This window comes from Lutra lutra, chromosome 10 (assembly GCF_902655055.1).
Source record: "Lutra lutra chromosome 10, mLutLut1.2, whole genome shotgun sequence".
NCBI lineage: Eukaryota > Metazoa > Chordata > Mammalia > Carnivora > Mustelidae > Lutra > Lutra lutra.
In genome coordinates this window covers 66,165,072-66,411,390 of record NC_062287.1, presented here as the reverse complement: position 1 = coordinate 66,411,390, position 246,319 = coordinate 66,165,072, and the positions used below count along the sequence as shown (strand labels likewise).

Sequence of the window (246,319 nt, the reverse complement as noted above, 5' to 3'; positions counted from 1 at the left end):
CATGTCTTCAGCCCATTTTTTGACATGATTATCTGTTTTTTTTTGAGTGTTGAGTTTGAGGAGTTCTTTATAGATCTTGGATATCAGACCTTTGTCTGTATGTCATTTGCAAATATCTTCTCCCATCTGTGGGTTGCCTCTTTGTTTTGTTGACTGTTTCCTTGGCTGTGCAGAAGCTTTTGATCTTGATGAAGTCCCAAAATTTCATTTTCGCTTTTGTTTCCTTTGCCTTGTGTCTAGAAAGAAGTTGCTGTGGCCAATGTTGAAAAGATTACTGCCTATGTTCTCCTCTAGGATTTTAATAGATTCCTGCCTCACATTGAGGTCTTTCATTCCCTCACAACATACAAGATCTTCTATTATTCTTATCAGATTTTCCCCATAAGAAATAGTACAGTAATCAGTAGTAGAGTATCCCTAAAACATACATGTGCCTAGTATAGAACACTAGCCTGAGAAACACAAATTTACCTTTTAATTAGAAGAAAAGGAACCAGGCATAAATTTAGAAGAAATATCTAATAGCCGTGGAACATAAAGGGAATGCTCTTCGTTTTTTCTCATTTATTTAATTAAGTCAACCGATATTTATTGATAAATTACAATATGCCTGAAATATCAAGTTCAGAGTACTTATAACAGACTCAGAGTCCAAATCAGACCACTGAGAACATCCTTGAGCAGTGCTGGGCACAAGAAATTTTGTTCAGGTGTTTTATCGAGCTTGAAGACTTTGTTTTAATCAACTGTATAAAATGAAGATCATTAGCAGGCCTCAGTCAGAAGTGGCCCGAGATCCACAAGGTTTAAATAAATTGACCTTGCTTTATGAAGCTGTGAAAATCAAGCTCTCTGTCCCTCAGTAACCACACACAGACCTCATGCAATTTCTTTCTAGACCCTTCCCACTGCTATTCTTCCAGCATGAATCAGTTATACCTGCAGAAGCTTAGCATACGATTGATTGCCCAGAAAGGAGTCTCTTTTCCTTGAGGTTGCTGTTTAACCACAAACTAGGCAAGCAACCACCTTATTTCCTAGGATTCTCAGGGGTAGAAATGTATTGAACCCTATAGCACCCTGGGGTGGGATTGGCAGCCCCACAGTACTTCTGGGGGATGGTCAGCCAGAGGCCAATTGTCCATGCACTGAGCTGCTCCCCTACCCCGAACCCAGTTACCAAGATGTCCCAGCAACATTTCAAATTCTGGGGAGCCCATCTGCTGAGCTTTGGGGTGGTGAGCTCATGGGAAGGGGAGGTGCCTGGCTTGATTTCTCCAGACCCCCACCCCCAGTGTCTGGAGGGAATATCAGTCCAGAGGCCAGCCTGGGGTAGGGGTGGGGTGGGAGGGATGGGCAGGCAGGGAAAGCTGGCAGCCCTTGAGCCAGAAAGAACATGCATGGGCCTTGCATTGTGGGAAGGGGTCCCAGGACACCAATGAAGATCCACAGTCCGCTGCAAGTGTCACCACGTCTGGAGTGCCCACTCAGACAGCTCCATGTCTGGGGCGGTGGGGGGAGAGGGTCCACTCTTCCTCCCTCTATCTTCCCAAACCTGGCTTGGGCTTGCCTCCTCTGGCCAGCTCAAGTCACCCTCTGGAGAGGAGCTGCAAAGTATGAATTGTATAATTTCCTTGATTCCACCCAAGAGTTATATGCTCTCCTATTTGCATTTAAATTTGCATTGCACAATATAAAGAGGAAAAGTAAAATTCAGGCTAATAAGTGAAAACTTTAATTTTTCTTAGAATGACACTAAACAGTAAATGAAAAACACCATGACAAGTGTGAGAGAGACAGTCTACCAAAGAAAAAAGCTTTATCTATAGCAGCACTTTTTTCCTGCTATTTAAACTTGAGGCCCTGCATTTTCATTTTTCACTGAGCCACACAAATTATGTAGCCAGTTCTGGATACACCTTGCTCTTTGCAGAAGCCAGTGCATGTGCAAGTCTGGCAGCTGACCCGAAACCAATAGCTAGAACCCAGTCCCACAATAATGTTACTTTCTGTGAGTGCCCCGTGGTGACTCATAGCTCAAGACCATATATTTCTCACTTGTCTGAATGCAAAATAAAAGTGGCTATTTTTATAGAACAAAACCCAGGGAAAATATGGAATTCAGCCCATCTCTATGCACCGCTGCACCTGAGACACTCAGCACACATAATAAATCTGTCTTCGGAAACTTGCTCCTTTGCAGTTTTGACACAGATAAACGACAAGTATTAAATCTTACGGGAAAAGAACCAGCTGCTGTAGTTGTTGAATTTCAGAGACATAAGCCTCTAGGCCTGCTGATTTGAAGTACTAGCCAGAGACCTGGAAAAGGGTATAGGTGCACTGGGAGGATGAGAGAGGTGCCCTTGGAATGGCTTTGTCTTCACCAACCCCAAGAAACTCAAGGTCATGTCTAATATCATTGGATCTGAACTTCGGAAGCCACTGGACTTTGTCCAGTAAGAGGACTTTGTTGGAGACAGATGCTACACTAAGACAGTGGTTCAGAATTTTGTCTTCTAGTGTAATTTTTCTTTAACTAGGAAAAAAGGTACCTGATAAAAGAGCAAGACTGGCAACAGATATATTTATTTCTTCCCTGTTTGGCACAATATTGTTGGTAGGATCCAAGGGTGAGAATGGAGGTAATCCTAGAATGTCACTGCCAAATATAGCTAGTGGATGAGACCTCCCTCTGCTGGGTGTTCCTTTGCACCAGAATGGAACTCCTTGGGGGGAGGGGCTTTGGCTCCATTCTCTGGATGGGGAAGCCATGGCCCAGAGACTTTTAGTGGTATTCCCATAATCACACAGCTACGTAATGGCAAAGTTGGGACCAGAGCCAACACCTTCTGACCTCCAAATGTGAGCTCTTTTTCTTTAACATTTGGAGAGAAAATCGGTATCCTTTTCTTTGAATGTTATATATGCATCATATGGATGGGGAAAGAGTCTCAACCATGAGCTGCTTCCCAGTCTGACCCCAGGAAAGGCAGAGCAGAGGAGCATCCTTGGGAAGGGGGGGATTTCTGACCACCTCCCATGGCAGCAGAAGCCCAGCCCCAGCTATGGACAGGCCACACCTGAGAGTGTGCCTCCCCCGCCCCCCAGCTCTGTCCCCGGAATTCTCCCTTCCCCGGAGCCACTGCCTGAACTTGTCAGACTTGGAGCTGGAAGCCCACCTCCTCAAACCCTCTCCCCTCATCCCCCATCCCTCCAATGAAGACACAACAGCTTGAGGCACCCACAGAGTCCGAGTGCCCTGGGCCTCACATCTCCCACTGACTGGCTGTGAGCATGGACCAGTCACAGAACATCCCCAGGCCTCCATTTCTTTATCCAACACTGCTTCACAGGATGTCTGTGAGGATGCAGTGAATTATCGCCTGTGAGCACACGTTGGACAGTGTTTAGTGATGGCCAGCACTCAACCCGTTCTGTTGGTCTAGCCCAAGGACAAACTACTTTGTTTGTCAGGCTCCTTTGGAGCCTGATGGATATTGGCAAGTAACTGAACATTTCTCAGTTTCCACATCTATAAAATGGGCATAAATAACAATGCCTACCACAGGGGTGCTAGAAGTCATGCCATACAATCCATGGAAATCAATAATAAAAATGTTGTAAGACTTTAAGTAAGTTCATATATAAACATAACCACCTGTATACGCCTTGCACATGTGTATTAGCTATTACTCTGAATAACTTCTAACTATATACAGTTACAAATCATGAAAAAAGACAAGGCCTGAAAGTGCTCAGTGCTATTTCTAGCGGTTGGTTTATGTTCAGAAATAGAAACTACCAGGTAATGTTACTTTATTGTTGCCGCTATTGTTTTCAGTAACAGGATTGAAACAGACAACCCTTCTTACCGGATCTCCGTTTCCTATCTTTGACTCAAACCCAGCCTGACTCCTGGAATAACATTCAGGTGTCCTCCCGTTGGTTCAGAATAGAAGTGCCACATCCCCTGAAGATAAGATTGGAAGCTTGAGAAACTGAGAGGAAAAGAAAAACGGACGGCCAGGTTCCCATCACCCACGTGGGCTGGACCTCAGGTGTCTCTTGGGATCTTGCTACTCAAAGTGTGGCCTGAGCACTGGCAGGATCAGGCATCCCAGGGAGCTAGTGAGAGATGCAGACTCTCAGCGCCCCCTGCCAGACCTCCCCAGTCAGAATCTGCCCATTAACCTATTAACTGCCCCCCTACCCCCCACCACGACTCCCATTCACAGCAGTGTTGAGCCCCAGTCACTGCCTGGGGGCTCAGCAGGACACTGCTGGGGTCAGCCTGGCCTGGTCTGGGTAACAGGACTGGCATTTATCTTTGATTTCCCCAAAGCAGGCAGAGCTGCTTTCATGGATGGGCAAGTTGTGCCATTATCTCCAGGGCCCTGTGCTTGGAAAGGTCCCATGTATTTCGTGCTCTACATTGCTGTCTGGAAATTCATAATATTCTGAACCAGGAGCCCAATGTTTTCATTGTCCCCTGAATTACACAAGTGAGGTACTCCTACTAACCCCGTACCCTGGGATCCTCTAGGACTGGAGCCTAGAATCGGCTCAGCTTTGGCCACCTTCCTTGCCCAAGCCAGATCCCCAAGTGCCATTTCTGCCCCACACAGACACATCCTGAGGCCGGCTGCAGCCTGGCGACGTGGGCAATTTGGGGCACCCCGCCTGATCGGAGGGATTTGTCCTTCTGGAGGCAAGGATTGTCAGAACTGCACCTGAATCCCACACTTGAGTTCTCTCTTATGTAGCTTTTAAATGTCCTGGGTGCTGTGCACTATCTTTAACTTGCCTCATCTCATTTAATAATTCTTCCAATAGCCAGGGGGCTATGTATTATTTTTCCAGTTCGACAGAGAAGAAAACTCAAAAACGTTAAGTAATGGGCCAAAAATCAAATAACAGAGCAAAAGCAAAATCAGGATATAAACCAACGTTTGTCTGGATACACAGCCTCCAGACTACCCTCCCTCGCTGCACCTGGTGGTCCTTTTCTGTGTCTGAATGAGGTTCCCTCCCACCAGCCCCCCCCAGCCAGGTGCTCACTGCACACCCAAGACTTGCCTGTCCTCCCTCCACCATTACTCTTGCGACCTCTTGCTCGTGATTACAAAGCAGACGCTGCAGGGCTAACACGGGAAGGGCCTGTGTATTCGTTTCTCAAGGCTGCTATAACAAATTAGTCCCCAGCTTGGTGTCTTAAGAAAAGAGAAATACATTCTCTCAGAGTTTTGGAGTTCAGAAGTCCAATATCATGGCCCTGGAACGAAGGTGTTGGCAAAGCCACAGTCTCCCTCAGAGGGCCAGGGACAGTCCTCCTCCAGATTCTGGTGGCTGCAGCCTTCCTTGGCCTGTGGCCACATCACTCCAGTCCCAAGGGCCAGCAGTGTCAAGTCTCTGCTCTGATTTCAGATCATCTTCTCGGTGCATGTCAAGCCTCCCTCTGCTTCCCTTTCCTGTAGGTATATGTGTGCTTGCACTCAGGGCCCACCGGTAACGCCAGATGACGACCCCAACCTGAGATCCTTAACTTCATTCCATCTGCAATGGCCCCTTTTGGCCATAGAAGGTAACATTCACAGTTTTGGGGGATTGGGATGTGAATATCTTTGGGGAGGTCATTTTTTTACCCAGCCAAAGTTGACCGATAAACTAATAGTTGGAGGAGTTCAACAGAAAAAGAAAGGCAAAAAAAAAAAAAAAAAAAAAAAGAAAGAAAGAAAGAAAGGCCTTCTGGCCTTGTCTTCAGGAGGCTCCTCTCCTGGCCCCACCCTCAGTAGGCTCCTCTCTTGAGGAACCCACAAGCAATGCATCCCTTCCAAGGCAACCAGTTCCTCTGTACTTAAGCCACCACTCAGAGGAAGGGGAGGTTTGGGGAGAAGGCAGCAGGAAACTTAGTTAAGGCCCTAGAGCTAAAGAGCCCAAGGATGGGTCTTCTAAGGACAGCAGAACAGAAAGGTAAACTGCTCTGGGGTCTTACGTCCCTTCTTACAGACCTCTTCTAGCTTTGTAGATAAAATATGTATGAAATTCATAGACTCTGTTAAGAATTCTGCTCTGGAACCATCATGTTTTCAAGCATGGCTAATAAACCTCCTCTTCCTATTCCCTTTTGTTGATATTACTCTTTATCGTCTCTTATGACTCAGTTGGTAACTCTCTGTTCTGTTCCTGCTTCCTTATGCCTACATTCTCATTTGTCCTTCCGTGTCAGGTGAATCACTCCCAGCCCTGGAAATGCTGAGGGACAACATCCGGTCACACTCAAAGGGTGGAAAGTAAAAGAACTATTTCCTGACAGAACATGGAAAGAGAATGACTTGGAAACTAATGCCCTGGGCGCCTGGGTGGCTCAGTCAGTTAAGCGTCTGCCTTCAGCTCGGGTCATAATCTCTGGGTCCTGGGATCAAGCCCTATGTCAGGTTCCTTTATCAGTGGGGAGCCTGCTTCTCCCTCTCCCTCTGTCTGCAGCTCTGCCTACTTGTGCTCCCTCTTTCTCTCTATCAAATAAATAAACAAAATCTTAAAAAAAGAAAGGAAGGAAGGAAGGAAGGAAGGAAGGAAGGAAGGAAGGAAGGAAGGAAACAGATGCCCTTAGATAAGGTGAGATCTCGCCGGAAAAGTCTTCACCTGGACCCAACTCTGTGTAGGATGGGGCTCAGCTGATCAGCCACACCTGAGTACTGCACCTGTCAGCAGGGGCATTCAAACTCCGCCTTTTATGGACCACAAAAAAAAAAAAAAAAAAAAAAAAAAAAAAAAAAAAAAAAAACCAACTTCTGAGAAGAAGTGAGGCAAACTATGGATGAACTGCCCTGTTTATATATTTGCATACATCCACCAACAGCACCAGCACAACTCTGTGCAGCAGCAAGGTAAAGATTTTACTACCAGCCCCTCCCTGTTAGACACTGGTGCTGCCCTAAGCCAGGACATGAGGCGAGGTCTCCTTCCACATCCTGGGAGCCAGACTCTCTAGGCCTGCCCACCTGCTCCACATGCCTATCTGGACTGGGACAGCCTCATCTGCCCTACCCTAGCACCAGGGTCAACATTTCTTCAGAGAGCAGACATTGCCAGTTGTGCTTCCATTATTCTAGCTAATTCTGACCCTATTTGCCTCAGCACTAACCTGTGCAGCAGCTTCAACTTTCCCCTAATTAGAGTGTGTGTCTCTGTCAGTCCGGGTGGGATGGGTGAAGCAGAACCGGTAGGACATCTCTAGAAAAAGAGATTTGTATATCAAGGGATGTATTGCGGGGACCTGACCCACGCATTGTGGGAACAGAGTAAATGGCCCCTGTTTGATGACTCTGCACCTGACACGGGAGCTTCAAGTCTGCGAGGTAGTCAGGAAGCAAAGACCACCAGCAGGCTGGAGCCCCACAAGCACAAGCGGGGACCCCACAAGGACAGCCTGGAACTTGGGTCCGTTCTTGTTAACCCCTGACCTTGGCAGCGCGGAAGCCCTGCAAAGGCTGAGCCCCTCCTCACTAAGCTAAATTCACACACCTGGCTCTGCTGCGGCTTCCTGCAAGGAGCTGAGTCAGCACGTTAGCCCCAATGCTGCCGGGGCCGCTGCCTCCCGTCCACCCTCCAAAATCTCGCGAGAATCTCCCTTGACCTCAGCCCAGTGGGAAACTCATGGCAAGGGAATTCTTTTACGTGGACAAGCCAAGAGGACGCGTTACAAAGCCATCAGTGCGGTAAGTCAGACTCCCCCGAAGACAGATCCCGGGAGGGGTGGAAATGCAGGTTTGTCTGGCATAGTCTGCAAGCGAGGGAAGCGGGATGGAGCTGAGGGAGAAGCTGAACTGAGAGGCAGTCACAACAGCTCCCCATGGAGCTCTGCAGCCCGGGGTGCAGGTGCGGGGTGGGTCTTCAGGGTTGTCTGGAATCGAGCAAGGCCGCCTCAGGAAGCGCACAGGGCCTTGGGAAGAGCATGAAGAGGTGGAGGTCTAGGCTGTGAGCAGACCACAGCCTCCACTCCTTGGCAGCTGTGGGAACAAGGGTCTGGGTCCCAAAGGGGCTTCCAGACAGGCACCGTCGTGTCCAGTAAACCTGCTTCTCTAAATGCCTAGCCTGTGAGGAGAGCATCCAGCATCTGCGGGAGGAGGGGTTTTTAGGTGCGATGACAAAACTGTGTGCTGGTGGGAGTGGGAGGATTCTCCCTATTGCGGGAGGGCTGTTCACTTGGTGACTGCTTCCTTGTCCTCTGCTTCCAAATCTCCTCCCAGCTCCAGGAGCTGGCAGTGGGACTTGGCAATGGTTCCCTGGGATTTTCTACTGTGCGGCTTCACACCTGCCACGTGCAATGGTTACGTGGGTGTCCCCTGTACTCAGGCTTCCCTGGGAAAACCTGGGTTTGGAATGTGGAATTCTAGAACATGCTGTGAACTTCCTGCAAAGTGAGCTTGGAAAGCCGGAGCTGAGACTCTGCCTCCGGAAAGGCTGCCGGGAACCCATTCCTTTTACTCTGCTGTTGGTGGGCTCTGGCGCCCCCCTCAAGGTCATGTCCCTCATGACTGTACAGGGTCCTTCAGTGGCAGGAAAGACAAGGCTGCCATTTTGTCATTTTCCAGAGGCATCAAACACTCCCTTAGACACAGCTCTTCTTAAATATCCTCAAAGTAAAATTGTCCTTAGAATTTGAGAGCCACACTTACACACAAGTGTGGACAAATGCAGAAAATAAGCACATCCTTCCAGTATCTTCCATCTCAGTGACTGGCCCCTCTCACCATCTGTGGTACAAGCCAGAATCTGAGGTGCCACCTTGACACCTCTCTTTCCCGCAGTGCCCTCTTCACCAACTACTGTCAATTTCACCTCTAGAGAACGTTCTGTCTCCCTCCCATGTCTCTCTTCATTGCCCTGTGCCTCAAGCCCCTGACTTTGTCTCCTCACATCTCCCTCTGCCCCTTCAATCTGCTCTCCTTTCTACACACAGAATCATGTGTGGTTGTTGCTTTTTTTTTTTTTTAAGATTTTATTTATTTGAGATAGAGTTGCAGGAGAGAGCAGGAGCAGGGGGGCAGAGGGAGAAGGAGAAGCAGGCTCCCCCCTGAGCAGGGAGCCCGACACAGGGCTCAATCCTAGGACCCTGGGATCATGACCCAAGCTGAAGGCAGATGCTTAACTGACTGAGCTACCCAGGAGCCCCACAGAATCATCGTTTAAAAATACAGTTCTGGGGCGCCTGGGTGGCTCAGTGGGTTAAGCCGCTGCCTTCGGCTCAGGTCATGATCCCAGGTCCTGGGTTCGAGCCCCACATCGGGCTTTCTGCTCAGCAGGGAGCCTGCTTCCTCCTCTCTCTCTGCCTGCCTCTCTGCTTACTTGTGATTTCTCTCTGTCAAATAAATAAATAAAATCTTTAAAAAAAAATACAGTTCTGATCATACATTCTCTGTTATTAAATTTATTCAGTATTCTCCTACCTATTATGCTCTAGATAAAAAGTAAACTTCCTAAGGTAGCCCCCAAAGCCTCACAGGACCTCAGGCCTCAGCCTGCTCCTGATTGTGCCTCACTCACTGTGCTGCAAGCAGGCTGGCCTCCCTCCTGTGCCTCCCCCACAACCTCCCCTCTGGGGCTTCCCTGCTGTTATGCCCCCACCTGCTAAAGTCAGTTGAGGTTAGGACCTGCAGTCAGACCCTCAGCTTCCCATTTCCAGCTCCAGCACTGTTTTTTTTTTTTTTTAAACCCATGTAGTTTTGGGCAACTTACTAAAGCTCGCCGTATCTCAGTCTCCCCATCTGTAAAATGGGGGCGATAATACAAGGCATGGTGTGTAGCGCACGGTGCCAAGTATACTGTGAGGGCTTGGAAATGTTAGTAGTCATCCTCATATGCCCTGCAGGCCTCACCTCCGGTGTCCTTCCTCAGGGATGTGTCCCTGGAGGCCCCCACACCCACCCAAGATCTGGTGCCCTCCCACGCAATCATGGTCCCTGTCCTTTCCTTCCTTCCACACTCTGGACACAGAGTGGATTTGTCTACCTTCCTCTCAGGCCATAAACCTCCTTGGGGCAGAAACACGGCCTTTATGCTCACCATTATATCCTTGGAGCCTAGCGCCATTTCTCAAATTAAACGTTCCCTTTCCTGGTGCAGTGGGAGGGTTTGGGTATGGGATATGGCCTGGGCTCTCTGCCACCGTCCGTGGAGTTGGAGAGTAGGACTCAGGAGGTATGCCCCAGGGATGCCTTCTAGTGCTGAGGAGCTGTGAGTGGCCGGCCCTGCTCTAGTGAGCCGTAAGCAGAGGCACCCCCGTCGGCCCCAGGGCCCCCTGGAATGCACCGCTGCTCCGTCTTGGGCCCAGGCCCTGCTTCAGAGGCTCTACCGTGGAAGGCAGCCCTCCCCACCCCCATTAGGTTAGGTTCCCAGCATGTCCGGTGTGGCTACAGTGGGGCGTCGCTTTGATTTCCATCTATTACAGAACATGTCCACCGGCACAGACACTTGTCTGGGTTAGTAACAGAGAAGGGCAGGAGGGATGCCATGGGGACCGTCCAGCATTGTGGGTTGGGAGGTCTTTCTCGTAGTGACGATGCACCAGTCATTTTGACTCCCCGATTTGTTTTACTCCTTTGTAAAATGAAACATCCTGAGCTCCAGCAAGCGTGTGCTAGCCTCTCCCTCTCAGAGAGGCTGCCCGGCCTCCTCATGCTGATGTCAGTTCTGGGTGACATGGGATCCTACTCAACACATATTCTGGACTGGACTAAGGGGGGACACCCCACCAGCCTGGGACTTAGGCCACAAGGACAGAACTCACTCGCTCCATGGTGTGGGCCACTGTGACTGCAGGTTAGGAAAAGTCGGTCCCACACTGCACAGATGGCAGGCAGGGCTGAATGCTGCAGCCACCTTTTGGGAGAAAAACTACAAGCGATGGAGAAAGAACTGGTTTACGGAAGGTAGAGAGAGGCACTCGGCCCCAGCCAGAGCCAGCCTGGTCTCTGATGATGTTGGTCCCTGTGAAGCCAGCTGTAATTCCTCTACTAGGGTGCCTGGGGATTCCCCTGTACCCCCTTCTTGAAGTGGGGTTCAGACCGTTCTGTTCCTGGTAACCAGTGGTGGTTGATAAAGATGAGTTCTCCTATTGGATGTCAATGAAACAACTCCTCCACCCCTACCTAAGACTGCCTTACTCTCCAGCTTTGTACTGCCTGAAGACCTCTGCTTCACTTACCCGGCTCTCACGCCCACTAGACCACGGACATCAGTGCTGGAGGAAAGCTTTTCACAGCACAAATGAGAAAACCGAGACCTGGAGTGGGAAACAGACTCACCGGAGGTCACTCAGTGAGTCCATGACAGTCAAGGTGAAAGCAGAGCATTGAGTGCTCAGGCCACAGAGCATCTCTGGAAGTGCTGTCAGCCAACCCTCTCTCTCCCACGCATCTGCCCTCTCCAGGCCAAGGCTGCTGTGCATTCAGACTGTCTGCCGAACTCTGCTACGAAACAGCATCAGCCCCTGGTCTGTTAAGTGTTCTAAAATGTTCTGAAAACAAGGCACAGACCCTGGGGATGCTAGAGCCAAGGGGACACAGGAGCCAGGGACATAGATGCCGGGTGCAGACCCGAGTGAAGCTGTGGAGACACCTGTGCTGTGATTCGGGCAACAGCCACCGGCCCAGAGAGCGCAGCAGAGCTCCCAGGTGCAGCACAAGTGTGTGGGAGTAGGGTGAGCACCGCAGACCAGGGGATGCTTCCTAAAGCGGGAATAGGGACCCAAGTGGCTGGGAGAAGTTTGTAGAAGGCCAGCCCAGGCCTTCAGCCTCAGGGCACAGGCCACTAGCTGCCAGAGAGCCCCTCGGCCGTGAGCCTCAGGACAGACAACACGAGTGGGAGGTCACCAGAGCAACCCCACAAAAATCAAAGAAACTGGAGAGGATGGCAATCATTTTCTGATTATTATTCAAAGATCTCTTTGGTCTGTTAAGTACTTCAGGAGCTCCAGGAGAAAAAGCAAAGATACAGTTTTCTAAAGGTGTCATTCCTTTGAGCAAAAAGTCCCGTATTTTGAACAGATGTTGGCACTACAATAATACACTGTTTTGAGTATGAGTTGTCTCTGTAAGCCTCACTATCAGACACAGGCGTGGCACAGAGCAGGCTCTTTATTTATTTATTTGTTTGTTCGTTTAAGATTTTACTTATTTATTTGGCAGAGAGAGCGCACAAGCAGTGGGAGCAGGAGAGAAAGAAGCAGTCTCCCCACTGAGAAGGGCCCTGGGATCGCGACCTATTCCGAAAGCAGACATTTAACCGACTGAGCCACCCAGCCTCCCCAAGAGCGTGCTTTTTCTAGAAATCACCGAGTGCTTGCTGTGAGCCTGGGACAGGTCTGACTGGAAGCACTCTCATATCCCATTTTATGGATAAGGGACTAAGGTGTCAGAAGGCCCAGTTCTCACAGCTACTCCAAGATGGATGCAGTGTTTGACCCCAGGCAGCCTGGCTCCTAACCCTTGCTTAACCTCAGGACTATATTTGATGTTCCTTGGCCTTCTCTTTGGACAGGACTAGCATGGGTGGGCAGGCTGGCAGGAGCCTGGAAGGGGGCGTGGGACCTAACCATGTAGCCTATCATTACCAACTGTCTGCCCTTGCTGGTGAGAATGTTTTTACCAGGGCCTGAACCTGTTTTTTGCCTGTCCTGTCTCTGAAGAAGTAGAGTCTTTAAAAGAACAAGGGACAGAGTCAGGAAACCAGGGGGATGAAGCTTGGGCAGCACTCTCCCCTTCTCTGGGTTTCATCTCCCCCACCAAATACACAGGTAGATGAGATGTCCTTGCATCTCCTCTCACATTCTCTTATTTCCAGATGATTCTCACATGTCATCTGAATTCTACCCACAGAGGAGAAGCTTATTTAAGCTTCAAGTTAAATAATTCAGCAGCTGCCACATGGTTGGCCCTCAATAAATGTCCCAGAGTAATTTAAGGGATGCCTTAGGCATCTGGACTTTCTCATCATATCTGTGTCTATCCCCGTAATTTCCTTACACTTGATGAGCTGTGTGAGCTGTTGTAAAGCCTGTGGTTTATGAAAAAGATTTCAGGGCTCAAATCCCAAGCAGGGGGCATGAAATCCCTGAGAGGAAGAATCTAGAATGTCACTGAAGCTGACAAAGAGATGGCATAAAATAGGACCCATCCCTCTCATGAATATGGATGTGAAAATTCTAGACAAAATGCCAGCAAATTGAATTCAACAGTGTATTAAAAGAATAATTTACCACAACCAAGTAGGGTTACCCAAAGAATGCAAAGTTGTTTTAATATTAGTAAATCTGTTTATAGAACACATCAGTGGGTCAAATAAGTGAAACCATATGATTATCTCACTAGGAGCAGGAAGATCATTTATGAAAAGTCAGCATCAGTTCCTAAAGGGGATATTCTCTATAATACCAGGAGCGGATGGGGCAAGTAGACATTGTCAGTGGGGTGGTTTTAGTGAGATAGCACTTCACATCTGAACCCTCTCCCTGTGTTTGGGGAAATTCCTCACTGTCTGAATTCTGATGAGAGACAGAGCTACCTCCAGCTATAGAAATGGAAAAAATCCCAGATGCTGGCTGTTCTGGGTGTCAGCCCCACCCCCGAAGCAGCAGAGAAGCACTTGGCCTACGCTCAGATGGTGGAGCAAAGTAAACAGGCAGCGGAGAACTTTTTTTCTTTTTTTAATTCAGCTTTATTGAATGCAGAGAATTTCTTATGGGGTTCCAGTAAGAGCAGCAACATCGGTTTGCAGGGATGGCGGGGACAGCAGCCCAGTAGCTACATCTGGGCTCCAGGGACCAGCACTGCTGGTGTCTCAAGCTGGGGCATCCCACATCCAAAATGGCAGGGGCCAGTCCTCTCTTGTGGTCGTCTGGGCTGTGGCGCCAGCTGCCTAGGCTCCCTCTGTTCCTGACCCTCTGGTGATTCTCTGAGCTATCCAGGATCCTGTTGAAATTTCTTCTCCACTTAAATCACCCAGTGTCAGTTTCTATTATGGGCAGCTAAGGAAGCTTAATGACACAGAAGGCTATTTCCTTAACATAACAGAGAATATGTCTCTTGTTTTCAAACTTATTGCCAAAATAATGCATAATGGCATCCCTTTTAAACAAAGAGTAAAAGAGGGTACCTGTGTGGCTCAGTCAGTTAAGCGTCAGTCCGACTCTTGATTTCGGCTCAGGTCATGATCTCAGGATCTTGAGATCAAGCCCTCATGTAGGACTCCTCACTCAGCTGGGATTCTGCTACTTCTCCCTCTATCCAGCACCCCCCCACCCCACACTTGAGCACTCTCTCTAAAATAAATAAATAAATAGATCTTTTTTTAAAAAAAGAATAAAATGAAGATTATAACTAATCCGACTATCATTTTTTTGCTTATATATCCATGCCTTTTTTTAAAAGTCATATTTGTTGAGGTGCAATTTGCATATGCTAAAATTTACCCCTTTCAAATGTACAATTTGACAAGTTTTAGCAAATCTACATTTATTTAAGCGCCACCACATTCATTATATAAGCTATTTCCATCATGCCACATAGTTCCCTTAAGCAAACTTGGAGCTAATTCTCTTTCTAACCCTAACCCTGGCAACCATCCTTCTGATTTGTCCCTGTAGTTTGGCCTCTTCTAGAATGTCCTATAATAAAATCACATGGCAGCCTTTGGTGGCCTGCTTGTTTTCCTTAGCCTCCTGCTTTTGTGATCCATCCATATGGCTGCATGAGCGGTATCCATTGTATATATGGGCCAGAATTTGTTTATCAACTCGATGTACATTGGTCAATGTACATTGGGTTGTTCTCAGTTTCAGACCATCATGCATAAAGCTTCTCTGAACACTTACATAAAAGTTTTTGTAGAAACACATTTACTTTTATGGGGTAAATATCTAAGAGTAGGGGCTCAGTGGGTTAAGCCTCTGCCTTTGGCTCAGGTCATGATCTCAGGGTCCTGGGATTGAGGCCTGCCGGCTCCCCTGCCCCCCACCCCACCTGCCTCTCTGCCTACTTGCGATCTGTGTCTGTCAAATATATAAATAAAATCTTTAAATATCTAAGAATAGGAATGCTGGGTCATATTAAATAAATATTTAATTTCAGAGAAACTACCAAGCTGTTTTCCAAAGTGCTATACTCTTTGGCATTCCCACCAGACCTCATGAGAATTACATTTGCTTTACATCCTGTCTGCACCAGCACTTGACCTTATCAGTCTTTTCATTTTAGCTGACTAGTAGATGTAGTATCTTGATTTGGTTTTAATTTTTATTTTTCTAATAACTGGTAATGTTGAGCATCTTTTCATGTATCTATATCTACTTGCCACCAAAATATCTTTTGGATACAGTGTCTGTTCAGACTGTACATCTAGTTATTTTTTATGTAGCTGTTTCTCTTATTTCTGTTGAGTTAGGAGGGTTCTTTATATATTCTGAATACAAGTTCTCTATCAGATTTGTGTTTTGCAAATATCTTCTCCCAGTCTGTGGCTTGTCTTCTTATTTTCTGGAGTGGCTCACAGGCAGCATAAGTTTTGATTTTGATAAAGTCTAATTTAGCAATTTTTCTTTTATGATTCATTCTTTTTGTGTGTCCTAAAAAAATCATTGCCCAGCCTAAAGGCACAAAGATTATATTTCCTATGCTTTCTTCTAAAGGATTTATAGTTTTAGCTCTTACATTCAAGCCTGTGATTCATATTGAGTTAGCTTTCATAGAGATGAGTGAGAAAAGGGTCAATGTTCATTTTTTGCATATGAATGCAAACATTTCCCAGAATACTATTATCATGTAACATTGCCCTAGAAGTTCTGGTTGGCATAATAAGACACCAAACATCAGTATGAGGTAAAATTATTGGAAAGGAGGAGAAAAAACATCATTGTTTACAGTCAGTATGATTTCATACCCCCCAAAACTCAAGAGAATCTATTGAAAACACATAGAATTAATAAGGAGAATTCAATAAAATAATTCACTGTAGAATAAACATGCAAAACAATCAATAACTTTTCTATATAACAACAGTAATCATTTAAAGGTTATAATAGAAAAACAAAGAATCCTGTGCATAATAGCAACAAAAGACATAAATGTCTGCAAATAATCATCACAAAGAAAGTGCAGGGCCTACAGAATGAAACTCAGAAGGCTTTATTGAGAGCATGAAAAAAGAGAACTAAATATAGATGTGTCAGTCTCTTAGATGGAAAAGCTCAGTAGTATAAAGATGTTCATTTTTCCAAAGGATTTTATAATATTGGAGGGTTTGGGGGAGCAGGGCAAAATGATTCTAAAATTTATCTGGAAGTGTGAACAGGAGGAGGGGCTGGAAAAAAATCTGTTGAAGAATAAAGAGCGGGTCCTACCCTATAAGGTATGAGGATATTTTATAAAGATGCCACATGTAAAAGATTGCATTGAGGGCTCCAGATCAAATAAGTGATAGAGCATGTGCTAGGATAGGATAAATGAGTCTAAACAGAACCTGACATGTATTAAAACTTTATGGATAATAACATTGCAAATCAGCTGGGATCACGGTATCTAGCAAAAATGGAAGAAAAAGGACGAGTTAAGAGGCTGTCGGAATAGTTCAAGAGAAATGTGATGGCAGAGAAGTTTGCTGGGTTGCTAAGCCAGAGCTGCTCCCTGGTCCTTGGGCAAGTAGGAACACCCTCTGGGCAACAGGGCAACAGGCTGGTGGACTGGTGTGCAGAGGCAGTTAGCCTCTTCCAGCGCCCTCTAGTGACGAAGCTTAACATGTCGTCTGGCAAAGGCAATAGATGGAAAAGGCTCTTACCATTTCCACAGGATCAGGCAATGAAAAGTGAGTTTCAACAGAGAGATAATATATTGATAACCAACAGGATGTAAATGTCAAACCACATTTATTTTTGCTTTTAAAATAATTTTATTTTAAGGTTTCTTTTTTTGGTTAACATATATAATGTATTATTTGCCCCAGTGGCAAAGGTCTGTGAATCATCAGGCTTACACATTTCATAACACTCACCATAGCACATACCCTCCCCAATGTCCATAACCCAGCCACCCTATCCCTCCCCCCAACCCCCTAGCACCCCTCAGTTTGTTTTGTGAGATTAAGAGTCTCTTGTGGTTTCTCTCCCTCCCGATCCCATTTTGTTTCATTTTTCCCTCCCTAGCCTTCACAACCCACCACCCTGCCTCTCAGATTCCTCATATCAGAGAGATCATATGATAATTGTCTTTCTCTGATTGACTTATTTCGCTTAGCATAATACCCTTTAGTTCCACCCACATTGTTGCAAAAGGCAAGATTTTGGTTTTTGATGGCTGCATAGTATTCCATTGTATATATATCCCACATCTTCTTTATCCATTCATCTGTTGATGGACATCTAGGTTCTTTCCATAGTTTGGCTATTGTGACATTGCTGCTATAAACATTTGGGTGCATGTGCCCCTTCAGATCACTACCTTTGTGTCTTTAGGGTAAATACCCAGTAGTGTGATTGCTGGGTCATAGGGTACTTCTATTTTCAACTTTTTGAGAAATCTCCATGCTATTTTCCAGAGTGGCTGCACCAGCTTGCATTCCCACCAACAGCATAAGAAGATTCCCCTTTCTCTGCATCCTCGCCAGCATCTGTTATTTCCTGACTTGTTAATTTTAGCCATTCTGACTGGTGTGAGGTGGTATCTCACTGTGGTCTTGATTTATATTTCCCTGATGCTGAGTGATGGTGAGCACTTTTTTATGTATGTGTTGGCCATCTGGATGTCTTCTTTGCAGAAATGTTTGTTCATGTCTTCTGCCCATTTCTTGATTGGAGTATTTGTTCTTTGGGTGTTGAGTTTGATAAGTTCGTTATAGATTTTGGATACCAGCTCTTTATCTGATATGTCATTTGCAGATATCTTCTCCCATTCTCTCAGTTGTCTTTTGGTTTTGTTGATTGTTTCCTTTGCTGTACAAAAGCTTTTGATGTCGATGAAGTCCCAATAGTTCATTTTTGCCCTTGCTTCCCTTGCCTTTGGCACTGTTTCTAGAAAGAAGTTGCTGTGGTTGAGGTCAAAATGGTTGCTGCCTGTGTTCTCCTCAAGGATTTTGATGGATTCCTGTCTCACATTGAGGTCTTTCCTCCATTTTGAGTATATTTTTGTGTGTGGTGTAAGAAAGTGGCCTATTTTCATTCTTCTGCATGTGGCTGTCCAATTTTCCCAGCACCATTTGTTGAAGAGACTGTCTTTTTTCCATTGGACATTCTTTCCTGCTTTGTCAAATAATAGATGACCATAGAGTTGAGGGTCCATTTCTGGGCTCTCTCTTCTTCTCCATTGATCTATGTGTCTGTTTTTGTGCCAGTACCATAATGTCTTGATTATTACAGCTTTGTGATAGAGGTTGAAGTCTAGAATTGTGATGCCACTAACTTTGGTTTTCTTTTTCAACATTCCTCTAGCTATTCAGGGTCTTTTCTGGTCCCATATGAATTTTAGGATTATTTGTTCCATTTCCTTGAAAAAAGTTGATGGTATTTTGACAAACCACAGTTTTCAAATACAGTTAGGGTCTCAGCCCTGGACACAGTTGCGAACATCTCAATGGCCAAAAGAAATCATCTAACCAAGTCCAGTATCAATGAAGAGAGTGGGGAGAGGGGTGGGGGAGAGAATATTTAATAATAAAAATAATACCAATAATCCGAACAATCACAGAGGAAGGACTAGTAGGATGTCTTGATGGATTGAAAGGGAAGGGAAAGAAATGGGATGGTTTTTAGAGTTTCAGAGGTAAGAGTAGTAGGTGGCTGCTGATGCTACTTACTAATATAGGAAGGACTGGAAGATGAAAAGAGTTGTTGGGTAAAATCAAGAGTTTTGTTTGAGATTTGTTAAATATTGGCATCTAAGAGGAGATGTCAAATGGGACTCTAGAACATGCGAGCAGGATCAATTCGAGAGATATATGCATGGTAATCCCCAGCTTCTAGAAAGTGCTTTCTGCTGTGCTTCTGCTCGAGATCACCTAGGGAAAGAGTGTAACTGGAGCAGAGGAACTCTTCAGGGATGGAGCCCTGGAATGGAGCCCAGGAATAGCCCTACCTATTTTTTAATAGGTAGGGAGAAGGATTCTGTAGGGGAACCGCAAAGGTGTTGCCGGCACTGGGAAAGAAAAGTGGGAGGGTACGGTGTCACAGGAGCCAAGAGACAAAGGTGTTTGAACAAGGAAGGAGTGCCAGATGTTACCAGGGATTTGAATGAGATGGAGATTGTCGGAGACTTTGACATGAGCTGTGTAGGGGACCAACTCTATGAAGGAGCACTGTGCTAGGTGCTGGAGATAAAAAGATAAATAAGATACATTTTTTGCCCTTTAGGAAATCATAGCCTGGTGGGAAAGGCAGACATGCAAATAAATCATTGCCATACAGTGTGATAAATCTTAGAATAACATTTTCTTATATGTGATCCACTGTACGCTATTTGAGGGAGATGTTAATCAAGCACTCTAAAACCAGAATGTTCCAAGACCAATAAGCCTGGGCAACCCTGCGGGACCCAACACGACCTAGGGCTACAGTGCCAACTGCTGACCTCTTAGCACTAGGTTCAGAGCTTAGGATACCAATGTACTGCCCCTCAGGGTCCTCTCTACACACCCAGGTCTTGTCTGGTGCCCCAAGAGTTAGAGAAAAGCAATGTCCGCTCCACAGTAGAAACAGCCACCAGGGGCAGGGAGACCGACCGAGGAGGAGTGGCTTCTAGAAGGCTGATCTGAGAGCAGAGTTGCTCCCCGAGGGAAGGACGAAGCAGAGATTCACACACTGTACCCTGGGTCCTGTGGCTGAGCAGCAGGGGGATGGGACCCCCAGTGGCCTTGTCCCACAGGTCTTGGGGCCCGAGACCTCCCCGCTGAGCCCGTGGAGCTGCAAACTTGGAGCAACCACTCACATGGTGCAGCTGAGTCCAGAGGTCTGGCTTCTGATTAATTTGACAATTTCCCTACAGGTATAAAAATTAGAGAAAATTAAATCACCAGCCAGCTCCTTAGCATTTTCCCCTGACGACTGAAGCCTGTGGAGGCAGCAGAGACCCTACGTATTCTTGGTTGCACAACACGCATGCCACTGAGCAAAAATCAGCTCATTACCCCACGGTTGTGGAGTGCCCAGGTGCTTTCTGAGGCAGCCTCTCCGGTAGGTCAGGAGAGAGGCTGGTGAGGAGCAAGGGGAGACCTGACCTGAAAGAGCAGGGGCATGACCCAGAGGAGCCTGCGGGGGCCTGGAAGGTATAGGTCATGATGTGCAGAGGATGTGGCAAGCTTGGGCATATGGTGGGAGCAGGTGCCAGTGCTGGGTGGGTGTGGTACCAGGAGCCCAGACAGCAGAAGGCGCCCGGTCACATGGTTCTGGGGGATGGCTTACACGCAGCCTGGCCCCAGGAGTAAAGCAAGTAACAGCCAAACCTGGTAGAGAGTTGGGCAGGGAGAATTCAGGGTAAGGACATGGAGTTCAGCACAGGGAAACCGAGGCAGAAATCAAGACCTGTGGACTGAGTAATATGATAAAGGTAGGAATATGAGAGGAGTGTTTGTTCTTGTTTTCTGAGCAGCTCAACCTGAGAACATTGTCTAGTAACGCCTTGTCCTGATCAGGGTTGGAGAACCAGCTTCACTGGTTCTAGTTGTGCAGAGTGAGGACACCAGGGCACAGGAGCTAAAGGATCTTGGATATAAGGAGACCACAGGGGCAAGATCCCACCTCCTTGTTGCTCTTCTTGAATTTTCAACACCCCCCCCCCCCCACCGAACACAGATTCTTTGGCTTAAAGGATTGTGTAAGTCACCTTTTTAAGAAGTCAAGCAAAAGTGTCTTCTATTTGGAGCTGTTTTTGTTGCAAAGAATCAAATACCACTCTGGCTTAAGAACAGAGATGCGGTTTATTGCAATGGTGCATAGGGACTTTAGACTAAAGGACAGGATAGGAAGCACAGCCAGACCCCACAGGGCCCAGACCTGAGGACATCTCGGTCTCTCTCTAATTCTGTTTGCACTTGATTCTTACCCTGATCGACTCTCTTCCTCTGCTTACACATACTGTGCCTGCCCCTGCCTCCATGGACATCAATCAGCCATCAATCCTGATTCTAGATCATCTTTGGTTTTAAGCAGCCCTCCGTCATTGGCTCCATTCCTGTGCAATCTCATCCAAATTCTCTGGGAGTCAGTGAGTCACTGGCTGGTAGTGGTAAGTCAGTGAGTCGTTACTCAGTAGGTCACCAACCAGGAAACAGATCAGCTATTCCCCAACTATTGCCAAGGAGGGTGGAGTCACATGATACTTGCATCATCCCTTCCAGGGTCTGTGGGCAGGGTAGATACTGAATCCCAAATGTGCAGAATTATTATCAGGTGATTACCAGAAATGCAGATTTGTTGAAAGACTAGGCAGCAAACCAGGCGTGGTCGCTGAATAATGGCCCCGCAAAGATGTCCATATCCCAATCACTGGGGCCTGCAAATGCTATCTTATATAGCAAAAGGGACTCTGCGGATGTGATTAAATTAAGAATCTTGAGGGGTGCCTGCGTGGCTCAGTGGGTTAAGCCTCTGCCTTGGGCTCAGGTCATGGTCTCAGGGTCCTGGGGTGGAGCCCCGAATCAGGCTCTCTGCTCAGCAGGGAGCCTGTTTCCCTCTCTCTCTGCCTGCCTCTCTGCCTACTTGTGATCTCTCTCTCTCTCTATCAAATAATAGAAATCTTTAAAAAATAAATAAATAAGAAATTAAAAAAGAATCTTGAGATGGGAAGATTGTGCTGGGCTGTCCAGGTGAGCCCAATAACATCTCAAGAGTCCTTATAAAAGGGAGGCAGGAGGGTCAAAGACACAGTAGGAGGCAATGTGATGACAGAAACAAGAGATCAGAGTGATTCCAGGAAGGGCCACAAGCTAAGGAGTGCAGGCAGCCTCAAGCTAAAAAACAAAAGGTGGAAAAATAAATTATCTCCTCAAGCCTTTAGTAAAAATACATCCCCCTTGACGTTTTGATTTTAGACTTCTAACTTCCAGAACTGTAAGAGAATACATTTGTGTTGTTTTAAGTGACTAAATTTGTGCTCATTAGTTACAGCAGCGCCAGGAAATTTAAAGAGGCAGGAAGCATGGGGTGTTGTCATCCTAACTCTGCATGTACTCTGGGACCAAGTCTTCTTGTAGAGAACCCGAACTGCGGCTCGGTACCATTCAGGCTGTAACCAGAATTCAAGCGAACCCCACTCCCTTGTGTATATCTTGCGTTTACTCGTCACAAAAGCGAAGGTTTGCTTGAGTTGGTTCATCACTCTCCCATAGGCAATATTCCTGCTGAACAAGAGAGTCGTGCTAATGCACCACGACTTGGGGGTGGGTTTCAGGTCAGGTCACCCTCTTTGGTGGGGGGCGTGGCTTCCCTCTTGTCCAGTCAGCTGTGTCCAGGGCAGCGAGACTGCTGTCAATCAGCTCCAAGTCAGGGAAATGTTACCGAGGAAAGAATGAGCCTGGGCTATGTGGTGAGAGTCATCTGAGGACATCTCCCACAGCCAGCAGGCTTTTACAGGGACACGTTTAGAAAGCAGTCTTGAGGTTTTAAGAGAAGAAAGGCCCTTTCTGACCTCCCTATACCAACTTCATTGCTGCAGCTTGAATTGTGAGAACTTTAGAGCAGCCCACCCGGGGTTCCTTTCTTTGGGGTCCTTTGATCCAGCCCACTGTCTCCTAATGCCAGCTCTGACGGCAGTCCTCCTCCACAGGTCAAAGGTGACCATTCCTCCTGCATCTCCCATCTTGCTCTTGGCCCTGCAGATTGGTTTGAAGGAAGGCACAGGCTTACTGCTTGCCCAGCGCAGTATTTTTAGGAGTTAAAAGAAAAGAAAAAAAAATCAGCTGAAGCCAATTTCAGGTTCTAGGCATGAAAAGAGAGGCAGTACTTGAACTTCTGGAAATCAGGATGGCTTAAGAAGTCAACGACATTTGAATTACTGCCTTTGGGACTGGAAGAAACCCAAACAATTAGAGGTGTAAAGGCACAGGATTCACGGCTTGATAGGTGTTGATATATCCCTCAAACCAGGTCTCCAGGCCCACAGGAGCCTGACCTCATTTAAAATTGCTGGAAAAATGCACATAATAAGCTCAGTTTGAGGGCTCTTTGACAATTCAGTTTGCATCAGCCTCTTTCCTATAGGGTTTGTTTGATTTATTACTATTATTTTTTAGTTATTTATGTTTTCCTGTTATAATATGCTACCTTTTTTTTTTTTTTTTAACAATAGAGCATCTCAGACGAGACTGTCCAGAAAAAAACTGGTGTCTTTCTATGGTGTTTGTTAAAAGGTAAGGAATTTTCTTTTTTACTCATTATTTAATCTTTTTATGTACTTTCAATGACTTGTCTCAAAATTGTTCCATCAACTTTCTTAACCTAAACCCTCAATTGGTTTCCCAGTCACTACCATTAAATGAAAACCTTTAAAGCGTTCTAATTTAAATTGTATTTGAAAGGACCCTACATATCCCTTATGATTCCTTTAATAAAGATTAAATAACTAAAATACATATATACTTTTAAATGCACATTTATATAATAGATATATCTACCTGAGAAGGCAAAGTTTATGTGCCATGTCCTACCTTTTCTGTCACTAAAAAAAAAAAAATAATAATAATATGTTTTCTAGCCTCAGAATGTGCAGCTCCTGACAGGAGGTTCCTTGGGGCTGGGTCATGGCCAATTTTATCTCATTCCCACCTTGCTGTCTGGGCCATGGCCTCCCTCCTGGAGGATCTGATCTCCTCATGATGCCCAAGGTCCATTAGGAAGATCCTGGGAGAGTGTGGGGAGAGCAGTAAAAGTCCACAGGAGGTTGGGCAGGAAGAGTGCCTTAGCACACAGGACTACGGGGGCTCCCTGGGTACCTCTATTACCCCCATCTCTGTGGAGATTAGTTTTCTGCCCCCTTGTCTAGACACAGCCCCAGGCCTATACTCCTGCCAGCAGCATTTTAGAGGCAAGCTAGATAAATATTCAGGCTGCCACAAGGTCTGGAAGCCTTGTGCTCTGTGGCCAGCCCATGAGGGATAACCAGGTGTGGTTTGGAAAGCCCAGTGTCTCCACCTCATATCAGGCTCTGATGTCCCAGCAGAGGCTGCTCTGTGATGTCAGCATGTCCAGGTTAGGAATGGGGTACCATGTGGATGTGCCAGCAGCTGATCTGGTTTCCCAGGTTTTTGTGAGGCCTGGATCGGTCATGCCCACAGAGACGGGCCTGGAGAACTGGGGACCATTCCCAGGTCACCCTGGGCCCTCACCACCTCCCAGAGGCTTTGCTGGGACCCCAAATTACCTGTTTGAAGGAGCTGTCAGGAAACTCTGTCAAGGGTTTAGCTGATAACTTGGAGTAAATAGCTAATCACAGCTTTGTTCTAAGATTTTATTCTTAGGTAATCTTTACACCCAATGTGGGGCTCAATCCAACTTCACAACCCTGAGATCAGGAGTTGCCTGTCCATAGGACTAAGCCAGCCAGGTGCTCTAGTGATCACAGTTTAAATTGTGCCCACTTGCCTGCCTCCCCAAGTGTATGTGCTTCAAGAATCAAAAGAATGGAATTCTAATGGTGGAAGGTAAGCCATATAAGAGGGGTCACAGGGCCGAGAGCCCTGCAGTTTGCCCTTAAACAAGAAGCCACCTGGCCCTGCCCTAGTCCTCCTCCGGGCACCTGGAGCCAGGGACGGGTGATTCAGGGTCTGACTGGAGGACTTGTCACCTTTAGGCACCTTCTAGCAGAGGGCTACAGGAGCTCTGGGGTCAGCTGGGGTCTCAGGGCCCTGGGCTACCTCCACAATTACAGCCATCCTAGAGCTGTGTGTGCTATTTTTAAAATGCTAACGCTCCTCCTGGAATCTGCACAGGCTTTTCTCAGCAACCTCCTCTCCAACTAAATGAAGCTACAAGCTTCAATTTATATCAACTCAATATTTATACCAACTATGATGATCTCTTATGGATCAGAAGCTCTGATTGGCAGACACATATGGTTTTGATGAATAAAGCTGTGAAAACAAATTTATTATTATCTGCAAGGGAAGAGTATAGCGTAGATAAGCCTTTGCAAAGCGTGGAGTCCAAAGGGGAAAATGATGAGAAAGGCATCCTTGGTGTTGAAGGTCAGGAGAACTGAAATAAGAATGCTAAGGGCAGGGCGGGAGCTCAGGCAAGGCTGTTGGACTGGATTCAGTCTGTTAAAGTGAAAAGCAAGGCATCATAATAGAAATAGTGTAGGATACAGAAAACAACTCCAGGTCATTGTCTTGCTATGTGGACTTGGGCAAGTCCTTTCCTTGTTGGGTCTGTTTGCACACCTGGGTAATGATGAGGTTAGATGCCCCTGATTCCCCCTTCCAGGGGCAGGGCCCAGCTAGGAGAAAGGGGGATTTAGGAATATGATGGCACTTCAAGGCTGTGTGACCTTGAGCAAACTGCTATACCTCTCTGTGTCTCAAGTTCCCATTAACACCAGTACCTTCTTCTCAATATTTTATTAAGTCTAGAATTATTGCAACTACTGATTTTACTGCTGCTTCTGACCTCTTTGGAACTCCGGCCCCTGGGTTAGATTTAGGGTTGTGGCACAGTTAGCTCTGGGATTCCTTACTGAGCCCCAAGACTAATTGCTTACCGGCATCCTCTGTCTGCCTCCATCCCTCATGTCTCTGCCTTTTCTCAAGGCTGCTCCCACTTTGCTACCAGCTCTCCCATCTCAGACTCTTTTCACTCCTTGCTTCTCAGCCTGACTGCTACTGAAGTCCGACATGAGTCCTAGCAGAAGAAATCAGTGACCCCTAAGCAGAGGGGGCTCAGCTTTGCAGTGAATGGCAGGGCTGATCCATCCCCACAGAAGCAAACACACCCAGCCGTGTGAGCCATGCCAAAGGCAATGTTTCAGCAGTACTAGAGTTAGAAGTTTTCTGAATATAAGATAAAGGAAGAATTCAAGGATCCTGTAGTAAAACACATGCTTAAGGCAGAATTTAGCTACTACAGTTTCTTGGAGTTAGGTGGAGGGAAGCACTGCCCTGTCTCTGTTTAAAGAAATGGAAACCATAAAGGGATTCCCAGGGGGAAAAAAAAAAGAGAAATCTTCAAGTGAGAAAGTGAAATTACTATATTAAGAGCTTCTATTAAGCTGAATCTCTTGCTTAAAGGCTGAAAGAAAGGCTCAGGGATTGTGGGCCAGGGCTCTGGTTGAGGGTGGGGAGGGGGTAGAGTGAAAAATGACTCAGAGGGTGTGGCTCACTGGTGCCTTTGGAGAGGGGACAGGTGTAGGGACGTGGGTGGCCATGCCCTTGTGTAGCTTCGACCCCCATCTCTTGAGGGTGTTGCTAACGAATGGTGATGGGTCATCACTTCTGATGTTAGATTACAGCAAGACTCTGGCTTCCGTCTCGTTCCTTCTCTGTTCCTCTCTTTCTTGCTCACTCTGCAGGAAGCCAGCTGCCCTGTGCTGGGCTGTCCTATGAAAGGCCCTTGCGGCAAGGGAGTGAGGGTGGCTTCTGGCCAAGAGCCACTGATAACCCTCAGTCCACGTGCTCATAGGGAACTGAATCCCACCAGCAGCCTGGAAGCGGGCTTGGAAGCCAGTCCCGCCGCCCCAATCCAGTAAAGCCTCAGGCAAGCCTGCGTCCCTGGCTGAGAAGGGGGCTCTGGGGGAGGAAAAGAGCATTGAGTCACATGCTTTACACCCTTATCTTGAACCTTAAATTCATTCTGTGAGGTAGATGCTGGCCCCTCCATTGTGTAGATGAGGTAACTGAGAGTCCAAAAGGTTAAACTGTGCCAAGTGTCACGTGACAAATGAATAGAAAAATGGGGATTTTGAACCCAGGGCTGACTAGTGCCAAAGCACACACTCTGGCCATTGCAGAAGTAGGCCATGTTTATTTTCTGTGTTTCCAAGGGAACTTAGAAATACAAATGGACAGTTGTCTAACTATCCCACCAGTAAGCACATGGAGACAGCAAGAGCTATAGGAGTAGTACGCCAAGGCCAAGCCTTCCCTGGTTGGGAACCGTACCCCACACTAGCGTGAGAAGCTATGTACCCTTGGGGCAGAATTCTCCATGTGCAAAGTAGCCTTGTTTCTTTAATTTCTTTAAAAATTTAACAAAAACTGCCAAGTCTAATGCCACTATGGGCTGAGTGCCACTTCTAAGAACTGTATATGTATGTGTTAATTCACTTAACCCTCTAAAGAAGATACTATTACAGTCATCCAATTTACAGATGGGGAAACTGAGGCAAGGAGCAGTTACATAATTTGCTCCCAGTCATTCAGCTCTAAGGGATAGCTAGAATTTAAAACCCAAACAGTCTAGCTCCAGAGTTTCATGAAGGTCAACAGAAGTCTCTTTGGGTCCTCGGCTGTCACATCGCCTGAGCTCCCAATATGGCTTTGGGCTTGGCTGACCTGGGATCTAAGCCCCCAGCTTCTGAATTCAAACAGCTACCAAGACCCTCGCCCCTGACTTTCCCCACTCAATTCCTATCTTCCAGTTCCCAGCAAGCTCCTCCTGCCCTAATTCCATCTACCCTGTTTCATGAACTGCCCACATCTTCACCCTGGGCTATGCCTGCTTTCTGCCCAGCTCCCAACTCACCACCTGCCAACCTGAGGCTCGCCCACTGCCACACTACCCCGAGGACAAGATCAGCCCCAGCGACAAGGCCTATGTCCTGGCAAAAGCATGTCACTCAACAAGCCAGGGGCAAGCTTGTTAAAATTGAAAATGGCCACAATTCGGGGGGTATTATCTGAAGACAACCTATTTCCAGGAAAGGAAAATGACAATAGAGAGGCAGGAAGAGCATTACTGTGTGGATAAAAAGATGACATATGCAAATGAACCCACAGAGCCAAGAACCTAGATTAAAGTTACAGACAGATATGGCAGGCAAGATAATAGAAGCTGTCATAGATCTCTAGGGCACGATGAAAAAGCAAATCTGCCCGTGTTTATGCAGATAACAGAGGCTATTAAAGAGGCCATAACATTGATCATATAGGATCTCAATAGCCCAGCAATGGGCTAGAACAAGAATGGTCGGGTGGTGTGGAGGAGGGGCTCTTGAGCCAGCAGGGATCCCAGGCTCTTCTCTGGGAGACTTTGTTGAGCAATCAGAAAAATTATGGGCTATTTGGGGAGGCCATCCGAAAAGCTAAAAGCAATGAGGGACGAAAAGATGAGGCTAAAATGCTAAAAGCAGCATTTTCAAATAAGTCTCATTTCAGTTTAGTCTTCCCATCTGTGATGATTTTAAAAATATAGTTCCTAAATTGCTTGTAGCATCTGGGGAGCAGGGTCTATGGGCAGACACCTGCTCACCAGTGAGAATTTGGAATGGCGTTTCCGGATGAGGTCCTTGTGGTTTAGAGATTGATCGGTAAAGGCAGGAGACTCACAGCATCTCAGAAGAGCAGGAGCTGAGAGGTCCTTAAAAATGTCTTAAACTGTCCCTGGCAGGTGAGGGACACACTCAGGGTCACGCATATGGTCCATGAGAGTCTAGAACTCTGCACTCCTAAGTCCCTGCTCAGGGCTGAGCCTGCTCTGGTTGGATGAAAGGAATGTCCTTGACTGTCTCCTCGAAGGAAGTGAAGAGTAAGAGGGGAAAATGAAGAAAGAGAGACAAATTCAGATATGACACCTCTTTGGGGAAAAAAGAGTCTAATAATGATTGTCTCTCACTAACTTAGGGAAAGATAGAAGAACAAAGATTGTCCTAACACGATTATGTAAAGGCAAGACTAGAAAAGAAGAAGCAGTTGCTTCCCACAGAAGTCAGCCATCTGGGTGACGTCTGTCCCACCCAGTGGTCCTGCCTTTGAGGATCCATAAAAGTCAGCAGCAAATACTGTTCCTGTTGCAGGTGAATGTTCTAGAGCCTCTTCACTTCCTCTGTGCCCACTGTGCCTGCCCTTGCCTCCCCAGCTCCCAGATTTCTGCCTCTACTGCCCTGTTTTGACATTTCCTCTGGCCCCTTCAGATAGTCACTCCTATCCCTCTTTTTGGACCTCGGCTTTCTGCTTGACTCTGAGTTCTACCCACTGTCCTCCTGATACTGTCCCTGCTCTGGCTGCTGCCCATGGAGGCCCACATGCGGACTGGCTTCCAGTCCTCTCAAGTGACACAGAATTGAGACATTTTTGTCTTGAACCCTGAGTTCCCACCTGCAGGGTGAGAGGGGTGGTGATGATGACTCTCCCTATCCCATCTCGGGAATTTGGAGCTGCAGGACAGAAAAGAAGAGCCATAGCCCTGGCCAAGGAAAGGGCACAGCAGCTGGTGCCAAGCATCCGTGCTCGGTGCCACCAGCTGGAGCTTGGGCCCCACCGTGTGTGCCAGTGCCTATGGCAGAGGACAGGGGCGGGGGGCGCGGGCAAGGGGAGAAGTTTCTGCGAATCATCCTGGTTTTCTCTTCTAGCTCTCAGGTCATGTGGTTTGCAGGAAAGGAACTGACCTGTATTCATCAGGACATTTTGGTTGCAAATGACAGAAATCCAGCTCAAATTAGCCACACCGGGAGTGTTTATTGGATTTTACTTAACAAACCCAGGGCGAAATTGACTTAGGCTTGGCCAGAACCCGGTTCAAATGGAGTCATCATCAAGGCTCTGCCTCTCTTTCTCTTTCTTTCACCTGGGCTTCCATCTAGGTAGTGACTTTATTCTATGAACTGACATTCTCCACTGGGTAGGACAATAAACTCCTGGCAGACTCAGGTCATTGGCCTCAGAGCTGATTCTCCAAAAGGAAGAGAAGACCGTCAGGGGAGACAGATGGGCCCTGAAGACAGTGCACCCAGCGTGGGACAGACCACACCTCCAGAGATGAAAGGCCTCAAATCATGATGATGGGGTTGGGTTGGGGAAAGTTTCCATGACTCATAGCTCCAACCGGGCCACCTTGAGTCAGGGAAGGACAGTCACTGAAGGAAAGGACGTTGGGCAAACAGACAAAAGGATGTCCTCTGTAGGGTCTTCATATCTCCTGTGTCTGGGGACCAGAAAAGTAATAGCTCACCGTCTACAGCTGGGCAGCACCCCCCACCCCGCATTACATAGATGGGTAACCACCCTGTGGTAAAGGGCCAACAGCCCCATTGGCTCAGGCTGGTGCAGACACACCAAAGACATGCCCTGCTCAGCAGCTGAGAGAAAATAAGCTCAAAAGTGAAATCCTAACTGCCGGAAGGCCTGAGGAGTTTGGCTGGAGCGTGTTTTCCGTGACGAAGACCAAACCTGCAGCCACGTTGAACAGGTACACGCACGTCTCGGTGTGAAATCTTAGTTGCTAATCCAAGGCAAACAGGTCCACAAAACAATAAACCCTCCTTATGGGCTGTGGGTAGGAAGGGGATCTCGGTAGAAGTGGTACCTCGGATACCACTGTCTCATTACTCCCTTCGGCTCACACAGGACTGCTTCCCTGAGGCCCCAGCAGGCCCTGGTGTGTCCTAGGCGATGTCCCCATTCTCCACTGACTGTCAGGTCTCGTGGAATCTTAATCTCCTCACCCCCCTTTCCACAGAGTGTCTGCACTGCGGCCATGACTCTTGCTGCATGCTAGAACACCGAGTCCCAGGCAGAAGCAGGCAGAAGGCCCCGTGTGCTGCCACTGCTTCACGCGCTCGGCTGCACATCTACCATGGGAGACCTCCATGTCCACTCCGTGAGAACAGCTCCTTCAGGGCGGGCTGGCAGTCTCCCTCGGTGGATGAGGACACCTGTTCAGGGGTTGGGAATGGGCCAGATAGCAAATCAACTCCCACAGATGAAGTTGCAGTGTTCATTCATTCATTTCATAATGTAAATATATATGCTGATTTTCCTTTGTGTGTGAGGCTCTGTTTGTTTCTTGGAGATACGGCAATGAAGAAACAGGAAACATCCTCGCCCTCATAGAGCTTACAATTCAGTTAGAAACATAGACTGTAAGCCAGTCGATACATTGTATAACATCAGGTAGTTTCAGAACTAACAATAGATTAGGGAGATGAAAGAGGAGCTCTTTTGAATACAGTGGCCAGGAGGGACTCTGCTTAAATGTCACCTGTCCAGAGACCTACAATAAGTGAGGGATCGAGGCCTGCAGGCTCATGGGGAAAGGCATCCCAGGCAGGGGGAACTGCAAATTCAAGGATCCCGACGGGGGGGGGGGGGGGGGGACGGGACGGGCCATGCCTGACATTTGGACAAACAGTAGGGGGGCATGGGTGTTGGAGCCCAGGGAGCGAGCCCTGCAAAGAGCTGGAGGTGAGCTCAGAAACAGTGGGAGGAAGATAACCTAGGGTTTGTAGGTCACCGTGAGAGCTTTATTCTAAGGTGATGGGAAGCCATCCCTGCAGACAGGTCTGAAAATACCTTTGAGGTTCACCTGGATCCCCAGTTACCGCAGGAAATGCAGGGTGTTGGAGGGGGTGGGGGAACGCATAGAGCCTCCCTTAAGAGTTCACATTTGAACTAGGTTTTGAGGAATGCCCAGGAGTTCGTCCAGTGGAGAAAAGAGGAGGAACCCATCCCAGACAGAAAGAACGCATTCGCAGGGAAGAAGGGTGAAAGAGCAGAGCCTGTACCAGGGATGGCTGGCAGTCCGTCTGGCTGGAGTTTGGCACAGGAGGGTGTTGGAGGAGAATACAAGGCTTAGAAGTCGCGGGGGCCGGATGGGAAGGAGCTGGCATAAAACAGCATATCCAGCTCTGTGAGGAGCACCCCACCTTCTTGGAGAGCTACATTGATCGCTAATGAGCCGAAGTCACTTTGTTACCACAGAGTCAACACGCGCTGCTCTGGGAGGCACATGGCTTGTCTCCCTGCCCTGCCTCCCCCTCCCACCTCCGCTCCAGGACCCAGGTGGCCGCCCCGGGCAGCGTCGGAGTGCCCACATGTCAGAGGCTTTCAGACAGCCTGTCCTTAATAAGACAAGCTCTTTCTTTAATCTGGGGAAATAAGGTGCTATTAAATGAATTTTTGAACTTCCATTGCCAGAAAACTAAGGGCAGAGGATGGAGCAAGGGCGGGGGTGGACGGTGGGGGCAGACCAGACAGCAAAGAGCGGCAGAACCTGTGAGTTCCCAGCCTGGGTCTGCCCGACGAGTTCATTCCAACACGTGAGCTGCTTTCTGCTGTACAGGCCCTGCGTCTGAGAGCCTTAGTAATTAAAATAAGAAATGAGAGTCCCCAGGTAGGTGATTGTACCCGAGGCCCTAAAAATGATGGAAAGGTGGCCTGCCCTAGCCGTGGGGGGAACCCAAAGGTAATTACCAGGATACTTTGCAAATTATTGAATAAGTCACTGGAACTGGCACATTGATTTATAGGAGACCCAGAGATTTTAAGAGATTTGAGAGAATATTAAGAATCAATCAATATTTTAATTTATCTCGGGCTCCTAGAGACTTGGGCTCTGCAGAAAACCACTGGGAGGAAACCATGACCTTTGAAATACGGCTGGCTGGCAGGCAGAAGGGAGGTGCCTTGGGCAGGAGCCAGTCTGGCAGCAGCCGCAAGGAAAGATTTCTCTGCTCTGGAATGTTCTCTTTCTTCATGGCATCCGTCAGCCAAGAAGTGGAGGGCCTCAGGGGGAATGTGCTCTGGAGCTGTGGCAAGGAGGCTGCGGGCTGAGTCATGCAGAGCTTGTTCCTCCCAGGACAGAGGCCCAGGCAGGAGAGAGGAGCCTGCAGACTTTGTGCCCCTTCTCAGCAGACACTGCTGTGACCTGGACATCTTCGAAGAGCCATCTGATGACATGACATCTTTGGGAGAGATTCAGCACCTTTTCCCCTAGGAAACCAGACCCCCTAGGTCACAGTCACTTTGGCCCCCTGTAAGCTCCCTTTACAGGGAGAGGAAAATGGAGCTGTTGTTCCCCCAGGCCTGGTAGGGCTAAGGGTGAAGCAGGGACAAGAAGCTGGAGGCAGCCTGTGACACCCTGCAAGGGAGTGAGGGAACAGAAATCCTAACCCCACACTCCTCCTTTCCTCAGATCGCATCTTCATTCGACATTAGCCAAAACCATGCACAAGTCAGGGGACAGGAGAGTCCCACGATTCAGGGTAGGGGAGGGTAGAGAGAGAAGCAAAGGTGTCCAGCATGGGACTGTCAAAGAACTCTGCCTGTGACATCCTGACTCACCCACCCCATGACAAGCTTAACCCAGTGCTTCTTGGCAGGGGACAGTTTTGTCCCCCAGAGGACACTCAGTAATGTCTGCAGAGAGTTTGGCTTTACATTTTGGGGAAGGAGAGAGGGAGCATGCAGTGGGGGTAGAGGACAGGGATGCCAAGAAACACAGGAAAATGTACAGGACAGTGACCCATAGTGAGGACAAGGAACCCAGGCGTGGGTCAGGTGCCACACTGCCCTTGCTTGGGTCAGAGAATGTTGCCCTCACTCTTCTGGGGAAAACCACATCATTTCTTTTTTCTTTTGTTTTTAATAGTTAATGATGTATTTTATTTTTTATTGTGTTTTTTTTTTCAAGTATTTCATTTATTTATTTGACAGGGAAAGAGATCACAAGTAGGCAGAGAGGCAGGCAGAGAGAGAGGGGGAAGCAAGTTCCCCGTTGAGCAGAGAGCACAATGCCGGGCTTGATCCCAGGACCCTGAGATCATGACCTGAGCTGAAGGCAGAGGCCTAACCCACTGAGCCACCAAGGTGCCCCTATTTTTTATTGTGTTAATCCAATTCTTTGTGTTACTCTTTTAAAATTTATTAATTTTTTATTAACATATAATGTATTATGTGTTTCAGGGGTACGTCTATGATTCATCACTCTCACACAATTCACAGCACTCACCATAGCACATACCCTCCCCAATGTCCATCACCCAGCCACCCCATCCCTCCGACCCCCATCCACTCCAGCAAGCCTCAGTTTATTTCCTGAGATTAAGAGTCTCTTATGGTTTGTCTCCCTCTCTGGTTTCATCCGGTTTCATTTTTTCCTCTCTTCCCCCATGATCCTCTGTCTTGCTTCTCAAATTCCTCATATCCGTGAGATCATATGATAATTAAGACCGCATCATTTCATCGGACCCAGAGCCATTGGCCAGTCAGTGACATGTGGCCTGCCTTCTCGTGTTCCTTGCGGATGGGGTCATGTGCAGGCAGAAGCCCCTCCACGCCCCATCTCTTCTCACCAACAGCAGAGGGCCCTGCGTGGTCCACACGGAGGGCACCGTCTGATCCATGGGTATCCAGAGCCCGCCTCTGCCTCCTCTTGGAGGCCCAACCTCCCTCTCTTTCGCTTCGTTTTCAGTTTTATATTCACACCCTAAAAACATTTGGTAAAAGTGAATCAAGTCTTGCCATCTGTCTCTTTCACTTTTATTATGTTTGTAACAAAAAGAAGAGTCAGGAGGAAATTGAATCCAAGCTGTAGATACCACGCTTCTCCCCTGGCAGCTGAGACCCTTCCGGGGAAGGCTGCGTCCCTCTCCCGCAGAGAATGAGGTGGCCTTGGGGGGTGTGGGAGTGGAGAGTGCACAGAATGTGTTCCTGCGATAATCTCAGGCCATGCTCTTTATGGCCCTGGGAAGTAGGGATTGCTGTCCGCACTGAGAGATGAGGATCCTGAGCTGTCCAGAGGAAGTTCATGGTCCAAGTTGTATGCCCAGCAAGTAGCAAAATGAGATCTTTAACTCTGCACTGGGCCTGTCAACCCCAAAATGTAGACAGTGATGCCTCCTCTTTAATCCATACTAACTCATCCCCACTGGGGTTTAGGTACCATATTGGAAACTGTTGGAGTTTAAGTGTGGTCCTCAAGAGATCCCTGTACTCTCCCTGACACATCTTAGAGAGTTGGTCCCTTGTCCAACTATCTGGGACCAGACCTAAGAACACAGTAAGTTTCATTCGGACCCTCATGGCATCATTGTTTACTGAGAGCCAGCCATGTGCTACCTGTAGGATGGCTGCGGAACCCCGTGCTGGGCAGGGCAAAAGATCTTTTTTTTAAGATTTTTTATTTATTTGACAGAGATCACAAGTAGAGAGAGAGAGGAGGAAGCAGGCTCACTGCCTAGCAGAGAGCCCGATGTGGGACTCGATCCCAGGACCCTGAGATCATGACCTGAGCTGAAGGCAGAGGCTTAACCCACTGAGCCACCCAGGCAGCCCAGGGCAAAAGATGTTGAAAAAGAATCCTGGAAGGCAGATCAGAGAAGAACATAACAGCAGTAGAACGCGCTTTCCCCGTGCTCCCTGTGAGCCAGCGGCTGGTAAGACTGATAAAGTTCCCTTTTTTACAGATGGGAAAACTCAAGCAGTTAAGGAAATTGCTCAGGCATACCTAGCTCGTGCTGGGCTCTGTTCTGACATGTTACGTGGATGAATCTTGAGGACCTTATGCTGAGTAAAATAAGCCAGCCATAAAAAGACAAATACTGTGTGATTCCACTCAGATGAGGTCCTGGGCGACCTCATACTAAATTTCATTGAGACAGAAAGTAGAATGATGGTTGCCAGCGGATGGGGAAGGACAGAGTGGGGAGTTATTATTTAATAGGAACAGAGTTCTAGTTTGGGAACATAAATATGTGCTGGAGACGGACATTGGTGGTGGTTGTACAACAGTGTGAATGTTCTTGATGCCACTGAACCGGACACTTAAAAATGGTTAGAAAGCTAGAATTTAATAATATGTATATTTTACCACAATAAAAAAGTGAAAAAATAAAACTTTTAAGCTGACCATTAAAATGGGTCGAAATCGGTGTAAAGGGGTTTTAAAAACTCATCAGGCCCTGGAACTCATTTGAACCGGCCCCTATCTTAGATGGCTGAGCCCACTGGGCCCTGTCTGAAGAGAAGAGATGTCCTAGAAGCCAGGAGCGAAATGTGGAATGGAGTCCAAGGATGCAGGTGAACTAGGGTCCGAAAGTAGGGACAGGTCCTGAGCGAACAGGCAGAGATGTGGAAGTGAGGGGACACTTGGAGCCGACGGGATGAGAGGTGGCTGGCGTAGGACGACTTACAGATACGGGTCTGGCTGCTGAATCTCTTCACTCTTGCCTGGCGAGGGGCAGCCCGTACCAGCAGCAAGGCATGACCTGGCGTCAGCCCAGCCATGTGAGACACTGCCAACCTTCTAGAGATTTTGCCCTGGTACCTGCCTGTTTCAGAGTTCTAGGCAGCCTCAGCTGCAGATGGGACCTGCATGAGACCAGGCACACACAGGGTCCAGAGCACAATGCTCCTGGGATGAGATTATGGAACGTCAGAAGCCAGCAGGGGCTCCCTAAACTGGCATCAGGAGCCAGGAGGCTGCCTGAGAGGGCAGCACACAGCGGGAAGGTGGATGGGGCCAGGTTGAACGGGATTCTCTCCCCAGAGAGTTATATGGTGTTGCCAGTAGTCAAGAAATGAAGCCAGAGACCGGAAGACTGGAAGATGGAAGGAGCTGCGGGCTGCAGCTGAGGGAGGGGCTGGATGGAGGAGGGGACAAAGGACCCGTGAGGGCTGATGCTAAGCAGGTCAGAAAATGGAGGAAGGCATGGGCGGAAAACACACGGGTTCAGGATCTAAGTCTGCCAAGTGTGAAAGGGTGATCTCGGGGTCTGCCCCAGACCAGAACCAGGTCCTTAAAGGGACTGGCTTCCCATGAGTTGACGTCCCTCTGTAACTCCAGTGGGTCTGGGGAGGGTGTCATGATTATCCATAGAGAAGCACAGCCTGCTGGCGTGGACCGAGATCTGCCTTCTCATCCCCAATGCACTGTGGTCACGAGCTCCTGTTCCCTCACCAGTAAAGTGGGGGTGATAACCGCCCCCAATGAACACTGCAGGTGATGAGGGAGCAAAAGGCAAGCTGAGGACAAAAAACATACCAACACCCCGCAGCCTCCCCTCCTCCCCATCCTGGGTGGGATGATTTAGGTCACTTAAAGATTAAAGAACCTGAAAGAGTAACCTACTCCACTGAGGATTTCCATGAGCAAAAGGCATAAATCTAGAAGCATCCATGGGGTGTGTGGCCAGCAGCTGTACAGAGCATTCCCTCATGTCTAATTTCCACATAATGGCTCTTAGTGTAAAGAGTTGAGCGAATAGTTGTAGTAATAGAGGTTAATCTGCCCCATTGTTTATATTTCATGAGCTGTTGATGGGAGGCTTTCAAGGTTTGGCCAAAGCGGAGCAGATGTCAAGAAGGCACCTAGCTCTGCTTTAATAGCTGCTGGGGAAAGGTGACTGTTTCATTTGTGACTCTGGGCATATTGCAGAGAAAACAGAGGATAAAGCACCCATAGGGAAGGAGTGGTTGTACAGTCCTGTCCTTTCATTTTAATGGCTGTCGGAAATGTTTGGAGAGGTGGTGACGATTAAAGCCATCAATCACCTGCAGGTCCACGAGCTTTGGAATCAAACTTGAGTTTGAAGATGGGTTGCCCTGTGTAACCATTGGAAGTTACCAGAACTAGAAGTTTCCAGAGCCCTGTGCTCTGGAGAAACACACACTAGCTAAATTGAGGGGCTGAGTCTAGGCCTTTAAAATGCTTTTGCAGATCAGGATGTTTCTCTTTCTTTCTCTATTTGTTTCATTTCTAGCAATAACCAGGAGACCACCTCTGTGGTATAGTGGAAAGATCATGGGTGTTACAATGGGTTAGAAAGGGTGCAAATTGCCTCTTTCCCACCCAAGCTCTGAGATCTGGGAAAGATGATCTCTGGGTTTTTATTTCTCCATCTGTAAAAGGGGATCTCCTGTTTTGATGCCTGTTGAATAACCGTGAAAACCCACAAAGTGTAAATTTGCAGAGATTGGTAAACACCAGTTGAGGGTAAGGTAGTTCTACTGGAGTGAATCGTCCACCAGCCCACTCCCGGCATCTCCAACACAGCTCTGATGGTCTCTGCTTGGACTCAAGTGGATATTTAAAATATTTTATTGTGAAATATGACATATATACCAAAGAACATTAAAAGACTCTCATAAAAATATAAAAGAAAAAGGAAAAAGTAGAGAGCAGTGATATGTAACAAAGAAACATGTGTAAAATTAACTTGCAGGCTAAGTTTTTGGTCAGGAGTCAGCAAACATTTTCCTTGAAAAGCCAAGTAATAAACATTTCACTTGGCTGATGTGGTCTCTAGCAACTACTTAACTCTTCTGGGGTGTTGTGAAAGCAGCCACAGACAGTATAGACAAGCAAGACCGATTTTGTTCCAGGCGTGACGGGAGACTTCACAAAATGAGACAGCGAGCCTAGCTAAGAGAATCTGTTTTAAAGTAGTGTCAGGAGGCCATGGGGAGGAGGAGTGTAAGCACGTTCTGGTCCAAGGCCCTGTGAGTCCAGCTGGAAGTTCTCAGCCTCCGCTGAACTCTCTATGACCCCCGAATCGTTTGCATTCATCAAAAGGAGCAACTTGACCTGAGGAGTTCCAGTTCCTCATTTGCATATTAACCATCCAGTCCCAGGTAACCTGATTTCAATCCCAACTTTGCACGTCAAGGACCTAAATGAAAACTCGTGACCTCTCGCCTTTATGACTCCTCCCATCTCCATCTTCTCCCGAACGTGGTTCAGATTTCTCCCTGACTCTGGCTCCTGAGCCACAATCCTAACTGCCTAGAAAACACCTGTTTAACTTTTTGGTCAGTTCTTCCTCAGTCGACATTTGTTGGCCTGGTTGGCAGGATCAGAGCAACTGGCACCTGTCCCCGCACCACGAGGCCACCACCGCCCGGAGGATACCTCTGAGAGATCACAGTCCTGCACGTGTTCCCAGTGGTGAGGAGCCCGGGGTCCTCGCGGTGAGTCGTTCTGATCCGAACCTCCTGTCTTTCAGTCGAGGTTCAGATCAGACTGTATTTGGGCAAAATGATGGGTTCTGTCCTTGCTCTTTGGAGGGGAGGAATTTACCCTTGGGATTCAGGTTGAAGGGAATTTGCTGTCCAGGCATCGGGATTGGAGTTTAAGGATGTTTACTGGTGAGCACTCAACGTGTTTTCAGGTGGCCACGTTCTCATTCGGTTTAAAATCTTTTTAAATCCTAGGGAAATATTTCCTTTGGAATAGCTTTAAAGGCTCATCCTCCTTTAGGAACCCCAGCTCGTACTTATGTTTTAAAAACACATATGGCGGGGTGCCTGGGTGGCTCAGTGGGTTGAGCCTCTGCTTTCGGCTAGGGTCAGGGATATCAGGGTCCTGGGATTGAGCCCCGCATCGGGTTCTCTGATCACTGGGGAGCCTGCTTCCCCCTTTCTCTCTGCCTGCCTCTCTGGCTACTTGTGATCTCTCTCTCTGTCAAATAAAATCTTTAAAACAAACAACCCCACATATGGTTCTCCCTCTTGTAAATTCTTGCCCTGTTAGACTCACATTACCTGGGATGATTTCTAAAACCTCATTGCATAAGATGGGACACTTTTGATATCCCCAAATTAGTTTACTTGCTCCCACAGGTGGGGGGAGAGGTTATAAAACTAAACAGAAAGCTCCTTTTCATTGGCGTCGAAGGCCTCCAAAAGAAGTTTCAACCCTTAAAGCAGATAGCTCAAAAGTTTCAAAAGCGACTTCTGATCTTTTGGAGAGGCTTTTGAAATGAGAGAAATCTGCTGAAACTTCTCAGACTGCCCCACCCCAGTCCTACCTGTCCTTGCTTCCCCTAAGCCTCTCGTCCCCCAACCTTGTACTTCCTCTATATCCTTAGCTAAGTAGCACCTTAAAAATTCAACTTACCTTCTGGATTGTGAAATTTCTCTAAAATGTCCAAGGTGAGACTGGAAGAGTCAGAGCAAGTCTCCCCAGAATGTGCCACTGTGACATATGGGTAATTTTTGAGCTGCAGGCAGTTGAGACCCTGTAGGCTGAGAAGAAATCACTGTTGCCTTCTGCTTGTTTTGTCTGTCAGTCTGAGACAGACAGGTTGTTCTTCCTTTTGGCTATCTTTGGGAGTAACTCTGCACCTAGGGAAGATAGCCTTTGCACCTTCTTTGAGGATTGCGTCTTACACCAAGGGATGGGTATTTAATACTGCCAGAAATACAGACTCTTTGTCCTGGCTGAAAACAGACAATTTTTTTTTTTAAAGTAGCTCTGTAGTCAGAAGTTGGCCAGACTGGTAGCTGATGTTCAGAGCCTGATGGCCATTTTTGAGGCCCTTCTGCCCTAAATTAAAACGATGCACCCAGAAAGTGAAGTGAAGATGTTTAGTAAGAGAGGTGGTCAAACTATGATGTCATTTAAGTTACAACCCAATTCTTGGAAGAATTGAAAGCAACTGTCCTTCTTACAAATCTTGACAAAACTTGAAATGCTGCTGTAGAGACCCTTCGAAGTTTACCGATTCCTTTACCAACCCCCAAACTTCCCTTATTTATCTCAAAAGCCTGGCAAATCATTGGCCTTAGGAAACCAAAGTTCTCCTTAGCAGCTTACGTTCTTTCTCTGTCCCTGGCAGTTTAACATTTTACCATATCCTAAGAAGCAGTGTGGGGGTGGGGGGAGGCCTTTTTAAGATACAAACTGCTGATAAGGCTCTCGGTCCCTGATTCTAGCACAGCCCCTAGAATTAATTCCAGGGACAAATGGTGAACAATACAGCTGTGCACATTCTCACATAAGCCTCTTAATACACACGTGCATGCACTTCTGTTGGGTATAAACTTGGGGATGGAATGGCTGGATCCTAGGGTTGTGTTATGTTCAACTTTAGAGTATAAGGACCACTCATCTCTAGAGACCCCTTGTAGGCAAATAGGGTTGAGTGGTGGAATTTAGAAAGGGCCACAGTGGGACGCCTGGGTGGCTCAGTCAGTTAATTGCCTGCCTTCGCCTCGGGTCATGCTCTCAGGGTCCTGGGATCGATGCCCGCATTGGGCTTCCTGCTCAGGAGGGAGCCTGCTTCTCCCTCTGCCTGCTGCTCCCCCTTCTTGTGCCTTCTCTCTCTCTCTCTCTCTCTGACAAGTAAATAAACAAAATATTAAAAAAAAAAAAAAAGGGCCACAGTGACCCCTGGCTGAATACAGATGGGCCCATCAGGTGATCCACCTCAAGAAGGCCATCCATCCCTAACTAACCAATGGACTACTTAACCAGTCACAGTCACCAAAAAGGGGAGAATTCCAACAGTGCCATATGTCCTCACCCTCCTCCTTTAAAAAACAGCCCCGGGGCTCCTGGGTGGCTCAGTGGGTTAAAGCCTCTGCCTTCGGCTCAGGTCATGATCCCGGGATCCTGGGATCGAGCTCTGCATCGGGCTCTCTGCTTGGTGGGAGGCCATTTCCTCCTCTCTCTCTCTCTGACTGCCTGCCTCTCTGCCTACTTGTTATCTCTGTCAAATAAATTTTTAAAATAAATAAATAAATAAATTTAATAAATAAATAAATAACAGCCCCACCCACTGCCTCCTGGCACACAGCCTCTCCTCTGCTGTCCTGCCCCCCACTCCCCTAGGTGTACTCAATAAGCTTCTCTTCTGCCTCAGGTGAGTTCTTTCGCCACCCACTTTACTCCATCATTGCTCCATATTGGGGGCCCCCATCCCATCAAGAGGCGTTACCACATCTCCCACCCAAGTTGTGCGGATTTACGCTTCTACCATTCCAGCTTTTGGTAGTACCAGACTTATGTTCAATCTGGCGGAGTATGGTGGTGTCTCATGCCTTTACTATACATTCCTTGATCAGTAATGGGGTCCGACCCCTTCTCTGGTGTTCCTTGGTCATGAGATAGCTTCATCTGCGAGGTGCTTACACAAGCCTTTTGCCTGTTTTTCTCATTGGTGGTTTGACATTTCCTTATTGATTTGCTCAAGTTCTCTTTGTATTCCTAGTGGCAGCTCTTTGTCTATCCTATGGATAGCAAATATTTTCTCCTACTCCTGGCTGAATTTTTACCTTTTTTGGTGATGTTAGTTGATGAACAGACAAGTTCTGAATTTCAATAGAGTAAACTTCATTAATATTTTCCTTCATAGTTAGCACTTTTTTAATATCCTAAGACATGTTTCCATATACCAAAGTTTATGAAGATCTTCAATTTTGCTAAGTTGCATCTTTCCAGAATATTGCCCATCTAATCTAAACCTAGGCTATGTTATTAATAATGGGCCATTATATCCTTTTATGTTTAGTATCAGCAAAGTTGCCTTTTTCATCACTAACATTGGATTATGGGCCTACCCTCTTTTCTTCTTGATATGCTCCGATGTGTATCAGGTTATTAATCTTCTCAAAGGACCAACCTGGGGTTTCGTTGATCTTCTCCATGGTATATTGTTGTTTCATTAGTTTCTTCTTACATTTATCATTCACTTACTTTTGCTGTCTTTGCTACTAATGTATTGTTTTTTCTCTAACTTCTTGACAAAGATACTAGATTCATTACTTTGTACTACCACAGTATAAAGATAATCCTTCTTTACCTACCTGATGTCGGAAAGATGTTAGGTCCGAAGCTGTCAGGAAATTCTTGAGACGTGTTTGGTGTAAAAAGGTGATTTTAGGGTGGCTGGGTGGCTCAGTGGGTTAAGCCACTGCCTTTGGCTTAGGTCATGATCTCAGGGTCCTGGGATTGAGTCCCGCATCAGGCTCTCTGCTTGGCGGAGAGCCTGCTTCCCTCTCTCTCTCTCTCTGCCTGCCTCTCTGCCTACTTGGGATCTCTCTCTGTCAAATAAATAAATAAAATCTTTTTTTTTTTAAAGTGATTTTATTAAAGCATGGGGACAGGCCCCATGGGCAGAAAGAGCTGCCATGGGGTCATGAGGAGTGGCCCATTACATACTTTCAAGTTGGGAGGGGGTTAGGTATAGTCTCTAAGGAATTTGGGGAGCAAGGTTTCCAGGACCTTAAGGGGGCTAGCTGTTGTTGGGAAAAGCTCATTTGTTACCATCTAAGAAAATCTTAGTCATGAGACCCTTCACGTGTCTATTGGTGGCCCATATGCTTGGGGAATGATTACTAACTCATATTTTAGGAAGTAGAGGTAAAGGAAATTCTTAAAGGCATTTTTATATGTTAAAGTAGGCTTACAGGATCCAGGATGGGGGAAGGGGTTGGGCTAGGATTGCCTTTTGTCTTTAGCAAAGTGTTAATATTGAGGCCATTGAGTCCCTAGAGAAATGTCACTCTGCCAGTCTCAAGGACTTGTCAATGGGCTATAGGTAGTAAAGAAACTCAATAATTTTTTTTCTGTCTTTGTTTCCTACATCATACCTACACACAAAAAAATTTGATATTATCATTCAGTTCAATCAAAAGTCCTAATGTCCTTTGTGACTTATTTCACCCATGAGCTATTTTAAAATGGATCTCTAAATTTTTAAACATAAGGAGAATTTATCATTATGCCTTTGTTATTGATTTCAGGTTCAATTGCATTATGGACAGAGAACATACTTTGTGTAATTTCAATTCACTGAAATCTGTTGAGACTTGTTTTATAACCCAGCATAAGGTCAATTAGAAGAAATGTTCCATGTATGCTTGAAAAGAAAAATGTGTTGCCTTAATTTGTTGGGAGGAGTATTTTCAAAATGTTTATGAGGTTGTTTGCTAATCAGACCGTTCAAACATTTATTTCTTTACCTGTTTTTTTTTTGTTTCTTTTGCCTATCAAATATTGAGATCAGGCAGAGTGTTTAAATTTTCCAGGCAAGTGTGGATTGTCTTACTCTAAGTAGCTCTGTCAATCTTTATACATTCTGAGGGTATTTTAAGTATAATTAACATTTATAATTGCTATATCTTAGAGTTTAATTAAATATTTTATTATTCTGAAATGTCCCTCTTTATCTCTGGCAATGTTTTTTGTTTTGAAATGTGTTTTGTTTGATACTAATTATGCAAGCATGGTTTGTTTTGGTTTTTGTTTTTCCTTTTATTTTTTCTTTTTTAGTTAATGTGTACATGATAAATCTTTTTCACTTTCTGTGTTTTAATGTTTTTCTCTGTGCCCAGGTTTGAAATTGTCTAATGACCTCTCTTTTGCTATGTCCAATTTGCTCTTAAGCCCATGCATTAAGATTTATTTTTTTTAAGATTTTATTTATTTATTTGACAGAGATCACAAATAGGCAGAGAGGCGGGCAGAGAGAGAGAGAGAGAAGCAGGCTCCCTGCTGAGCGAGAGCCCGGATGCAGGACTTGATCCCAGAACTCTGAGATCGTGACCTGAGCCGAAGGCAGAGGCTTAACCCACTGAGCCACCCAGGTGCCCCATGATTTAAATTTCAGATATTATAGTTTGGGTTCTAAAATGCCCTGTCTAGACATTCTCTCTAGATCTATGGGGAGACCTTTTAAGACCATCAGAACATCCTACTCCTCCTCCTTCTGCCTTTGATTTAGTATCTGTTGATGATTTGTGCGGGATCCAACTTAACTGAACTAATGGGAGTTCGCTCCTTGGTGAGTTACACATAGAGACTACACCAGGTGGAACTGTCACACAAAGGAAATTTTATTTGCAGCCCATAAGGAGATCATGGGGAATAACTTCTGAAGCTGGGAACACCCCAGGAATGAGAAGCTTCTTTTTATTTAGAGTTTAAGGAGAATATTCAGAAAAGGCGGCTTTGTCACTGCCTATAGAGTCTGGCACTAGGATGTGCAGGGGTACTTAGGAAACAAGTTATACACACCTATGTTATGTTAATGAAGCTTGTGTTCCATCACCAAGATTTTAATATTATAATGAAGCAGAGGTAACTGACAAACCAGGAGAAGAGGCTCTGGGCATGCTCTGAGATCTGGGATTAACTGGATGGAGTCTGATCCTAGGTAAGGAATACAGGACCTTGCTTGTTCCTAGGCTGGAAATGTATCCGTTGACCCTGAGCCCAGGCTTCTGCAGAGGGAGCCAGTGGGTTTGTTAGGTCTGAAAAGACACAGTAACTGATTAAGGGGATACCGTTCCCTGAAAAACAAGCTTTAAACTTTCTGCTAGTTTCAGGATGCCTGGGTGGCTCAGTCGCTTAAGCGTCTGCCTTCAGGTCAGGTCATGATCCCTAGGATTGAGTCCTGCATTGGAGGGGTGGGGGTGTCCTTACTCAGCGGGGAGCCTGCTTCTCCCTCTGCCTGCCTCTCCCCCTGCTTGTGTGCGTTCACTCTCTCTCTGGCAAATATATAAGATCTAAAAACAAAAACTTTCTGCTGGTTTCAACCTCATCAACTCTATGGAGCATGGTTTCAATCCTGCGAAAACAGCTCAAGAATGAGCATTAGGTCAGTCTTTACTTTCGAAATAGCCCTGGGAATTTTACCATTGATTTATGGTCTCTGATATGGTTAGGCTATTTCCTGGCCTAGTAGAGACTGATGGGTTTTGCCTTCCCTTTAAATCCTTAATTATTGATATTTTTGCATTTCTTTTTGATTCAGACCCATCCTAGGAAGTTCTATTAGAAGTGTGCTAGGGCATCGGGGCGCCTGAGTGGCTCAGTGGGTTAAAGCCTCTGCCTTCATCTCAGGTCATGGTCCCAGGGTCCTGGGATCGAGCCCCGCATCGGGCTCTCTGCTCAGCAGGGAGCCTGCTTCCCTTCCTCTCTCTCTCTGCCTGCCTCTCTGCCTACTTGTAATCTCTGTCTGCCAAATAAATAAATAAAATCTTTAAAAAAAAAAAAAAGTAGTGTGCTAGGGCAAGTAGAGCCAGCCAATAGGGAATAGATCAGGGGAAATAGCTGGGGGTCCTAAAATGACTTCTCTTGTGTCACAAAAGCTTTTGTCTTCTTTTTCTGGGGACCCCTAACTCTTTCTGCTTTACACAGTCTACTCTGATGGTTATAAAATGGTAATTTCTACCGCCACTACTCTCATACTTACCAGTTGTACTCCACTCTCTTCTCCTCCATCTGGCCTTCTACCATCTATCTACGCATCCGTCTATGGATCTATTATGTGAATTCATGATTCCTATTCAGTAGGTTATAATCCATTAATACTTGTATTTTGATACTCAAATTTCATTGATTTGGCCAGTGGGACCCCCTTTCATGATAATTTCTGTATCTTTGACATGTTCCCCTCGTTTCATTTTTTTAAGACACCATCTTATTTTCTGGCACAAAAAGATGTTCCAGGTCTATCTCCTATCTTTCCTGATGCAGCCTTGCAATTGGCTGTTTCTCCAAAGATACCTGGTTTCCTCTTGGCCTTTTTTTTTTTTAAGATTTATTTATTTATTTGACAGACAGAGATTACAAGTAGGCAAGAGAGGCAGGCAGGGAGAGAGGAGGAAGCAGGCTCTCTGCAGAGACCCTGCAGGACCCTGGGATCATGACCCGAGCCAAAAGCAGAGGCTTTAACCCACTGAGCCACCCAGGTAGCCCTCCTCTTGGCTTTTAAATATCATTCCTCACTAAGACTCATTGTTACTGGAGTATTATTGCTTCTAAATCCTTCCAATGTGCAGAGCTAGGGAATATGTACATATAAGAAATCAGGAGTTCCTATTGGTATTTGTAATTCCAATTCAGCCCTACAGAGTTCCTCCTCATTTTCCCTTATTTAATACTGAGATTTCAGTCTTCCACATTTAGAGTCCTAGCTAAAACTTCAACCTAGGTACTCATCCAGTTCAACAATGCACTTAAAATAGCTCCCAAATAGCTTTACCCATACCACCAAAAAACATTTATAGTTCTTTTATTCCCCTAGATGGAGGATGTATAGTAGAGTCAAAGAGTTGTGCTCGGAGTTATTTTGGATAATTTCTTTCTTTTCCCGTTAATGTGGTTATGTTATTAATTCAAAATACAGTTGGGTTCATTAGTAAATTTCCCCCTCCCTGATGATTCAATCTTGTTCTTTTGAGCATGTAAAACATTGGCATGCTCCCAAAAGCCAAAACCATGCCAAGGCATGTACAGAGAAGTGACCGTCTTTCCCTTGCCCTGTGATCCCATCCCCCCTCATCTTTGTGAGTAATCAAGTTTATTTCTTTCTTTTGGCAAAAGTGAGCAAATATGCATATACTTCGTTATTTCTCCTTCTTTCTTACCAAGAGATGGCATACTTTACATATTCTTTTGCAATTTGTGTTTTGTCAGTTAACTGTATAGCCTGGAAATTAACTCCATATTAGTTCATGCAGATACTCTTTTCTTACAGGATATTCCACTGTGTATCTGCCATGTTTGTTTTTTTAACCAGTCTCCTGTATGTGAGCATTTAGGTACTTTACAGTATTTTGCAATCATTCAAAAGTGCCCCAATGAAAAGCCTTGTGCATACTGTTGTGGTGCATATTGATATTTTCAGGGTAAATTCCTAGAGATGGGATTGCTGAGCCCACGCTTAGTGACTATGTAGCTGAGTTAGATATTTCCAAATTCCCCTCCATGGAAATTGTATCCATTTCCATCCCCACTTACAATACGGGAGGCTCCTTATTTTCCTGCGCCCTCACCAACTAGGTTATCAAGCTTTTGAATTTCTGCCAATATGATGGATGAAATGTGATATCATGGTTTAGTTTAAATTTGTACTTCTCTTATTCATGAATGAAGTTGAGCACATTTTCATAAATTTAAGGGCCATTTTAATATAGTTTTACATACTGGTTGCTCGTGGGTTTTATCATTTTACTATCAGATTCTTGGTTTCTGCCCACCCTACCCAGTTAAAAAAATTATCTATATATTAGGGATCTCCATCTATATCTGTGATAGATGTTACAAATATTTTCTCCCACCGTATCGTTTGTCTTTTAACTGACTTGTGCTATTTTTTGCCATTATGAAGTGGGTTTTGAATTTTTTTTTTTTTGGCAGTCCTACTTACTTATCTTTTCCTTTGCTGCATCTGGATTTTGCGTCAGAGCTTGCAAGCCATCCCTGTGCTCAGGTTATAGAGGACTTCGCCATGTTTCTTTTAGTACTGAAAGTTTAGCATATATTTAGATACCAGATCTATTTCAAGTTTATTCTCATATGGTGTAAAAGAAAGATATAATCTCCTTTTCTTTCTTTCTTTCTTTCTTTCTTTTTTTTTTTTTTTTTACAAATGTCTATCTCATTTTCCCATACCATTCATTAAAAAGTAATTCTTTTTCCTAGTGGTTTGAGATGTCACCGATGTTATATGCATGATTCCCGTATATACTTGGATATGTTTCTTAAACTTTTGTTCCACTTCAGTAATCTTTTTGTCTATTCATATGCCAATACAGCAGCATCTTACCTATAGAGTATTTGTAGTATGCTTTTGTTTGTTTTAAAGATTTTATTTATTTGAGAGAGAGAGCAAGAGAGAGAGAGCATGAGAGGGGAGAAGGTCAGAGGGGGAAGCAGACTCCCCGTGGAGCTGGGAGCCCGATGTGGAACTTGATTGTAGGACTCAATCCCAGACCCTGGGAACGTGACCTGAGCTGAAAGCAGTGGCTTAACCAACTGAGCCACCCAGGTGCCCCTGTAGTATGTTTTAATACTGGTAAGGATAGTTCTGTCTCAGTTCTTGTTTTTCAGTATTATCCCTAGTTAGTCTTGTATGTCCATTTTTCCATGAACTTGAATTCCAACTTGTCTAGCTCCAAGGGAAAAAAGTTTCTTAGTATTCATTTGGATCACAGAAAATGTGTAAAGTAAACTAAAGAAGAGTGATCTCCTGATGGTGATGAGATTTCCTGGCCCAGAAACAAGGGGTGCCTGTTTGGAAGGTAACTAAAGTATGTTACACTCTCATATCTCCTTATTTCTCAGACTCCAAGGCTGTTTTCATATGCACCAATTCTTGAATCATCAAAGTGTAATATTAACTGGCATTTTTTACTCTCTTCCTGGTCAATATAAGGATCTTAGAGCACTTTAACTACATTTTGTCACCTTTTTACTTTTAATTTTATGTATCATTCAAACACAGTTAAAGCATTTTTGTTTTACATAGTCAAGATCAATTTAGGCTTACCTACGTGTCTGTCTTCTCCATTGTATTTCATTTTCCCCTGCATCTTTGATTTTTCTATCTGGGATCATTTTCCTCTTATCTAAAGAATAGACTTTAGGATTCCTTTTTAAGGATCTTTTGGTAGGTAATTGTCTCAATTTTGTTGATAATGTCTTCATAATATCTTTATTTTTTGAGGGATATTTTTACGGGGTATGGAATTCTTGATTGGCAGTTACTTTCTTTCAGCATTTTCAATGTATAATTAAACTGCCTTTAATTTCTATAGTTCTTGAAAAATCAATAGTTAGGACAACTAAACTTTTTTATACTATCTTTGAAGGTGATATGCATTGTTTCTACTGACTGCTTTCCAAATTTTTCTACTTAAGAGTTTTAGCTGTTTATTTTGTTTCTCTGTGTGTGGATTTCCTTTTGTCTTATGTTTAGGAGTTTTAGGAACTCTTGTAGCTTAAAATGTTTCATAGATTTTGAAAAGTTCTTGGCTATTATGTCTTCTTGCTTCTGTTCCACTTTCTCCTCTCACCTTCTGAGACTCCAATTACATGTTTAGAACATTTCACTGTACCTTCTCTATTTCTTCCTCTCTCTATGTATTTTCTTTCTTCTTGTCTCTTGCCTCATTCTTAATATTTTCCTCAAAGTCATACTCAACTTCATGAGTTCTCTTTTCAGCAGTGTCTAGACAGTTATTAAACCCAACCACTGAGATCTTATAGTTATTTTATGTTTAATCCTAGAATTCCCATTTGGTTCCTTTTTATAGTTTCCAGTTATCAACCAATATTCTCAACCTTTTTTATTGTCCTCTTGAACAAAGTAACCATAGTTATTCTAGATATATCTGATAACTTCAATATCTGAATCCTCTGTGGGATTATTCCTGTTAATAATTGTTTCTGCAATTGCATTTCTATTGCCAAGAAAATGGACTAAAGAATTCTGTATTCATTTGCTTACAGATGCCTTCTTGTTGGCTTAAATGAAATCCCTATAGGGGCCAAGTAGGGAACACAAATCAATAAATTGGATCAGATGTTAAGGTAATAGGGAGAGGTTGGATTATGGCTAACTGGGGAATACATTTCCCACCTAAAGGCTTCAAGTTCAAAAACTAAATATTTTTAAGTCAAACAATACATATGTGTTCTGTTTTATATTTGAACCTGCTTTTCCAGGCTCAAAAACTTGCGATCCCTAAACTGAAGATTGGTATGTTCCCGTGCTTAGAAATTTTCTGGTAGTTGCCATAATTTACTCCAAGTACGGGTAGAACCTGAAGAATTATTGTGAAGCCTTGAGAGTAACAATAGCTAATATTTATACAATCCAGGTTATATGTGAAGAATTCCTCTAAAGACTTTATTTTAGTCCTACAACAGTATCATGAAGACATCTCTCATTGTCATTATTTTATAGATGAAGAAACTGAAGCAGAGATATTAAGAGACTTGATCAAGGTCACTCAGCTAGTGAGTAGCAGAGTAGGGATTCAGAGCCCAGCAGTGTGGCTCTAGAGCCCACAGTCTTTCCCTCTACACAATCCCTGCCTCTGTGATACTGAGGAACCAAATAGCACCAGTTCTAGAATTTCTCACTGAAATTCTTTTTTTTTTTAAAGATTTATTTATTTATTTGACAGGCAGAGATCACAAGTAGGCAGAGCGGCAGGCTCCCCGCCAAGCAGAGAGCCTGATGCGGGGCTCGATCCCAGGACCCTGGGACCATGACCTGAGCCAAAGGCAGAGGCTTTAACCCACTGAGCCATCCAGGTGCCCCTCTCACTGAAATTCTTGACAGGGTTCCTCTTGGTTCAGTGACTCTAAAATCTACAAAAGAATAGAAAGAAATGTGGAGGCGCCTGGGTGGCTCAGTGGGTTAAGCCGCTGCCTTTGGCTCAGGTCATGATCTCAGGGTCCTGGGATCGAGCCCCACATCGGGCTCTCTGCTCAGCGGGGAGCCTGCTTCCCTCTCTCTCTCTCTCTGCCTGCCTCTCCGTCTACTTGTGATCTCTCTCTGTCAAATAAATAAATAAAATCTTTAAAAAAAAAAAGAATAGAAAGAAATGTGCTATTTTTGTGAGCACTCTGAGGTGCTCTGTTCCTTGAACTCTACTGTGTTGTAATTTTATTACAAATCAGGTTGTATTTGAATGTCAATTCAATTAGTAAATGTATAATTGCTATTGTCATAAACCATGCTTTGACATTTAATATGCCAAATATGATCATTTTATGAGCAAACCAAGTTATCCATAATACATTTTTATGTTCTACAGCTATCAAGATGGCTTTAGATTTATAGAGTGCTAAAAAAAGTAACTGTATCATAAATTTCAATTTTCCCTAAAATTGCCTTTTTTAAACAAAACAGGAAAAATGATATTCCTGTCACTGTCTCCCCTCTAGGAGGCCCAGAATTCCTGAAAAGTTGAGATTGTTCAAGGATTGAGGGTCATTGTGCAGTTCTGAGTAGTCACACATATCAAAGTGTATCTTCAAGTCTGTATTCTTCTTGAGGGCTTTCAGAGTTGTCTCTGTATTCATGAGATTAAGAAAGACAGACTCACTAAATAGTTTAGATCCTCAATGGTATATGTAGTGTCTGAGCTCTACAAAGGGGTTGCTGGACAAAAGCCCCTGATGGTGCTGAGAGGAGATTGTCCTAAAGGTGTAGGGTCTTCCTGTGGCCACAGCAGAGGTCAGAGGAAGGGGGCAGGGTGGGGGAGTAGGGACTGGATATTCCTGCACATCCACACCCAGCAAGCTCTTTCATCTAGTAAGTCCAGGACAGTGGATTGTCCTATACTTCCCAGGTCCTGGAAACCATTCCTGTCCCCATGGAAATGCAAACTAGGTGAGAAAACCTCTAAGGACTAAGAAAACTCTCAGGTGAGGGGCAGATGCAGCCATGTAGGGAAGGAGAGTCCACACCATGCTTGTAAGGAGTGGGGAAAATAAGCATTGGATTCAAAGGTGGTTACTGACTAGGACTGTCACACCCCAAACACAATGAATGGTTTTGGGGTGGCAGGGAGAGAGGGGTATAGGTAAGCAGTGACAAAACAGTAAGATCAGTGAAACAGAATAGAAAGCCAAAAATAGACCCAAGTATACATGAGGATTTAGTTCACAGCAGAGGTAGTATTCAGGAAAAGATGAAAGCATATGAACAGATTTATAAACTTTGTTTCCCTAAAGCTATTTAAGTGAACAAAAGGGAGTAAATACCAAATATACATCAACATTGAAACTACAGTAAGATCTCAATCTCACACCATAAATTTCAAAAAACCTTATCTTGAAATTGAAATAGAAAGAATTTAACTCTCGGGAGTGACACACAGAGTGCAAGACAGAGCAATGGATACTAAAATGAAAACATTCTTTAATGTCTTTATGGAAATAGCGACCTTTCCATACCCAATTTGGAGTAATGGAAACTGGGGCTAAAAGTAGCCAGAAGGGAAATACGCAGTGCCTTGCCCAGATCTCCCTCTCCTGGATGCAGATAATTTTCTGAGCACGGGGTAGGAGAGAAACAAGAGAAATGACCCCTAAGGATAAACTGACAAAAGGCCTCATTGGGCAAGAGAAAAAATAAGGCCATTTCAAACCAAAAGCCAGATTTTATACCAGCTTGGCCAGCTCACCCCAAAGCAGAGAGCACAAACTAAGGACTAAAGCGCAGCCATGGGTGGAACACAATTCTCCAGGATAATCAATTCCTGTAAGCCATTAGGTATCTGTAACTAAAGTAATCAGAATCACACAACAAAAGGTGAAATTTATAATTCTTGAACTAAAAGCCACATCAGGAAAAAAATATATATCATAAACTGAAACAAAACTCACAGAGAGCCTACCAACACAATCTTGGAAGTAGGAAGGTATGAGGCAAGTGCATACACTAATTTTCTTAGCTTTCATAGAAGGTGGGACTATCTAGCTATTTATCTATGAAGTTGATAACCAAAGAATAAAAGTATGTTCAACAGTATTATTTAAGTATACATGCAGACTTATCATATAGCAGAACTGAAAACAGGCTGTATACGTTTCAAGGTAGCAAAACAAAATATAAAAGAACAAAGAGCAAACTGACAGTAATAGCCAATGATTAAAAAAAAAACCTAAGAAATAGGAAAAATTTAAAAAGTAGAGAGTAGAAATTAGATGACAGAAATCTAAAAAAAATCTGTTATGACAGTAAGTGTTAATACAAAGAAATAACTGAATGTGTAAAAAGAATGCTCAGATTGGGCCAATAAACTAAATCTGATTATAAATATTCTGTATAAAAACAATACTTCTTGCACTAGATGTCTTTCATTTGCCCTCCAAAACAACTCTCTGCTGTTCTCCACTGCTTTGTTAGCTGGGAGGCCAGCCAATACCACCTTATCACCATGTTGCCTTGCCCTCTGGCTTCTAGGTGGCTTTGGTCATAGGAATCACCAGTAGGACCTGTGACGGAGGGAGGAGAGGGAGGTGAGGGCCTTCATTTCCCTGGTTCCCTAAAGGAGGATTACCATGGCTAGCTGCCTCCCACCACCAAAGGCACGGCTCCTGTCAGGCACATTCCTTTCTACTCTTGTGGATTTCATTTCTCTTCAGATTCTAGTAACTGATGCAGAGATGCTAATGCATTGTTAAGCCCAAGAATATAACACCGACCCAAGTGGATTTTGCACACACCTGCTCATGCCTCTGCAAATGGTCCCTCTAAATTCTCATCAAATCACCTAGTTTAAGCATGGCACTCTTTCCTGCCAGGACTCTAATACATGCCCAAAGTTACTCATAAAGCTGAAAGTAAGGGGAGTCTGCATAGCTCAGATGGTTAAACATCTGTCTTAAGCTCAGGTCGTGATCCCTGGGTCCTGGGATCGAGCCCTGAGTCTCCCTGCTCCTTGGGGAGCGTGTTTCTCACTCACCATCTGCTGTTCCCCTGCTTGTACTCTCTCACTCTCTGTCAAGTAAATAAATAATAAATAAAGCTGAAAGTAAGAGAATGGAGAAAAGAATGTGAGGCAAATTAAAGAAATCAGGGTTTGTCTTCCTCAGAAAATGCTGAATTCAAGAAAAAAACATTAAATGGGATTTTTAAAAAATCACATTATAGTTATGACGGGTAAGATCCCCATTAATGTAAAATTGTCTTGCTGCTATATGCAATAAATTATGTAGAATTAAAATACATGATGCCGAAAATTGCTGGAAATGGGAAGAGAAAGAAGTCAATGGGAATTTTAAATATATCTTAGTTTTTGAAAATCAAGTTCAATGTTAGTGGGGAAACTGATAAAATCAGAACAAAGTCTGAAGTTATAGTAATAGAATTGTGCCAATGCTAACTTCTTAGTTTTTACAAACATACCGTAGTTATGTCAACTAACATTAAGGGAAGCCAGGTGAAGGGTATCTGGGACCTATCTGTACTACGTTCACATGCTTTTCAGTAAATCTAAAATTATTCCAAAATAGAAAGTTTAGAAAAAGATCAAGTTAACAAAAGATACAGATAATTTGAATGACATAATTAACAATATAAACCTAAAGACAGAAACTACTTTTTCTTTTCATGTGACCATAATATGCAAAAATTCTCTATATATTAGATAAGAAAAAACTTTAAAAGTTTAAAAAGTAGAAACATAAAATTATTATTATCCACAATTCAAAATTAAAATAGAAACAAACCAAAATGTCTAACCCATTTATTTTTTTTAAGATTTTATTTATTTGAGGGAGCAGGTGAGAGAGAGAGTAAACAGGAGCTGCAGGGGAGGGGTAGTGGGAGAGGGAGAAGCAGACTCCCTGCTGAGCAGGCAGCCAATGCAGGGGTTCAATCCCAGTACCCTGGGATCATGACCTGAGCTGAAGGCAGATACTTAACCAACTGAGCCATTCAGGTGCCCCTCTCTGACCCTTTTAAAATTTAAGTTTCTTCACGTTCAAACAACTCCTAAGTTTAGACGAAATCAAAAGCATCTTTGGTATCCTTTTCCTCCCTTATTTCAGACCTTATCCTGATTTTGTCCAAATGCCCCCTCTTCTCCAGGCAGCCATCTGCTTTAGGTGAGGGGCTTTGCTTCCATGCCCAGGAGGTGAATCTTGATTGTTTAAGACAAATCAGTGGTCTCACTCTCACTGCTGGCAATTAGTTTAGGGATGGACACATAAAACAATCCTAGCCCATGAATTTTGGAAGAGTCTGTGAGTTACTTCTGGGAAAGGATTACCTCAGTGCTAAAACGAAAGTCCCTTTTCTGCCACAGGAAATTGTCATGGGCATGTGAAACCCAAAGCTATATCTTACCAGAATGAAAGGGACCAGCCCTCTGTGTGTGTGTGTGTGTGTGTGTGTGTGTGTGTATGTGTGTGTGTATGTGTATGTGTAGTATGTATGTATGTATACTGATCTATATACTGCTATTTTAGAGCAGTCAAAAGAATGTGAATCTTTGAAGGTGTCGTTGAACTGCTGGGTAAACCAGCCCTGAAACCCTCTTTCTTCAAACTTCTTGTTATTGGAAATAACTCCTTTTTAAAAAAGATTTTATTCATTTATTTTGAGAGAGTGATAGAGCACAAGCAGGAAGAGTGGCAGAGTAGAGGAAGAAGCAGGCTTCTCACTGAGCAGGGAGCCCAATGTGGGGCTCAATCCCAGGCCCCTGGGATCATGACCTGAGCCAAAGGCTGGTACTTAATGGACTGAGCCACCCAGGCGCCCCTGGAAATAATAACTCCTCAAGGCATTTGGGTCACTGTTTTCTGTTATTGGCTACTGATAAAACCCTTGCTGATGTGTAAAATATCCAAGAAATATAATAAGAGATGAGGAAGGACACTATATTATACTCAAAGGAACCTTCCAACAAGAAGATCTAACAATTTTAAATATCTATGCCCCTAACGTGGGAGCAGCCAACTATATAAACCAATTAATAACAAAATCAAAGAAACACATCGACAAGAATACAATAATAGTAGGGGATTTTAACATTCCCCTCACTGAAATGGACAGATCATCCAAGCAAAAGATCAACAAGGAAATCAAGGCCTTCAATGACACACTGGACCAGATGGACATCACAGATATATTCAGAACATTTCATCCCAAAGCAACAGAATACACATTCTTCTCTAGTGCACATGGAACATTCTCCAGAATAGATCACATTCTTGGTCCTAAATCAAGTCTCAACCGGTATCAAAAGATTGGGATCATTCCCTGCATATTTTCAGACCACAATGCTCTAAAGCTAGAACTCAATAACAAGAGGAAATTTGGAAAGAACCCAAATACATGGAGACTAAACAGCATCCTTCTAAAGAATGAATGGGTCAACCAGGAAATCAAAGAAGAATTGAAAAAATTTATGGAAACAAATGATAATGAAAACACAACAGTTCAGAATCTGTGGGACACAACAAAGGCAGTCCTGAGAGGAAAATATATAGCGGTACAAGCCTTTCTCAAGAAACAAGAAAGGTCTCAGGTACACAACCTAACCCTACACCTAAAGGAGCTGGAGAAAGAACACGAAAGAAACCCTAAACCCAGCAGGAGAAGAGAAATCATAAAGATCAGAGCAGAAATCAATGAAATAGAAACCAAAAAAAACAATAGAACAGATCAACGAAACTAGGAGCTGGTTCTTTGAAAGAATTAATAAGATTGATAAACCCCTGGCCAGACTTATCAAAAAGAAAAGAGAGAGGACCCAAATAAATAAAATCATGAATGAAAGAGGAGAGATCACAACGAACACCAAAGAAATACAGACAATTATAAGAACATACTATGAGCAACTCACGCCAACAAATTTGACAATCTGGAAGAAATGGATGCATTCCTAGAGACATATAAACTACCACAACTGAACCAGGAAGAAATAGAAAGCCTGAACAGACCCATAACCAGTAAGGAGATTGAAACAGTCATCAAAAATCTCCAAACAAACAAAAGCCCAGGGCCAGACGGCTTCCTGGGGGAATTCTACCAAACATTTAAAGAAGAACTAATTCCTATTCTCCTGAAACTGTTCCAAAAAATAGCAATAGAAGGAAAACTTCCAAACTCATTTTATGAGGCCAGCATCACCTTGATCCCAAAACCAGACAAGGATCCCAACAAAAAAGAGAACTACAGACCAATATCCTTGATGAACACAGATGCAAAAATTCTCACCAAAATACTAGCCAATAGGATTCAACAGTACGTTAAAAGGATTATTCACCACGACCAAGTGGGATTTATTCCAGGGCTGCAAGGCTGGTTCAACATCCGCAAATCAATCAATGTGATACAACACATTAATAAAACAAAGAACAAGAACCATATGATACTCTCCATAGATGCTGAAAAAGCATTTGACAAAGTACAGCATCTCTTCCTGATCAAAACTCTTCAAAGTGTAGGGATAGACGGCACATACCTCAATATTATCAAAGCCATCTATGAAAAACCCACCGCAAATATCATTCTCAATGGAGAAAAACTGAAAGCTTTTCCGCTAAGGTCAGGAACACGGCAGGGATGTCCGTTATCACCACTGCTATTCAACATAGTACTAGAAGTCCTAGCCTCAGCAATCAGACAACAAAAGGAAATTAAAGGCATCCAAATCGGCAAAGAAGAAGTCAAACTATCACTCTTTGCAGATGATATGATACTATATGTGGAAAACCCAAAAGACTCCACTCCAAAACTGCTAGAACTTGTACAGGAATTCAGTCAAGTGTCAGGATATAAAATCAATGCACAGAAATCAGTTGCATTTCTCTACACCAACAACAAGACAGAAGAAAGAGAAATTAAGGAGTCCATCCCATTTACAATTGCACCCAAAACTATAAGATACCTAGGAATAAACCTAACCAAAGAGACTGAGAATCTATACTCAGAAAACTATAAAGTACTCATGAAAGAAATTGAGGAAGACACAAAGAAATGGAAAAATGTTCCATGCTCCTGGATTGGAAGAATAAATATTGTGAAAATGTCTATGCTACCTAAAGCAATCTACACATTTAATGCAATTCCTATCAAAGTACCATCCATTTTTTTCAAAGAAATGGAACAAATCATCCTAAAATTTATATGGAACCAGAAAAGACCTCGAATAGCCAAAGGAATATTGAAAAAGAAAGCCAAAGTTGGTGGCATCACAATTCCGGACCTCAAGCTCTATTACAAAGCTGTCCTCATCAAGACAGCATGGTACTGGCACAAAAACAGACACATAGATCAATGGAACAGAATAGAGAGCCCAGAAATGGACCCTCAACTCTATGGTCAACTCATCTTCAACAAAGCAGGAAAGAATGTCCAATGGAACAAAGACAGCCTCTTCAATAAATGGTGTTGGGAAAATTGGACAGCCACATGCAGAAAAATGAAATTGGATCATTTCCTTACACCACACACGAAAATAGACTCAAAATGGATGAAGGATCTCAATGTGAGAAAGGAATCCATCAAAATCCTTGAGGAGAACACAGGCAGCAACCTCTTCGACGTCAGCCGCAGCAACATCTTCCTAGGAACATCACCAAAGGCAAGGGAAGCAAGGGCAAAAATGAACTTTTGGGATTTTATCAAGATCAAAAGCTTTTGCACAGCAAAGGAAACAGTGAACAAAACCAAAAGACAACTGACAGAATGGGAGAAGATATTTGCAAATGACATATCAGATAAAGGGCTAGTGTCCAAAATCTATAAAGAACTTAGCAAACTCAACACCCAAAGAACAAATAATCCAATCAAGAAATGGGCAGAGGACATGAACAGACATTTCTGCAAAGAAGACATCCAGATGGCCAACAGACACATGAAAAAGTGCTCCATATCACTCGGCATCAGGGAAATACAAATCAAAACCACCATGAGATATCACCTCACACCAGTCAGAATGACTAAAATTAACAAGTCAGGAAATGACAGATGCTGGCGAGGATGCGGAGAAAGGGGAACCCTCCTACACTGTTGGTGGGAATGCAAGCTGGTGCAACCACTCTGGAAAACAGTGTGGAGGTTCCTCAAAATGTTGAAAATAGAACTACCCTATGACCCAGCAATTGCACTGCTGGGTATTTACCCTAAAGATACAAACGTAGTGATCCGAAGGGGCACGTGCACCCGAATGTTTATAGCAGCAATGTCTACAATAGCCAAACTATGGAAAGAACCTAGATGTCCATCAACAGACGAATGGATAAAGAAGAGGTGGTATATATACACAATGGAATACTATGCAGCCATCAAAAGAAATGAAATCTTGCCATTTGCGACGACGTGGATGGAACTAGAGGGTATCATGCTTAGCTTAATAAGTCAATCGGAGAAAGACAACTATCATATGATCTCCCTGATATGAGGGAGAGGAGATGCAACATGGGGGGTCGAGGGGGTAGGAGAAGAGTAAATGAAACAAGATGGGATTGGGAGGGAGACAAACCATAAGTGACTCTTAATCTCACAAAACAAACTGAGGGTTGATGGGGGGAGGGGGTTGGGAGAGGGGGTGGGGTTATGGATATCGGGGAGGGTATGTGCTATGGTGAGTGTTGTGAAGTGTGTAAACCTGGCGATTCGCAGACCTGTACCCCTGGGGATAAAAATATATGTTTATAAAGCTGTAAAAAAAAAAAGAAAGAAAGGATGAATCCCCAAGTTTTGTAGCAACATGGACGGGACTGGAAGAGATTATGCTGAGTGAAATAAGTCAAGCAGAGAGAGTCAATTATCATATGGTTTCACTTATTTGTGGAGCATAACAAATAGCATGGAGGACAAGGGGAGATGGAGAGGAGAAGGGAGTTGAGGGAAATTGGAAGGGGAGGTGAACCATGAGAGACTATGGACTCTGAAAAACGATCTGAGAATTTTGAAGGGGTGGGGGGTGGGAGGTTGGGGGCACCAGGTGGTGGGTATTGTAGAGGGCACGGATTGCATGGAGCACTGGGTGTGGTGCAAAAATAATGAATACTGTTATGCTGAAAAAAATAAAAAAATTAAAAAAAAAATATCCAAGAAATAATGAAAATGAAAACACTGCAGATTAAATCCTAGAGGGTGCAGCCAAAACTTTATTCAGAGTAAAAGTCATTTCCTTTTATCCCTTTTATGGCTGACATACACACTCTGCCTCAAATAGATTAAGCATTCAAATCAAGAAGTTTGAAAAAAGAAAGGCAATGTGATGTCCAGAAAGGCAGGAGAAAATAATTTTGATAGGAAATCCAGGGGCTCCTGAGTGGCTCAGTCAGTTAAGCATCTGACTTTTGGTTTTGGCTCAGTTAATGATCTCAGGGTTGAGATTGAGCCCCTCACTGGGCTCTGAGCTCAGTACAGAATCTGCTTGAGATTCTCTTTCCCTCTCCCTCTGCCCCTTCTACTCGTGCTCTCTTTCTCCCTCTCTAATAAATAAATAAATCTTTTAAAAAATAAAAGGAAATTCAAGGTTTATTGACAACCAGATGCCGCATCTAGGCCTACAAGAGGAAAGGCCCACACATTTCCTCTTTCTCCTCTTCCCTATCCATCCCTTGAGCTTGTCTTCAGATTTTCTCTCTCCTCTCTCACTCCAAAGGGACTGAGGGTAAATGGCAATCCTCCTGTTGTCCAACCCTTTCTGAGAAGGTGAGCCCTTACCAGGTCCCTGCCTCACCTTGCTCATTAAACTCCTCTGTCCAGCCCCAGATAATCAGGAGTGGACTGCGGTGTTAAAGCTCTTGATATATGAGAAAGAAAGATTCCAACTCAAATATTGTAGGGAAAAAAAAGATTCAAAATGTATGGAAGAGAATCTTTTGAATCCAGTAAGAGGAATCCATACCAGGCCAAAACAGACCTATCTTTCCTTCTACCCTCTCTAATAAGGGCACCCACCACTTCATGAGGAGCCAGTCGATGTTTCCATCGGCACCCTGTGGCTCATTCATAATTGGCTGCACCTACTTATGCTGAGATCAAGGGAGGGTACATTCTAGACCGTGAGTTTAGAAATTCTGCAAAATTCCTTTTGTCACTCTCTTCAGATGGTACATTAAAATGCCATCTGGCTAAAGACCTATGTTTGGACTTGGAAGACCTTATTGGCTATATTATGAATAAAGGGCCTGATTTCAGACTGGGCAAAACAGAGGCTCAGATCCCCTGCATCACCACCATCACCACCGCAGAACAACAACAGTAATAGCAGATAATCCTTACTGAGCATTTGCCATTTGCCAGAAATGAGGCTAAGCCCTTCACATGTGTCTTTTCATTTAATCCTGACAGATAAAGTAGAAAGTGGGATTTGAACCCACACCTGCCTATCTCCAAAACCTACATATTTAAGCGCATTGAAACTGACCAAACTAGGCTTTTCTTTATTTTCCGTGTGCTGGCGCTGAATGTTACCGTCCCACAGTGGTTTCCACCTTTGATCCTCACAACATAGCAGTGAAGCGAGAACGAACATTGCCATCTTACAGAGAGGTTCAGAGACACGAATAACATTCTCAGATTACGTGCTTCACAATTGATAGAACTAGAATCTGAGCTTCCTTCTTTCTCCTCTAAAACTTGAGCTTTTTTACACAGCTTCTCCTGATGCTAACTACTGCTCTCCTGACTATTAGAGGCAAAAGGAAAACAACAAATTACCATAGGTTCAACGTGACACTTTATCTATTCCCTTTTTCTTTCTTTTTTTTTTTTTTAAGACTTTATGCATGAGAGAGACAGGAGAGGGGCAGAGGGAGAAGCAGGCTCCCCAAGAATCAGGATTCAGGGCTTAATCACAGCACCCTGGGATCATGACCTGAGCCAAAGGCAGATGCCTAACCGTCCGAGTCACCCAGGCACCCCTGTTCCCTTTTTTCTCACCCCTGGAAAACTTATTCACTAACACCTTTATTATTTTTAGGTGTGTTTTTTTTTTATCTTGGTGATTTTTTTTTTTCTTCTCCATTTTCTTTCAAGAACTCGTGCATGGCCTATAATTACACCACTCAAGGTGACAGCCACTTTGGAAGTTCTCCACACATTAGCACACAATTTAGGGAATTATTAGCAGTCCCAAGAAAAGCATAAATTTCAGCCAAAGCAGTTGTTTGGATAGGGGGCCTTTCCCAGAAATGAGATCAGCTCTTTTCCAAAAGCTGTCCAGTCATGTTTGAAAGGCAGCTCAAGTAAAATAGTAAATGCCTTTTTTCTACCAAATAATGGAAAGTATAGCCCTCCCAGTCTTTTTCCTCAGCTGAAACAGTACTAGCCAGAACCAAAGGCTGAAGAGGTCAGCCCTGCACCTGCACAGAGAGATAGATGCATTAGATATAAATTGTTAGTCAAAGAAAGTTAAACTCTCTGCACAATACAGACCTCTCTAAAATGTATATTATCAGCATCTCCAATTTTTTTAAGATTTTATTTATTTATTTATTTATTTGAGAGAGAGCCAGCCTGTGAGCTAAAGAGTACAAGCAGGGGGAGTGGCAGAGGGGGAAAAAGAGAAGCAGACTCTGCTGAGCAGGGAGCGCGATGCGGGACTTGATCCCAGGATCCTGAAATCATGACCTGAGCCAAAGGCAGGCACCTTATCAGCATCACTTCTAAATCTTTCTTGAAATTTCCTAATGTAGGGCCATTAGGTTCCCCTCAATTCCGCTGAGTAGCATGAGCTCTTGCCCACCTAAGTGTCAAAGCCCAGCTCCTCCCTTGCTAAGCACAAGGCCATTCTCAGAAGTGATCTTGGGTTATATTTGTATACAAAAGAAAGCCTGTGATTTTTCAAGGGCTAAAGAACTAGGATGTGGTTGTCATCTAGCTTCTGCTTGCTAAGCACTTCCCTCTTTTCTTCTGTAGAAAACAGAAAAGTCTTTTAAGTTCCGAGACTCTGGTCTTACTTTGCACCATAAATTAAGCCCAGAACAATATCTTGAGAAACTCTGCTGTGGGTTCTGCCTCTGGCAATGGTTGTTTCCACCCAACTCTCTCTCTAAATACAGTTGTGCAGTCTAAACCAAATATTGTGAAAATCTGTTTGAAGGCATAGGAAAGCTACTGAGATTATACCAGAGCATTCATCCCAGCATTTGGGGTCTCTCTAGAGGCACAGAACAATTCCAGACACAAAAGCAGTGATGGAGAGCCTGAGAAACTGAGTGAGGTTTGCAGAAATCATAGAGCTAGTGGGACAAAAAATAAAGTCAATGATCTTCCAAGAGAGCAGAAGTTTTCAAATCCAGAATTTCCTTTCAGTTATTTTCAGTAGTTTCTAGTTTTCTGCCACATGTTCCTATTTTGATATTTAATCTTTAAATTATTAATATGATTGTTAAGAAAAATCTGGGTGTGATGACTCTAAGGTCAGGATCTTTAGTAAATATGTATTTGTCTATTTTTTCCCCTTGTGTTTTTTGCACAAGTCTGCTCTTCTTGGCTGCCTGATTATTTTCTATCGCATGCTGCACATTGTGTATGACAAATTGTAGAGACCATTTGTGGCTCTTGTATTTGACTGCAGCGAGGATTTATTTTTGCTTCTGGCAGATCACCTTAATTAGAATCAGACATTAGATGAATCACAGTTGAGAGCTTCAGACCTTGTGAGGACTTGTCTATTTCTGGTCAATCCTTCCTTCCAAAGAAAGAAGGATTCTGGTCAACCCTACAGGCTTTTGGTTTAGAACCCTAGAAAGAAGCTTCAGAATGGATGAAAGTAAAAGGGTGGAAAAGGATATACCATGAAAACATTAGTCAAAGGAAGACTGGGGTAGCTATACCTGAGTAGACACTAAGGGTTACTAGAAATAGGGATTTCATAAAGCTAGACGAGTCTATGCAATAGGAACCTGTAAGCACTCTATATGTATATGCATCAAATAACATAGCCACAAAGCCCCCTTGTCACAGATGGTGTCAGTAGACTATCTCTGCTTAGCTTGCCTTGTAGCACCAGCGCCTAATAAAATGCCTGGCGCATACTCAGTGCACAGCAGGTGACTTACAAAGCCAGTATTTCACAGCAAGATGTTTAATACTTCTACTTATACCCACCCCTGTAGAAATTATAATAAAAATATTAGTAGTGCTTAAAGCATACCATACACACGCTAACCTAACCAGTCTAGACTACTGCTTACAGGCATGATAGGCTTTGAACTCAGAAAGGCCTGGGTTCAAATCCCAGCTCCTTTATTTATTAGCTGTATGACCTTGATCTTGGGAGTAATGACTTCTATGAACCTCTATTTCTTTATCTGTAAACTGAGGAATAACAATACTTCCTTGTATAATAATTCTATGCAATATTACAGTACTATATAATGCTGCACAATAATACTTCCTTTTTAAATTATGAAATAGAATATCAAGGGTAGTGTCTGGCACTAAGTCAACACTCTGTGGTAGCAATTAATATTAATGATTTTATATAAAAGGGCGCCTGGGTGGCTCAGTCATTAAGCATCTGCCTTTGGCTCAGGTCATGATCCCAGGATCCTGGGATCTAGTCCCACATTGGGCTCCCTGCTCGGCAGGAAGCCTGCTACTCCCTCTCCCTCTGCTGCCCCCCTGCTTGTGTTCCCTCTCTCGCTGTGTCTGTCTCTGTCAAATAAATTAAAATCTTTTAAAAAATTATATATAAGGAATTGTGAAAATAATTCCAGAATAGCAGTCAAGACTCCTGCACTAAAAACTGGAATCAGAAATGCCACTGAAAACTAATTAATTTGCCTAATTAGAAAAATTATCCCTGAGAATATTACTGCAGTAGACAGACTTTAAGATGGTCCTGATCCTTACCTCCTATTTACTCTTTGGCACAATTTCTTCCCCTTGAAACAGAGAAACTGATTTGCTTCTACCCAACAGAATGCAGCAGAGATGGGATGTACTTGATTCTGTTTTCATGACCACATAGCACCCATCTTGCTTCAGTCTCTCTCCCTCCATTGCTGGCTTTGGAGAAGCAAGCTGCTGTGAATCCACCAATCACAAGGAAATGAATCCTGCCAAAACCCTGCTAGAGTTTGGAAACAGATGCCTCCCCAGTCAAAGCTCTGATGAAAACCCAGTCCCAGATGACACCCTGGTGGCAATCTTGTGAGATCCTAGGGACAAGGCTCAGTTAAGTTGTACCTGAACCCTTGACCCACAGAAACTCTGAGATAAATAATAATAATAATAATAATGGCTTTATTGTGATACAATTCATATACTATAAAATTCACCCATTGTAAGGGTATAATTCATGGTTTTGAGTGTGTTCTCAGTGTTGTGCACTTTCAGAACATTTGTATTCCCCAGAAAGAAACTCCATACCCATTAGCACTTGCTTCCCATTTCGCCCAACCCCCTTTCCTGGCAACCACGAATCTTTCTGTCTCTATGAATTTGCTTGTTCTGCACATTTCATATACATGGAATAATGTGGCCCTTTGTATCTCGTTTCTATCACTACTCATCATGTTTTCAGGGTTCATCCATGTTGTAGCCTGGATCAGTACCTCATTCCTTCTGATGGCTGAATAACATCCCACCATACAGATGTACCAGTTTGTTTATTCACTCATCAGTTGATGTACATTTGGGTTGCTTTCACTTTTTAGCTATTGTGAGTAATGCTGCAGTGGACATGTGTGTCTAAGTTTCTGTGTGCATATATCTTTTCCTTTCTTTTGATACAAACCCAGGAACAGACTTTCTGGATTATACAACATTGTGTTTAACCTTCTGAAGAACCGACAGACTCTTTTATAAAGTGGCTGCTCCGTTCGATATTCCCACTGGAGTGTATGAGGGCTCTGTCTCTCCTGCATCTTCCCTAACAATGGTTATGATCTTTTTTATTATAGCCATCCCAGGGGGTGTGAAGTACTATCCAATCTTGGATTTGATTTGCCTGATGACTAATGATGTTAAAAATTTTTTCATGTGCTTATGGGTTCTTTGTACATCTCCTTTGGAGAAATGTTTATGCAAATCCCTTGTCCATTTTTTTTTAAGATTTTATTTATTTATTTGACAGAGATCACAAGTAGACAGAGAGGCAGGCAGAGAGAGAGAGAGAGAGAGGGAAGCCGGCTCCCCACTGAGCAGAGAGCCCGATGCGGGACTTGATCCCAGGACCCTGAGATCATGACCTGAGCCGAAGGCAGCAGCTTAACCCACTGAGCCACCCAGGCGCCCCCCCCCTTGTCCATTTTTAATAGGGCTCTTTGTGTTATTGAGTTGTCAGAGGTCTTTATATATTCCATATAGAAATCTCTTGTCAGATGTATGATCTAGAAATATTTGTCCTTATTTTGTGGGTTGTCTCCTACTTTATTGATGGTGCCTTTTAAAGCATAGAAGTTTTTAATACTGATGAAACCCATGTATCCCTTTTTTTCTTTTGTTGACTGTACTTTCAAAGAATTCACTGTGTAATCCAAGGTCATGAAACATAGGGACAAATGTTTTTTTTCTAAGAGTTTATGGTTCATATATTTGGTCATTGATCCATTATTAGGTGAGCCCCAACTTAATTTTTTTTTTTTTCATCTGGATACCCGGTTGTCCCAGCACCATCTGATTAAAAGACTGTTCTCTCCCCCATTGAATTGTTATGGGACTCTTATCAAAAACCTGTTGCCTAGAGGAGAATATAGGCAGTAACCTCTTCGATATCAGCCACAGCAACTTCTTTCAAGATATGTCTCCAAAGGCAAAGGAAACAAAAGCGAAGATGAACTTTTGGGACTTCATCAAGATCAAAAGCTTCTGCACAGCAAAGGAAACAGTCAACAAAGAGGCAACCCACAGAATGGGAGAAGATATTTGCAAATGACAGTACAGACAAAAGGTTGATATCCAGGATCTATAAAGAACTTCTCAAACTCAACACACACAAAACAGACAATCATATCAAAAAATGGGCAAAAGATATGAACAGACACTTCTCCAATGAAGACATACAAATGGCTATCAGACACATGAAAAAATGTTCATCATCACTAGCCATCAGTGAGATTCAAATTAAAACCATGTTGAGGGGCGCCTGGGTGGCTCAGTGGGTTAAGCCGCTGCCTTCGGCTCAGGTCATGATCTCGGAGTCCTGGGATCGAGTCCCGCATCGGGCTCTCTGCTCAGCAGGGAGCCTGCTTCCTCCTGTCTCTCTGCCTGCTTGTGATCTCTCTCTGTCAAATAAATAAAATCTTTAAAAAAAAAAAAAAAAAAACCATGTTGAGATAACACCTTACACCAGTTAGAATGGCCAAAATTAGCAAGATAGGAAACAACATGTGTTGGAGAGGATGTGGAGAAAGGGGAACCCTCTTACACTGTTGGTGGGAATGCAAGTTGGTGCGGCCACTTTGGAAAACAGTGTGGAGATTCCTCAAGAAATTAAAAATAGAGCTTCCCTATGACCCTGCAATTGCATGACTGGGTATTTACCCCAAAGATACAGATGTAGTGAAAAGAAGGGCCATCTGTACTCCAATGTTTATAGCAGCAATGGCCACAGTCGCCAAACTGTGGAAAGAACCAAGATGCCTTTCAATGGACGAATGGATAAGGAAGACATGGTCCATATATACTATGGAGTATTATGCCTCCATCAGAAAGGATGAATACCCAACTTTTGTATCAACATGGATGGGACTGGAAGAGATTATGCTGAGTGAAATAAGTCAAGCAGAGAGTCAATTATCATATGGTTTCACTTATTTGTGGGGCATAACAAATAGCATGGAGGACAAGGGGAGATGGAGAGGAGAAGGGAGTTGAGGGAAATTGGAAGGGGAGGTGAACCATGAGAGACTATGGACTCTGAAAAACAATCTGAGGGTTTTGAAGGGGCGGGGGGTGGGAGGTTGGGGGAACCGGGTGGTGGGTATTGGAGAGGGCATGGATTGCATGGAGCACTGGGTGTGGTACAAAAACAATGAATACTGTTATGCTGAAAAGAAATTTAAAAAAAAAAAAACCTGTTGTCTAGGGCACATGGGTGGCTCAGTGGGTTAAGCCTCTATCTTCGGCTCAGGTCATGATCTCAGGGTCCTGGGATTGAGCCCCGAATTGGGCGCTCTGCTCAGCAGGGAGCCTGTCCGCCCCCCCAACACCTGCCTCTCTGGCTACTTGTGATCTCTCTTTCTCTATCAAATAAATAAAGAAAATCTTAAAAAAAAAACAAAACTGTTGCCTGGGTGGCTCAGTTGGTTAAACGTTTGCCTTGGGTTTAAGTCATAATCCCAGGGTGCTGGGATTGAACCCAGCCTCAGGCTCTCTGCTCAACCAGAAGCCTGCTTCTTCCTGCCCCTCTGCCTGCTTGTGCTCTCTGCGCTCTTTCTCTCAAATAAATAAATTAATGCTTAAAAAAGGCAAGGGAAAGAAAAAAACCTGTTGATCATAACTGTCACAATGTAGCAGGACTAACTCCGTCTTGAATTCATTCTGCCTCCAGCACTTCTCCCTCCCTTGTTATTCTACATTAGACCTGTTTGTGCATTATAAGCCCTTTGGGGAATTAGTTGACTTTTAGTGGAAGCACTGAACTAAGACCTAGAACACCTTGCACAGAGTAAACTAATCAGTGCATCCTACATGTTGACTGAAGACATCTGACTGATTGCTCAAGCCCGAATGGCAGCTGTAGTCCGTTTCTTAGCCCCCCTCACCCCTGCCCCTCTACCCCTGCTTCCCTTTCCTCCACCTTTAAAAACCCCTGCCTGCATGAGATGTCAGGATGATTTTGGGGAATATTAGTCATTTTCTTATTTAGCTTGCTTTCTCAAAGTCACTTTTCTTTGCCCCAGCATCTCATCTCTTGACTTATTGGCCTGTCGAGCAGTGAGCAGATCAAATGTGGGTTCAATAACAACAGGGTTAATTTCTGGACTTCTTGTTCTATTAAATTGCTCTATATGTCTATCTTTATGCCAATAGCACACTGTATCTTTATAGTAAGTTTTGAAATCAGAAAGTGGGAGTCCTCGAACTTCAGGGTTTTGGGTTTGTTTGGTTTTTTTTGAAGATTGTTTTTGATATTCATGGCTCCTTGAATTTCCATATGGTTTTAGGATTAGCCTTTTAGTTTCTGCAAAAAAGATGGTTGGGATTATAAGGGTTGTAAAGAACTGATAGACCAGTCTTTGGAATATTGTCATCTTAACAGTACTAAGTCTTCCAATCCATGAAGCTCAGAGGTTAAGGACCCAAACCATAGCCAACTAACTCTTCATACGTGGTAGAAGTGAGCCAGCTCTCCCCACTGACTTCTTCCCTGGTTGAATGCCAGGGAGTCTGACCTGTCCTGGCACCATCCCCACGGGCCGAACAAAGACACTGCCATCTGAGCAATCTGACTAGTGCCATCTGAAAAGTGAAGGTGAACTTCTCAAGAAATATAACAAAGTATGAATAAAGCTATTTGTTGAAAGAGCTCTCCAAGAGAGTCCTTCCATAAACAACTTGGCACGGAAAGCAAAACCTCCCAGGGACCTCTCCAGTCATCTTTAGAGGTGTAGCAAACCTGCTTTCTAAGAAGGATGGGACTTACTACGCTCTTGATTTGCTGAGAACATTAGAAAAGTTTGGGCCAGAGCTGAATTGCTGGAGGCCATGAAGGGAACACTGCACCTGGCCCAGCACTTTCCAACTCTGCTTTTCCTCGAGGCTGTACTCAGCTTCTCCTCGAAGTGTTGAACAAATATTTAAAGAATATTTTGTTGAAGAGGTATCAAATTATCAGCCTGCCTGTGGTGCCCACATGTCTCGGGTTAGCCCTGCCTCCCCCCATCAAGATGCAACAAAGCCAAGGGCTCTTTAGCCAATATCAGTAATTAGCAAGAGTTAAGCTTTTTGCTGTGTCCACAAACCGTCTGGATTGCCGTGTTTCTGCTCAGCTGATCGGAAAATTGGAACACTTTGGCTTCAGTGTGTTCAGCAGCTTATAGCTAAGCATTCATTAATTATGCAAAACAGGCTTCAGGGGAACGATTCTATTGAGTTAATTAATATCAAGTGTTTCTAGCCAATTAGCAGCCTTCTCGCTTATTGTAGGGAGGCTGCTACAGGACATGCCAGGCAGAGCAGGCTCCCCTCACACTCCTCTGCTCTGCTCCTCTCTTCTGTGACTGGAGCACCCCTGATCAGAAGGCCACAGGCAAGGACTTCTCCAACCCTGGACCTCCCTTCGTCCGGGACCATTCTAATGTCCATTGAGACACCATACCTCGAAGTGTGGTCTGTGGACCAGCAGAATCCACATCACTGGGATGCTTATCAAAATGAAGAACTCAGGCCCCACCCAGACTTCTTGAATTGGAATCCGTGTTTTAAGAAAATCCCTTAGTGACCCATATCCATAATCTTAAAATTTGAGAATCACTGATACAGAAGACCTATCTAGGACCCTGACCCTCACAATTCCTAGCCCTTTTTAATCTAGAAGGTTCCTCGTCATTTACATTGGCCACTACAGACACCCATGAACATGTTGGAAACTTGCTTTTCCCATTTCTGTAATCTTACCATCCTGTCCTGCATTCTGACCATTTTCAAATATCAGCACGCCAATTTCTTATTCTCTTACCCCCAGTGTACAACTGTTGGAGACCAGCAATGATCTCCCATTGATCTGCCCCTTGTAGATCCCTCTCCTTTCCCGTGATCAATAGTACTTCTACCCATCTTTGTCACGTTCAGCTCTCTTGCCCTGTGTGACCTTGTGACATGTGCTAAGGTTCTGTGCTTCCGAGAAATCTACATGTTCCTGGCAGCTTTCTCCTTGATTCCAACCACTGTTCCAACCTGCTCCCTGTCTTTCCAAGTTCCTCATCTCATGAGGTGACTCCCCTCTTATCCCACAGAGGAAGCCAAGCCATCCAGACATCTCCCTTTCTTGTCCCCTTCAAACTTACTTGCCTCTGTATGTATCTCATCCTTCTTCCCTCCCCGCTTGCTGAAGGAGTGTCCCTCCTTCTGTCAATGTGGGTCTTCCTACCCTTCCAGGAGGGGGTCCCATCAATCACCCTTAATTTTCCTAAGACTTCAACCTCTCCCTCTCCATAAATTGCTTCCCCCAAAATTATAAATGTGCACAAGTCTCTACCTTCTTAGAAAGGAGAGCCTTGTCATAACCTCATAGCCTTCTTGTAGTAATCTCCTTCCATGAGCCCTCACCAAACAGTCAAACTTTTCAACTCCCATTCATTCCTCAGCTTTGAAAGATTTCCCTGAGGCCACCAATGACTGATTGTCAGATCCAACGTCCCTTACCTTGTCTGACCTTTCTGTGGCTTTTTTTTTTTTTAAGATTTTATTTATTTATTTGACAGAGAGAGATCACAAGCAGGCAGAGAGGCAGGCAGAGAGAGAGAGGAGGAAGCAGGCTCCCCGCTGAGCAGAGAGCCCGATGCGGGGCTCGATCCCAGGACCCTGAGATCATGACCTGAGCCGAAGGCAGCGGCTTAACCCACTGAGCCACCCAGGCGCCCCTTTCTGTGGCTTTTGTAGAGCTGGGATATCCTCCTTCCTAAAGTTTTTTCTCCTATTTACCAGTCCCTCCTCCTGACCTTTCACCCACTCTGATTGGTTCTCTTGCCCTGAAATACCTATATTCCCCATGTAATTTCTTTAACCTGCTTTACACACCTTTTTCCTAAATGACCTTATTCAAACCTTGGCTTCAACATCCCATATGAAGATGAACCCAGTTCTTTCTCCAGGCCAGAGCTTTCTGCAGAGTTCCAGAATTCTATATTCAGCTGAAGGACATTTCTATATGGATGACCCATAGCCATCAAGACCTTGTGTCCCACGTGTCTCTCTCCTGGTCCCCCTTCTAAGCCTTTCCAGTCTCAAAGAATGAGACCACCATCTATCCCAAGGGCAAGATAGAAACGTGGAAGTCAGTTCTGTCCATTTTCTCTCTCTCTCTCTCTTCTGGCCTGCTGCCTCTCCTCCCACTTCTCCACACCTAATCTCCCAATCTCTTTGATCAATCTACTCCTGTCCCCATTGTTATTGTCTTCATTCAGATCCTTGTCTCTGATCACTAAAATATCCTGTTTCCCATCAGTCTTTTTCCAGTTCATTCCACATTATTGCCAGAGTGAGATTTAAAATGTAAATCTGATAATGACTTCAAGCCCTGCTGTTCACCGTTACCCAGTGGCTTCCCCAAGTCTTCTGAACAGACTTCAGCCTTGTCTTCATAGATTCTGACTCCCTTTCTTGCTCTGCATCCCCTGTCACTCTCAATGCCTTCCCATCACAGCCCCTGCACTGAATTTATCAGGTCCTCTCAATCTGTTGGAAGTCCGTCAAATGTAGCAGGCTATTTCCTGCCCCTAATTATTGCAGATTCTGTTCCTTCTACCTGGAATGTCTTTCACAACTTTCTTCTGGTTAACTGCTACTCATCTGTAAAACTCAGTTCTAGTATTATCTCCTCTGAGAAGATTTTTTTGGCCCTCCTTCCAGCAGTAGGACTTAGATGCCTTTTCCAAGTGCTATTAATAGTAACATTGTAAAAAACTGTCACTTCTGTGCTAAGTACCTTATCCGCATAACTTTATTTAATCCTCCTAATCACACTATGAAGAACTATTATCTCTATCTTTCTGTGAGGAAGCTGAGGTTCAAAGAGGATAAGTAGCTTGCCTGAGGTCATATTCTAAAGGCAGGTTTCAAATCCTGGCCTGTGTGATTCCAACACCCCATCTCCCAGCCACTGTGCCGTACACTACCATTCCCCACTGCACACTAGGCTTGCTTTTATCAAAATGCTTCTCACGGTGTCCTTTAGCCTCTGGTCATGTGTTTGTCTCTACCTGTCCCTCTTGGTAAAGGCAACGAGGTCTTTGAAGTCAGAGACTATGCCTTTCTTACTTGTGTACCTCTGATGCAGAGCCCAGGGCCCTACATGTTACCCATGCAACCAGTGTGAGTGTCTTAGCCTGCGTGGGCTGTTGGGACAAAATAGGTGGCTTAAATAACAGAAATTTATTTTCATGCAGTTCTGGAGGCTGGAAAGTCCAAGATCTGGCAGGTTTCCATTTCTGCAGAGGATTCTCTCCCTGACTTACAGACAGGAACTTATTTACTGTGTCCTTATGTGATAGAGAGACTGAGCTCTCTGGTGTCTCTTTCTCGTATAAGAGTATCGGTTCTATCAGATCAGGGTTCCACTCTGTGCCGTCATTTAACCTTAGCCACCTCCTTAAAAGCCCTGTCTCCAGTACATGCGGGCCTAGGAATTCTCAGGGGACACCGTTTATAGTAATAGCAATGGATTACGCCCCTCCCTCCGTTGTTTTGGTGACTGTTCGACATAAATGCTGCCAACACTGACCAGTCGGGATCTTGGAAGATCTCCGAGATGATCCCAAGAAAACATTGCAGAGGAGGGATCTTGAGGGATGCATAGACTAAGTGTAGGTTGAAAGGATGCAGAGAGCATTTCTGTTTAGAGGAGGAAGCAGCAGGGATAAGGTGGGATGGTGTGGTCAAAATCACAGAGTATTCAGGAGCTGAGTGGGGGAGAGGTGGGTTGGACTCCAGGTCGTGAGCCTTGAGGGCTCTGCCTGGTTTGATATAAGTCAGAGAGACTGTATATATTTTTTGTGTATGTGTGAAAAAGGTTATTTTATTTTAGCTTTTTTTATTTATTTTTAAATTTTTTTATAAACATATAATGTATTTTTATCCCCAGGGGTACAGGTCTGTGAATCGCCAGGTTTACACACTTCACAGCACTCACCATAGCACATACCTTCCCCAGTGTCCATAACCCCACCCCCCTCTCCCAACCCCCCTCCCCCCAGCAACCCTCAGTTTGTTTTGTGAGATTAAGAGTCACTTATGGTTTGTCTCCCTCCCGATCCCATCTTGTTTCATTTATTCTTCTCCTACCCCCCTAACCCCCCACATTGCATCTCCACTTCCTCATATCAGGGAGATCATATGACAGTTGTCTTTCTTCGATTGACTTATTTCACTAAGCATGATACCCTCTAGTTCTATCCATGTCGTCACAAATGGCAAGATTTCATTTCTTTTGATGGCTGCATAGTATTCCATTGTATATATATATACCACATCTTCTTTATCCATTCATCTGTTGATGGACATCTAGGTTCTTTCCATAGTTTGGCTATTGTAGACATTGCTGCTATAAACATTCGGGTGCACGTGCCCCTTCAGATCACTACGTTTGTATCTTTAGGGTAAATACCCAGTAGTGCAATTGCTAGGTCATAGGGTAGTTCTATTTTCAACATTTTGAGGAACCTCCATGCTGTTTTCCAGAGTGGTTGCACCAGTTTGCATTCCCACCAGCAGTGGAGGAGGGTTCCCCTTTCTCCACATCCTTGCCAGCATCTGTCATTTCCTGACTAGTTAATTTTAGCCATTCTGACTGGTGTGAAGTGGTATCTCATTGTGGTTTTGATTTGTATTTCCCTGATGCCAAGTGATATGGAGCACTTTTTCATGTGTCTGTTGGCCATCTGGATGTCTTCTTTGCAGAAATGTCTGTTCATGTCTTCTGCCCATTTCTTGATTGGATTATTTGTTCTTTGGGTGTTGAGTTTGCTAAGTTCTTTATAGATTTTGGACACTAGCCCTTTATCTGATATGTCATTTGCAAATATCTTCTCCCATTTTGTCAGTTGTCTTTTGGTTTTGTTAACTGTTTCCTTTGCTGTGCAAAAGCTTTTGATCTTGATAAAATCCCAATAGTTCATGTTTGCCCATGCTTCCCTTGCTTTTGGCGATGTTCCTAGGAAGACATTGCTGCAGCTGAGGTCGAAGAGGTTGCTGTCTGTGTTCTCCTCAAGGATTTTGCTGGATTCCTTTCTCACATTGAGGTCCTTCATCCATTTTGAGTCTATTTTCATGTGTGGTGTAAGGAAATGGTCCAATTTCATTTTTCTGCATGTGGCCGTCCAATTTTCCCAACACCATTTATTGAAGAGGCTGTCTTTTTTCCATTGGACATTCTTTCCTGCTTTGTTGAAGAGAGACTGTATACTTTATGTCTCGAACCTTGGACTGGTTGGCTGGGGTTGCCTGTAACACTAAAGTTAAAGATTCTGAGACTACATTTGAGCTTCCCAGAAGAATGTCATGATAGATTAGTGATGTCTGCCCTGGGCTTTGAGGACAGAGGAGTAAGAATGGCAGCAAGAGTGTTGGCATTTGCTACCTCTGCTAGAGACGCTGCCCTTCAGGTCACGTGCAGAACTCAAGCAGATGCATACAGACCTGCAAAAATATCTCCTTGCCCTACCTCACAGTGTCCACCATGCTCTGCCATGGGGTCATTTGTCCATGCACCTGGGGAACCAGGACAGTGCCAGATGCCATGCACAGTTGGAGAGAATATCAAGTTCCCAAATCTGTATTTGGCTTTTCCTGGGACTCCAAAGTAGCTCTGCTTGTACCCATAACTCAGAAGCATCTCGTAAAAGCCAGTTGGTTCCCTCAGCTTCTGACCCTCACCTTCCTAACCTTAGGGACCTTGGGCACCATCCAAAGGGGCAGGCAGTGAGCAAAGGTTATGTCCTCTGTCATCCTTGTCTCCAGTCTTTCCTACAGCCAGACTTCTTGTGGCTTCCTCAGTTATAAAACAAGTCTCCTTACACATTAACAAGACAAAAAGATCTAGTGAGAAGTTGGGCGTTGACCATATCCTGGTACCCTGATCCTCCATCAGAATGCCTTATTCCGGGGAGAAGAAAATTAGAAAGCACATGAAACACTGTAGACTCCTTGGCACCGGGAGAGTGTTAATAGATTGCTCTGCATGTCTACTTAATCCACACATTAAGTCTCGAGGAGGAAGGTAAATGTTGTGTGTGCACTTTGGATTGCAATGCTGCTGCCGGTCATCTGTTTATTCCCCTGTTGTCTTTCCTTAGTAGACTCTTTAAAGCCAAAGATAGAATTTGTGTCTCCAGTGGAGCCAAGCATTCAAAGGCCAACAGCTTTTCCCAGCCCCACTTCTTGAATCGCAAAACAAAAGGTGTTTGTAAGAAGTGATAGTAGCTGCCATCGAGTGTCCCCTTACCTGTAACTTATGAGTTTTACATATATTTAATCTTCACTACAACCTGAGGAGGTAGATGCTATTTAAGATTAGGGAATGAGGGGGTACTTGGGTGGCTCAGTTGTTAAGCCACTGCCTTCGGCTCAGGTCCTGATCCCAGGGTCCTGGGATCGAGCCCCGCATGGGGCTCCCTGCTCAGCGGGAAGCCTGCTTCTCTCTCTCCTGCTCTCCCCTGCTTGTGTTCCCTCTCTCTTTGTGTCTCCCTCTGTCAAATAAATAAATAAAATCTTTTTAAAAAAATGGGAGTGGGGAATGGGGATGAGCGCGGTTTAATCACCGGCGCACAGACTCCAGACTGCTAGGTGGTGCTGCCTCCTCCAGGAGGGGGAGCTCAGCAAGGTGGCCTCTGGCTGGTCGGGACTCCCTGGCGAGGTGAGCACTCTGGTGAGTAGAGACCCGTTGGAGGTTTTGTTCTGACCCGGAAGGCCTTCCTGGGCCGGGCTCACCCTCGCAGCACACAGACAGAGGCTGTCACCGTGCTGGGCCGGGGCACCTGCTGGTCGTGATTACGGCGAAAAGACAGACTGAAATCTGACAGCCCGGTGCCGGGAGGGAAGGGGCGGGGTCCAGGCATTATCACAGGAGATCTGTCCTGTTGCATTTCTCATATTTCTTATGAAATAATCCACCAGAGCCTCCCTGGGAATAAAATGGAATAAAATGGACGGGTTCGAAGCGAAGCAAAGACGGAGTGTTCTTGTCAGACCCCATTAAGGAGACCCGTTCAGGCAGCCAGTGGTGGTGTTAATGTGCAGTTGCCATGGTTGGCTTGAAGAGTCTCTCTCTCTCTGGTGTTCATGTACACACACACACACACACACACACACACACACACACCCCTCAACAAGGTCCAACCTTAGGTAACTGGAGCAGCGTTTCCCCCCAAGTGTTCTGCCAACACTCGTGGTGAGGATGCAGAATGGGCTTGGGGCTAACACACAGTCTTCTGCTCTGATGGGTCCCTGAATACCTTGCTATATGCCGGGAATCTCTGAAAGCAGGACAGAGTATGCAGATTCGACCAAATTCCTTTGCCCACCGGTACTGCAGGGAACACACCATGTGAGCTGCTTTCTACAGCAGAAACTGACCCTTCCCCTCCTCAAAGCTCCAGGTGCTCAGCCTCCACCAGGGGATTCTGCCCAGCGCGTTCCTGCAGCCAACCTGAGCAGCACAAGAAGACTTTAGTGATCCAGCCTTCCCAGTGGGGAACCTCGAGAAGATCATGAGGGCAAAGCAGTGGCACCCTGATACCCAGGAACTTGCTGAGCATAACCCACTCTTCCTCTGACCTTGCCCTCTCCCCAGGTGGGCTCAGCCCTTATATCTGTGCTCCTGTCCACTTTCTCTGCTCAGCACTTAAATTTCTAACCTGCACTTGAACCCCGTCGTCAACCTTACCCCACTGGGTGGGACCCTGACCCTTGGAGCTCTCTCGCCGCTCACTCCCCAGGGGCTGTGTTTTGTAACGCTGTCCTCTTTCTTACTGGGAGCCTTCTACAGCTGCAGTGGTTCCTAACAAGAGCCCTGTCCGTCTGCTCTCATGACCTCTCCCACTTGGGAGAGGCATACCTTGCCCATCAACTGGGTCCCGGCATGAATATCTGTTGTATGTACACAAGGATGGCAAGCCTTTTGGTCTTTGGGCAATGGAATATCCACCAGACTCACAGCCAGGCCATGTGCCAGTCCCCAAGCCCACCAGTATTAACTACCTGCCAGCCTCCATTGGTGTCTGCTGATGAGGTATGCTCAGTGGCTAGGCCTCTCCAAAGGTGCACGTAGGAGCTTGGCATTGCTTAGACCATATCCCCATGCCCCTACAGGTCAACAAGACACATAGCTAAGGTTCAAGGCTCAAGACCAAGACATAAGTGGTGCTAAGTGATGGGGTTTCCCTTGCACATGGTGCTGACTGAGAGATGTGGAGGGCATTCTGATCGTTTAAATCTTCTGGGAAGAATAGGTCAGTTATATTAGATCAACAATTCCAGACATTTGGATTTCATGGGCCATTACAGTTTCAAAAATACTCTTTGAGAGACTTTATAATGTTGGCAACCAAATAAGGGGCAATAAAAAAAAATAACAATCTCTATCATGAGGCTGTAATGGGAGGTTGTATTTTAATATTTAAAAAAGTAAGGGATATAATCTCAGCCTTTGAAAAATGAGTTCTATGGAAAATTTCTATACTTTGTTTCACCAGAGACCAGTAGAAATTGATCATGAATCAGCCCTAGCCTAGGGCCTAGAATTTTGTGGTCTCTGGCCAAGAAGCTCTCTGAAATTTCCTCTGTCTTCTCCTCCTTACTGCCTGGCAACCAGACACATTTGGCAGCTCAGATGATCGGGTGACCCTTCCTTTAATGAGAACGATCTGTCTTTCTGCAACTCTCACACCTTGGTCTTGGTTCTGCCTTGACCCAGAATGGGTTTACTGCCCCTTTTCTAAGGCATCCCTTTGGATATTTGAGGTCTGCACCAAAAACCTTCCTCTGGCTATCCTCCCAGTCCCCTGCCCCAGGTCAGGACTGGACAGGGAGGAAGTCTTCCAGAGAGAAAGGGAGCAGTCCAAGCACTGGGGAGGCCTCTATCAGCCTGCCTTAATGAAACAGGAGCAGGAAGTTGCCAGACGGAAGACAGAGGCTGGAGAACCAAGGGAGGTGGGACAACTGAGCAGCAGGAACCCAGAACTGCGTGTGACATAAGAAAGCCTTGACAGGAGTCCAGAGACTTCATGGGATGGGTCTCTTCCAGCCGAGTGCTTGCCTCTGTGGCCTCCAAACCCAGAGCAGCCCCAGAGGTGGTCCTTACACATGGGAGGAGACATTCTTGCAAGACCCCAGCTGTGTGCTTTCCTCTCAGAAAAGTATGCCTGTACCCCTCATTTGTGGCACGTTGTCCCAGGGCACAGCTGTCTATAGGCCAGACATTAGCAGCTCTGATGGATACAGCAGACCAGGGCAGAGAACCTGTCCTGCCTCTAGTCCTCTGTGAGTCGGAGTAGCTCGGAACCTGCTGGCAAGCCATGGCCTCAGCAGCAACCCGGGGAGAGCGAGGGACCATCCTCATGAGGCCTAGAGGCATTCATAAGCCTCACTCCCATGTATCGAATATTGAGCTCAAAATTCCTCGGAGGCTGCCCATTCTTCTTTAGATAAAAAGCCATATTTTTAAACTTAGGCTACCAGCCTCTGCCTGACTCACTAAGACCAGCCACACCTACTGCCTTTCCCTTCAACTGTGCCCTGTCCTCAGGCCTGGGGGGGGGCCCCTTCCTGTGACCCCTTTTGCCCACATGGCCCCTTTTATCTCCCCAACCCTTGCTGACCCTTCAGGTCTCAGCTAACCAGGCCCCTCTTAGGGAAGCTTTTCTTGACTCCCTGGTCTGAAGCTGTGTTGATACAGTAGCCACTAGGCACATGTGGCTGTCAAGCACTCGAAAAGTATCTAGTCCAGGACACCTGGGTGGCTCAGTCGGTTAAGCGTCTGCCTTCAGCTCAAGTCATGATCCCAGGGTCTTGGGATAGAGCCCTGCATTGAGTGTCTTGATCAGTGGAGAGCCTGCTTCTCCGTCTGCCTGCTGCCTCCCCTGCTTGTGTTTGCTCCCTTTCTGACAATAAATAAAACCTTGAAAGGAAGGAAGAAAAGCACCTAGTCCAAATTGAGATGCACCACAAGTTTAAAATACACACCAAATTTTTAAAAACTTAGTATAGAAATAAGAATGTAAAATATCTCCTTGATAATTTTTAATACTGATTACCTATTGAAATGCTAATATTTTAGATATATTGGGTTAAGGAAAATATTCGAGTTTCTTTTTTTTTTTTTTTTTTTACTTTTGCTAAGGTGGCTACCAGGAAATTTAAAATTGTGTATGTGGCTTATATTTGTGTCTTATGTTATATTTCTGTTGGATTGAGCTGGTCCACAGCATAGCGCCCTGGTACATGTTTAGATGGCACTGTATATCTTTCTTCTTCCTGACCTTCATTTCACTTTATAATTATGCACACACACCCCCACCCCGGAATATAAGGTCCATGAGGACAGAGACCATGTTTATGTTGTGGCCTTTGTGACCTTGGGCAACTCGGGTCACCGCTCTGAGATAAATGGAGATGAACAGATGTGCTTCGAAAGGATTGCTTGCGGGGAATTAAATAAGAGGAGGAATGTACTGATTAAGAGCACGGCATCTAGTAGGGACTCAGTGAGTGGTTGCTGTTATCGTGATCACCATTATTAGAAATAAGCACCCAGGAAGCCTTGGCAACAGCCATCAAAGAGTAACCTACTTCAATCGTTTGCTAAATGTATTTCCTTACCATAGTCCTTAGTGATCTGTGTCCAGGGTCTACACTTTGTGTAGGTAAATGCAGAAACACACGGATAGATGTGTTAAATATACAAATCCTTGAACTGTGCAGTCTGTTTTTGTAATAAATGCAGGACAGGAACCGAGTGAATATATTTCCATAAGTGGTCTTACACAGAGACACGTGCTTCTCAGAACACCTGCTGTGTCACCTCGCAAAAAGTTTCAACACCACTGTCTCCGTGAGCCAAACGAGGGACATATGAACATTTGTTCCTAATTAACAACAACAAAAATCTGTCTCACTTATTCTTAGTAACCAGTCCTAATCCCAGTTCCTGTGGCACTGTTTGTCACGTTGCATTTGAGAAAGGCGTCATTGCATCACCGCAGTGCCAAGGAAGGACTCCAGGTCTCCGCACTGCGCACAGAATGGCAGCTCCCATTTGTTAGGCATCAGCGTGGCAGGAGGCCAGGGGGACTGGCTGCCCAAAGACTTGGTGACAGCCCAGCACCTGTCAAGGCATGGGTCGATGGAGCCAAAAACTGTAGTGTTTCCAGAAAGAGGTCTAGGGGCAGGAACATCCAAAGCAAGACCTGCCAATCCGTGACTCATTCATAGACTTATCAGTGGCCCCACCTGCAAGATCTGGGCCTAGAAAGCAGGTGCAGTCCTGTTCCTTCCACCTTCCTCCTGCCCCACAGCATAAAGAAGTGCTGTATTCTGTGGCCCTTCCCCCAAGGGGCCATGAACCCTGAACTGGGGCTGCAGAAGCCTTGGAGGTACAGGCAGGCCAGCAAATGGCACTCAGGATCCCAGGTTCCCCCTCTCCTCTGGGCAGAGGCTCTGAAAGCTCAAGCTGCTCAGGGCCCAGAGGCTTTTCTTCCTTTCCCTCTGTCCTTTCCACTCACTGTCACCCTTTATTCATGACAAGAGTCTTGAAAAGATTCAATCTGGCTCAAAGTGAGGTTAGTACAGAGGTTCCCAAACTCTTTCTGTAAATGGCCAGAGTGTAAGTATTGTTGGCTTTGAGACTCCCAGCAACTAAACTCCTGTTGTTGTCATGCAAAAGCAGCCATAGACGATAGTAAGCAATGGGTGTGGCTACGTACCAATAAAACTTTATTCACAACAATAGGCAGCAGGTAGGATTTGGACCACAAACTGCGGATTGCCAACCCCTGCTTTACAATGAGCAAAGCAAAAACAAATTCAGGTGTCAACTAGAACTTTTATATTTAAATGAGCTAGATTGGAATGGGATGGGATGGGATGACACAGAATAAATAGTACATGCACTTTATTGCATGGAGAAATGCATATCGTGCTGTGAATATTTGTTACAAAGGTGTTTTATCCAAACACACCATACATGTGTGTGACTGTGTTCTAGATGGGAATTGTAATGTATTTCTTAGGCTGAGTCAGAATCAGAAAACTTGAAACACACCAGCGTAGTGGATGGACTCTTCAACAGGAAGCTGGCTGACCTGGGATGAAAGTCTCCCGTTCTGCCACCCACTTTCGCTTTGAAATTTTAGAAGTCTTTTCCCCTCCCCAAGCCTCAGTTTCCCCTTCAGCAGACTGGGAGATTTTGAGATGAGGCTCAAGTTCACTTGGGGCTCTGAGATTCTGTGGGGACGTTGTCGTCATCTGGAGCAGCTGATCCAGGACACCTGCAGAACAGCTGATTCAGCTCAGAGGCTCGTCATCTCCAGCGTGTCTGCCTGTCTCCAGCCCTGTATCTTCTTAGGTGAGAAATATTCCCTTCCTTTTGTGGCTTGAAACCTCATTGAACAAATCTCCCTGGTTTGTGGATGAGACTGAAACCCAGCGAGAGGAAGGAAGATCTATATGCCATCTGTGCCTGAACAAAACTCACACGTGGGCTTGCTTCTTTAAATCCGAAGCCCTCGCCCTTTTCTCCATAGCATGGTCCTCCTTGGGGAAAGCAGTTTGCCGCGGCCCCAAACCGCAAGCTGCAGCTCCCCTCCTAGTCTTCCTTGGGAATAATTCCTAATGAATTCCCCAACACTTAAAAATGAAGTAGTGACTGTCAGGGGCTACTTCAGGTTTACCAAGAACAGGCTATATCAGCTCACATCCTTTACTTTTTTCACCGGTTATTAAATCTGGGCTGGGGAAATCAAGTCGAGAGCATGTGTCTGAGCTTCTAGAAGATTCTGACTAGGTGTCTCACAGGGTCCTGTGGAACAGCTGGTGAGATGGAAGCTGAAGAATGAGTGAGTGACGCTGATTCATGGTTGGGAGATCAACAAAACCAAAAAACATCATTGAATGAAGCAAAGAGGGTCTCTCCGATGCCTACATTTGAGTGAAAGGAGTGGTGAGGACTCTGGCAAATGGCAAGGGGGATGGCCAGCGAGCAGTCACTGTCACCTCGCTGCAGCCTTCTATGGCCCTGAGGAGACCCGAGCCAGTAGGAGCTGGAGCCCCTGGTTTTTCAAAGATGATGAAAATCTGGATTTGCCATCTAAAAATGTGGCAAGCATGTTCCCATTCAAAAGGAAACATTGTGCATAAGCAACAAAACCCATCTGTGGCTCCAGTATGACCCCAAACACATATGCAGGTCCGAAGACTGTCAGTTTGTAATGTCTAGATTAAAAGTCTGCCGTCAACCTAGAGGAATTTCTCCAAGAGCTGACACAAGGCTCTATTCTCTGTCGTGTTCTATTCAGCATTTTTACCGCAGGCTTGAATGAAGACACAGAGGCACAACGATCACAAAAACAGATGTCAGGAAACTGAGAAGGGGGGCTGGCAGGATCAAAACTCAGAGTGATTTAAATAGGCTGAACCCAACATGTCTAGATGAGACTTATTAGAGAAAAATGTAAGGGTATATATCATAGGTCAAAAAAAAAAATTAGACCATAGCTGTTCCCATTCATGCCACACTGTCCAGCTCTCTCCCTGCACACTGGATGTGCCCTTTTGGAACCCTCGGTTTCCTTCCCTCTTCTGGTGGGCCCTTCTCCTCCTGTGGCCTTCCAGTAGCAAGAGGATACTGTCTTGCAACCCCCAGAGCCCTTCCCTTTCTTTCAGGGATGCTGTTGTCCTCAACCTAGAGCCTCTGCCATCTACCTTCTACAGATTAAAGCCCAAGCCTATTCCCGGCACCTCCGCATCCAAACTGAACCAGCAAACCAGGCCTGATTGTTCTGGTAGCGTTTGGAGTGCTCAACCACCATGGAAGTCCCCCAGATCTAAGGAGGCTCACTAAGCCAGGCCCAGCTCCAAGGTGGCCTTGTTCCTCAGGGTGTGGAGAGCACCAGCCCCCACACCTTCTGGACCACGAGAATGTGAGCCCCACTAGGGCAGGATCCTGTGCCCAGCGTTCTTCACCGCAGGTCCAGCACTCAGCACAAAGCCTGGCCCAGATGAGGTAGGCAATACATATTAGTGGTCTGGGCTATAAAAACATACTTTTTAGGCAGTCAGAAATTTGAACATTAACTATGAACTAGACAACGATAAGAAATTGTTAATTTTGTTAAGTGTGATAATGGCAATGTCATGTCAGAACGTGCCTCTCCCTTTTTGTTTTTCATTTTGTTGTGGGGAGGCACACTGTGAAGTGATTTAGAAGTGAGATGATGTCTGATATTTGTTTTAATCTGCTCCACCCTAGGGGAAAAGAGGGGGTCAGCTAGATCAAAATCTGTGTGTGTGTGAACAATTTCATAATCAAAACTTTTTAAAAATTGATGGTGTAATGTGGGCCTCCCACCAGTGGAGGTGCTCTAACTGGGATTAATTGAAACAACTCCAGCCTGCTGCATGTGGAGCCCTTCTGGCCGTGGCCTACTCTTCTTCCGTTGGCTTCCTACAAAGGTGGGAGGAGAGAGTCCCACATCCTGATGGGAAAGAACCCAGGATTTTCTTAGCACACTGACCATCCCCGCCCCTAGCCAGGCCCCAAAGCAGCTTGCCCTGGGTGAAACCCTGGGGTTGAAGTGAGCAGTATAAACGTCAGAAAATGATCTAAAACTTGGAAAGGGGACTAAGGGTGGGTTGCATGCCCTTTATGCCACAGAGGGATAAAGGGTACCCAAGAAATATCTAGGGGATTGCATTTGGTTCAACTCACTATTTACTATTGATTTAAAATCTCAGATTTAGTAAAGGTACATATTAACTTGTCGATTTTGACCACTAGAGATGCAAATAATTTCTATCCAGTAAGAAAGATACCTCCAAAGTTTACATTTATGACCCTACTGGACATTGATCAGTTGTGGATCCAACCCAGCAATCTTACCCTAGCATTGCCTGCAAATACCTAGCTTCTTAATATGTTTTTTTTTTTTTTTTTAAGATTTTAGTTATTAGAGAATGTGAGAGAGAGAGGCATGAATGGGGTGAAGGGCAGAGGGAGAAGCAGACTCCCCTCTGAGCAGGGAGCCCGATGTAGGACTCAATCCTGGGACTCGGATCATGACCTGAGCTGAAGGCAGATGCTTAAGTGACTGAGCCCTCCAGGTGCCCCCTAGCTTCTTAATATTCTTTAAGCTATTTCTGATGTTAATTAGATGGGTTCCCTCATTAATTAGTGAGTAGAATAAAGTATTTGACATATGTTCATTTTTTGTCCATATGAGAGCGATGTTTTTTAACCTTTTGAAAATTACACTCTATCAACATCCTGGGACCTGTCTCCTGTGAGTCAGCCGTTCCCATTCTGTTGACATGGGAACTATGGAGCTGGCCCATTTCCACATTGGATGGTTCCAATCCCTTAAAAGAAAAAAAAAAAACAAAAAAACAAAACCTTTTTTTTCTTTTTAAACTAGAATCTGTTTCTATAGAGCTTTCTTCCTCTGTTAATGCAGTGAAAACAGTGACAGTTTTGGAATCAGACAAACCTGGGCTCAAATCCCAGTTCCACCATTTATGAGCCTGTTCAGTCTTCAGAAAGGCATTTGATCTCCCTGAGCTCCTCCCTTTTCTGGTTGTCCCACTGGGAAAATGAACTGAGGTCATCCCCATAAAGAACCTAGCACAGTGCCTGGCACACCCCGGGTGAGTTTATCTTCTTAATCATTTCCTCATTCATTCATTTATTCAACAGACATTTTTCGAGGCACTCGTGGCAACTGCTGAAGGTGCAGATACGCATAACAAATAGCTCCTGTTCTGGAGATGCATGCAAATTAGAAGGAGAGAAAGAAATATTTAAAAAGAAATTCTAATACAGCATGATAAGTACAACAATAGAGTCGTGTACAAAGCACAGAGGAGAAAGTGATTAGCTCTGAGGCAGAAACAGAGGTGGTTGCCAAAGTCGACTTCCCAGAGAAGGTGATGTCTGCAATGTATTTTGAACATAAATAAGGTTTCCCTGGCACTTGGAGAGGGAGAAAACATCACAGGGACTTGGAGAAATAAAACCCCCTGCTAGGCCTTGGGGGAGTAAAAAGAGCAAATGGAAGGGGTGGGGGCAGGGAGATGAACTGAGACGGGTCGTGGAAATGAAGTTGGTAGTCAAAAGAGGTTTCACTTTTTCCCTAAAAAATGATGGAGGGCGCCTGGGTGCCTCAGTCAGTCAAGCGTCTGCTTTCGGCTCAGGTCATGATCCCAGAGTCCTGGGAATGAGTCCTGCATCAGGCTCCCTGCTCAGCGGAGCGCTTGCTTCTTCCTCTACCCCTCCCCCTGCTTGTGCTCATGCGTGCTCTTTCTCTCTGTCAAATGAATAAATAAAATAAAAAATGATGGAAATTTTTTGAAAGATTTTAGACAAGGGAGTGATATTAACGTGTGTGTATTTAGAAAAGAGCGTAGTGATCATAGCGACGACAATATGAGGAATGAAGCAAGACTCAGGTTAGAAGACGTCTTTGACAGGCCAGTTCAAATAATGGTGAAACGGGTGAAACATGACAACAAAACGGAGGGGAAATGTTTAGGAGACAGAATTAGCCAGACTTGGTGAACAACATGGCGACTTTCTATGGGCCATGTTGGTCCACACCCGACCTCCCTTTGGAAGGGAAACTGAGCAAATTGGCCCTTGAGCAAAGACTGGCAACTAACTGGGCCCTAGTGGGCACCTGGGCCGAGATCAGCCCATCCATAGGCTGCTCAGTTACCAAAAAGCAGCTGCGTGTGAAAGGCTCTGTCCAGTAGGATTGGTGGTAATTCACTAGCACAGTCAAACACTTTCCTTCCGGAATTTGAATAGGAAAATGCAAAGATAATTAGTCAGATGGGAATAGGAAGAGGAAGGAGAATGGCATGCAAAGCAAAATGCAGATGCTATGGAGAAGAGATCAATGCCAGAGGCAACAACAGACCGACACACCCGAGAGCCTGACGGTTCAACAGTCAAGTTGTTGTTGAAGTCTTAGAGTCCTTGTTGCCATCTGGGCATAAACCCATCTAAGGGAATCTAGGCTCCTCCCCAGGAACACAGTTCTCTTGCTTTGCAACTGGTCACATGTTTGGGGAAGAAATGCGTCAGCATAAATATTCGAATTCGAGACTCCCATCGTCCAAGTCTTCCCTTCTTCATGCTAGACCCATCCCCCTTTCTTAACTCTTCCTCATTGACCGTGACTCTGCCTTCTCTCCCCACTCTGATTTTCTCCAATGCACAAACCCCTGGCTGATCTTGCTTCCTGTCCCTGGGGACCAAAGTCAGGGCACTTAGTTCATTCCCAATTCCTATCTCCACTTGCCTGTTTGGAGCTCAGCCCTTCCCCACACCTCCCATCCAAGCCCTAAGCTGCTCTACTCTTCAGCAGGTCAGGAGAGAAAAGTGGCAAAATGAGACAGAAACCCCTACAAGGCTACGTCTGGTCCCAGAGAAGGCAAGAACAGGGAGAAACTTCTTACTTGCTCGAAAGAACTACATTTGATCCTCTGTTCAGCAATAGTATTTCCCTAGGGCCCTGGCTCAGGAAGTTTGAAACTGGCATTTTGAAAAGCTATAGGATCCGCTGGAACCCCAATATCTGTACATTCCACTAATGGTCAGCTTTGTCTCCAAAGTGGACTCATGAAAGTTTAAGCTCCATGAGGACAAAGATTTGTCATCTTCTTCACCAAATCCCCAGCTCCTGGAATAATGTCTGGCATGCTGTAGGGACTCGGTAAATATTGGAGTGAGAAAATGTATGGATTCACAGCAGATCTGGAGAGGAGTCTCTGATGAGATGCCAGAGTTCTCTGTCCTCAGCTTACCATGATTAATAATTCAGTGAAAACAGAAAGGGATTTCTGGGGGGAAGTAGATACAATAAGAATGGAGCTGGGAAGAGTTTTGAATGCATTGATGAATGGACTCAAGAGTTAGAGTATCTGACGATCATGGAGCGATCATCACTGTTAGGATGAGAGATTCATTCCAACTAACTGTCACGCTAGCTGGGAGGCTGGAGATAGCAGCAGCACACCTGGAGAAGAATGGCTCTTAGTTGACCAAAAACCCAATAAGAATTTGAGTTAGAAAACAAAACAGAACAATAACAACAACAACAAAAACTGCCCAAAGAAGTAAACATGCTCTTAGGTACAAATTTCCAGAAATGTGAGAGGCCATGGCCCCAGGACAAGAGGTGCTGCTCAGACACCCTTGAGAGCAATGGGCTTGGTACAAGAAATATGCTCAAAGGAGTGAAATGAGCAAAAAGATGGAGACCATTTGGCACGAGACACTGGGTGTGTTCCTCTTAGGGAAGTCTCCGAGGGTATGTGAGTTTCCTAGGGTTGCCATAACAAAATGCCACAAACTAGAAACCTACTCTTGCACACTTTCAGAGTCCAGAATCAAAGCATTCACAGCACCGTGCTCTCTGAAGTCTCTAGGGAGGATCTGGCCCCACCTTTCCCAGCTTCTGGTGGCCCCCCAGGCATTTCCCAGCTTGTGGCTACATCATTCCATCTCTGCCTCTGTCTTCATGTGATGTTCTCCTTTTATATGTCTGCATGTCTTATAAGGACACCAGTGGTGTTTGACGAAGGCCCCACCTTACTCTAATAGGACCTCTTTTGAACTACTTACATCAACAACAACACTATTTCCAGTAAAGGCCACGTTCTGAGGTATGATGGGGTTAGGCTTCAACACCTGTCTTTGGATGAGACCATTCAGCCCAGAACTGTGTTCATATATTCAAAGAACTCTCCTGTAGAGGATTTTCTCTGTACAGCCCAAAGGGCAAAACTAAGAAGAACTGAAAGTCATGGGAATGCAAATGCTAGCTACCTACAAGGAAGAACTTTCTAAGTGTTGAGGCTGTCCCTTCTGACTCCCAACCCTAATGCTGCTGCAGAAGAGGCGAGATGACCCATGGGGGTGACACTGGCAGAAATTCTTTCCTAGGAAGCAGGTCAGGCTGCATGGCCTCGTGTCACTCTGTTGACTCGATTCCAGGAGTCTCTGCCCTCTGGTACTCTGTCACAAGGGAGCCATTTCTAACCAAGCAGGGATTTAAGTGGTTGTTTTTAAGAAGTGATCTAAGCAGATGAGTTCTGTGATAATGCAGGCAGCTTATGAGAAATGGAACATGAATTGAAGACCCAAGAAATAAATATAAATTCAGCTGCTATTTTCATTTTTAATTGAGAAAAAAAGCCCGTCCCAGCCAGAAAGACTAGGGGAAGAGTGCACTTCACACGGCACCACAGAAAACATTTGTTAGTGCTGCCAGGATGAATGGCATAGTATTGTTGCCTCTGCTATCCTCACAATTTGGATGGGAAAGATTTCTATAGGGACCGCTGCTGCTGGCCGCCTCTATGGATAATGAAGGTCATGGTTTATGGGCACAAACTGTTCTGCTCCAGATGCGGCTTCATTGCGATGCAGGCATGGAAACCCAGCAGCCAGCCCCATGCACTGATCAGATTTTGGAATGTGGTCATAATATATCCCCGCTCAAATTCCCTCACATTTTTCAGGATGGTCTACAACAGAATGGAGCTGCTGGAAGAGAAAAAGGAGTCAGGGGAAGAGAATTAACATTTATCAGGCACCTGCTATGTGCCAGGCTTTGGTCGAATTGAATCACGGAGGCTTTGGACCCTGTGGATGTTGGAGTCACAGCATGTGTGAGCGTGTGCATGTCTGTGTGCATGTGCAGGTGCACATGTCCACACATCTGTGATCTAGAGAGAGAAATGAGGGATAGGGGAAAGGTTCCAGGTACTTAGAAGATGGGAAGATTATGGATCAAAAGGTACATCAACAAGGTGGAGGCCTGAGACCAGCCTCATGAGACTGGGAAGAGGGCAACGTCTTTGGGGACCAGGTAGGGAAGGTCCTGCCTCCAGAAGGCATATCCACTGGGACAGGATCCCCAGAGTCAACTCAGACTGGAGTTTTAAGGGGTTCCTGGAATCAAGACCTGAGATGGAAAAAGCGCAAGGTCTGAGAGGATGGAAGGTCTTGCCAGCCAGATGGGCCCCAGCTGGACACGCAGGTGTCTCTGTTGGGAATCCTGATGCTTCCACAGCCTTAAACCCGGTCATTTTTGCTCACTTTACACTTACTTGCTTTATTTACTCTGAAACCTCAGTAAAACTATCCCCTGCAAGGCTCTAGCCCAGTGGTTCTCAGGCACTGGGATGTAATGTATCATTAGAGAGACTCCTTGTAAAGCAGACTCCCAAATTCCACCCTCAGAGCCAGATTCAGTGGGTTTAGGATGGAACTTGATGTGTATGGATCTCAGCATCTTGGGTAAAATGGAGGGCCATGCTTTGAGGTCATTTATGGCTTTGTCATGGAAAAAAAAATGAGGTATGTGTCCCTACCTGGGCTAAAAAGGAGAAGAAAGAAAAGTGTCCCTGATGGGCAGGTATGCTGGTGCCACAGTATGGGAGCTTGAAGCTGGAGATGCCCCCACAAGTATCCAGTTCTCAGAGTTTATGGAGACTCTTGGTTGAACCTAGAATCTCACCACTGCTCTCTTCCTCAGGATAAAAAAGCATTCAGTTTTTTTAGCTATTAACACCTTAGTATGAATTAGACCATACTCAGGCAGATCCTTTACCAGAAAAAGGAAACACACAAGAAAAATGAACTTTTCTGGAATGTTCCCCTGGGTGTCTGGCACTGTGTTCAGTACTTTCTGATGAAGACCATTGAGTGAGTCTTGGTCAGTTCTCATACCAATCCTCCAAGATGGTATTTTCTGCATTTGAAAGATGAGGAAATGAGGCTCAGAGAGATTCATTGTCCAGGGTCACTCAATTGATGGTAGTAGACCCTAGGTATAATCCAAGTCCTGTCCACCTCTAAAAACCATCCTTAGCCCACAGGACTACTCTCCAAACATAGACTCTCTAAAGGGAGGAAGGGGAGAACCCTACTAAGATCAGGCCTGAGTGGGCTGCCACAGAGGGAAGGAGATGGCGACCAGGACAGGACATTGGCAGAAAGATAGTGTGTTTAAAGACAACTTGTACTTTTCAACACTTACACTTGGATCTGGTTCTCAAATTGAAGTCTCTGTCAGATGAGCATTGGCCTTTATCCAGAAAGGCCTAAGGGCAGAAAGCCTCTCTTTCTCTAGAGGGCTGGCACTATGGGAAAGAGCAGACCTGGGAGGGGAGCAGCTGGTCCCACCTGGTATTGACGACAAGGATGGGGTTAAGGCTTGGTATACCTGGCTGTTGGCTCTTAGCTAGGTGTGAAATGTGCCTCTTCAGAAAGGGACGAGGGTTTGCACAAGGACTGAGCAAGAGGGCTTTCACAAAATGTAGTTGTGCAGGGGTGAGGTCCGGGTGAGCCCGTGGGTGCTGTACCTGTGGAACTGTGGAGAGAGTGTGGTGGGAACTAGCGGCGCCAGGAGCCGGCTCTCAGGGCAGGCTGGAATCGGGCCCTCGCCTTTCCTGGGAGCATCTGTCTGGCAGCACCCATGGCGACAGGTGTCTACTGAATGACCTGTCATTCCCTCAGCTCCACTTAAATCAAATGGAGCCTACCTGCCTGCCTCCAAAATCAGTTTCTACTCTGACTTCACTGATATTGTCAGAAACACCAGGATTCGACTTTTTAAAAAAGATTTTACTTATTTATTCGATAGAGACAGTGAGAGAGAGAGAGAGAGAGCATAAATGTGGTAAGGGGCAGAGGGAGAAGCAGACTCCCCACCGAGCAGGGAGCCTGATGTGGGGCTAGAGCCAGATGCGGGGCTTGATCCCAAGTCTCCGGGATCATGACCTGAGTCAAAGGCAGACGCTTAACTGACTGAGCCACCCAGGTGCCCTGAAACACTAGCATTCTTGGAGGTTCATTAGTTAAACCATGTCTTTGGATTCTCCCTTTCCCCCCATCCAGTCACTCACCACATCCTGCTGATGGCTTCTATGTGACATCTCCCCACCTTTTCATTCTTGCTGTCACAGGCCCAGGCCAAGCCCAATCCACACATCCCAGGATTCTAGGAACCTCTTGATCTAGTCCCATCCCTCCTCATAAACAACCGCCCCCTCTCCCACTGTTGCCTCACAGGAGCCGCACCCTCCCAACAGAATGGTCTGCTTAAAGCCAGCCTCATTCCTTTGCTCATGCCATTTCTGCCACCTGGATTTCCATCTTCCCTGTGCACTCAGCTCCCACCCTGTTCTGTCCATTCAACAAACATTAATGAGTGCCTACTGTGGGCCAAGGAACCTTCTAGGTGCTAGGGATCAGTGATCCCTCTGCTCTGGGAGCTTACATTCCTCAGGGAACATGGGAAATAAAGCATGGTAAAGGGACAAAGGACGCCACAGGGTGGTCAGGGAAGGCTTCTCTGGGGAAGTGACTTTGGATCTGAGACGCAAATGAAATGAAAGTTAATTACGTGAACAATAGGGCAAGAGCTTCAGGTCTTCTCCTTCCTCAGTGATCAACATAAGCTCTTAGAAATCAACCCCACCCAACTCCGGGTCTTACTGCCTGACGTATTCACACATCCCTGAGCCCACATAGCCTGCCTTGAGTGGCTTTTTACCTTTTTGTGCCTAATCAGATGCTAAGTTCTATGAGGGCAGGAGCTGGATACCCCTTTATAAATACAAGTTCACGAGGGTTACCGCAGGCAAGGGTCACCCAGCTGTGACAAAATAAAGGGGAAATCATTTCACTCTGCTTCTAAAAGCTGACTGGGATGTGCGGTGGGAATCTCTTCCCTGTGACTTGTTTTGTTGGTGTCATTCATTTGTGGAGGAGGTTTTCCTAGCTGGACGTGAGCAAGGCAGCCAGGGCCACTCTGATTGGAATCCATGAGCAAGCGATAAACTCCTCATGAGCGAGGCAGAAAATGCCACCAACTGTTCTAAGATGGAAGGGCGTCTGTTGCCAAACTATCTGGAAATCACTGAGCTGAAGTCACAGAGAAACTGTTGTCCTGAGGATGCTTCTGGCTTTACGATCATGATTCCAAGATAAGTCAGTAAGAAATGTTTTCATAGTGAACAATAGTTAAAGATCCATGAAAAGGAGACTAGAATGGGTCTAGAGTTTATTGAATCAAGTCTTGCTTTGTAAATGTTTTTCAAGTGTATAGTGTTAATATTTGAAAGCACTCATTCTTTTACTTTAGTCACTTAGCTATTTTAATAAAGCTATACTTCTGCCACCTGTATTTTTTTTTAATTTTTTTATTTTTTCAGCATAACAGTATTCATTATTTTTGCACCACACCCAGTGCTCCATGCAATCCGTGCCCTCTACAATACCCACCACCTGGTGCCCCCAACCTCCCACCCCCCACCCCTTCAAAATTCTCAGATCGTTTTTCAGAGTCCATAGTCTCTCATGGTTCACCTCCCCTTCCAATTTCCCTCAACTCCCTTCTCCTCTCCATCTCCCCTTGTCCTCCATGCTATTTGTTATGCTCCACAAATAAGTGAAACCATATGATAATTGACTCTCTCTGCTTGACTTATTTCACTCAGCATAATCTCTTCCAGTCCCGTCCATGTTGCTACAAAACTTGGGGATTCATCCTTTCTTTTTTCTTTTTTTTTTTTTTTTTTTACAGCTTTATAAACATATATTTTTATCCCCAGGGGTACAGGTCTGCGAATCGCCAGGTTTACACACTTCACAACACTCACCATAGCACATACCCTCCCCAATATCCATAACCCCACCCCCTCTCCCAACCCCCTCCCCCCATCAACCCTCAGTTTGTTTTGTGAGATTAAGAGTCACTTATGGTTTGTCTCCCTCCCAATCCCATCTTGTTTCATTTACTCTTCTCCTACCCCCTCGACCCCCCATGTTGCATCTCCTCTCCCTCATATCAGGGAGATCATATGATAGTTGTCTTTCTCCGATTGACTTATTTCGCTAAGCATGATACCCTCTAGTTCCATCCACGTCGTCGCAAATGGCAAGATTTCATTTCTTTTGATGGCTGCATAGTATTCCATTGTGTATATATACCACCTCTTCTTTATCCATTCGTCTGTTGATGGACATCTAGGTTCTTTCCATAGTTTGGCTATTGTAGACATTGCTGCTATAAACATTCGGGTGCACGTGCCCCTTCGGATCACTACGTTTGTATCTTTAGGTTAAATACCCAGCAGTGCAATTGCTGGGTCATAGGGTAGTTCTATTTTCAACCTTTTGAGGAACCTCCATGCTGTTTTCCAGAGGGGTTGCACCAGCTTGCATTCCCACCAACAGTGTAGGAGGGTTCCCCTTTCTCCGCATCCTCGCCAGCATCTGTCATTTCCTGACTTGTTAATTTTAGCCATTCTGACTGGTGTGAGGTGATATCTCATGGTGGTTTTGATTTGTATTTCCCTGATGCCGAGTGATATGGAGCACTTTTTCATGTGTCTGTTGGCCATCTGGATGTCTTCTTTGCAGAAATGTCTGTTCATGTCCTCTGCCCATTTCTTGATTGGATTATTTGTTCTTTGGGTGTTGAGTTTGCTAAGTTCTTTATAGATTTTGGACACTAGCCCTTTATCTGATATGTCATTTGCAAATATCTTCTCCCATTCTGTCAGTTATCTTTTGGTTTTGTTCACTGTTTCCTTTGCTGTGCAAAAGCTTTTGATCTTGATAAAATCCCAAAAGTTCATTTTTGCCCTTGCTTCCCTTGCCTTTGGTGATGTTCCTAGGAAGATGTTGCTGCGGCTGAGGTCGAAGAGGTTGCTGCCTGTGTTCTCCTCGAGGATTTTGATGGATTCCTTTCTCACATTGAGATCCTTCATCCATTTTGAGTCTATTTTCATCTGTGGTGTAAGGAAATGATCTAATTTCATTTTTCTGCATGTGGCTGTCCAATTTTCCCAACACCATTTATTGAAGAGGCTGTCTTTGTTCCATTGGACATTCTTTCCTGCTTTGTCGAAGATGAGTTGACCATAGAGTTGAGGGTCCATTTCTGGGCTCTCTATTCTGTTCCATTGATCTATGTGTCTGTTTTTGTGCCAGTACCATGCTGTCTTGATGAGGACAGCTTTGTAATAGAGCTTGAGGTCCGGAATTGTGATGCCACCAACTTTGGCTTTCTTTTTCAATATTCCTTTGGCTATTCGAGGTCTTTTCTGGTTCCATATAAATTTTAGGATTATTTGTTCCATTTCTTTGAAAAAAATGGATGGTACTTTGATAGGAATTGCATTAAATGTGTAGATTGCTTTAGGTAGCATAGACATTTTCACAATATTTATTCTTCCAATCCAGGAGCATGGAACATTTTTCCATTTCTTTGTGTCTTCCTCAATTTCTTTCATGAGTACTTTATAGTTTTCTGAGTATAGATTCTTAGTCTCTTTGGTTAGGTTTATTCCTAGGTATCTTATAGTTTTGGGTGCAATTGTAAATGGGATGGACTCCTTAATTTCTCTTTCTTCTGTCTTGTTGTTGGTGTAGAGAAATGCAACTGATTTCTGTGCATTGATTTTATATCCTGACACTTTACTGAATTCCTGGACAAGTTCTAGCAGTTTTGGAGTGGAGTCTTTTGGGTTTTCCACATAGAGTATCATATCATCTGCGAAGAGTGAGAGTTTGACTTCTTCTTTGCCGATTTGGATGCCTTTAATTTCCTTTTGTTGTCTGATTGCTGAGGCTAGGACTTCTAGTACTATGTTGAATAGCAGTGGTGATAACGGACATCCCTGCCGTGTTCCTGACCTTAGCGGAAAAGCTTTCAGTTTTTCTCCATTGAGAATGATATTTGCGGTGGGTTTTTCATAGATGGCTTTGATAATATTGAGGTATGTGCCGTCTATCCCTACACTTTGAAGAGTTTTGATCAGGAAGGGATGCTGTACTTTGTCAAATGCTTTTTCAGCATCTATGGAGAGTATCATATGGTTCTTGTTCTTTCTTTTTTTTTTTTTAATTTTTTTATTTTTTTCAGCATAACAGTATTCATTATTTTTGCACCACACCCAGTGCTCCATGCAATCCGTGCCCTCTACAATACCCACCACCTGGTGCCCCCAACCTCCCACCCCCCACCCCTTCAAAATTCTCAGATCGTTTTTCAGAGTCCATAGTCTCTCATGGTTCACCTCCCCTTCCAATTTCCCTCAACTCCCTTCTCCTCTCCATCTCCCTTTGTCCTCCATGCTATTTGTTATGCTCCACAAATAAGTGAAACCATATGATAATTGACTCTCTCTGCTTGACTTATTTCACTCAGCATAATCTCTTCCAGTCCCGTCCATGTTGCTACAAAACTTGGGGATTCATCCTTTCTTTCTTTTTTTTTTTTTTACAGCTTTATAAACATATATTTTTATCCCCAGGGGTACAGGTCTGCGAATCGCCAGGTTTACACACTTCACAACACTCACCATAGCACATACCCTCCCCGATATCCATAACCCCACCCCCTCGCCCAACCCCCTCCCCCCATCAACCCTCAGTTTGTTTTGTGAGATTAAGAGTCACTTATGGTTTGTCTCCCTCCCAATCCCATCTTGTTTCATTTACTCTTCTCCTACCCCCTCGACCCCCCATGTTGCATCTCCTCTCCCTCATATCAGGGAGATCATATGATAGTTGTCTTTCTCCGATTGACTTATTTCGCTAAGCATGATACCCTCTAGTTCCATCCACGTCGTCGCAAATGGCAAGATTTCATTTCTTTTGATGGCTGCATAGTATTCCATTGTGTATATATACCACATCTTCTTTATCCATTCGTCTGTAGATGGACATCTAGGTTCTTTCCATAGTTTGGCTATTGTAGACATTGCTGCTATAAACATTCGGGTGCACGTGCCCCTTCGGATCACTACGTTTGTATCTTTAGGGTAAATACCCAGCAGTGCAATTGCTGGGTCATAGGGTAGTTCTATTTTCAACATTTTGAGGAACCTCCACACTGTTTTCCAGAGTGGTTGCACCAGCTTGCATTCCCACCAACAGTGTAGGAGGGTTCCCCTTTCTCCGCATCCTCGCCAGCATCTGTCATTTCCTGACTTGTTAATTTTAGCCATTCTGACTGGTGTGAGGTGATATCTCATGGTGGTTTTGATTTGTATTTCCCTGATGCCGAGTGATATGGAGCACTTTTTCATGTGTCTGTTGGCCATCTGGATGTCTTCTTTGCAGAAATGTCTGTTCATGTCCTCTGCCCATTTCTTGATTGGATTATTTGTTCTTTGGGTGTTGAGTTTGCTAAGTTCTTTATAGATTTTGGACACTAGCCCTTTATCTGATATGTCATTTGCAAATATCTTCTCCCATTCTGTCAGTTGTCTTTTGGTTTTGTTCACTGTTTCCTTTGCTGTGCAAAAGCTTTTGATCTTGATAAAATCCCAAAAGTTCATTTTTGCCCTTGCTTCCCTTGCCTTTGGTGATGTTCCTAGGAAGATGTTGCTGCGGCTGAGGTCGAAGAGGTTGCTGCCTGTGTTCTCCTCAAGGATTTTGATGGATTCCTTTCTCACATTGAGATCCTTCATCCATTTTGAGTCTATTTTCGTGTGTGGTGTAAGGAAATAATCCAATTTCATTTTTCTGCATGTGGCTGTCCAGTTTTCCCAACACCATTTATTGAAGAGGCTGTCTTTGTTCCATTGGACATTCTTTCCTGCTTTGTCGAAGATGAGTTGACCATAGAGTTGAGGGTCCATTTCTGGGCTCTCTATTCTGTTCCATTGATCTATGTGTCTGTTTTTGTGCCAGTACCATGCTGTCTTGATGATGACAGCTTTGTAATAGAGCTTGAAGTCCGGATTTGTGATGCCACCAACTTTGGCTTTCTTTTTCAATATTCCTTTGGCTATTCGAGGTCTTTTCTGGTTCCATATAAATTTTAGGATTATTTGTTCCATTTCTTTGAAAAAAATGGATGGTACTTTGATAGGAATTGCATTAAATGTGTAGATTGCTTTAGGTAGCATAGACATTTTCACAATATTTATTCTTCCAATCCAGGAGCATGGAACATTTTTCCATTTCTTTGTGTCTTCCTCAATTTCTTTCATGAGTACTTTATAGTTTTCTGAGTATAGATTCTTAGTCTCTTTGGTTAGGTTTATTCCTAGGTATCTTATAGTTTTGGGTGCAATTGTAAATGGGATGGACTCCTTAATTTCTCTTTCTTCTGTCTTGTTGTTGGTGTAGAGAAATGCAACTGATTTCTGTGCATTGATTTTATATCCTGACACTTTACTGAATTCCTGGACAAGTTCTAGCAGTTTTGGAGTGGAGTCTTTTGGGTTTTCCACATAGAGTATCATATCATCTGCGAAGAGTGAGAGTTTGACTTCTTCTTTGCCGATTTGGATGCCTTTAATTTCCTTTTGTTGTCTGATTGCTGAGGCTAGGACTTCTAGTACTATGTTGAATAGCAGTGGTGATAACGGACATCCCTGCCGTGTTCCTGACCTTAGCGGAAAAGCTTTCAGTTTTTCTCCATTGAGAATGATATTTGCGGTGGGTTTTTCATAGATGGCTTTGATAATATTGAGGTATGTGCCGTCTATCCCTACACTTTGAAGAGTTTTGATCAGGAAGGGATGCTGTACTTTGTCAAATGCTTTTTCAGCATCTATGGAGAGTATCATATGGTTCTTGTTCTTTCTTTTATTAATGTGTTGTATCACATTGATTGATTTGCGGATGTTGAACCAACCTTGCAGCCCTGGAATAAATCCCACTTGGTCGTGGTGAATAATCCTTTTAATGTACTGTTGAATCCTATTGGCTAGTATTTTGGCGAGAATTTTTGCATCTGTGTTCATCAAGGATATTGGTCTGTAGTTCTCTTTTTTGTTGGGATCCTTGTCTGGTTTTGGGATCAAGGTGATGCTGGCCTCATAAAATGAGTTTGGAAGTTTCCTTCTATTTCTATTTTTTGGAACAGTTTCAGGAGAATAGGAATTAGTTCTTCTTTAAATGTCTGGTAGAATTCCCCCGGGAAGCCGTCTGGCCCTGGGCTTTTGTTTGTTTGGAGATTTTTGATGACTGTTTCAATCTCCTTACTGGTTATGGGTCTGTTCAGGCTTTCCATTTCGTCCTGGTTCAGTTGTGGTAGTTTATATGTCTCTAGGAATGCATCCATTTCTTCCAGATTGTCAAATTTGTTGGCGTAGAGTTGCTCATAGTATGTTCTTATAATTGTCTGTATTTCTTTGGTGTTCATTGTGATCTATCCTCTTTCATTCATGATTTTATTTATTTGGGTCCTTTCTCTTTTCTTTTTGAGAAGTCTGGCCAGGGGTTTATCAATCTTATTAATTCTTTCAAAGAACCAGCTCCTAGTTTCGTTGATTTGTTCTATTGTTTTTTTGGTTTCTATTTCATTGATTTCTGCTCTGATCTTTATGATTTCTCTTCTCCTGCTGGGTTTAGGGTTTCTTTCGTGTTCTTTCTCCAGCTCCTTTAGGTGTAGGGTTAGGTTGTGTACCTGAGACCTTTCTTGTTTCTTGAGAAAGGCTTGTACCGCTATATATTTTCCTCTCAGGACTGCCTTTGTTGTGTCCCACAGATTCTGAACCGTTGTGTTTTCATTATCATTTGTTTCCATGAATTTTTTCAATTCTTCTTTAATTTCCTGGTTGACCCATTCATTCTTTAGAAGGATGCTGTTTAGTCTCCATGTATTTGGGTTCTTTCCAAATTTCCTCTTGTTATTGAGTTCTAGCTTTAGAGCATTGTGGTCTGAAAATATGCAGGGAATGATCCCAATCTTTTGATACCGGTTGAGACTTGATTTAGGACCAAGAATGTGATCTATTCTGGAGAATGTTCCATGTGCACTAGAGAAGAATGTGTATTCTGTTGCTTTGGGATGAAATGTTCTGAATATATCTGTGATGTCCATCTGGTCCAGTGTGTCATTTAAGGCCTTGATTTCCTTGTTGATCTTTTGCTTGGATGATCTGTCCATTTCAGTGAGGGGAATGTTAAAATCCCCTACTATTATTGTATTCTTGTCGATGTGTTCCTTTGATTTTGTTATTAATTGGTTTATATAGTTGGCTGCTCCCACGTTAGGGGCATAGATATTGAAAATTGTTAGATCTTCTTGTTGGACAGTTCCTTTGAGTATGATATAGTGTCCTTCCTCATCTCTTATTATAGTCTTTGGCTTAAAATCTAATTGATCTGATATAAGGATTGCCACTCCTGCTTTCTTCTGATGTCCATTAGCATGGTAAATTCTTTTCCACCCCCTCACTTTAAACCTGGAGGTGTCTTCGGGTTTAAGATGGGTTTCTTGTAGGCAACACATAGATGGGTTCTGTTTTTTTATCCATTCTGATACCCTGTGTCTTTTGATTGGGGCATTTAGCCCATTAACATTCAGGGTAAGTATTGAGAGATATGAATTTAGTGCCATTGTATTGCCTGTAAGGTGACTGTTATTGTATATTGTCTCTGTTTCTTTCTGATCTACTACTTTGAGGGTCTCTCTTTGCTTAGAGGACCTCTTTCAATATTTCCTGTAGAGCTGGTTTGGTATTTGCAAATTCTTTCAGTTTTTGTTTGTCCTGGAAGCTTTTAATCTCTCCTTCGATTTTCAATGATAGCCTAGCTGGATATAGTATTCTTGGCTGCATGTTTTTCTCATTTAGTACTCTGAATATATCATGCCAGCTCTTTCTGGCCTGCCAGGTCTCTGTGGATAAGTCTGCTGCCAATCTAATATTTTTACCATTGTACGTTACAGACTTCTTTTCCCGGGCTGCTTTCAGGATCTTTTCTTTGTCACTAAGACTTGTCAATTTTACTATTAGGTGACGGGGTGTGGACCTATTCTTATTGATTTTGAGGGGGTTTCTCTGAACCTCCTGGATTTTGATGCTTGTTCCCTTTGCCATATTGGGGAAATTCTCTCCAATAATTCTCTCCAACATACCTTCTGCTCCCCTCTCTGTTTCCTCTTCTTCTGGAATCCCAATTATTCTAATGTTGTTTCGTCTTATGGTGTCACTTATCTCTCGAATTCTCCCCTCGTGGTCCAGTAGCTGTTTGTCCCTCTTTTGCTCAGCTTCCTTATTCTCTGTCATTTGGTCTTCTATATCGCTTAATTCTTTCTTCTGCCTCATTTATCCTAGCAGTGAGAGCCTCCATTTTTTATTTCACCTCATTAATAACTTTTTTGATTTCAACTTGGTTAGATTTTAGTTCTTTTATTTCTCCAGAAAGGGCTTTTATATCTCCCGAGAGGGTTGCTTTAATATCTTCCATGCCTTTTTCAAGCCCGGCTAGAACCTTGAGAATCGTCATTCTGAACTCTATATCTGACATATTACCAATGTCTGTATTGATTAGGTCCCTAGCCTTTGGTACTGCCTCTTGTTCTTTTTTTTGTTGTGAATTTTTCCGCCTTGTCATTTTGTCCAGATAAGAGTTTATGAAGGAGCAAGTAAAATACTAAAAGGGTGGCAACAACCCCAGGAAAATATGCTTTAGCCAGATCAGAAGAGATCCCGAATTGTGAGGGGGGAGAAAGGGGATAAAAAGGGGTTCAGAAAGAAAGAAAAAAAAAAAAGAAACTATTAAAAAAAAGAAAGCCGATAAAGAAAAAATATAAAAAGAGGAAAAAAATATATATATTAGATAAACTATTTAAAAAACGTTAAAAAAAGAAAACGGTAAAAGTTAAAAAAAATTTAGCAGAAGAAGAGAAAAAGAAAAAAAATTGAAAAAGAAAAAAAATTAAATTAACTGCAAGGCTAAAAAATCATGGGGAGAAAACCATGAGTTCCGTGCTTTGCTTTCTTCTCCTCTGGAATTCCGCCGCTCTCCTTGGTAGGTGAACTTGGTCCTGGCTGGGTTTCCCGTTGATCTTCTGGGGGAGGGGCCTGTTGTAGTGATTCTCAAGCGTCTTTGCCCCAGGCGGAGTTGCACCGCCCTTACCCGGGGTCGCGCTGAGTAATCTGCTCGGGTTCGCTTTCAGGAGCTTTTGTTCCCTGAGCGCTTTCTCTAGAGTCCGGAGGACGGGAATGAAGATGGCGGCCTCCCGGTCTCCGGCCCAGAGGAGCCGAGAGCCCGGGGCCCCACTCCTCAGTGCACCCTCAGAGAACAGCGCCTAATGACTCCCGTCACCCTGGCCTCCGGCCGCGCTCCGAGCTGACCGAGCCTGCGACCCGTTCAAGGCAACCCCGAGCTGAGAGTCACTCCTCGGCTCTGTCTCTGTAGCCGGCTTCCCCGTTCTAATACCGGTAAGCTCTGCGACACTCAGACACCCCCGATCCTTCTGCGACCCTGCGGGACCTGAGGCCGCGCTGACCCCGCCTGGGCTTCACCCCAGTTAAGCCTCTGGAGCGATGTCCCTCAGTGGAACAGACTTTTAAAAGTCCTGATTTTGCTCCGTTGCTCCGCCGCTCGCCGGGAGCCGGCCCCTCCCCCCGCGGTCTATCTTCCTGTCGCTTTGGATTCACTTTTCCGCCAGTCCTACCTTGCAGAAAGTGGTTGATTTTCTGTTTCTGGAATTGCTGTTCTTCTTCTCTTCAATCTCCCGTTGGATTTGTAGGTGTTTGCAATCTTTAGATAAGCTATTTAGCTGATCTCCCGCTACCCGAAGTAGTCTCAGCCTGCTACTTCTCCGCCATCTTGACTCCTCCTCTGCCACCTGTATTCTTGCTAACACTTACTGAGTGCCTCCCATCACTGGGGATACACTTGAGGAAGGTACGGTGGTGAGCGAATAGATATGGCCCCAGTCCCCAAGGAACTTTCTGTCTAGTGGAGAAGACAGGTGTTAAATAAATTAGAATCAATCATTAGATGATTGCAAAGGAGCAGAACACTGTAGTATAATCATAGGCTACTGGAGTGTATGAGAGCAAATTCCCTGAGGAAGGGACACTTCATTTGAGACAAAAGTTGGCTAGTATCGTTGCTGAAGGAAGGTAGCCTAGAAGAATGTTCCAGGCAGAGGAAACACCACGTCCCCCATTTCAGCAGTGGGGAGGAGCGTGGTGCCTGAAGTCCAGTGGGGCTGGACTGCCAGAGGCACGGGACTGGCTGGGAGGGCAGCAGGAGGCAAAACCAAAGGGCGGCTTTGCAGGATTCTGGCTTTACCCTGTACACTGTGGAAGGCCAGTTCACATTCGGCCTTTGAGGAAGTATCCTAATCCCTACAAAAAACAGAATCGTGGGGGCGCCTGGGTGGCTCAGCAGGTTAAAGCCTCTGCCTTCGGCTCAGGTCATGATCCCGGGGTCCTGGGATGGAGCCCCACGTCGGGCTCTCTGCTCGGCGGGGAGCCTGCTTCCCCCTCTCTCTCTCTTCCTGTCTCTCTGCCTACTTGTGATCTCTGTCTGTCAAATAAATAAATCTTTTAAAAAAAATTAAAAAAAAAACAGAATCGTGGAAGTCCCCTCTTCAAGAAAGAAAAATTTGAGATGAGAAATGAATCCCCCTTTAAGAAGGGAATCAGCTCCAATTAAGGGGAAGATGAAGATCATTTGGACCTAGAAGTCCTTTTATTTATCCAGGCATTGTGCTGTAAATTGCTTTCCTTGGCTGATAAGAGAAGCTGGAGGATGAAGATTATTTACAACCTAGGTAGTTAAAGAATCTATTTGCTTACAAATCAGACCGAGACAAGGTCCCCAGGAAAACTAAAATAGATTATACCCCACTTAAGTGACAAATTTCTCAGTTGCCAATCCATTAAAAGAGATAAGGACTAACTTTCTGTCAAATTGTTTTGACATGCCTGTTTTTACCCATCTGAACTGTAAACCTTTAATGTTTATATATAAATACCAAGAATTGTGAAACTTTTTTTTTTAATTTTTTAAAAAATTTATTTATTTGACAGCACGAGCACGGCAGAGGAGGGGGGAGGTGGCAGGCAGAGGGAGAGGGAGAGACACACTCCCTGCTGAGCAAGGAGCCAAATGCAGGACTTGATTCCAGGGCCCTGGGATCATGACCTGAGCCGAAGGCAGATAGATGCTTAACCGACTGAGCCACCCAGGTGTCCCTGAAACTTGTCTTAGATAATCATGGAAAGTCATAAACATAACGGGAGGTTGGAAATTTGTAATTATTATTAGTTACTCCAAATGTAATTAAACATAAAATGAATTAAGTTTTTTCCTTCTACTTTTCTTTGCCTAAACCCCATTGTTGACCAACAACATAAAACTGCAGTTTACAGTTTCTGGAGTTTGCAACAGTAGCTGTCAATCATTTTTTTTTCGTCTCTTTTTTTTTAGCTGTTAAAATAAAAATGGGAGCTTTGCTTATACTTCACTGTCCCCAGTTAACCCTACCCATGGCTGTCCCCAAACTCCAGCTTCCACACCTTTGCTTGTGTCATCACCCCTGCCTGGAATTCCCTGGTCACTTCCAGGTCCAGAAACTGGTATTTCACACTCAATGAGTCAAGAGATTCTGCTGCTTATTGATAAGGAACCCATAGAGCAAATGTAGGCCTTTGAGATGATTGATAAATTTCATGAAAGTTGCAGCTCTGAATCCAATTTGCCACCATTTGTTGATGTTCTTCTTTACGTAGGGAACAATATCAAAGGAACGAACATGCTTGTCTGAGAAGTTACAGTCAAAGGATCTGCTCCATAAATCTAAGCCGCACCCACCCACCCACTCTTAATGAAGTCTGTGTTCTGTGCTGCCCCCTAGTGGTTGAAGTGAAAGGGCCCGTGAGCTACCCTCCTCTTTGCCAGCCCCTGGAAGATCATAGGCACACGCTGCCACCGACACCCATTGTAGACATATTTGTGGCCCAAGTGCAAAGTGAGGCTGCCTGGCTCCCATGTGAATCGAACCTGTTCACCTTGGCCTCGACTAAGGCCAAGTCAAATGGCAGCAGACAATTTGGGATTGGGACAGTCAGTTTGGTGGTAGTATTAACACGGATGCCCAGATCATTTAAGACAGGATCCGAAGGCAGAGGTCGCATGGAGAAGAATAGTCTTCATACTGCTGGGGAGAAGATGAAGACAAAGTGAGTAACCTCTGGGTTACTTCTGAGTATAGTCCTTCCAGGCATTGTATCCAATGCTGTACCCATAAACCACCAACCAAAACACCAGATCTGGTGTTTGATCTGGGTGGACAATCACATCACCTCATCCAAGCCAAGAACTTCCAAGCTGAAAGCTCCATGAGTCTCCGTGGATTCTAATAGTTCCAAATTTGCCCCATAGAGGAGCCCCTAGGACTCCTACAACAAGCTGTGGCCACCTTTGTCATTCTAAGCCACCGCTGTGCCCAGCAGCTGCTCCTCTCCAGACCACCCTAATTAGCTGCATGGCACTCATTAACAGCTGCTGCGTGTTTAAATGTTCTCCCCTGCATGGCAAGGGCCTATAAAACCTCCCCAAAATACATCTTCTTGCAAGCAGATGTTCGCTGACAATAGGCCTGACGATTGGCTCTGCCAGGATCTAAGATTCTGGTCTCCCCCAGAGCCAGCCAGGGAGGGGCAGTGCACCTCAACACCACAGTTGCACAGACTCATGGTGCCTCCCTGAGTACCTGGCATGTGACAGGCATTCATTCAGTTCATGCTAGCTACCTGCAGAGTTGATATTCTCATAATAGGTACCAAGACAACACGGTAGTTGTCAAAACGTGGGAACACACCCACAGCGAATGGGAAATAGCTGCTCCCCGCCATCCACCACCTGATCTGATTGGCCAGCGCCATAGATACCTGTCATTAAATTCACCATCGTGCCTGGCTATCGTCATCCTCATTGTCCTCATTATGGTTTATAGACCTGTATTCTCATTATCCAAACATTATACCCAGAAATTCAGCCCTGCCTCCCAAAACTCCCCCCACCCACAACTTTTAGATTTCTCCTTCTCATTCTCCATGGTGGGCTCCTACCCTGTGCCTCTCCCTAGAATAGTGTTTTGTGGTTTGACACAATCCCTGAGTCATCTCACCCGTGGCCATGATGCCCCTTGCTTTGCAGGAGGGTTTGTCAGTCCTGTAGGGGATCGGTCGATTTAGCAAGGCTGACCTTCTGTCCCCTGTACTTCCCTTCCCTGCATAGTTCTGGGTTAGCATAGGCCACAAGTGATGTGAGAATTTGGAAGACAGCGAAGCAGGGACAATTTTTTGTTTTACTCTCAGAAAGCCCGCTGTCGGGCAGCAGGCGCTGGTGCCGCCCATCCACTCGCCCTCCTCGCCCGTGTGAGCCAAAGCCAGGCAGGCAGCTCCTCCAGCTTGGGCAAGATTCCTCCCTCCGCTCCCTCTGCTGTCCCAGGTGCATGTGAGCTCTGCGAGGAAGGAAAGCAGCATTTACTGCAGTGAAAACTGGGAGGCGGTGACAGAGCAGTAGGGGTTCTAGCCAGTCCCACAGGCTCTAGCTCATGCTTGCAGGTTCCATTTCTGTCTTATGTCCCCAGGTCCTGTCTGTCTTCCTTCCCTGAAAGTCTGCCTGACAGACACCAAAGTAACTGCCAGACAGAAACTGTTGATCTAGCTCCCAGCTTGCATGTCAAACCCCTATAGCTAGTCTGTATCTGTGCAGATCTGTAGGTACAGAGATGATAGATCAATTGATACAGAGAGAATGAGAAATCTCCTTGTGGCTCAGCTTTTCTTTTTTCTTTTTTCTTTTTTTTAAGATTTATTTATTTATTTATTTATTTGGCAGAGACAGAGATCACAAGTAGGCAGAGAGACAGGCAGAGAGAGAGCGGGAAGCAGACTCCCTGCTGGGCAGAAAGCCCGATGCAGGACTCCATCCCGGGACCCTGAGATCATGACCTGAGCCGAAGACAGTGGCTTAACCCACTGAGCCACCCAGGTGCCCGTGGCTCAGCTTTTCTGATTGAACTCTGACTGATACAGACCTCCACCAGTTACCAAAGCCATAAATCCCATATCCTCCTGATTTCCTGTCTCACCCTCCTTCCCACATCTAAGCCTCCATCCACCCAGCAAGCCCTTCTGCCTCCCAGCACGTTTTGTTCTCCGAGTACTTGGATCTTTCTGTTGTTGTTGTTCTGTTCTGTTCTGTTCTGTGTTGGGATTTGACAAGGGAGCTACATTTTATAAACAGCAACTGGAATATCATGGTAGAAAAAGTGGAAGGGAATTCATGGGTTACTGCTGGTTAAAGGCTCAAGAAAGAGCTACGAACAACCTAAGTGCCAGTCGGCTTGCCTTTTCATCTCCACAGGGCTGTGCAAACATTAAACCACTGCACAGGATCCCTCGGAAGGGCACAGCCGCGGAAAGGGTGCCCAGGCTTGTAGGTCAGCGCTTTTCACCGGAGAGCATTTGTTGTAACCAGCGACAAGCATTGCCCTCACTGGGGCTTTGGAAGCACGTAATTATTAAGCATGCCTGTTCCGGAAATGTGTCTGTATTTATTTATCATAAAGGCGACAGGAGTTGCTAAGCAAATTCATAATGCAAACAGCAGAAACGTTAGCCAAGTGAAGAGCAAGGAGCTTAAGCACTAGCCTTTATGCTCAGATAATAAATATGCTCATTACACATCTTCCTACCTCTTTAATAATATCTTGGCATGGGTCCCTAACACGTCCTCCCTCTTCCCTTTCAGGATTTGTTCTGTGCATGTTTGATTATAATGGAACTACATTTCTTTACAAATATTCTGTTTCTCCAGACTATCGTTCATCATCCATTAATTCACAAAACATTTATTAAGTGCCTGTTGTTTGCCTGGTACTAGGAATATGACAACTTATTAGTATAGGATTTGTATTTGTAGGGTTTCCATTCTAATGGAAGAAAATCATCTATCAAGAAATAATCAAATAAATAATAGCCTTTCATTCAGTGATAGGTTCCACTACACACACACACACACACTTGTATAAGGGAAAATGAGTGTGCATGAGTGGTCAGAGTTCTCTTGGAAGAGATAACAATTAAGCAGAGGTGAGAACAATGGGGGAAAACCAGCCTTGTGACCCTGTGAGCAAGAGCTTCCCAGGGGGAGGGAATAGCAGCTTAAGGACCCCAAGATGGGAAGGGTCCTGGTGTGCTTTCATGCTGTGACAGTTAGTAATATAATAATAGTAATAACAATAAGGGGGCAGGGGAAAGAAGAAGAATGAAATTTTTCTTCCTTCAGTTTCTGGAACACTCCAACACTTTTTCTGTCTTTGTACATTCTGTTCCCTTACTGGATCATTCTTGTCCCTGCTCTTTTCTGGATGACTTTTCATTTTCTCAGTCCAAACATCCCTTTTTCAGAGAAGTGTTCCCTACCTGTCCTGTCTAAGGCAGGTCTTCTTCATGGTTTTCTTTAATAACACTGGCTTCTGCTTTCACAAAGTTTAACTGTTTATATATTGTATTAGTCTGAGTTCTCCAGAGAAACAGAACCAATAGGATGTCTATACATACATTTACATATATATATATCCATGGAGGGAGACAGGGAGTCTGATTTGTTATAGGAATTTGTTCACAGGATTATGGAGGTTGAGAAGTCCCATGCTCTGCTCTCTGCATACTAGAGAACTGGGAAAGCTGGTGGTATAATTCAGTCCAAGTCCAAAGCCCCAAGAATTGGAGGTGGGGGGGAATTGTTTAAATACCCGTCCAAGTCCAGAAGTCTGAGAACCAGGAACACTGATGTCCAACGTCAGGGCTAATTAATGTCCCAGCTCAAGCAAAGAGCAAATTCACCTTTCCTCTGCCTTTTCATTCTTCCAGGCCCTCAACAGATGGGATGATGGCCATCCTTATTGGTGAGGGCAATCTTCTTTACCCAGTCTATTGATTCAAATGCTAATCTCTTCTAGAAATACCCTCACAGACATACTCAGAAATAACGTTAGTTTTACCAGCTATCTGGACAACCTTTGGCCTGGTCAAATTGACGTAAAATTACCCAACCCATATGTGTACTTATTTAACACATAGAAAGCATTCAGGATAACTGCTGGTTGAATGAACCACGAATGGATCATAAAACAAGTTTTCTACAAAGTACCCAAACTGGGCAGGTTGAGAGTTGGGAAAAGGGTAGCGTCATAATACAAAGGAAACAAAGTTGGGGTGACGTTGGCTCAGGTCGTGATCTGGGGTATCAAAGGGTTGAGCCCTGCATCCAGATCCCAACTCAGTAGGGAGTCTGCTTCTCTCTCTGCCCCTCCCCCTACTCCTGAACACGCAGTCTCTCTCTCAAATAAATAACTAAAATCTTTAAAAAAATAAAAGAAAAGAAAGTTAGACAAAGGATTTAAGGAAGATGAGAAGAAGGTGGGAGGGAAGTCAGCTAAGAGAAGGCAAGCAGAGGGGCTAGGTTAGGGAGGAAGTGACTGAGAGCAGACCAGACCAGGGGCGGAGAATGACTGGGACCAGAACAGCTTGTGCTGCTCTCCTCATGCCAGCAAAGACTTCAGCACTACCCCGGGTGGACAGTGTCCTGCAGCCTGAGAGGCAAAGCCTGAGGGGCCCACTGAGTTACCTGCTACCTACCATAGAATGTCCCTGTGCCTAAACATGTTCAGCAATGGAACAGAGTGCTCGCTTCCAGGGTCAGTACCACTTGGACCCACACACCATGAGTCTTCCCTACTCAAAGGACCTGGAGTCCTTCAACCATTCTTTGTGGGACAGTGGCCCCACCAGCCACCCTATCTGGGCACCCCATGACAAGTTTCCAGTGTGTCAACATCCCCTTTGCAAGGGTGTTGCCCTCAACAGCGCTGACTGTACCAGATGTGGCTGAAGCCCGAGGCGCGGGGACAATCGTGACATTTGGAACTGTGATGGCATGACCTTTGCAAGGCCTTTGAAACTGACAACCCTGCCAGCTGGGAGAAGGCCTTGGATGGCTTTAAGCCTGCCTGCTTTGACAGGCGAGGTGACAGCAGATGCTCTTGTATTTCATTGTGTGGCAAATGAATGCTAGGTGGGAGGAGAGGAAAATAGAACTTGGGAAAGGGCGACAGCCTTTCTGGGTGGCCCCCACAGATGGGGCCATACATAACGAGATAACGTAGCTCCAATCTCGGGGCCAGCAACTGAGGCGTGACTTCTTTCTTAACAGAAAAAGAAGAATTCTCCTTGAAATGAGAAATACAAATCAGACAAATGTGCCCAAGGAGAGCTTGAGGATTGAATGCCCCCACAAGGCTCTTTGGGGAGCCAGCAAGTTCGATTGAAAATGCCACGGCAGGTGGAGGCAGATTCCTTGTTATCTGCTCAGATTGGATGAAAACCAGACCCTGAGCATTCCGTGTGCACCTTCGGAAGGCACGGGGTGCCTGCGTCTCTGATTGATGTCACGTCAGACAGCTTTCTCCTCGGAGCTATTATCTCCCCAATTTCCTTTTGCCAGAAAAATAACTAAAGGGTTCTGGTACCCTCTGTCCGAAGACATCTTTCTTTTAATGTATCCATAAAAGTATATCTTGAAAAGGAGTTTCTCAGTTTTCAACATGTGGATAATTGATTTGTTACAACTCACAAAAGAGCATTTGTCATTTCGAAACAACCAGGACCCATGTGCGGCTTCCTCCCAAGATGAGCATGGAGGTACTTGACTTATTGCTGCCATTAAATTGAAGTGTTCACCTGATTATTTGATATTTCAGAATTCCTTATAAATCACCACCTTATTTGGGTGATTACAATTTTAAGTAGAGACGCTTGATTTATGGGCAGCAGCAGGGAGGAGGAGGGGGGAGGAGGGAGGGGCCAGGAGGTATAGCAGTGGCAAGAGGCTTGATGAAGATACAATTGGAAACATCTGTTTGATACATTGCCCCCTTCTCCCCACACTGTGGCCCAGGAATATTCCTATTCCTGGGAGATATTCATTACCAGGAGCTTAAGCGAATAAATAAAGGGGGAAGGTGGGGGACAGGAAGTGGGGAAGGGGGGCTTCCAGGGTTTTTTGCAGATTGGGATGTGCAATTTCATGTAAGTTTCTGGTTTCCTCAGTTGGGGGTAGAAGAAAGTGAAGCTCCAAAGTGAAATCCATCCATTGTGATGCATGAGCAAGCCATAGGGTCTGGGTCCATGTTCTCCGAGGAAATGGGTGAGCTGGAGAGCTGGCTCCAGCTGGACGCAGCTGGACTCTGAAATGCAGCAGAGTGGAAAATGACTTATTCGACCCCAGTGAGTCCATCAATCAACTGCATTTATTGGCAGTAAAGGGAGGCAGACAAATGCAGCAGGCACTTAGGAGGAACCCAGGAATGGTTAGACATGAAACCCACCCTGGATAAACTTACAAGGAGGACCAGAGTGACATGTAGATTGTCACCATCAGGTTAAAAAAATGTGTCACGGGATGTTTATGCACACATGGCACTTGGTTCATAACGCCTCTCCTAGCTAAAAGTCGGTGTCTAAAATTTCCTTCCCAGGGAACAAAGACCTCTATTTTGGCAGTGAGGAGTCGGGCTTGAGTTTCAAATGCCCCAGCAGAGGGACCCTGCCTGGTGACATATGTTCAGTGTTTTATTTTTTAAAAGATTTTTATTCATTTATTTGACAGAGAAAGAGGACACAAGCAGGGGGAGTGGCAGGCAGAGAGAGAGGGAGAAGCCAGCTCCCTACTGACCGGGGATCCTGACACCGGACTCCATCCCAGGACCCTGGGATCATGACCCAAGCCAAAGGCAGACACTCAACCGACTGAGCCACCCAGGCACCCCTCAGTGCCATAATTTTAAATTGGAGCATGTGCAGACTCTCAGATGGCCAAGATCTAAGAGGGTCCAAAACTAGTCCTGTTGGGAATATGTCAAGAAAATAGGACACTCCACCTGGAAAAGAGAAGGAATATGAGAGTTCGTGTGTATCATGGGAAAGAGGAAGCAGTATTATTTTGTAATGCTCCCAGAAGAAGAGTAAGGATTGTGACGGGGACCCACAGAGGCAGATTGCCATTCAGCATAATTTAGCAATAGCGCTTCATGGGTCTAGAGAAATAGTAGATGTGAGCTCCCTGCTGTGGGAGGTGTTAAAGGACAGTCCAGAAGCCACTGTTCAGAGGATTCTGCCTCCAGCAGAAAGTGAAGCTGGATGAAATTAAAGGTTTTTTGTCACTGTAAGATTATAGGGATCTGTGACTTGAATTCACATTAAAGTGTGAATGGTTAATAGGTTCTTTCCAGAAAGTATATTGTATTATATATTAATGGAACCATATGTGTCCTAACATGAAAAATGGATAATGGCTATGGGCCTCCACATAGCACGGACCCTGGTGTCCTAAACTGGAGAGGCAACCACACAGAAGGATTAAGAAAAATACACTGGCATGAGCCAGTGGTTGTAGGCTCTGGTTCTAGCACTTGCTAGCTGTATGGCCTTGGAAAATTTACTTCAGCTTTGTGGCCTTCATTTTTCTTATTGGCCAAGCAAGGACCCTAATAGTGCCACTGGAGTAGGGACACTGTGAAGATTCCAGGATATAACTTACGCAAAGAATTCAGAAGAGTGCCCACCGCATAGCAAGCACTTGGTCACTGTAAGCTATTAAGAGTAGGATTGCATTTTCTTTTTTTTTCTTAAATTTATTTGACAGACAGAGATCACAAGTAGGCAGAGGCAGACAGAGAGAGAGGAGGAAGCAGGCTCCCTGCCGAGCAGAGAGCCCGACGCGGGACTCGATCCTAGGCCTGAGATCATGACCCGAGCCGAAGGTAGAGGCTTAACCCACTGAGCCACCCAGGCGTCCCAGGATTGCATTTTCTTAATTTAAGATGCACAATTTCCTGTATCTTAATGTTCTGAAATCAGAACATGTCTTCTAATAGATACATTGAATGTATTATTTCTCTCTCTCTTTCTCTCTCTCTCACACACACAGCTCTTTCTAAACACGAGGCGTACCTTACAAATGACAACATCTTATAATCTTAGAATCAAGGCCTGTGTCCTCCTTCATGAATGCTTTCGTGGCTACCAGCCTGAACTCCTGCCAGGAGAATAAAAAGAAAGATCTGCTAGACCAATCCCCCAACTGTACTTGTTTCTTCTAACATCCGTGCAGGGGCCCATTCTGAATTTAGCAAAGAATCCAGGCGACCTTTTCCTCGGCTCTTCCTGGGTGCCCGGTCGCTGTTCTGTGCTAGGTGGTCACACATACATCATCTCATTTAATCCTCATGCTGACCCAGGGAAGGCAGCAGCATGGTCCTCTCCATCTGGACCTCGAGGAGTGGTGTGTCTAATAGGCAGCCCCAAAACACAGCCAGGAAGTGGAGCATGTGACTTCTGAACCAATGCTATGTGACTTCATTGCCTGGCAGAATGTTATAAGAAAGGTGGGAATCAAAAAAAAAAAAAAAAAAGAAAGGTGGGAATCATAGTTCATCCTAACTTTCAGGGTTTGAACTCCCAAACTAATACCTCCTACGTAGCTTGTAACAAATAGTGGTTCCCTGGGGACTTGGGGAGAGGCTGGTGGCTGAGCTCTACCCAATCCCTGCCCAGCTCCCACACATCCCAGCACACTGCCCCCCCCCACATGTATGGGAAGGCCACTGTCATCTCCAGATCGAGTCCCGTATTGGGTTCCTTGTTCAGCAGGAAGCCTGCTTCTTCCTCTCCCTCTGCTTCCCACTCCCCTGGTTGTGCTCACTCTCTCTCTCTCTAATTAAAAAAAAAAAAACTTAGAAAAGATTGGGGCGCCTGGGTGGCTCAGTGGGTTAAGCCGCTGCCTTCGGCTCAGGTCATGATCCCAGGTCCTGGGTTCGAGCCCCACATCGGGCTTTCTGCTCAGCAGGGAGCCTGCTTCCTCCTCTCTCTCTGCCTGCCTCTCTGCTTACTTGTGATTTCTCTCTGTCAAATAAATAAATAAAATCTTTAAAAAAAAAAAAAAAGAAAAGATGACAAGAGAATGGAAGGTCTGTTCAACAGATATATTTTAAGCACCTACTGTATGCCTGTGCCAGGCCCTGTGCCAGACATTCACAACTGGCCACAGAAAGAGACCTGGTCTTTGGCCTCAGGCAGTTCCTGGTCTAGCGGAAGTGACAGACTCTTATGCCTGCTGCTACAGCATGATGAAAGCACAAGGCACCTGTGACACAGGCAGCAACTCTAGAGTTCAGTTTCCAGCTCTGACTCAGCTGGGAAAGTCACTGGATCTCTTTGTGCCTCCTTTTCCTCCTACAGAGAATGAGCATAATATTAATGAGCTCAGGGGTGTAAAGGGTCCAGAAGAGAGTCTGCTTCATGCTGTATGTGCTGGCCATTATCACTGTTGTTATCATAGGCAGGACAGCCAATCTGACCCCCAGCCCCTCACCCGTGACCACCAAAGGCAAGGTTTGGGGAAGATTTGGTGAGCTGTGTTTTTGAGCATGGAGTAGTTGGCCAAGTGGAGGAGGTGGGAAGAAGAGGGAATGGAATGGGCAAAGCAGAGGCCTTGAAGGATATGTTGTATGTGAGGAACTCTATCAGGGGAATGATGGACAAATGGGAATATCAGGCAATATAGTGGAGAGAGACAAAAAGGTCAGCTCCGGGGGATTTTTCTTTGTCATGCTAAGGAGTTTGAGTGTTTTTGTTAGTGTGTTGTGTTTCGTTGTGTGTTGGAAGCTGAAAAAGAGCTTTGCATTGGGAGGAGGAGTAGGGTCAGCTAATAGATATTTGATGGATCTTCCTCCTAAGAAATGATGACACACAGTAGGATCAATCTAGAAAAGGAACCAAAAAATACTTAGGATTTCCAGTTTAAGCTGCTGGATTAGATACATGCATTTTTATCTCTGTTCCCTTCTGAAACCCCATGAAAACAACAGTAAATTATTTTTTAAGTATAAATCCCCAAGACAGAAGAGACGAAGTGTCAATAGCAATAAACTTTTGGAAATCTGAAAGCAGACAACTAGTGGGTAATTGACGAGCAAATCCCGTAAAACTGGATTCTACCCAAGCAATGAGCAAAACCAAAAAACACCTGATCTGCACCTCTGGAGCCCCAGAGGCAGAGGCAGGAGTAGCCCTGGGGCCTCTGCAAGGGACTCAACTGGGAAGACTGACTGTCCACTTGCAGAGCCGTGAGACTCAGCCGCAAGCTGAGTGTCTGCCCCTCCCCAGCCGAACATCGTCTCTAGCCCCTAGGACAGCACTGTGCGTAAAAACACAGCGTGAGCCACATACATTATTTTACATCTTCTAATATCCTCATGTTTTTTTTTTATAAAATACATTTTTTTTAAGATTTTATTTATTTATTTGACAGAGAGATAAATCACAAGTAGGCAGAGAGGCAGTCAGAGAGAGGAGGAAGCAGGCTCCCCGCTGAGCAGAGAGCCCGATGCGGGCCTCGATCCCAGGACTCTGGGACCATGACCTGAGCCGAAGGCAGAGGCTTTAACCCACTGAGCCACCCAGGCGCCCTAATATCCTCATGTTAAGAAAAAGAGGGGTGCCTGAGTGGGTCAGTCGGTTAAGCTTCAGACTATTGACTTCAGCTCAGGTCATGATCTCAGGGTCTTGCGATCCAGCCCTGCACTGGGCTTCCACACTCGTCAGTCTTAATCCCCATCACCGATTTCACCCACCCCCCCACCCACCTCCCCTCTGGTAACTATCAATCTTTTTTCTATGGTTAAGTGTCTGTCTTTTGGTTTGTCTCTCTTTTTTCCCCCCTTTATTTTGTTTCTTAAATTCCACATATGAATGAAATCATGGTATTTGTCTTTCTCTGACTGGCTTCTTTCTCTTAGCTTTATGCTCTCTAGATCCGTCCACGTTGATGCAGATGGAAACATTTCATTCTTTTTTATGGCTCAGTTATATTCCATTGTGTGTGTGTGTGTGTGTGTGTGTGTGTGTGTGTACACCATATTTTTATCCAATACCTGGGCTACTTCCATAATTTGGCTATTACAAATAATGCTGCAATAAACATAGGGGTGCATATATCCCTTTGAATTCGTGTTTTCATATTCTTAGGGTGAGTACTCATTAGAACAATTACTGGGTCACAGGGTAGTTCTATTTTTAATTATTTGAGGAACCGCCATACTGTTTTCCACAGTGGCTGCACCAGTTTGCATTTCCAACTGCTCGAGGATTCCTTTTTCTTCACCAACACTTGTTTCTTGAGTTAATTTTAGCCATTTGGACAGGCGTGAGGTGATAGCTCATTGCGGTTTGATTTGCATTTCCCTGATGCTGAGTGATGTTGAGCATCTTTTCATGTGTCTGTTGGCCATCTGGACATCTTGCTTGGAGAAATGTCTGTGCATATCTTCTGTCTGTTTTCTAATTGGATTATTTGTTTATTGGCTGTTGAGTTTTTTAAGTTCTTTATATTTTTTAATATAACCCTTTATTAGATATATCATTTGCAGATATTCTCTTCCATTCCAAACTTTAAGTTTTATTGGTTGTTTCCTTTGCTGTACAGAAGCTTTTTATTTTGATGTAGTCCTAATGGTTGATTTTTGCTTTTGTTTTCATTGCCTCAGGAGACATATCTAGGAAAATGTTCAGCTACGGCTGATGTTAGAGACATTACTGCCTATACTCTCTTCTAGGATTTTTATGGTTCCAGGTCTCAAATTTAGGTCCTTAATCCATCTTGAGTTTATTTTTGTAAGCTGTATGAAAGTGGTCTACTTTCATTCTTTTGGATGTCACTGTCCAGTTTTTCTAGCACCATTTGCTTTTTTTTTTTTTAAGATATTATTTATTTATTTGACAGACAGAGATCTCAAGTAGGTGGAGAGGCAGGCAGAGAGAGAGAGAGGAGGAAGCAGGCTCTGCACTGAGCAGAGAGCCCGATGCAGGGCTCGATCCCAGGACCCTGAGATCATGACCTGAGCCGAAGGCAGAGGTTTCCAGCACCATTTGTTAAAGAGACTTTTTCCCATTGCATATTCTTGCCTCCTTTGTTAAGGATTAATTGACCATATAATTGTGGGTTTATTTCTGGATTTTCCATTCTGTTCCATTGATCTGTGTGTCTGTTTTTGTGCCAGTACCATACTGTTTTGATTACTCCAGCTTTGTAGTATAACTTAATTTGAAATTATAATAGGTCCAGTTTCATTTTTTTTTTCAAGATTGCTTTGGCTATTCAGGTCTTTTGTGGTTCCATGCAAATTTTCGGATTGTTTGTTTTAGTTCTGTGAAAAATGCTATTGCTATTTTGATAGGGATTGCATTAAATGTATAGATTGCTTTAAGTAGTAAAGACATTTTAACAATATTTGTTCTTCCAATACATGAGCATAGAATGTCCTTTCATTTCTTTGTGTTGTCTTCGATTTCTTTCATCATTGTTTTATAGTTTTCAGAGTACAGGTCTTTCATCTCATTGTTTAAGTTTTTTCCTAGGTATTGTATTATTTTTGTTGTAATTGTAAATGGGACAATTTCTTTAATTTCCCTTTCTGCTGCTTCATTATTAGTGTATAGAAATGCAATGGATTTTGTATCCTGTGACCTTACTAAATTCCTTTATCAATTTTAGTAGTTTTTTGGTGGACTCTAGGGTTTTCTTTTTTTTTTTTTTTTTGATTCATATTTTTTATTTCTAAGTTTTCAAAATAATTACTTGGTTCCCTATCATCTTCTGAAGATAACCAATGATTGTTTTAAGATATTATTATGAACTCACACATTTAAACATAATTAATGATTTCTAATCAATTATAATCCTTATCTTTGTTGAAGACTAATTGCTTGAACTTTGGTCAGTGATCTAACTTTTCAAGTTAGATCCTGAGTGGTTTTGTTTTTGTTTTTGTTTTTGTTTTTTAATTTTATTTTTTATAAACATATAATGTATTTTTATCCCCAGGGGTACAGGTCTGTGAATCGCCAGGTTTACACACTTCACAGCACTCACCATAGCACATACCCTCCCCAGTGTCCATAATCCCACCCCCCTCCCAACCCCCCTCCCCCCATCAACTCTCAGTTTGTTTTGTGAGATTAAGAGTCACTTATGGTTTGTCTCCCTCCCAATTCCATCTTGTTTCATTTACTCTTCTCCTACCCCCTTAACTCCCCATGTTGCATCTCCTCTCCCTCATATCAGGGAGATCATATGATAGTTGTCTTTCTCCGATTGACTTATTTCGCTAAGCATGATACCCTCTAGTTCCATCCACGTCGTCGCAAATGGCAAGATTTCATTTCTTTTGATGGCTGCATAGTATTCCATTGTGTATATATACCACCTCTTCTTTATCCATTCGTCTGTTGATGGACATCTAGGTTCTTTCCATAGTTTGGCTATTGTAGACATTGCTGCTATAAACATTCGGGTGCACGTGCCCCTTCGGATCACTACGTTTGTATCTTTAGGGTAAATACCCAGCAGTGCAATTGCTGGGTCATAGGGTAGTTCTATTTTCAACATTTTGAGGAACCTCCATGCTGTTTTCCAGAGTGGTTGCACCAGCTTGCAATCCCACCAACAGTGTAGGAGGGTTCCCCTTTCTCCGCATCCTTGCCAGCATCTGTCATTTCCTGACTAGTTAATTTTAGCCATTCTGACTGGTGTGAAGTGGTATCTCATTGTGGTTTTGATTTGTATTTCCCTGATGCCAAGTGATATGGAGCACTTTTTCATGTGTCTGTTGGCCATCTGGATGTCTTCTTTGCAGAAATGTCTGTTCATGTCTTCTGCCCATTTCTTGATTGGATTATTTGTTCTTTGGGTGTTGAGTTTGCTAAGTTCTTTATAGATTTTGGACACTAGCCCTTTATCTGATATGTCATTTGCAAATATCTTCTCCCATTCTGTCAGTTGTCTTTTGGTTTTGTTCACTGTTTCCTTTGCTGTGCAAAAGCTTTTGATCTTGATAAAATCCCAATAGTTCATTTTTGCCCTTGCTTCCCTTGCCTTTGGTGATGTTCCTAGGAAGATGTTGCTGCGGCTGAGGTCGAAGAGGTTGCTGCCTGTGTTCTCCTTAAGGATTTTGATGGATTCCTTTCTCACATTGAGATCCTTCATCCATTTTGAGTCTATTTTCGTGTGTGGTGTCAGGAAATGATCCAATTTCATTTTTCTGCATGTGGCTGTCCAATTTTCCCAACACCATTTATTGAAGAGGCTGTCTTTTTTCCATTGGACATTCTTTCCTGCTTTGTCGAAGATGAGTTGACCATAGGGACTCTAGGGTTTTCTATGTATAGTATCATGTCATCTGCAAATAGTGAAAGTTTTACTTCTTCCTTACTGATTTGGATGCCTTGTATTTATTTTCGTTGTCTGATTGCTGTGACTAGGTCTTCTGTACTACGTTAAATAAAAGTGGTGAAAGTGGGGGTACCTGAATGGCTCAGTCAGCTAAGCATCTGCCTTGAGCTCAGAGTCTTGGGGTCAAGTGGGCTGCTCCCTCTCTCTCTACACCTCCCCCTGGTTCGTGCTCTCTCTCTCTCTCTCTCTTTCTCTCTCAAGTAGATAAATAAAATCTTAAGAAAAAAAAAGTGGTGATAATGGACATCGTTGTCTTGTTTCTGATTTTAGGAGGAAAATTCTCAGTTTTTCCCCCATGGAGTATGATGTTTCCTATGGGTTTTTCATACAAGGCTTTTATTACATTTAGGTATGTTCCCTCTAAACCTATTTTGTTGAGGGTTTTTATCATGAATGGATGTTTTACTTAGTCAAATAACTTCTTCTGCTTCTACTGAAATGATCATATGTTTTTTATCCCTTATTTTTTTTTATTTAGAGATTTTTATTTATTTGTTTGACAGAGATCACAAGCAGGTAGAGAAGCAGGCAGGGGTGCGGGTGCGGGAGCAGGCCCCCCGCTGAGCAGAGAGCCCAATGAGGGGCTCGATCCCAGGACCCTGAGACCATGACCTGAGTTGAAGGCAGAGGCCTTGACCCACTGAGCCACCCAGGCGCCCCTATCCCTTGTCTTATTGATGTGATGTCACAAATCTGACTGATTTGTGAATAGTAAACCGTATTTGCCTCCTGGGAATATATCCCACTGGATCATGGTGAATGATTTTTTAAAATATATTGTTGGATTTGGTTTGCTAACATTTTGTTGAAGATTTTTGCATCTATATTTATCAGAGATATTGGTCTGCAGTTCTCTCTCCTTTTTTTTTTTTTGTGGTGTCTTTATCTGGTTTTGGTATCAGGTAATAATAAATTTGGAAATAAACTTGGAAGTCCTCCTTCCTTTTCTGTTGTTTGGAATAGTATGAGAAGAATATGTATTAACTCTGTTTTTTTTTTTTTTTGAAGATTTGTTGATTTACTTTAGAAAGAGACAGAGAACTTGTGCAGGGGAGGGGTGGGGGAAGAGGGAGAGAGAAAATATCAAGCAGACTCCCTGCTGAGCATGGAGCCCAACATGGGTCTTGATCCCAGGACCCTGAGATTATAACCTGAGCCAAAATAAGAGACAGACGCCTAACCAACTGAGCCACCAAGGCACTCTTCTTTAAATGTTTGGTAGAGGGCACCTGGGTGGCTCAGTTGGTTAAGCGACTGCCTTCAGCTCAGGTCATGATCCTGGAGTCCCAGGATCAAGTCCCACATTGGGGTCCCAGCTCTGTGGGGAGTCTGCTTCTCCCTCTGACCTTCTTCCCTCTTATGCTCTCTCTCACTCTCTCAAATAAGTAAATAAAATCTTTTTAAAAAATTAAAATAAATATTTGGTAGAATTTACCTAAAGCATCTGGTTCTGGACTTTTATTTGTTGGGCAAGTTTTACTTACTAATTTAATTTCATTGTGCTAATCATTCTGCTCAAAATTTCTATTTCTTCCTGCTTCTGTTTTGATAGATTATATGTTTCTAGGAATTCATCCATTTCTTCCAGGTTGTCCAATTTGTTGGCATATAATTTTCCATTAAATTCTCTTACAGTCCTTTGTATTTCTATGGTATTGGTGTGAATTTGTTGATTTGTGTCCTCACTCTCTCTCATTTGATGAGTATGGCTAGAAGTTTATCAATTTTGTAGATCTTCTCAAAGAACCAGGTCCTGGTTTCATTGATCTTTTCTATTATTTTTTTAGTTTCTGTACCATTTATTTCTGCTCTTTTATTATTTCCTGACTTTTACTGGGTTTGGGTTTTGTTGGTTTTTTTTCTAGCTCCTTTAGGTATAAGGTTAGGTTGTTTATTTGAAATTTTTCTTGTTTCTTGAGGTAGGCCTTTATTGCTGTAATTTTCCTCTTACAACCACTTTTGCTGCATCCCAAAGATTTTCTACTGTTGTGTTTTCATTTCCATTTGTCTGCATGTAATTTTTTAATTTCTTTTTTGATTTTTGGTTGATCCATTCATTGTTTAGTACCATATTACTTTATCTCCAAGTATTTGTGTTTTTTCTAGATTTTTTGTTGTTGTGGTTTATTTCTAGTTTCATAGAGTTGTGATCAGTAAAGATGCTTGGTATGACTTTAATCTTTTTTAATTTGTTGAGGCTTTGTTTTATGCCCTAATATGTGATCCATTCTGGAGAATGTTCTATGTGTACTTGAAAAGAAAGGGTATTCTGCTGTTTTAGGATGGAATTTTCTGAATATATGTGTTAAATAGAGCTGGCCCAGTGTGTCATTCAAAGCCACTATTTCCTTGTTTATTTTCTCTTTGGATTATCAGTCCATTGATGTAATTGGGGTTTTAAAATCCATATTATTGTCTTACTATCGCTTAGTTACTTTATGTTTCTTATTAACTGTTTTATGTTTTTGGGTGCTCCCATGTTGCATGCATAAATATTTACAATTGTTATATCTTCTTTTTGGATTGTCCCCTTTATTATTATATAGTGTCTTTCTTTGTCTCTTGTTACAATCTTTGTTTTAAAGTCCTTTTTGTCTGATAGAAGTATTGTTACCTTGGCTTTCTTTTGAAAGTTTGCATGATGTTTCTCTACTGCCTCACTTTCAATCTGCAGGTATTTTTAGGTTTGAAATGAGTCTTTCATAGACAACATATCAATGGGTCTTTTTTTTTTATCCATTCTAACACCCTATGTCTTTTGATTAGAGTGTTTAGTCCATTTACATTTAAAGTAATTATTGACAGGTAATTATTTATTGACATTTTGTTACTTGTTTGATGGTGGTTTTGTAGTTCTTCTCTGTTTGTTCTCTTCTCTTATAGCTTGTTAGCTTTCTTTAGTGATTTACTTGGATTCCTTTCTCTTTATTTTTTTTGCATACGTATTATTGTTTTTTGACTTGTGGTTACCATTAGGTTTGTATATAACATCTTCTGCATATAGCAGTCTATATTAAGTTGATGGTTGCTTAAGTTTAAATCCATTCTTTACTCTTCTCCTGCAATCCCACATTTTAGGCATGTAGTGTCATACTTTATATCCTTTTATTTTCTGAGTACCATGATTGATTTTTACAGATATACTTATTTTTAGTGCCTATGTCCTTCCTACTTTTCTTCCTTTTACTTATAGTCCTTTCTTTCCACTCAAAATGTCCCCTTTAACATTTCTTTGATTTAGTGGTCATGAACTCCTTTAGCTTTTATTTGTCTGGGAAACTCTTTATTTCTCCTTCTATTCCAAATGATAGCCTGGCTGGATAGAGTATTCTTAGCTGCAGGTTTTCCCTTTTCAGCATTTTGAATATATTCATGCTACTGTCTTCTGGCCTGCAGAGTTTCTGCTGAGAAATCTGCTGATAGCCTTATGTGGGTTTCTCCCTGTATGTAATGCTCTTTTCTCCTTCTGCTTTTAAAATTCTCTCTTTTTCACTACTTTTTGCCATTTTAATTACTGTGTGTCTTGGTGTTGACCTCCTTGGGTTGATTTTATTGGGGCATCTCTGTGCCTCCTGAATTTGGATATCTGCTTCCCTCCCCAGATTCAGGAAGATTTCAATTATTATTTCTTCAAATAAATTTTCTGCCCCATTTTCTCTTTTCATCTGTGATTCCCATAATACAAATGTTATTACACTTAATGGAGTCACTGAGTTCCCTAATTCTATTCTCATTTTGCATAATTTCTTTTTCTCTAACCTGTTCAGCTTGATTACTTCCTGTTACTCTGTCCCCCAAGCTTTTGCTAATTCATTCTTCTGCTTCCTTAGCCTACTATTTATTCCATCTAGTGTATGATTAATTTCACTTATTGTGTTCAGCTCTGATTTTTTTAAATCTCTTTGTTAAGGGTCTCCCTGATGTCCTTCACTCTTTTCTCAAATCCACTGAGTATCTTTATTGTCCTTACTTTAAATTCTCTATCAGGCATATTGCTTTTATCCATTTCACTTAGGTCTCTTACTGTGGTTTTGTCCTGTTCTTTCATTTGGGATCTATTCCTCTGTCTCCTCATTTTGTCTCTCTGTGTTTCTGTGTGTTAGGAAGGTCAGCTACATTTCCTGCTCTTGAAAGTAATGGCTTTGCAAAGAAGAGGTCCTGTAGCACCCTGCAGTGCATGTCCCCTGTTTACCAGAACCTGGTACTTCAAGGGTATCTTCTATTTGTGTTGCATGTGCTCTGCTGTTGTGTATTAGCCATTTTTTCCTTCAGTCCAGTGGTCTTCAGAGGCTCTCTTTGCCTGTGGTGGGTAGCGTTTGATCCCTGTTGTGTTCATGGACCAATTTTAACAAGATGTGTGCCAGTCTTCTATGGAAAGTGACCCGCCAGTGCCTTCAGAATGAAACCCTACAGAGCATGTAGATGGGGAGATGTGGTGTTGGCAGAGTTTGTGGGTGGTCTTCTTGGGGAGGGGACCTGCAGCACTGGGACTGAGGCAAGCATGACTGGGAAGAGTGGATCCACCATTCCAGATCTTGATGTACGCAAGTTAGGTAATGAGTGTCAGTGCAGCACAGGTTCCTACAGGTGTTTATGCTGGCTATGGGGGAGGGAAATGGCACCTGCCAGCTTCTTTGTTCCTGGAGGAGTCTCCCTATGAATTCTACCCCTCCAGGGCACACTCTGAGATGCCCCAGTTTTTCAAACTGCTGCTTCTACACTGTATCTCAGTGGGCTTTTTGTCATGCTTTGTCTTTAAGGGTGGGGACATAGGTTTCCTCTCATCATCTAGGCTCTCCCAAAGCCAAACCTGCTGATTTTTAAAGGTCCAGGCTTTAAGTCCTGCTGGTTAAAATTCAGCCCCTCTGGTTTTCAAAGCCAGATGCTATGGGGATTCATCTTCTCTATTCAGGCTCCCTGGTGTAAGGGTCTCTTTCTCTCCCCTCTCCACACCCACAGCTCTTTCTCAAAGATAGCACTGGTCTGTTTAGTCCCCCACCACATCACCACCCTTCCTAAACTCTTTGATATTACTTTTTCTCTACTTTTAGTTGTGGAGTTTGTTCTGCCAATCTTTAGGTCATTTTCTGGGTTTATTACACTGAAGTGAGTGTTATCTAGTTGAATCTATGGGACAAAGTGAACTTAGGGTCCTCCTACTCCACCATCTTCCCCAACATTCCAGCATACATTAATTTGAACTAAATTTTCATTGAAAATACTTGACCTGTATTTAGATTTCATAAAATCTACAACTTAAAAAGCATTTCCACATACCTAAGTTGTTCCAAAATATGTGAAAGCTTGCCAATACCAAATAGGGTTTGTAATTTTAAGAGTAAATTAAAATTCAAAATTTAGTTCCTCAGTCACTAGCCATATTCCAAGTACTGATAGCCCCATGTGGCTAGAGGCTACTGTGTGGGACAGCACAAGTCTAGGATTTCAGGGTTAAAGGACACAAAATCCAGTTGATACCAGGGGCACCATACTAAAAACAGACAAATTAGAAAAGTGCTTATCTGCATACTGGATGTTGAGATTTCCAACCTTTTTCTCCAAATGGACTCTAGTGATTGTTCTTAAGCTAGGTTCATACCCTCCAGGAAGGAAACTGGAAGACTCTTCTCTAGAAAATCTGACCAGTCCAAAAGGAAGCCTCAAACCTATGCTATAAAAAGATCCAACTAAAGAGTCCAGCAAAATAATCCTGTATTGAGGCCCAGGGTTAGTGCATTCCAGGCACAAGCAGACAAAAGTCAGACCCAGACATGAATCCCCAAACATTTGAGGAATGTCCCCACCATGGAGACAGACTAAAACAAATGGAAAAAAAGTAATGTGAGGGACAGAGACTATATAGGAAAAATAAAATAGCCAGATGCCTATTGATAATAACCACACAGAGGTATGTGAAGCTTTTGAATGCACTAAATTAGAACAGGATACTATTATAAAGCAATATTCAGAAAACAAACAACACATAAGAGTTCTTGGAAATTAACAGAAACCTGTGAACAGAAATAAAAGATTGAGTAAACTATGCAGAAGCACAGCAAAAAGATAAGAAGATGAAAAATGAGAGAGAAAAAGAAAAATGAGAGAGAGGGGAGGTTAAAAAATTAGCAGATCATCTCAGAAGATCCAGTATCTGAAAAAAGGAACTCTAGATCTAAAGAAGAGAAAAAAGTGGGGAGGGAAACATTTAAATAATTTTTTCCCAATATCCTAGAGCTGAAGGACTTGCATTTCCATAATGAAAGCACCCATTGAGAATCTAGCATAAGGGGTGCAAATAGTCACTTTAAGGCAAGAAGGAAAATTTCAGAACACTGGGGCCAAAGTACCCTAAAAGCTTGCAGAAAGAGGAGAGAAGAGATTACAGATAATGGATCAAAATATAATGGACACAAGAGTTCCGAAGAGCAACTATGAAATCTAGAAGAAATGAAGTAATGCCATCAAAATACTAAGGGAAAATAATTTCCAACTCAGAATTCTATACCTATTTAAAATATCAAATAAATGTGAAAGAAGAATACAAACATTTAGAGACTTACCAAGTTAAAAAAGAAAAATACTGGGGCACCTGGGTGGTTCAGTTGGGTAAGCGTCTGACTCTTGGTTTGGGCTCAGGTCATGATCTCAGGGTCATGACATTGAGCCCTGTGTCAGGCTCTGCACTCAGCAGGGAGTCTGCTCAAGATTCTCTTCATCTCCTTCTACCCTTCCCCTCCTCTCACATTCTCTTTCTCTCCCTCCAACCACAATCATTAATTAATTAATTAATTAATTAAAATAAATGAAAAATACCTCTCATGAGTCCTTTCTCAGAAATTATGGAGGATATGCTACACCAAAATGAGGAATTTGATGAAGAAAGAAGACAATGGAGTCAGGAAACAGGGGACCTGACACAGTGAGGAACGAAGGGGTTCCTAGGCTCCTAATGAAGAATGATGGGGTATGGTCTCTGCAGCAGGCATAGGTGTCAGCAGCCCAGCTCAGAGTTGATCAGAAGCTTTCCAAACAACTCCTTCAAGATGTTGATAAACTCTGTGTTGAATATACTGAGAGGAGATATAGACATCTGGGAGAGGGCTTAGGGGTTGAATTACTCATAACTACAAAGAAAACTATGGAAAATTGTAATGGAAGATTATAAATTCCATGGAGAACAAAAAGTTGTACATGAAAGGACAAGTAATAACAGCTGCAAATAAAATGTCCATAGTCATAATCACGTAGATGCAGAATCTTGATCAAACTGCAGTGATCATATGAATATAAAGGGAGGCGGGGAGTTGCAGGAGTGTGTGATGAGCATACACGAGAGGTAAGGGTGGAAAAACTAAACTCTCTGCCACCACGGAGGAGTCAACAGATGAGACAAACATTGAACTACGGAAAGTAGCAGTGTGAACATACAGTTCAGAGCTGTATGAAGTAAATACAAACATAATCACCAAAGGAGAGGGGACTGGATGAGTTGGAGAAAACTGGGGTGAGGAGCGCAGTGCTTTTGTAAAGGACTTGTAGAAATATCTGACTCTTTAAATGATGGTCACATTTTACCTTTATAAAAATAAAAAGAGAACTATTTAGACACTGAGATGGACAGAATTTTCTAATTATGGGGGGGAAAGAGGCAAGAGCTTGGGCTGCCATAACAGAATCCCATAGGCTAACTGGTTTAACCAATAGGAATTCATTCTCCCAGTCTGGAGACTGGGAGACCCACCAGGGTCAGTTCCTGATGACAGCTCTCTTCCTTCCTTACCGACGGCCTCCTCGCGGTATCCTCACATGTCCTCTTCCCATAAAGCCATATTCCTCTTGGATTAGCAGCCCCACATGACCTCATTCAATCTGAATTACCATTCTGTCTCCAGACACAGTGGCATTGTGGTTTAAAGGGTTCAACATTTGAATGGAGGGGGTGGAATGAGGAGCCAAACCTAGATTCTATATGGTATAAATTCTATTTTCACCATAGCACACTGCCTTTTTCCCTCTAAACTATAGAAATTTTCTTAAGCAATAGGGTAGAAGTAGAGGGTGGGTGGTAGTCATTCTTTAAGCTGGTTCCAAGCAGAAGGAACTCCTTCTAATGGCAGTTCCATAATTAGAATGCATTTTTTTCTGATAGTTATAATTTAGGCAATTGCAGTGACATTCAGCTGAAACCTGGCATGCAAGATGTTCATTTCTCTTAAAAGTTCACTTTTAATTGGCCTCAGTTCTTTCCAAGTCTGGAAGAAATGCAGAATGTGTACTTATGATGTTTCCAGTGTTAAAGTCTGTCTGATACAAGTACTCAGTTCTTGGAGCTTATCCTGAGTTCCCTGGTCAGAGACAAGGAGGACTGGGTAGAAGAGACAAAGAGGAAAGGAGGGAAAGAGGAGAGGAGGGGCCTTGTCAGACAAAGGAAAGACATACATTCTATAAATATGATTGAGTAGGAAATACTCTGCAAAGAGATTGCACTCCCTGACTCCCCACAAGTCTTCAGGGACACATAGGCTGTAACCATGCTACCTCACTCTAATAGTTTGAAGACCCAATAAGAACTGCCCAAGGAAACTGTACTGTGTGAACAAGTGAGAGGAGAATTAAAGTAAGACTTCTCTAGAATTCTCCATGCATTTCTGGGCTTAAGGAATACCCCCAAATCCTGCAGAGTTCTAGCATTTGCATTAAATGAAGAGGAAAAAAAAAAAAAAACAAAAACAGGGAACCAGAGTAATGTGGTGGGGAGAACAAAGGATAAACTGTAGTCAGTAATTATAGATTTAGGTCCCAGCCCTACTCTGCTGCTTGATGTCTATGTAAATTCCTTAAGCCTCCTGGGCTGGAAAAAAAAAAAAAATGTGTTACTAGTCCCAACATTACTGTGAGGACTAACTGTAGCGTTATTTCTAGCTTGGTTCAGAATTACTGTTTCTTACTATAGCAGGCTAGATAGAGATTCTTACAAACCCTTACACTATGCTAAAGTATGGTGATAAAGTATGGTGATAACTAAAGTTAGGAAAAAAGTAAGAAATCCTCAGAGGCCAAAAATAGGCAAAGGTGGAAACCTAAAAGAATACTGAAGCTCGTGTTCATTTAAGGGTATTTGGCAAACCCAGGTGACCTGGAGCTTTAGCATTCATGGCCTCAGCTTTAGCATTCATGGCCTTGCAGCTTATAGGAAACAAGAGACAAGGGCTATCATCCATCGAAAGTTGGGGGGCCTAGCCAAAGAAACACCGCCCCCTTCATAAAGCTAAGATCCTCAAAGGGTGAAGTAGGAATAAGAGCACAGCTGTCACCAGCAGGGACAGTAAAGAAAATTGACTCCCTCAGGCCTTGGCTTCTAAGTGGAGAGGACAAAATTTTCTGAGAATTGCAACAAGTCAGGTCCTAATTGGGATTTGAAGCTCAAATTTTTATTACTTGGGTTGTCCACAAAACCTCAGCTAAGAATGAATCTTAGAGGGACCCTTGCTTAATTATGTCTCCAGGAGCTCATCAGAAACAAATCCTTTCTGAAGAAACTCATCTTCAGCCCTGGCCTCAAATAATTCTTATGGATAAAGTTTCAAGGAATATGCAGTTTTACTCAAAAATAAAACAAAACAAAATAAATAAATAAATAAATAAATAAAACACACAGGGAAACATGACACCATGAGTAAACACCAGCAGAGACAGTATCAGCTTTATCACACTTGCACACATTTCAGATACCAGATGACAATGTCTAACTCGTCCATTGTCATGAGACTTAGCTGAGATCACCTATATCCTCTATGAAAAAACCCTAGAATTTGGTTAAGTTCTCTGTTTCTTTTGAAGAAACCGTTGAGAAAAGACACTTTCTGCCAGAGACCCTTGAATCTCCCTGCTGGTCATACACCTTTCTTTCCTCCAGAGGACCTCTGTGCTCTTGAAAGGAATTCCCCCATTCTTTTCCTACTGGGTTTATTTCATTAGCTGTTGTCTGTGCATAGCTCAGGGGAAGAAAAGTGCTGAGCCAGCCCTTTCTACCACCTGGTTCTCTTCCCTACCTAATGGACTTCTAAATCTTTAAATCTGAAAATCTGAGCCCTGGGTATCTTGTGCTGTAATTGATCCAGGAGAGAACAACTGTCCTGAGCCAAGGATGAAGTGGCAAGGTGAGGTAAATGCTTACACAGTCTCTAAGGATATTTGCTGTGCTGCGAGTTTTTAGTCAGCCCATTTTTGCCAGCACTGGCTGAGCCAAAACATTATATAGTACACAGGACTGGTGGGGATGGGCCAAATCTGACATCAAGACTGTTCCCCCAAGTCCACAGCATAATCCGAGTATCAGCCAATTCTACTCACCCACCCACCATATGTTGAAGTCTGGCTGCTTTGAACACATGCCTACTAGACCTTGTACTACTCAGACATTCAGCCACTCAGTCATTATGCCATTAGTGACACAAACTGCTTTCTGTGGGCAAAGCATGAGGACCTGGGCCAAACAAATGAGAAATTACACATGGCCTCTGTCCCTGGGAGCTCATCCAAGTAAAAGCTAGTGAACTTAGTTTCACAATCTTATGATGGCCTCAGAAGTTGTTTCGTGCATTCTCCTCCCCAACCCAGGACTTTAAGCCTCTGATGGGTTGTTTCCAGGGTGGGGAATGTACATTCTCTAGGGACATACTCTCCCAGGAGAGAAGAGCTGAGCATGAGAAAATTCTTCTGTGCTTGCTCTTAAAAATTTCCTTCCATGCATAAAAGAGTGTATGATGCTAAACCCCAAAGATTGAATATGGAAGCCAGTATCTGAACTACAGATGCAAGGGGTGATTACAGTGTCCCATGACTGGCAGCCAGAGGACAGTATTCAATAAGTGCTTCATGGCAGAAGTGACCATTTACCCACCCACTTGAGTTGGGACCTTCCATTATGAACCAGAAACTCTCCACATAAAGAGAAGGATTTCCACTTCTGGGAAGATGGAACAAACATAATTTTCCCTATTCCTCCTGCTACATACAACAAAAAGCCCTTGATATCGTATTCAAAAGCAAACATAAGAAACATCTGAAAGATGGACAGAAGTAAGCAAATCATCTAGAGACCATGGAAACCAGGAATGAGATGATGATGAGCTGCCTGGGTTTTATTTTTGCCTCATCTATCCTAGACACATGGAGTAAAGAAGCCAGCAAACTGAACATGCCAGGAGATACATGGGCGGGGCGGGGGGGGGGGGGGAGCTTGCTCTCTCTAGACAAATAATCAGAAAAGGAGCAACCTAGGAAGACAGAAAACTTTTAGCCAATAACCTCTCTACTTCAGTAAAACACCATATTAAAAAGTCTATAGTCCCATCTGCATCCATGCCAGTGAAGGTCATGTAGTGAGCCTAGACTTCTACTCCTTTGAGATTGTTACAAGACACCCTAACAACCTAGTCAGAATGATGTCAAAGAAGGACAAATAGAGGGCTGAGACTTGCATCCCCACCAGACAGTAATGAGGCCAACCACCACCCTTCTTATAGTGACAAAGACCACATGGGGATTCTGGACTTTCCTCCCCACCTGGCAATAATGAGGCATCCTTCCATTCCTCACTGCAGTGGTGTTGGAGGAGGTCTAGTGAACAGTCAGGCCTTCCGCCACCTCCTGGCAATAACAAGGCCATCCCCTAAGGATTCCACAGAGACTGAGTGAGGAATCTACACTTCTCCTGCTACCTGGTACAATGAGGCAGCAACCCTCCTCCTCATCAGAGCCATGTCAGAGAAAACCAAGTAAAGTAGAGGTTTGAATAACAGCCAGGGTCTCATCATACAATCAAATATGTTCAGATTGCAAGCAAACATCTCTTAAGTTCTCAAGAACCAGAAAAATCTCAAACTAGAGGAAAAAATACAGTCAAAGATGCCAACCCCACGTTGGAAGAAATGTGAGAATTATCTGACAAAGACCTTAAAGTAGCCAGGCTTTTAAGAAAAAAAAAAAAAAAACCACAAAAAACCTTCAGTGCACAATTACAAATATGTGTAAAACTAAAGATTGAAAAGCCTCAGCAAAGATATAGAAGATAGGGGAACCAAATGGAAATTTTAGGACTGAAAAATGCAATAATCAAAATAAATAGTTTAGTGGATAGGCTCAAGAGCAGAATGGAGGGCACGGAGGGGGAAAAATCAGTGAACTGGAAGATAGAATAATAGAAATCACTCAGTCAGAAAAACAGAAAGAAAATAGAGGGGGAAAAAACACAAAGCCTCAGGGACTTGTGAGACCATGACAAAACAGCTAATATTCATATCATTGAAGTCCCAGAGGGAGAAGAAAAAGAGGACAGGTATGAAAAAGAAGTCAAAGAAATAATAGCTGAAAATTCCTAAATTTGGGAAAAGATATAAGCCTGCTGATTCAAGAGCTTGAAAGCCAGACAAGATAAACCCAAATAAATTCCAAACCTACCACATCAAAATTCTAAAAACTAAAAATGAAAAAATTTTTTGTAAGTAGAAAGAGAGAAATAACTTTCTGGTATGAAACCAAAAAGCCCCCCACCAATTTTAAATGACAACAAATTTCTCATTCTGTGAAGGACCACTGGAGAATTCTACCACAAATTTAAAAAATAACACCAATTCTACACAATCTCCTCCAAGAAATAAAAGAGGAAGAATAGTTCCCAATTCATTTTGTGAAACTAAGATTACCCTCATACCAAAACCATACAAAAACAGTATAAAAAAGAAAACTTCCGACTAATATCCCTCATTAATATAAACAAAAAATCCCTAACAAAGTATTAAATAAGATTCAACAGTATATAAAAAGAACCATATACTGTTACCAAAGGGAGTTTATTCTAGGGTTTGGAAGTCTTGCTCAATAGTCAAAAATAAAGCAATATAATCTACCATATTAACAGGCAAAAGTAGAAAAGTCATAAGATCATATCAATCGATAAAGCATTAGACAAAATTGAGTACCCCTTCATGATTTTTTAAAAACAATTTTATTCTATTTTCACAAGTCATTTTTTAAAAGATTTTATTTATTTATTTGACAGAGAGAGACAGTGAAAGAGGGAACACATGCAGGGGGAGTGGGAGAGGGAGAAACGGTCTTCCCACTGAGCAGGGAGCCCAACGCAGGGCTTGAATTTAGGACCCTGGGACCATGACCTGAGCTGAAGCAGCCACTTAATAACTGAGCCACCCAGGCGCCCCCAAAAAACAATTAAAAAAAAAACTTCCAGGAAAATAGAAACAGAGAAGAAGTTCCTCAACTTGATAAATAGCATCCACAACAAACCTACAACTAACATAATAGTGAAAAGCTGAAAGCTGAATTCTTTCCCCTAAGATTGGAAACAAGTCAAGGATGTCTCTTCTCACTACTCTTACTTAACACAGGACCATGAAAGGCAGTGCTGGAAGTTCTAGTCAGTGAAATAAGGCAAGAAAGGAGAGGAAAAGGGAGGAGGGGAGGAGAGAAAAGAAGAGAAAAGAAAAGGGAGGGGAGGAGAAGGGAAGGGAAGGGAAGGAAGAAGGGAAACAGAGGAAAAGGGTAGGGAAAGGAAGGGAAGAGAAGGGAAAAAGGGAAAGGAAAAGAAAGGAGAGAAAAGAAAACAGAAAAGCAAAGAGAGAAGAGAAAGCATACAGATCAGAAAGAAAGAAAGAAAACTGTCCCGATTTGTAGATGATACAATTGTCTACGTAGAAAATCCCAAGGCATCTATGCAACAGCTCCTGGAACTAATAAGTAAGTTCAGCAAGGTCATAGGATACAAGATGAGTATACAAAACTCATTATATTTCTATGTACGAACAGTGAACACATGAACACAGAAATTTGAAATCACTCAAAAAATGAGATATTTAGGTGTGAATCTAACAAAATAAGACAAATACAGGACTTACATGCCGAAAACTACATGATGCCGATGAGAAAAACCAAAAAGGAATTAAATAAATGGAGAAAAATTTCATGGATTTCGTGGATTGGGAGACTCAACATAGTGCAGGTGTCAGCTCTCTCTGAAGTGATACACAAGTCTAATGCAATTCTTACCAAAATCCCAGAGAGATTTTTTTTGTTGCTGTAGACAAGATTAGTCTGAAATTTACATGGAAAGGTAATGGAACTAGGAGAGTTAAAAACAATTTTGAAAAAGAAGAATAAAATGAATGGTATCAGTATATCCAATATCAAGACTTATTATCTAGGTTATTATCAAGACCCTGTGGTATTAGCAGAGGATAGGCACAGTGGTCAGTGGAACAGAATAGAGAACCCAGAAATAGATCAACACAAAGATGTCCAATTGATTTTTTTACAGAGGTGCAAAATCAGTTCAATGGAGGAAAGATTACTTTCTCAACAATTGCTCTCTGGAGCAATTGGAAATCCACAGACCAAAAAAAAAAAAAAAAAAAATGAATCTTGACTGAAATCTCATGTTATACAAAAATGAACAGGAAATTGGTCATGCACATGAATGTAAAACAAAACTGTAAAACTTTGGAGGGGGGAACATGGGGGAAATCTTGGGAACCCAGGGATAGACAATGAGTTCTTTTTTTTTTTTAATATTTTATTTATTTATTTGACAGAGAGAGAGATCACAAGCAGGCAGAGAGGCAGGCAGAGAGAAAGGAGGAAACAGGCTCCTCGCTGACCAGAGAGCCCGACTCGGGGCTTGATCCCAGGACCCTGAGATCATGACCTGAGCCAAGGGCAGAGGCTTTAACCTACTGAGCCACCCAGGTGCCCCTAGACAATGAGTTCTTAAACTCAATGCCAAAACCACAGCATGCAAAAGGAAAACCTGGTAAATTGAAGTTCATCAAAATTAAAAACTTTGGGGCGCCTGGGTGGCTCAGTGGTTAAAGCCTCTGCCTTCAGCTCAGGTCATGATCTCAGGGTCCTGGGATCGAGTCCCACATCGGGCTCTCTGCTCAGCGGGGAGCCTGCCTCCTCCTCCTGTCTCTCTCTGCCTGCCTCTCTGCCTACTTGTGATCTGTCTGTCAAATAAATTTAAAAAAAAAATCTTAAAAAAAAAATTAAAAACTTTTGCTCTGTGAAAATCCCTAATGGAAACACAAGCTACAGACTGGGAGAAAATATTTTCCAACTACTTATTCAACAAAGGACTATATTCAGAATATATAAAGAACTCTCAAACCTCAACAGTAGAAAAACAACCCAATTAGAAAATGGGCAAAGGAAATGAAGAGATGTGTTACCAAAGAGAATATACAGATGGTAATTAAGCACATGAAAACATGTTCAATTAACATCATTGCTCACTAGGGAAACGCAAATTAAAACTATAATAAGATATCACTGTACACCTATCAGAGTGGCTAAAATAAACAATAGTGACAATACCAAATGCTGACAAGGATGCAGAGGAACTAAATTGCTCACACATCACTGCTGGGAATGGAAAATGGTACAGCCATTCTAGAAAACAGTTTGGTAGTTTGTTTAAGAAGTCACCATTTGGCTACCATAAAACCCACAGTTGAGGTCTCCTGCACTTACTCCAGAGGAATGATGACTTTTAATCACACAAAAACCTGAGCATGAATATTTATAGCAGCTTTATTTTCAACAGCCAAAAACTGAACACAGTTTCGTTGTCCTTCAATGTGTGAAAGATTAAATAACCTTGGGACATGTGTACCACAGAATATTACTCAGCAAGAGAAAGGAATAAACCATTGATACACACAACGGAATGGGTCTTCATAGAATATGCTGAATGAAAAATAATCCTAACAGGTTACATACTGTATGATTCCATTTACATAACCTCCTTGAGATGACAAGATTATAGAACTGGAGAACAGATTGGTGTTGGCCATGGTTCCAGAGAGGATGGGGAAGGAGGGAAGCCCTGGTGACTGTAAAAAGGCAATGTGAGGGATCCTTGTGGTGACGGAGGCAAATATTCCATATCTTGACTATCTGTATCAACGTCCTGGTTTTGATGTTGCACTCAAGTATTGGAGAAGCTATCTTTGGGAGGCAATGGGTAGAGTATAGGGGATCTCCATTACTTCTGTGCATATGAATCTATAATTATCTCACAAAGTTTAGATTTTTTTTTTAAAGTACTCTCCCCACGTCCAGTACCACCTTAATTTAGTCATTGCTCAGCTTTTTATACCAAGCTCAAAGCCAGACTGCTGGGAGCCAGAGCCAGACCTGCCCTCTCAGCATTTTCTTTTTTTTTTTTTTTTTTTTAAAGATTTTATTTATTTATTTGACAGACAGAGATCACAAGTAGGCAGAGAGGCAGGCAGAGAGAGAGAGAGGAGGAAGCAGGCTCCCTGCAGAGCAGAGAGCCCGATGTGGGGCTCGATCCCAGGACCCTGGGATCATGACCTGAGCTGAAGGCAGAGGCTTTAACCCACTGAGCCACCCAGGCGCCCCCCTCTCAGCATTTTCTAACGGTGAAGTCAAGGGCAGCCTAATGGCACCAGGCCTATCAGGAAAGACTGACTCTTAAAAGACAGGATTCAGCAAGCAAGTTTGGAACAGCAGATGCTCCCATTTCCATCATCTTCCAGTGCCCACCAGAAGGTCATTTGGTCCTTGGTAGCATAAGACAATGCACTCTGTGCCCCACCCTCCCCGGTCACCTGGTCTTGTCCTAATAGTGAAATATAAAGGGAAGCCTTGGTTCCTTGGATCAGTTTTGTTTTGGATTTTCAGGGTGACAGAGCACCCATGGGTTATCCATTTCTTTGCCATCTAGCTGAGGCCACATGCCTAGCAAAGACCCTCCCCAAGGAGTAAATATTGTGGAGGTGATCTGGTTATACAGTTGTGGTCTAATTCTCTTTCTCAATCCCCAGAAGTTCTCTGACACTCTTGCATCACCAGGTTTTCTGAAGCACCTAACATTCTCCAGCTGCGCTTCCTGTTGGTATATTTCATCAGAAGTGAGCCTAAACCAGATCTTAACCTAAAGGCCAAAGGGGTCAGGCTCTGCAGCTCACGAAAACCAGGAGAGGCTCCTCAGAGAAAGTCTATTGGCCTTTGGTGATCTCTGGACCCAAATAAGGCCACCCCTGGATTGTTGTGGGAACTTTGAGGTATGATACCTTGAGTGGAAGGTTGGCAGGCAGCTACGTGTCCAGAAAAGGTGGAAACCAGAGAAATCTGAAAGAGCTGCAGCTACCTGACCTGGAGAGAAGACTTGTCGCCATGGCTGCTGTCTTCAGAAATCTAAGGGCTGTCATGGAGAAAGGGAGACAGGTTCTGTGTTACTCTCTGAGTGGTGACTGAAATAGCCTGAGAGAACCGTGGTGTTTTCTAGAGCTTCACCATGGTGGAATGACTTGCCTAGGTCCATAGCACGCTCTTGAAGCCAGTGGAGATTTAAGCTTGATGGTCCTTTGAAAGGAACATTGTGGGACATGAACCTTGGAATATTTAAAGATTTTCAGGGGAATAAATAACTGTGTATCCTTAAAACACTAATTCTATTGGCAAGCAGCCAGTATTCCAAACTGTTAGGGCTGTTAGGAAGTCAGGATCCATGTGGCAGGTGGCGGTCTTTGCCCAGGGACCATGACAACCCTGAGTGACCAGTCCTGAAGAACTGCTGAGGTCAGATCCCTGTGTTCTTCAGACCCAAGTACAATGTTGAAAACTCCTGATAGAGGAGGAAATCTCACCTGAGGAGAGGCCGGGTTGCTCCCCTACAAGGACATAGCTATCTGGATAGCAATAAAGTGTCTCAGCTAAAAGCCTTCTGTCACCCAAGTGCCATTAGGGCAAGGCTTTCTGGAGCTCCACTCACCATCAACAGTCCAGCTAAAGCCAGCTTAGCTAAGTCCAGGACAAACCACGCTGAGCTGGTGCAGAAACCAGCTTGTAAACACACCTGCAGGACACATGTGCTGACCCACCTGTCCAGCCTCCTACGTTCCAGCTGACCTTTATTTTAAACCTGTAAGTCAGAAAAAGTTTTCTGTCACGGGCCTGATAGTCAATATTTTAGACTTCATGGGCCATATAGTCAGTCTCTGTTGTTGCAAATATTCAGCTCTGACATGTTAGCATGAAAGCAGCCAGAAACAGCATGCCAATGAGTGAATGTGACTGTGTCCCAATAAAACTTTATGCACAAAAGCAGGCAATGGGCCAGATTTGGCCTGTGGGCCATAGTTTGTCAACCCAAGGTCATATAAACTCATGACCTGACAGGCCAGAATCTCCCTGATTCTGAGTGCCATCCATCAAAAAAGCCCTTCTTCCCTGTGCCTGGCCAATCTCCCAACCTTTTCTAAGACGTTTCGCTCCCACCTCTCCCAGGACTGGCCAAGGCCAGGGACCCTATCCTTGGATATCTCTAATATCCTCATCCCTACCATGCCACTCCCTGCTTCTTGCTGTGTTCTCCAGCCCTCTCCCCGACCTCCCTGACTCCTCTTCATCAGCTGCTTCTTCAGCCTCTCAGAAGCATCTAATCTAGAAGGATTTCTCTGCACCACCCTCCATTACTCTGCACTCCGGACTGAGCTGGAGCCCCATCCTTACTACTCTAACAGTACCCCATGATTTCCACATTGTTTGAAAATTGTCTGTTTGTTGTTCTGACTCTCTAATTAGGTAGTGGATTCCTGGAGGGCAAGGATAGAGTTTTGCTCATTTCTGTGTCCCTAGGACCCAGCCCTGACTCAGAGCAGGTGCCCATTGACAGCTAAGAAAACAATCAGATGGACGAATGAGTCACCACGCTCAGCCCTTTGCAGGGACTTACCATGCTCTGCACACACATTTCCTCATCTTCTCGCGTATTGCCCTGGAGCTTTGAGCCGTCATTTGCCCATGTCTGTCTCCCATTTCCATCCCCACCCCGTCTGCATGTCTAATGTTTTCACACTCAGTTCTCTCCTTGGAGGATGAAGCCTGCATGCTTCTTCCCTCTTCTTCTCTGGACTTCAGGAGACCCCTACCCCTCTGCCACCTCAGCCCCTTCTTGGAGGTGAGCACATCTCTAGCAGAGATGATGAGGGTCTTGGCACATTTCATTCCTGGGAATGAATAAGAACTTTTCAAGCCTAAGAGCATCATCACCATCAGAAGATGCTCTGTGGGTGCCAAGAGGTTGGCAGTGTGAGAAGAAGGAAAACGCAGGCCCAGATCCCAGCCAGAGGAGCACTTGGGGTGAGGGGGATACAAATGGGAAGTTGTGGCCACTGGGAAAGCTGAAGACCTTGCCTCCTCCCCTGTCAACCCTCAAGCCAAATTTCTATACATTTGGCCCTGGCCAGTCCTTAAGGGTTCCCTGAACCAGGATAGAAAGAGGTTGGGAGTCTCAACTCCTTTAGGGAGGGGGCCCAAAAGAACTCTGGACCTCCACAGTCTCATAGATTCATTGACTTCCCCAAGTGTGTATCATGTTGACCTAAGTTCTGACCGCCAGTATTATAGTATAGCTCCTGACTTGCACTTTCTCTGGGGCCCAGGATCCTCCTCCCACACTCTGCCCTTCCCACCTGCCCGACGCTAGATGCTGATGCCAGCACACATCAGGTGCTCATTATATGTCCATTCTGACCCTCTCTGAGTCCCATCACTCCCATGGCATGCCTACTGCCCCCCTTAGGTCTTTGCATGCTGATGCCAGCCCATGCCAGGCTACAGTACCCTACCCCCCATGGACATTTCAATGGATACCTGGAAGCCAGCACAGCACCAGCCCCACAGGCCTGTCAAGCTCTAGGCCTAATCAGCCCTGATACCTCCTCTCCTGCCCATCAGCTTGGTCCTGCTGGGCCTCTAGAGTTATCCCACTGAGCTGTCGCTCATGCCAGCCAGGTACTCTGCTAGAGAAGAGGCAGGGAGGGAACATCCTTCTTAAAGCAGTTTTAGGGACTGGAAGTGGCTCCTTTGGGGAAAGCATCAGATCTTTGAGCTCTGATCTTTGAGCCCCAGCAGCCCATCCCACCTGGTTCCTGGGCCTGAGCCCTCTCCTGTTTAAGCCAGTGGAAAGGCTCAATCATTCTTGGCTCTACCAAGAGCTGAGGGCAGATAGAAGTCTAGGTCTGCAGGGCATGAGCCTGGATGGCCTGGGGGCTCTAGCACTGGAAGGTTTGAGACACTGAGCTGCATCCACCTTCCTGGGGCTTCCTGGGGAATAGAGTGGGAAGGTATCAGGGGAGAGAGAGTGAGCAGAAAGCAAGACCCAGGGTGGACTTGTGTAGGAAGCTGGCCTTCCCACCTCCCTCAAACCCAGTCCCTCCCAGGGCAGTTAGGTCACAAGCAGTAATTCCCCAGGAATGGGAAGGAGTGATCAGGAGTGATCACCAGGCCCAGGAGTTCAAGATCAGAGCCAACCTGCTCTAAGAGCTGGTTGGAAAGGAACACAAGATGGGGATGGAGCCAAGGAAAGCTCACCAGATTTGAATGGCCTCCTCTCACTGAGCACTTTCTTAGGACCTGGCTTTGGGCTGAGAGGTTTCTAGACCTGACCTCCCCTCCCCCAACCCATCACGATGGGTACATTGTCCTTATTGTACAATTGAGAGGAAGGAGGTTCAGAGAGGGCAAGTGGCCTAAAGTAACACAAAAAGTAACGGGGTCTGGATTCAACACTGCTCTACCCTTTCTCCACAGTGTGACATGACCTCCCTGGGAAACACCGCCAAGAAGAAGACAAAGAAAAGAGGAGGCAGGACTAGTGGGAATGAGGTAAGCAAATACCCAAGCAGTGTGGCAGGCAGGCCTCCCGCAGAAGCAGATGCCCAGAGTGTCCCTGGGCGGCCAGAGATAGAGAAACACCAAGTCTCCAAGATACCTTGGGCCCCAGGGGCCAGTAAATGGGTAGTCCAGGCCCGAGGTACCCAGTAAGCATTGTCACCTAACAGTACTACCAGAGGCCAGATGATTGAGGCCCCCGCCACCCTAGAGGCACTCCAACCCTCTCCCATGAACTTCCTCTTCTAGAACGATGTTCTCCCTCCTCCCAGTGCTCTCTGTTTCCTGGAACATAATCTAGACGCTGCACCACCCTCCTTTTGGCAGGGTTTCATCAATTAATCTTTCATCCACATTGATTCCCTGAAAAATGACTTCCTCATTATCCATCTTGCAGAGTTTCCACTTGGCAGTCAGAACGGCAAAGCATCCATCAAACTCCAATGCTCTCTGGTAGAGGGTGGGAGAGCCAGGGCTCTGGAGTCAAAGAGACTGGAGTGGAGGCCCAGCTCTGCCCCCCTCCAGCTGCACGACCTTGGGGGAGTCACTGGGTCTCTCTGAACCTCAGTTTTGCCATTTGTAAAACAGGTTAAGTGAGTCCCCTTCATGAGGTTACTGAGAAGACAAAATGACACAATTCATCCGAGATTTTTATAAGCTGCTCTATAAGTGTAAAGCCCATTTTCATCATGATTGTTTTTCACTGGTTCCCGAGCAGACTGAGGCTGACCTCCCACTTCTAAGCTTCAGAGAGGCAAAGTTGAGGGCATAGATAGGCTTAAGGGGTGTCCCTCAAGACTCCCCATCACTCTGCTGGCAAATGAAGTCACAACGTACCCTGCGAGGCAAAGGCCCAGATGTAGTGGGGGCTCAAAGTGAAAGCCAAGAAATGGGGGCTCATTTCAGCTGCAGAAATAAGGACAGAGAGTGGCGTGTTCCAAACACATCTGTTGCCCCTCTTCAGACCAGCCTGGAGCCTGGGAAGAGTTGCTCAGTGCCATCCTAGAATTTTCAGCCTGTGGTTTCCCAGAAGGGGGGCCACACAGAAGCTACATAGAACACTGGCTTCCTTCGCCCTCTGTCCATACATGAAGGAAAACGGGTTGAAACTCCACAGCACATATGTCATTGTGGGCCCATGCCCTTTTCTGCTCCCCCTCCCCTCATGCCATAGTGACCAGGGTGGACACAGGCTCTGACATCAGACCCGTAGTATCAAGTCCTGTCTCCACCCCCTATTCATCTCTTAGGGCTTTAGATTCTTCTTGTAAAATGGGAATGATGATACCCATCTCGTCAGGCTTCTCTGAAGATTGAATGGATACAAGAGTGCTTTGTTAACCATAAAGTGTCATCTAAACATTTACTGCATCCCTTCCTATCTAATGACCACTCACCAGAGTCAGGCCCAGGCCCGCCCCCCACTCTCTAGCCTCCCCTACCCCGCTTTCAAGATAGGAGTAGATCAAATCAGGTGTACTGAGACTGAAAATCAACCACAACAATGTGTTTCCCTCCCAGAGGAATATGCATTCAGTTTTCTCTATGCAGAGGGAAGAGACACAGTCCTTCTGTTCATAGGATTTCAGGCAAAATGAGCAGATGGAAGGATTATTTGAGGGCTTATAGGTTCCTTGTCTCTGAGACCTACCATGACCATGGCTGGCTCTTGGGGAAAGTATTGCAAGGTACCTGGTAGTTGAATCGGAAAATATAACAGGATGTGGGTAGGCTTTTCTGTGCTCTTTCCCCTCCTTTATCCTCCCCTGGGGCCAGACTCCCTGAGCGGGGAGACCAGAACTTATTCTCCCTGTGAAATTTCCCATTTGCAAGTCTACCTGATGTTTTCTGACTGCTTTACACATCTCTACCACCAATGCGGAGATGGAAGACAGCTCATGCACAGGATCTAGAAACAGCCCAATCAGAGAAAGTTAAAAAATTTTTAGTGTCCATCTGAATGACTCTTTGCTGCAAATTTGCCATTTGGGCAAGAAAGCAGACACAGTTAAAAACCCAGACTGCCCAGCTTCAGATCTGTAGCTCTGCAGATTAGCTTGAGCTCCTTGCCCTTCTGGTGTGCCCAGGTACCTCATCTCAGAAATAGAAGATAGAATAATATATTCTTAAAAGGATTAAACTAGTTACTATAATGGAAGCCCTCAGAAGAGTGCCTGGTGTGAAGTCTGTGCCGCGTGTGTTAGCAGCGGGGGTTAGTTGTTGCTGCTGTGCCATTGTTGTTGTGTTCTTGCTGTCAAGAAGGCAGACTGACACCAACTGAACCTCGAGTTCCCAGTCCCCCCAGCATCTGTTGTCACAAGCCCTCCAGGGAATTCTGGGGCACACCAAAGTTTTAAACCACTGGGCCAGAGGGGTGAGCAGGAGTTCCCAGAAAAAGAAATATGGCACTAGTAACTGAATGAAAAAAAAAAAGTGCAACCTCACTCATTATAAGAGAAATGAACATAAAAATTACATTGAGATATTTCTCATCTTCCACTTGTCAAAACACCAAAAGTTTGACAACAGAGTCTGTTGGCGAGTCTGATGGAAAACAGGCATTCTTATACATCGCTGGTGGGAATGCAGAAGGTTACAGTTGGCAATATCTAGCGAAAGTACATATTTATTCACCTTTTAAGCCAAAATCCCATATCTCAGAGTCTGTTCTGAAGGAACACCAGTAAAATATAAAGGGGGAAAAAAATGAATGACTGAGGCTATTCACTGCAGCAGTATCTATGAAATCAAAAGATTAGAACCCACTCAAACATCAAGAGGGGACTGGTTGAATAAGTTATATCTGTATGAGGGAGTACTAGGCACCTATGAAAAGGAATGAAAAATCTCTACTACTGTGGCATGATCTTGAAGATAGCAGATTAAGTGAAAAAAATCAAGGAGGAATAATGTGCATATATCATTATTTTTACTATTTGTCTAAGGGAGAGAGGGAGAGAGTGTGTGTGTATACATGTTTGCTTCTTATTTAGTATATGTGCTGCTGAAGCAAGCACTGTTTGCTTCTTATTTTAAAAAAAAACAAAACACTATGCAAAGATATGTTGGCCTCTTTACACCCCGCCTTCATCTTTACGGCGTGTGTTTTAGTTCCCCACAGTCATTGCCGCAGAAACAGCTGCACACAGCTGTAGACTGCCACAGCCCTTGCCTGAGCTCTCCTGCACACCTCTAGCTTCGTCCTTGCAGATGTGTTGGCCACAGCTGGCTCCACTTTGGTTCATAAGCATATGTGGGAGCTCCAGGGAGTTAACACCCCCTGGGACACTCCTTGACCAAGAGAATAGGGCGGGGATCGTCCCACCTTCTGTGTCTTGAGAAAAGAATCCTGAGGCACATTCTTTGTGGTTCTTCAGAAGGTCCTCTGTGGCTTGAGCCCCCATTGCCCACAGTAGTCCTCAGCTCAGTAACAGAGTCTTAGGTTGACCTGCTTCCCTCTGTTTTCCTCTTCCTTTCTGTCTCTCTCATTACTGCCCCATGGCGTCTTCAACAAAAATTAATTTCCTGCACACACTTACAGTTTAGACTTGACTTTCGATATTTTTAATATTTTGATATATTTATTTTCCCTAATTATAAAACAAAATTAATCTTCAAAAAGTCATCCTTAAGGGGCGCCTGGGTGGCTCAGTCGGTTAAGCATCTGCCTGCAGCTCAGGTCGTGTTCCCGGGGTCCTGGGATCGAGCCCCTCATTAGGCTCCCTGCTGAGCATGGAGTCTGCTTCTACCTCTGCCTCTGACACTCTCCTTGCTCCTGCTGTCTCTTGCTCATTCTCTCACTCTCTCTCTCTCAAATAAATAAAATCTTTATAAAAAGGCATCCTTAAAACTAAAAGTAAGACAAAACAAACGTAAATGTGTATAATGTTGGCATAACCACACAGAGAACTATTCCAAATGACTTTAAAGCACACAAACACATAATGTCACTGCACTTGCCTAGTACAATCAACCCTAAAAACAAAAGGAACAGGAAAATGATCTTAAACTGACTGTTAACAGTCTGAAATTGTTAGTGGTACCATGGCTATTGCTGTTCTGAGACTGTTGTGTATGTGGTATGGGTACAGCAATAAGAATTTTATTGTTGTCCTCGAGAGCCTGTATTTTTGACATGAATGAAAGGAGATACAGATATAAGATTGATGAGAATTTTTTAAGCCATAATGTTTCACTTGAGTTAGAAGTATCTGTTTAAAAAACAAAACAAAACAAAACAAAACAACCTCATTGTGTATTTAATGTTTAAAGTAAATATGTATTTTCCAACTCCATCCCACTCTAAGGCCTAGAAACAATAATTAGCAGTGTTAATGAAGAGCACAGAACTCAAATTGTGGCAAATAAAAACCATTTCCTACTTTGGGGAGAAAAAAAAGAAGCAAAGCTTTTTGGAGAAAGGGCTGATTCCAGATTGGGACAAGAAATGTACAAGCTGAGCCTGGAACATTTTGTCCCACCAGGAAAGAAAGAAGGTAACAAAGACTGCTAGACTTGTATCAAAAGGTCTTGAGAGGCCCCCTGAATAAGCTCCTCCCAGTCAGCCAATGATTTGATGATATAAATAGTAATGAGGACAAGCACCGCCCAGGAAAATATAGCAAATATGTCTCCAAATTGATCGGTAAATAAGGGGCAAGAATCTAGAATTTTTTTGCCTTCTCTTTATGACTGAACATCAGGATAATTAAACAGTTCTTGAGGAGAAAATTCTCTCCATGGAAGTATTCTAATTTTTTGTTAGGATTCTATTTTTAAGCAATCTCCACACCCAGTGTGGGGCTTGAACTTAAAACCCAGAGACCAAGAGTCGCATGCTCCAGGGATTGGCCAGCCAGGTGCCCTGAAAGTATTCTAATTTAATAAAGAAGAAATAATAGAAGTAGAATATCATCATTTTGCAACCATTACTGAATGAATGGATCCAGTCAATGACTTTCAATAGTTGTAACATCACAAAGTAAGAGACAACTAGATATGACATACCTCCTGATGGTCTGTCTGTGAATAATCCTGCCAAAACTCAAACCTGATTCTAACCAGATCCCTAGATCCAGCTACCAAGTTACAGTAAAGGTAAGACACAGAAGCGTGTGTTAAATGACACCACCAAAACAAGCAAAATTCATACTGTGAGAAATCTACAGGACAAAATGTTCAACTACTTCAACAAGTAAACCATAAAGAAAAAAAGTAAGGGACCTTATAGATTTGAATAGACTTAGAGACATATCAAGCAATTGCAATGCATGAACTTTATCTGGAGCCCAGTTAGGTTTGGCATACACATGAAAGCTAGGACTCTCTTTTGGCCATGCTCCACACTCCAAATGAGATCAGACTCTCCCGTCCTGGCAGATCAATGGAGACTATTTGGAGGGACATCCTGAAATGAGGGCCAGGGCCAGTATTCATGTTCCCTGCCCTTTAATGCACGGTCCTTTCCCCTTTCCCCCACCGCACCCTCCAGTCTTCTCCCCCAGTTCTTGGCATCCGTGCTGAGCTGTGTGTCCTACTCTCTCGCCTTTATTCCATCCTGTTCTTCACTCCCCTTCTTACAAACCTCTTTGTTTGTCCTCCTGTTTCTAACTTCATCTGTGTCCTCAGAGGTGACACTCAGTACCTTCTAAGGCACCTGGGATCTCCACCCCACCACCCCCATCCAGCTCTTCCCTCCAGGCATGCTGCCACACATGGCCTTGAATAAATGGCATTCTGCTGGTCCCTTGGTCTCCAAATTTCATACAGCATTTCTTAGCTCACTGGGCCCAAAAGTACCATCTAAACAGTCCATACCCTGTCCTGACTGTACCCACCCACTTGAGCCCAGCCAACTTCAGGGACTCGGAGAATGTCCAAGTGTGAGCTGTTCTGCTTTTGCCATTGGGTATCGGTCATGGGCCTCCAATGAAAGATTAGTCATAGATGCCAAGGGGTCTAACATAAAGGCTCCATACCCTGCCCATCAGGGTAGACTCACAGAGGCCTAGCCCATTAGAAGCCAGGAATGGGATGGACAATGGGTTGCCACTCACACATTTTCAGAGGGTTAGGCAGCTCCAACAGACCTTGAGCTATCTTTCAATTTGGGTTAACTCTCTTGGTGGAGGTCACTACAGAAATATTGACCCTCTAACCCCTATAGGACTCAGGACAGAGGCTTTGAGGATGGGGTGGCAAAGCCCACCTTGGGGCGCTAAGATAAAGTGGACCATCCATCCCCAGAATGGGAAGTTCATTTTAAGACTTGGCAGGGTCTCTTTAGAGCTAAGCCAAAGGACAACCAGCCCCTGAAAATAAGCAATTTTTAGGACTCTGAGCCTTGTACATGTGTGCTCTCTTTCTCCCTTCTAAACGGTAAAAGATGAAAAGTAGCTGGAAAATTTATATGAGGAAATGTGAGCAGGCAGGCCACAAGGAAAAGGAATAAAAGGGAAAGCATTCTTCTGGGAGAAAAGCATACGCATAAACAAAGTACCCGAAAAGGCAAGTCAGCTTTCAAAACCAGCTGTGGTTGTTAGAAAGTTCGCCCCTGCCCTGGGTTCACACTCTTCCTCTGCAGTTATACTCCTTTGCAAGACTTCTGTCTTCTCAGTGGGATATAATCCTGAGAATGCTGAAGAAGCATTTCTGACCCCATTTTTCTTATCAAGTCCTGAATCTCAAGGAGGTCCCACGGCTTGCCTCTTGCCGCACAGCAAAATGTGAAGGAACCAGCATATGAACCCGAGTCTGTGTGGCTCTGAAGCTCATGCTCTTTTTTTCAGTCTTTGCTGCCTCCAGTCCGAGTCAGCAGACTTCATTTTCTCTTCCCATGAGAGCTCATCACGTTTTTCAGAAACAACTTTGGCTCCCGCTCCCTCTTCCTCGCTCCAGACCAGTGCTCTGCACACCCCCAGTCTCTTCACACACCACAACAGGGTTTCAAATTCTTGCATCTTTCTTCCCTGAACTATGTTCCAGTTTGCCCCAGTCCCCTTGAACACGTGAGTCCCAGAAGTGGACACCCGGTGTTCAGATTTGGACTGATGGGCTGCCCAAAGCAAAACCTGCAGGGATTATCTCTTGCTCTGATATGGAATGGAGGCTGATGCTGATGGTAACACAGCTTAAGATGGAGTCATTAGCCCTGCTGACAGCTGTGGCACATAGCTGGCTTATAATGAGTCCTCGCTCAGCGAGAGCTCCCCAGGGCTTTGTACCCCGGCCTCTGCTGAGCCAGCTCTCCTCTTCCTACCCTTGAGCGGTTTGTTGTTTGGAACCTCCATTCAGGATTTTCCCCTTATTGATTACAGTTCCAGTCAGCAGACACCCGCTGAGCTGGGCACAGGCACCGGTGGCTGGGGGGCCACGGAAACGAAGTGCCGCTGGTTTCCAACTGCTGTTTTCTGGTCCCAGCTTAGCCTCAGCTCCTCTGGGCACTCCCCAGCCCCACGCCGGCCCTCAGGACGGCCCAGAACCCCCCAACGGTCTTCTGTCAGCAACCAAGTCCTTCCTCAAAAGCAGAGCCACACCTCACAGACGCCCAGGCCTCTTGAGTGGTGTTCGAGTTGACCACAGCCATGCCAGGCAGAGTATTTTTGTTATTGAGTGAACAGCTGCCAAGAACATTTCAAGAGATGATTTACTCCTTCTCTGAGGGCTGTTTACACCAGAGCTCTCTGTTCCCGTCAGAGCCTGTGCCTCCCATGAAAAACCTGTCACAATTTGTGATCTGAGGGGAGCCTGTTTGCCTGAAGGAAGAAAACTGCATATATTTTTTTCCACACAGGAAATAAATGCTATGTTTTCTCACTTGTTCACGATGCGTTCCCTAGCCTAGAAAAAGACATGGACGTCTAGGGGGCATTAGCTGAGCCAGGCCTCAACCCTACTCCAGTCAGAGGTTATCTCTATGCTTTTGAGGCGCTGTTTCACGTTGCCCATATCCTCCACAAGCTGACAGTGCCTGAGCGGAGTTACGATGTATTGAACCTTATAAGGCCAGGGGTATAATTCTAACCTATCCCAATTCATCAACAGAAATCTTGAGTTTTAGCTAACGTAACTTGAGATCTCGTTTGGTATAAATGGGGGCCACGTGGCACTGTGACGGGACCTCTAAGCTGGGAGCCAGAAGGCCTAGGTCTGGGTTCAAACTCTGCCACTAACCTACCGTGTGACCTTAGGCAAGTTGTTTACACTCTCTGGGCCTCAGTTCTGTCATCTGCCACAGGAAGAGGTTTAGCATACAGGCTCTCCAGTGGTGCCTCAAATTGTGGTATTATGTAGTATTACGGTTTATAAGCACGGCCGTGGAGCCCGAGTGCCCAGCTCTGCCATTCACTAGCTGTATGACCTCAGGCAAGTTACTTGAGTTCTTTAAACCTCAGTTTTCTCTTCTGTAAAATGGGAATAATATTAGTACTTACCACTTAGGATTCTTATAAAGATTAAATGAGCTCATAAGGTGCTTAGAACAGTGCCCAGCACATAGTACATTCCCAGTCGTTGGTGGTATTGTTCTTATTGTTCGTATCGCTAAGGACCAGCCTGAGCCTAGTCTTCACTATCAAGATTAAAATAAGCTGCTTTTGAGACAGTCGATGGTATGGAGGCTCTTTGTCTCTTAATTCCTCTGATGGAGGTTAGCTGCAGTTTGAGGTCCCTCAGAGCAAGAATGGGGGAGCATCCATGGTCTTCAAGAAGCCCCAGAAGGGACAGGGGACCTCAATTCAGAGTGGGGCTTTTTGGTCCCAGGAGTTTTCTTGGTTACCCGAGACTTCCATAGGCAGGACCCATGACAGCTCTCTTCCTGGTGGCTCTCCAGCCTCCGGCTCCCCTTGGTGATCAAATAGGGTGAGGAAAGAGGCCAGAAGGCTCTGGGGTTTTACAGGGGTTCCTCTGGGGTCCCCAGTCCGTGCCAGAGGGACAGCCTCTGCGTGTGAGTCCCAGAGGCCAGTGGGAGCTGGCCAAGAGTCGCCAGGCTTCCAGCCAACTGGATTTTTAATACTGAGGAAAGAAACTAGAATTCCTGATGGCCTTGTCTGAGGCTTAGTGCTGCCCATCAGGACGGGTCCAGGATAAGGTTCAGATGGCTGAAGGGCACAGTTCCTTGCTGTTGCTAATTTACCTCATGCCTAAAATAGCCTGAGGCCAGCCCATAACTGCCGTGCTGATCCTCCGCTTCCCCCATACTGAGCTCTTGACTTGCTGAGTGCCGAGACCCACACTGGAACCTTCTTACAGGAAAGCCTGGTACCCGAGTGTGTGGCTTAGGGAGACCACAAACGACTTCCTTATTCTGAGGCTCAGAACTGAGTGGACTGGCCGCCTCAGTCACAGCCCCAGACTCCTCACATGGAGATCTGCCCCGGAAAATGCACTGGCTCATTCACCCTGAGGAGAAAAGGGGCCGAGCTGCACCTGCCCATTTCCTCGTCCCAAACCAGCCAAGAAGCCAGGAGGATTGTCCTAACTTGTCCTCCACGTGGAAGGAAACATCAAGAGTGGGGAATAAGTGTTCCCCTCCACACCCACCTGCTTGCTTTGCCCGTTCTCCCCTCCCTCCACACTCAGCTGCTGGGCCTTCCTTTGAGACTGTGGTGGTCCGTTTTAGTGGCTTGTGCTCGACTGAAGGGTAAGGTCTGCAAGGGCTGGAAATGTCTTCTTCATCTGTGGTGGCTCAGGGCCTGTGCCGTTTACTAGCTATGCCACTGTGCACAAATCACTTCACCTCTGTCTACAGACCTCAAATACATTTTCTGTAAACAGTACAATAGTAGTCAAGTCCCAAAACCTGCTCCCTGCTGAGAAGCCCTAGGGTCCCCTGCAGGGTTAGCTTAAAACCAGTCCTCTCACAGAGCTTGAGGGATGGGGGCACTGGGGAGCTACTTGTAGAAATAGCTGGACTGGTATTTTTCCTGACAAGGTTCCTTGACAGAGCCTGTGAAGTGAATTTCTATAACAGGAGAGCCAATAAGCCAGCCCCAGAGTTTGCGCCCAGGCCTAGACGGGACTAGCCCCAGACCAAGCCAGGGCTGGACTCGCCCAGGCCTGAGGTCTTCTCAGCTAGACACAGCACCAAACTCACGGCCTGCCAAGCTCAGGCAGACCCCTGGGTCTGAGGAGTGGGTTCGTACATCTGGGCCCCACAAGCCGGAATCACTAGGTGATTAAACTCACCTTTTATTGTGGCTCTGAGGGTTATAAACAAGCAGGCCTGACATATGGGTCATTCCTGAGACTCCTACTTCATTGGTTTTAAGGGCCCCTTGGTGGTAAAGAATTTCAAAGCTGCTAACGCCATAGTATATTAAAGTGGAATAAATTCCTCTGAATGGTCCTCAGGTGAGAAGTGGTACTTAGCAAATGCCTCTTGGTTTTCTCTTGAAGGACCCAAGACTGACCTCTGGTGGTCTCCAAGACCAGCTAAGGGCCAGCCTTGCCAGTACTCACCCTCCAGAGTCTTCCCTGGCTGAATCTGGCTCCCTTTCTCTCCATGTGTCTCTATCTCGGTCTGTCTCTCTGTCTCTCCCGCTCCCTCCCTCCCTCCCTCCCTCCCTCCTTCCTTCTCTGTCTCTCTCTCTTTCTCTCTGTCTCTGCTCCCCACCTCAGTTTTGGTCTTTCTCCCTTTCAGTGTATCTCTGTGTATATGTGTCTTCCTCTCTGTCTCCCTCCCTTCTTCCCCATGACACTCCCAATCCCTTAGAAATATGGGGGTAAGAGGATATTAGAATGAGACTCTTCTTGCCTTATTTTCAACTGAGTTACCACTATGTGAGAGAGCAAACAGAAACACTAAAATGGGTATAAAATAAGCCTCCCCAAATATGCAAATTTACTAAGACTAGAATCCCCAGAACTTACTCCATAACATTGAGAGCACGTTAGGTTCAAAATGAGGCTGCCTTAACAATGAATACTGTTATGCTGAAAATAAATAATTAAAAAAAAAGGTTAAAAAAAAAATGAGGCTGCCTCACTAACTTGTCCAGTTTCATTTCCATTTTACACCTGAACTCCCTAAGTAGTATAGATACTGGATGCTCACCTCTGTTCCCCAGCAGGCCAGAGGCTTTCCAGTCTCTCTACCTTGGTTTATCCTGCCCTTTCTTCATAAAACACCTTTCTTATCTTGCTTTTCCTCATCCTGTTTTCCCTTGAAAGCCAACCTCAAACGCTTCTCCTTCCTAAAGTCCTCTCTGGCCCTCCAGAGATGAATTATACCCTCCCCTGGGCTTTCACCATCACTATCGGCTCTTCCCACATGGTTGGAGAATGTGTGTTCACGCCTGTCTCGGCTGCATCCTCTGTGCCCCCAGGGCATGGGCTGTCTCTGGGTCATGCCTGGCAGGGCAGACACACATTGGTAAATGTTTGGTGAATGAATAGTGAGTAGATTCTATTGGTAGCGGTGCCCAGGAGAGTTTTCTTCTGAGCATCAGTGGAAAAAAACAGAAGTGATTATGGAGGGCATGTATTGCATGGAGCACTGGGTGTGGTGCATAAACAATGAACTCTGTTACACTGAAAATAAATTATATATATATATATATATATGTGTGTGTATATATATATGTGTGTGTGTGTGTGTGTATATGTGTGTGTATATATATATATATATTTGTGTATATATATATACATATATATATGTATATAGGCAAAACAAACAAACAAACAAAAAACAGATGTGATTTCCTGAGTCCCTTAGGGGTGGGAGTGGAGTTGGAAGGAAAGCTCCAAGCCAGTGCTCAGGGGAGAGTGACTCAGAGGGTAGCTGTCACCGGGGCTGATGCCATACAACCTGCCCGAAGGCCAGGACTGAGAGTTCATCACAGGCTGTGTCTACATAACGGAGTCCAGCAGAACTAGTGTCTATACTACACCTGGATCTGAATAATCCAGACTACATGCTATGCTTTTGTGACTCCTGTCAGTAAACTCCATGTTTCGACAATCCAATTTCTGTGCATTCCTTGTCTCCTTGACTTTTGTCTCTACCATGGGTCTGTGCGTCTCATGTCCCATGTCCCATGTTTGCCCGCCCTCCCTGTCTGTAATCCCATCCTGGGCAGCCAGCGTCTACACAGCAGACCATACCGTCACAATGAGTTTCTGCACACACAGTGTCTGGGTAAAGAATGAGTAACCAACAGGAGAAGCTCTGTTTGTGACCCATAATAAGAACACTTTCCTACTCAGATTCAGATGTTAGGATGGTGATTGCAAAAGCCATCTGAATTGTACCCTCAGGAAATGGTTCCTTTATCTCAAGACTTTATAAATACGGAAGGGAGGGAGGGAGGGAAGGAAAGGAAAGGAAGGAGGGAGGGAGGAAAAAGCTGAAACCTTACTGAGAAATAGTATAAAGAAGAGATTATTTTCAAGGTAATCAGAGTCACTATATTTTACTTGTAAATTTTAAAGTAAGGCATATTTATAACTATGTTTCTTTTACTAAATAATCTATATTGTCCTTTTTATTCATTAATTAGCCCTATAGCAGTGAAATTATAGTTAACATCGCACAAAAGTTGATGTTAGGTAAAGTAAATAAGATCCGTCTTCTATGGCAAATATAATTTACAACTGTAACCATGGGGGGGAAAAAACAGAAACATGGTTTTAAAAAAAGACCAAAAAGGGGCGCCTGGGTGGCTCAGTGGGTTAAAGCCTCTGCCTTCGGCTCAGGTCATGATCCCAGGGTCCTGGGATCGAGCCCCGCATCGGGCTCTCTGCTTGGCAGGGAGCCTGCTTCCTCCTCTCTCTCTCTGCCTGCCTCTCTGCTTACTTGTAATCTCTCTCTCTGTCAAATAAATAAATAAAATCTTAAAAAAAAAAAATTAAAAAAGACCAAAAAAAACCATAACAAATATTCTTTATTAGAATAAGGACATTCTATTAAGTGTTTCCTATAACAAAATTTCAGACTCCCAATCTTAAAAATCTTGGAAGTTAACAATAAAAATGTTTAATATTTGAGGGAAAGCTCTTTGTCCATTTTAATAAACAGGTTTAGAAATTTAATTTTATGATGACAAGATATAGAGTAAGAATAGATTTAAATGCAGTCTTAGAGTACAGAGTATATCAGAGTATATAAATAGTTGCTAAGCTAGGATTTCTCATCAGGGTACCATTGCATTTGGGGTAAGAACATTAACGTTGTGGAGAATGCCCCATGCATTGTAAGAGGTTGGCATCCTTGGACCTGTCCATTAAGTGTCAAGGATACCCCACAGTCAGTGTGATACCAAAAACACTCCCAAACATTTTCAGAGACACCCTAAACCTGTGGTACTGAATCCTATTGACAATCACTGGTCTAAACAATGATTCCAAACCTTTTTTTCCTCATTTTCCCCCAAGGAGCCCTTTTAGATCATTTTTTTCTCTAATAGCCCCAACTTTGTGAAATTTTAATACCATAGGTAAACCATGTATATATGTGTATATATGTATATGTTTATACGCTATATCTTTTGGAGAGCCACCATTGTTGTATCTCAAATTTTAGTCAACCCCCCAAAACCAACTTTCACCCCTTTGAAAGTGAGGTCGCTCCCACCAAAAAACACTGGTGTCAACAAAGTTTAAGCGATTACCCAGGACTCCTTATTCTCAATGCAGGAGGATTGATGGCTCCCTAAAGTTTCTCTCAAGATTTTTGCTAAAAACCTATCTCTTTGGCTTTAACTTTACTTCCTTAATTGAATTTTTTACTGAGATCATTGTAGACTCTCATGTAAGTATAGAAAATACAGGGAGATCCTTTATACACTTTGCCTGGTTTCCTTCAGAGACTACAAGATTTTTTGGTCTGTTTTTCGAAACTATAGCCTAATATTCCAACCAGTGTATTGACATTGATACAATCCACCCATTTATCCTGATTTCACCAGTTTTACTTGGACTCATCTGTGTGTGTGTGTGTGTGTGTGTGTGTGTGTGTATGTGTGTCTGTGTGCATGTGTGTGGAGTTGTGAATGATTTATCACCCATGTAGGGTCATGTATCTACCACCACAGGCAAGACATTGAACAGTTCCTGCAACACGAGGATTCCCCCTTAGCTCTTTTATAACCACACCCATCTGCCTCCCACCTCTCCACCCTTCCCCCACTCCTTAACCCCTGGACACTGCTACTCTGTCCCCCCAGTTCTAAAATGTCCTCATTTCAGGAATATTGTGTAAATGGAATCATGCAATAGACAACCTTTGGGGATTGGCCTTTTTTGTCAGCAAAATTCCTTGCAGATTGATTCAAGTTGTTGCATGTGTCAGTAGTCTGTTCCTTTTACTGCTGACTAGTATCCGTGGTATGCATGAACCACAGTTTGTTTAACCTTTCAGCCTTTCATCTGTTGAAGAACACCTGGGCTGATTCCAGTTTGGGGCAGTTACAAATAAAGCTGCCATAAATATTTGTGCGCTGACTTTTGTGTGAACCTAAGTCTCCGTTCTTCAAGAGTGCAATGGCTGGGTTGTTTGTTGGTTGCATTTTATTTTTTGAAAATTGTCAAACTGTTTCCAAGAATGGTTATACCATTATTTTGGCATTATGTATCTTCTGCCTGTTTTCTTTTTTTTTTTAATTTAAATTCAATTAACCAACATATAATACATCATTAGTCTTTGATGTAATGCTCAATGATTCACTGGTTGGATATGACACCCTGTGCTCATCACACCCTGTGCCCTCCTTAATGCTCATCTTCTGCCTATTTTCTAATTGGATTGTTTGGGGGTTTTTTTACTGTTGAGTTTTGAGAGTTCTTTATTTACTATAGATAGTACTCCTTTGTCAGATATGTGATTTGCAATTTTTTCCCCAGTCTAACATTTGTTTTTTTTAATCCTCCTCACATGGGCTTTCACAGAGAAAAAGTTTCTAATTTTGGTAAGGTCTAATTTATCCATTTTTGAATTGTATTTTTGTTGTCAAGTCAACTCTGCCTATTCTTACATCCCAAAGATGTTTCTCGTGTGTTTTTCTATAAGTTTGAAGGGTTAGGTTTTACATTTAAGTCTATGGCCCACTTTGAGTTAATTTTTGTATAAAGTGCAAGACTTAGGTCAATTTTGTTTTTGCCTTTGGATATCCAGTTGCTCCAATACCATTTGTTGAAAATGTGGCTGCAGCCCAGGTATGTGAGTCCGTGGCTCCAGAGGTCCCAAACAGACCAGGTTCAGCCACTAACTGCTGAGGAAATCCAAAGGCAGTGAAACAAGAATTTATTCAGTGAGGCCAACACCAGAAAGACATTAGAATAGCATTTCAGAGTTGTCTTCAAGGTGCTGAAAATACTTCCAGTTTGTATAAGGAAATTGTGGGACAAAGGTCAGTGGGTACAGGCAGGTAGGCAGTAAATGTCAGATAGATCATTGTCTTGGAGTCAATCATGGAGGGGGTCTTGATGGCTCAGGGTAATTCCCTGGGTAGTTTTGGTTCCCATCAGTGGATGCTTTGCTTGCAGGATCTTTTAACCTGAGTTCAGAGATAGGCTGGAAAGAAGAACTTAATCAGTTAAAAAGTACAGACTGGGGTCAAAATGGAGGTAGTTGAAGTCTTCCATCAAAAAGGCTGTTTAACTTTAATTTTAATCTAGACCGAATCAAGTATATTTAAGGTTTTATAATCATTTCATACACACACACACACACACACACACACACACACACACACACAAACGGGTAAACAGCATAGTTTATTAATAGTCAATACAAGCATACATATTTAGCTAGTTTCTGACCATCTAAAATAGTGGTATTAAGTCTTTTTTTTTAAACAAAAAATATTCGCAACATATAGTTGGAGGTCTAATACCCATAATATATAAGGAACTCTTTTTTTTTTTTAATTTTTTTATTTTTTTTCAGCATAACAGTATTCATTATTTTTGCACCACACCCAGTGCTCCATGCAATCCGTGCCCTCTACAATACCCACCACCTGGTGCCCCCAACCTCCCACCCCCCACCCCTTCAAAATTCTCAGATCGTTTTTCAGAGTCCATAGTCTCTCATGGTTCACCTCCCCTTCCAATTTCCCTCAACTCCCTTCTCCTCTCCATCTCCCCTTGTCCTCCATGCTATTTGTTATGATCCACAAATATGAAACCATATGATAATTGACTCTCTCTGCTTGACTTATTTCACTCAGCATAATCTCTTCCAGTCCCGTCCATGTTGCTACAAAACTTGGGGATTCATCCTTTCTTTCTTTCTTTTTTTTTTTTTACAGCTTTATAAACATATATTTTTATCCCCAGGGGTACAGGTCTTCGAATCGCCAGGTTTACACACTTCACAACACTCACCATAGCACATACCCTCCCCGATATCCATAACCCCACCCCCTATCCCAACCCCCTCCCACCATCAACCCTCAGTTTGTTTTGTGAGATTAAGAGTCACTTATGGTTTGTCTCCCTCCCAATCCCATCTTGTTTCATTTACTCTTCTCCTACCCCCTCAACCCCCCATGTTGCATCTCCTCTCCCTCATATCAGGGAGATCATATGATAGTTGTCTTTCTCCGATTGACTTATTTCGCTAAGCATGATACCCTCTAGTTCCATCCACGTCGTCGCAAATGGCAAGATTTCATTTCTTTTGATGGCTGCATAGTATTCCATTGTGTATATATACCACATCTTCTTTATCCATTCGTCTGTAGATGGACATCTACGTTCTTTCCATAGTTTGGCTATTGTAGACATTGCTGCTATAAACATTCGGGTGCACGTGCCCCTTCGGATCACTACGTTTGTATCTTTAGGGTAAATACCCAGCAGTGCAATTGCTGGGTCATAGGGTAGTTCTATTTTCAACATTTTGAGGAACCTCCACACTGTTTTCCAGAGTGGTTGCACCAGCTTGCATTCCCACCAACAGTGTAGGAGGGTTCCCCTTTCTCCGCATCCTCGCCAGCATCTGTCATTTCCTGACTAGTTAATTTTAGCCATTCTGACTGGTGTGAGGTGATATCTCATTGTGGTTTTGATTTGTATTTCCCTGATGCCGAGTGATATGGAGCACTTTTTCATGTGTCTGTTGGCCATCTGGATGTCTTCTTTGCAGAAATGTCTGTTCATGTCCTCTGCCCATTTCTTGATTGGATTATTTGTTCTTTGGGTGTTGAGTTTGCTAAGTTCTTTATAGATTTTGGACACTAGCCCTTTATCTGATATGTCATTTGCAAATATCTTCTCCCATTCTGTCAGTTGTCTTTTGGTTTTGTTCACTGTTTCCTTTGCTGTGCAAAAGCTTTTGATCTTGATAAAATCCCAATAGTTCATTTTTGCCCTTGCTTCCCTTGCCTTTGGTGATGTTCCTAGGAAGATGTTGCTGCGGCTGAGGTCGAAGAGGTTGCTCCCTGTGTTCTCCTCAAGGATTTTGATGGATTCCTTTCTCACATTGAGATCCTTCATCCATTTTGAGTCTATTTTCGTGTGTGGTGTAAGGAAATGATCCAATTTCATTTTTCTGCATGTGGCTGTCCAATTTTCCCAACACCATTTATTGAAGAGGCTGTCTTTGTTCCATTGGACATTCTTTCCTGCTTTGTCGAAGATGAGTTGACCATAGAGTTGAGGGTCCATTTCTGGGCTCTCTATTCTGTTCCATTGATCTATGTGTCTGTTTTTGTGCCAGTGCCATGCTGTCTTGATGATGACAGCTTTGTAATAGAGCTTGAAGTCCGGATTTGTGATGCCACCAACTTTGGCTTTCTTTTTCAATATTCCTTTGGCTATTCGAGGTCTTTTCTGGTTCCATATAAATTTTAGGATTATTTGTTCCATTTCTTTGAAAAAAATGGATGGTACTTTGATAGGAATTGCATTAAATGTGTAGATTGCTTTAGGTAGCATAGACATTTTCACAATATTTATTCTTCCAATCCAGGAGCATGGAACATTTTTCCATTTCTTTGTGTCTTCCTCAATTTCTTTCATGAGTACTTTATAGTTTTCTGAGTATAGATTCTTAGTCTCTTTGGTTAGGTTTATTCCTAGGTATCTTATAGTTTTGGGTGCAATTGTAAATGGGATGGACTCCTTAATTTCTCTTTCTTCTGTCTTGTTGTTGGTGTAGAGAAATGCAACTGATTTCTGTGCATTGATTTTATATCCTGACACTTTACTGAATTCCTGGACAAGTTCTAGCAGTTTTGGAGTGGAGTCTTTTGGGTTTTCCACATAGAGTATCATATCATCTGCGAAGAGTGATAGTTTGACTTCTTCTTTGCCGATTTGGATGCCTTTAATTTCCTTTTGTTGTCTGATTGCTGAGGCTAGGACTTCTAGTACTCTGTTGAATAGCAGTGGTGATAACGGACATCCCTGCCGTGTTCCTGACCTTAGCGGAAAAGCTTTCAGTTTTTCTCCATTGAGAATGATATTTGCCGTGGGTTTTTCATAGATGGCTTTGATAATATTGAGGTATGTGCCGTCTATCCCTACACTTTGAAGAGTTTTGATCAGGAAGGGATGCTGTACTTTGTCAAATGCTTTTTTAGCATCTATGGCGAGTATCATATGGTTCTTGTTCTTTCTTTTATTAATGTGTTGTATCACATTGATTGATTTGCGGATGTTGAACCAGCCTTGCAGCCCTGGAATAAATCCCACTTGGTCGTGGTGAATAATCCTTTTAACGTACTGTTGAATCCTATTGGCTAGTATTTTGGCGAGAATTTTTGCATCTGTGTTCATCAAGGATATTGGTCTGTAGTTCTCTTTTTTGTTGGGATCCTTGTCTGGTTTTGGGATCAAGGTGATGCTGGCCTCATAAAATGAGTTTGGAAGTTTTCCTTCTATTGCTATTTTTTGGAACAGTTTCAGGAGAATAGGAATTAGTTCTTCTTTAAATGTTTGGTAGAATTCCCCCGGGAAGCCGTCTGGCCCTGGGCTTTTGTTTGTTTGGAGATTTTTGATGACTGTTTCAATCTCCTTACTGGTTATGGGTCTGTTCAGGCTTTCTATTTCTTCCTGGTTCAGTTGTGGTAGTTTATATGTCTCTAGGAATGCATCCATTTCTTCCAGATTGTCAAATTTGTTGGCGTGAGTTGCTCATAGTATGTTCTTATAATTGTCTGTATTTCTTTGGTGTTCGTTGTGATCTCTCCTCTTTCATTCATGATTTTATTTATTTGGGTCCTCTCTCTTTTCTTTTTGATAAGTCTGGCCAGGGGTTTATCAATCTTATTAATTCTTTCAAAGAACCAGCTCCTAGTTTCGTTGATTTGTTCTATTGTTTTTTTGGTTTCTATTTCATTGATTTCTGCTCTGATCTTTATGATTTCTCTTCTCCTGCTGGGTTTAGGGTTTCTTTCTTGTTCTTTCTCCAGCTCCTTTAGGTGTAGGGTTAGGTTGTGTACCTGAGACCTTTCTTGTTTCTTGAGAAAGGCTTGTACCGCTATGTATTTTCCTCTCAGGACTGCCTTTGTTGTGTCCCACAGATTCTGAACCGTTGTGTTTTCATTATCATTTGTTTCCATAAATTTTTTCAATTCTTCTTTGATTTCCTGGTTGACCCATTCATTCTTTAGAAGGATGCTGTTTAGTCTCCATGTATTTGGGTTCTTTCCCAATTTCCTCTTGTTATTGAGTTCTAGCTTTAGAGCATTGTGGTCTGAAAATATGCAGGGAATGATCCCAATCTTTTGATACCGGTTGAGACTTGATTTAGGACCAAGAATGTGATCTATTCTGGAGAATGTTCCATGTGCACTAGAGAAGAATGTGTATTCTGTTGCTTTGGGATGAAATGTTCTGAATATATCTGTGATGTCCATCTGGTCCAGTGTGTCATTGAAGGCCTTGATTTCCTTGTTGATCTTTTGCTTGGATGATCTGTCCATTTCAGTGAGGGGAGTGTTAAAATCCCCTACTATTATTGTATTCTTGTCGATGTGTTTCTTTGATTTTGTTATTAATTGGTTTATATAGTTGGCTGCTCCCACGTTAGGGGCATAGATATTGAAAATTGTTAGATCTTCTTGTTGGACAGTTCCTTTGAGTATGATATAGTGTCCTTCCTCATCTCTTATTATAATCTTTGGCTTAAAATCTAATTGATCTGATATAAGGATTGCCACTCCTGCTTTCTTCTGATGTCCATTAGCATGGTAAATTCTTTTCCACCCCCTCACTTTAAACCTGGAGGTGTCTTCGGGTGTAAGATGAGTTTCTTGTAGGCAACATATAGATGGTTTTTGTTTTTTTATCCATTCTGATACCCTGTGTCTTTTGATTGGGGCATTTAGCCCATTAACATTCAGGGTAAGTATTGAGAGATATGAATTTAGTGCCATTGTATTGCCTGTAAGGTGACTGTTATTGTATATTGTCTCTGTTTCTTTCTGATCTACTACTTTGAGGGTCTCTCTTTGCTTAGAGGACCCCTCTCAATATTTCCTGTAGAGCTGGTTTGGTATTTGCAAATTCTTTCAGCTTTTGTTTGTCCTGGAAGCTTTTAATCTCTCCTTCGATTTTCAATGATAGCCTAGCTGGATATAGTATTCTTGGCTGCATGTTTTTCTCATTTAGTACTCTGAATATATCATGCCAGCTCTTTCTGGCCTGCCAGGTCTCTGTGGATAAGTCTGCTGCCAATCTAATATTTTTACCATTGTACGTTACAGACTTCTTTTCCCGGGCTGCTTTCAGGATCTTTTCTTTGTCACTAAGACTTGTCAATTTGACTATTAGGTGACGGGGTGTGGACCTATTCTTATTGATTTTGAGGGGGGTTCTCTGAACCTCCTGGATTTTGATGCTTGTTCCCTTTGCCATATTGGGGAAATTCTCTCCAATAATTCTCTCCAATATACCTTCTGCTCCCCTCTCTGTTTCCTCTTCTTCTGGAATCCCAATTATTCTAATGTTGTTTCGTCTTATGGTGTCACTTATCTCTCGAATTCTCCCCTCGTGGTCCAGTAGCTGTTTGTCCCTCTTTTGCTCAGCTTCTTTATTCTCTGTCATTTGGTCTTCTATATCGCTTAATTCTTTCTTCTGCCTCATTTATCCTAGCAGTGAGAGCCTCCATTTTTTATTTCACCTCATTAATAACTTTTTTGATTTCAACTTGGTTAGATTTTAGTTCTTTTATTTCTCCAGAAAGGGCTTTTATATCTCCCGAGAGGGTTGCTTTAATATCTTCCATGCCTTTTTCAAGCCCGGCTAGAACCTTGAGAATCATCATTCTGAACTCTATATCTGACATATTACCAATGTCTGTATTGATTAGGTCCCTAGCCTTTGGTATTGCCTCTTGTTCTTTTTTTTGTTGTGAATTTTTCCGCCTTGTCATTTTGTCCAGATAAGAGTTTATGAAGGAGCAAGTAAAATACTAAAAGGGTGGCAACAACCCCAGGAAAATATGCTTTAGCCAAATCAGAAGAGATCCTGAATTGTGAGGGGGGAGAAAGGGGATAAAAAGGGGTTCAGAAAGAAAGAAAAAAAAAAAAACTATTAAAAAAAAGAAAGCCGATAAAGAAAATATATATATATATTAGATAAACTATTTAAAAAACGTTAAAAAAAGAAAACGGTAAAAGTTAAAAAAAATTTAGCAGACGAAGAGAAAAAGAAAAAAAAATTGAAAAAGAAAAAAAAATTAAATTAACTGCAAGGCTAAAAAATCATGGGGAGAAAGCCATGAATTCCGTGCTTTGCTTTCTTCTCCTCTGGAATTCCGCCGTTCTCCTTGGTAGGTGAACTTGGTCCTGGCTGGGTTTCCCGTAGATCTTCTGGGGGAGGGGCCTGTTGTAGTGATTCTCAAGGGTCTTTGCCCCAGGCGGAGTTGCACCGCCCTTACCGGGGGCCGCGCTGAGTCATCCGCTCGGGTTCGCTTTTGGGAGCTTTTGTTCCCTGAGCGCTTTCCGTAGAGTCCAGAGGACGGGAATGAAGATGGCGGCCTCCCGGTCTCCGGCCCGGAGGAGCCGAGAGCCCGGGGCCCCACTCCTCAGTGCGCCCTCAGAGAACAGCGCCAAATGACTACCGTCACCCTGGCCTCCGGCCGCGCTCCGAGCTGACCGAGCCTGCGACCGGTTCACGGCAACCCTGAGCTGAGAGTCACTCCTCGGCTCTGTCTCTGCAGCCGGCTTCCCCGTTCTAATACCGGTAAGCTCTGCGACACTGAGACACCCCCGATCCTTCTGCGACCCTGCGGGACCTGAGGCCGCGCTGACCCCGCCTGGGCTTCACCCCAGTTAAGCCTCTGGAGCGATGTCCCTCCGCGGAACAGACTTTTAAAAGTCCTGATTTTGCTCCGTTGCTCCGCCGCTCGCCGGGAGCCGGCCCCTCCCCCCGCGGTCTATCTTCCCGTCGCTTTGGATTCACTTCTCCGCCAGTCCTACCTTGCAGAAAGTGGTTGATTTTCTGTTTCTGGAATTGCTGTTCTTCTTCTCTTCAATCTCCCGTTGGATTTGTAGGTGTTTGCAATCTTTAGATAAGCTATTTAGCTGATCTCCCGCTACCCGAAGTAGTCTCAGCCTGCTACTTCTCCGCCATCTTGACTCCTCCTATATAAGGAACTCTTAAAAATATTGAGGAAGGGGCGCCTGGGTGGCTCAGTGGGTTAAAGCCTCTGCCTTCGGCTTGGGTCATGATCCCAGAGTCCTGGGATCGAGCCCCGCATCGGGCTCTCTGCTCATTGGGGAGCCTGCTTCCTCCTCTCTCTCTGCCTGCCTCTCTGCCTACTTGTGATCTCTGTCTGTCAAATAAATAAATAAAATATTTTAAAAAATATTGAGGAAATAGGGCCAAACACCTGATAGAAAAATGAGCAAAATTCGTGAACAGTTTATCCAAAAAAGACACAAAAGTTTCCTTAAACTCAGGAGAAGTTGTTCAACTCATAAAAAGAGAAATGCAAATTAAAACTACACTGAAATACCATTTATCACCTAGCAAATTAGCAAAAATTTTAAAACTTGGCACCACACTGTGTTGGCAAGGCTGGGGAGAAATAGGCACTCTCATGCATTGCTGATAGGAATGCAAAATGGTACAGTCTTATGGAGCAGAATTTGGCAGTATTCAACAAAACTATACATGCATTTACCTTTTGTTCCAGAAAGCCACTTCTAGGAATTTGCTCTGGAAATACATCTGCAACAACACAAAGTGATACATGCGCATTTATTCACTGCAGCATTTTTTGTAATTGCAAAATTTTTGAAGACAAACTAAATGTTCATACAAAAGGAGGTGGGTTAAATAAACTAAATGATATCCACGCAACATAGTACTATTCAGTGGTAAAAGAGAATAGGGATGGTCTCTACAAAGTGATATAGAATGACCTCCATGGTATATTTTGTGTGTGAAAAAGCAGACTGCAAAGGGGTATAGATAGTATTCTACCTTTTGTGTGGACAGAGGAAATAAGAAAATTACATGCATTTGCTTTCTTAATCGCAAAAGGAAATCAAGAAAAAATAAACCAGAAACTAATGAGAATAGTAACCCACAGGGGTGGGTGGGAACCAGGTGGATAAGGGAGTCATACTTCAGTGAGAGTAACTGTTTGGAGTTTGGAATCATATTAATGTTTTAAATACTTTCTTAAAAATTAAGTCAAATAAGTAGGGGTCTCAGTTTTAAAACTCTGAAATGAAATATAAACAGAAAAAAATGAACCTAACTATAATTTAAAAGAATAACATAATCATAGTGAAAGGGAAAAAAACAAGAGAACAAACCCAAGTAACTTTCAAGCACAGTGCTTAGACTATGTACCTTCAATCTAAAGACAAAAGAACTATAAGTAAGTAATTCTACTCATAAGCTTGGTTCTTGCAGTGGTGTGGGTTAGCAATTCTAAAACTACTTTCTGTAAAAACTAGGATTGAGCAAATGGATAAATAGATTGAAATGGTGGGAGTCAAGTTTCTCAGTGTGAGAGAGAGCTGTTACAAATATTGAATGGAAGAAGCTAGGAATGAACTTTGTGGTATAAGATTAGAAGTAGAGTTATAGGATAGGTAGGTAGGTAGATGGATAGATAGATAGGTAGATAGATGTATGTGTGTGTATTTTCTAGATCTATAAGCTGAAACTGCCTAGAAACAATGTTATGCCAGTAACAATGAACATACCTACCACCCAGATCTTCTTAATATTATTCCTTAACGTAGTATAAGGAACCAGGGTTCCTTGGAGAAATGGTTGATTCCAAGGCTGAAGCAAGAACACCTAGAATGTCTTGTCCAGAAAGAAAAGAAGTGCTTAAAAAATTATAGGAACATATCAAAAAACATCAGAGCCATCTTGATGGGGCTTCCATTGGCCAAATCTGGGTTAATGTGAGCATCAAAATGAACAGGGATAGCAATGACTTATAACCCATGAATAAAATAAGATCTATAACTGGATCTGACATAATTAAATACATGAATAAATAAATGAGAGTTTAAGAAACAAGTTTTCTTATAGAATTATGCCAACTAACTAATGTTGAAGGAATGATGAAGTTAGGAAAATGACCGCTTGGCACTCATGAGAGTAATACTAGATTGAAGGAAGAATTATCAATGGATGCAAAAGCAAGTAGGTGGCAGTTTGGTAAGAAATGGCAGATTTACCTAGTATTAAAGTATCTTTCTGCAAATTCCTTAATTACAAAGGGGAAAATGAGAGTTTACAGCAGAGCGACCTGGAGGATGCCATCAACCTCTTGACCAAGGGATCAAGGTCACCATCACCAACAACGGAACAAAGCAACATCACGTCCCTTCCAATACAAGGTTCTGAAAAGAACACAGCATCACTTCTGTGGTATTCAAGCTAAAAATGCATGATCTAAATCCCATTGTGAGGAACTACTGTACCCCAACTGTGAGGTAATTCACCAAATAACTAACCTATACTCCAAAAATGTCAAGGCCTTGAAAGACAAAAGCTGACGAAAGGTTTCAAATTAAAGAAGACTGGAGATATATGACAACTAAATGCAATGTGTGAACCTGGATCCAATCCTGAACCAGGAAAAAATAGCTATAAAGACATTTGGCAAAATTTGAATTTGGATTGTGGATTGGATGACAGCATTTTGTTGATGTTAAATATCCCAATTTTGATAATTGTACTATAGAACAAATTACAAATTACAAAATGTACTTGTTCTTATACACACTGATATATTTAGGGATAAAGGCATATAATGCCTACCTACTTACAAATGGTTCAGAAATGTTTATATTTAGAAAGAAAGAACAAGGAGTGCCTGGGTGGCTCAGTTGGTTAAGCGTCTGCCTTCAGCTCAGGTCGTGATCTCAGGGTCCTGGGATCAAGTCCCATATTGGGCTCTCTGTTCAGCAGGGAGACTGCTTCCCCCTCTCCTTCTTGTTCCCCCTCCTCTCTCTCTTTCTCGTTCTCACTCTCTGTCAAATAAATAAAATCTTAAAAAAGAGAGAACAAATGATCATGCAAAGGGGGCTAAATGCTGAGTCTTGGTGAATCTGATTGAAGGGTATATGGGAGTCCTTTGTATTATTACAATTTTCTGTACATTTAAAATTATATCAAAATTAAAAGTTACCAAAAAATCTTTTTCCACCAATGGAATATTTTCTTAAATGGAATCCCACCTGGAAACTCAATGTGTCTAACATATAAACTCAGAGTTATTCTGAATGAAATGGGGCTGGTAGATCCAGAGATCTACACACTTGGACCCCTGCCACCCTCCCCAGCAATAGGTGAAGGGAGTGACCAGAGAGCCTTGGTTCACGGCTGTTCACTGCCAGTCCCTGTTCAATGGAGCTCTCCTGTGGCAAAGTGAGACCTCTGGTCTTTTCCCTTCCCAGATCCTCTTCCTTAATCACCTCTGCTCTATATTGTCCCTTGACCTATGCTGTCCATGCTTACTGGCATTTTCCTAATATTTATGCAAATATGCCAATTGCTGAGATCTCTCAGTCTCTCTGTATGCTATTGCCTACTGTCCATGAGTCTCAGAAATGTTCTTCCCCAAACTCACACAGCTTCATAACTGTTACTTCCATTTCTACATCCAGCTGCAGCTGCCCCTAGTTCTACCAGGGAGGAACTAACTCTCTGAGGGCATGAAGGCTCTGTGCTGGTCCCCTCTGGCTCTCCTTGCCCCTGTAAGTTACTTCTGTCTGCTGGAGTGGAACTCTCTGGCATTAGGCAAGGAAAAAAGATACCTGTATTAGTTTTGTATGGCTGCTGTAACAAATGACCCCAAAAGTGGTGGCTTAAAAAAAATAACCACAGATTTCTTCATTTGCAGTTGTGGTAGTCAGGAATCCAGAATCCATTCCACTGGACTAAGTCAAGGTGTTGGCCATGCTGGTTCCTTTCAGAGGCTCTGAGAAGAGAATCCATTTTCTTGTCTTTTTCAGCTGCTGGTGCCTGCCTGAATTCCTTGTTCCGTTTTCAAGGGGGTCACTCCAATCTGTGTTTCCATCATCACCTCCCCTTCTCCTCTTCTGTCTCATCTCCCTCTGTCTCTCTCCTATAAGGACATTTGTGATCACATTTAGGGCTCACCCAAAGAATCCAGGATACTTTCCTCATCCCAAGAACCTTAAAGTAATCACATCCACAACATCCTTTTTGCCACGTACCGTAACTTTTACAGGCTCTCAGGATTAGGATGTGGACATCTTTGGGGACCGTTTTTCAGCCTACTACAGGTACCCAGATAGATTACTGTCCAGCAGCCTTCCCCTATTACCCAAATACCCCCCATATTCATTGCTTTACTTCACTTAATTGTTCCCTCAGAGTGCACTGATTCAAGTTCAAAGCAGCTCTTTTGAACCAGACACTGCCTTCCTTTGCCGCTGTGCTCTTTTATGCCCCTATGGATAAGTGAAATTACAGAACTTGTGTCTGCACGGCCTTCAGACCCAATCTCTATCAGCTGCACTGGTGAATTGTGTTGGTCTTGTGTCGCCCTAGTCCAGGATGGGAGCCTCTAAAAGCAACAGGAAGGGGTTGAGCAAGAAGAGCCTTGGCTCATTTCCAAGGCTAGGGCAGGGGTGGGCTGAGGTCTCCCCAGGAGCTCTCATCAGCAACAACCACACAAATAAATCAAAAAGCAACTGAGCCACAGTGCTCCTAGAGAATGAAAGGGGAAAAAGGAACATTGGCCCATGTTTGGGCTGATTCTAAAATATATGGGAATGAAAGCCTTTGGGGTGATGAATTTCCCTTTAATGCTGTCACATCTGTAGTCCTGGGGGTTTAACCTCTGATTTTTGGCTGTAAAACCAACTTTATTTCTGCAAACTTGACACCAGATGCTGTCAGGGAGATATAGCTGAAGTGATAAAAATCTATTTAACAGATTTAGTGAAGCAAATACAAACTAATTAACAATTTTGGAATTGGGATTAAACAGTAATTCTTTTAAGCCATAAAAACTGAGATGAACAAAAGGGAAAAATGTTTTCCCTCTGAATAACTCAAAGGAGCCATCTGTTTGTCATTGAGAAAATGGCCCAACTGATAGATTTTGAACAAATTTTGACATATTTTTATCTGGATTTGAATGCATTATGGACAGAAGAAGAAAGAAGGCACATTACTCCCTGGCTAACATGTCAATCTGGGCTTCCCTGGAGCTCCAGAAAACAAGCTATTTGTGTACTGATTCAGAAATGAGACAAAGAAATGGTATCTTGATAAATTCTGCTTGAGATATATGTCTCCAGCCATTAGGAAAGAAAGACGGCCTGAGGTTCTGCCCAACTTCATTGTGCAGTAGCCATGGGTGGACACACCTTCTTCACTGTGTCTTCAGGGTTATCTTCCAATGGAGGCAGAAGGAGATTTTGGAAGTCAAGTGAAGCCTCAGCTATGAAATTATGAAAACCAGGCTTGCCATCCTCCCATCTCTACCCCGGACACTACAACCTCAATGTGCAATCTAATTCTGGAACAAGGCTCTAGAACTAATCCTATCCTAATTGGGACTGAGTGGTGGGGATGAATTCTGTTTATTCGGGCCCCAAATTCAGTTGGTTCGGTATCAGGTCAGTTTGAGTGTTGATCCTACTCTGGCTGGCTCCTGAGAAGACCTTGGGTCTTTTGGAAACTATATGAGGATGGAGAATTTGGTAGTCCTAGTGCTTAATCCAAAGTCGTGTGTGTGTGTGTGTGTGTGTGTGTGTGTGTGTGTGTGTGTAAAATATTTATATATAATCAATAGTAGCAGGAGCAATAACAATAAATGACAATTTATTGAGTGCCTATGTGGTGTCAGACACTGCTACCTCATTTAGTCCTCTCAACAACATTATGAAAGAAGTATTGTTTTGATTCCTATTTTACAAAGAAGGAAACGAAGTCCTAGGAAGAGCAAGCGATTTCTCTGAGGTAGTACAGCTCTTGAGTGGCAACACCATTAAAACTCAGGCCTGTCCGATTCCAGAACCCATCTCTAACCAGCACAGACAACCTGCTGTATGTGCGTACATGACTCATCCGTTCACATCCCACACTTCATTCTAAAATATATTTGAGATGACTTCACAAATACAGAACCAATACGACTCAGATCAGACCATTGAGTTTTAGGGAAAATTGACTGGAAGGGTCAAATGGAAAGGCACACTGTCAGTTCAGATGAGGTTGGTAGAAGCACTTGGGGGGATCTTGAACCACTCCTCAAGGTTTGGTACTTGGACTCCTGGGCTGCGGGTAACTGGCTTCACAGAAAGAAGGAGGAGAAAGTCCATCCTGGGCTTTGAGGACTGCTGATAGACCGGCCAAAGACCATGGAGGGCAGGTGGCAGGTGAACCAAGCCTGTCCATAAGAACTTGGGGACAGGCCCCATGGATCAAGCATTACAGTGCCTCGGTTTCCCCCAAGTGGATCAGTATTTGGAGGCTGAAAACAACATGTTTCAGTAACAACTCAGATTGCTCTATTGGGTTTGGGGGTTACCACTGGCAGTCACAGAGTAACCCATATTCTGTTTGTCGTGCATCTTGAAAAAGGCAACCGAGCTTGTGGGCTCCTGGTCATTGTTTGACCATTTCCTCCATCCAAGTCTCTTCCTTACTCAGAATGGTCCTTTACAGCTGGAATCGATGCAGTTCTCTTAGGCCTTCCCAGTGGCTGTTCTCTAAAATTCTCCTGATGATAAACCTATATATTCAAACATAGAAATAGCATGAAAATTTTTTCCAGAGAGGGCTTCTGATCTGTGTTTCTGGACCATGAGTGACCAGATTCCACACCATAAATCCCCAGTTCCTGTGCCCAGCACTAGGCAGGATGCAAGCCCTCACCATCAGGGAGGTAAGTATGGCAGCACAAAGCCAGAGCAGAATGATTGATGAGCACCAGGACTCAAATGAGGAGCTGAGCTGTCTCAGTCTCACCAGTAAATCTAAACACAGACCAGGTTTTGTTTTGTTTTGTTTTGTTTTTAAGATTTTATTTATTTATTTGACAGAGATAGAGCACACAAGCAGGGGGAACAGCAAGCAGAGGCAGAGGGAGAAGTAGGCTCCCCACCCAGCAGGGAGCCTGACGTGGGGCTCCATCCCAGGTCCCTGGGATCATGACCTGAGCGGAAAGCAGATGCTTAATCAACTGAGCCACCCAGACACCCCAAGAACAGACCAATTTTGAGGAGATATAGACTAAAGCAGATGGAAGCTGATTTGGGTGCCCTGACAGCTTAAGCCCAGCTCCTTGCCTCTATTTCCTGTCCCACAGCATGGACAGCCAGGCCAGCAGGCTTTGCACACCTGTGTTTCTCAAACTAGCACCTTTGGATTTTTTTTCCTCTGGGTTCATAGCTTTTTTATATTGTTTTTTAGTTTCATGTTTTTGTTTTGATGAAAATCTAAAAATATTATCAATAGAAGTACCTTGCAGATCAACTGACTGACCAGCTCGAGCCACAGAATTTCTGTGCCCACATGTAGGTTTGAGTTTATGACAGTACAGGGGCCAAATAGAACTGCTTTAACTGTCTCAGGATGATGACAAATGAACAGGAGGAACTTCAACACAAATGATACAATCCTTGTCAGGTGAAGAACAACCTCGCTACATCCTCGTAGAAACAAAGGTGGCGTGATATTTAGAACAAAAGATATTTAGAATAGAAGGATTTTATCAGTTTGGAGGACCTGTTTCTGTTTTATAAATTTGTAAAAGTCTGTCTGAATGTGAATGTCTGCACAGTATGGTTTATATTTAAATTTATCCATTTATTTTGGTTTTAAGGAGATTGTACTTAGGTTAATAGCTACACATTTTAAGTTAGGATAATAAAATAACTTGTCAGCTTTTTTTCCTTTAAAAGTGGTCTATATAAGTGACTCTTAATCTCACAAAACAAACTGAGGGTTGATGGGGGGAGGGGGTTGGGAGAGGGGGTGGGGTTATGGATATTGGGGAGGGTATGTGCTATGGTGAGTGTTGTGAAGTGTGTAAACCTGGCGATTCGCAGACCTGTACCCCTGGGGATAAAAATATATGTTTATAAAGCTGTAAAAAAAAAAAAGAAAAAGAAAAAAGAAAGGATGAATACCCAAGTTTTGTAGCAACATGGACGGGACTGGAAGAGATTATGCTGAGTGAAATAAGTCAAGCAGAGAGAGTCAATTATCATATGGTTTCACTTATTTGTGGAGCATAACAAATAGCATGGAGGACAAGGGGAGATGGAGAGGAGAAGGGAGTTGAGGGAAATTGGAAGGGGAGGTGAACCATGAGAGACTATGGACTCTGAAAAACGATCTGAGAATTTTGAAGGGGTGGGGGGTGGGAGGTTGGGGGCACCAGGTGGTGGGTATTGTAGAGGGCACGGATTGCATGGAGCACTGGGTGTGGTGCAAAAATAATGAATATTGTTATGCTGAAAAAATAAAAAAATTAAAAAAAAAAAAAGTGGTCTATATCAGGGGTGCCTGGGTGGCTCAGTCACTAAGCATCTGCCTTCAGCTCAGGTCCTGGGATTGAGCCCCACATTGGGCTCTTTTCTCAAAGAGGAGCCTGCTTCTCCCTCTCCCACTCCCCCTGCTTGTGTTCCCTCTCTCTCTCTCTGTCTCTCTGTCAAATAAATAAATAAAATCTTTTAAAAGAGGGGGGAGTCTATATGGCATTTTAAGCTTGAAGCACTATTACTTTCTGAACATTACCTAATCAATTTCTCTGATACACTGGGGTTTGTCCCATAGTAGCCAGTGGGTGTGGCTAAACTTTTAATTGGTCAGACTAACTTCTTGACTTTCTTACAGCCTCCTTGTTCATAATCCTTTCCCTGGGAAAAATGCTGAAAGTGCCATCAGGTCTAGTGGGGATACTCCATCTGACCACGCTAATTGTTCTAAACAAGAACAGGAAATTCTGGAAGGTTGTCAAGGACTAGCGTTTGGTCACACAGACATTGCAGAAGCCCCACACCAGATCTGAGTAAAAGCTGAATTTATCCAGGAGCAGGACAGCCTTAATGCTCATCCCCATGGTTTCTTCATCTTCTCCCACCCCCATGACTGGAGAGAGGACAAGTTCCAGAGGCTGGAGGAAGGAGGACAGGGAGGGCAGAGCCTAAAGCTCAAAATCCATTTACCCCAGCTGTGAACTGGTGAGGGCTGGGAAGCAGGAGCCAGACTAGTGAATCACAGATCGATTGCCGGCCACAGGGAAAACAAATTACTTTAGACCTAATTGCAGACAATGAAACACAGTTCCAATAGAACATTGTATTAATTCCTATTTGAGTTACACTAAAGAAGAGAAGGATCTGTTAGAAGAAATTGTTGAAATGTGGAGGTTTTGCCCTTGGGTCCCATCCAGAGCCCTTTAAATGTGGCTAGCTTGTTTGAAGACAGTGCCCGTGTCTGGAGAGAGGACAAGTCAAGGTCAACAACACAGGCTTCAGGACAGTCCCCAGGGCTGCTCCTGCTCATCCCAAAGCAAAGACTCACGAAGTCCAAGCAAATCATGTGAATGAAGAAGATAGACAAGGTCTAAGACACAGACACACTTGGTTTGTATATTAAATGCATGTGAATTTTTATTTTTTAATCCCGCAAAGAAATATACATTCCACCATTTTTCATTTTTGGTCTGTATTTCATTAGTGTTACTAAAGACATGAGTACAGAGACATCCTTTTCTATCATAAAAAAGAACAAAATCGCAAAAGGGATGTAGAAGATAAACGGACATACAGTTTAAAGTCAGGAGACAATGGGGTGTGGTGGGGACTGTGCCGACCTGGAGAGCACTCACTCTGTCTGAAGACAGCAGCCTGCTGGAGCTACTGTGTGCTTCCTTGGGCCAATGCTGGTTCTGCACAGCATTAATTCTGGGAGTCTGCAAAGGGAACAGAAGATGATTGCTAAAGGGCCATCCATCCTTCAGATGTGGGCCAAGCACTGGCCAATTTAACCAGTTTGCTGCTGGGCCTTTCTTCTGTAATGCATTTATCAATTAACAGCCTATAGCAGGTAATAGAGGTAGATTCTGGGTACAGAACACTATTATGTGTCCAGCCATCCATAATGAGGCCATTCCCACGTCTTGGCCAACAGCCCATGCTAACACAACTCTGCTGATGTGGGTATAACAAATTCTATTAAATGAAAAACCCAACATAATGGCAGCTAATAATACCTTCTAATATTAATAGGTAGCATTAATCTTACGTGATAGAATCTGTCCACTTAGCAGGCACTTGATTTGATAGCTCTTTCCCAGTTCCTTCAAGAAGCCCCTCACCACACCAACCACTGTGTGCTGGATACCCTCCAGTGTGTCAGGCTACTAAGGTAGGGACTGCAGGGCCAAAAGGGCATGTGACAGCACAGAAAAAGTAGCCCCAATCAGGGCTATAGGGCTCTCCTCATGCCTAGAATCTCATCCTTCAGATAGCTTAGATGCCCCTTCCATCAGGAAGTCTTCCTTGCTTTTCTCCTCCACCTCAGTAACAAGAAATGAATTAAATGCCCTCCATCAGGTTTCCCCAGAATGTTTGGTTTGCTGATATCTATCATCACCCTCTATAGGCTCCTTCCAAGCAGGGTTCTGCCATCTCCCAGACCAAAGCATAGAAAGCATTCAAACAAATGAACAAACTATTAAGTAGATTACTATATGAATGAGGGGATAGATGTATGGGAGATGGGGTGGGTGGATGGATGGATGGATGGATGGATGGATGGATGGATAGATGGAGTGAGTCTGCCTTTTTATAGGCTCTGTAGGGAAAGGAGCGTTCTCCATCCAATATGATGGTTTAATAGAGATTGCACCACAAGATGGCGCTCATAATTTTCTTAATTTATGGTTTCTACAGAAAATTTTCAAATTTTAAGCTGTCTTAAACATCACTATGTGTATTTCACAGTTAATTCAGCTAATTTGCCATGCCGCCCATGTTTCATGTTCCATCACATTTCACACAATTAGAAACGTGTTCTTTCCCATGGGACGTCAGGACACAACCCAACCGCATTTTGTTTTGACACTGGTGGGTGGTTTTGCGGCTTGTCTTAATTGCCGCAGAGTGTGAGGAACAACGTCAGTCCCCAGTTAGCAACGGAAACAAAGGCGTTCTTCCACCACTCCATCCACAATAACAAGAGTCAGCAGAAAAATGAAACCTTGGCTGGAAATAGCCATTAACCTCTGGCTCCATGAATTTTGCCTTAATAAAATAATAACCCCTTACACTATACAGTGCTTTATGCTGTACAAAGCAATTTCACATCACAATAACAGTTTCTCAGCTCCTACAAACCATGGCAATCACTTCAGATTTATTATCCCCTTTTAACCCTCATACCAACCCTGTGGGTTAGGTCTTCATACCTCCTACTTCACAGATAATGAAATGGAAGTTCAGAGAAGGGATGTCATTTAGCAGAATCACAGATGGTAAGTGGCAGAGCAAGAGTTGGGACCCAGTTTTGTCTCCAATTATGAGTTGCCTTCAATTATTCCCCAAGACATAAGCCATTGTGGTGTCCCTAGCCCCCATCACCATCATGAGAGAGCACCAGAAACGGCTTCCTAACTGAACCGTCTCTACTGCCAGATTCTGTAGCAAAATAAATGATTGTTATTGTCCTTTCAAACCACTGTATTGAGATATAGTTGACATACAATAATAAGCTGTATATATTTCATGTATACAACTTGATGAATTTGGAAATAAGTATACATCTGTGAAACCATCACTACAATCTACGCCATAAACATATCCATCACCTCCAAAGGTTTCCTCCTGCCATTATTATTATTATTATTATCATTATCATTATTATTATTACTCTTTGTGTGATAAGAATCCTGAACATAAGATCTACCTTCTTAAATTTTTAAGCATACAATACACTTTTATTAGCTACAGGTTCCACAGCTGCATGGTAGATCTCTAATACTTGTCCATCTTATACTACTGAAACTTTGTAGCCTTGACCTAACACCTCCTTGATTCCCCAGCCCCTGGCAACCACCATTCTACTCTGCCTCTGATTTTGATGATTTTAGAATCCTCGTATAAATGGTATTCTGCAGTATTTATCCTTCTGTGTCTGTCTTTATTCTCTTTAGCATAATGTCCTCAAGGTTCATCTATGTTGTCACATATGGCAGGATTTCCTTCTTTTTTAAGGCAGACTAACATTCTGTTATATATATATATATATATACACACACACATATATGTATATATATCACATATTTTTCATTCATTTGTGAATAGACGTTTATGTCTTTCATGTTTTAGCTAGTGAGAATAAATCTGCAATGAACATGGGATCTCTTCAAGATCCTGATTTCAAATCCTTTGGATATATACACAGAGGTGAGATTATTGCTGGATCATAGGGTAGTTCTATTTTTAATTTTTTGAGGAACTTCCATAGGTTTTCCATGGTAGCTACACCAATTCCCACCAAAAGTGTGCAAAGGTTTTCTTTTCTCCAGAGCCTTGCCAGTGCTTATTCTTTTTTTGTAATAGTCATCCTATCTCGTGTAAGGTCATATATTATTATGATTTTCATTTTCATTTTCTTGATGATGAATGATCCTGAGCACTATGTGGCTATTTGTAGGTCTTCTTTGGAGAAATCACTATTCAGTTCCTTTGCACGTTTTTTAATTAGTTTAATTTGGTTTTGTGCTATGAATTGTAAGAGTTCCCTATATACTTTGGATATTAACCTTTTATCAGTATGTAGTTTGCCAATATTTTCTCCCATTCCATAGGTAACAAAATTTTCATTTTGTTGATTGTTTCATTTGCTGGACACAAAATTTTCATTTGATGTAGTCTCACTTACCTATTTTGGTTTTTATTGCCTGTGCTTTTGGGGTCCATATCCAAAAAATCCTTGCCAAGCCCAATATAAAGAAGATTTTCCCCTATTTATTTTTCTAGGGGTTTTATAGAATCAGTTCTTATGTTTAAGTCTTTAATCATTTTGAATCAATATTTGTGTATGGTATAAGATAAGGTGCCAATTTCATTCTTTTGCATGTGGATATCCAGTTTTTCTAATACCATTTATTGAAGATTATCATTTCCCCATTGTATATCTTGGCACTTTCATCAAAGATCAGTTGACCATATATACATGGGTTTATTTCTTGGCTCTCTATTCTCTTCCATTAATCTATATGTGTATTTTTATGACAGTACTACAGTGCTTTGATTACTATAGTTTCGTAATATATTTTTAAATTGGGAAATATGATACTCCAACTTTGTTCTTCTCACTCAAAATTGTTTTGGCTCTTCAGGGTATTTTGTGGTTCCATATGAACTTTAGGGTTGTTTTTTTTTTTATTTCTGTAAAAAAAATGTCATTGGGTTTTTATAGAGATTGCATCGAATCTGTAGATCACTTTGGGTATTATGGGCATTGTAACAATATTAATGTTTCCAATCCATGAACATGGGATGTCTTTCCATTTGATTTTCTCTAATTTCTTTCATCAGCATTTTACAGTTTTTAGTACACAAGTCTTTATACTCTTTGGTTAAGTTCATTCAAAGTATTTTATTCTTTTTGATGATATTGTAAATGGGATTGGTTTCCTAATTTCCTTTTTAGATAATTTCTGTTGGTGTATGGAAATGTAAATGATTTTGTATGTTAATTTTGTGTCCTGCAACCTTATTGAATTCATGTGTTAGTTCTAACAGGTGTGTGTGTGTGTCTGTGTGTACACATGTGTGTAGTCTTTAGAGTTTTCTACACATAAGAGCATCTCATCTGCAGAGATGATTTTATTTCTTTCTTTCTGATTTTAATGCCTTTTAATTAATTTTTTTTTTTTTTTTGCCTAATTTCTCTGGTTAGGACTTCCAATAATATGCTGAATAGAAGTGATAAGAGTAGACGTTCTTGCCTTGTTCCAGATCTTAGAAGAAATGCTTTTAGTTTTCCACCATTGCATATGAGGTTAGCTGTGGGCTTTTTATATATGTCCACAGGCTGCTGGGCTCTATGGGTGGGCTCATTCTCTCTTTCTCCCATAGGAAAACCCTTGACTCAAGGGGATCTCTCTCAGAACAGCACTGTGTCCAGTTAGGGGAATAAAGTGAAACTTTTCTTCTTCCCCTGTTCAGTGTGTCTTTTCTCATTTCGTGCTCCACTGGGGTGCTGTAATGTCTCACTTGGATTCTGAAGCTCTCATAAAGGTATTTTCATCAATGGATGGTGGCTAAACTGTGTTTCTGTGGGAGGGCAAGGGCTAAGACCACCTATTCCACCTGCTGACATCCTGCTGACGTCACTCCTGATTGTTACCAGCTCGAAGCCACTGTTTGGAGTGGTTTGCCATGCTGGAACAGATAACTGAAACAGGTTTGTGTTCCCAGTGAGATAGGTGCGATAATGAACCCCAGAGTACATGTCCCTAGCAACTACACAAGCTGCCTCTCCATTTAATCCCATCAAATGAAATTAATCAAATCAGACTGATGATATGCCAGATTTCCGAGTCTCAACAGCCTCCTAATGATGCCAGAGTGTTTCAGATGTCTGCTAATACTTTTTTGTTTCATTCATTCTGCTTTAGCTTGAGTGAGAGGCAACTCAAGGTTGCAGCATTTGCAGCTTTTTCAAAGTATACATACAAACGGGCTAAAGTGAAGCCTTGAAAGACCTCTAATGTCCTCAGTAAAACAAAGATGAAGACAGATGAGGATCCATTCTTCAGCTACTATACTGTGATTGGTGGTGAGGAGAGTCTGAAAAACAAAAGTGCTATCAGTCCATCCATAGTATTGCAGGCTGGGAAGGTAGGGACCCCACAGGGCCTTCTCTGAAACACATGCTTGGGAAAAGACAGATGCCTGAGAAGTAGAGTCTCTAGATCAAGGGTCCTTCAACTAGAGCCTATGAGTCAAACCCCACTGGCCATTTGTTTTTGTAAAGAAAGCTTTATTAGAACATAGCCAGCCTATTCATTTGTGTTGCCTGTGGCTGCTTTCAAGCTGAAACAGCAGGATTGAGTAGTTGGGAGAGACTGTACTCACCACAACGCAAGATTTTATATATTTATTTGAGAGAGAGAGAGAGAAAGCATCAATGGGCCAGAGGGAGAGGAAGAAGCAGACTCCCTGCTGAGCAGGAAACCCAATGCAGGGCTCCATCCCAGGACCCTGGGACCATGACCTGAGCTGCAGGCAGATATTTTAACGGATTGAACCACCCGGGTGCCCCAATTAGCTCTTTTTTATGTTCTAAATGTCTCTCAAATCATTCACACTTCCCTTCATTATTGTTTTTAAATTGTTAATCATGAGATATTTCAAACATACATAAAATTAGACTAAATAGTAAATAACTCACATACCTACCACTGAGATTAAGCAGATGTTAACATTTTGCCAGATTTGTTTCATCTTGACTTAAAAAATGAAAAAAAAACAAAAACAAAAACAAATACAGCTAATGTTCCCCTTCCGTTCCCCTTCCCCCCAACCCCAGAGGCTGTCCTCATCTTAAAGTTGGTGTGCTGCCTTCCTATTCATATTTTTATCATTACTACGAACTTATACAATTGGCTACAGGCTTGAATAATTTTTACATAAGTACTATCATCATATTATATGTATCTTTTGGTAACATTTTCTGCTCAGCGTTATCTTTCTGAGATTTATAGATATTGATACATGTTTAACTAGTTCATCCGTTATAATTGTATTATGGCATTTCATTTTATGACTAAACCACAGTTTATATAACCCAGTTGTGTAACAGTCTAATGAGGGACAGTTTGGTTGTTTCCACTTTTCTTACTTTCAACATTGCTATAATAAACAACTTTGTATACATCTTCTTGCACATAAGCATATGAATTTCTCTAGGGCATGTTCCTAGGAGTCCAGTAGCTGGTCAGAAGGCATGAGTGTGATCCCCTTCCAGACACCACTCTTTGCCCTTTCCATTCCTGCTTGGATGCCAGGAAGCTGAATTATGTGGACAGATGAGCAGACTCCCTTGCCCTCTGTTTCCCACTGCGTTTGGCCAAGGAAGGGAAACAATAGGAAATCGGAGGCGGGGGTGGAAAGTGGGATCAGGGTATTTATTCCCCCAGAGCCCTCTCCACAGAATCACAGCAGGCAGGTTGGGTTCCTCCTGTAAAGGTCACAGGTGCCTTCTCACAGCCTTCTGTCCCAGGTTCCAGTGACGGTTCCCTCAGCTTTCCCTCACAGGCCTGAGGTCGTAGGGTCCACTAACCCTCACTCCTGGGGACTGCACTCTTCATTGTGCCTTTCCTGTACCTTGTCCATAAGTTTCTAAATAGTCTCATTATTAAATCTGCCTGGAATTATCAAATCTGAGTGTGTCACCTGTCTCCTGCCAGCACACTGGCTGGTACAATGTATCTTCAATTGTACAGAGTCTGTAAATTGGTCCCCCAAAGTGGCTATAGTAATCTACACTCCCATAGATTCCTGTATGAGTCCCTATTTCCCCACATTCTCTCCAAAACTTGATGGGATTTGCTTAATAACTTTTGCCAGGGAGACTGAGAACAAGCATCTTTCTCTATGTTTATTGGTTTTGGGGGGGGGGGGGGTTCTTCACCTGTTAGTTGCCTGTTCCTGCTCTTTTCCTGATTTTCTGGCTTTTTGGATTTTTGCATCTATGTTAATAAGAGGGATGACCGTATAATCTATTTCTTGTGTTATCTTTGTCCAGTTTTATTTTTTTGTGAAATAGCTCATAAGTGATCACTTACTCTCGTTTTGTATTATCTGACTTTGTTTTTAAAAAAATTCTTTAAATTTGAAAGACTTCTTTGAACCCTCCCGTAAAAACACCTATGCCTGGTAGCTTTTGAGTTACATCAATTATTGTTCTAGTTCATTTAATAGTTATAGGTCTAGTCAAGTTTCCTGAATCTTGTGGAGTCATTTTTAGTCCGATATATTTTTCAAGCAGCAGTCTGTTTCATCCACATTTGCAAACGCATGACAGGGAGGAGCAGCTCTGCCATGACAGCAAGATGACCTTGCACGCTCCAAACAGGCCACAGAGTCAAGGCTCCTCCATGGCCTAACTGTATCTGTACAGAACACCCTGTCATCCTCCCGAGGACATGGGGAGATAGGTGGTCATGTGGGGAACTGTCTCAGGCCTCTTTACCTCTTACCTCTCTATCTCACAGGACACTCCCTATTTCATGACTGATTGCCACGAGACAACAAAGTTTTGCCAAGTGAGTGAAATTCAGACCTTCTGTCTCCAAATCCAGCAAGCTTCCCTCAGTCCCACACTTCCTCTTTATTGTCTGAGAAAGGACTAGAGCCCACCTGGACTGGCCCCACATGCAAGTGCTCCTGAATCTACAGTCCTCCCCCAACCCAGGTCAGGGTCTAGTGAGGCTTTTGCTCTGGGTAGTAAGGACTATGGCCATATCTACTGCTGTGTTCCTCCCTAGGCACGGTGTCGGCCACAGATCTGGGCAGACCTCAAGTGCTCACAAAGCTGGGGTGATTGAAATGGATTGGCTTTTTGATTTGAGAGGCCTCTGACACTGAACAGTGCTGACTCGGGGAATCACAGCTCCCACGGTGGCTCATACATCAGGACCTCTTTAATGGGGAATTAGGGAAATGTGCTGCCTGGAGCTATCTTAATTAAGATTGCTCTGAGTGGACTCTCTCCTCCGTCTTTCCCTCTTCTTTTCTCCTTGACCCCTAGGGGCAGAATCCCGCCACCTTTGACAGGGCTTTCCTTCTCCCAGCATTGCTGCTGACAGGCTCAGTTTGGAAACAGTAGAACTAGTTGGGGATGGTGGCCTTTCAGCCAGCATGAGCTCCCAAATGGGAAGCCCAAACCATTGAATAGTAAAATTCTCACTGCCCTGTGCTGCCTAGCTCTCAGGAAAGGCTGGGACTGAGGTTGGAAATAGGTAAAAGGTAGATAATCAGGTTGGATGTCCTTCCCGGCACCCAGTCTCCCCACCCCCATCCCAAAGCCACTTTGTCCTGGAGATTATATTCCAACCAGAGAACAGAGATGGGCTCCTGTTACTCCCATCACCTGTTGGCTCCAGTCCCAACCAGAGGGCAGGCTGGGCCCCAGCCTCCCAGGGGTGGAAGGGTCGCCTTTCTCTCTCTCTGCACAAGGATATCTTTTTAGTATGCTCAGGAACCACAAAAGAGAACTGGGCTCCAGGAAGGTCTGGCTTCTCAAGGCAAGAGTCCAAACCCAGCCCAGAGCCAGATAACCCTGACAGCTTCCTGTCAGCCCAAATTCCCTCACTCACACTGGCCCTGGATTCTCCATCACCAGGCTCTGTCTGCTGGTCATGTCTTCACCCAGCAATGTTCACTAAGGCACATGAGGTCTTGACACTCCGTAGTTCTGTGTCCTTCTTTCCCCCTCCCCCTCTACACATACACATACACACACAGCAAGTTTTAAAGTTTATAGGAATTTCCAAAGCAGCTCTTTCACCGGGTATGACTCATCTTTTAATTCACATTTCTCTGGTCCCTGGCTTCTCCAGGGAGTAATTTTAAAAGTGTAAACAAATACTTGCATCATTTGGGAGCTCACTATATGAAAGCTCTAGGGGAGAGCTTCTTGTAATGATGTGACCACTCCTTAAAGCATCTGTGGGTCGAACCTCCTTAAACAGGAGGACTCTTGGGTAGAAACCCTCCTTGAATGAATAAAGCCACGGAACTGCACCCGGCAGGACGGGAGGGGGAATGCAATGTATCCACTCATCCTTATACATGCAGCTGCCCTCACTGGTTCACAGGGGAGACCAGAAACCCGAATCCCAGAAAACAGATCCTTCCCACCTGAGGCTCCAGCCCTGTTTTTCCAACCTAACCCTTTCGGACGGCTTCCTAGTTCCCAGATCAGTGATTCTTCGAGTGTGGTTCCTGGGCCAGTAGTATCAGCATTCCTTGGAACCTATAAGAAATGCAAATTTGCAGGCCTGCTGAATCAGAAACCCTAAGGGTAGGGTCCAGCAATCTCTCTTTTAACAAGCCCTCCCGGTGATTCTGATGCCCACAGTTTGAGAACCACTGCCCTCGACAGGGGTACAACCCTTAGCAAGATCTGCAAGGCCCTCCACGGAGAGACTGCTGGCCCCGAGGAGCCTTGGGTAAATTAGAAGAGCAGCCTCCTCTGGGAGGGCCTTGCCGAGGGGAGCCAGAGCTGTATTTCAGGCCCTCACCCGCTCGGTAGGATGCGCTTATAAAGCCAACAGCCGCACAGCCATTCCTGGCAGCCCCACCCGCAGGACCAGACCTTCCAGCCTCCTCACCCCTATGCTCCTGCCACTCCGAGCATTTTACGATTCCCTGAACACATCGAGGTCCTTCGTGCTTCCTTCATGGCTTTGCCCAAATACTTCCCTCTCCCTGGAATGCCTTTTCCCTGTTTCCAACCTAGAACACTCCTCCAACCTTTAAGAGCCAGCTTGGCCGTCTCCTCTTTCAAGAACTGTTTGCTGACTGCAGGAGAGTGAGACTGCACTCCTCCAGCCTCCCTGGTCACATTGTGCTCGCCTCTCATGTTGTCCTTGCCTCACTGCGTTCTCACTGTTCCCCTCATTGTCTCTGTTCCACCCCCCCACCCCCCGCACAGGCAGGTGGGATGTCTGATCGTCTCTGTGTCACAGTGTCAGGACAATACCTGGCACATTCATACAATGACAGAATACTAAGTGTCAGTTCTCTGCCAGGCTCTTGGCACTGGAGGTGCAGTGAAGGTCATGTCAGACAGGCCAGCCTTGTGGAGCTAATTCATAATTAAGTGAACACTATGAAAGGAGGGGAGGAGGGGAGAAGAAGCAAGGCCACTGCCAACATGGAGGGAGGCAAATGCTTTTCTGAATGATTTAGAAGTTGTCTTGAAAGCAGGGTGACTTCTTCTAGCTCTAGGAGGATGAATTCCTGTCCTCTCCAGATTTGTTTGTGAAGTCAAAAAAAAAAACAAGACCAGTCCCAAGCAGAAAAAAAAAAAATCTCCTGTGGCAGGAGGGATCTGTCCTCCCACAGGGCGTGGTTGAGCCCCAGCATTGAAGAGCCGTCTTGCTGTCCAGAATGCTCAGGGCCTCCCCCATGGCAGCTGCAGCCAGGAGTCTGAACAGGGACAAGCCCAGATGAGGAGTCTTGATGCCTCTCCTCCTTATAATTAAAGCTGTAATCACTGCGTCAGGACTCAAATCAGGTTGGTATGCCCGTCCTCAATTAGCCGCTTATCTAATTATAAGGCATGAATTGCAAGTTTCCACTCACTGCAGTAATGCAATACTGGGGTTCCTTATGGAAACCATTTGTCTTCTGTACTGATTTCTACACCCAGTGAGCAATGACGGAATAAAATAGGAGTTCAGTTTACGTGCAGAAAACATGAGTTTTCTCAAAGGGAAAGAATAGGTTGGAAGGTAGAAAGGGAGTGATCTGAAGAGGCGCTTGCCATCATCCAGAGGGGAGATGCTCTGCGGGCATGTGGTGGGGATGGGGAAGTCACCCCAGACAGACATAGAGATGTTGGCATATGGACCTTGATGTGGGAAGAGAGAGAAAGAGGGATCAGGAGGGAGATGAAGGGGTCTAGTCTGGATTCTGAAGGTGCTGCAGGAAAAGCGAGAACAGACTTTGCGATAGGCTTGAATAGCACACTCCGCAGCCTGAGCCCAGGTTTGCGCATACGTGGACCAACACACACACACACCTGCACACGCACACACACACGTCTATGCATGTACAGGCACACACGCATTTATACACGCACATACACGCACTGACACAGAGCCCAGCTCCACTTCCTTTTATTGGCATGACTGTGCTATAGAAGACTGCCTCTTGGAAAGCTCAACAGAGCTAAATCAAAGCCCCGTTCTGTAGCCCCAGCTCCTCCAGTTTCTCACTGTGGTAACAAATTGTGACCCTTTGCTCCCTGGTGCCAAAAAGCCTCTCCTGGGGCAAGAAAGCAGATAGTGTGGCCAACAGAAAGGAGGGAAAAGAAACTCAGTCATGGGACTGATCCAGGGTGCTAAGAAAGGCCAATTCCCATGTCCTTACTAGAATTCGGAGTGGACTCATACAGACATGAACCCAAATTCACAAATACTTCTAATATATACAGAGATACTCAGACCTACAAGACAGCACCCATACACATACACGGAGGCTTTTCTCACTCACAGTATCACACACAAATACAGAGAAAGGATAAACTTGCACACACGGACATCATACAACAAACAGGCAATCTTTGAAATACATTCATTCACTTAAAATGGTTTTCAAATAATTATTCAGAAAATTAAAGCAAAAGACGATTTCATGTTAGTTATCTAGGTTTTTTAAAATAAAAAATGCATTGTTTCGTTGAACGTGCTGAACACTCTCCACCCAGAACACTCTTGTATGGGCATGGTACGTTTTGCTCAGCAATAGAAATTCACAAATGGCATCTCCTCCACACCTCACAGCACTTTTCTGTTGGCACGTTTCTTTGTCTTTTCCACATGCCTTTTGTGCTGGATGCTGGCTGTTAGTGCTCAGCGCTATCCCAGCCTTCTTAGGTCTTTCTCTATCACCAGAAACTGGAACCAGAAGACTACATTTCCCAGACCCCCATGCCAACAGAGTTCTGGTTTCTCTTCCACCAATAGGAGACATTCCCATGAGAGTCAGAAGGTGGAAGAGAAGCAGAAGCCATTTCTGCTCCTCAGACACATTCCAGGCAGGTGGGCGTTGGCAGGTGCAGGCGGGAGGTTTTGCGGCGGCTTCCATTCATCCATCCCCTGTGGGTTTCCCATGTCAGGGCTTCAAGCAGTGGAGATCATTGATGGCGGGAGTTCTTGTAATGTTTATAACTGCCTGAGTTACTTAGACGATCAGTAGTTTTGTCAACCCTTGCTCTTCGGACCCTTTCAAATATTTTTTAAGCATCAAGTTCCATGTATCAGCTCCTGCCTGCACGGAGGAAAACTACCTTAAGTAGTTTTCCAGATGAATACAGATGTGCATATCACACAAACACATAAACATCATTTTTTTCCTTGTCAGTTTAAACACACCTTCATGGACAATGAATTAAAAGGAATGCTTTTATGTAGTGCAGTCAGATTTGTCTATTTGCTTATGCTCTCTGTACCCATTTCCTAGTGTGGTCACAACAAAGTATCATAAACCGGCAGGTTCAAGCAGCAGAAATGTGTTGTCTTACAGTTCTTGTGGCCAGAAGTCTGAGACGAATGTGTGGGCAGGGTTGGGTCCTTCTGAGAGCCATGAGAGAGAATCTGCCCCATGTCCCCTCCCAGCTTCTGGTGATGAGCGGTCCTTTGGCACCTGCTGAATTACTCATATCTCTGTCTTCATCTTCATGTGTGTCTCTGTGTCCAGATTTCCCTGTGTCTGTTTGTATGGATGCCAGACATATTGGATAGGGTGCCCTAATGACCTCATTTTAACTTAATCACCTATGTAAAGATCCTATTCCTGATTAAAGTCACATTCTAAGATACGGGAGGTTGGATTGCAACATATCATTCTGAGGGGGACACAGTTCAATCTGCAGCACTCTCCAATTCCAGGTGAGTGCCCAGCAGCGGGCAGTTGGATGGATCACTCAAGAATTCAGAGATGAGGGGCGCCTGGGTGGCTCAGTGGGTTAAGCCGCTGCCTTTGGCTCAGGTCATGATCCCAGGTCCTGGGTTCGAGCCCCGCATCGGGCTTTCTGCTCAGCAGGGAGCCTGCTTCCTCCTCTCTCTCTGCCTGCCTCTCTGCCTACTTGTGATTTCTCTCTGTCAAATAAATAAATAAAATCTTAAAAAAAAAAAAAAGAATTCAGAGATGATTTAGGTTAGAGATACAGAGTTGGAAGTCTCAGCAAAAAGTGGCTGGAAAGTTCAGTCAGAGAGAATTTAAAAAGTAGGAAGAGAAGAGGTCTGAACTCAGAATTCTGGGGCACAGATTTACCCAATTCTGTAAATCAGGGGTAAAGAAAGAAAAGATTGAGAAGAAACTGAGGAATAAGAAACACAAAGAGAATTCAGTGTCCCAGAGCCAAGAGAGGACAAGACAAGGCAGAGGATGGAGAACTAGAACATGAGGTAGGTTGGACTCTGGGCTTGCACAGAGGTTCGTGCAATGTGCTGCTTCTGGAAACTGTCCATCAGGACCCTGTGCACTACCCAGCAGTGCTCAAATGCTACTGTGCCGTCCACTCATGGCTCTGACCTGCCATTCCTGGCCCAGGTCCCACTAGACCTCTGCAGGGGGCCTTCTAGGTTGACGGAGGAGGCACTATCCTCACTGGACTCATCGGGAATCTTTTAGATGTATTTATGAGATTAGAAATAACAAAAACTACATTTGAAAGAGTCTTAAGCAAAAAATAAGGACACATGCCTGGAGTAGCTCACAGAATTGCAGCTTCAGGGGCCAAGGTAGATTAGGCTCCCCAGGAAGGGGACTCTTAGGTGGATATTAGCATGGACGGAGTTTGGTAGGGAGAGTGTAGGACTAGAAGGGATGCGGGGAGAACTCGCATGCCTGTCATTCTTGACTGAAGCCCTGGAGCACCGCTGGGAGAATTCTGAAGCTGAGATGATCCTTCAGCCTGGGGCGAGAGTGCCAAGACTTTACCCTGCTGTATTTGCCAGTTGTCCTGAATTGAGGCAAAGGCCAGGCCTTTATAACCCACCAGAAACAGGGGCATGACATTAGGCAAGGCAACTCTGGTTAGCTGAGGCAATCCCTGCTGGAGACAGATGGCTCAGAGCCTTCTGCCAGCAGCTCGAAGTAAACAGTCCTTCGTTCCTATTAATGGGCCAGAGTGTGTGCCGCTCCCCCCCCAAATTCATATGTCGAAACCCGAACACCAATGTGACTGTATGTGGAGATAGGGCCTATGAGGAGGTAATTAAGTCTAAATGAGGTCTTAAGAGTGGGAACTAATGCAATAGAACCAGTGCCCTAATACAGGGAAGAGGAGACACCTGAGTTCTCCATCTACCATGTGAAGACACAGTGAGAAAGCAGCCAAGTGCAGGCCAAGGAAAGAGCTCTCACCAGAACCTGGCCAGTCTGGCTTCTTGGTCTGGGGCTTTTCAGTGTCCAGATCACTGAGAAAATTGATTTCTGTTGTTTAAGCCAACCAGTCTGTGGCGTTTGGTTATAGCAGGCCAACCTAACACTAATTCCTGAAGGAGAATGTGGGCAGCACACGACAGGGTCCAGCCCAGGAGCTGAGCCGGGGACCAGCTTTCATCACCGCTGTCTGTCTGTCTCTCTCTCTACCTCTGTTCTTTTCCCCCAAGTTGCGGGATAGACCCTGACTACCTGTAGATCCTCACTCTTCCAAAGCCATGATCCAAGAAAGAAAGGCAATGTCGTCCCTCAGGCTACAATTTGGAAAACCCTGGGAAGCCCATGCCATGTGCCACCTCCTAGACCAATCCTGAGCCCTGTGGCATGGGGTATCATGACTGACCTCGTCCTTGGTCAAATAGGCCAGATTTGTTGTCCAAAGATGAAGGAGTGATGGTAAGACACCCAGCAGAAAAAGGCAGTAGACACGAACCCTTTATTTTACCAAGTATTTGCTCAGCCAGATTTCAGTAAGTCGCCAATCTTGTGGCACCAAGCAAGTCACTTCCCTAGTCTGAGTTTTGCTGTCCTCATCTGTCCGGAGGAGATGGCTGTGATTATGTGGGGACAGGTCTGCCTCGCACGAGGCAGGCACACAGTACGTGTTGGTTCATTGTCTGGATACTGCTGTAAGAAAATATAATCTCCAACTTAAAACATGGAGCAAAAGCAAAAGCCCATTGAGGGCAATAATATTTGCCCCAGGTCCAAAAACTCCTAAAGTTACATGAAATATGTATTTTTCAGATAAGGAAACAGAAGCCCCAAGAAGTTAATAACCGGCCCGACATCCCACAAAGAGAAGCGACGGGGCTGGATCAAGAACCCTGAGCTCTAGTGATGAACCCAGGTGCGCTGAGGCCCGCCATTGTCTCCCCACGCAGCCCTCAGCCGGACCCCTGACTCGTGCCAGCCCAGGTATGCAGCCTCCCGTTTTCGCTCCCAGACACCCAGCCTGTAGGGCTAAGCCCAGGTCCACTCAGCAAGTGTTGCTGCAATGGAATTGAAACCCAATGGGGTATCTGGAAAGCAAGTGGGATATCTGGAAGTAATAAACTTCCGACTGCTTGTTCATTTGGCACCCAGTGGGGGTAGGCACAGACTCCTCTCATCTCTCTTTCTTAAGAATCAATAAAAGTTAGTGATGTATTTAGCAGAGATCAAATGCATGAAATTCGGTTCCTTTTTTAACATTTTATGGGACCAAGACTTCGGTCACATTTCTAAGAATTGCCGCAGGTCATTCTGACCCATTTGGTTTTTGCATTGCAATTTTAAACACTGAGTCTTGATGGACTGAGAAGAAGAAACACATTTGATTGGCCAGGGAAGGTGCAGGCAACCAAGAGAAAATAGCATTTTCGGCTGAGCGCTGACGGATGAATGACCAAGCAGGGTGGGCATTCGCGGCAGGAGGGACCAGCGTGACACAGGTGTGGAAGAAAGGAACACGGATGTGCTTGGGGCTGGAAGGCCTGGGGGAGTTTGGTGATCCTTTCAGTGAGCGTCCAAGTGGCAGGGGTTGGGCCAAGGCTGGTCACGATGGCCCAGCACCACCCACAGGCTGAGGCAGGGGGAGTGAGACTGCAGATGTGGACATCTTTGAGTCTGAAACAATAGCACTTGGGAACAAACTTGTCGTCTCTGATCCTAACATGGAGGCGCTGGAGGAAGACGGTCTGAGTTCAAATCCACTGCTGCCCTCAACTTGGTGTGAGATTTTACACATGTGTTTTTTTAACCCCTTGGGGAATCACTGTCTTCTCAGCAGTTGGAAGCAGTGGTGCTCCCCTTAGAGTTTGCAAATTCAATGCCTACAGGTGCCAGGCAAGGAAAATAAATGACTTGTCCTAGGTATAAAATAACAAGTGATTTTATTCAGTGTCTAATGCTAAAAGGGGTCAAACTCAAAATACATTAAAAAGCTCATACGTGCCAAGCAAAACACACTTGGCCAGCATATACCTAGCATGTGAACTCCTGACTATCTCATAAGATTGGAAGTGGGATGATGTGGAGGAACTGTTCCACATTGTAGAGAAGCCAGACAAAAAAAAAGAAAAAGAGTCTGTGTGCCGTGATTCATTTACATGATGTTCAAGAACAGGCTAAACTAACCTGTGGTGCCAGGAATCGGAACAGTGTTTTCCTGGGAGCAGCAGGGGCATTGACCATGGAGGACATAAGGAAGCCTTGCGGTGGGTTGCAAATTTTCTGTAGCTCATTCCAGGTTTGGGTACCGGTCTGTAGACATGTATAAAAGGTCACCAGACTGTGCACTCGAGCTTTGTGAACTTGACTGCATAAAAATTTCACTTTAATCAAAAAGGAAATTTTAAAAGCAGTCCTTCACAGAGAAGTAGGCACTGAATGAATGGTTGTGTAGTTGTTATTACCAATGACTACTTCCACTATTATCATTATGAGGAGGAGGAGAAGGATTTAGCCACAGGTCAATAAACCAACTAAATGAACAACGAACATTCACCAAAGACCCGCTGTGTGCTGGGTACTTAAGTCAGATTGTATCTTCCAAAAATGACTCTGTGTGTGTGTGTGTGCACGTGCGTGTATCCGTCCCACGTGCTCTTGCTACAAAGTGGGTTTCGTGCCTCCCACCAAGAGGTGGGGACTATGTCCCTCCCGTTGAATCCTGTCTAGACTCATGGCTGCTCCCACCAGTGGAGTACAGAGGACATGATGCCACGTGACTTCTGAGATTAGGTCATAAAAGTAATCAGATTCCGCCTGGCTCTCTCAGAACGCATGCCTTGGGAGTCCTCTTTGCCAATATGTAGAAGTCTGGCTGCCCGGAAAGCTGGGCATGCCTCCATGCTGGAGAAATCACATGGAGAGACCACACCGAGAGAGATGCCTGAGGAGGCCTGGCTGTCCTAGCCCCTAGCTGTTCAAGGCTTCTTTGCCCAGATCTTAGTCACAGGAGCCCGGAAGCCTTTAACATGCCCGGATGCCATCTGACCACAACCTCACCTAAGACCCTGAACCAGAACCACTCAGCCAAGCTGCTCCTGAAACTATGAGAGACAATAGGTGACTATCACTGCTTTAGCCAATAAGCTTTGGGGTATTTGATTTATATTAGCATCAACAGATAATACAGATTTTGGTACCTGGAGGTGGGGGCTGGGTGATTCTATAACAAAAACAAAAAACTAAAAATAGAACAATGGCTCTGAGGGCAGAAGTTGGAAGTGTATGGAGGAAGGTGTGGAATCTGATGTTCTTCGAGGAGGCTGCCCATGAGGGCTTAAAGGAGAGTAGGGAAGATAATATTGGAAGATGGAGGAAAAAGGGCCTTTGTGAGGTAGTACTTTACTCGGCTCAGGCTGCCATAACAAAATACCACAGACCAGGTGGCTTACAGAATGGAAATTTATTTCTCATAATAAATGGGAGTAGAGGCTAGAAGTCCAAGATCAAGGGGCCAGCCAGTCTGATTCCTGGTGGGAGCTCTCCTCCTGGCTTGCAGATAGCCGCCTTCTCACTGCGTCCTCATGCGGCAGAGACAGAGCTTTGGGGTCACTTCCTCATAATGACACCAGCTCTACATATTAGGGCCCCACACTTATGACCTCATTTTGCCTCTATTGCCTCCTCACAAACTGTCTCCAAATGTGGCCCCATTGGGGCTTCGAGCTTTACTCTATAAACTCTGAGGGATATAACCATCCCGCCCGTAACAAGTAGTGAGGGCAGTCGTAGCAACACTGACTTCTGTGACAGGATGGAAAACAGGAAGTGTACTGAATGAACTGGATGATGTAGTAAAGAAAACTCCCAGGCAAAATGTCAGACATGCCTCCTGACTTCTGGTTGCTTATAATAAATGTGAAAAGAGAGAAGACGTGTTAAAAAAAGAACTATTGAGAACAAAGGAGCCAGGACTTTCTGAGTTTGAAAATAAAAATGTCTTATTCCTAGGGTTTCCTGACAGGAGTGATACCAAAATGCTAAGTACCTCCAGGCAAAGATCAAATCTAGGAAAATATCTGGAAAATGTGGTCTAAAGATAAACCCTTTATTAAGACCTCAGAAATATTTAAGGTGGTGATCCAAACAGGAAAAAAGAAAGTGCTTCAAAGATCCTTAACAATAAACAGTAGGGTTTCTGGTAATCTTAAGCATGGTGTCCCATAGCAGCCTTACAGGAAACTCAAGGTAGAAATGGCTGCTCTCATGATATTTGTGGTCTTGACTTTTATCTCATGGAGTGAGCGCCAGTCAGAGGCACGGAAAGCTCCCGGTGACTGTAAGATGGCTGCATTGTCTGAAACCCGGCCTGTGTAGGCTAAAAGGTGCAGAGGCAGTGCAGAAGGAAGGTAGGCCTTTGGCCCTCCAACCTGCCCTTGGAAAGCAGGCTGAGGAAAAAGACTTAGCTATAAACAATGACCGTTTCTTACAGAAAAGAGAGGCCTATGCAGAGGGCTCCTGTTCCTGAGCCCAGAGAGTGGAGTCAGGAGCCTAGGAGAGCCATTCCCAAGCAGTAGTGTTGACTTCTAACCAGGAAAAGACCCATGTGCCCAGGGAATTTCTGAATTGCTAAGGATCCCTGTGTATCTCCCATTCTTTACCCTCATTTTTTTTTTTTTCTACAAGAGGACCTATAATGGTTGTCCTGTGTCTGTCCTGCTACGTATTAGGTAGAGGGAAGATGCCGTGTTTCTTTAGTCCACAGGCCCACAGATCAGGAGGAACTGTACAGAAGAGCTGTATTTGAGAAATTCATTCAAGGAGCCTCTTCTGAACCTGGACCTGATTAGATGACAAGGCCTTCAATTTGATGCTGCAATGAGACTTGGGGGCCTTGGAAAGTAAGTGTATTTTTATGTAGCAAGTATATGAACCCTTGAGCCAGAGGCAGACTGAAGTAGGCAACCTCCAGCAATCCCATGGCCATTGTTGCCCCCCTGTAGTGCCTTCTCACACTGCCTCAGGGTTGGCCTTGGGGGACCAATGCAATACAGAGAAAATAAGGTAAGTCTTAAAGTCTGCAGCTTCTTCTTGGACTCAGATTTTTTTGTTCACACTGTCCTGTGGAGAGGAGGGAAGGCAGCACCAACCCACCAGCCACATGAGTGGACTGCCTTGAGAGTCGAACCTCCAGGTCCAGTCAAGCCTTCAGATGGGTGCAGGCCTGGCTGCATCTGACCACAGCCTCGTGAGAGATTCTGAGCCAGAACCATCCAGCCACACTGCCCCAGAACATGAGCCCCAAAGAAATCAGGAGGGGGAAAGAGAGATTATCGCTGTTTTAAGACACTAAGTTTTAAGGCAACTTGTTACACGCCAGTAGATAACAAACACAACTCTGCAGGATAGGAAAAAGGGAACCCAGTGCAATCACTGGTAGAGGAGTGAAAAGAAAGCAGGCAGACCCAGGAGAACACACACACACTAAGGCAGCATGAGGGTCCCTTGGCAAGCATGACAAAGGGCAGCTTCTCTCTCCTAGAGGAGTGTTGGCAATGAGGATCAGAAGGTGAGGTGCCTGGGGAGGGTGAGACTTTGGGAGACAATTTCAAGAGGTGAGCAGGCCATCTTCGATGGGACTAAACACTCCCAGGTCCTGGCTTTATTGTTGCAAAGGAGGTCTTTCCATTTACAGAGCCCTTTTGCATCCATCTATCCCTCATGTGACAGAAGCAGGTCAGGATTACCAGCCCTCTGTCGCAGAGGACAAAATGGAGGGTCACAGTGGGTAATTGGTTTGTCCAGGCCCTGGGCACTTTCTGTTCCCCCTGACAGCTCTCAGCAGCTCAAAGCTGCCTTTGCCTGTCAGAGGAATCAAATTACCCAGAGTCTCAAGACTGGGCCCAAAACACGCATGAAGGAACAACATGGAGAGAAAATGCAGGGCAACCACTCTGATGGGGACCCTCAGTAAGTAATAACAGACATTGGCCTCCTGAAAACAATCCTTCACACCTATTATATCTGTGCCTTGGGATGCAAAGCTGAACTCATATCATCGTTCAGATTCTGTCCCTCTTTACCATGTGGCCTCGGGCCTTCTTGGGTCTTTGAGCCTCATCCATATTCTGTGGGGTTCCACTGGCTGGTCTCTTTGGCTCTGCATGGCTCTGGCAATGTGAGATTTGCAAGAAATCCGTGGGAGCTTCAATACTGATGTTGGCATAGTAATACCAGGCCATTCCCATGCAAGGCTCCAATCCACAAAATCAATGCCAAACCAGAAATTGCAGGCAGTAATTTATTCAGAATTTTCCCACCATGGGACTCACTTTATATACATTGCTACGTGGACTCTAATAAAATAGTAAACAAGGGAGGTTTCAGCAAGCCTCCCCAGACCCTGACATATGCTCCCCTTTCTGCCAGACCTCTCTGGAGAGAAGACCTCCCCAGGACTGCAGCTGTGACCAGGAAAAGTACAGAGAGTCAGGTGGGAAGTCGTTTGCAAAAACAACACAGCCTATAAAATAAAATAGGAAGGCATAAAATAAAATAACACAATATGAAATAAAATCATGAAATGACAAAGTTAATTAATGTCAGAGGAGCCTCTGCCCAACACCCACTCTCAGTCTTTATATTTAAAAGAAGGAAAACAAACTGCCTGTCCAGCCCTTTCCATTTGACTTGGCCCACCCAGGCCCTGGGGCAATGGGGATCATCCTGGCAAAACGGTAAGATGAAGTGGGGTCTGTGTTGACCCCAGTCGGTGCTGGCACCTGCTCTGCGGGGCTTGGCTCCGGGGGCCCAAGTGAGCACAGAGCTGCTGTTGCGTTTGCTAGCAGCCGTTATCCCTTCCCACAGAAGGCTAGCAAACCTCCACTCTTCCCTATTGCATCAATATCTGCAACAGCACAGAGGACCAGAAACAGCTAGAAACCAGAGCCTAGTAATGGAAACCCAGGAATGTGAGGCTAACCTTTGATCCCCCAGAGCAGGAATGCCTGAGAGCTTTGGGCTGAGGCTGTGGGGAGGGGGGGGTCCTCTGCTCAGAACAAAGGGATAACCAGCATGCAGCTTCATGGTCCTGAGCTGGCTGGAAAAGCAGAAATCGTTCAGCGGAATATGCAGAATCATGACAAGGCAGGGGACAGGGGAACTGCATGGTGCCTAAGTCACTTGTGTCTAAAGAGGTCAGTGTCACCCCTGAGAGCCAATGTTGGCAGTGAGTACACAGCCCTCTCTGAAGGGAAGCCTTGTGGTGTGTGTGGCTGATGCAAGGACAGGGATGATTAGGTTAGCCATTTGCGTAAACAAAATACAATGGGCTCGTTTCTTAGCGCATTTGTCTGTTGTCTTTACAAATTCCTAAACAAAGCGTTCTTGCTGACCCATGGAAGGCACAGACTAAACTATGATGTGCATAGTAAACCTCCTTGAGGCTCAGCAGAGACAGACCCAGGAAGTAGATCTCTGTCCCTCCCCTGCCAGAGGAAAGAGGGAGAGCCTCTTCCTGCTCAAGTATGTGAGCCTCTCCTTACCCTCTGAAAGCCCCTTTTCACTTAGTAAGAGGCACACCCAAGGTGAGAGACAAATGTGTAATGTGCCACAATTTAGCAAAGACAACAAAGGTGATCTCTGTGCATCACCATTTTAATGGGCGGTAGAGCACACGTAAGCTAAAGATGGAACAAGGCCCAGCTACACCACAGTGTGCTTGGCACCTACAGACACTGATGGAAATTATCTCTGCTTTCCACCAAATGAGAGAGAGAACAGAGAACACAGGATGGGGATTCAAAGACAGGCCTCTGGCCCCCGCTCCGCCGCACACCAGCCGACTGGCCTTGAGTGAGCCTTCCTTGTGTGAAGAAGTGGGCTGGGTTGTGACCTCTGAAGATGGGTCTACCTCATTCACTCATTGTCAAGCACTTTCCCGGAAGGTAAGAATACATGACTGAGCAAAAGAGGTAACCCCTGTCCTGGAGGGAAGACAGGCAATAAACACAGATATATAATCAGTAAGCAAAGCATATATATTTCTAGAAAGTGCTAGGTGCTATGACAGAAAGGAACACGGAGACTGGTTTTTCTTTTTGAATAGGGAGATTAGAGTAGATTGCATTGTGGTGTATGTGAGTGGTGAAGACTTTAGGGAGGTAAGATTTCAAGCCACAGAAATATCTGCGTGAGGGGAGCCGGGATGGCTCAATCCATTGAGCATCTGACTCTTGGTTTGGGGCCAGGTCATGATCTGGGGGTTGTGGGATCGAGGCTGTGGTGGGGCTCCTCGGTGGGCATGGAGCTGCTTGAAATTCTCTTTCTTTCTTTACCACTCCCCCAACTTGAGTGTGCGTTCATACGTTCTCTCTCTCTCTCTCTCTCTCTCTCAAATAAATAAATAAATAAATAAAATTAAGGAAAAAAAAGAAAGAAATCTCTGAGTAAGGAGCAATTAGGACAAAACTAATGCAGCAGAGGCTCAAGCGAAGGGTGCTCACCACATTAGAGAAACAGCAAGGAGGCCGGCCTATTTGCATCAGAGCGAGGAAGGGAGTAACAACAGAAATTAGGCCAGACTGGTGAAGGGGGTGGTCAGGCAGGTCACAAAGGCCTGGTAGGCTGCTATAAATTCTCTGTAAACTAGCTCCAAGGCCCTTTTAACTTACTTGGGCCGCTGGCAGGAACTTGAGGTCAGCGATGTCAGCCCAGGCTGTCCTGCCAGATGGGGGCTGTGGCACTAAGAAATGGCTCCGCATGCCTTGGCATTGAACCTGGTGACCTAGAGTCAGGCTTGTAGTGTGGCCCTCACACAGAGAGGCTAGGTGCCCAGGGCCTCGCCTGCCCCATCCCAGCCCTCAACTGGGCTCCTGTCTTCCTCAGCTCAGCTATTTCCTCCTTGCTGGGCACAAAGGAGATCAGGGGAAGGCACTGGCTGTCTTCTGGGTTGTTGATTCTCTTCCCAGCCGATGCCTTTACCGCTAATTGACCTTGATTGTTCACTCCTTCACTCGGAAACCCATTTCAGCCCCAACTGTTCTCTGTGCCTCTGAAAAGTGAAAACTCACTTAGCCTTGACCTGAGCAGTAATTATCTTGGCATTGTGAGGCCGGGCAGGCCCCTCCCCCAGCCCATTACCTCTCTCCTCTTTCTAACTTGGAAAAAAGAAATATGAACCAATGTAAAAAAAAAAGTCATTTATTCTCCACTTTACAAGCTGCACCCCAGACAGTCTGTTGAGGCCTTTTTAAAGCCACTCTCCTCGCTCACATTCTGCTCAGAAGGTTGCTCTGCTCTGTCTTTTCTTCTGCCATTGATTTTTGCATCTGGTTAGGATTGTTCGGTGCTCCTAAGGAATTAATAACAGATTAGCCAAAGTCTAGTGAGCTGCAGCTCAGATAGCTGGGCTTACCTGGACAGCCAGTCTGCACCCTGCTTCTCTTCCACTTACCATGCCGAGAGGACGGGGGTGCCCCAAGGATGGACCCTGGGCTGGAGCACAGCGTTGGGGTTCCAGGGCTTCCTCCGCATTGGCAAGGAAGAGTGGGCAACTGCTCTGGGCTTGATCTTGGAGTCCTGAGGATCGAGTGTAGACCTTTGGAGGTAGAAGAATGGCGAATCAGTGTGGTTTTGGAGAAGAAGGAGAAGGAGAAGAAGAGGAAGAAAGAGGAGGAGGAGAAGAAGGGGAAGGAAAAGAAGTAGAAGAAGAGGTGGGGAGAGGTGAGAGGAAGGGGGAAAAGAAGGAGGAGGAGAAGGAGAGGAGGAGAGGAGAAGAAGGGAAGAAATCACAGAAATTTCATTGCGCTTTCCCTTCCCTATCCACTTGCAGCCCAAGCAAAAATTCCTGATGGCTTTTTAAATCCAGACATCCCCTCTAGTGCTCAGTGCTCTCCCATCAATTGCCAGGTCTCTGTGCCCTCCACCACAGGCCCAGACATACCACCTTCTCCTCTGCGTTCCTGTACCACCTCCTCTTCTGGCTTCTCTCCGGTCTCTCCTGTCTCTAGTCCTCATATTCTCCAGGCCACTCATCACATTTCCAACAGTGATCTTCATACATCACAGAGCTGGTCACATGGTCCATCGGAAGCCATTCCTGGATTCTCCCTTTAGCTCCAGGAGTCATTGAAATTCCTTGGCACACAAGGTCCTATTTGGTTCCCTACAAATTTCTCATTTACCTCATTTACCACCCTCAGCCCCACTGTTTTATACCCCAGCAACACTAAGCACCTGTTGTCACCCACACCACATACACACACACGGATATATACCACCTTTCACACGTGGCCTGCACACACACTCTCAGCCCCCCCCCACACACACGATCCATGCTTTGTTTGTTCTGTTCTCTCTGCCTGAATGATCCTCCCGGATTCTTCACCTCCCTCTACCCCTCTCATCTCCTCACCCCCACATCCCCACGCATTGCTTGGCTAGCTGCTAAACCCGGCCAGCACTTAAGACCCAGATGTCACTGTTCCCTAGGATCCTTCCTGAAGCCACCGTTGGATTAGATGACTGTATCCATTTGGATGATTGCAGATAACACATTCCTATATTTCCATGCCTTGACCCCAACGAAGTATATTCTCCTTCCAAGATAGTCTAATGTCAGTGTCCCGGTCAGCAAGCAGCTTGCCTCAGGTGGAATCCAAAGTTGCTATCTGTTTACTCCATAATCTGGGATCTCCGTCTTCTGCACTCTAGCTCATGGAAGGGGTAAGAGGAACCGGAAGAGGCCCAGCCCCTCTTTTTTTTTTTTTTTTAATTTTATTTTTTATAAACATATATTTTTATCCCAGGGGTACAGGTCTGCGAATCGCAGGTTTACACACTTCACAGCACTCCCATAGCACATACCCTCCCCAATATCCATAACCCCCCCCCCCCTTTCCCACACCCCCTGCCCCCATCAACCCTCAGTTTGTTTGTGAGATAAGAGTCACTTATGGTTTGTCTCCCTCCAATCCCATCTTGTACATTTATTCTTCTCCTACCCCTAACCCCCCATGTTGCATCTCCTCTCCTCATATCAGGGAGATCATATGATAGTTGTCTTTCTCCGATTGACTTATTTCACTAAGCATGATACCCTCTAGTTCCATCCACGTCGTCGCAAATGGCAAGATTTCATTTCTTTTTATGTCTGCATAGTATTCCATTGTGTATATATACCACATTCTTCTTTATCATTCGTCTGTTGATGGACATTTAGGTTCTTTCCATAGTTTGGCTATTGTAGACATTGGCTATAAACATTCGGGTGCACGTGCCCTTCGGATCCCTACTTTGTATCTTTAGGGTAATACCCAGCAGTGCAATTGCTGGGTCATAGGGTAGTTCGATTTTTCAACATTGTGAGGAACCTCCACACTGTTTTCCAGAGTGGTTGCACCAGCTTGCATTCCCACAACAGTGTAGGAGGGTTCCCCCTTTCTCCGCATCCTCGCCAGCATCTGTCATTTCCTGACTTGTTAATTTTAGCCATTCTGACTGGTGTGAGGTGATATCTCATTGTGGTTTTGATTTGTATTTCCCTGATGCCAAGTGATATGGAGCACTTTTTCATGTGTCTGTTGGCCATCTGGATGTCTTCTTTGCAGAAATGTTTGTTCATGTCCTCTGCCCATTTCTTGATTGGATTATTTGTTCTTTGGGTGTTGAGTTTGCTAAGTTCTTTATAGATTTTGGACACTAGCCCTTTATCTGATATGTCATTTGCAAATATCTTCTCCCATTCTGTCAGTTTTCTTTTGGTTTTGTTCACTGTTTCCTTTGCTTGTGCAAAAGCTTTTGATCTTGATAAAATCCCAATAGTTCATTTTTGCCCTTGCTTCCCTTGCCTTTGGTGATGTTCCTAGGAAGATGTTGCTGCGGCTGAGGTCGAAGAGGTTGCTGCCTGTGTTCTCCTCAAGGATTTTGATGGATTCCTTTCTCACATTGAGATCCTTCATCCATTTTGAGTCTATTTTCGTGTGTGGTGTAAGGAAATGATCCAATTTCAGTTTTCTGCATGTGGCTGTCCAATTTTCCCAACACCATTTATTGAAGAGGCTGTCATTTTTCCATTGGACATTCTTTCCGGCTTTGTCGAAGATGAGTTGACCATAGAGTTGAGGGTCCATTTCTGGGCTCTCTATTCTGTTCCATTGATCTATGTGTCTGTTTTTGTGCCAGTACCATGCTGTCTTGATGAGGACAGCTTTGTAATAGAGCTTGAAGTCCGGAATTGTGATGCCACCAACTTTGGCTTTCTTTTTCAATATTCCTTTGGCTATTCGAGGTCTTTTCTGGTTCCATATAAATTTTAGGATGATTTGTTCCATTTCTTTGAAAAAAATGGATGGTACTTTGATAGGAATTGCATTAAATGTGTAGATTGCTTTAGGTAGCATAGACATTTTCACAATATTTATTCTTCCAATCCAGGAGCATGGAACATTTTTCCATTTCTTTGTGTCTTCCTCAATTTCTTTCATGAGTACTTTATAGTTTTCTGTGTATAGATTCTTAGTCTCTTTGGTTAGGTTTATTCCTAGGTATCTTATAGTTTTGGGTGCAATTGTAAATGGGATGGACTCCTTAATTTCTCTTTCTTCTGTCTTGTTGTTGGTGTAGAGAAATGCAACTGATTTCTGTGCATTGATTTTATATCCTGACACTTTACTGAATTCCTGGACAAGTTCTAGCAGTTTTGGAGTGGAGTCTTTTGGGTTTTCCACATATAGTATCATATCATCTGCAAAGAGTGATAGTTTGACTTCTTCTTTGCCGATTTGGATGCCTTTAATTTCCTTTTGTTGTCTGATTGCTGAGGCTAGGACTTCTAGTACTCTGTTGAATAGCAGTGGTGATAACGGACATCCCTGCCGTGTTCCTGACCTTAGCGGAAAAGCTTTCAGTTTTTTTCCATTGAGAATGATATTTGCCGTGGGTTTTTCATAGATGCTTTGATAATATTGAGGTATGTGCCCTCTATCCCTACACTTTGAAGAGTTTTGATCAGGAAGGGATGCTGTACTTTGTCAAACGCTTTTTCAGCATCTATGGAGAGTATCATATGGTTCTTGTTCTTTCTTTTATTAATGTGTTGTATCACATTGATTGATTTGCGGATGTTGAACCAACCTTGCAGCCCTGGAATAAATCCCACTTGGTCGTGGTGAATAATCCTTTTAATGTACTGTTGAATCCTATTGGCTAGCATTTTGGCGAGAATTTTTGCATCTGTGTTCATCAAGGATATTGGTCTGTAGTTCTCTTTTTTGACGGGATCCTTGTCTGGTTTTGGGATCAGGTGATGCTGGCCTCATAAAATGAGTTTGGAAGTTTCCTTCTATTTCTATTTTTTGGAACAGTTTCAGGAGAATAGGAATTAGTTCTTCTTTAAATGTCTGGTAGAATTCCCCCGGGAAGCCATCTGGCCCTGGGCTTTTGTTTGTTTGGAGATTTTTGATGACTGTTTCAATCGCCTTACTGGATATGGGTCTGTTCAGGCTTTCCCTTTCTTCCTGGTTCAGTTGTGGTAGTTTATATGTCTCTAGGAATGCATCCATTTCTTCCAGATTGTCAAATTTGTTGGCGTGAGTTGCTCATAGTATGTTCTTATAATTGTCTGTATTTCTTTGGTGTTCGTTGTGATCTCTCCTCTTTCATTCATGATTTTATTTATTTGGGTCCTTTCTCTTTTCTTTTTGATAAGTCTGGCCAGGGGTTTATCAATCTTATTAATTCTTTCAAAGAACCAGCTCCTAGTTTCGTTGATTTGTTCTATTGTTTTTTTTGGTTTCTATTTCATTGATTTCTGCTCTGATCTTTATGATTTCTCTTCTCCTGCTGGGTTTAGGCTTTCTTTCTTGTTCTTTCTCCAGCTCCTTTAGGTGTAGGGTTAGGTTGTGTACCTGAGACCTTTCTTGTTTCTTGAGAAAGGCTTGTACCGCTATATATTTTCCTCTCAGGACTGCCTTTGTTGTGTCCCACGGATTCTGAACCATTGTGTTTTCATTATCATTTGTTTCCATAAATTTTTTCAATTCTTCTTTAATTTCCTGGTTGACCCATTCATTCTTTAGAAGGATGCTGTTTAGTCTCCATGTATTTGGGTTCTTTCCCAATTTCCTCTTGTTATTGAGTTCTAGCTTTAGAGCATTGTGGTCTGAAAATATGCAGGGAATGATCCCAATCTTTTGATACCGGTTGAGACTTGATTTAGGACCAAGAATGTGATCTATTCTGGAGAATGTTCCATGTGCACTAGAGAAGAATGTGTATTCTGTTGCTTTGGGATGAAATGTTCTGAATATATCTGTGATGTCCATCTGGTCCAGTGTGTCATTGAAGGCCTTGATTTCCTTGTTGATCTTTTGCTTGGATGATCTGTCCATTTCAGTGAGGGGAGTGTTAAAATCCCCTGCTATTATTGTATTATTGTCAATGTGTTTCTTTGATTTTGTTATTAATTGGTTTATATAGTTGGCTGCTCCCACGTTAGGGGTATAGATTTTTAAAATTGTTAGATCTTCTTGTTGGACAGTTCCTTTGAGTATGATATAGTGTCCTTCCTCATCTCTTATTATAGTCTTTGGCTTAAAATCTAATTGATCTGATATAAGGATTGCCACTCCTGCTTTCTTCTGATGTCCATTAGCATGGTAAATTCTTTTCCACCCCCTCACTTTAAACCTGGAGGTGTCTTCGGGTTTAAGATGAGTTTCTTGTAGGCAACACATAGATGGGTTCTGTTTTTTTATCCATTCTGATACCCTGTGTCTTTTGATTGGGGCATTTAGCCCATTAACATTCAGGGTAAGTATTGAGAGATATGAATTTAGTGCCATTGTATTGCCTGTAAGGTGACTGTTATTGTATATTGTCTCTGTTTCTTTCTGATCTACTACTTTGAGGGTCTCTCTTTGCTTAGAGGACCCCTTTCAATATTTCCTGTAGAGCTGGTTTGGTATTTGCAAATTCTTTCAGTTTTTGTTTGTCCTGGAAGCTTTTAATCTCTCCTTCTATTTTCAATGATAGCCTAGCTGGATATAGTATTCTTGGCTGCATGTTTTTCTCATTTAGTACTCTGAATATATCATGCCAGCTCTTTCTGGCCTGCCAGGTCTCTGTGGATAAGTCTGCTGCCAATCTAATATTTTTACCCTTGTACGTTACAGACTTCTTTTCCCGGGCTGCTTTCAGGATCTTTTCTTTGTCACTAAGACTTGTCAATTTGACTATTAAGTGACGGGGTGTGGACCTATTCTTATTGATTTTGAGGGGGGTTCTCTGAACCTCCTGGATTTTGATGCTTGTTCCCTTTGCCATATTGGGGAAATTCTCTCCAATAATTCTCTCCAACATACCTTCTGCTCCCCTCTCTGTTTCCTCTTCTTCTGGAATCCCAATTATTCTAATGTTGTTTCGTCTTATGGTGTCACTTACCTCTCGAATTCTCCCCTCGTGGTCCAGTAGCTGTTTGTCCCTCTTTTGCTCAGCTTCTTTATTCTCTGTCATTTGGTCTTCTATATCACTACTTCTTTCTTCTGCCTCATTTATCCTAGCAGTGAGAGCCTCCATTTTTGATTGCACCTCATTAATAGCTTTTTTGATTTCAACTTGGTTAGATTTTAGTTCTTTTATTTCTCCAGAAAGGGCTTTTATATCTCCCGAGAGGGTTGCTTTAATATCTTCCATGCTTTTTTCAAGCCCGGCTAGAACCTTGAGAATCATCATTCTGAACTCTATATCTGACATATTACCAATGTCTGTATTGATTAGGCCCCTAGCCTTTGGTACTGCTTCTTGTTCTTTTTTTTGTTGTGAATTTTTCCGCCTTGTCGTTTTGTCCAGATAAGAGTATATGAAGGAGCAAGTAAAATACTAAAAGGGTGGCAACAACCCCAGGAAAATATGCTTTAGCCAAATCAGAAGAGATCCCAAATCGTGAGGGGGGAGAAAGGGATAAAAAGGGGTTCAGAAAGAAAAAAAAAAGAAACTATTAAAAAAAGAAAGCCGATAAAAAATATAAAAAGGAAAAAATATATATATATATATTAGATAAACTATTTAAAAAACGTTAAAAAAGAAAACGATAGGGGCGCCTGGGTGGCTCAGTGGGTTAAGCCGCTGCCTTCGGCTCAGGTCATGATCTCAGGGTCCTGGGATCGAGCCCCACATCGGGCTCTCTGCTCAGCAGGAAGCCTGCTTCCCTCTCTCTCTCTCTGCCTGCCTCTCCGTCTACTTGTGATCTCTCTCTGTCAAATAAATAAAATCTTTAAAAAAAAAAAAAAACGGTAAAAGTTAAAAAAATTTAGCAGAAGAAGAGAAAAAAAAATTGAAAAAGAAAAAAAAATTAAATTAACTGCAAGGCTAAAGAATCATGGGGGAGAAAGCCATGAGTTCCATGCTTTGCTTTCTCCTCCTCTGGAATTCCGCCTCTCTCCTTGGTATTGAAACTGCACTCCTTGGTAGGTGAACTTGGTCCTGGCTGGGTTTCCCGTTTGATCTTCTGGGGGGGGCCTGTGTAGTGATTCTCAAGCGTCTTTGCCCCAGGCGGAGTTGCACCGCCCTGACCCGGGGCCAGGCTGAGTAATCCGCTTGGGTTTGCTGGGTTTGCTTTCTGGAGCTTTTGTTCCCTGAGCGCTTTCCGTAGAGTTCTGGAAGACAGGAGTGAAGACGGCGGCCTCCCGGTCTCCGGCCCGGAGGAGCCGAGAGCCCGGGGCCCCCACTCCTCAGTGCGCCCTCAGAGAACAGCGCCCAATTACTCCCGTCACCCTGGCCTCCGGCCGCGCTCCGAGTTGACTGAGCCTGCGACCGGTTTAAGGTAACCCCGAGCTGAGAGGTCACTCCTCGGCTCTGTCTCTGTAGCCGGCTTCCCTGTTCTAATACCGGTAAGCTCTGCGACACTCAGACACCCCCGATCCTTCTGTGACCCTGTGGGACCTGAGGCCGTGCTGACCCCGCGTGGGCTTCACCCGGTTAAGCCTCTGGAGCGATGTCCCTCAGTGGAACAGACTTTTAAAAGTCCTGATTTTGTGCTCCGTTGCTCCGCCGCTCGCTGGGAGCCGGCCCCTCCCCCCGCGGTCTATCTTCCAGTCGCTTTGGATTCACTTCTCTGCCAGTCCTACCTTGCAGAAAGTGGTTGATTTTCTGTTTCTAGAGTTGCTGTTCTTCTCTCTTCGATCTCCCGTTGGATTTGTAGGTGTTTGCAATCTTTAGATAAGCTATCTAGCTGATCTCCCGCTACCTGAAGTAGTCTCAGCCTGCTACTTCTCCTCCATCTTGACTCCTCCTCCAGCCCAGCCACTTCTTAAAAATCCCTGGCCAGATGTGCTCCCCCTCGATCCCGCTCATTTCCTGGTGAAAATTAGTCCCAGGTGACTCCTGGATGAAATACAGCCCCTGTGCCACCCAGTAGGCAGCCAGCCCTTGAAGCCCAGGGCTGCTTCTTGCTGCCCATCCCCCATCCTTACACCCGCCTCAGTTACCACAGTGTGTGGGGCCCACCTCCCCCAGCAGGCTGTCAGCCCCTGAGGGCAAAGGCCTCATTCTTTGTATCTCGTACCAAGCCCCGGGCATGGGTGCTTAGTACTCAGTACTGTTGTTGCTTGAATGGATGACCCAAGTCAGAAGCAGCTCAGTGACTGGACGGGTCTGACACTGCAGGTTGAAGGCCCTCTGTGCAAACAGCTGAGCTACACTGGGAGAGGCAGGGCCTGCCGGCACTGAGCATGGAAAGAGATCTCCCCTGGGAAAAATCAAAGACCAGGAGAATGAGTTGGCCCTTTGGCAAAGTTTGCAGTTTTATCCCCATGATACTTCTCAGGCCAAAAAAGGTCCCAAATCTGAGAGCTCTCTTCAATAGCTAACACAAGTGGTCCATACCACATGTCGGGCACTGTTCTAGCTGCCATATGTGCATTCATTCATATATCTCCACGATGACTCCATTCTGTACATGGGAAAAAAAGTTAAAGACTCGGGAAAGTTAAACGACATGATACTCTCTCTACCCACAGGCTTACCTTCCTTTTGTGGAGCTCCTAGAAGCCCCAGGACAAGGATGCTTTCAGCCAATCTTCCAGAATTTCTGTCAGAGAATTAAGTTTAGAGAAACAGCAGAGATGTGACTGCCTGAAGGCCAAATCAGACATTTTGGGGGCTTCTGACCCTATCTGAACATCAGGGCTTGGACAACAGGCTAGTGGCCCGAGAACAAATTGCCAGGATTATTCTTCACCTGGAATGCTAAGCATTTTCCAAGCAAGAATCACTGAACTTTTCATTGATGTTTATGTTTTACAATGTCCTTTGGTGAAATTTAAAAACAGTACAGGTTAGAACCAAATAACAAATTGCAAGCCTCCGAGCCCATCTCAACATGACACTTGCGTGGAATTAACAGTGATAATATTATGACAGGAGACTGATCTCTGTGCATACACCACCAGAGCCAAATACCCAGAGGCCGGCAACGTGGAAACACAGCTCCACTCAGCTGTACTCCGCATCCCCTACGCTGGGCGTTTCCAGAGTCTTAACTGGATAACAACCACGGCCCCTCCTGGGAAATCACTGCTTCGGAAATGTTTTACACTGATGACAAGAGAAACAGCTGTAATTTGTCATTATAGAAATATCCAATTAACAGACCACTGAGTGATGACTGCAGCCCTCCGTCCTTACTGCCATCAGTCTGGGCTCCGAGCTACACACCTGTCACAGCCGCAGCCTGCCAGGCGACAGCCACGGAAGAGCCTGGCTTCCCTTCCCCCCACCTCAGGGTTGGGGAGTAGCAGTAGGTTCCTCTGGCAGGAAGCAGGTGCCTCCAAGGCCGCCTCTTGATCCAAGGGCCGGAAGACCAGCATATGAGCAACAATACCTGGCCAGCTCCTCCAGGAAGGCCTCGGGAGTTACTCTTCCTCATCAGCTTTCCCACCAGAGGATGGAGTGGACTGTGAGAAGCGAAGGGCTGGGCTTTGGAGCCAGACTGTCCTGGGTTCAGTGTGTGTCCCCAACATATCCTAGCTGTGTGCCCTATGAGGCTCACTGGGGACAGAATCTTCTGTGGGTAGAGTGGAAAGCACTAGGGAAAGAGCAAACAAATGGAAAACTGAATCTGACACAGTGGTGATGAGCCAGCATTTATAGGTACCAAGCATTTTACATGTTTTAACTCATTTTTATCCTCACAACAACCTTACACAGTGGGTGCTATTATGGCCTCCATTTTATAGTTAGGGAAACTGAGGCCAAGGAAGATTAAGGAATTCAGCCAAGGACACCTGGCTATGAGCGCCAGACATGGACTCTGCCATCAGCAGTCTGGTTCAGGGGTTGAGCTCCTAATGTTTTGTGGTCCTCATAACAAGTATTAGCTGCTATCTCTGTCCCAGGTCCTTTGTAACTTCTTTATATGTATTATGTCATTTAATCGTCACAATATATTATCTCAGATGTGTGCAGATGAATGAAGTGAGGCCCAGAAAGGTTGAGTAACTTACCCAAATTCACACAGCCACTAAGTAGCAGAGTCAGAGCTCAAATCCTGGCCTTCCTGCACTGCCTGGGTATCGAGCCACTATCTATCTACACATACTGCTCTGTGGTTCCTTGATTACTTTCTATGCACATTTGCATTTAATTCATTCAGCCAACAACTCCTGAGAAAGATACTATTATTAACTCCAATATATAAAGCAGGAAGGTGAATATCATAGAACCTAAGCCGATTACAGTCAGTAATTGAGGATCCAGGATTCAAATCCAGATGTCGTCTGGAACCTCTCTGTTGCAGTAACCTGCTACCCTAACCCATTGCCTGCTTCTGTACGGACCACATGAATTTGAATTCAATAGAGCTGAAGTGTGAATGAGCTGCTCAGCATCTGGCTCAAATGCCACTTCCTTCAGGATGGCCTCCCTCAATCTCCTCTTCCTCTGTTTAATCTCGGACTTGGCTTTTGTACCCAGAATGGCTCCTGATCACTTCTATGGACAGTTGTTCTGTGATGGAGATAAATCTATGCAGAGAAGTGAAATGTGGTGATATTGGAGAGCAAGGTCACTGAAAAGAGGGAAGGCAGCCATGGGAGAGCCTGGTCCATAGCCCAAGGCCAGAGGCCTTTTGAGAAACAAGAACCACAAAGACAGGAAGCAGAGAAGAGACCACAACACAAAACTTGAGGCAACCAGAGAAGTAGTCACTGATCTGGCAGAGCCAAGGAGGCTGAATCCTAAACTGACATGGAGAGAGCTGAGAATTAACACAAAAATAAAAGGCACAGAAATTAACAGCACTGGTGCCAATGGTTGAGGATAAAGAGGGTGAGACAGGTTAGATTTGTTGCAAATTTTTTTAAGAAACAATTTTGGTTCTTGATAACAGATGGTGTGAAAATCATCTAAGTTTGCCTTTTACCATCACCTCTCAGTACCAATTTATTTTTACCATCCATTTCAGAGTAAGCAAGGCCTCTGTTGAAAACGTAACATGAGGAAAACAACTTAGGGAAGTAGAGTCAGAAGGAAATGCTTCCTCCCTCATGTTATGTTTATGAAAAAACCCAGTCAGGCTGAGAGACAGAAACTCCAACTGGCAGAAAACCAAGTAACAGGGAAAAGATCCACAGAAGTCTTCGATTTACCTTATTTAAATGTATTTGTTAAATTTATTTTACTAAACAAAGTGAACTGCTTTTTGTCTCTGAAATATTCTAAATAAAACCTTTTTTGGTTGAAAAAAAAAAAAACCTCAGATCCCTTCCCTAACTCTGTGCCTCCAGGTAACTGCCCTCCCCAGTCTAGAGAAGACAAGAGGTTTATTCTTTAGGTAGGGCAATCCAAGGAGTGTCGGGACTGAAGAACAGCAGAACCAGCTGAAGTTCAGGATACCATATTGAATGAAGTGACCACAATATCCAGAATATTTGGGTTCTCATCTTGTTTCCTGCACTGGGTTCCCAGAACATAGGCAACTAGGCCTTTTCTCCAGGCAGGAGAGTGAAAGAGTCATAAGAGGAATCTGGCTAGTTCAAGAGGAAGGATTTTTTAGGATTGACATTGGAGTTTTCCCCAGCAAGTGGCCCAACTAGATAACCCTGCCAAAAAGTTCCTGGTGGACAAGCACCAACAACATTTTTAGAGCCTCACTCCTGAGCATGGACAGGTATGCAGGGATCACCAAGGCTCCTCAGGGAACTTTCCAGCACAAAGGACAGAGACCAAAAGAAACAAGAGGGCAGGGATGCACCCTGAAGGAAACAGACTAAACAAGATGGATAACATTAAAATAACAATCTCAACATCCTCAGAGATGTGAAAGAATACTTTATATCCATGAAACAAGAAAAGGATGTTATAAAAGTGGAGTGGGACACTCAAGAACAAGGAAGAGCTTTAGGGAATTAAAAACATGGAAGCAGAAATGAGAAACTCAGTAGCAAATTTGAAGGGCTGAGGAAATCTCTTAGGAAAAGAAAAAAAATAAGATAATTTAAAAATGAGTTCAGTGGTTCCAACGTCTGAGTAATAGGAATTCCAGAAACAGAAAAATCTGTAGCACCAATTCAAGATCTTCCAGATCTATAGGCCATGATTTTGAGATCAAAAGGGACACTGACTACCCAGAAAAATGGATTAAAATACCCAAATCAAAGCACATCAATGTGAAGTTTCAAAACATGGAACAAACAGAAGAGGCTATCAGTTTCTGAGGTGGGGTGGGTGGCAAGGAAAGGAAAGGAGTTAGAACAGTTTTCAGCTTCTCAAAAATAACTAAGTTCTAATGGTTAGGAGTAATATAATAAACAACTTATCCATAACAAAATAGAACTAAAAAATAACTTCTCAAAAATAGCTAGAAGCTAGAAGGCAGCAGAACCATGCCTTCAAAATTCTGAGGGATAATAATTACAGATGGGCAGTCTCCAAAAAATGTATATCCCACACCCTGTTTCTCAAGAAGCTACTGATGAGGGATGCCTGGGTGGCTCAGTTGGTTGAGCAGCTGCCTTCGGCCCAGGTTATGATCCCAGCATCCTGGGATCGAGTCCCACATCAGACTCCTTGCTTGGCAGGGAGCCTGCTTCTCCCTCTGCCTCTGCCTGCCATTCTGTCTGCCTGTGCTCGCTCTCTCCCCCTCTCTTGCTCTGACAAATAAATAAATAAAATCTAAAAAAAAAAAAAAAGCTACTGATGATGTGCTCCCTCAAATTACAGTATAAACCAAAAAAGGGGGAAGAATGGGATACGGGAAAGAGGAGACCCAATGCAGGAGAGAGGAGAAGCGACTTCCCACTTTGATGTTGAAAGGACATCTCAGGACAACAGCCATGCACCAACCAGGGAAAGTAACCATCCACCATAAGTCCAGAGCCCATGGAAAAACTCCTTCAAGAAGATAAATTGATAGAATATCTGATGTGTATGAAAGGTAACATGGACAAACTTTGGAGAGTTTGGGGTTGAACTGGTGATAAGTACATGGAATTTCCAACACATATTAAACAAAAGGCAATCTTAAATCAAGGGAAAACAAAAGACTGTTCAGGAAAAGAAAAGCAATCAAAATTTGCTGTGAAGGCTCAGATCTGAATAGCATACATGGTCATATTATTGTAAACATTGACTATTGATCTAAGCAAAAACCATAGTTCTGGGAGAATGGGAAGGTGGCAGGGTGAATGTGTTTGGCAGGACAAGAGAAGGAAAAGGAGCTAAGTCTGCATTTTCCATAGTGGGAAGTAAACAGATGAAGCATAAAACAAATACCCCCCAAAAGTAGCAATACAAACACACTGTTGGATAAGGTGGTAAAGATCAAAATAAATCTAGAAAAGGTGAAAATGGTTGCCTCTGTGGAGGGAAATGGGGGAGGTTAACTGGAGACTGCTTTTTGTCTTAAAAAATCGTATAGAACCAGTTGAGTCTGGTTCTTTAAACTATGTGCATGTATAATTTTTGACAGAAATTAAAACTTTAAGTTTTCCCTGGTTTTGTAGTGGGAACTGTAAGAGTAGGGTTATGTGCTGTGAAAAAAGCCAGGCCAATTTGTGGTATGGTAATGAAATAGATGGCTAGTTTCATACTGCTGCTCTTCTGTACCACCATAAAGCTTATTCATTCATTTATTTGACAAATATTGATCAAGGCCCTGCTATATGAAGGCAATTTCACCTCCATTATCTCTAATAATCTGGCTTTTAGAAATCATAGGGAAGAAATGTGGGCTTATGGCTCCCTTTCTGATCAAGTCCACATAGGGGCTACTGACTAACCTGGGAGGGACCAGGTAGGGTCTGGGCCTGTGCTGGGGCTAGAAGAAACAGAGGCTAGTCTTCCCCTCTGGGTGATGGTGGGTGCTCCTCCTCCATATAAATGTCCACTTAGACATTTATATGTCTAAAATATGTAATATATTTTATATTAAATAATATATAAATACATATTATATATAATATATAAATAAGACACCTTACCACCTAAAGATTAGTTTCTTTCCAAACTAAGTCTCACCCACAAGATAAAACTCACATTTCCCTGTTAACAGGGTACATGAGAGAATGGGGAGGGATGAGCATAGTATCTGTTCTCCCTTTTGTGGAATATCTGTGACCTAGAAAAAGTATGTAGTTGAAGTTCTACCCCTCCCTAATGAGTGAAGAGGAAATCTACATAGCACAGTTTGGTCATATGAAATATGCCCTCCTTGAACATGTCCTGCTCACCATAAGTCCCCAGAAATTTGGGGATGGCCCTCCTGTCCTGTCACAGAGAGCCTGTATCATCTCCTGTACTTGGGAAGCAATTCGGACCTCCTTAGCAATGTCGTCTTCCACCTGAGAAGGGTAAGTTATAGGTCAAAGTACCACTGAGACTACCTTGGGATCGAGGTGCATGAAGGCATGACCAGTGGCTCCCCAAGCTAAGAAGAAAGGGTCAGCAGGTGCCCATCTACTCCACCATGGAGGAAGAGAGGAAAGGAGAAAGGGAAAGAGACAGGTTCAAAGTAAAGACTATTAGGAACTCTTCCTCTATGGGCTATTTGGTATAACAATTGGCTTTCCATCATTCCTCTTCATCATAGATTTTCTGAACCACAGCCAAGGCAGGGGGGGGTGCTAGTCAGCTCTGAGATTGTTTGTTGCACTTGCCCTTTGTAAAAACTACATTTCAGAGCCAAAAGATGAGCTAATATTCTACTTCAGCATCAGTAGTAAAAAGCAAATAACTGGGTATGAGAACCAGGAAATAAGAAGTTTAATGCTCCCATGGAGAAGCAAATATTTGCACTTATTAATATCCTGAAAACCATGTTGCCATGAATAGTTCCTTCTCCTTTTATCCCATGCCTTTGTCTAACACAGTGATATATTGCCACCCTTTCAAAATCCTGACACAGATGACATTGAAGCAAATTATGTACCTCAGCCAGATTTCTCAGTTGAAATGGAGATAGCTGATGTGTACATTTTTCCATCTAATTAACATTCCACAGTTTGAATAGCTGTTATCATGCCCTGGGTCCCATATGAATGGGTGAATAGATAGAAAGATCCATAAACAGCTTGGCTTGCATAGAATGAGATTTTTCTCCAGACAAAGAGAAAATGGAATGAATCATTGTCATCTGGATGGTAGCAGCCATCAGGGACTAACATGAGCACACTCCCCTGTGAGCAGATACAAGTGTGTTGCCTGGCACCAGAAGCCATCTCTGGAGGACCTTGGCCCACTCCCGGCCTCTGTATTCCGCCACGTAAATTTTTTCACCCAGGTTTTTGTTTATACTGGTTTGTGGTGTCCAAAAATCTGTCCCAAATTTGTTCATACTCCTCCACTCAACAGGTGTAAATTAATTCTCCTCTCCTTATACTTAGTGATTCAGTTCCAATGAAAAGAATATGGCCAAAGTGATAGTATATAACTTCTGAGACTAGGTCCAAAAATACATTTCTTTCTTTCTCTCTCTCTCTCCCTCTCTCTCACTCACTCTGGAGAAAGCCAGTTGCCATTACAAGAGGCTACTCACAAAGTCCCGTGGAGAGTAACTTATGCCTCCTGCCAATAACCATGGGGATGAACCATCCTGGAAGTCGATCCCTAGCCCCAGACAAGCCTTCAGATGAGACCACAGCCCTAGCCGACATGACTGCAACCTCGTGAGAGACCCTGAGCCAGAACCACTCAGCTAAGTCACTATTGAATTCCCGACTCACAGAAACTGTGTGATGTAATGTTCATTGCTTGAAGCTGCTGAATTTGAGGCTGACCCTATGCAACAACAGGTAACTAATACACACTGTGATTTCCCCATATTTATGGGGAAAGGTTTTTTTTCTCCCTAATATTCAAAGGCCAAGATGACTACAGCTGCCATAGCAAAACTCCAAAGTCACTGCAAAGTGAGGGGATCAGAAGCTTGCTCAGGCCTTCCACAAGCCAGCCAGCTCTCTGGGAACTGTACAACTTGCTGGAAAAAGACACAAAAAAATTGAAGGAAAATGTCAAGGGCGTGCCTCAGGCCACTCATCACTCATTCCCTCTTTCCTCCATGTATCCTCTAAGCGGTGTCCCGTCTCACAGACCTCACTGTGTTCTGCAGCCTCTCTCATCAGCTCTGTGCATGCTCTTGGCCCCCTGTGTAACTCCTCATACGTCGGTCTTCCCCCCAGAAACCCGTAGCTGGCATACTGGTGCTCACACCTGCAAAGCCCAGCCTATGCCAGGTCCTGAGCCAACTTGGGCCAGGATAGGCAGTGCCAGAGGTCCCTTGGTGCTTTCAAAGCAAGCTGGACGTGGAAACGCCCATAAGTGGAGTAACTACAAATGAGCAGAGTGGTTAAAATCTCCAGTTTGGACCTAGGCAGAAATAAGTTTGATTCCAGAATCCACTGTTGACTGGCTAATTGATTTTGGACAAGTTAAGTAGCTAATACTTGTCTCTCTCCTCGGTAAAATGGGTGCATACCATGGCCCACCTTGAACAGAATTACATTAAATCTATGTAACCTCTTCATACAGGGCCTGGTGTCTTAATAAATGTTGCTATTAAGACCAGGAGTAGAAGGCTTCCTATCACAAGCTTGGAATCCCCTTCTCACCCTGTGCAATTACTTCATTCCCACTCATTGTAAATGCTGGTAATTCCTTGTACCCACTGTGGGTGGTTTAGGGGGGATGGCGTTTTTCCCTGCTATTTTGCCCATTCTTCCCTGGTCTCCATCAGCTCTGGCCATGACTTCGGACTCCTGCCCTGACTCCCAGCCCACTGTTAGGCCCCAGGGTTGCTGCTACCTTGCTCACATCCAACCTCCAACACCCTTGTCTCTCCCCGACCAGCCCCAGCTGGCCTATGGGACATGAACAGGAGCTCAGCGCCCCTACCATGACATGTCTCCATGCATCTTCAAAAGGTTTCCCATCGTTTAGGAGGAAAGAAGGAATCTAGTCCTCTCCTTTCATGCAGGAAACTGCCTATTCTGGGGAAAGCTAGCTGAGGTAATTTATATGCCCTGCTTAATTACTTCACTACCAGACCCCCAGCTAAGTTGCCCTAGCAACACCTAGCAACTGGCCACTGTCACCAGCTGCTTCTGTAAGAGAGTTCTTCTAGCTGTGTTATAAAGTCTTTTTTTGGTTGTCTCGGTACAGAGAAGAGTAAGTTAAACAGGACTCTGAACAGTACATAAACCAGTTTTACGGCCCCCCCTCTGCTCGGCTTTGCCTCCATTTTCCTCAGTGGGAGTGTGGCATTCTTCCAGCACTCCCATTTAGAAACTGCTGGAGGCAGCAGCGGGCAGGGTTTTGGAACACATCTTTAGAGTCCGACGGATGTTCTAGCTGTGTGACATTGGGAATAGTATTTAACCTTGCTGTGTCTCAGATGCTTCACTGGAAAATGGGGTGACATTACCAACCAAGATAACGCACAGGACCTGGCATATAATCCACATTCAGCGCTGGCTTCTGTGATAATGAATAATCTCAGATGGGAAAACAACAGCCGACTCGGCAAACGACCCTGCCACAGAGCCATGTGACTGAAACACGCAGTCCACCTCAGGGGTTCTACAAACTGTCCCCCTCACCTCCCTCCCTGGTCCCCTGGCTGCCCACCCCCATGTCCTATCCCCACTCCCACAACATGTAAGCTCCATGGGGTAAGAGACTTTATCCATTTTGCTCACTATTCTACCCCAGCACCTAGAATAATGCTTGGCTTATAACAGTGTTCAGTGAACATTTGTTTGATGAATGAATGTTTGCAAAGATTTGTCTTGTGCTTACAGGTGCCCTTAGGAACTTCACCTGCTGAGACATGGAATTCCTGCATCCCTAACCTTACACATCTTAATAACACACCAACCCCTAGCAGCTGCTAAGCTCTGTGTTTGCATAAGGCCAAGCCTGAGCAAAACCCCAAATATAACATCTAAGCCCATCCTAAGTGGTCAATTCATTGCCAAAACTGTCCTATGATAAATGTTCCGAACTTATTTCTTTACAGTTGAAGTTACGGCTGCAACAAGGAAACTAAAATGAGATCGGATCCTCAAGACATGGTGTGAGCTTGAAGGTGGAGGTGGAAGGAGGTGTTCTTACTGTGCCTGCCCTTCTTAGGAGATTTTTCCTCTCTCCAACCCAATGGATCTGTTCTAAGCAGAGGATCCTTCTAAGAGGGAGAGGGAGAAGGAATGTCCACATCAAAAGGAGAGAGCTTGTCTGGGGTGTGAAGAGGGCACAGAACCAGAGCCAGAGCCAGAGTCTGCCTGCACCTGGGGTCAAGGAGCCAGAATTCTGAAGGAGGCCAGAGAATCAAAGCTGTGTATTTGGAGCAAACAGAGGAAAAAGCCACAAGCAGAGGTAACAGTGGATTCATTGCCAAAGGGATCTGCAAAGTGGGAGGGGCTACACCTACAGATTATAAGGATGTGCCCGAATAGGCACTTTTGCAAGACCCAGATTCTATCTCCCAAACCTGGGTCTTCTGCTATAAAAAGAAGAGCTTTGTGAATATATAGGGAGCTTATGCCTCATACCAGAGCCAACTTCTTCTGATCTACCCATGTCTTTCCAAATTTTCACTTTGGAAGCCAAGTTGAGAGGTCCCCAGTGTGGCATATTAATTAACAGTGCTTCCCAGGACGTGTACCACCTGGGGGTGACCCTCCTGACTCTGTGAAGGGTCATTCCACAGAGGGGAAATTAGCTCTGTCCTTCCCAGTGCCTGGTCCCCTTGAACTTGATCTGGAAAGCTGCCTATCGCAGCTGAGAGCAGAATGAAGACCCTGCTGGAGGAGGTCTGTGGCCCAGGCAGAGGCATCTGAGTTGAACGTCAAAGAACAGCAGCCAGCCCCCCACCCCCAGCATCCCATGCCCCTCACTTCCCACCCACCTCTTCAGAACCCTAGAGTCATAGCCCCTGCCACCACCCACTGAAAACTCTTACTTATAAGATCGTGAAATCGAGATTGAGAAAGGGGACCTGACTTCTATGTCATACACCACATCCATGAACAAGCTCCTGACTCCTGGTCTCAGGTTCTCTTTCTGTTGCTCCCAGACTCCATGCTGAATCTCCCGGGACCTGATCATGAGTGCCCTGCTCTGAGTGACCAGGGGTAGAGCGGTGCACGTTTCCTCCCTTCAACTCCAGCCCCTCAGGGGCAACCGATAAAGTGGGAAAAACTTGAGATTAACTGCAGAAGACCTAACTTAGTCACCAGCGCCACCTCTCACGAGCTGTGTGATGGAGGCAAGTCACCCTCTCTGATCTACAGTGGGATTAATTGAGGACTGGGAGGAACACTGACAGCTGCACCTCACGAAGCTGTTTGGACGGCTCAGTGAAAAATGTAAAAATGTTCCACATATTCAAAGTCGTACTGTGATCATTCTTTTCTTCCCTGCACTTTTGAGGATTTCCCAAATTTTCTACAATATTGATTTTAAAAGAAAGAAAAAATTATACAAAATTTTAAATATGAAAAATTATTTTAAAGAAATAGTGCCTTTTACTTCTGAAATTGGCAAAACTGTCACTTCTTACTCTGATGTTGAAAGGTACAGTGAGGTGAGAATTCTCACGCTCGGCTAGTGGGAGAATAAATTGGAATTAACTTTCTGGAAAATTATTTAGCAACGGGCATCAATAAGCTTTTAAAATTTATATCTCTTGGGATGTCTACCTGACTCAGTGGAGCATGTGATGCTTAATCTTGGGGTTGTGAGTTCAAACCACACATTGGGAGTACAGATTACTTAAAAATAAAATCTTTTTTAAAGAAAGGTTTGTTTCTTGAACCAATAATTTCACTTTTCAGAATCTATGTAAAGAAAATTATCAACTGTGCAGTTAAAAATAATTATGGAGACAGTCTGTAGCAGAATATCTTTCTTAGGGGCACCTGGGTGGCTCAGTCAGTTGAGCATCTGTCTTCAGCTCAGGTCATGATCCCAGGGTCCTGGGTTGGAGCCCCATGTCCTCTGGCTCCCTGCTCTGTGGAAGGTTTGCTTCTCCTTCTGCCCCTGCCCCCTGCTCATGTTATCTCTCTCCCTCTCTCTCAAAGAAATAAAATCTTTAAAAAAAAAAAAAAACCTTACTGAAAATATTTCTTTCTTAAATATACCTAAAAACTAGAAACAACTTGTCACCAAATGAGAAATTGTCACATAACTGTGGTACTCCTTACAATGAAATATCAGGAAGCCCCTAGAAGTTAACTTTCCAAAGAATATTTGAAGAGCTGAGCAAATAGTCATAAAGTAAAGCAAATAGAATATTAAACTGTATATATAATAAAAACCCATCCTTTAAAATATAGAGAGAGACACAGAGAAAGAAAGAAAAAAACATAAAAACATTAGCAATGTTGCCTCTGGATGATGGGATTATGAGTTTCATTTTCTTCTTTATGGTTTTTTTTTTGCATTTTAAAATTAATTACAATGAGCTTGTGTTCTTTTACAACTGAAAATGCTATTACAAATAAATAGGCAAATAAATAAAGTCGTATGTTTTTGCATTCCGTTTAGTTACTTTGGTAGTAATTATTTACACTTATCTGTATCAAACCTTCTCTCTTTAGTGGCTAGAAGTTTTTATTAACTTTTTATATCTTTAACTGGTTGTAGTGTTTGCTTCTTTCAAAACCCAAACTTCCTATCTTACTTTCTTATTGTGATTCATTTTCAGGTGATTTGGAGACATTTTTTTGAGTCATTCTTATAGAAAATGTACTTGGACAGTACCTTCTCTTGGCTTCTGAAGATCAGAGAATGCTGTCACATGTTGATGACAATGTGGCTGGGTGTCTTGGCTCATTTGGGCTGCTATAACAAAATACCATAGATAGGATATCTTATAAAAATTTACTTCTCAGGGGACCTGGGTGGCACAGTTAGGCATGGGACTCTTGGTTTCGGCTCAGGTCATGATCTCAGGGTCGTGAGATCGAGCCCCGCATCAGGCTCCATGTTCAGCGTGGAGTCTGCTTAAGATTCTCTTTCCCTGTCCTTCTACCCCTCCTGCAAATGCTTTCTCTCTCTCAAATAAATCAGTCTTTTAAAAAGACTATTTCTCAACACTTTTAGATGCCAGGAAGTCCAAGAGCAAGGTGCTGGCAGATTCCGAGTCTGGTGGACCCAATTCCGGGTCCATATAGCCTCACAAAGTGGAAGGGGGACGGAACTCTCTGGGTTCTCTCTTTAGGGGCACTGATCCCATTCATGAGGGCTCCACTCTCATGAACTAATCACCTTCCAAAGGCCCCACCTCCAAATATCATCTCATTGGGGTTTAGGTTTCAATACATGACTGGGGTAGAGGTGAGCACCCAAACACTTAGTCCATAGCACTGGGTAAAATTTTTCTATGTCTGTAGATATTCTATTGCTAACTTCTAGAATGTATTGTTTCAGAGAAGAAATCTAAGATTCCTCAAAAATATCCTTAGTTTGTCAGCTTATTTGCCTATACGACTCCTACATCTTAAAATTAAATTATAGTAAAATTGTTATTGATCCCAAAGCGCAAGTATCAGGAGTCAAGGCAACAGCTGAAGCCCAGCTTATAGCGTAAGCTTCCATAAAAGGTTTTAGGGACCAAACCCTTCTCTCCCTTGGCCAGCCCTCTACATTCCATGCTGGGTGCAGAGCCAACTCTTCCTGCAAAACAGCCTCCATCGTGCCCTTCTGCTTAGCCTCCTCCTCCCCAACTTCTAGCAAGACCAAAGTTAAAAAACTGCTAGTTGCCCTTAACATTTTCTCTGCTATCACACATTCGTGCAATTAAATGACATGTGCACACAATTTGGAGATTTAGGCATTAATTTGCACACGTAAAATGTGACTCTACTAAATGCACTTCTCTACATCATGCTTTTGGTTAGCTCACGTAACTGGCAGTCCCTCTAGGTTCTCTCTAAGTTGGTGTAGATAAAACTCACTTTTTCTGGGCTGCATAGTGATTCAAATTATCCATGTATTATTATTATCTGTTCAAGGGTCTCCGTACTGATGGGTATTTAAGTGACCATTTGTTATCCTTATTTGTAGCTTCGTTTTATTGTTTTTGTTTGCTGACAAAACAAAAATGCTGCAATAAACACATTAAGTAGATGTAACCTTATTTTTTTTGTTGTTCTTGAATTTCTACAGGATAAATCCTCAAAAATGAAATTGTTCCATCATGAGCATTTTTTTCTTTCTGTAAGTGCCCTACCTATTCACATTTCTACCAGTATTGCAAGTGCCCTTTCCCCAGCAAAAACCCCTGCTAAGTGTCACCTCCATTTAATTTCTCCTGACATGACATGTGAAAGGCAGGACCTCATGGCCCCTTTGATTTGCATTGTGCTGGCGTCTTCCACCGGTGTTTGGACTTCCTCTTGGTTGAACTGTCTATTCAGATCTTTTGCCTATTTGCCAACTGGGGTGTCTTTCTTTATCAATTGGTAGAGGTATTTAAAGATTTTAAATGTTAACCTTTTATCTCTTTCTACTCTGCAATTTTTTCTTGGTTTTTCAGTTGGTTTTTGGCTTCACTTATGGAACACTTTTCCATACAATTTTCTAAGGTTTCGGCACGTAAAAATGGCTATCTTTGTCATGATAGCGTCTGCAAATCTACTGTCCCTGTTTAAAGATCTCCCACAACACCAGGTGATTTGTTTGGGCTCCTTGATTTTGCTCTTGTATTATTTTGTCCATTTCTCACATTGAAATCTTTAAGCCATCTGGAATTTATTTTGGTATGTAGAGGGAGTTAGAGCTCTTTTCATTTTCTTCTGGATGGATAGGGTCAGTTAGAGTCCGTGATATAATATGGGAGCCACTTATTTTCACACCAGCGCTGGCTTTCCAACTCTGTTGCATGTGCAATTGCCCAGGACCTCACACTCAGAAGGGCTCTGCATGCCTGGTTTAGTCCTCTGCTCTCACCATCTTGAAATTCTTAACAATGTGATCTTCCAGCTTGTGTTTTATAAATGAATTCTGACAGGGCACTGAGCAGGGGGCTTGGGATTCACTGTCCTATCTCCCACTGCCTCTCTGCTTCCTTGGGATGGTGCTGGCCTCCAGCTCCCCAGCCAGTGGCTTTCAATCACCCAGGAGGCTTCTAAAAATACTGACGACTGGATGGGCCCCACCAGCAAAGATTCTAACGTAATCTGAATATAGCATCGGTGAGGAATTTTTTTTAACTCCCCTCCTTATTCTGGTATGCAGCCAAATCTGGGTACCACTACACTAGATCACATCCCAGGTGTTCTCGCTCAGTTCAAACATCCAAGAAAAATGTCTAATTCAGTAACCATATTCCAGGTAAATTCACCTTGTGGCAAGTGCACATATGGCATATGAATTCCTGGAGGAAACACAGTGGCTCTTGCCAATTTAAACCTCAAAGTGGCAGCAGCTATCACACAGGGATCCCTAAGCCTTCTCCTTGGTTTGCAATAGATTCCCAAAATGGCATCCAACGGTAGCATCTCTGGCTGGTTACTCTATCCCATTAGGGCCTCCTTCCACATGGACAATGCTCATTTCTCTTCAGGTGGTTTATTTGAACGACAACATTGCCCACTGTAGAGCCACCTTGCTTCCCCACACAAACAGCTTCTCTGCACTCTTTTTTTTTTTTTTTTTTTTTGACAGAGAGAGACACAGTGAGAGGGAACACAAGCAGGGGGACTAGGAGAGGGAAAGCAGGCTTCCTGCTGAGCAGGGAGCCCGATGTGGGCTCGATCCCAGGACACTCGGATCATGACCTGAGCCAAAGGCAGATGCTTAATGACTGAGCCACCCAGAGCCCCTTCTCTGCACTCTTTAATCAAAGAACTAGATGCTCCAGACATGGTTAATTCTAAGTCCTTTTGTTCTGGTCTGGCACCTAGAATGAACAAAGGCTTCATGGAGCCATTTCCTATGTGGAATTGGAGGATGCTTTGTGAGCATATGTGAAATTCCTCTTCAACAACTGCAATGGCATCTGTCCCCTTAGATGAACATGTGTTTGGACGGGATGAATCCAGTCCCTCAGCTGAGATCTGGGATTGGTTGATTGCCGTTGGCAGTTGGTGCCTATTAGTGAAGCAGGTGAGGGGGGCCATTGAAAGGGGATGGGAGGATGGTAGGATGGAGGCCTGCTGAATCAAGAGCCATAGGTAGAGGTAGGTAGAGCACTTCTATACTGCAGACAGTCAAAGGGTAGGTGCCAATGGACTGATCTGGAGCCCAGGTAGAAGAAGCCATACTGACATGGGGCCACATTGGCCTGACCCCCAGAACAGAATCACCACTGGACCTCCTAGGAATGCAAGGGTGGGCTCAGGGAACATGAGAAGGAGCCAAGAAGAAAGAAAGCCATGATCATCCTCCCATAGATGATCAGCACTCCTATGCAATTGCTGTAGGAGGAAGGGAAGGGGAAAAAAAAAAAAGGAAGCCAGGAGCATCTCTGGGGCCATCATGTCTCAGAGCCAAAGACCTCCAAGAGCAGGAAGGGGGCCCTTGTGAAATGCCCCAGTCCTAAACCAAAGCCATCCACTTCAGCTGCAGCCTACAGCTCTGATGCTGGGCATATCCAGATGGGATGTCCCAAGCTGCTCCATACCCATTGTGAGTGCAGCCAGGCCATTGTGCAGGAGACCAGCTCAGACCTGAGCAATAGGGAACACATTCAAAAGGCCCCAGGAGTCTGGGTCTGGCAGAGGCAGGAAACCATCAGTGGGTAATTACTGTAATCAGAACTAAAGTGGAAACAGAAGGGCATGCCTCTTTGGCCCTTTGAAGGCTGGACCAGTTTCTAATTTTCCTTGTTATACTGAAGAATGAACACTTTTGAGCCAATGTGCAAGATGGAACATGGGTGCACACTCCATCCAATTATTAATGGAAAATGTGAATTGTTATCCTCCTCCATATATGCCTAAAATAATCCTGATCTATATTGTTAAAGAGTCAAACTCAGTCCCCCTAAACCAGTCCCTTTACTTCTACAAATCCTTTGAGCAAGGCCAAAGCTCTAGGAAAAAAAAATTTTTTTCCTCCTAGGTTCTAAGTGTTGAGAAATCTCTACTAATCTACAACAGATTTGAACAGAATCACAGAGCTATGGGCTATTAGACTGGAGTTCATCAAACATTTCCTGAGCACCTACTTTAGGAAGTAGATACTAGGAACTGAGGATTGAAACAAATCAGATCCAGTGCCTGCTTCCAGAGGGTCTCTGAGAGAGGAAGATCATAAACAGATCATTTTCATAAAATATAATGTGTGCAAATCACATAGGTATGAGTAAGTGATAGAGAGATTGGCCTTACATGAGGAAGGGAGGAGAAAATCAGCAAAGGCTTCATCGAAGAAGCAGCCCTTGAGCCTAACAATGACGAAAGAGTAAATTAAAAGTTGAAATGTTAGCCATGTCATTTTATAAAATGAGAATAAGGTCATTCTTCTCTAGAGCATAATAGAAAAATAATAAATAGTTGGGGAAGGGAACTTCTCTCACCCCAGCTCAACTATTATTTGAGCAGAGAAACGAGATGGCAGAAGGTTAAGAAGAATGTCAGCGACATCAGAAACCATGCAAAAATGACCAGTTCATCACTGGTGATGGCCAGAAGGGTGAGAGCAGTATGGAGGAGAGATGTTTATGGGTCAAATGGGGCTAGCTTATGTCTAAGGAACTACAGTAAAATAGCAGCTGTCAAGGCTTGGGGGTGGGGTTGTGTAACTGTGTGGATAGCAGGAGGATGGAGGCAGCAGAAGAGCTCACGTGAGTCTCTAGTACCCCACAAGGGAGGGAAGGTGCTTGGGGAAGAGGCCCAAAGACCTAGTCATTTCACTGTATGTCTGTTGTAAGACAGGGCAGGAAGGAACCTGCTGAGTGCAAACGTGTTTTATTAGAGTGTGGTGGTTATGAATCTAAAGCCACAATTCAAGACCACAAGAAATAGGACTTCACTTTTCCATAACTCAGTTTCTTCCACTGAGGTGCCCTTCTTTTTCCCAGAGATATTACAGAGAACCAAGGAATTGGAGTGGGACTGGTGATCTTGTCTTCAGTTATTATCTACCCACACTATTAGAAGCCCCGATGTTTTTTTTGTTAACTGTCATTCCCAACTAAACACCCTATTCAGGTTCAACTTGTCCAGCCACTTCTATACCAATGGCTAGTGTGAAGGAGTTAATTCTACTCCTCCCACACCATGCTGGGCCTCCACAACTGTGGAGCTGTGTAAGGCCTTGTGATATCTGTGACAGGCTGGCCAAGGGAAACTTACCACCAGGACACACAATGTGGCCGTGTCTTCTCTGTGGTCTTGCCACTTCTGTGGGGCTCCAGAATGAAATGAATACAGTCGTCCCAGTGAAAGGAATTGTATTAGATTCACTACTAAGCTTCAGTGACTACAGCCAGCAAGCTGTATCCATTCATGTGCCTTCCGATATAAGTATAATAGGTGTCTACTGCTGAATAACAAAATACCCCAAAACGTAAAGGGTTAAAAAAATGAACAGTTATTATCTCACAATTTCTGCAGTTCAGGAATTTAAGAGTAGCTTAGCTCGGTGGTCATGGCTGAGATGCTGTCATGAGGTTGTCAAGATGTCAGCCGGGCTGTATCCATCTGAAGGCTTAACTGTGGAGAACTCACTTTCAAGAAGGCTCACTCAGATATTTGCTAAGTTAATGCTGGTTGTTGGCAGAAGGCCCCAGTTCCTTACTGCGTAAACCTCTTTACAGGGCTGCTTGAGTATCCTCAAAACATGGTATCTGCCCCCCACCACCACTCCCCGAGCGAATGATCCAAAAGAGAAAACAAGGAGCAAGCCATGGCGTCTTTTATATCACAATCTCAGAAATCACTCATGGTCACTTCTGTCACATTCTCTGTTCATTAGAAACAAATCACTATGTCAAGTCCACACACAAAGGCAGAGGAATTAGATTCCAAATTTTGAAAGAAGGAGTCCAAACAAAGTTGTGGTCATATTTTAAAACAGGCACAATAACTAACAGGAAAAAAACTTAACTTAGCTTAAAAAACGAAGGAGATGTATTGACTTACCAACTAGAATTCAGAGATAAGACAGATTTCAAGATATTGATTGATCCAGTGCCTTGTTGCAGTAAGTCATCAACAATCTAGTATCTTCCTGACTCTTTGCTTGATTATTTTGATTATTCAAAATATCATTTCGAAGTTGGCTTTCCTCATGGTCGCAGGATGGCTGCCAACAGAATTGAGGAGTATGTGCTTCCTTGCTCATTACTAGCCAGAGAAAGAAGGCTGAACTCCTCCAATAATAAGACAAAAGTCTCCTGTAGTCAGGAAACACTCACATGCTAATTGGTATAGATCTAGTCTACCTGAGCCAATCACTGCACCAAAGGGGTGGCACTACCTGACTGGTTTAGACCTGGATTTGGGGATTGGTCATTCCCTCCCAACTTTCAAAGTTTCCACAAGGAGTAAAGGATATTGCAACTGCAGGGGAAGAATATAGCGCTTGCCACAGAAGGGCTAGTCAGGGGCAGGCTGAGAAGCAACAAAGCGCTGGCTCCAGGAGAGCTAATGTTAATAACCAGAGTTCAACCCTCTGAGTTTCAGAGAAACTGGAAGTCACCCTCTCCCTCAGCCACCCTGCCTACAGCACTCAAGACTCAGACAACCCACCCAGAGGAGATGCAGCCGGCTCAACAGTCTTCTCCGTTGGGAGGCAAATAGTCAGTAAACATGAATATATCAATCACCTTGAGTTCTGTCACTTGAGTCATAAGATTCCAAGAGCTCAGGCTCAAGGGGTTAGAACTAAAATTGGGAAGGAGATGGAGTAAAGGAAAGGAAAAGAGGAAAGGAAGAGAGGGGGACATTCACACAGGCCATTCTCACCAAGCCTCTTCCTCCTGGCCCCCCACACAGCCTCCATCTCTAACTGCATCAAGGTCATAATGGGATATTCAAAATTACAAGGGCCCTAGGCCCCTACACACAGAGTAGGGGCTCACTCTGTTGGGCCCTGTGCCAATCTTCAAGGGCTGCTATAACTTTGTTAAGTAGCACAAGCTGTATAGCTTTAAAAGACAGACATTTACTCTCTCTCCGTTCTGGAGGCTAGCCGTCCAAAATCAAGGTGTTGGGATCGATGCACTTCCTCTTAGACACTGGGTAGAATCAGTCCTTCCTCACCTCAACCCTGCTTTGGGTGGTGGTCAGAAAACTTCACCAGTACTTGATGAAACCACATCACTCCATTCTGCCCATCATCCAATGACCTTCTCCCCATGTGTCAGTCTACACGTGGTATTTCCTTTTTTTTTTTAAGATCTTATTTATTTATTACAGAGAGAAAGAGAGAGGGAGCGTGAGAGGGGGGAGGGTCGGAGGAGAAGCAGGCTCCCTGCTGAGCAAGGAGCCCCATGCGGGACTCGATCCCAAGAGCCTGGGATCATGACCTGAGCCAAAGGCAGACACTTAACCGACAGAGCTACTCAGGTACCCATGTTTTCCTTTTCTTATAAGGACACTGGTCATATGAGATTAGGGCCCACCCAGCCTAATGATCTCCACTTGATGTCATCTGCCAAGATCCTGTTTCCGAATAAGGTCGACATTCACAGCTACTGGGGGGCTAGGGACTTCAATGGGTGGGGGTGGGGAGACAGAGTTTGGCCCACAGCGGGTCCCCCAATGTGTTCCTCCTCCAGGGCTTGTGGCAACAACTGATGAACAGCTGTTCTTTCCCTTAAAGGACAATCATGTATTGCCCAGTCTAGTCACCCTAAATGGACTTGGAAGGCAAAGCGAGGGGATATTTTGTCCTCTGGTCCTTCGAGAATATAATTCACTGGTCATGCATGGCTGCAGGACTCGCCATTCTCTGCTGAGAACGTGTGTCTGTGCTCTACACGCCTACCCCGGTCTGTGGCCTCCTGAAGCTGGGGGTGGTATCCAAGCTGCCGTCAGGCTGTGGTGATTCATATGAACCTAGCCTCGCTCTCCTCTCGGGGCCTTGGTTTCCTCATCTGTAAAGTCTAGAGACCTCTAGTAGCCGACAGTGACTCTAAAGTGGCACATCTGGTCCAGAGCAGCTGCACAATTAATATATGGCCATTTCGTGGGCATCTCATGAGACTGGCAGGAAGGCTCATCAGAGCTCTTAGAGCACCCCTGTGGACAGCGTGCATGCCATTATGCAGATTCTAAGCTGAGATAAGAAAACAGCTTCGCTCTTCTCTTCCCAGGAGCCAGTCCTTTGTATTCATACAGGATAACGTGACCTCCTTCAGACACCCCTTCACACACATATAAGAAAATCATACAGAACAAAATGCAGAGCAAAATGTCTGAATCACTGAAGAGTCGGGTTACTCCACTCTGCAGAATCACTCGGCAGCCAGCGGTCTCTTGGCTTCAGTTAGGCAACTGCGTAAAAGCCAAATAGCTTTTCCTACGGAAGGAAAAGAATCTGGGACTCAGCAGGACAGAGAATGGAACAACACGCGGTCAGAGAGGCCTGCAGGGGTCAGCAGGAGCGTCCAAGAACCACATCCAAGGCCACAGTCCTGTTGGCCAGCCACATCAAATCCATCCACCAGCAATGAGCCCATTCAGGAAGGCCCTGCTGAGGGCTGGGGGTGGAGAGCATAGGACCAAACTCCAAGGAAGGAGCACTGAGAGGACCAGGCAGAGAATCAGGACCCAGGCATACAGGATCAGGGCTCCCAGCCCAAATTGGATGTCCACTCCCAGCAAAGATTCTGATAGGATGAATGCTGATTGAATTGGGGCAGGAGGGGCAGAGTAGTGGGGCCTGCGGGGGCGGTGGGTGGGGTGGGTACCAGGAGCAGGGAGGGGAGGAATTCAAAGCAAGCCTTGTGTCAAAGGGTAGGAGATCCTTTAGATTGGGTGGCCCTGGAGCCTCAGGGCTCCCCCAAGCATGTGAAATATCGGATCCCCGAGTAGGAACTCCAAACCCACCCATGAGGCCTCTGGGCCAAGTGGGATGGGTCCAGGCACGGCGGGAGGGCAGAAACAGACAGTGTACCCATTCAACCTGTTCTTCTGGGCCCCCACCCACCTCCAACCAATCTTCACCACACCCCATCTGTGGGTAAAAAGCAGTGTAGGCAGAGAATAAAATCTGGAATCAGATGACTAAACTTGAATCCTGACCCTGAATTCATCAGCTTGGTAATGCTGGGCACGTCGTGTAACCAAACTAAGTCGTTCTATCTTCATTTGCGAAAGGGAAAATAATTGTACCTGCTTCTCGGGGTTGTTGTGAGGAATCAGTCAGATGATGGACGGAAGTACCTCAAGTGTTTGCCATAGTGCCTGACACACAACGCGCTCAGTATGTAGGCATCCCCTCTCTCTTAGTAAAAATGTGTAGGGCTTGTACGTAAGGGGAGGACCGTGTGCCGGACAGAATCCAGAGGCAGGCAAAATCCCTCAGTCTCACAGTCAATATTCCATGCAGCTGATGGCACGTGGGGCTCCCAAGACTACTTCATGTCTCAAAATAAGAAAATCTGAAAACAGGGGTCTCTTTTTCCAGGTCAAAAGAAGCTGCCATCCCAGTAACGTAGTTCTGGGAAAAGATGCCCTCTCCAGGCCTCACTCACTTGTCCCCAGCTAATTTTTTTTTAAAGATTTTATTTATTTATTCATTTGACAGAGAGAGACATAGCGAGAGAGGGAACACAAGCGGCGGTGGGGGGGGGGGGGGAGTAGGAGAGGGAGAAGCAGGCTTCCCACTGAGCAGGGAGCCTGATGCGGGGCTCCATCCCAGGACCCTGGGATCATGACCTGAGCTGAAGGCAGATGCTTAACCAACTGAGCCACCCAGACACCCCTCCCAGCTCATTTTTTTTTTTTTAAGATCTTATTTGTTTGTTTGTTTGTTTGACAGAGGGAGAGGGAGAAGCAGGCTCCCCGTTGAGCAGAGAGCCTGATGTGGGACTCAATCCCAGGACCCTGGGTTCATGACCGTACTTAACCGATGGAGCCATCCAGGCGCCCCATATCTTGTCCCCAACTAATTAACAATTGATCTCACTGTGGCTGACTACTGCCCTTCCCCCACCATGGGATATGGGAGAGGAGCATATCTCAGGGAAGTCTCTGCTTATAGTCCCTCAACACTCACCCCTCCCAGTGAAATCAGAAGGAGATGCCAAAAGATGTGTATCCCCCTTGCAGAGCCCGACGGCTCCAAAAACATGCTGCTCAGAGAAACAGCCTGGCATTATGGGAGCCAAACATTGTCAGTGAGTATTACAGTAGACTCTCTAAAGATGTCCATGTCCTAAGCCCCAAAACCTACAAATATGTCACCTTCCAGGATAAAGAGAATTCTGCAGATGTAATTGAGTGAAGGATTAAGATGAGGAGAGTAGGGCTGCCTGGGTGGCTCAGTGGGTTAAGCCTCTGCCTTCAGCTCAGGTCCTAATCTCAGGGTTCTGGGATCAAGTCCTGCATCAGGCTCTCTGCTAGGCAGGGAGCCTGCCTCCTCCTCTCTCTCTCTCTCTCTCTCTCTCTATCTATCTACTTGTGATCTCTCTCTCTGTCAAATAAATAAAATCTTTAAAAAAAAAAAAAAGATGAGGAGAGTAGCCTGGGCTAGACAGGTGGGCCCAATGTAATCACGAGTCTTTATAGGAGAGAGGCACGAAGGTTGGGGTCAGACGGGGAGGCGTGATGATGCAATCAGAAATCAGAGTAAGGTCCCAGGAGCCAAGGAATGCTTTGAGTCTCTAAAACCTGAAAAAGGCAAGGAGCGGATTCTTCCCTAGAACTTGGAAGGAGCACAGCCTTTGATTTTAGCCCCATAAGACTTACTGCAGACTTCTGACCTCCAAAACGGTAAGATAATAAGCTTCTGTCGTTTTAAGCAGTGGGGGTTGTAGCGTTTGCTTAAGCAGTAATTGGAAACTACTGAAAGACCCAAAGAGGTAGAACCCAGAGGTACACAGCAAGTACCTGGAGGGGCTGTGACGGAGCTCATTTTCTCCCATACTCGGGGTACCCAGAAGCCAACAGCTCTGTCCGAGGGGAGAAGGGACAGCTTGGCATGGTGCGTGTGCCACTCCAGGGCTATGGACTGTTCACCCCTCTGCCAATCCTTGCTCCTGAACTACCTCCTTCCCCAACACAGCCCCCCTCCCAGAGATAGCGGGGTGGCAGACAGGAAAGAGTGGAGGGACCAGCTGGAACCAGAGAGCATTTTCCTCTGTGATCCGCTGCTCCCCAGCCACTATCTTTATAACAGTTCACTGTCCACAGCCACAAGGTCTGATATCCTAAAACAGTAAACTGTTGCTGACAGACAATATCCAAAGTGTGAGCTCCATCATTTTTAAAACTGCCTACAGGTGCTTAAAGGTTGAATTTTTTTTTTGCTTTTTTTTAAAAGATCTTATTTATTTATTAGAGAGAGAGAGCGTGAGAGAGAGCTTATTGGGGTGGGGGGGTGGTAGAGGGAGAAGCAGACTCTCTGCTGAGCAGGGAGCCCAATGCAGGATTCCATCCCAGGACTCCGGGATCAGGACCTCGCCGAGGGCAGATGCTTAACCAACTGAGCAACCCAGGCACCCCCACCTCCTTTTCTTTTTTAAGACAAACATGATTCATGCACATACAGCATTTCAGGGCTGCAGACTTTCATTGAGTACCTACTGCTCGGCTGTATTTATATATCTGGATGTCCCACCATATTTCAGAAAGACTTAGGACACACATACTGCAGATGCCTTTCTGAGCAGGGCTGCATGGTGGAGGAAGGAGTCAGTGCCCAGGAGCCGGGAACTCTGAAGTCTGAGTCTTAGCTCGGCTCATTTGAGTGTGATCTAAGCTCACTCCCTTCCCTCCACGCAACTGCAGTGGGAGGCCACCCAAAGGAAAGGTTGAGTCAGAGATCTTGGCTGGAAAAACAGAAAGAACTCCGGCTCAGTTAAGTAGAAGGGAATTTATTGGAAGGCTTGGAACCAAGGGACTTTGGAACTCCAGGGCTCAGTCTGAACCTGGTGGAACCCAAGATGACCTCGTCACTGGAAATCCGGGCAACGCACTGATAGCTACGGCCCAATCAGCGAGAGGCTGCTGTTGCTCCTGAAAACTTCCCAGCCAGACAGCTCAGTCTTGCAACTGGGCTCCAGACTCTCAGAAAAAGCATCCGCTCCATGGACAAAGCTCAGGTCACAGAGCATCTCTGCCTATACCTGGGTACCCCATGGAAAGATTTTGGAGTCTTTGGCTTGTAAAAATGGAGGGTACAATGGCAGACCACATGAGGAAAGTAATTCTTTTACAGTGGTGGTCCTCAGAGTGTGATCTTGGACCAGCAGCATCATTATCCGACTTCTCAGAAATGCACATTGTTAGGTGCCATCCTAGACCCCCTGAATCAGCAATGGGGGCGGGCCTAGCCATCTGTTTCAACGAGCTCTCCGGGTAATCATGAAACACACCAGTTTGAGAACCACTGCCCAACAGGAAATCCACATGCTGCTAAAAAGGTTGACCATCGGCCATCACACCAAAACTTAACCCTCGCCCAGTATGTAAGTTAAAAACCAGAGGTTGGAATGAGACTACCAAGAGAAGTAAATAAAATGGTGGGAGAAAGGGCACCTATTTTTGTCCTTATTGATGTGTGAGGAAACACAGCTTCGTGACAAATCCCCAACCCCTCCTTCCAACCACCTTGCAGCCCCCTAACCTCTCCTACAAAAACTCTGGACCCTCCCATTTCTCAGCCCTCACTTCAGCCTCCTTCTGTCCTTCCTCAAATTATTCAAGCCCCAGGAAGTGGTCCTCCTACTCTGCAAATCTAAAACTGTCCATTGAGACCCTTGCAAGCAAGCAGATCACTGTCGTCCAACCTAAGAAATGTTCCTCCATTCCCCTCTGCCGCCAGCATGAAGAAGCTGGCTTCAGGGCTTAGGGTCCTCCTAGAGGCCTTACCACGGGTAAAGGCAAAGACTGATGCAAGTGTCATCTGGAAGTTTTAGGCTGAGCTGGGGGGACACCATGTGGCCATACCTAGTATGGCACATCAAACCAGGGGCTTCTGTTCTTTACGTGGTGGTATTTTGTGAAGACTAGGAAGCTGTCACAACAAGGATATTTTTGAGAATCAAACTAAAGGTCACCTATGATTATGCCAATAGGATGATTTTTACTCCTACTGTTATATATTTTCTGACCATTACCACCACAACACCCAGTCCCATGAGCCACCCTTTCTTGTCCCTGGAAATAAGATCCTCGGCATTTTCTATGCTCATTTGAGGTCTCTGTAATTGTTCTTTTCAATGATCATCGAGAACAGACCCTTGAATGTTAGTGAAATGCAATGGAATGAAAAGGCACCGCATTTTGGGCGGGGGGGGGGGGGGGCATGTGATTAAGAGCTGCATTTCTGGAGTGACACAGGCTGGGGTTCAAAACCCCACTCTGCTAGTGGCTGTGGGTCTTGGGCATGTTTCTTACCCCTTCTGTTCAGGAAGAAGAATATTATCTACTATATAGCATTGTTAGGAGAACTGAATGACAGTGTGTGAGAGAACACTTAACCCCAGAGCCTGACCACAGCCTCAACAGTAGCATCATTACTATCATTTTAAATGCATTTGCAACGGAACCATCACAGCTCATGGCAGCCGAAGACCTCTCTTGGACAGGATCCCTGAATCTGCAAATCTGTGAGTTGACTCATAGCTGGAAAAACATAAAATAAGGGAGCCTAGACTTTAGCAACTAGGACCTTTGGAACAGGCTAACAGGATTCCAGGCTAGGGGTCCCTTGTCCCTCTCCTCAGGGTCACTACCAAGCTCTGGGTCCCTGGGCCACATTCCTCCCAGTTGCTGCAGGCCCTGGGTTCCTCACCGGATTCCCTATTGCTACTACCTTCATTTAAAATATAGTGTGCTCAGAAACATGGAAATGAGCTTAGGATTCTCTCTAGCACACATTACCCTACAAGGTACTTCAGATTCCTTCAAGGGCAACGACATATCTGCCTGAGACCTGTAATATACTCTGCCCAGAAATTTCTTCTCTTGCTACCAAGTAAGCCCCAAGAAACAAACAAACAAACAAAAAAAACAGAAAGAAGAAAAGCCCAGAGACCCCTAGAGGAGTGAGGGTTTTCTCACCCACTGGCATCTTCCAGAGAGCTAGACAGCCCTTGGTGAACAACTCTTTGTGAGATCCCCTGCATGGGTCAGGCCAGGGGATAAAAGATACATGAGGTCCTGCCTCCATCCTGAAGATTTCATATTTTTTTAAGAGGACAGGCATAAGAGAGACATAGACATGTTAGACCAACAGCTCTTTTTTTTTTTTTTTTTTGGATTTTATTTATTTATTTGAGAGAGAGCAAGAGTGAGAGAGAGAGAGAACAGAGGGAGAGGGAGAAGCAGACTCTCTGTGAAAGAGTGAACCTGACCCAGGGCTCGATCCCATGACCCCAAGATCAGGACCTGAGCCAAAGGCAGATACTTAACTGAGCCACCCAGGCGCCCCTCTACCAACAACTCTTGATAGTTTCATAAGTGCTGGAACACAGTGATGTTCAAAGCACGACAGGAATGGAGAAGTGAGCCATTAGTTCAGCCCTGACCAGTCAGGAGAGGCTTCACAGAAGAGATGTCCTTTGAAAGAGGGTCAGGGTACAGGTGAACAGGTTAAAGCAGGGCTGGATCCATGAGAAATCTGTTTACTCTACTGAACACCATAAGGCCGGAACCAGGACAGGGCCCTGGGCTGCAGTGGAGGGAAGGGATGCTTGAGAAATGTCTGGGAGAGCAAGTTAAAATTCAGATTCCCAGGCCCTGCCCAGAGACCCAGATCCAGTAGGTCCAAGGCGCCCAAGAATCTCAAGATTTTGCAAGTCCCTCCCTGTGGGGGATGTTGCTACAGACAATCCACATACCTACTGTGCTCATTAACCCCACAATCATCCCAGTCATCCCTCCTGTGGCATCTGCAGCCTCTGACTGGAAGAGTCTTCCCATTCTGCTCTCCTTTGGCAAATGCCTTCTCCTTCAAGACCCAGTAGCTCAAGCATTAACAGGGAAAGCCCTGGAGAGGATATTGTTTTGTGCCAGGCACTAAATTACTACTTTCTATGGGTTATCCCATTTAATCCTCAAAACGTATCCTATACATTAGGTCTCCTACTGAGCCCCATTTTACAGATGAGGCAACTGAGGCACAGGACAGAGAAGTAACTGACCCATGGGCCTGCTGCTGGGATGTGTGTTGGATGCCTCTGGATTGCTCACAGGATAAGGCTGAAGTTCTGTCTCTGTGGCCCCAGAGCCCGGGACAGGACGCACTACACTAAACAGTTTAGTAAACACCTGTCAACAAATACTACCTCTTGCCCTCTGTGACACTCACCCAGTGTTCAGGCAACAAATCTTCCCTTTCCTGCTCCCCTTCCTGTCCTCCCCACTGTCCACTCTGCTCCTTTTTTTTTGGGGGGGGGGGGGCGGTGCACAGCAGAGACTGGGGCCCCTTTCCTCCAGGTCCTGGGGCCTCCAGGAAGTTTTCAGTAGTGCGCTTGATCACAGTCCACCCTCTGTTGACTAAGTGACAGGAGTACCAAGGAATGTGATTTCCCTGTTTGCTGAACTTTTCTGCTTGGTAATCTCAGAGCCAAAGGGTTCTCCTCTCTCAACTGCCGGGCTGGTCTGCTCCAAGTCTCCTCCTCCTTGGGGCTTCTCGCCAAGCCGCTCCCCAGCAGCTGCTCTCCCTCTGGCTCTGGTTCTTTATTGGGCCTCCTTTTTGCTCCCCACCCTGCATTCTTTCTACCTTCCCTTCCCTTTTTCCCTTCCCACTTCTCCCTAGGTTTTTCTTTCTCTTTCCTTCTCTCCCTCCTCCTCCCCCATCTCCTTCCCTCCCCATCTCTCTCCTCCTGCTGGCTTCTCTCTTTCTCTCTTTCTGCTGGCCTGTGTTTGTCTGTTTCTGTCCTCTACTTTTTTCTGGCTCTTTCTGTCTCTCTGTATGTGTCTCTCACAGTTTCTTTCTCTCCACTTCTCTCTTCTCCCCTCTTCTCTTCCTCCTCCATCTCCCCTCCTCCCTCTCCCCTTCTCTTCAGCTCCCTCTCCCCTCCCACTCTCCCCCCAAGCCCCCCCCACACCCGCAATTTGGCACTATTTCCTCCCTGGCTTCTCCCACACTCCCCCAAGGAGGTCAGTCAGCTGCCCTGGCTCCCACCTCTCTCTGAGTCAGAGCTTCCAGGCCCATAGGACCTCCGGGCCCTTCCCTCCAGCATCCTCAACCTGTGTCCCCCTGGCCCCTTTCTCCTGAGAGTCCTCATTACTGCATTCCCCCCTCAAACTGTGCCCTGCCTCCTTCCTGCTCCCCAGGGCTGCCTCCTCCACCCTGCTGGGGACCTTCTCCCCGGGCTCCCCACACTCTGCCTCCCCAGCTCCCTTCAGTAGGGAAAAAAAAAAAAAGGTAGTATCCCCACGCCAGGCCAGAGGGGCCCACCCACCCCCACTTCTGCTGCCCTCAGAGAAACTGCACAAGTGCTGGAGGGGAGCCAAAGGGGCCCAGTCCCATCTGGAAGGCACCCAAGGGAGAGGCGGAGTGGCCTCCTGCTCCCACCCTGCCAGCTGCATCTTTTCCTGCAGCCTCACCTGGCCTCACCCGGGCCTCTGGGGCCTAACCTCCCCTCTGAGGCCCGGATTTTTCCTGCTGCTCCTGCCAGCCCCTCTGATGGTTGGAGCCTGAGGGGTGGGGGAGGACCCTGTGCTGGGATTCAGGCCCTGATCCTCAACAAATCCGTTGTTCCTACCCTGGCCTCTGCCCTGCCTACAACTGAGCTCCCTGCATTGCTCCAGGGGCAGAAGCTGTCTGGGGGCTTCCAAACTGGCTCAGCGGTGGGGGGGGGGGGGTTACCCAGTGCACCCAAAGATCCAGTTTGGAGGGGCAGAGGAGAGCCTTTAAAGCTGGCCAGAAAGCATCAAGCAATTGACTTCGTTCCTTTCTTCCATAAACCCTTAACTGAGAACCTGAGATGGGCCACCCCGTGGGTGTCAGAGATTAGAGAACACCCCCTCTACCCTCTAGGGCTGGTCGGAGAGAAAAACAAGCAGCCAATCCAGTGAGATACCTGCAGTCATAGAAATGGATAATTATGGGCGGAGCCATTTATTGAGCATCTACTAAATACTAAGCATCTGCCCTATTTTAATCCTCATTTTATGGATGAGGAAACAGGATCCCTTAACCACATGGCTAACAAACAGTGGAGCTAGGATTAGTCAACCGCCAAACTAATTCCCACTGAACAAGTTACCATGGGTCAAGTCACCCACACCGACACTCATTGGGGTTGAGGTACAAGTGCGCAAAACAGAGGGGAAGCCTTCAAAGACAAGGTGAAGGTTGCCTGGTGTTTGAAGGATGAATAGGAGCTCCCCTGACGACCCAGGGGTGCTGTGTGCCATCTCCTGTGATTTGTGTACATTTTTTCTCTGATGAAATTTTTAAAACCTGAAATAATTTCTGGTCATAAAAAAATTGTAAGTAACTTGGTTAATATTTATCTCAGAAATTCCCTTATGGTCCCAACATGATTGGGCTTTCAAAAAGCACAAGTTTGCGTTTAACAGTAATGGTAAAGTCATCTTTAAAGAAAGGGCCAAAAAAATCATCCTAATGTGGCTTTTTAGTTGCTTTTGTTTCCCGTCAATTCTTGTTAGTAAATGCTCGAACACATTCCCATATGGAAGGCAATTCTGTTAGTTTGCTGGGTTAGCTAGAGCAGTGGCGAGAATGTAAGGGTCCTTGGTGGGATTTACAGATGTCCTCTAAGTGGCTGTTTTAGCATTGGGAAAGTTTCTCTGTTGCTTTTTTCATGGAAGGGAATCTAACATCCCTATGGAAATCACTGTTTCTTGCTTTACAAGAAGACACATCCGGCATATATGTACCTGCTTTGGGGAAGTGTCTTCACGGAGAATGCGGACTCCTTACCTGGCAGCGGAGGCCCAGGCTTCCTTCCCAAATGACTCTTATGCTCCCCGAACCTCTGCTAGCGTCAGGCAGCCATGCCGACCCCACATTCTTAGAACATTCCAGGTACGCTCTCATCTCAGGTCTTTGCCCTTCCCCGATCCCTCGCCTCCAGTATTTTCCTCTCCTCTCTGCTTTCCTCAGATTCTGTAGGATCCAAAGAAAGTCCCATTTTGTCAATAATGCTTTTCCAAATCCTCAGGGACTTCTCCCCCCTCTGAACCCCACCAGTTCCACCGATCCATATCACTCATTGCCTTGTGTTGCTGTATCACTTCTGGGCATGGTCCATCTCCTAGATGGGAAGGGCTTAAAGTCAAGGACCAAGATCCTATTTCTCCCCCTCAGCCTTCCGCTCACAGCTAACCCTTCACCAATGTGTGTTGACTATAATGATGCGGGCCATATGTGGTACAAAACACTAGCATTTCTAGCCATAAGAGAAGAGCATGGACTCAGGTTAGACAGAGTCAGGTTCAAATCCTAGTGCATCCATTGACTAATGAGGTGACTTTGGGAAGTGCTCTGAACCTCTCTGAGCCTTAGTTTCCTTATCTGTAAAATAGGGACAATAAAAGAGTTATTGGAAGAATCTAATAAGGTCAGAGTTAGTGCTCTATAAAAAGTGCTTATTAGATATTATGCACTCAATACATAGTTGCTACTATTATTTTTTTGCTATTACTAGTAATGAAAAATAACAGGAGATTAGAGTTTGCAAATAGATCTAAAAGAGCATTAGTTTAATAAGAGTCATAGACTACCAACATAATAAAATTGCCCATGAAAGAATTTGACCTTAAAAACTAGTGACTGGGGACGCCTGGGTGGCTCAGTTGGTTGAACGACTGCCTTCGGCTCAGGTCATGATCCCGGAGTCCCGTGATCGGGTCCCACATCGGGCTCCCAGCTCCACGGGGAGTCTGCTTCTCTCTCCGACCTTCTCCTCGCTCATGCTCTCTCACTGTCTCTCTCTCAAATAAATAAATTAAATCTTTAAAAAAAAAAAAAAACACTAGTGACTGGATGCCTGGGTGGCTTAGTCGGATAAGCGTCTACCTGCGGCTCAGATCATGATCCCAGGGTGCTTGGATCGAATTCTGCGTCAGGATCCCTGCTTCTCCCTCTGCCCCTCCCCGTTCATGTGCTCAATCCCTTGATTTCTCTATCTCTCTGACAAGTAAATAAATAAAATCTGTTTTAAAACAATAAAAATAAGTAGGGGCACCAGGGTGGCTCAGTGGGTTAAGCCTCTGCCTTCAGCTCGGGTCTTGATCTCAGAATCATGATCTTGAATCTTGGATCTTGGATCGAGCCCCACATCAGGCTCTCTGCTCAGCGGGGATCCTGCTTCCCTCTCTCTCTCTGTCTCTCTGCCTACTTGTAATCTCTCTCTCTCTCTCTCTCTCTCTCTCTCTGTGTTAAATAAATAAAATCTTTTTTAAAAAGGTAAATAAATAAATAAATAAATAAAAATAAGTAGTGACAATTGAGTGGTGCTAGGGACTTTGCCCTTGAGTGGAATTGCATGGTTCTGGGATTTCACGATCCAGTGCCAAATGTCTGTGACCCCCTGCTTACGGTTACCAAGGATATACTAATTTCAACTGTCATCGCATTGTTTCCTGATTTCTGAATGACCTGCCAAGCTAACTCAGTCTCCTAGAATGTTGGAAGTGGGAGCTACTCTGGGGACGACCCAGCCGCCCTCCTCCTGGGCACAAGGAAGCGCCAGCCCTCACAGAGTCACCTGGCAGGTGCATGGCAGAACCAGAAATCTGGATCCCAGGATCCCAACCTCCAGCTCAGAGCCCTGCATTCACCACATCATAATGACTCCTTGAAGAACAAGCTGCTCTGGGATCACCAGGGACACTGGGATTTGATCTCCAAGGGTGTTTATTCCCAGGAGCTCCCCTGAATGGCTGTAGTTATAGACTACAGGTAAAAGAGTGGGACTTGTTTAGAAGCATTTAAATGTAAAACAATTCCATTGCTAAAACCTTCGACCTACTCCAATGACTGCTATCTAAATTACCCATTTTCCAATAGAATATTTCGGGCACAAAGCTGCTGAGTGGCAGCGGCAACATACATCTTCGTGAGTGTTCCTGCTCCGGTTTGAATCCAGCCTCTATGCTGTAACCTCACTGCTTTCAAAGGCAGCTCTGGAATAGAAAGAGTCCCCAGCCTGCCTGCAATTCATATGTAGAGACACTTGTGTGTGTGTAGGCAAACAGCATGAGAAGCAGGCAGGGCACAGCCCGGGCTGGATAGGCAGTCTCTCACTCCTGCAGTTTCACCTAGAAGGAAAGTAGAAGAAAAATGTTCATTGAGTGAGTGACTGATTCCCAAAGATGGAATTCAGTAATCACCCACAGGATCATCAGTCATTTCTGAGTGAGTAAAATTTCACAGGTGGAATCATCACCCACCTGGCTGACAGGGCAGAGTGTGGCTCTTGTCTCAATGTGCTGGGGCTTTCTCAGATGACAGACTGTCAGAGTTCCTGACTTATAGAACTTGCAATAAAATTTGCCTGGTGGAGCATCTTGCCTGAATCAAATTGAACAGTTGTGAAGTTCCCATGACGGCAGTTGGCAGGGAGGGTCCAACCCTCCTGAGCAGAAACACACCCTGAGTGACCAAGAAGCCCCATCAAACCTGAGACCCAGACTGGACCCGGCTGAAGCTCCCTTCCGTCCCTCCACTTCTATGAAATCAGCCATCACTCATTCTGAGAATCCATCCGATCTGCTGCTGGCTCACTGTCACTTTATCACAAGCCCAGCTCTGACCTCATGCCCACACATGTGACCTCAGAGCCTTTCACTCATGATTCATGGCCCACACACCTGACAGAAGAATCCTGAATGCTAGTGCATTCTGCCAGCTGACACGGCAGGGTCTAGAATCCACAATGCCACCTCCTTCGGAAATCGGGAGCTGTGGCGATTTCTCCCAAGCTAACTCTCTGGGGCTGTTGCTTTGCATTTCCAGAAGCCTGGAATCCCAGTTGGGCCCATTTGCCAAACACTTACTCTGTGCCAGGGGCTTAGCTAAACACTTTGTAAGCATTATCTTCCTGATAGCTGAAGGAAGAAGATTTTATTATATCCATTCTATATGTGTGGAACACGAAAGTCAAAGATCAAGAAACTAAGGTCCTAGAACTAACAGGTGGCAGAATTAGGATCAGTGCCTGGACACATCTGACTCCAAGTCCCAAAAGCTTGGACCCTCTGGGTCCTACAGCAGCCTCTGTCACATGGTCTGTCATTGCTGAAGTACAGCCTTCAGTATCTGTGCATGAAGTCCAGGCAGGGAGGACTAGAGGCAGCTGGCACTGGTCCTAGCCTGGCCTCCTCCATCCACCCGTTCATCCTCCCAGCCGATGTTAACTACCATGGGCCAGGTCCTGCCACAGGAATAAACAGCTTGGAGGTCTTGCCCTCAGCATGAGGACTTCAAAAGACAAACAAGGACGTCCTTTGGAAACTGCTGGGCCTGTGACCCATGTGTGTTCACTTTTACCTCCAGGGATCATCTTCACCAGGGGCTCTAGGGTTGGACCAAGTTGGTTCTTGAAACCAGGATGACATGATGCCCAGAGCACAAGGTCAAGTGTCACTGCCGTTAATCCAATGGCAGATCTTCATCTCGGGGGAGCTCAGACAGTGGAGTCATCCACAACCTCTCCTTTCCACCTGTCTGGAATTGCATTTTGGTAGCACCCTTGAATAGTCAATAGTCCTAGTAGCAGTACTTCTGGAGCCCTTACGATTCAAGTGAAAGTATTTGGTGTTTGTCCAGTTACTGGCTTTACCTGACACAGAAGGGTTGGAAAGTGCTGGACAAGTCCTGCATAATGGGCCCTACAGCCCCTTAACACTCCCATACTGCTAATGATATTTTCTTCCTCTCAGGGGACCCCAGTAAGATTAGACAACTGTGACTCACTCTTGAGCTTAAGTTCCACCAAGTCCGCATGCACCCTTCCAGAAGACTGTACTTCTTACAACAAATGGAACATGAAGCGGGCACGAGATGTCTGTAATAATTTCTCTGTGTCCAGAAATTACATTCACTTGTACTTCACTTCTTCTTGTTAAGGGTGGAGAAGGCTTGCCCAGAGGATCACTCCAACTTCTTGCCCAGGGGAGGCAACTCAAGGAGCTTGCTGGAGCTCATATGATGCAATTTAGGCCAATTTCTGTAGGCAGGTGACTTCTGTCTTCACCCACTCAGACCAAGTGGGACATTCCAGCCATGGGGTGCAAAACCACTGTGTCTTTGTGTAAAGGAGCAACATATTACTGATATTTCTTTTACTTCTCTAGCTGCTATGAAAAGAAAATTGCATATGGTGACACAGCCTTTGTGAAGAACAAACCCACTTCTAAAAGTTATCCTAAATAATGAGCAGCAGCTGTACACAGAGATGTCTATTGCTATATTATATTTATATAACAGGGGAAAAAATGTAGGGAACCAGTGTAAGTAAATTATAATATAGCCATTAGAGAGATATCAAGCAGTCATCAAAAAACATGCACAAGGATATCTAAAAATATGGCAAAATATTTACTATAGATTGTGAAATGTAAAACCTTATGTAGGATGTATGGCATGATCCCAATTTTGCACATGGAAGAGGTTTATAGCCTGTATACAAGGGGAAAAAAGATGGCAAAATTATTTCTGGGTTTTTCTTTATTCTCCAGTTTTTCTCCCAGAATATGTATTTTTTTTCTTGTCATTTTAAGTTGGGGGGGAAAAAAAAGCAGTTACCATTTTGTTTGTTTGTAGGTGCCCATATGTTGTTTCTGTATTTTCTTTTTTTTAATTAACGTACAATGTTTTATTTGTTTCAAGGGTACAGGTCTGTGATTCATCAGTCTTCTATAATACTCAGTGCTCATTTATAACACTTACCCTCCCCAATGGCCATCACCCAGTAACCCCATCCCTCAACCCTCCTCCCCTCCAAGCAACCCTGTTTGTTTCCTAAGATTAAGAGTCTTTTATGGTTTGTCTCCCTCTCAGGTTTCGTCTTGTTTCATTTTTTTCCTCTCTTCCCCTATGATCCTCTGCCTTGTTTCTTAAATTCCATGTACCATATGATAATTGTCTTAAAAAGAAGTTACTATTTAAAAAAAAAGATAAGATAAATAATTGTAGTAAGACCTTGGGAAGAGAGAGTCTCTATAATTGAACACTAATAGAGCTTTAAGCTTGCTAACAGCTAAGAAATGGAAAGTTTTCATGTTTCACAGTAATTATTAGATAAATGTTTACCTTCTAAAGAGCACTTTTCTTTCTTCTTGCAGTAAACTTGTTAGGTAAGCTTCTATAACACAAAAACATTTTTATACTATAAACTATTCTAAGGGGCAGAAAGTGGGGGAGGAATGTTTTGAAAGTATGTTTGTACTGTGTTCCAGTTGTTTTCACTACACAGTGTACGTTTAACTTCTGGCAACTATACCCTGATTTTCTGCTCTGGACCACACCCACCCTCACTCTCATGAGGTCCATGTGCAAGGGGGGAGGTAACATAGCCCTAATTCCAGAGATGGGCATTAACTCAGGCCTCATCGATTACAGCATCAGAGTCCCCAGCCCATAGTGATTGCTAAGGGACAGACTTTAACATAATCACAGCCAAAGAAATGCAACTAAATTTTTGTGGGACTGCTGAGAGAGAAAAATACATGATCTTTTCTACTGAATTTAAATCTGAGAGGACAAGAGGCTGACACTGCCAGAGCTTTCTTTCCACCACTTAGAGTCTGAAAATGAAGCCAAAGTAGGGAGAATGAGTGCCAAGAAGTAGAGTGGGATTTAGATCTGATGTTGAGTTCCTGGATCAAACTATACCTGAAGTTCTGTCTATCCCTATACTTTTTAGTTGCATAAGTTAACAAATCCCCCCCCCCTTTTTTTTTTGCTTAAGCCAGGGTGGGTTTAGTTTTCTGTTATTGCATCCAAAGGAATCCTAAATGATATGTTCTCAAGTTCCAAATCTCACAGGGATGGGCAAACACACCTTTTAGAAATTATAAATACCCTGCAGAGGCTGAAAAATGTCCCATGAGAGTAATTAAGGGAAGCCATGATAAAGAAAGTGTTATTACCCCAGGCATAAATCTCAGACCAAAAGTCTTCTCTTTTTTTTTTTCTTTACTTTAATCATCCTCTTTGAATGGGATAATTATACTCCTGAATAATAACCCCTCCCTCAAAGTGTCCTTATGAAAAATAAATGAGGATAAGAATACATTAAAATGCTTAGAACCAGGCCTGGCACCCAGAGGGGTCCCAACACATTTTAGTTTCCTTCCAATATTATTGTTAAGAAACAAAATGCACACAGACAAGATGTCCATAAATTATTAAGACCTCCACAGATGTCCAAAATAATGTTCTCAGAGCCTCTTTTGAGTTGAAACATGATCATAGCATGGGATATTTGCAAGAAAACCTCCCCAAAGCAATGATACTGTTACATTTACAAATGGTGGACCAAAGTGTGTACCTTCTGGGAAGAACCTCACGATGGGTACTTTCCCAGGACAATTGCAGCAACAGGAGAACTGACTCTGGACAGAGTTTATCACGTGGGAAGCAAGAAGGCCTACTAAGGACAATGCACGGTGATGTGTTTGATGCATGGACTGAGAAGACAAGAATCAGGAAATTCGCTCTAGGGACTCTGAGGGCCACATCGAGGCATGACTACAAGGCACTGTTATCTTCCAAATCTGGACTTCTCTTTGGAAATGTCACAGAAGTTCCCAAGAGGACCCTGGAGCACAGAGAGCCTGGCTTTTAAGTCATATGGTCCTAAATTATAATCCCAGCACTGCCACTCTACTGGCTAAGTGACCTTGAGCTAGTTCTTAAACTCTCTAAGTCATGGTTTTCTTATCTGTGATATTTGGATAATCATCTGTACCTTGTAGGAGCTTCTTTCCTCAAGGTATGCCCGTCGATAGGGAGGCTCTGTCGAGAGATAGTTCTGTTATCATGCCAGGCTTATGGTAGGTCTGCCCTTCCCGTCCCCTTGGAAGCTGGGGGTGTGTTCTTGTGGTTTGCTGTGGAAAATGAAGTTGGAGCAGAAGTGGCTTGTATCTGTTGAGGTAGAAGCTTAGAGCACCATGATTTGCTATGTCCCCTTCTACCTGATGAATGATTCTAGAAACAAGTTTTAAGACTGGGCCTCTGTCAGCCTGAGTCACCCACCTGGTGTCTATAATGAACAAAAGTTCCCAGCTGAACTGCCCTGGATATGGATCACCAGTGAGAAGTAGATGTTTCATCGTTCCTTACTTTGGCATAACCAAGTCCATGCTGTTTGTCCCCCCAGGTTAGACCCTTTCCCATACATGAAGTCCTCTAGAAGTATACAGTGTATAATTTAACTCATTCAAAATTTGGAACCTCTCCACAGATTCCAATCAATGTTAAGGTACTTCTAGAACTTGGGATGCCTGCGTGGCTCAGTCGGTTGAGAGTCTGCCTTAGGCTCAGGTGGGGTCCTGGGATCAAGTCCCGCATCGGGCTCTCTGCTCAGCGGGGAGTCTGCTTCTGCTTCTGCCTGTTGCTCCCCCATTTGTGCTCCCTTTCTCTCTCTCTCTCTGACAGATAAATAAATCTTAAAAAAAAAAAAAAGAAGGAAAGAAGGAAATTAGGATATGCTTACACAAAGTAGTATGTATAAGGATGTTCATTGGTGTACTAGTGATAAGGGTAAAAAACTGGAAATGACCTAAATGGCTAACAATAGGAAGTAGTTACATAGAGCACGATAAATGCATTTATGGACAGTTGCACATCCATGAAGAAAAGCAAAGACCATCCGCATTTTTGAATGTAAATATATCCATGATGTATTATTTGTCAAAGAGTAAAGTAGCATATAGCCCATGACTCTGTTTTCATAAATATATACTTGCAGTACTGACCAAGCCACCTAGTGTGACTAACCGCTATCTTTCTGTAATGGGGCTACAGCTGATTTGTACTTGCCTTTTTTTCCTTCTGAGTGCCTGATTCTTTTCTTTCTTTTTTTTTTTACAAGTCTATATCGTTATTTTTGTGATCAGAAAAAGTAGTGAAGCCGTTTATTCTAAAACAGAAGGCATTGAGTGGGATGTCAGAGGTAAAGGCAGAAAGAGTCAGATGGGGAGAGGGACCAAGAAACTAATCAACCCTCCATAAGGGATGTTGTCTGTAAACCTTGGCTGAGGACACTGGGAAACACCCAAGTTGTGCCAAGAGGAGTTGTGTTTAAAATGACTGTAGCCGGGGCACCTGGGTGGCTCAGTGTGTTAAGCCTCTGCCTTCAGCTCAGGTCATGGTCTCAGGGTCCTGGGATGGAGCCCCACATCAGGATCTCTGCTCATCAGGGAGCCTGCTTCCCCCTCTCTCTCTGCCTGCCTCTCTGCCTACTTGTAACCACTCTCTGTCCAATCAATCAATCAATCAATCAATCAATCTTTAAAAAAATAAAGTAAAATACAATGCCTATAGCCAAGGGGTGCCTGAGTGGTTCAGTTGGTTAGGCGTCTGCCTTCAGCTCAGGTCATGATCTCAGGGTCCTGGGATCAAGTCCCACATCGGGCTCTCTGCTCAGCGGGGAGCCTGCTTCCCTCTCTCTCTCTCTCTGCCTGCCTCTCTGTCTACTTGTGATCTGTCTGTCAAATAAATAAATAAAATCTTTTTAAAAATAAATAAATAAAAATAAAACAAAATGAAATGAAATAAAATGACTGCTGTCAAGCCATACCAAAAACTGTTCGACTATATTAGGCCCTGAAAAAAGACATTTTAAAGGTTGTTCAGCATGGAGTGTAGGAAAAAAAAAGTTAAGCAGCCACAGTGTGTCACTGTGTCCAGAGCTCCTCTATGCAGGTAGTCAGAGCCTTCCCATGGATTTCATACCAACATAAATTCCGGATGGACTAAAGAGACACTCCTCAAACTATATGAAAAACTAGAAGAATAGTAAATGTACTATGTAGATAACCAGTGGGACAAGAGGATTTTTTAAAAAAGCAAAGAAGGAGGAGAAAAGAATGGATGGATTAGACCATGTACAAATTTAAACTTCTAGGCATAAAACATAGAAATAAGAGACGAAAGAAAGTATTTAGAACAAATAACATAAACATGAAGCTTTTTAAATATCTAAATCTCAGACCAATTGATTTAAAAAATACTTTGAGGGGTGCCTGGGTGGCTCAGTGGGTTAAGGCCTCTGCCTTCGACTCAGGTCATAATCTCAGGGTCCTGGGATCGAGCCCCACATCAGGCTCTCTGCTCGTCAGGGAGCCTGCTTTCTCCTCTCTCTTTGCCTGCCTTTCTGCCTACTTGTGATCTGTCAAATAAATAAATAAAATATTTTTTAAAAATGCTTTGAACCCCAAAGTAAAAAGCCTGAATCAATAATTCATCAACGAAGAATTATAACCAGCAAGCAAACCCATGAAAAAAATGTTCATTCTCCTCTGCAAACAAATGAAAATTATAAGTTATCTATCCCCCTACCTGACTAGCAAAGATATTATCATGATTGTTTTCTCTGGGGCTGGTGAGATTTATTTGGGGCTGGTGGAATGGCTACTAACACATATCTGATGGTTCTGAAAATTTGTGTAAACCCTTTGATAGATATTTGCCATAAAAAGACTAAATAGAGTAACCCTACACCTGGGAATCTATTCCAAGAAAGAGCAAAAACACTTGTCATAGAATTATTTATAATCATAAAAAAACCCTCAGTTTCCAAAAAAAGTAAGGAAAGGCGTAAGTAAAATATGAGATAGTCACTCAATAAAATATTACGTAGCCAATAAAAATGTTTGCTCAGACTATGTACTAACATTGAAAACAGGCTATGATATTATATTCAGTGAAAAAATCAGGATTTCAAATTGAATATACAGTACGATTAGAACTGTAAAAATTGCTTATTCTTAAAAAGAAGGACATGTTGGTTGTGTTTACCTTCCAATAGGCAAACCATGAGTTGTATTTTCTCTCCTGTTTTTCTGAACTATATTTGATTATTGCCTTATGAATGAGTATTCTTAGGTTGAATAGTATGAATGAGTATTGTAGACTCCCCTAAAGATGTCCGTGTCCTGATCCCCAGAACCTGTGAATACATACCTCAAACGATGATAAAAGGGACTTTGTAGATGTAATTAAGGATCTCAAGACAGGGCAATGATCCTGGATGGTCTGTGTAATCTTTTGTAATCACAGGGGTCCCTCTGAGAGGAAGGCAATGTGATGACAGAAGCAGGAGGTTGTGGTCAGAGGGAGAGATTGGAAGAGGCTGCACTGCAGGCTTTGAAGATGGAGAAAGGGGCCATGAGTCCCGGAATGCAGGCAGCCTCAAGATGCTGGAAAAGGCAAGGAAACGGATTTTCCCCTAGAGTTTCCAGAAGAAACACAGAGCTGTTAACACCTTGATTTTAGGACTTCTGATCTCCAGAACCCTAAGATAATAAATTTGTGATGTCTTAATTTGTGGCAGTTAGTTAAAAAGGCAACAGAAAATGAATATAAATATATACCATTTTTATAGTGGAAACAAGCTTTATTTGGTTACAGGAAGCTTTAAAAATAACGTGTGGGGGCGCCTGGGAGGCTCAGTGGGTTAAAGCCTCTGCCTTCGGCTCAGGTAGTGATCCCAGGGTCCTGCTCGGCAGGGAGCCTGCTTCCTCCTCTCTCTCTCTCTCTCTCTCTCTCTGCCTGCCTCTCTGCTTACTTGTGATCTCTGTCAAATAAATAAATAAAATCTTTAAAAAAAATAATAATGTGTGGGTTAATATTTGTAGTTTAGTACGACTTCATCATTTAGAAGTTGCAAAATATAAAAGCAATAAAGCTTAATATGTTTCTGATGAACGTGTCTCATCTCTTCATTCTCCCTGTCAACACAGAAATGCCTCACTACAGAGCAATAAACATTGGATTGGGGGTAATTTGCTCAATAATGAAATCTAGTACACAAATGTCTGAGAAGCAGACAACAAGCAGTAGGAAAGAAAAGCTTAAGAAGAAAAAAAAAGGATAAAGCTGATGAATCATAAATAAAACACCCCCTGAGTTGAGCAACTCCAGATTTATGCAAATTCAACATTGCCCAAAATTTTCCAAAAGGCACATACTACAATTTGAAAGAAATAGAAAAGTATAAGATAGTTCATGGGCAATGGAAATTCAGAATAGTATTATCTCATCACTTGCTTTCAGCCTGTTTTCCCTTCAGTCCAGTCTCTTATTTCATTCAGGTCTCCTGATTGACAGCCCTGCTCCTGCTGTTTCCATCTCTGTGTTTTAATCACCCGACTGACTATCTGGTTCCTGGCCTTCAGCAATTCCTCCAACATCCCCTCTCCTCAACACTCTGGCTTTACTCTACCCATTTTCTCCATTGGGCACTATTTCTGGTCTTAACTATCTCACCTCTGAAGACCCAGCCTCCAGTTTGGGGCTCTAGGAGATGAAGGTGAGGAGGCAGATAATCTCAGACCAGTAGGCAAAAAATCTTTGAAATAAAAGTAAAGAGAAAGGAA

At 44.3% G+C, this 246,319-nt stretch overlaps 4 long non-coding RNA genes across 6 annotated transcripts; 2 read left to right on the top strand and 2 right to left on the bottom strand.

Moving 5' to 3' along the window:
* The first annotated feature begins 7,650 nt into the window (after positions 1–7,650).
* Positions 7,651–191,075, top strand: LOC125079973 (uncharacterized). Of its 3 annotated transcripts, XR_007121181.1 has the most exons (6): positions 21,080–21,266; positions 23,328–23,388; positions 24,496–24,678; positions 38,755–38,871; positions 186,996–187,166; positions 190,938–191,075. It is a non-coding gene; the product is annotated as an uncharacterized LOC125079973 (long non-coding RNA). The 3 variants fall into 3 exon arrangements; XR_007121182.1 differs by lacking the exons at positions 21,080–21,266; positions 186,996–187,166; positions 190,938–191,075 and adding exons at positions 7,651–7,721; positions 77,165–80,239; XR_007121180.1 differs by lacking the exons at positions 186,996–187,166; positions 190,938–191,075 and adding an exon at positions 77,165–80,239.
* A 4,292-nt stretch (positions 191,076–195,367) lies between these two features.
* Positions 195,368–195,772, bottom strand: LOC125079658 (uncharacterized). Its single transcript, XR_007121165.1, has 2 exons — positions 195,634–195,772; positions 195,368–195,531 (listed from the first exon to the last, which is right to left on the bottom strand). It is a non-coding gene; the product is annotated as an uncharacterized LOC125079658 (long non-coding RNA).
* A 12,598-nt stretch (positions 195,773–208,370) lies between these two features.
* Positions 208,371–215,042, top strand: LOC125079657 (uncharacterized). The gene is made up of 2 exons (XR_007121164.1): positions 208,371–212,320; positions 213,688–215,042. It is a non-coding gene; the product is annotated as an uncharacterized LOC125079657 (long non-coding RNA).
* A 21,174-nt stretch (positions 215,043–236,216) lies between these two features.
* Positions 236,217–237,768, bottom strand: LOC125079656 (uncharacterized). Its single transcript, XR_007121163.1, has 3 exons — positions 237,393–237,768; positions 237,164–237,284; positions 236,217–237,031 (listed from the first exon to the last, which is right to left on the bottom strand). It is a non-coding gene; the product is annotated as an uncharacterized LOC125079656 (long non-coding RNA).
* Between the last annotated feature and the right edge of the window lie 8,551 nt (positions 237,769–246,319).